This window comes from Oncorhynchus kisutch, linkage group LG18 (assembly GCF_002021735.2).
Source record: "Oncorhynchus kisutch isolate 150728-3 linkage group LG18, Okis_V2, whole genome shotgun sequence".
NCBI lineage: Eukaryota > Metazoa > Chordata > Actinopteri > Salmoniformes > Salmonidae > Oncorhynchus > Oncorhynchus kisutch.
Window position 1 is genome coordinate 40,179,446 of NC_034191.2, and position 288,358 is coordinate 40,467,803.

At 43.6% G+C, this 288,358-nt stretch overlaps 10 protein-coding genes and 2 long non-coding RNA genes across 27 annotated transcripts in view; 7 read left to right on the forward strand and 5 right to left on the reverse strand.

Annotated features, from left to right (window-relative positions):
• The first annotated feature begins 21,434 nt into the window (after positions 1-21,434).
• Positions 21,435-28,353, forward strand: LOC109908913 (phospholipase D3-like). 3 transcript variants are annotated; one of them, XM_020507698.2, is made up of 13 exons: positions 21,435-21,786; positions 23,063-23,168; positions 23,268-23,364; positions 23,452-23,502; positions 24,815-24,972; positions 25,147-25,327; positions 25,426-25,543; positions 25,690-25,817; positions 26,104-26,304; positions 26,477-26,616; positions 26,730-26,895; positions 27,002-27,101; positions 27,266-28,353. In XM_020507698.2, exons 3-13 carry the CDS (start codon positions 23,338-23,340, stop codon positions 27,451-27,453), a joined length of 1,458 nt encoding a protein of 485 aa, XP_020363287.1. In that variant the 5' UTR covers positions 21,435-21,786; positions 23,063-23,168; positions 23,268-23,337; the 3' UTR covers positions 27,454-28,353. The 3 variants fall into 3 exon arrangements, with proteins under 3 accessions (XP_020363287.1, XP_020363288.1, XP_020363289.1); XM_020507700.2 differs by having other exon boundaries at positions 21,469-21,527; XM_020507699.2 differs by lacking the exon at positions 23,063-23,168.
• Positions 28,354-48,190: 19,837 nt separating this feature from the next.
• Positions 48,191-66,326, forward strand: prx (periaxin). Its single transcript, XM_020507697.2, has 7 exons — positions 48,191-48,387; positions 54,142-54,197; positions 54,317-54,424; positions 55,580-55,702; positions 55,878-56,034; positions 56,484-56,677; positions 56,791-66,326. Exons 4-7 carry the CDS (start codon positions 55,673-55,675, stop codon positions 65,218-65,220), a joined length of 8,811 nt encoding a protein of 2,936 aa, XP_020363286.1. The 5' UTR covers positions 48,191-48,387; positions 54,142-54,197; positions 54,317-54,424; positions 55,580-55,672; the 3' UTR covers positions 65,221-66,326.
• A 5,792-nt stretch (positions 66,327-72,118) lies between these two features.
• On the forward strand, positions 72,119-79,410 carry si:ch211-14c7.2 (uncharacterized). The gene is made up of 6 exons (XM_020507695.2): positions 72,119-72,723; positions 73,366-75,817; positions 76,993-77,144; positions 77,309-77,433; positions 77,878-77,992; positions 78,334-79,410. Exons 2-6 carry the CDS (start codon positions 73,612-73,614, stop codon positions 78,457-78,459), a joined length of 2,724 nt encoding a protein of 907 aa, XP_020363284.1. The 5' UTR covers positions 72,119-72,723; positions 73,366-73,611; the 3' UTR covers positions 78,460-79,410.
• LOC109908911 (uncharacterized) lies at positions 76,750-80,908 on the reverse strand. The gene is made up of 3 exons (XR_002257710.2): positions 80,817-80,908; positions 78,326-78,410; positions 76,750-77,417 (listed from the first exon to the last, which is right to left on the reverse strand). It is a non-coding gene; the product is annotated as an uncharacterized LOC109908911 (long non-coding RNA).
• LOC109908910 (potassium channel subfamily K member 6) lies at positions 80,573-88,840 on the forward strand. Of its 2 annotated transcripts, none has more exons than XM_031796055.1 (3): positions 80,573-80,865; positions 85,351-85,746; positions 87,653-88,840. In XM_031796055.1, the coding sequence occupies exons 1-3, from the start codon at positions 80,790-80,792 to the stop codon at positions 87,883-87,885; spliced, it is 705 nt and encodes a 234-aa protein (XP_031651915.1). In that variant the 5' UTR covers positions 80,573-80,789; the 3' UTR covers positions 87,886-88,840. The 2 variants fall into 2 exon arrangements, with proteins under 2 accessions (XP_031651915.1, XP_020363285.1); XM_020507696.2 differs by having other exon boundaries at positions 80,575-81,442.
• A 4,722-nt stretch (positions 88,841-93,562) lies between these two features.
• LOC109909638 (SERTA domain-containing protein 3) lies at positions 93,563-96,848 on the reverse strand. Its single transcript, XM_020508652.2, has 2 exons — positions 96,271-96,848; positions 93,563-96,031 (listed from the first exon to the last, which is right to left on the reverse strand). The coding sequence occupies exon 2, from the start codon at positions 96,003-96,005 to the stop codon at positions 95,193-95,195; it is 813 nt and encodes a 270-aa protein (XP_020364241.1). The 5' UTR covers positions 96,006-96,031; positions 96,271-96,848; the 3' UTR covers positions 93,563-95,192.
• Positions 96,849-97,003: 155 nt separating this feature from the next.
• On the reverse strand, positions 97,004-100,030 carry LOC109908908 (flavin reductase (NADPH)-like). Of its 2 annotated transcripts, XM_020507694.2 has the most exons (5): positions 99,814-100,030; positions 98,840-99,001; positions 98,385-98,474; positions 98,148-98,279; positions 97,004-97,639 (listed from the first exon to the last, which is right to left on the reverse strand). In XM_020507694.2, exons 1-5 carry the CDS (start codon positions 99,896-99,898, stop codon positions 97,485-97,487), a joined length of 624 nt encoding a protein of 207 aa, XP_020363283.1. In that variant the 5' UTR covers positions 99,899-100,030; the 3' UTR covers positions 97,004-97,484. The 2 variants fall into 2 exon arrangements, with proteins under 2 accessions (XP_020363283.1, XP_031651917.1); XM_031796057.1 differs by having other exon boundaries at positions 98,148-98,474; positions 99,814-100,023.
• Positions 100,031-102,114: 2,084 nt separating this feature from the next.
• Positions 102,115-169,505, forward strand: LOC109909359 (spectrin beta chain, non-erythrocytic 4). 7 transcript variants are annotated; one of them, XR_004203985.1, is made up of 37 exons: positions 102,115-102,496; positions 111,835-112,008; positions 112,607-112,758; positions 113,171-113,344; positions 117,042-117,133; positions 117,314-117,394; positions 117,494-117,609; positions 117,842-117,954; positions 120,747-120,934; positions 122,228-122,345; positions 122,555-122,713; positions 123,012-123,314; positions 123,566-123,716; positions 124,224-125,094; positions 125,323-125,460; positions 127,184-127,940; positions 131,278-131,480; positions 133,794-133,884; positions 138,958-139,104; positions 152,042-152,305; positions 156,329-156,553; positions 156,826-156,915; positions 157,021-157,299; positions 157,727-157,857; positions 158,608-158,812; positions 159,244-159,489; positions 159,582-159,716; positions 159,916-160,160; positions 160,863-161,001; positions 161,115-161,199; positions 161,383-161,579; positions 161,769-162,832; positions 163,414-163,483; positions 163,623-164,929; positions 165,124-165,294; positions 165,379-165,421; positions 165,617-169,505. XR_004203985.1 is itself a non-coding variant. In XM_031796058.1 (37 exons), the coding sequence occupies exons 2-37, from the start codon at positions 111,858-111,860 to the stop codon at positions 165,881-165,883; spliced, it is 8,151 nt and encodes a 2,716-aa protein (XP_031651918.1). In that variant the 5' UTR covers positions 102,115-102,496; positions 111,835-111,857; the 3' UTR covers positions 165,884-169,505. The 7 variants fall into 7 exon arrangements, 6 of the variants coding, with proteins under 6 accessions (XP_031651918.1, XP_031651920.1, XP_031651919.1 ...); XM_031796058.1 differs by having other exon boundaries at positions 163,623-163,906; positions 165,611-169,505; XM_031796060.1 differs by having other exon boundaries at positions 102,116-102,496; positions 163,623-163,906.
• Positions 169,506-171,366: 1,861 nt separating this feature from the next.
• LOC109908907 (SH3KBP1-binding protein 1) lies at positions 171,367-182,970 on the forward strand. 2 transcript variants are annotated; one of them, XM_020507691.2, is made up of 17 exons: positions 171,367-171,560; positions 171,918-171,971; positions 172,141-172,186; positions 172,313-172,386; positions 172,506-172,564; positions 172,675-172,755; positions 172,835-173,005; positions 176,120-176,210; positions 176,328-176,518; positions 176,703-176,818; positions 177,058-177,145; positions 177,317-177,433; positions 177,885-178,073; positions 178,356-178,511; positions 178,691-178,972; positions 179,093-179,225; positions 180,106-182,970. In XM_020507691.2, exons 1-17 carry the CDS (start codon positions 171,481-171,483, stop codon positions 180,758-180,760), a joined length of 2,583 nt encoding a protein of 860 aa, XP_020363280.1. In that variant the 5' UTR covers positions 171,367-171,480; the 3' UTR covers positions 180,761-182,970. The 2 variants fall into 2 exon arrangements, with proteins under 2 accessions (XP_020363280.1, XP_020363281.1); XM_020507692.2 differs by having other exon boundaries at positions 171,369-171,560; positions 177,903-178,073.
• A 3,334-nt stretch (positions 182,971-186,304) lies between these two features.
• LOC109909358 (estrogen-related receptor gamma-like) lies at positions 186,305-192,969 on the reverse strand. The gene is made up of 7 exons (XM_020508421.2): positions 192,785-192,969; positions 191,966-192,387; positions 190,298-190,414; positions 189,705-189,815; positions 189,432-189,593; positions 188,998-189,267; positions 186,305-187,345 (listed from the first exon to the last, which is right to left on the reverse strand). Exons 1-7 carry the CDS (start codon positions 192,841-192,843, stop codon positions 187,101-187,103), a joined length of 1,386 nt encoding a protein of 461 aa, XP_020364010.2. The 5' UTR covers positions 192,844-192,969; the 3' UTR covers positions 186,305-187,100.
• A 7,301-nt stretch (positions 192,970-200,270) lies between these two features.
• Positions 200,271-272,889, reverse strand: LOC109908905 (latent-transforming growth factor beta-binding protein 4). Of its 4 annotated transcripts, none has more exons than XM_020507689.2 (40): positions 272,517-272,889; positions 268,973-269,043; positions 265,310-265,679; positions 253,885-254,099; positions 249,326-249,538; positions 236,910-237,134; positions 230,313-230,602; positions 229,785-229,887; positions 227,627-227,689; positions 225,511-225,633; positions 223,685-223,861; positions 221,601-221,966; positions 215,094-215,210; positions 213,770-213,898; positions 213,333-213,458; positions 212,953-213,078; positions 212,634-212,753; positions 212,347-212,466; positions 212,065-212,184; positions 211,828-211,947; positions 211,425-211,664; positions 211,226-211,345; positions 210,962-211,081; positions 210,750-210,869; positions 210,534-210,653; positions 209,097-209,222; positions 208,840-208,965; positions 208,384-208,512; positions 208,086-208,211; positions 207,371-207,496; positions 207,025-207,168; positions 206,440-206,691; positions 205,950-206,018; positions 205,474-205,602; positions 205,171-205,317; positions 204,773-204,925; positions 204,367-204,580; positions 203,921-204,192; positions 203,586-203,735; positions 200,271-201,698 (listed from the first exon to the last, which is right to left on the reverse strand). In XM_020507689.2, exons 1-40 carry the CDS (start codon positions 272,807-272,809, stop codon positions 201,565-201,567), a joined length of 6,504 nt encoding a protein of 2,167 aa, XP_020363278.2. In that variant the 5' UTR covers positions 272,810-272,889; the 3' UTR covers positions 200,271-201,564. The 4 variants fall into 4 exon arrangements, with proteins under 4 accessions (XP_020363278.2, XP_020363277.2, XP_031651926.1 ...); XM_020507688.2 differs by having other exon boundaries at positions 204,292-204,580; positions 272,517-272,888; XM_031796066.1 differs by lacking the exon at positions 212,953-213,078 and having other exon boundaries at positions 204,292-204,580.
• A 2,922-nt stretch (positions 272,890-275,811) lies between these two features.
• The window catches only part of LOC116354766 (uncharacterized), a 15,169-nt gene continuing 2,622 nt past the window's right edge, over positions 275,812-288,358 (forward strand). The window contains exons 1-4 of one of the 2 annotated variants that reach the window (XR_004203986.1): positions 275,812-276,461; positions 278,653-278,765; positions 279,050-279,095; positions 279,870-282,439. This is a non-coding gene — a long non-coding RNA (uncharacterized LOC116354766). Of the gene's footprint in view, positions 276,462-278,652; positions 278,766-279,049; positions 279,096-279,869; positions 282,440-287,820 lie in introns of those variants that run through there. The other variant, XR_004203987.1, reaches the window with a different exon arrangement.

Sequence of the window (288,358 nt, forward strand, 5' to 3'; positions counted from 1 at the left end):
CAATTACATTTACTTTTGATACTTAAGTATATTTGATCAATTACATTTACTTTTGATACTTAAGTACATTTAAAATCAAATAATTTTGGACTTCAACTCAAGTAGTATTTTACTGGGTGACTTTCACTTTTACTTGAGTCATTTTCTATTAAGGTATCTCTACTTTTACTCAAGTATGGTGTGAACCCAAAAAGGAGAAGACGTTATTCATTCAAACTTTTCCCCCTCTTCTGCATTGCATTGGAATAGTATTGTGAGGAGTACTCAGGAGGGCCTGAGTACCCAGTTTACCGTTGTGAGACTGTTTCGACAGGTGATGTGTGATATATAACCACTTCATCTATAAACAGTGGTGAGAGTTGGAGGTTATACTAGACCAAGATTTTTGCCAAGCAAATAATAGCACAAACAATAAAGACATTATGATTACCATCACCATTAATGATAGCGGGTTCAATCAGAGAGTACACACATGCACTGTTGAAAGTGTAATTGTTTGGGTTTATCAGTATGATTTCCACCCCTTGTCATGGTGTCTTAATTAGAATAAACAGGAAAGCAATCCAGTCAGTGTTTGGTCTCCAATAATGTCAACAATAATGTGAGATCTGAAACTGAAGAGGGTAGAAGCAGGTATTGTAACATAAATGAGACGCCCATTCACTGTTTACTGCAGTGGGCTAAATCAGGGTCACACAGAGTGTTTCTTGGTCGTCTTAAACAAAACTACATTGAAACAAAAGTAAACATACACTTCAAGCACACGGTTATGGGTAGAAGCAGGTTTGATTTGATTTGATATGATATGGGCTAAACAAAAAGTTGGACACCTCTACCAAGTCAGATACAGAGTTGAAATGTATTCAATTTTGAGTTTGCATTCCAATATTCCACTTTATATATATCCCAGAAGACTGAAATAATAACAAAACTGTTTGACACAGGAACACCGGATTTGCAGCCTTTTTAAAATGTTATTATTAATTGTGAAAAATATGAATGACAATCCACCCATGAGGCCACTAGGTCATTTGACTGCAGGAAAGGGCTACGATCCATGAACTCAGCTCTGTAGATTATGTAAACCTCCATATTCAGACATAATGATTAATTGCGCCGTAAACTACATTACAGCTCACTACTGATCCACGGACAGTTCATTTTCCTAGGCCGAATCAAAAACTCCAATGTAGTGGTTATGACCTGACACTGGGAAAAGGTCTGTAACAACAGTTCATGTAATAACAGTAATTTAATAACTGTAATATCTTCTCTCTAATAAAATTGGTTATAATAGCGGGCTCCTGACTGATTCTGCTAGTGTGTCCGTGTTTCTTTTCCTTCACTGATCTGAACTTTTTTCGTGCGTAATGTTTTCGCCATTGTTTCCTATGACCGAATAGAGCTTCTGGACATCAGAAAACTGATCACTAACCTCTTTTGGATGAAGATTTCTACTTCAACGAGTCGGCGGAGCTAGACATACCACTCACCCCAGACAAGGCCCTAATCCCGACGCTCGGAATAGAAAGAGATGGTGATATAGAGGCCACCCTGATGAAACTACGGTGGTGAGTAAATAAACCTCCTCTACCCTCTGTTCTAATGGCGAATATACAATCACCCGGAGAACAAACTTGACAACCTCAGTTTGAGACTATCCTGTCAACGGGACCTGAAGAGCTGTAATGTCTTACGCTTCTCTGAGTCGTGGCTGAACAAGGACATGGATTATATACATCTAGCTGGTTTTTTCCAGACTATAGGAAACGGAGAGCCGAGCACGGCCCCATTCACATTGACAAAGCTGTAGTGGACCCAGTCGAGAGCTTCAAGTTCCTCGGTGTCCACACTACTAAGGCTCTATCATGGTTCAAACACACCAACACAGTCGTGAAGAGTGCACGACAACACCTCTTCCCCATCAGGAGGCTGAAAAGATTTGTCATGGGCCATCAGATCCTAAAAAAGTTATATAGCTGCACCATTGAGAGCATCTTGACTGCCTGCATCACCGCTTGGTATAGCAACTGTTGGTATCTGACCGCAAGGCACTACAGAATTTAATGCATATGGTCCAGTACATTGTCAAAGACTCAAACCACCCAATTCATAGACTGTTCTCTATGCTACCGCACGGCAAGCAGCACGGCAAGCAGCACCGATGCACCAAATCTGAAACCAACAGGACCCTAAACAGCTTCTACCCACAAGCCATAAGACTGCTAAACAGTGAGTCCTTGTGTATCTATTATTACTTGTATTATTATGTGTTTTACTTTTATAATACTTCTCTATTTTCTCTCTCTCTGCGTTGTTGGGAAGGGCCTGTAAGTAATCATTTCACTGCTAGTCCACCCCTGTTGTTTATGAAGCATTTGACGAATAAAATGTGATTTGATTTGATAATGTAATAACTTGCCGGTTAAAGGGTCAATCAGCAGTTGAAACAATCACAAAGCTCACTGCACACCCCTTTTTGGTTAAAAAAAACACCTCAGGGATGGGGCTAAAGAAATGTAACCTCGCTCAAAGGCATAGACAGAGCTATAGATGCAAGGACTGATCATCCATAATATTCAAATGATAGTTTTAACCATGTTTTGAGGCTATACAGTGTTTGTTTACATTTATTTTGTTTACAAAAATTGGGTTATTACATTAACCGGTATGTAATCATTTTTGGGATGAATAATGTAATAACTTTAACCAATCATACAGTATAATAGCTTAACAAAATCAATGTTTTTATGTAATAACTCCCTCAATTTGATGCACATGCCACCACCCACAGCCAATTATAACACAAACAAACTCATGCACATCATACAGGAATACTCATACATAGAGACACTCACAAGCACACTTTGAAATGCACACACATGCATAGTCATAGACACACACACACACACACACACACCAAAGTAACACATTGAAATGTATACACACACACATACACACCCGGGAAACATTGGCAATCGTAATAATAACACCTTTGTGAAACCATTCATGAATACGGAATGTGATTTCCAAAATAAAAGTCGCAATAGAACACAACTTTACTTAGGCCGGGATTCAATCTGATAACGTGATAAAATGTTACATTTTTATTTTATACCTTTATTTAACTAGGCAAGTCAGTTACGAACAAATTCTTATTTTCAATGACAGCCTAGGAACAATGGGTTAACTGCCTGTTCAGAACGACAGATTTGTACCTTGTCAGCTCAGGGATTTGAACTTGCAACCTTTCGGTTGCTAGTCCAACACTCTAACCACTAGGCTACCCTGCCGCCCCAAATGATTATAGTAATAACTTTTTCTGACTATAATTACGGTATCCGGTGGTTATTTCATGTTGGGCAATTGGTGTCATTTTAAAATGTGTTAAATTCCTCCAGATATTTCTACTATAAAATGACTTGTAATACTTTAATGAAAACAGGACTTTTATTTCAAAGATTACATATGATTGATGTTGTATTCTTTTGATACTACCCATCTCGGGTCCGGAGGCGTAATCATCAACTGACACTAATTAGCATAACGCAACGGACATAAATATTACTCAAAAATATTCCTATTCATGACATCACAAGTGAAATATATTGAAACACAGCTTCGCCTTTTGTTAACCACCCTGTCATCTCAGATTTTGAAAATATGCTTTACAGCCAAAGCAAGACAAGCATTTGTGTAAGTTTATCGATAGCCTAGCATAGCAGCAGGCAACCTGGTCACGAAAATCAGAAAAACAATCCAATTAAATCGGTTACCTTTGATGAGCTTTGGATGTTTTCACTCATGAGACTCCCAGTTAGATAGCAAATGTTCCTTTTTTTCAAAAATATTATTTTTGTAGGCGAAATAGCTCCGTTTGTTCTTCACATTTGGCTGAGAAATCGACCGGAAATTGTGGTCACTACAACGCAGAAAAATATTCCAAATTAGCTCCATAATATCGACAGAAACATGGCAAACGTTGTTTATAATCAATCCTGAAGGTGTTTTTCAAATATCTATTCGATAATATATCAACCGGGACTGGTGGCTTCTTAGTAGGATAGAGAGAAACAATGGCCGCATTTGTCCTTTATGCACAAAACACTCTGAGAGACTTCAGCTGACCACTGATGCAATGTTGATGTTCAGGCTCATTTTTCAAAATAAAAGCCTGAAACTATGTATTGTGACACTAGACACATTAGGGAAGCCATAGAAAAAGGAATCTGGTTGATATCTCATTCACTGCTCAATAGGGACGCATAGGAACGCAGAGCTTTCTAAATAAGAGTCCCTTCCTGATTTTTCTCAGGCTTTCGCCTGCAATATCAGTTCTGTTATACTCACAGACAATATTTTTTACAGTTTTGGAATCTTTAGAGTGCTTTCTATCCTAAGCTGTCAATTATATGCATATTCTAGCATCCTGTCCTGACAAAATAGCCATTTACTTTGGGGACGTTAATTTTCCAAAAATGAAAATACTGCCCCCTAGATTCAAGAGGTTTTAACGTGGTATGAAGGTTATTATGAATGATACTGCAACATTCATGAATAACTTCAGAAAGGTGTTATGCATTATGTTTACCCCTTTTGGTATTGCAAAAACACATATACTGAGTAGTGAACTACAGTTGAAGTCGGAAGTTTACATACACTTAGGTTTCTAGTCATTAAAACTCTTTTTCAACCACTCCACAAATTTCTTGTTAACAAACTATAGTTTTGGCAAGTCGGTTAGGATGTCTACTTTATGTATGACACAAGTCATTTTTACAACAATTGTTGACAGACAATTTATAATTCACTGTATCACAATTCCAGTGGGTCAGAAGTTTACATACACTAAGTTGACTGTGCCTTTAAACAGCTTGCAAAATTCCAGAAAATTATGTCATGGCTTTAGAAGCTTCTGGTAGGCTAAATGACATAATTTGAGTCAATTGGAGGTGTACCTGTGGATGTATTTCAAGGCATACCTTCAAATGCAGTGCCTCTTTGCTTGACATCATGGGAAAATCAAAAGAAATCAGCCAAGACCCCAGAAAACAAATTGTAGACCTCTGGTTCATCCTTGGGAGCAATTTCCAAAAGCCTGAAGGTACCACGTTCATCTGTACAAACAATAGTACACAAGTATAAACACCATGGAACCACACAGCCATCATACCGCTCGAGAGGAGACGCGTTCTGTCTCCTAGAGATGAACATACTTTGGTGCGAAAAGTGCAAATCAATCCCAGAACAAAAGCAAAGGACCTTGTGAAGATGCTTGAGGAAACAGGCACAAAGTATCTATATCCACTGTAAAACGAGTCCTATATTGACATAACATGAAATGCCGCTCAGCAAGGAAGAAGCCACTGCTCCACAACCGCCATAAAAAAGCCAGACTACGGTTTGCAACTGCACATGGGAACTAAGATCGTACTTTTTGTGAAAATGGCCTCTGGTCTGATGAAACAAAAATAGAACTGTTTGGCCATAATGACCATCGTTATGTTCGGAGGAAAAAGGGGGACGCTTGCAAGCCGAAGAACACCATCCCAACCGTGAAGCACAGGGGTGGCAGCATTATGTTGTGGGTGTGCTTTTCTGCAGGAGGGACTGGTGCACTTCACAAAATAGATGGCATCATGAGGTAGGAAGATTATGTGGATATCTTGAAGCAACATCTCAAGACATCAGTCAGAAAGTTAAAGCTTGGTTGCAAATGGGTCTTCCAAATGGACAATGACCCCATGTATACTTCCAAAGTTATGGCAAAATGACTTAAGGACAACAAAGTCAAGGTATTGGACTGGCCATCACAAAGCCCTGTCTTCAATCCTATAGAAAATTTGTGGGCAGAACTGAAAAAGTGTGTCTGAGCAAGGAGGCCTACAAACCTGATTCAGTTACACCCGCTATGTCAGGAGGAATTGGCCAAATTTCACCCAACTTATTGTGGGGAGCTTGTGGAAGGCTACCCAAAACATTTGACCGAAGTTAAACAATTTAAAGGCAATGCTACCAAATACTAATTGAGAGTATGTAAACTTCTGACCCACTGGGAATGTGATGAAAGAAATAACAGCTGAAATAAATAATTTGACATTTCACATTCTTAAAATAAAGTGTTGATCCTAACTGACCTAAAACAGGGAATTTTTACTTGGATAATATGTCAGGAATTGTAAAAAAAACTGAGTTTAAATGTATTTATCTGTATGTAAACTTCTGACTTCAACTGTACATGTAGTTTAACTAGTAATTTAACTACATTTTGCAATAGCTTGGTGGTAGTTGAACTTTATTCTGGTCTTGGTAGTGTTTTCAGTAGTTAATAACTTTTTTGCCATTTGGCAGTTTAGCTAATTACTGGAACTACACTACTTTTTTAGCAAAGTACATTTTAAATGGATGAAGTAGGCAAGAATGTCTTTTCTTTTTCGGGTGTCAGACATGCTTAATTCTCACTTGAATTTGTGTTTGTATTTAATAGGATACATTACACATTCTGTTAAGATCTGAGTACAGTGACACATTCTGTTAAGATCTGAGTACAGTGACACATTCTGTTAAGATCTGAGTACAGTGTGACACATTCTGTTAAGATCTGAGTACAGTGACACATTCTGTTAAGATCTGAGTACAGAGTGACACATTCTGTTAAGATCTGAGTACAGTGACACATTCTGTTAAGATCTGAGTACAGAGTGACACATTCTGTTAAGATCTGAGTACAGAGTGACACATTCTGTTAAGATCTAGGTACAGAGTGACATATTCTGTTAAGATCTGAGTACAGAGTGACACATTCTGTTAAGATCTGAGTACAGAGTGACACATTCTGTTAAGATCTGAGTATAGTGACACATTCTGTTAAGATCTGAGTACAATGCCACATTCTGTTAAGATCTGAGTATAGTGACACATTCTGTTAAGATCTGAGTACAGTGACACATTCTGTTAAGATCTGAGTACAGTGACACATTCTGTTAAGATCTGAGTACAGAGTGACATTCTGTTAAGATCTGAGTACAATGACACATTCTGTTAAGATCTGAGTACTATGACACATTCTGTTAAGATCTGAGTACAATGACACATTCTGTTGAGATCTGAGTACAGTGACACATTCTGTTGAGATCTGAGTATAGTGACACATTCTGTTAAGATCTGAGTACAGCGTGACCTACTCTTGCAATTTCAGATTTAGATATGACAATTTTTCACAAAGTAGTTTGTATGTAGTGAACTGCTTTTTCAAAGTAACCTTAGTTAAATAAACTATATTTTTCTTAACAGTAGCTTTAGTGTAACATAACTTCCAGTGTGAAGTAATTGGTAGCTTGGTAAACTATCTTTTCAGCACTGCCTCCACAAACAGACTCAACATGTATTACAAACACACACATTCATACACACTAACCGGAACACATAGGCATGTTACAAAATAACACACATACATACAGTTTATTTCAAAATAAAAGTATATTGTATAATGGAGACATGTCCTTTTGTTATCAACGTACCCAACCCTATGACACACCAAACACAGAACAGGCTTGGAGCAGAACGGGGTCAGCATTGCCCTTATAGCAGTTTAGGGTCAAAGTGTCTTTACTCATGGTCACAAAGGCAGTAGGAAATAGCCCCTGAAATGTGATGTGGGTGTGGTTAAACTTGTCTGAGACCTAAAGATTTGTGTAAGCTCCCTGTCTACGCTTAAGCTTAGCATGGCCTGCAGGAACAGCCAAAATAAAGGGAACATTAGGGATCTGGTGGCTCTGTTATGGTATTGGGTGAATTTTCTTGGCATGGTTTAGGTCCACTCAATCCCATAGAGGCAATGTAAACACCAATAAATATACAGGCATTCTGAGTGATCACCTTCTACCTATGGTGAAGCATTTCTATCCTGATGGGAGTGGTCTCTTCCAAGATGACAATGCCCCCATCCACAGGGCAAGAGTGGTCACTGAATGGTTTGATGAGCTTGCAAACGATGTAAACCATATTGCCATCTCAGTCACCAGATCTCAATCCAAATGAATACTTATGGGAGATTCTGAAGCTGCGCCTGAGACAGCGTTTTCCACCACCATCAACCAAACACCAAATTATGGAATTTCTGGTGGAAGAATGGTATCGCATCCCTCCAATAGAGTTCCAGACACTTGTATAATTTATGTGGAGGTGCATTGAAGCTGTTCTGGCTGCACCCTAATAAGACACTTTATGTTGTGGTTTCCTTTATTTTGGCAGTTACCTGTAGGTTAAAAACCAGTTTGTCCCATTGGTGCGGTGACCTGGATAGGTATCTGTGGAGGTGAAATGGGTGGTGGAGTGTCACATAGGTGGTTCTGTAAGCCACGCTTGTGTGTTCAGAAACCTTTTTTGATACCTAAAGAGGTTAAAGTGGCAGGACAGTAACTGGATGGTTGCCGGTTTTAATCCCATTGTTGTCAGGGAAATATCTGGCTGGTGTGAGCCAGACAGTTGCTGGTGTTATCGACTTAGTTCTAACCTGGGTGACCTATAACCTTGCTGAACTATGGGGCACATGTAGCCTAGATGGTAGAGGGGCAGGCCAACAACCGGAGAGTTGCTGGTATCTAATCCTAGATGCCATATCCTGTTGTTGTGCCCTCGAGCAAGGCACAACCAGAAAACGGTTCCAAGGTGTAATGTTCTTCTTTATTTCAGGGGAGCTAACACAAGTCTTCAGGTCTCACACAAGGTTACTTAACATGCAAGTTTGGTTCCCCAAACTACCAAAACCACCTCTGTTACACTTCTAGACCCATCTGGGCAAAGACTAGATTCTAACCAAGGTCTCTATAACCCAGTCTACCACAAGGTCTCAAGCAAGGTTACTCATCATGTAATCTACCGTAGCATGTGTAGAAAGGAGCCTGAGCGGAGTTCCCATCATTTTCCAGGCGAAACGGAAGTTAGGTTGAAAATACTGTATCCCTGAAAACGAGATGTTACAACACTTCCTGTTGTGTGTATGGTGTGTCAGGGGTTAGGTACTGCAAAAAGGGGTTAGGTACTGCAAAAATTACAAGATCCAGTTGAACAGAAATTGTGACCGTGACATCTGCAGTGTTTTGCTTTGAATGCGATCTTCACGACAACAGTGCCTTTAAACGCTACATAACCGAAAAGAAGGAGATCGGTTTGAATCCGGGCCTGAGTAAAGATGTTTTATGTCTTTATGTATGAGTATTCCTGTATGATGTGCATGAGTTTGTTTGTGTTGTAATTGTCAGTCAGTGGTGGCGTGTGCATCAAATTGAGGGGAGTTGAACATAAACACTTAGATTTTGGTATGTTATTACATGATTGGTTGAAGTTATTCAATTATTAATACAAAAAGTTGTTACTTACCGGTTCATTTTATTTAATACAATTTTAAAAAACACGATTACATTTAGAAAAGTTCTTACATCGACCGGTGTTATTACACTGACCAGTGTTATTACATGAACCATTGTTACAAGGTCCTAGACCAGCACTCTGAAACACCTTTCTCTTTTCCACACGCACATTTCTCTTCCTGCAAAGCTTTTGTGCTACTGTATATGACTCTCTTTCACAGTGTGTGAGAGAAGAAATGTTTCAGCAGACCCATTCCCTTCTGTAAATTCTCTATTTTCTTTATAGCCCTTTCCAACTACCTCTTCGGGCTGCTGGAAAGCCTTCTCCTCTCCACCGCTATTGACGGTGCCTGTAAAGCAGTGATGGTCTGGAATGTTTGCCGTTGATTGTTGAGCACTAGGTCAGTCACCTGTCTGATGGATGTGTTTTTTTGACAGCTGAAAACTCCCAAAAGAACACAAGGTGAATACTCCCTCAAAACCTGGCCCGAGAGAGCTAAGAGGGAGAGTTTGGACGAGGATACGCTGGGAGGTGACATGGTGGAGGGTGAAGGATGGGGATTCCACGGTTCTCCGTAGACAATGGCAGCAAGCTTTTCTCCCAATTTGTCATGCACATTATTGACAGGCCAACGTTTGGAAATGTGGGTTACTCCCGCTCTCCATTTGACGGTTGGGACCAAGGCGCCTTGCCATTTTCTTATGGACTTTAATCACATGACCAAAACAATGAAAGAGTTCAAAGCCTAACATTTAACAGTACTGGCAATATTTTCACTTCTAAATAGAAGCTTGAAATCACAAAGGAAGCACGTCCTTAACTAAAGTAGCCTATCGAAGTAACTGCAATCTGCTAACAGGGTTTAACAAAATACTAATCAACACGGTTTGTTGTGTATCAAAAAAGGATGAGTCAAACATTTCAATCCGTTTTTTAAAATGTTTCCTATGTCAGGGGTTGGCTGCTAGCAGACTTGCAATGTTGTTGTCCAAAATGAACTGATAAGGGCCTTTACATTTTTTTCAGTCCCCACACTGGCTGCTGCGCCAACTGATAAGACTGTCGCATACCACCTGTATTAATGATTGGTCAAGACCGCCTTTTACTGCAGCAGTTACCAGAGAACACGTCGGATTAGAAAAACAGTTGAACCCCTCTGTAAAATCGTAATATTTGAACAACTACAAACAAAACAACTTAAATAGAACTCAACAATCACAAACAGCAACACCTGTCTTTCCTTCTGTTCTTTCAGACGATCCAACCAAACCCAACATCAAAAGGAGTTCAACCCAAACCCCTCAGAGTAGCTGCACTGGAGCCATAGCCTTATGTCTAAAAGGGACCTTTTAACAGGACAGCGCACTCCAGCTCACAGTTACTCAGTCAGTATTAGTTTGAAATGTAAAATTCCCACCTAATTATTAGGCCTCCCTCTCGTGTTTCACTTGCTAACCTATGTATCATCCATCCTCCCTCTTCAGATTACCCTATTTGTCGTATTTCATTGGAAAGGGGTTCCAGGCAGGACCGGCTCACTTCTGCACCATGTTCCCTGTGTCTCAGTTTCGCCCCCGGTCCTGGCATTTGCACCAGGCGCTGACCCAGGGGCCGTCAGTCTGTGGTGGATAAAATAAAGTCCTAGTTAATGAGTAGCCCGTGGCGCTGTGGCCTGCTGCTACAGGTGTAGGGGCCAAGGACAGCGACAGATAAGGCCAGCCCAGCAGAAATGGCCAGGGAGAAGAGGGAGGGGACCAACTGCAAAGGAGCTTGTGTTGGTGACATTGGAAGCCACCTATTGGAAGGTATAGCTTTTATCCTAATCATCCAACCATGTGATTCCTTATTCCATCTAGAGCTAATAGTTATTATCCCTGACTGTTGAGATATACTGTATTATAAGGGCCAGCGTGTGTGAGGTATCCATTACTACTGAGGTCTGTGACCTCTGAACTCTCACCCAGTTGGTCCAATTCAGTCTACTTCCTGTTATTTAAAGTATACAGTATATAATATAATCACTGTGAATTTACACAACAACAAAAAGTGAACAACTGTCAATTCTCGGGTGGGAAAACACAGAATCCCAAAAACTCTCAAAAAGCTTTGCTGGCGTAGGTGTTATTATAAAGCTTTATGCAACAGAAACAGGCACTTCACACTAACCCCTTGTAAGTCAAAAGGGTATCCTTTGTCATTTTCTATAAAGATGCTTACGCAAACACCTTTTGTCCAGAAAAATAACTGCCGGAAAACTTGGAGCAACATCTATTGGGGCTTTGCATTAATTTTGATCGATATTTCAGATAGTCCTCTTTCCCCACCTCTTCCCGCTCACCGTCCTTGTTCGACCAGATTGGCTAATGCGTTACCTTGGATTTCTGCCCCATCCCACTCACCCCTTTCTCCTCCCCTACCTCTCTCACCCCACCAGCTCCCAGTCACTCTACTCATCCCGTCCATCCCTCCCATCCCCCTCTCTGACCCCCACACCCCCATACCGTAGTCCATTATCTGCCAGCCTTCACCCGGGTGAACAAACTGTTCTATGATTCGCTCTCGTTACCCTCTCCCTTATACACGTCTCCAGGTCACCAGGTCCAAAAAAGAGAGGGCCAACAGAAAGTTAACCCTTTCCAGTGCAGGCTGCCAACCAGGTTATCTCTAGGGCCAAAGACTACTGTCCTCTTAGAGATAGATTGCTCTACCCTATTCTCAAGCATAGGAATATAACTTTGTTCTGGACTTTTGGATGTCACTTTGACTATAACTGGCAATTGACACTTATAAAACATTAGTGTTGGGTTGCTGAAAAGCTGGTACCTATATATCCAAAATAAAGGATGAAAATAATATTGAATATAATTTACGCTGCAGTTGTGCAAGTTTTCATCCAAGAGCATCATTGTTATGGCCAAAGCATAAGACTAGGTGGGCCCAGAGCTTGTGTTTGAATAGGCGTGCCACCCAGTTTCACACTCTACCAAGCTACAGGATTAGATCTGCACCGTTTCTGCTCCAAATCCTTACAGCTTACAGCGTGAAAAGGGCTTTCTCAAGATCCGGGTAGCAGTAAATGTGTGTGTGTGTGTGTGTGTGTGTGTGTGTGTGTGTGTGTGTGTTAGAGAGAGAGAGAGAGAGAGAGAGAGAGAGAGAGTCAGGGTGAGTTGTTTCTAAAGTCTCCCTTACATTGCCCTGTAGAACATATGTGTGCACACCTTCAGAAAGAAATATTAACGTACACGGAGAGCTAACATGAATAATATGCACATCAATCTCTCCTGGCTCAAAGTAGAGGAGAGATTGGCTTTATCACTACTTACAGTATTTGTGAGAAGTATTGTGAGAAGTATTGACATATTGAATTTACCGAGCTGTCTGTTTAAACTACTAGCACATAGCTCAAACACATAGCTTAGACACACCCACCCACTGGGACAGGCACAGACACACACGCATAATAACATGTGCACTATACACACACGTACACATGTATTTTGTCTTGTAGATATGTGGTAGTGTAGTGGCCTGTGGGCACAAACTTAATGTATTGTGAAATCTGTTGTGAAATGTAATGAAATCATTTTAATTGTATATAACTTGTTTTGTACATTAATTTTGCTTTGGCAGCAGCTAATGGGGATCCATAATACACAGAAATACAAATGTTGAATTTGAAAGGAGGCCAAAACAGAGAGGTCTTTTTAACATCACACGTCACCATAGTGTGTGTGTGTGTGTGTGTGTGTGTGTGTGTGTGTGTGTGTGTGTGTGTGTGTGTGTGTGTGTGTGTGTGTGTGTGTGTGTGTGTGTGTGTGTTTGTATGAGAGAGAGAGAGAGAGAGAGAGAGAGAGAGAGAGAGAGAGAGAGAGATCCTAATGATGATAAGAAAATATACCAGGTTGATGAAAAATAACAAATGAGTCAGTTGGGGTGAGTGGTTTCTGAAGTCTCCCCTACATTGTCCTGTAGAAAATATTGTATGTGTTATCAAAAATGTATTGAGACAAACGATTACAGCTATGTTTGACTTGAATACATCCAGCAAAGTGTCCTAAATTACATCAACTACAACTTCAGGCACTGTCTGTACTCATTAACCAAAACAGGAACACTCACCAAAGGTATGAGTACCACAGCGAGTCTCTGGTCAGGTGGTCACTGTGAGTCTGACATGATCTGCTGCATCGCAGGCTGGCTAGGCAGTTCAAAACAGAGCCAGGTATTTGGCACAGATAAAAACATAATAAGTTAAACAGGTAGTATATGACTTATTTATAATGATGTTTCATTATTATATTATATGACATATATATAATGATGTTTCATTATTATAGCATGGGAAGAGAGAGAGAGAGAGCGAGAGCGAAAAAGAGAGAGAGATGGGGGCAGAAAGAGGGAGAGAGATAGGGCCCCGGGTGAGAGAGAGGTTGCATCAATAGCAACCTTGGGGAAATCCTCTGCATTATCATTAACAGCAGACTCGTACATTTCCTAAGTGAAATCAATATACTGAGCAAATGTCAAATTGGCATTTTACCAAATTACCGTACGACAGACCACATATTCACCCTGTACACCCTAATTGACAAAGAAACAAACCAGAACTAAGGCAAAGTCTTCTCATGCTTTGTTGATTTCAAAAATGCTTTTGACTCAATTTGGCATGAGGGTCTGCTATGCAAATTGATGGAAAGTGGTGTTGGGGAAAAACATACAACATTATAAAATGCATGTACACAAACAACAAGTGTGCGGTTAAAATTGGCAAAAAACACACACATTTCTTTCCACAGGGCCGTGGGGTGAGAAAGGGAAGCAGCTTAAGCCCCACCCTCTTCAACATATATATCAACGAATTGGCAAGGGCACTAGAACAGACTGCAGCACCCGGCCTCACCCTACTAGAATCTGAAGTCAAATGTCTACTGTTTGCTGATGATCTGGTGCTTCTGTCCCCAACCAAGTAGGGCGTACAGCAGCACCTAGATCTTCTGCACAGATTCTGTCAGACCTTGGACCTGACAGTAAATCTCAGTAAGACATAAATAATGGTGTTCCAAAAAAAGTACCAATACCAATTAAGATCTGGCTAAAAATACTTTAATCAGTTATAGAACCCATTGCCCGTTATGGTTGTGAGGTCTGGGGTCCGCTCACCAACCAAGAATTCACAAAATGGGACAAACACCAAATTGAGACTGCATGCAGAATTCTGCAAAAATATACTCTGTGTGCCTCCCGAGTGGTGCAGTGGTCTAAGGCACTGCATCGCAGTGCTAGCTGTGCCACTAGAGATCCTGGTTCGTGTCCAGGATCTGTTGCAGCCGGCCGCGACCGGGAGACCCACCAGGCGGTATACAATTGGCCAGGTGTTGTCCGGGATAGAGGAGGGTTTGGCCGGCAGGGATGTTCTCGCTCTAGCAACTCCTGTGGCGGGCCGGGCGCAATGCACGCTGACACGGTCACCAGATGTACGGTGTTTCCTCCAACACATTGGTGCGGCTAGCTTCCGGGTTAAGCGGGCAATGTGTCAAGAAGCCGTGCAGCTTGGCTGGGTTATATTTCGGAGGACGCACAGCTCTCGACATTCGCCTCTCCCGAGTCCGTATGGGAGTTGCAGTGATGGGACAAGACTGTAACTACCAATTGGATACAACAAAATTGGGGAGAAAAAGGTGGTATAAAGTCTAAATAAATAAAATAAATAAAAATTATATAAAATATCCTCCGTGTACATCGTAAAACCTCAAATAATGCATTCAGAGCAGAATTAGGCCGATTATCAAAATCCAGAAAAGAGACGTTAAATTCTACAACCACCTGAAAGGAAGCGATTCCCAAACCTTCCATATCAAAGCCATCACCTACAGACAGATGAACCTGGAGAAGTGTCCCCTAAGCAAGCTGGTCCTGGGGATCAGTTCACAAACACAAACAGACCCCACAGAGCCCAGGACAGCAACACAATTAGACTCAACCAAATCATGAGAAAACTAATAGATAATTACTTGACACATTGGAAAGAATCAACAAAAAATCTGAGCAAACTAGACTATTTGGTCCTAGTCAAAGAGTACACAGTGGCAGAATACCTGACTTTGATTTTGACTGACCCAAACTTAAGGAAAGCTTTGACTATGTACATACCCAGTACATACCCATAGCCTTGCTATTGAGAATGGCCCCCGTAGGCAGACCTGGCTCTCAAGAGAAGACAGGCCATGTGCACACTGCCCACAAAACGAGGTGAAAACTGAGCTGCACTTCCTAACCTCCTGCCAAATGTTGCCCTTTACCTCAGATTATACAGACAGACAAAGAAATCGAAAACAAACCAAATTTGGATTAACTCCCATATCTATTGGGTGAAATACCATAGCGTGCCATCACAGCAGCACAATTTGTGACCTGTTGCCACAAGAAAAGGGCAACCAATGAAGAACAAACACCATTGTAAATACAACCCATATTTATGTTTCCCTTTTGTACTTTAACTATTTGTGCATAATATGACATTTGACATGTCTTCATTCTTTTGGAACTTTTGTGATTGTAATGTTTACAGTTACTTTTTTTATTGTTTATTTCACTTTGGTTAATTATCTACTTCATTTGCTTTCGCAATGTAAACATGTGTTTCCCATGGCAATAAAGCCCTTAAATTGAATAGAAATTGAATTGAGAGAAAGAGGTAGGGAGGGAGAGTGAGAAGTAAAGGGAGAGAGGTGATGAAGGTGAGGGAGGGGCGAGAGAGAGGGACGAAAAGGTATAGGTTCCCTCGGTCAGGTCACATACCGGGAAAGGACTTGAGTACAGCTCCACTGAGGGGAAATGCGTCAGTGGGTTCTGACTCACACTGTCATAAAAAAAATGTCTGCGATAAGGGAAGTCTCCATGGTAACGCCGCCCCCACCCCCCCTGCCCCCTGCCCCCTCACCAACCCGCCACACTCACCTGTGCCTCTCACATGAATTTATTATCACTCTGTCTGGTGATATCACCTCTGATATTCTTGGTATTTGATGTCTGGTTTCGCCTGCCCTCTAATTTTCAAACTACATTTGACCCAACGGTTTGGAAAAAACATGAATGAGACCTTGAATCTACACCTCAAGGGCCACAGATTGACAGTCATTCTCCTCCTACGATTATTTTTTGTTGTTTCTCTTTTGCACCCCAGTATCTCTACTTGCACATCGTCATCTGCACATCTATCACGCCAGTGTTAATGCTAAATTGTAATTATTATGCCACTATGGCCAGTTTTATTGCCATACCTCCATAACCTTACTACATTTGCACACACTGTACATAGATATTTCTATTGTGTTTTTGACTGTACGTTTGTTTATCCCATGTGTAACTCTGTGTTGTTGTTTTTGTCGCACTGCTTTGCTTTATCTTGTCCAGGTTGCAGTTGTAAATGAGAACTTGTTCTCAACTGGCCTACCTGGTTAAATAAAGGTGAAATAAAAAATGAAATAAAAAAAATACTCTGGATAGAGAGAAAAAGTCAAGCCAAAAAGGCAAAGGTGAGGACTTTTCCACTGCTGATAGGTGCAACAATAGCTGCCCGGCCACCAATCCTAGACTTTTAATCACACTATGTCAACATTGACTCAAGAGTGTACTCGGTATGCTTTTCATTTGGCCTGAACAGTTATACTGGTCCCACGAACCAGCAAGCTAATTGAGCTAGCATGTGCAAAGAGCCTATTGTGAAGGTGTACACTTTGCAGAGGCCACCTACATAAACCAGGTTACATTTATCACTATGGAACCACCAAAAGGCAAACATTTGACAGGTTTTTTTCTCTCCTGTGGTCGGTCAGAGATTTGTTTGAAGCAGCTTTCCAAAGAAGGGTTTATTTGCCTGCAAAGATAGTTTAATAAAGTGTCCTTTCCTCTGTCAGGATATTGCATCAGTTATGGGGGGAGTTTTACAGTGGAGATATCTCTTTTTAACTACACTGTTCTTGAGGAAGGTAGACTGTATAAGCCTAATGATTGAGTTTTAGTCTTCAGCCTCAAGTAGATTACAGACATTTCACATTGTGAAAGGGCATCCATCAAGTGAACCTAACCTTATCAACTGGATAACCATCCCTTGCAGAGAGGAACTAGTAAGCTTCAGCAAATTCACCATCTCCATCCCTCCTCTTTCAGACTTTCTGGCACCATGTGGTTACAGTAGGTAGGCCTACTGTGGAAAGCACAAACATATTTAGGGTCAAATTAAGGAGTCCCACAGGGCTCTGTTCTGGGGCCACTCCTGTTCTCTACATACGGTACATGCTGCCACTTTATATATTAATCAGAGGATTTGGACTACACTTTCATTTTTATGCTGACGACGCACACATACACTACGCTGGTTGAGAGAATGCCAAGAGTTTGCCAAAAGTGTGCCAAGAGTGTGCAAAGCTGTCATCAAGGCAAAAGGTGGCTATTTGAAGAATCTCAAATGTCAAATATATTTTGATTTGTTTAACACTTTTTATGGTTACTACATGATTGCATATTAGTTATTTCATAGTTTTGATGTATTCACTATTATTCTACAATGTAGAAAATAGTAAAAATAAAGAAAAAACCTTGAATAAGTGGGTGTTCTAAAACTTTTGACAAGTAGTGTATATGTCAGGACAAAAGGGGACACTGAAACGGTAACAACCAAACTGACAGACTGTCTAGATGCAATCAAGAGATGGATGCAGTTGAACTTCCTAAAACTGAATTGCAACAAAACAGAGCTTGTGCTTATTGGCTCTAAGGGTGCACGGAGAAAGATGAGCACATTCTAACTACCTCTGGATGACATCAAACCACAAGTAAGCTAAACTCAAGCCCCTCATTTGAAGCACACATCAGCAGCATCAAGAAAGTTTCACTTTTCCACCTGCATAACATCGCTCAAATCAGGTCATTCTTGCCCACTGCGGATGCTGAGAAACTTGTATGTGCCCTAGTAACATCTATGCTTGACTACTGTAATGCACTGCTGACAGGAATCACAGTCAGGCTCCTGTCTCAACTTCAGATGATCCAGAACACAGCTGCCAGGATCCTCTCACAAACTACACACAAAAAAACACATCACCCGTTTTATTCAACCTTCATTGGCTTCCTGTTCAATACAGGGTTAAATGTAAGATTCTGCTGCTCACCTTTAAGGCCCTCAAGGGTGATGCACCTAAATACATATGCCAACTTCTAGCAAACTATTCCCCAGTACGCACACAATGATTATCAGACTCAAACACCCTGGTCACACCAGCAACAAACCAGTGCAGCATGGGTGACAGGGCCTTCTCGCATAGGGGCCGCTCAGCTCTGGAATGCACTACCTACACATGTCAAGGCGGCCTCTTCAATTTCCTTGTTTAAAACACAACTAAAGACCTACCTATTCAAGCTAGCTTTTAATGTTTGACCGCTTAATCTGCAATGTACATTTTTGGGGTGACCCAACCAAATTCACATAGAAATCTGTTATAGATCTGCCATTCTACCATTCTAATTGAAGGCAAGTCTCATAAGCGGGTGATCTGGTCTATAGGCGCTTTTTCTATGCTTTTAATTCTTAAGTTTAGTTTTTTTCTTACTTTCCGTTTTGTACACCAGCTTCAAACAGCTGAAAATATATTTCCCAACGGTTTAGATGGTACAATGATTCTCTACGCTATTCATTGCTTGTTTTGTCAGATAAACTGAAATTAGGGAAACTATTCGAATTTTTGCAACCAGGAAATGGCAGAGTGATTTCGCAATATTAGTCATTAAAGTCTGTATTTTGTTTTAGAAGGTAATGGTATGATGGTGCTTGCTTTTCAATGTATGGTTGACAAATTTTGTCTGCGTTTTGTTTTCTACCTTATGCGCGTTGAGCGTCGGAAATGCAGCTTACAAATTTAAAAGTATTATTAATATTATTAAATTGATTGGAAACAATACACCTCATGATTAATTTTGATACGTCATTGTTCTGATTTGTAAACTAAAATGTGATCTCTGAAAATAAACATCCCTCTGATCATAATAGACCTTCACTTGCGCAAATTGTGTTATTCTGTCATGGTCCTGAATAACTGTACTAACAGCCTACGAAATACATTCCTGCATCAAGAAGGAATCAGATGGGTAGGCTAAGCAAGTGAAACTCCCTTTACAATAGCAGGTGTTCGATCTGGGTTAGGCTATGCCCTAGTCAGTCTTCTAACCTGGAGTGTGTCTGGTTTGCCGTTGGCTAAACAAATGGCAGGTCAACCCTCGAGGGCATGAACGGGAAGTTATATCAGAATAGGTATGTATCGTCTTTGACTCTAAGGTGGGATAATTGGGGTCACCGGGTTCACATGAAAGGACCCGCAGACACCGTCCAAACAGTAGGCAAACATTTTGGTCTTGCCTGGTCTCTGGGCTCTCATAAAGAAAAACACCCTAAATATTTGGAAGTATGACTTTTAACATAATTTGGCCTTATAAAAATGTTAGATCTATTCTAAACTAATTATTTAAAACATTTCCATTAATACGTGTGCCTTGCAATCGGCATACGAGAAGCAAAACAAGAAACAATAGTCTACATTATCCAACGTCACTTCCCTCACATGCTTATTTATAAATATATATACATATATTATAAAAGTACATATATATATGTACTTTTTCATCGCACCATTTAGAACTGGTCAGAGCACCATCGAGTATATGGACAATGTCCATACCTACAGAATAATTCATAGAGAAAGTGTCGTTACTTGGTATGACGCGAGGAGTTATACACCTTATCGTATCCTGGATGAGCGGCAGTTTCAGAGTTATTCACCGGATCGTATCCTGGATGAGCAACAGTTCCCGAGGGCCTCGCCCTTCCACCGCTGTCCCCTCCCCGGGGACGTTGTTACCGCTTCTTTTTTCCGCACCTTGCCTCAATGCACTGAAAGACGCAGCCAATTACGCAACACTTTATGATCAAATAAACCGTGTGTGTATGTGTGTGTGTGTGTGCGTGTGTGATGATGTATAGATGATTGTTCTTTTTTGCTATTATAAACATATATTTGCCTATTGTTTATGATCAACATTAATCTGAACAGAATTGGGGTCTTTAGCGGCGCCACTGTTGAGTTTGTGACATAACACCTTTGATGGAGAGTACACACTACAAAAGGGACGTCTCCATTTGGCCTACGCTTTACCTGCTTTTGGTATCAGTCACAGTAGTTGTGGATTGTTGCCATAATCAGTATAATCCGATAAAATGGGCCATCATAATAGGTACTGTATATACCTACTGCCTCCCTTAGAGAGGGTTAGACATAAAGCCCCTTTAGGCCTAGGCTACATTGCAGTAGAACATATGTTGAAAATGTGTAAATACATTTAGCAAAAGTTATAGGTGTATCATAAGCATAGGCTACATGGCCATGATAAATAAGTAGGCCTATATTTAGACTATTAGACCTGATAGAATTCACTATTCCACAGTCAAGGGTTAGCCTAATCTTATTGCTGCTCTTCTTTTGACAGATAATCCAATAATGTCTGTCTGTAAACAACAGGTTTCTATGGCACTGCCAATAATAAACCCAATAGGATTTGCTCTGATCTTACAGCGCCCTCATTCGGTTTTCAAAGTACACCGCGAGTGCAGTGAGGAGCTTTTGGTGTGATGTAGCCATAGAGTAGGATAGAGGCCCCCAGTGGTCAAAAAGCTATGTTAGCATGGGGGCAGCGCCATTGAGGTCTTCCACCATTTTAAAGTAGTCAACTAGGTGGGACTTCCAACTTCATTGGCTGATCCCTCCTGGTGACCCTGTTGGTATCATGTCCAACTGGGTCATCAGAAGGGATCAGCTAATCGTGAAGGATAAAATGTACTACTTCCAAATGGAGATTGCCTCAATGGCGCTGGCCATCCTGTCACAGACACTATAATGCCACAGATGAGTCATCTATGTGTCTCTATGGATGTAGCCTCTGCCTAGCCTGCAGAGTCCCCGACGACGGGATCTTCTGGTTTTCGGGGGAAGTGGAAAAAGAGCCTGTGACGCGACATCCGCTTTTGGCGTTAACAAGAAGACAGATTATTTTAACCACTCCGCCACATTTACCGGATTGGCTGAACCGGGCCGAAGATAACCTCCACGGTAGTTTTGTTCTTGTCAAGATCAGTATGTAGGGGAACTAGTTTCAGACTGCGATGCCTCACATATGACGTTGGGTTGGATTTTCATTGGTTGTTTAGACTTGTTCACATGACCACAAGCTCGAGACGATGTAGCCTATTTGCTCTGGTCGTTTCTCATTCTGGCATTGCATTTTGTTTATCCACATGTAACCGGTAAATAACATTAACGATACTTTACTCCATGAACGATTTCCCACGGACTGGCCACATGATTTCAGGTATGGATATGAGGGCCCTTTGTTGTTGTTTTACTCGCTTATATAGCCTTTGATAATCTAGGCACGTTTCCAAACATCGAAACAATGTTATCGCTGTAAGTTTTTTATGAAGGTATATTCATTATCAACGGGTACAATACTCATGCAATATGATATCTACTTGAATGGCCAGTTCAGCAAATAAAAACAGACAAATGGCACAGGTCTACACTGGGTATTCCACCCAGATCACTTTTCAATGTGCATAGGCAATTTATTCGTGGTACGGCACTCCAATTTACTGGCAAGGGAGAAAGAGGAACATAAACATAACATCTGAAACGATATGTTTTATCAGTTTTTATTTCACTATACCATGGATGTGGGAACAACGCATAACTGTGTTTGTCCATGACTTATTGCCAATTACAATGGGTCAAAATCCAAAAGTAATCTTATCTTTCCTAATGACATGGTAGTTGAAGATGATGACATGGTGTAGTTGAAGAACCATTTCAAGGGTGAAGCTTGAAAGAAACAGTATTTTCTCTAACGCTGACTCACCCCATAAGCATTCTTCCTCGTATTTCCCTGCAAATTTAGATTCGTACGAAGAGAGAAACAGACAAGGCCAACCACAACAGACATTTTTGTGCGAGGCTCCCTGTTGCATTTAGCACCAACACTATGTCATTTGTTAGACTACAAGCACTTGTTATTGTTCTGTGTTAACCAAAATGGTCAACGTGATTCTGTTCATGTTCTGCCTTTTTAAGTTTATGTAGCTTGACAGCGTATTCATAGTCGCTAGAGCCCTGCCCTCAGTTGAGACGTGACTTGCAGCCCGGAGACAGCTAATTTAACTTCTCCTCAGAAACGGATGTTTCAGCATATCTAAAATGCTTCTGCTTTTCTGGAACATTTTGTCCAGAAAATGCATATTTTCCTATTGGAGTCATGAGTATGTGAAATACCTTCTACAAATTAAACGTTGAGCCATAAAATGTGCTCTGAAGGATCTCTCCTACTGTTTGTCAAATTATATCTATGGTGTGCACCATATAGGCCTGTGCATTATCGTGAACACCTGCCTGCAAATACTCCTGGCCTGTAGCTTTGACATCAGTCATTCTTCTTCTATATTGTTAATGACAACCAGAACTTTCCTATTGTGAATAGGTCTTGACACTCTCCCATAGAATTGGAGGGGCAAAGGCAGTGTGGAGACAATGGTGTGTCGTGGCTGGAATAACATTACTGACAGAGTACTGTACTCCACCATTCATTGTGATTACAGGGGCACAGTGAGTAAGGTCACTCATCAGGCACCATAGAGATACAGCTCAACATGGTTCCTGTCACTTCAACGTCAAACAGAAAGGCACTTATCCCTAATTCCTGCTGTAAGTTGCTCTGGATAAGAGAGTCTGCTAAATGACTCAAATGTAAAAATATAGCTTGGTCTTATATGATTTGATGTCATTTTCTTCTGTTTCGTTTAGAGCCTTTTCTGAGCTGCATTTTCTGATCAGAATCCTGAAGATCTTTGTCCAAAGAGAATACTCTGTAACAATGATTTCTGATATTCCATACGAGAAGGTGAGGTTTTTGTCAGTACTGTTGTCGTACGTTTTGGTAGAATTTTGTCTACGTTTTCTAACTGGTTATTATCTTCTTCTGGTGCAGATGTGTGATGTGGAGTCCAGGAGAGAAGAGTCCTGCAGGAAAGGACAGATGGTATCAAACGTTAATGATATTTACCAAGTAACCTAATGAAAATGGTGTCAAAATATGATTCAAACCTACAGTCAGACACACACTTTAGTCAATGGCCAAGGATGTGAGTCAAAGGGCAAAACCCTAAATCAATTTTCACGTGTATTTCTAGTCAATCCACCATGCATGCAGTCTGGAAATATCATCATTTAGCATATGGTTGCATCATAGCTATCAAAAAGTTGCATGCGAGACTTTGCACTTCCGCCCTGCTCTTCTGTGCCAGTGATTGTCAGAAAGCAGCACGCGCTGGTGTAACAGTATAGCTTCCGTCCCTCTCCTCGCCCCGAACCAGGGACCCTCTGCACACATCAACAACTGACACCCACAAAGTATCGTTACCCATCGCGCCACAAAAGCTGCGGCCCTTGCAGAGCAACGGGAACAACTACTTCAAGGTCTCAGAGCCAGTGACGTCACCGATTGAAACGCTATTAGCGCCCACCACCGCTAACTAGCTAGCCGTTTCACATCGGTTACACTGGCTAACTTCACCTCTTGCACTGTTCAACTGACATTGGGCGCGTAATTCAAGTGATCTTCTGGGACCAATGTTTTCTAGAGCCCTGCCTGAGCCCTACCCATGCCAGTGACATTCAGGCCCTACCCAGACCAGATTGCTTTTGCCCAAAATCCCAAATAGCTTCCTCCATTAGCTATTCCTCTCTGTGTGTCACCTGCACCCTGCTCGCTCTGCATGCGCTCTGCTTATCTTGGCTCTGCGTGTGTCTGTGAGTAGCCATAGTAATGGCTCTGCTTGGGCTGCTTAATGACGAGACTTGAGAGGGCACAGAGCATGGCTGTTAGCTACTTTTCTTCACTCTAAACTCCGACAACTCGAGGAACATTATTTTTTTTTGTGATATAATCTCTCCTGTCTTTATATTTGAGGTTGAAGCACTTTTAACACCTACGTGTTGGACCAAGTTCAAACCACACACCAGCCAGTTAGAGAGAGGGGAATCTTGGGAGTTGTAGGAATTGACTCAAACTGGCAATTGGGAACATCAGGACTGATCAAGACATTCAACGCTAAATATCTACTCGGGCATTGTTTTGAAATGCAATTTGTTGTGTGAATGTGTCTCCTATGGACTACTGAAAACAACAACCACTGAATTACAGAGGCAAAATAGTCCTTTACCCAAACAGATTCTCACAGGACTCATGGGGATTATATACAACCTCTGTTCCATAACCGTTATCTCATTCCTCTTTGGTCAGGGTCACCTCTACATGACTGTGCTCCTGATCCAGCCACCTCTGTGTGTAGTATTATAGGTGTCTGCTGGGTCTCACTGGAGTGGCCACTCTGCTATTGGCTGCCCTGTTCCTCCAGACCCTGCTGCTTCCCGTGGTTAACTCCTCCCCAAACAAGCCTGGCTTCAAGCTCCCACTTCCTCTCGCTGCCACCTGCACCGACCCCTGCAAGTGAGTGGGACACTGTAAACATCTTATTCTGCTTGTTCATACTCTATTATTCTGCAGCTTTAACTCATTTGTGGTTGCGTGTTTAACCACCATGGTCATGTTTTGCAGAACAGGTCCTATCATTAACTGTTCAAGGTTGTAGTAAAACGCTGACGCTTCCTTTTTCTATTCCAGAATCGTTCTGTTGGAGAGCATCCCAGAGGGGTTAGAGTTCAACTCTAGTGTCACCAACCCATCCATCTACCAGGCTTGGCTCAACCTGATTAGTGAGGCTCGCAGTAGCGTGGACATTGCGTCTTTTTATTGGACGCTCACCAACAAAGATACAGGCACTCACGAGCCAACAGCGAATCAGGTTAGTGCGTTCTGTGATTGGCAGCCAATGCGATGTCAGATCTAACCTGTGGGTAGATGTGGGTTATTTTAGTCTAAACAGTTATGTTTTATCAATAGGGTGAGGATGTCCTGAATAGGCTAGTTCAGGTGTCTCGGAAGCTCTCTGTCCGCATCGCTGTAAATACACCAACAGAGTCCCAACCTCAGGAAGACATCAATCTCTTAAAAAGTTCTGGTAAGGTTTCTCTGACTGCATTTATGTTTTCAATTCCATTGAATTTGCAAAAGTTAAATTGACACCAATCAAGCTGCTCCCTACAGTAAGGAAGTATTATTCTGTTTGCTTTTTTTGTTGTGATAATGGTAGCTCATTTTTATCAGGTGCTGATGTAAGAGCCGTGAACATGCGGGATTTGACCACTGGAGTACTTCACACAAAGTTCTGGGTGGTAGACAACAAGCACATTTATATTGGCAGTGCCAACATGGACTGGAGGTCCCTTACCCAGGTGAGTCTTCTCTGTGCCCTCACAACCACGCCTCACCCCCATAATTTCTGTTTTGTTTTTATTTGTAAACAAAAACATCCATTGTTCAAAATGAGTTCCTTAAACCGTTTGAAGAGTTATGCTTGTGGTTTTTGGAGGAAGTAATTACATGTCCTTGTTCTTTTCTAGTGTAAACATATCACAAGTTTGTAGTGTCGGGGTATTGTCTAAAATTAGCACATCAAGTGGAGGGAAGGTAGCTTTGGTTTAATCTGTGAAACTTGTCCTCTGTTGCTGTCCTGTTTAGGTGAAGGAGCTGGGGGCTGTGGTGTACAACTGCAGCTGCTTGGCTGCAGACCTGGAGAAGATCTTCGAGGCCTACTGGTACCTTGGGCAAAAAGACACACCCATCCCGTCTCCTTGGCCCAGCAGTTTCAACACTCCTTACAATAAGGACACGCCCCTGCAGCTGCCACTCAACGGCACAGCCTCCAGCGTGTATCTGTCGGTAAGAATTGACTGAAGGTGCACATTTTCAGAGAAAGTAATCCAATAATTGGATCATATAATACAAATTGGACCGGTTTGTGAAGTCTGGTTATGAAATTCTCCATATTAATTTTCTCTGGTCCTATGTTCAGCATACTACTATACTTAATTTGACTGTGCTGTACCCTCAGAGCTCTCCACCATCTTTCTGTGCTGCCGGGAGAACCAGAGACCTGCAGTCTATTCTCAGTGTGATGGAGGACGCACGGGAGTTTGTCTACATCGCTGTCATGAACTACTTGCCCACCATGGAGTTTTCACAACCCAAACGGTAAGCCTTCTATTTTAATGTATTAACCTCACCAAAGTTTGCGATTTTTATGTATTCTGTGTATAATTAATAAAGCACACAAGGCCTAACCTTCTGTGTGTTGCCCACTGCAGTTACTGGGCAGAAATTGACACTCAGATCAGACGTGTGGCATACGAGAAGCGGGTGAAGGTGCGCCTGCTCATCAGCTGTTGGGCGAGCACTTCGCCTGTCATGATTCCCTTCCTGAAAGCCTTGGATTCAATGCAGGAACCCAAGGCCAAGCTGGATGTCCAGGTGGTGAGTAGGACCTCTCGCTACTCATGCACTTTACTTATCATCCTTAGTATGTCAAGCTCCTCCAGAAGAGCAATTGTTGGATAATAAAGTCTTCACTGTTTTACAGAAACTCTTTATTGTGCCAGCCAATCCAAAGCAGAAAGAAATCCCCTTTGCCAGAGTCAACCACAACAAGTACATGGTGACAGACAAGGTTGCCTACATAGGTAATTCTCTCTCCTAGATAGCATATGCACCAGTCATGCTTCTGTATCATTCCAATCAACAATTTCTCATGTTAAAACCAGAGGTAACTTCTCAGAATTTCTGCACATACCAGATCCCATGCACTACAAAATGCAACTCTATTGTGATTCCCATTGATCACCAGGTACCTCTAACTGGTCTGGAGACTATTTTGTGAACACTGCTGGATCGGCTTTGGTGGTGAACCAAACGGCTGCCCAGTCAGTGGAGCCTACGGTCCAGGCACAACTACAGGCCGTGTTCGAAAGGGACTGGGACTCCGCCTACAGCACCCCAATCCACCAGCACGCCGACCTCAAAATGGTGTGTTAGATACAATACTACACTCTAGACCAGTGGTTCCCAACTCCTCGAGTACCCCCAATAGCACACGTTTTTGTTGTATCCCCGTCAAAAAAAAACGACTGATTCAACTCATTGAGGGCCTGATATATAGTTGACAAGTTGAATCAGGTGTGCTTGTCTGGGGCTACAATAAAAATGTGTACTGTTGGAGGTACTTGAGGACTGGAGTTGGGAACTGCCGCTCTAGACTGTTGCAGGGCCTGTGTCCTCCAAGCCAGCATGGGGAGGAATTGGATGTAGCAGGCCACTATAGCATGTTGAAACTGGATTGAAGCCCAATTAGTTTTTTCGTTGCCAAGTATGCACATTTCTTCTCTCTGTCCCTGTACACTAGTTCTAATCAGCAGCAGTGTCTGGGACGATTTCTTAAATTGCAGCACAATTTTTTTTTTAAATATAATTGCAGGAGTAGCAGTAGATATGTACTGTACCAGAAGATGGGTAAAACTATGCTGCCCTCTGCAGCGTCAGTGTGTCTTATCACCTCAACGATCAAAACACAAGCCTGTGTGTTTTTAATGAACTTTGGGTAACTCTTTGGGAATACATCCCAGTGAATCTCAGGGAAATTGAATGTTTGGACTGATGTTTCTAGGCATGCTGGTTTGATCCTTTTTTATTATATTTCATGTATGATTGGTGTGTTGTGCCTTGTTTTTCTATGTAGCCTAGACTAGTTAAAAAAATATATATACAGTGCCTTGCGAAAGTATTCGGCCCCCTTGAACTTTGCGACCTTTTGCCACATTTCAGGCTTCAAACATAAAGATATAAAACTGTATTTTTTTGTGAAGAATCAACAACAAGTGGGACACAATCATGAAGTGGAACGACATTTATTGGATAAAACAAAAAAAACAAAAAAAATATGAAAAATTGGGCGTGCTAAATTATTCAGCCCCCTTAAGTTAATACTTTGTAGCACCACCTTTTGCTGCGATTACAGCTGTAAGTCGCTTGGGGTATGTCTCTATCAGTTTTGCACATCGAGAGACTGACATTTTTTCCCATTCCTCCTTGCAAAATAGCTCGAGCTCAGTGAGGTTGGATGGAGAGCATTTGTGAACAGCAGTTTTCAGTTCTTTCCACAGATTCTCGATTGGATTCAGGTCTGGACTTTGACTTGGCCATTCTAACACCTGGATATGTTTATTTTTGAACCATTCCATTGTAGATTTTGCTTTATGTTTTGGATCATCGTCTTGTTAGACGACAAATCTCTGTCCCAGTCTCAGGTCTTTTGCAGACTCCATCAGGTTTTCTTCCAGAATGGTCCTGTATTTGGCTCCATCCATCTTCCCATCAATTGTAACCATCTTCCCTGTCCCTGCTGAAGAAAAGCAGGCCCAAATCATGATGCTGCCACCACCATGTTTGACAGTGGGGATGGTGTGTTCAGGGTGATGAGCTGTGTTGCTTTTACGCCAAACATAACGTTTTGCATTGTTGCCAAAAAGTTACATTTTGGTTTCATCTGACCAGAGCACCTTCTTCCACATGTTTGGTGTGTCTCCCAGGTCGCTTGTGGCAAACTTTAAACTACACTTTTTATGGATATCTTTAAGAAATGGCTTTCTTCTTTCCACTCTTCCATAAAGGCCAGATTTGTGCAATATACGACTGATTGTTGTCCTATGGACAGAGTCTCCCACCTCAGCTGTAGATCTCTGTAGTTCATCCAGAGTGATCATGGGCCTCTTGGCTGCATCTCTGATCAGTCTTCTCCTTGTATGAGCTGAAAGTTTAGAGGGACGGCCAGGTCTTGGTAGATTTGCAGTGGTCTGATACTCCTTCCATTTCAATATTATCGCTTGCACAGTGCTCCTTGGGATGTTTAAAGCTTGGGAAATCTTTTTGTATCCAAATCCGGCTTTAAACTTCTTCACAACAGTATCTCGGACCTGCCTGGTGTGTTCCTTGTTCTTCATGATGCTCTCTGCACTTTTAACGGACCTCTGAGACTATCACAGTGCAGGTGCATTTATACGGAGACTTGATTACACACAGGTGGATTGTATTTATCATCATTAGTCATTTAGGTCAACATTGGATCATTCAGAGATCCTCACTGAACTTCTGGAGAGAGTTTGCTGCACTGAAAGTAAAGGGGCTGAATAATTTTGCACGCCCAATTTTTCAGTTTTTGATTTGTTAAAAAAGTTTGAAATATCCAATATGTCGTTCCACTTCATGATTGTGTCCCACTTGTTGTTGATTCTTCACAAAAAAATACCGTTTTATATCTTTATGTTTGAAGCCTGAAATGTGGCAAAAGGTCGCAAAGTTCAGGGGGCCGAATACTTTCGCAAGGCACTGTATATTCAATCATTCTGAATCCTTCTTCCTTTCAAACTAGTAGGTTTGCCATAGAATTGTGCAGTAACTGATTTCATATGTGTGCATTAAAGTCCAGAAAACTTTGTATTTTTCTGGAATTTGCACTGCGTGGAGCGTGTCTTGTGTGAGCAGTGCAGTGGAGAATGTTGTCAATGCAACTCAAAATAAGTGTTTAAAAGCACTGCGCTGCGTATTATTTGGCAAGCACTAATATTGTACGATATTGATTGCATTTTGTACACACTACTTCCTTTTATGCGGCAATGTCCTAATAAATTGAATTGAATATCATTTCATTTTTAGCAGTTGTATGGACAAGTGTTTAGAATAACCAAGTCTATCCTCCCTCTTTTATTTCATTAGCATGAGTAATGCAAATGATACATTTATTTATCCATTGTGCAGTCAATCAATATGAAACTCATTATGACAACATTCTCAGAGGACTGTTTTAAAAAGTGTGTTTACTTGTATATTCAGGCCTGCTTTGCATTGGCAGAGTGTCTGATTTGTGTATTTAGGAGATCACATTGGATAAGAGGAGCTGTTGGAAGCCCTCAGCTTTGGAGGCCACCTCTGGATCCGAGGTCCATGCCAGCCACCATTGGCCACAATGACAGGAGTAGCCTTCAGGTTCAAAATGGAGAAACTGAATCTCCTGTGTGAGAGGGATACCAAAATGACAAACTGTTCCAGAATTGTAATCCCCACAGCATTTTATATTTATATTATGGTCCTAATCTCTATTGAACATGATTTTGTATCTCCAAAATGACATACTCTAACCTCCAGGCCATAATCACAGGCTGCCTCCTTTGCCACTGCCTGCTCCCTGGGCCCTGCAAGGTCCTGTTTGGTGGTAGAGTCCCTAAAAAAGAGACTGGAGCCTTTGGGCTCACCTGTTTTGTCCACCTGGGGCCCAGAGGTGTAGCTCAACCGGTGGGTAAGATCGGACTGTGACGACCTGGCCGCTGACTGCCTCAGGCGCTGGCTCTCACACAGCCTGTTGAAATAGGACAGCATGGGTCCACTCTGCTGGTGGAGCCTCAGAGAGTACAGTCTAGCTCAGTCTCCTGGAAGGCACCGGATCGGAGGATGTACTTCCTCCGATCCGTCGACCCCTGCTGCTTCCCCAGGGTACGGCCTTCTGTGCCTGAGGGGGGGACGCTTCTTGATGGGCTTGTGCTGCCATTTATTCTCTCCTCGACTGTTGGCAGTGAGCTTGAAGAAATTGTGAACCTTGCTGGCCATGTTGAGCAGATGGGCTTGCGTCTCGCAGATGTACGTCACTTGATCAAACTATGAATAGCCGGGATACAGAGGCCATCCAAGGAACAACTCTGACATTACACAACCCAGAGACCACATGTCCACTTTCTCACAGAATGGAAGGCCGAGGAGGATTTCAGGAGACCTATAGAACCTGTGAGTTATTTCAAAACCAGGGTAAGACCAAATTTAAGTTGTTTTGTTTATTTCCCAAAATGATTGTTTGTGGAAGTAGTCCGTTTGGGTTCACACAGACACCCTGAATTTGTTTTAATGATCACATTCATAAATACATGATATCACAAAGCTTGTGGTGCAACAGGTTCTACCTGGATTGGATGTATGGCTCCTTAACAAAATGCACCTCAATGAAAATACTTGCAGAACCAAAATCAATCAACTTTATGCTGATTGATGGCGACCATTATATTTTCAGGTTTCAAATCAGCATAAATGATGGTGAGTTCCTTCAGCTTTGCTAGTACTTTTATCATCTGACACGTGATGGTACAGATGTTGCTTACCGCCTTTGACTTCAAACCATTCTCTTTCTGAAACTGATACAGGTTCTTCTCCAATAGTTAAAAAAACATGTAATAATTAGTTTGGTCTCGACATGCCTCGTGAAATTTAACTATGTGGCTTGTCTTCAAATTATTCGGGGAAAGAGCACCTATACGTTTTAATTCATTTTCTATTTCGGTGTATATCAATTTTCATAATTTTTACCGCCACTACTTCTCCATCACCCCAACATTTTGACACTTTTCCGAAGATGCCCTTTCCCACTATATCCAAAGTGTGGTAGACTTCAGTTTCAGAATAGATAACTCTCATTCTCAGCTTGCTTCCTTCTCTTTGTGGGGATTTTATTTATTTAAATTCTTAATTCAAAATTCGTATTGTTTATTATTATGATTTTTTACGAAGAAAACGGGCAAAAAAGATATGATGCTGAAAAAAATGTCGTGATTTTAATTTAAATTATAAACATTTTGTCAATAGCTCTAAATCCATGGAACGTTACCTGGGCGATCTAACAATTCAAAGAATTATATTTTGAAAGTTTCATCAGCATTAAACTATTTGCATAAATTACAATACCTTCACTTGACTGATTTTTTGTGAAAATCATCATCATCCTCAATCATCATCAATTATATTAGTTGGTTAATACCGATAAGACAACAAATTAGGCGTTTATGATGATGATGATACATGATTAAAAATGTATGAATACAGTATTATTACATTTTTGTATTATTGTTGTTATTATTACAATAGTACATAGGCTAAATAAATAAATACATTTGTTCACTGTTTTTATTGCAGAAAAAATGACAAGGCCTAGCGAATGCCTACATACAGTAAGTAGCCTATGTTTGTCTATATGCATAATCTTTGAGACTACAATATAATTCCGATATCCATGGCCTCCATCTATCCAACCCTTTCCACATCATCAGACGAAGGAGGGGCATATGTTATGTCACCAATTAGTTTGTGACCGGGTAAAAATGACGGTATATAGGCCTATATCAAACACAATACATTTTGCCCTACAGTTTGTAGTTAATTATGGCAGTCGTTTATTGTTTTTGTTTTTTTAAGAGTGGGTGGTAGGCTATAGAATTGTGCAGCTCATGCTCTATCCACGACAATTGTCCCGTTATCTAATGATGCTGGGTTAGGCTTCCAAAGTTTTTACAGATTGAATTTCGAGCGTCTAAATCATCCACCATAAAGATGAGGTAAGAATACAAGTATTTCTGTTACAATTCATATTTTATTGGTGATTTGGTAGCCTACGTTTGTCACTATCCTTTTTGATCTCACACACAGTTCTCAATGCAAACCACTGGTAATTAAAGTTTCATAACGCGATAATAGGCTTTCATATAGATTGATGAAAATGTTGAATTTATACATACATTTGAGTCTAACACAGGCAAATTATAGGATGTGTGTGGTTTGCCTTGACTTCATTGTAGACTCCTTATAAAGGTATCAGTAATGACCCTCTAAGGTGACTTTGGGGTAGCCTAACATTGGTGGACAAAACATGCGCAGAACCAGTGTTGGGGAATAGTGAACTACATGTAGTTCAACTAGTAATTTAACTACATTTTGCAATAGGTAGTAGTTGAACTAAATTCAAATCTAGAGTGTTTGCTTTTTTGCCATGTAGCAGTTTATCTAACTACTGGAACTACACACTACTTTCTTGTAGAAACAAAATATAATATAGGTGAAGTAGGCAATCATTTCCTTTCTTGCCTAATTCTCTCTTTTTTTGCGTAGGCAGTTTGTGTTGACAGTTTTGTTTTTGTGTTTTTTGTGTAGGCTAAAGTTCACATTCTGTTAACATATGACCCCAAATTGATCTGACTTGTAATATGTAGTCTATGACATTTCACAAAGTAGTTTGGATGTAGTGAACAACTTTTTCAAAGCAACTTTTGTTAACTAAACAATATTTTTCTTAAGGGTAGGGTAACTTTAGTGTATCTTAACCAGTGGTGTAAAGTACTGAAGTAAAAATACTTTAATAAAGTACTACTTAAGTAGTGTTTTGGGGTATCTGTACTTTACTTTACTATTTATTTACTACTTTACTATTTACTTTACAACTTTTACTTTTACTTCAGTACATTCCTGAAGAAATGTATGTACTTTTTACTCCATACATTTTCCCTAAGACCCAAAAGTACTCGTTACATTTTGAATGCTTAGCAGGATATGAAAATGGTCCAAATTCACACACTTATCAAGAGAGCATCCCTGGTCATCCCTACTACCTCTGATCTGGCAGACTCACTAAACACAAATGCTTCGTTTGTAAATTATCTCTGAGTGTTGGAGTGTGCCCTGGAATGTGCTTAATATAAGGACCTAAAAATGATTTACACTTTTATTATATTTTAGCAATTACATTCACTTTTGCTACTTTAGTATAATTAAAACGAAATACTTTTTGACTTTTACACAAGTAGTATTTTACTGGGTCACTTTCACTTTTTCTTGAGTCATTTTCTATTAAGGTATCTTTACTTTTACTCAAGGATGATATTGGATACTTTTTCCAACACTGATCTTAACTTCTTCCAGTGTGAAATAATTGGTAGCTTGGTAAACTATATTTTCAGAGTAGCTCCCCCAACACTGCCCAGAATAATAAAATTGATAAGATTATTTGTGATCATTAATATTTGAAGATTATTGAACAATACCGAGAACACCAGAGTATAATATTTTGAAGATTATTGAACAATACCCAGAACACCAGAGTATAATATTTGTCACACTTTGAACCATTTAGGACCCCAAACAAAAGGATAATAGACAAGGGCTACATTCAATCTTATCATAGAAGTATCATTATTGCTAGCTCGATTGACATTTAATGGCAATGTTTGCTGAGACTGCATTCATGGTAAATTTGAACCAGGAGCTTCAGCCAGGGGCGCAATTTTCATTCGGGACGGGGGGATATGTCCCCAGTTTTATAATTGGAATGTGATACTAGGTGTGCTTTAGGACCATGAGGACAAGTGGGCTGTTTGGAGCGTTTAAACGACTGGATAAAATAAATATAAACTCAGCAAAAAAAGAAACGCCCCTTTTTCAGGACCCTGTCTCTCAAAGATAATTCGTAAAAAATTTAAATAACTTCACAGATCTTCATTGTAAAGGGTTTAAACACTGTTTCCCATGCTTGTTCAATGAAACATAAACAATTAATGAACATGCACCTGTGGAACGATCATTAAGACACTAATAGCTTACAGACAGTTGATAATTAAGGTCACAGTTCTGAAAACTTAGGACACTAAAGAGGCCTTTCTACTGACTCTGAAAAACACCAAAAGAAAGATGCCCAGGGTCCCTGCTCATCTGTGTGAATGTGCCTTAGGCATGCTGCAAGGAGGCATGAGGACTGCAGATGTGGCCAGGGCAATGAATTGCACTGTCGTACTGTGAGACGCCTAAGACAGCGCTACAGGGTGACAGAACAGACAGCTGATCGTCCTCGCAGTGGCAGACCACGTTTAACAACACCTGCACAGGATCGGTACATCCAAACATCACACCTGCAGGACAGGTACAGGATGGCAACAACAACTGCCCGAGTTACACAAGGAACGCACAATCCCTCCATCAGTGCTCAGACTGTCCGCAATAGGCTTCGAGATGCTGGACTGAGGGCTTGTAGGCCTGTTGTCAGGCAGGTCCTCACCAGACATCACCGGCAACAACGTTGCCTATGGGCACAAACCCACCGTCGCTGGACCAGACAGGACTGGCAAAAAGTTATCTTCACTGACGAGTCGTGGTTTTGTCTAACTAGGGGTGATGGTCGAATTCCCTCAAAGGAATGAGCGTTACACCGAGGCCTGTACTCTGGAGCGGGATCGATTTGGAGGTTGAAGGTCCGTCATGGTCTGGGGCGGTGTGTCACAGCATCATCGGACTGATCATGTTGTCATTGCAGGCAATCTCAATGCTGTGAGTTACAGGGAAGACATCCTCCTCCCTCATGTGGTACCCTTCCTGCAGGCTCATCCTGACATGACCCTCCAGCATGCCACCAGCCATACTGCTCGTTCTGTGCATGATTTCCTGCAAGACAGGAATGTCAGTGTTCTGCCATGGCCAGCGAAGAGCCCGGATCTCAATCCCATTGAGCACTTCTGGGACCTGTTGGATCGGAGGGTGAGAGCTAGGGCCATTCCCTCCAGAAATGTCCGGGAACTTGCAGGTGCCTTGGTAGAAGAGTGGGGTAACATCTCACAGCAAGAACTGGCAAATCTGGAGCAGTCCATGAGGAAGAGATGCACTGCAGTACTTAATGCAGCTGGTGGCTACACCAGATACTGAAAGTTACTTTTGATATTGACCCCCCCTTTGTTCAGAATCACATTATTCCATTTCTGTTAGTCCCATGTCTGTGGAACTTGTTCAGTTTATGTCTCAGTTGTGGCATCTTGTTATGTTCATACAAATATTTACACATGTTAAAGTTTGCTGAAAATAAACGCAGTTGACAGTGAGAGGACATTTCTTTTTTTGCTGAGTTTATATATATATTGCTGATGTCCCCCCCCACTTCTAAAACTAAAGTTGCTGTCTTCAGCAATACGAATTGAATCCAGCCCTTACCAGCCTTTACACTATAAAGGTGGCACTCTCCTAGCGACGCTAACCTCGCCCTCATGTGGGTGCGAATAAGCTATCAAGCAGCCAGGCAGTGCTACACAGCCATTCCAGTAGGGGTCGGAAGCTATGGTGAGCTTCGATTGGTCACTCACATTGCGTTATCGCGGAGGATTTGAATAAAATTCAGCTTTCCCCAACTTTAGTTCCGCCCTGTTCAGCTCCCTCGCCCACTCTGTTTCTCTTGCTTTCCTTCCATTTGTGAATGGCTTCGATGTTTCACCGCGCAATGCCGCTTCCTGTTGTAAACTCACCGTTAGTGTCACTTCTTATTTTTCATTCCCTTTTAATCTCTGGAAAGGCTTTCCTTGCTGGTCCAGTTTAAACACCAAGATACGTCTTCATATTTCAGTGAATATATATATATATATATATATATATATATATATATATTTTATTTACTTTACCCCTTTTTCTCCCCAATTTCGTGGTATCCAATTGTTTAGTAGCTACTATCTTGTCTCATCGCTACAACTCCCGTACGGGCTCGGGAGAGACGAAGTTTGAAAGTCATGCGTCCTCCGATACACAACCCAACCAAGCCGCACTGCTTCTTAACACTGCGCGCATCCAACCCGGAAGCCAGCCGCACCAATGTGTCGGCTGGCACCTGGCAACCTTGGTTAGCGTGCACTGCGCCAGGCCCGCCACAGGAGTCGCTGGTGCGCGTTGAGACAAGGATTTCCCTAACCCGGACGACGCTAGGCCAATTGTGCGTCGCCCCACGGACCTCCCGGTAGCGGCCGGTTACGAGCCTGGGTGCAAACCCAGAGTCTCTGGTGGCACAGCTGGCGCTGCAGTACAGCGCCCTTATCCACTGCGCCACCGGGGAGGCCCAATGAGGATCTTAATAGATACTAAATACTCCCAGAATTAAAGCTATGAGGTTGTCTTTTTTCTCCCTGCATTTATCACTTTCATTATGTTAAACCTTCTCAAGGTCAAAAGAAGTCATACTTTATTTACAAGTTTAGTTAGGTTAACATGAACCATTTCATCATTCAGGTTCCTGCCTTGGATGACTGCTCCCAGTACCAACAGTCGATCATTGCCAATTATGGGCAGCTATTGTGTGCCGGGCATTTCAGACGCCCAGAAAGAACATATGCATGTTTTTTTCTTTGCTAGTTTGATCAGTTACCTGATTGGCCGTTCACTATTGGCCGTTCAGTCTGATTAGTAGAGTATATTGCCACATTGTAGTAGCAGCGTTTGAGCACTGGTAGGCAGCATTGATGCAGTTTCCATAGCTGTGGTGAGGTCAGATGGCGTGCAGTGCTGCTTTGCATTCTCATCATTAGCTCCAAGATAACATTTTGACAAGACCTTTTCTTGCATGTGTTAATAACCACGTCATGGCTGAATTAACAGCCACTATCAATGCTTTGTGGATTGTCAGGGAAGGCTCTCTGTAAATGTAGCAATTTGAGGGTCTGTGGAACTGTTCTACAATCCACCCAACCTAATCTCAGAGGCCTATCAGTCAGAATAAGGTATGCACTGGACCATGATAAGGTACAGTCTGCACTGGACCATGATAAGGTACAGTCTGCACTGGACCATGATAAGGTACAGTCTGCACTGGACCATGATAAGGTACAGTCTGCACTGGACCATGATAAGGTACAATCTGCACTGGACCATGATAAGGTACAGTCTGCACTGGACCATGATTAGGTACAATCTGCACTGGACCATGATAAGGTACCGTCTGCACTGGACCATGATAAGGTACAGTCTGCACTGGACCATGATAAGGTACAGTCTGCACTGGACCATGATAAGGTACAGTCTGCACTGGACCATGATAAGGTACAGTCTGCACTGGACCATGATAAGGTACAGTCTGCACTGGACCATGATAAGGTACAGTCGGCACTGGACCATGATAAGGTACAGTCTGCACTGGACCATGATAAGGTACAGTCTACACTGGACCATGATAAGGTACAGTCTGCACTGGACCATGATAAGGTACAGTCTGCACTGGACCATGATAAGGTACAATCTGCACTGGACCATGATAAGTTACAGTCTGCACTGGACCATGATAAGGTACAGTCTGCACTGGACCATGATAAGGTACAGTCTGCACTGGACCATGATAAGGTACAGTCTGCACTGGACCATGATAAGGTACAGTCTGCACTGGACCATGATAAGGTACAGTCTGCACTGGACTTCATAGTGAACATAGATGTGCACCAGATCTCAGAACCATTTCTGTAATGCCATGTTGTCAGGTAGAGAAGTATGCAAAGCAGAGACCAGAGTTTATTTTCATTTCCCTGTGCCAGTGCCTTCACCCAGTGGGGAAGAGGAGGGAGTGGTACGTGCCTACTGCCTACAGCCATGGTGGTCGATTGGCCGTGCAGTCCTCTATCAGGAGACGATGCCTCTCTCTGAATGTCCTGTGTTTACAGTGGAGCCGCCGCTCTGAGCACCACCCTGGAACAGCCGCCCGCCAGCCCACCCTCCTCACCCCTAATCACTCAGACTACCCCCTACTTGCCTGCTTCCTGCCCCTTAGAGGGAGTCAACGCTGCACTGTCCAACTTTCCCACCGAATTTGATATTGATTCTGTAGGGCTAACAATTTGGTCTGAATGATGAACATGTCATATGGCCTTTCCCACACAGATGCTGGTGTTACTGGACTCCTTAATGGAACAGAAAGACCCCGAAGATGACCTTACATACCAGTAAGGAGGAAGGATCTTGGTTTGTGTGTAGGTACAGTAGCCAAAGGGTGTTTTCCTTTGATAGAAATGTTCCTACTGAAAGAACAAATGCACTTTAATTACCATCCTGTCGTGCCAGTGGGCAGGTGTGGTGACGAGGGTGCATACAGTAGTCATCACTCTCCTCCCTGCCTGGCGCTCCCCATGCCGGGCCCAGGGCCTTTTGGAATTCCACTACAACCCAATGAGTGGCCCACCCATCTGGGTGGTTCTATTCACCCAGGGGAGTATGGGCAAGGGGTGGGTTTGGGATGTACTCTTTCCAAATGGCCTGGAATGAGATCTCTATCTTAATTGATATCTAGCCATGTAATCTAACATGCCATCTAACATAGCATTCAGAACCCAAGCCTGATCTCGCCTTTTGTCTCTCTCTATGGAAGTGTAGTTACTGGGCTGTAGTTTTTCACCCCCTCTGTCTCTATTATTTTAGCTCTCATTTTCTACCCCTTTGATCCTCTCCAGTCCTCTCCCTTTCCAGATTCTTTAGGCTGGACCAGATGCAGATGAGGGGCATGCCTTTGCCGTGCTGGTGCCGCAGGGGACTGTCTGTAATGTCTCCATCAGTGGTGTCTGGCTCCACCGTGGGCAGCAGATGACTTTGAGATGGGTTCCTCTTCCACTGCGAGTTGGCTTCCCTCTATCCCAGCCTATAGCCCAGGAACCACATTTCTCTTCCAGTTACATCAATTAGTTCCATTTACACAGTTTCCAATCCACACACTTAGACATGGTGGGCTGCATTTGGTCCCGGAGGATTTGGTTTGTAGCCACAATGGTTTCTTTCATTACGGATGATGATTTTATTCATTCAAATATTGTCATGGTTTGCTGCTCGCTGATGTTCCCTACCCCTTTTCATGTTTTCCTTAGTTGTGTATTCTGCTTTGTGACTCTAATGTCTGTTATCGCGTAACTGTAGGACCAGTTGCTGGAGGATCTGCAAGCAAGTGATGGCAGCTGGAAGGACCATCAAAGCAAAGGATTGAAAAGGCATTGTGGAGGACCAGAGGATCAAAGCACTGGTCTATTGACCAATCCTTTTTTCTTTTTTAAATTTTACCCCTTTTCGCCCCAATTTCGTGGTATTCAATTGCTAGTAGTTAATATCTTGTCTCATTGCTACAACTCCCGTACGGGCTGGGGAGAGACGAAGGTCGAAAGCCATGCGTCCTCCAAAACACAACCCAACCAAGCCGCACTGCTTCTTAACATCCAACCCGGAAGCCAGCCGCACCAATGTGTCGGAGGAAACACCGTGCACCTGGCGACCTGGTTAGCGTGCAATGCGCCCGGCCCGCCACAGGAGTCGCTAGTGTGTGATGAGACAAGGATATCCCTACCGGCCAACCCCTCCCTAACCCGGACAACTCTAGGCCAATTAAGCATCACCCCATGGACCTCCCGGTCGTGGCCGGCTGCGACAGAGCCTGGGCTCGAACCCAGAGTCTCTGGTGGCACAGCTAGCACTGCGATGCAGTGCCCTAGACCAATCCTTTCTAACACAATGTCCAGCACAAATCTATTATTGAGATGAGTAGCTCAGCCCAAAAAAGTAAAATCACTATTAACAATTTGTCCTGTTCATAGCAGTGAAAATGTTTACATTACTTGTTATAACCAGATTGTTTTTGATGCAATTCTGTCACGTACACTATTAGTCATGTTTATGGAAATGCCAAAAGGTTAGTGCCATCAGGACTATGTGTGACCTTTGGATTTGCTGCCAAGTTTATACTACATTTATGTGGGAAATAAAGTACTGTTTTGACCCTGAACTTCTGTTCCTTGTCTCCTTGTGCTTTTGAATGACATCATGCAATTAGGATACCTCCTTTTAACCACTTCAAGTGTTATTGGATCAGCTGTTGGCAGTTATGAATGGTCAGCAACAACCCTTAGATTTCATCACATTCAGGGGATATTCTCATGCATCCCAAGTGACAGCAAATCAGGTAAGCGGCGGAGTAGATTCAAACTCTGAATTCTGATACCACCAGGTGAAAGTTGCGTTGGTCTATAGCTAATCAAGTGTGGATTAAAAAATATATATATCTTCAATAGCCTTGTATTACTTAAAATGTGTTCATTTTAGGGTGTAACATTTTTATTGCAGAATATTGGTAGGATTATTAGAAATGTTAATATACTGTAGTTGCCAACAATATCTCCAATTGTATGTCAGGATGTTATGTTTGGGTGATTAGCATCCTGAGTATATTGTGTAATTTATAAGTTCCTGTGGGAAATGGCTCACATGATTTAACTATTCACAGTTCATTAGAAATAAAAGTACTGAGGGGTTTCCATCTGGTTGCTTTGGTTGTGTCACGTCCTGACCATAGAGAGTCGTTATTTTCTATGGTAGAGTAGGTCAGGGCATGACTGGTGGGGTTAGTCTAGTTTATTATTTCTATGTGGGGTTCTAGGTTTGTTTTTCTATGTTGGTGATTGTGTATGATTCCCAATTAGAGGCAGCTGGTAATAGTTGTCTCTAAATGGGGATCATATTTAGGTAGCTTTTTTCTGCCTGTGTGTTATGGGATATTGTTTTGAGTTAGTGCACGTAGCACCTCTGTAGTCACGGTTCGTTGTTAGTTTATTGTTTATTTGTTTTTGTCTTTGCTAAGTTTCACTTTATCAATTAAATTATCTGGAACTCAACATACGCTGTGCCTTGGTCCGATAATTATTCCAGCCAACGTGACAGGTTGCCTTCCTGGATCTCTGCTAGAGCTCTTTCTCTCTGTCAGGGAATCTTCAGTCCTCTCAGCAAGGATGGATGAATCAAGTTTCCACCAACTTATAGTTATTGAATCATTGGAATCATGTGTGATGAATGTGCTTTTGTGCTTGTGTTTAAATGTAAAGGTCAGACTCAAAGTCTAAACCAAAGTTGCCCAACTGGTGGCCCGGTGATTTTATTGTATGTAAAATAAATAAATAATATGTTTTAGAACACCTACTCATTCAAGGGTTTTTCTTTATTTTGTAGTATTTTCTACATTTTAGAATAAAAGTGATGGCATCAAAACTATGAAATAACATATGAAATCATGTAGTAACCAAAAAGGTTTTCAACAAATATATATTTTTATATTTGAGATTCAAAGTAGCTTCCTTTGCCTTGACACTCTTGACATTCTCTCAACCAGCTTCATGAGGTAGTCACCTGGAATGCATTTCAATTACGTGTGCCTTGTTAAAAGTGATTTTGTGGAAATTATTTCCTTAATGCGTTTGAGCCAATCAGTTGTGTTGTGACAAGGTACAGTAGGGGTGGTATACAGAAAATAGCCATATTTGGTAAAAGACCAAGTCCATATTATGTCAAGAACAGCTCAAATAAGCAAAGTGAAACAACAGTACTTCATTACTTTAAGACATGATTAGTCAATACGGAAAATTTCAAGAAGTTTGAAAGTTTCTTTCAGTGCAGTCGCAAAAACCATCAAGCGTTATGATGAAACTGGCTTTCAGGATGACCGCCACAGGACCGCCACATGTGAAATGTCAGAATAATAGTAGAGAGAATTATTTATTTCAGCTGTTATTTCTTTCATCACATTCCCAGTGGGTCAGAAGTTTACATACACTCAATTAGTATTTGGTAGCATTGCCTTTAAATAGTTTAACTTGGGTCAAACATTTTGGGTAGCCTTCCACAAGCTTCCCACAATAAGTTGAGTGAATTTTAGCCCATTCCTCCTGACAGAGCTGGTGTAACTGAGTCAGGTTCGTAGGCCTCCTTGCTCACACATTCTTTTTCTGTTCTTCCCATAAATTTTCCATAGGATTGAGGACAGGGCTTTGTGATGGCCACTCCAATAACTTGGCTTTGTTGTCCTTAAGTCATTTTGCCACAACTTTGGAAGTATGCTTGGGGTCATTGTCCATTTGGAAGACCCATTTGCAACCAAGCTTTAACTTTCTGACTGATGTCTTGAGATGTTACTTCAAGATATCCACATAATCTTCCTACCTCATGATGCCATCTATTTTGTGAAGTGCACCAGTCCCTCCTGCAGAAAAGCACACCCACAACATAATGCTGCCACCCCTGTGCTTCACGGTTGGGATGGTGTTCTTCGGCTTGCAAGCGTCCCCCTTTTTCCTCCGAACATAACGATGGTCATTATGGCCAAACAGTTCTATTTTTGTTTCATCAGACCAGAGGACATTTCCCAAAAAGTACGATCTTAGTTCCCATGTGCAGTTGCAAACCGTAGTCTGGCTTTTTTTATGGCGGTTGTGGAGCAGTGGCTTCTTCCTTGCTGAGCGGCATTTCATGTTATGTCAATATAGGACTCGTTTTACAGTGGATATAGATACTTTGTGCCTGTTTCCTCAAGCATCTTCACAAGGTCCTTTGCTTTTGTTCTGGGATTGATTTGCACTTTTCGCACCAAAGTATGTTCATCTCTAGGAGACAGAACGCGTCTCCTCTCGAGCGGTATGATGGCTGTGTGGTTCCATGGAGTTTATACTTGTGTACTATTGTTTGTACAGATGAACGTGGTACCTTCAGGCTTTTGGAAATTGCTCCCAAGGATGAACCAGACTTGTGGAGGTCTACAATTTCTTTCTGAGGTCTTTCTGAGGCGGATTTCTTTAGATTTTCCCATGATGTCAAGCAAAGAGGCACTGCGTTTGAAGGTAGGCTCAAATGATGTCAATTAGCCTACCAGAAGCTTCTAAAGCCATGACCAAATTTTCTGGAATTTTACAAGCTGTTTAAAGGCACAGTCAACTTAGTGTATGTAAACTTCTGACTCACTGGAATTGTGATACAGTGAATTATAAGTGAAATAATCTGTCTGTAAACAATTGTTGGAAAAATGACTTGTGCATGACGCACAAAGTAGATATCCTAACCGACTTGCCAAATCTATAATTTGTTAACAAGAAATGAGTGGAGTGGTTGAAAAAAAGTTTTAATGACTACAACCTAATTATATGTAAACTTCTGACTTCAACTGTATATATCATTAAGTTAAAGTCGCATACAAACATGGTATATTTTTTGTTTATATTTAAAACGTCGGCTATTGGACATAAACATTCCACAAAAAGTTGGAAATGGCAAATTCTACAATGAGTGGTTTGGGAGGAATCAGTGTGGATAATTGCAAGCACTGCAATGCAATCCTTAGCCTGCTATTCAGTGGAGTAGCTGTGTGGTCCCAAGTCTAAGATTAAGGGTCTCTTTTCCTAGTTTAAAAGGATTAACATTCAACATGAAGCATTATTTGTGCTGCGGTCAAAACAGCTGTTAACTTGGAACTACAATATCTTTCTTTAGTGAGTTCAAGACAACTGGGAACTCAGGAAAAACTTTCATCCAACTCAGAATTGTAAATTCAGAACTCGGGCTTCTTTCTAGAGCTACGACCTGAAGATCACTGACATCATCATGATTCAATTTTCTTTTATTTTGAGTTCCCAGTTGTCTTGAAAACACCATAAATCCAGAGAATGTCAGACTTTGATGACAAGGTTTGATGACCAAATTTGTCTGAGAAGGACTGCCGCGCCACCTTCCTGGTCAAGTGAGCACAGCACAAGAAGGTGAGTCCAAAAATGTATTATATGCTGCTGCATAAATTATGTAATATGCCAGGGAGATATGTATACTGTAGCTAAGAAAGTAATACTAAGTGTATGTTGTGTAGTAAGCTGTTAGTAGCCCTTGTGCCTCACTCTAATAATTTGGTCTATTTTCACCTCTTAATTTTGCTTACTGTTCTGACTTGGTGGTGCACACGTAGCCTATAACCTGTTTTTGAGAAATATCATAATCTAATATTGTAAGAACTTTCATTGTCTGCTTATGTGCCCCCTTTACTTATCCTACGGTTCTGACTTGGTGTACAGGGAGAACACTGTAAGAACGGCCCATGTTCTGAATTCTGTTGCTGTACATTTCAAAAGTGCTGAACAAATAGTTATATTAACTACATCCTTCCTAGCCCGCTCATTAATGTCTTAATCAAAATTACGGATGGCCTCTTATGCGCTTGTCTTCCGCCTTGGGCCATAGTTTGTACATCTCAGTTGTCAGTAGAAACCACATTTGTTTAAGCAAGTCAGCCATATCCGCTATGTTTTTTTAAAGGCAGTAAATGTTGCTGAATGAACTGTTTCACTGCCAGACAAGGCTTCGCTGATAGCAAGGTGTAGCAGTGGTAAGGTGTTGGGACTGCTGTTGGGACTCTGCTGTTGGGACAGCTTTAAGGAGGCCCTAACAGTTTGTGGGCATCGTTTGTCACTGTTATAGTCCAATTAATGTATTATTCAGTGTTGTGTTGTGTCGTAGCTTTGCTGGCATGCATCCCACTTGTTTTTTTGCCCCACCAAGACTTACATTCTAAAATCGCCACGGGGCATGCTTCTGATGCCTTACATGATCAACAATATGCTCTGGTAGTACTTCACTGCATTGACTCAGCTCTCAGTCCCTCTGAAGTGATTACACTATTTGGAATCAAGCTTGAAAAACGATTGTTGAACCCTTTCCCCAAGTTCTCACATTGTCCCTCCAGCCTCATGGCTCATAGCTAGTAGTGGTACTAGTGTGTGACTGACTGTACAGTATGATCATCTTACTAGGCTGCCTGTTGGCCTGTTTACCACAGGATAGGCAGGGGGAATGTGTTTTTCTTTTGATTATATTGTGGCTTATTTTGAGCTCTGTCTGACATGGTGTCCATTGGCCAGTTAACACTAAGCCTGCTTGGGCTGGGGCTAAAGCCGCCCCGCCACCGAACAAAAGAGCAGGGCTTTACCAGGGGGACACCCAAACTGCTGACTCTCAACTTGAGCTAATGCGGCCCCATTCTGTCCCGTCTCGCTCCTGTCGGCCTCTCTCTCTCTCCATCCATCCATCCATCCATCCATCTATCCCTCCCTCTCCATCTATCCCTCTTGCTCTATTTTTCCCCAGCCTGGGACACTCTTTTTACACGCTAGCCCAGCAACGGCCAGGTCTTCCACCAGCCTACTGACAGACAGAGTGCTAACCTTCAGATAATTATCTGTCCATCCAATTGCACCCATCTCTCTTTTTGTTGTTGTTAGTTTCTCAGTGTGTCAAGTGTGTTTGTGTGTGTGTGCTCTGTGGGTTTGCGTCTCTCCGTACCATGTGTGAGTGTCTACGTGGGATATTCAGAGTCACCTGGACACCCTCTTCCAATGCAGGTCAGTAGGGATGGGGGACGAGTGATGGGGGATCTGCTATTCATTAGCCCCGTTGTGATAGACATTGCTTTGTTGAGTTGCATTCAATAGATGAGTCTCTGCTGACACAATATTGATGAGTAACAACATTGACTTATTCTGTCTTGAATCAAATCTATTGGTTAATCCAATGTATTTTTATTGGAAGAAATGTGTGTTCCAAAGTGGCTTTTATTTCACATGAACAGTTTTTTTTATGAAGAGATGCAACTCAAATCAATACTTAGTTTTAACCATCCACTTGCTTCAATGTCGTGCTGTGTGGTAGCACTAGCAACTCCTACCACTCCAGTTGACCTCCCTTCTGAAACATATCACAGACAAATTCCATCTCTTGCTCTTGTTATTTATGTTAAAGGGTGGTTCCCCACCAAGTCTCTTGACTATAAATACACCTAGACGGAGGGCCTTGTCATGGTGAAATGAGAAGAGGATATGAGCATTGTTTAGCTGACAGTTGTGTTAAGATAGTATAACCTTATCTGGCAGACATTCCTGGTGTTATATGACGTCTGTGCTGGCTTATCTACTGAGATCTGTTTCCTCCTTGTGTCTTTTTAAATGCTTGGATTTTGTCCTGGTCTGAGACAGGGATCCTTAGCTGGAGGGGATGCTTAGTAGATATATGTTTTCTGGTTGCCATGTTTGTACATTTCATATTAGCTTTACCATATCAAATGTCTGGGTTTCTGTCCTCACATAGTGCAGTCATATTAGCTAGCTTGAAGAAATGCTTTTCTTCCCATCATCTATAGATGTTGGGCTTGTGTCTGCTTGGTCTGTGATTTTTTCAGTACACACATGTACACGTACACATACACGCTCACGCACACATACACACACACACACACACACACACACACACACACACACACACACACACACACACACACACACACACACACACACACACACACACACACACACACACACACACACACACACACACGGTTAAAGACCAGGCAGATCATGTGACCATATGTGACCAACCTCTGGAGTCAGTCAACACTATGGGCTGCAGCTGTCCCCAGAGCAGAGCCCATCCCAGATCCCAGTGGGGTTGTTTTCCCCTGTAGCCCCCCACAGCCAGCCAGCTCCGGTTTCCCTGGCCCTGGCACACTGAACTGCTGACACGAAGGGATTGCTGTGCCGCTGGGACAATCTGTCCCGTGCCAAGCCAGCTGCCCGCCTCACCTCACCCCCCAATGTTCCTCACCCCCCTGTCTAAATCCTGGTTTTGTGTTAGCGGCGTAATGCAACAATGACATCGTTAGGACAATGCAAGCGGCCCGATCCCCCTGGCAGCCTTCAGCAGTGGGCTTTGGGTCCCTGGCCAGGGTCTGGTCTCACTGGGACCACCTGTGTGGCTCACCTGGGGGTCCAGCTGGCAGAATGGAGGCTATTACTCCATGTCTATGCAGGCATGGTGGTTACTAACCTTAGCTCTGCAAGCAGGGCAGTTTAGAACAGGCCATGAAACGCACAGCACACTCAGTGTTAAGCTCACAACAACAGCTGCTCTCCCCCAGAGGAGTCACACTTTCTCTAAATGAAGACCCCAGGCCTGTTCTTATTTGGAGCTCTAGGGATAAAATAAAATAGCCCAACAACATCATCACCAGTACCCCAGATCTGAAGACAATTCCTTTTGTTATTCCACCACTTTGTTTGCTGACTCCTCAGGGAATTTAAACCGTGTCACCAGCAGCCAGCCAGTCAGGCAATTTACATGTCGCTGAAGAAGAGTAGTTCCCTGCCTCTTTCTCAAATCTGCAGCAGGAGAAAGCTCATGCAACTCTGACTGAGTCCTGTCAAAGTTTTTGGCCCCTTCCTCCTCCTCCTCCTATCTTGATAGTCCTGCCCCTCACCTTCCTAATATGGGGGCATCCCTTTGCCCTCGTCCAATCAGTGCTCTCGATGCGTCCCACCTAGAGATTTCCCCACTGAGGTTTCAGTGAAGGGACAGGCTGACTGGTAACAGGGTGATCAGGAGTTAGTGAGTGAGTGTTTGACAGAGAACAGTGTGTGATTTCAGCTCATCAGCCTGGTGAATCTCTCCCCTCTACCCAGGGAGGAAGCACACTGAGACAGTGGTATCAACCAGGTAGGATGAGTCTCAATCTCACTACAATGGAATTGTCTGACATCTGACTCCTTATGGCTTCTTAGATCTGAGAGTTTGTGGACAGTTCATGTGGAAGAGGTGGATTGTTGCAGTGGGTAGGTGCCTGTGGTGCATGTATCTCAGGTTAGGAGAGTGGCAGGGCTTTTTTAACCTCTGTGTTATGGCTGTTCAAATGTTTGTACATAGTGCAGAATGGAATCAAGATCACTGGTGGTAATATACCGAAGTATTGTTCATGTCATATCTTTTCATCTAGTTATCTGCATCGTTGTTTGAGAATGTTCTTTCCCCCCTTATTTTATAGAAACGTTTGTCCAACTGTGCAAAGGGTTGTGCAGGATAGACCACAGTCTGGAGACTGCACACCCTTAGGTATTGTTTGTTGGATAAGTGCACAGGCCATTTAGAAGGACAAATGCCACTTGTATTGTTGATAACATAGGGCTATGTCACCACACAATATGCTCAGCATGGTTGCTGCTGCCTGCTGCTGTTCCCGCGTGCATACTGATAGGTAGCAGCAGCGTGTGGTTGTTTCAAACACTTTGTCTTACTTTTACACACGGGCAACAGCTGCAACCTGCCAGTCACAGGATCTGAGTGTTGCTCCCCAGCCCAACGGCTTGGGATGCCATGGCAAGGTGGGTAGAATGGCAAACCCGCTATTGAGGGCAAGACCCACCCAGGGTTATGGCTAGGTTGGAATGACGATAACAGACATATAAGTATTGTGTAAAAGTACAAGCTGGCATCCCAAGTGGCGCAGAGGTCTAAGGCACTGCATCGCAGTGCTAAAGACGTCATTACAGACCCGGGTTTGATCCTGGGCTGTGTCGCAGCCGGCCGCGACCGGGAGACCCATGAGGTGGCGCACAATTGGCTCAGCGTCGTCTGGGTTAGGGGAGGGTTTGGCCGGCCGGGATGTTCTTGTCCCATTGCGCTCTAGCGATTCCTTGTGGCGGGCCGGGCACAGTGCATGCTGACTCCGGCCACCAGCTGTACGGCATTTCCTCCGACACATTGGTGCAGCTGGTTTACGGATTAAGCGAGCACTGTGTCAAGAAGCAGTGCGGCTTGGTGGGGTCGTGTTCCCAAAGCCCTCTCCTCCCTTTGATGGCATGTGCTGAATGTCTGTGTGTGTGATCCCCCTGCCATTCCTCTGAGGGGGGGGTCAAATGTAGTGGCAGGGCTTTTGGGACTGTATGGGACCCTCTACAATGCTGTGGATTCAGCCAAGCCAGAGGGTTATAGATAAATCATAAGATTTTAATGGAAATATGAACGTTTATGGGAGTTCTTATTTACTGGGAAAGTGTAGGTATAAGTGAAGGTATAAGTGTAGGTATAATATCACAGGAATCCTATCCTGTTTGCTCTGTAGGAGAGTGTGACAGAGTTAGTATGAACTAATGTGTATAGGACAGTTTCCTAGCGACAGGTTTCTTGAGCAGTGGGCAGGTCGGTAGTAGATGAGGAAGTAGTAGGGTCAAAAGGCGGTTGGGCGATTTGGAGGAAGCTGGGGAAACTCACAAGGAAACACAGTTTGACACAGGGAAACTGCTATCAAAATACACAGATAAAAGCTAGATTTAAGATGTATGCCAGTGCTTTGAATACATTATTCATCACCCAACAGTGCTATATTTGACATTATAAACTGGGTGGTTCGAGCCCTAAATGCTGATTGGCTGACAGCCGTGGTAAATCAAAGCGTATACATTTATTTTTACTGTAAACTCTAATTACGTTGGTAACCAGTTTAAAATAGCAAAAATGCACCTCAGAGGTTTGCGTTGTGCCTAAAAAACAGCCCTTAGCCGTGTTATATTGGCCATATGCCACACCCCCTTGGCCCTTATTGCTTAATTATCATGGGAGAAGGAAGGTTGTTTGTGTCTTGCCCTCCTTGTTGAGTATTTATCTCACAAAATATCCCAGTTTCCTGTTTACAAAGAGATATTTCCTGTCCGCTCCAGGGTGTGGCTGATTTTTCCATCTGAGCTTTCAAAGGACAATAAGATCCTCTCTATGTCTGAACTTCAGTTCCCATAGTTCTCTTCAAAGACATCTCTGGCTAAGACAATCACATTTTCAGTTCCCTGTTACATGTTAGTTTCGTGTATTCAGGTTGTGCTTTACCTGACTACAGACTCTCCTAATACTCTAATGTCTGACTTATGTTCAGGGAACACATGATGCTTTAGGAATCCACGTTGGGTACTACTATGCCATACCTCTAACCAGAGTCATAGGACTGATTACCTCCATGTTTAGACCAGACATGTATGTTTGTATGCATGTATTCATAAGTCACACTGACACTGAAACCGTATTTTGTCCTCATACTGATGTATTAACAGTCCAAGGCAACTGCTAGTGAAGAATAGAATATACCACGATAAATTATAGATGTCTCCTGTTTCATAAAGTTCCGTTTTTAAATAGGATATTGTATCTGAGATATATGTACAGCGGTGAGAGAAAGTATGTGAACCCTTTGGAATGATCTGGTCTTCTGCATAAATTCACAACAATAGACAAACACAGTCTGCTTAAACTAATAACACACAAATGATTGTATTTTTCTTGTCTGTATTGAATACATTGTTTAAACATTCACAGTGTAGGTTGGAAAAAGAACCCCTAGGCTAATGACTGCCCAATAAAAAACACTTACAAAATTTGACCTTGCTATTCACAAGAAGCATTGCCTGATGTGAACCATGCCTCGAACGAAAGAGATCTCAGAAGACCCAAGATTAAGAATTGTTGCCTTGCGTAAAGCTGGAAAGGGTTACAAATTACAAAAGTATCTCTAAAAGCCTTGATGTTCATCAGTCCACGGTAAGATAAATTATTCAGCACTGTTGCTACTCTCCCTAGGAGTGGCCATCCTGCAAAGATGACTTTAAGCACAGCGCAAAATGCTCAATGAACTTAAGAAGAATCCTAGTGTCAGTTAAAGACTTACGGAAATCTCTGGAACATGCTAACATCTCTGTTGATGAGTCTACGATATGTAAAACACTAAACAAGAATGGTGTTCATGGGAGGACACCACGGAAGAAGCCACTGCTGTTCAAAAAAAACATTGCTGCACGTCTGAAGTTGGCAAAAGTGCATCTGGATGTTCCACAGCACTACTGGCAAAATATTGTGTGGACAGATGAAACTACAGTTGGGTTGTTTGGAAGGAACACACAACACTATGTGTGGAGAAAAAAAGGCACAGCACACCAACATCAAAACCTCATCCTAACTGTAAAGTATGGTGGAGGGAGCATCATGGTTTGGAGCTGTTTTGCTCCCTCAGGGCCTGGACAGCTTGCTATCATTGACGTAAAAAATTATTTCCATGTGTATCAAGACATTTAGCAGGAGAATGTAAAGGCTATCTGTCCACCAATTGAAGCTCAACCGAAGTTGGGTGATGCAACTGGACAACGACTCAAAACAGAAGTAAATCAACAACAGAATGGCTTCAACAGAAGAAAATACGCCTTCAGTAATTCCTCCTGACCGTTGTGCAGCTCTGATCCGCAACTACAGGAAAACGCATAGTTTCCTTATAATTTCTACATATTTTCTGTTTAGTTTCAGACAACAAAAGTGTCCTGGAGTGTTTTTTTTTTTTTACCAAAAATAATCTGTATGGTCTAAAGTCTCAAACATTTCTGGGAATGCCAGCTATGCAGAGTAGGGCTTCCCCTTCATTGGCCTGATAAACAGGGAATTGACAACATCCAGTAGTCAACATCGTGGAGTTTAACGTGGGTTTGTTTTGGACACAGTTGGGGGAATACATTTTTTTGTGTATTTTTTTTCATCACCACAACTCAAGTTAGCATAGGTCCCCTCTAGTGGAAGTAGTCCATCTTCATGGGAAAGTAGAGATCAATAACTGACGAAAACAGATGGGTGCATTTGGGAACACTTACATCTGTGTAGCAATTTTAGGAGGTCTCTTCATGAATCATACAGTGCCCCGGCATTGAACTGTTTGAATAAACTGTTCCTCCAAATCCAATAGCTTTAGACTAACTTTATCCCTGGTTGTACACACACTAACCACTTTTTCTCTGTAAATCGTGATGCTATTTGGTTGATACATTTGCACGTCAACTTATTACAGGAATAGTATTGATTAATAGTGTACACAAAGGGTCCTTCCTCTTCATCCTGGGTCTCATGACATTCATTGAAATAGCACCAATCAGGTTAGCTTTCTCCACACAGAAGGTCTGTAGCTGCTCTGTGTGTGTCTTAATATTACATACTATGGCTGTACATATGGGGTAACTGGTGGTAGACTGTCAATGTGATGGTTACTGTAGATGACTCTCCAATGTTTTCAGTCCAAGTGAAATTGATTTTCTTCACACTTTAGAGGACTCTCTTTTAGTTGCCTAGTTGCTAACCCAATTACTGTAACTTTCAAAATGATGGAGAAAAACAAACACAATTGATCCTCTGCAGAATTCTATTAGTATTTGGACATGGTGTCTAGATGACTAGCCAAATCAGTGTCCAAAGTAACTGACCTGGAAGCCCCTAGGACTCAACTACTGCAAAATATACACAGAGCAAACGAGACACACAAGCGCTTCCTATCAGAGCTATGTTTACTATATGTGGGGATATTTAAATATTCATTAGGTGAATATATTAGACCCATTTCCTACTACATAGTACACGCACACTGTGTATTTGTTGGAACTCTGTGAGTGAAACAGTCTGGTCTCCACTGCTGAAAGCATCTCCCTGAGACCTCTAAAGATCTGCGTGTTCCATTTGCTTGTAGTCCTTGAGCAATATTCTTCTTCAGAGAGACAATTCCAGTATCAAACACTATGATGGAAAAGGGTAGGTCTATGCTAAGAACTCAGTTGTGCAGGTATATTTAAAAGGGTATATTTATGAAAGCAATGCAGAGTACCATACTAAGGGCACAATACCAATGGCAGAAACCTGACTTCATAACCACTCCACAGTAGAAACATATTTAAATTATAATTTGATTAGATGTTGCTCAATTGGAGATTAGATAGCTCATATCGCTTTCATTCCTCTGGCGTTGTTGTTGTTGCACAATCCGCCGAAAACGTTTAGCCATCTTGTACAAGAGCACTCTGAATGTCTCATTTGTTCTCGTGACCGGCTGAGACACCCGACACTCTGACACCACACATAGAGGCATGAGAAATATGCCGACACTGAATACTGGATCCCCCTTGACAAACACGCACACACGCATAAACACACACGCCAAAGCTGATCAAAAAGCCATCACATGAAACCAAAAGGGTGGGACATGCCTGACATTGCTGGGGACCAAACCGTATAGTGCGAAAAATGGCAAGTGCCTCCTACCTATAAGTAGAAGGGTATTGAGGGGCTAGGGTGGTGCAGGGATATGCAAAACCGTGGAAATAATTCCAAGAGTGCCATAGCAATGCACCGCAGTCTGAGAGGCCGGTCACTAAACCAAATGGTTGGAAATCATCGAGCATGCCGCAAACTAAAACATATCTAATAGAGAACGTATCATCTTGAATCCATGTGGGGTATCCATGTATCCATGACACTATGTTATGCCAATGTAGAAGTGGGTTCAAAGCAGACAAAGTAAAGCCACTGATGTCTATGGAGTGATGTAGTCTGGTTGAGATCTCTGATCTGTCCCCTGTCAGTGCCTCACACGCCAACATTGACCCAATCTCCTTCTGTCTGCAGACTCTGACAGAGAATTGGAAGAAAGTCATGTATTTACGCAGGCCAGAGACCCAGCCGTGAGTAGCCACTATCTGGCTTTCCCTTGTTCCGGAGATGCTATGTACCATATATGAAGTGGTGTACTGCAGTGCTGCTTACTGACCTGTTGAACTTGGTATCTCCTCTACTGAGCCAGGTGAAGGACAAAAGGTGGTCTCCCCCTTCGGACAGGCCTCCCACCGCCCCCCACGCCAACCCTCACCACAGTGCCTCCCCAGAGGACCAGGAGAGCCCAGAGAGAGTGGTGAGTGGAGACTGTTTGGATACCCTAACACACTCAAGCCAGGGAAGGATAGGAAATGGTGAACTTTAATGTCCCCTTAGGGGAAATCTGTCTCAGAGACATAGTACTGATGTACACACAAAATAGTCACTGTACATTACACACTCAACATAATAGATGCATTGGATGTTACCCCTGTCATGCACATTGTACACTTCACATATTGCCACATACATAATACATATTGCACATTTCCCTTACATTCTGTCAGTGGCGTACTAATCCGGCTCACTTTATGATAGACATGGGAATGAAGGAGAGCTTAGACCTGTTCAGCTTACATGTAGGACCCCATAGCGTCTGAGGGGAGGAGCTGACACTCAGAATTAAGTACATGGGAGGGGTCTAAATATAAATTAGGAAAGCAAACAATACACTGTGTGTTTATGGACATGCACTCGCTGGCGTATAATATGTTCACGTCACTCGTATATCCTTTTTTATTTTATTTTAAAGGTTGAAGCATTTCAGAATTGACAACGGTATTATGCATTATAATAATGTTTATGACATATCCTCTAGTCCCCAACACCTGGTGTGCTAACACAAGATGTCAATTGTTGTTGCCACTGTGCCCTGCCACCTACTGTATGAAAACAGTGGGATCTCTGCAGAGCTTGGCCTAATGAATGGTTGTTTAGGTTGAGAGAAGCGACCGGGAGAGAGAATGACTTCAGCAGGTTTTGACTGTGTCATTTTACTTCAGTCAGTGAGGTTGGGGTCAGCGCTGCAGCTAACACAAAGCTTATAGAGTATGTCCAAGCCCATGTGATCAGAGAAATAATGTCTCTAATCTCAGAATGAGTGTGGCTATAATGAAGGTATTCTGTCAATCCCCAATAGGTATTTTCTCTCCATATCCCATAGTATTCATAGGCTAATTTAATTGGCACACACACACACACACACACACACACACCATCAAGCTCATTGGGGCTCAATCCCCTATGCTTACCTGCCAAATACTTTTATCCAAAGGACTTACAGTTAACACACAATAACCTATATTGTGTGTGGCCCATGCTGGATTTGAACCCATGACGGAACTATTATCATTACTATCACGGTCCAATCAACTGAGCCATCAACACAGATACAATGCTTCCTTCCTTTTAGGTTCAGAAAGAGAAACTGCATGCAGAGCTGAAGCAGGTGCTGAGTCTGAAGAGAAGCCACCTGAAAGAGACGTCTCATTTGGCCCAAGCAGAGATGGATTCTTCAACAGACGCCCAAGCAGTGGTAAAGAGCCAAGAAACAACGAGTACACATGAAACAGTAACCACGTTGTTTGGTGATATCGCTGTCGATTTTTACACATGCCTAGAAAACACTCAGAATCGCGTGCCATTCTACGGTTTACGTTTGAAGACAAGAGACTTGTGAGGAAACTCTCTCCTCTGGTGTGTCTTTACAGGAGGAGGCTGCATCTGAGGTGGTGGAGGTTGTGCTGGAGACAGAGGCTGAGGCTGGAGCCAGTGGCTACAGTGTCACAGGTGGAGGGGAGCGAGGCCTCTTCATTAAGGACGTCCTTAAAGACTCCACTGCAGCAAAGCATCTTAGCCTCCAGCAAGGTAACTAGACGGGGAGATTAGAGTTGCATGAATATAAAGCTATGAGACACAGCTGAGGTAAATTAGTTGTGGACTAGTTTAATAGAAAGAAATAGAAATGAGAAGGTCAAACAGTAAGCTATTAAAACATATCATTAATTCCATACTAGAAATAACTGAACATTATGAAACCATCTTGTTTCTCCCCATCAGCATCCCTTTCGTGTGTCACTTCCATTAAGTGTATTGTGTAATTTATTGTAAGTAATGTCATTGATCAATCACCTTGTTTTGACATGCAAACTGTACATTATCTTGTGCAAATTAAATGGAAACATACAAAAATGCCATGCCCTTTCATATCCTCCCTTTGATTGTCAAAAGCAAACCACAACTATGAGACTTCAATATTTCCCCCAGTTCCCTTTATCTCATATTCACTTTTGTCTGGTTGATTGGTGTCCTTGCAGGAGATCAGTTGCTCAGTGCAAGAGTCTACTTTGACAATGTGAAGTATGAGGATGCCCTGAAGATCTTGCAGTGTGCAGAGCCTTATAGAGTCTCCTTTTTCCTGAAGAGGACCATCACCGGCGCTGATGTCACCATGCACCCTGGCACCACCAGCTTGGAACTGAAAGGACCCAAAACCAAGATGCAGAAAATGGTATGGCTATGATCGTATTTGTAATTGCCATTTTGATAATGAGATATACAACTGGGTATTCCAGATTCATCAGCTTCATGTCCACCTAACTGATACTTGCATCTCTGTTGCAGAGTGTCAAGAGCATCAAACCTTTCAAAGCGAAGAAAAAGAAGGGAGGACGTTTTGGATTGAAAAGGCTGAAGGAAAACAAGAAAGGGAGCACTGGAGCAGAGTTAGAGATGGAGGGATCCCCTTCCAAGGTGGAGCTCAACCCCATTGACGTGGAGTTTGCCTTCCCCAAGTTCAAGCTGGGGAAGGATGGGAAGGCAGAGGGAGCTGAGCAGCATGGAGGAGTGGTCACCACTGGCAGGAAGAAGAGGACGATAAGGTGTTCCAGGATGAAAGCAAATGGTGCTGAGGCGGCTACAGGAGAAGCTGACATAACAGAACCAGCGGGACAGCCTGACGTCTCCCTGCCAGACGTGCCTGGAGCTAAGGTCAAAGTCAAAGGAAAGGGCCACAGGTTCGGAATTCATTTCCCTAAAACAAAAAAGACTAAATCGGACACTGCCTTGTCTGGAGGGTCCCTGGACCTGAAACCTCCTGGTGTCAAATTCACACCACCCTCAGTGGAATTCAGTTTGCCATCTGGAAACAAGGACGTTGACCTACAGAAACGAGAAGTGAAAGTCAAGGAGGGGTCAAAATTGATGCACAGAGAGGTAGAGCTTTCATTAGGACTCCCCTCAGCCTGTCACTCTGATGAAATTGATGGTGAGATAAAAGCAAAAGGTTTAGCTGAAGGAGTTGAAGGGTCAACAGCCCTATCTGGCATTAAAATGCCAGTTGTTGACATCTCTGCACCCAACATAGATCTGCAGCTGGACACCCGGCGTACAGTGCCAGACGAGATAGAGGGACCCTTTTTTAAAGGGCCAAATATATCCATGCCCAAAACTGACATCGCATTACCAAAGATTGGATCGTCTAACATGGATATTGAAGGTCCAGAAAAGGGTGGAAAAATGTGCCTGCCAATTGTTGACATTTCACTGCCAAAGATGATACCAGCAGAAGCAAACGTTGATGTGGAAGGACACATTGGAAAAGGAGGCAAGTTCAAAACGCCAACTTTCGATGTTTCTCTTCCAAAATTCAAGTCTCCAGAGGAGCATACGAATATAGAGGGGCCTGAAGTCAAAGGGGAGTTCAACATGCCAAAAGTTGACCTCTTACGCCCAAAAGGTAAAGTAGAGGGAGAGGTGGACATTGAAGGATACTTAGGAAAAGGAGGTCAATTTCAGATGCCCACATTTGACATTTCTCTACCAAAAATGAAGTCATCAGAGAGAGAAAGGAATGTAGAAGGACCTGAAGTGAAGGGTGGCAAAATTAAAATGCCCTCTATTGACATATCTCTCCCTGAAGGAAAAACAGAGGGGAATATTAACATTGAGGGACATTCTGGAAAAGGAGGCAAGTTCAAAATGCCCTCATGTGACATTTCTCCTCCTAAAATGAAGGGTGATTCCAGTTTAGAGGGACCTGAATTGAAAGGGGGACAGTTTGAAATGCCCCCACTTGATATTTCCCTTGCCAAAGGAAAAACAGAGGGTGGAGTCAACATTGATGCAAATGTAGGAAAAGAAGGAAAGTTCTCTCTTCCAAAAATAAGGTTACCAAAGGGTGACATGAAAATAGAAGGATCTGATGTGAAAGGCATCACATTTCATATGCCCACTATAGATTGTTCACTTCCAACAGGACAAACAGAAGGTCACATGAGCGTTGAAGGAGATGCATCTCACATGCCTTCATTTGATATTTCTGCTCCAAGAGCAAAGTTACCAGAGGGTAAAGCCAAAGTAGAAGGACCTGAAATTAAAGGTGGAAAGGTTGAGATGCCAAAAATGGATGTTTCCCTTCCAAAAGGCAGAACAGCGGGAGAAGTTAACATTGAAGGTCATGTCAGTAAAGGGGGCAAGTTTAAGATGCCCACATTCGGCATTTCTTTCCCGAAATTGAAGTCACCAGAGGGTAAGGGCAACACAGAGGGACCTGAAGTCAAAGGAGGGAAGTTTAAAATGCCTACAATTGGCATTTCACTACCAAAAGGAAAATCGGAAGGTGACATCAATGTTGAAGGAGGTTCTGAAGCAGGAGGCAAATTTCATATGCCCACATGTGACATTTCTCTTCCAAAAATGAAGTCACCAGATGCAGATATCAGTTTAGAAAGACCAGAAGTCAAAGGAGGGAAGTGTCACATGCCAACAATTGACCTTTCCCTTCCCAAGGAAAAGGGTGAGATTGACACTGAAGGACATTCTGGAAAAGGAGGCAAGTTCCAAATGCCAGCATTCGATATATCACTTCCAAAAATGAAGACACCAGATGGTGAAGTCAGCCTAGAAGTCCCTGAAGTCAAAGGGGGGAACATTAATATGCCAACGATGAACATTTCTCCTCCAAAAGGAAAAATGGAAGGTGAAGCTAAGGGACATGCAAGCAAAGGGGGAAAACTTCACATGCCCTCAGTTGACATTTCCCTTCCAAAAATGAAGTTGTCTGAAGGTGAAGTCAACATAGAAGGACCCAAAGCCAGAGGGGGAAAGATTGAAATGCCATCGAGTGATATTTCCCTTCCCAAAGGAAAGATGGAGGGGGAAATTGACATTGAAGGACATTCTGGAAAAGGAGGAAGATTTCATATGCCTACATTTGACGTTTCCCTTCCAAAAATGAAGTCAATAGAACCAGATGTCAGTTTAGCAGGACCGGACGCCAAAGGAGGGAAGTTTCATATGCCAACAATGGACTTTTCCCTTCCCAAGGAAAAGGGTGAGATTGACACTCAAGGACATTCTGGAAAAGGAGGCAAGTTCCAAATGCCAGCATTGGATATATCACATCCAAAAATGAAGACAGAAGGAGAAGTCAGCCTAGAAGGCCCTGATGTGAAAGGTAGAAAGTTTAAAATGCCAAAGATTGATATTTCACTTCCAAAAGGAAAAACAGAAGGGGGAATAAACATTGAAGAACATTTGGGGGAAAAAGGAAAGTTTCACATGCCCACATGCGACATGTCCTTGCCAAAAATGAAGTCAAATGATGGTGACTTGAAATTAGAGGGGCCAGAAGTGAAAGGCAGTAAAATACATATGCCTAAAATTGACAATTCTCTTCCAAAGGGGAAGGCAGAATGTGATATTCAGGTTGACGGGCATGGAGGTAAAGGCGGAAAGTTCCACATGCCCCCAATTGACATTTCTCTTCCAAAAATAAAGTTGCCTGAGGGTGAAGTCAAAGTAGAAGGCCCTGAAGCCAAAGATGGAAAGTTTGAAATTCCAACAATTGATATTTCACTTCAAAAAGGAAAAGCAGAGGGAGAAATTGACATGGAAGGACATTCTGGAAAAGGAGGAAAGTTTCATATGCCAAAATTTGAGGTATCGCTCCCAAATATTAAGCTCCCAGAGGGTGACATCAAACTAGAGGGACCAGAAGGGAAAGGCAACAAAATACAGTTACCTAACATTGACATTTCTCTTCCTGAAGGGAAAACTGAAGGAGATATTGAGGTTGAGGGGCATGGTGGCAAAGGAGGCAAGTTCCACATGCCCTCAATTGACATTTCCCTTCCAAAAATGAAGTTGCCTGAAGGTGAAGTCAAAGTAGAAGGCCCCGAAGCCAAAGGTGGAAACATTGAAATGCCATCGATTGATATTTCACTTCCCAAAGGAAAGATGGAGGGGGAAATTGATATTGAAGTTCATTCTGGAAAAGGAGGAAGATTTCATATGCCTACATTTGACGTTTCCCTTGCAAAAATGAAGTCACTAGAACCAGATGTCAGTTTAGAAGGACCGGACGTCAAAGGAGGGAAGTTTGAAATGCCAAAGATTGATATTTTACTTCCAAAAGGAAAAACAGAGGGAGAAACTGACATTGAAGAACATTCTGGAAACGGAGGAAAGTTTCATATGACCTCATTTGATGTGTCACTACCAAAGATGAAGCACCCAGTGGGTGATGTCAAAGAAGGCCTTGAAGTCAAAGGGGGGAAGTTTAAAATGCCCAAAATTGAAGCAGAGGTTAGGAGTGGAGTCAAGTTACCAACTGTTAAACTGCCAACAGTAGACGTATCTGCACCAAAGGTTGACTTCGACTCTGGGCTGTCAAAATCTGAAGGAGATGATAGGGAAGAGACGGAGCTACAAAAAGCAGAGGGTGAAAGGTCATCCTCTGGGTCAAGTTTTGACATGCCAGATATCTCTCTCAAAATGCCAAGATTTTCTCTCCCTAAATTTGGTGGAAAGTCTAGTGGAGATGTAAACCTAGAAGGATATGGCACAGAGGACGATATTGATATTAGCCCCCCGCGAGCGGATGGTGAGGGCAGACCAGCATCAGCAGAAATACGCGGAGAGGGAAAAATAGAAGGTAAACTAAAGAAGCCCAAAATGAAAATGCCAATGTTTGGAATATCTAAGAAAGATGTATCAATAGCCAGCCCTGATGTGGAAATCAAGACAGAAAAGGGGAAAGTTGACATTCCAAAGCCAGGAATCAGTGTAGAACATCCAGAGGACAAAGCAAATAGAAAATATAGGCTAAAATTTCCAAAGTTTAAGAAGTCATCTCCTAAAGGTAAACTACCAGAGGGAGAAATAGATGTCTCAATGGATAGTGGAATGGAAGGGAAAGGTGGCATTCATGCACCCGATGATACAATCAAAATGCCAAAGTTCTCCATGCCAGGGTTTGGCTCACAGGAGATAGACTTTGACAGTAGTGGACCCAGTGCTGAACTAGATGTCACAGGAAAGGTAAAAATACCATCAGTGGAGATATCCCTGCCAGCTGCCAAGAAATCTGAGCAAGAAGTGTTACTCCCAAAGGCTGAGGTGGATGTGTCTGAGGCTGACATCAGAGGTTATGAAGGAAACCTGAAAATCCCTAAAATGCCAACTATTGATGTATCAGCACCCAAAATTGACCTTCATGTAACTCTGCCTAAAATCAAGCATGAAACAAAAATTGAGGGGGAGGGAGGCAAATTTAAGATGCCAAACATCAAAATGCCTGATATAGATTTATCACTTCCTAAAGAAAAAACTGGGAACATTGATGCATCCAAGGTTGAAATTGAAGGAAGGGGTGGAAAATTCAAGATGCCTGTCATTAAAATGCCAAAGGTTGACATATCACTTCCAATAGGAAGACATAGAGCAATGGATGTATCCACAGTGGAAATTGAAGGAGAAGGTGTAAAATTCAAGATGCCACATATGGAAATGCCAAATGTTGATATATCACTTACCAAAGGAAAAAGTGGAGGGATTGAAGGGCCAGAGATGGAAATTGAAGGAGGGGGCGGAAATGTAAAAATACCACATATGAAAATGCCTGTGGTAGACTTATCACTTCCAAAGGGAAAGTATGGAGACATAAGTGCACCAGAAATGGAAATGGAAGGAGGAGGAAAATTCAAGATGCCACATATGAAAATGCCAAATATTGCCATATCACTTCCCAAAGGAAAAAGTGGAGAGATTGAAGGCCCAGACATGGAAATTCAGGGAGATGGAGGAAAATTGAAGATGTCACATATGAAAATACCAACGGTAGACTTATCACTTCCGAAGGGAAAGTCTGGAGACAAAAGTGCACCAGAAATTGAAATAGAAGGAGATGGAGGAACATTCAAGATGCCACATATAAAAATGCCAAATATTGATTTATCACTTCCCAAGGGAAAAAGTGGAGAGATTGAAGGACCAGAGGTGGAAATTGAAGGAGAGGGTGGAAATATGAAAATGCCAAATATTCATATATCCCTTCCTAAAGGAAAAAGTGGTGATGTTAATTCAACTGAATCGGAAATTGAGGGAGATGGAGGAAAATTCCAGATGCCACATATGAAAATGCCAAATGTTGATATATCACTTCCAAAAGGAAAAAGTGGAGACATCAGTACACCAGAAATGGAAATGGAAGGAGGGGGAAAATGGAAGATGCCACATATGAAAATGCCAAATGTTGATATATCACTTCCCAAAGGAAAAGGTGGAGAAACTGAAGAACCAGAAATGGAAATTGAAGGAGGGGGCAGAAAATTGAAGATGCCACATATGAAAATGCCAAATGTTGATATATCACTTCCAAGAGGAAAAACTGGAGAGATTGAAGCACCAGAGATGGAAATTCAGTCAGAGGGAGGAAAGTTCAAAATGCCAAAGGTAGATATATCACTTCCGAAAGGAAAGTATGGAGAAATTAGAGCACCAGAAATGGAAGTCAAAGGAGGAAATTTCAAGATGCCACATATGAAAATGCCAAATATTGCCATATCACTTCCAAAAGGAAAAAGTGGAGATGTTAATGCACCTGAATTGGAAATGGATGGTGAGGGTGGAAGATATAAGATGCCAGAAATCAAACTGTCAAATATAGATATTACAATGCCAAAGGGAAATTCTGGTGACATTGATGCTGAAATCAAACAGCCCAACGCTGAGGCAGAAGGAAAGATAAAAATGCCTTTGATTGGTTTACCAAAGTTTACAACTCCCGACCTTGATTTGGACATGAATGTTGGAAACCCCAACCATGAAGCTGAGGTTCATGGGAAAAGTTCAGACAAAACTGGTTCACATTCTGAGGGAGACCATAAGACGAAAATCAAAATGCCAACAATAGACATAGAGTGCCCAAAAGGAGATCTGGAGCTGGATATAGGCTTCCATAAAGCTGAGGGAAAGAAGGACAGAAAAATAATAGAGTTGCCTGACTTAGACCTTAAAACTTCTGGTACCAAAGGTAAGGGGCCAAAAGTCAAAAGCACCAAATTCAAAATTGGATTGCCAAAAATGAAGAACACTGGAGATCAAGCATTAGATGCAACCACAAAGAAGACTGGGAAAGAGAATGAAGGGGCCAGTGGTAGATTTATGATTAAGAAGACAAAGCTTGGCAAAGGTGCAGATGTGGCGGCAGATGCGAAGGCAGTTGGTTCTGTGTTGCCAAACATCTCCCTCCCAGATGTGGGCTTCTCAGTATCCAAAGGAGCCAGCCAAGAGGATGAAGGTCATGGTCCAGAGATGAGTGCTAAATTGCCAAAATTCAAACTCCCTAATGTGGAGATCTCAGGTCCTTCAATGACTGGCCAAGGAGGAGCACAAATCAACAGTGGACAACAAGAAAACAAAGATGGTATCAAGTTTCAAATGCCAAAAGTTACTCTACCGTCTGTGGGGCTGAAGAGCACACAAGGCTCTGCCGAGCCCCCTGGCACAGATGCCGGCACAGAGAATGGATTCACATTACCTAATCTTGGAATCAAAGTCCTCAAAATACCAGATATAGACTTTGATATTGGAGCATCTCAAGCTGAGGACCAAGGGGCAGATACAAGTACAAGACAAAAAATCAAAATACCCAAGTTCGGGGTGGCTTTACCTGCTATGTCTTCACCTGAAGCTAGAATACATTTGAAGGACCCAGAGGTTGAGTATGAAGGACCTAAAATGCCCAAAGTTAAAAAGGCTGTATTTGTTTTGGTGAATCCCCAAACAGACCACTCCACTATGTCCACTATGTGTGAAGCAAGTGTCGAGTCTGGAGAGGCTAAAATCAGAATGCCAAAGATCAAAATGAAGCCATCGTTTGGAAAGTCAGGATCCAAGGAAAAGAGTGTTGCTTTGAGCATTGAAGGAGATGTGGATAGAGATGACAAGTCAAAGGGAGCAAAGCAAAAGATTCCCAAAGTCACCTTCTCTCCAGGCAAAACAGGTTCATTTGATGTAACCCTAAAAGGAGAGGGGTCTAGTTCCAGCCTCAATGGTGAGAAGGTTTCAACATTCCAGAACGGATCCAAGGAGGATAAAGCTAAGTTTGTGAAGCTCAAGCTTCCAAAGATAGAGTTCTCCTCGCCATACTCAAAAATAGGCAGTGGAGAAGAGGACCTTGAAATGAGTGCTAAGCTTGTCAAGGAGTCCTCAGGAACTGACGGAGAAACCAAGAGGAAGAAAGTGAAATCAGGCAAAATGTCCTTCCCGGGATTTAAGAAGAAGACATCCAAAGGAGAGGAGGAAACTCAAGACAGTGTGGTGTCCTCATCAGCCAGGACAGAAATGCTAGATCAGGATAGTTCAGAATCAACAACGCCTATGGTCTCCATTGGCTTTGTTCCAGGGAAGTCTAGGGGGCAGGCAGAGGCTGAGAGCAGCAAGAAGGAGCTGGAAGGAAAGCAGTCAACCTGGTTCAAGGCCCCCAAATTCAACCTGAAACCCAACTCAACAGGAATTCTCCTCATTACACCAGAAGGTTCTCCCCAGGGCAGCAGATCCTCGCTCCAATGCCAGGGTGTAGATGAAACTGCAGGTACCTTCCGGCTCCAGATGCCAAGCACGGGGTTCTCCACGCAGGAGGTGTCTGGGGAGAATGTTACCACAACAAAGGAGAGAACCGTAACTGTGGTGACAAAGACGACAAAAAATACAGTAACAGAGTCCAGAACTGGTCAAACCCAGACATCGCTATCCCATTGTAATCACTGAAGTCCGAAGAGATGTGAGAGTAATATATTTTCCCTCTGTCCTGATGTGACGACTGTTTTTTGTAAATGTTCCTCCATGTTTTCTTTCTATTTCAGTCTTTATCGTCTTTGTTCATTTGAGTGGTTTAAATCTGAATGTCAATTCATTATGTATTGTTGTTGGTATCTTTTTTATGCAAAAAATACCACACATTTTAATTTCCCAAAGGAAATGTCTATTTTGCCTTCCCATTTGATATACCAACATTTACTTTGGCATGATTGTAGAATTAGACTGACAAAGAACACAAACCAATTTACCAAAAGCAATTTGTATGTAAATACATTGACATGTTGGGTGCTTACTTAATGAAATATGTAATTATTTTCATATTACTGATGATTGGAATAGTATTAAGGATAGTAGTGATTTGTGTTAATGTAACTGAGGCTTGAGGATGGTGTGAGATTTGTGGTTTAATCATTTACTTACTTCAGCTTGTTTTTTCTTTTTGATATATGAAGATTTTTTGTAATTATACCATACATTGAAATGTAAGATTTATAGGCTTCTACAATGCAATCCATTTCAACACTCTCTATGAGAATCAAGCTAAGTAGACAAAACTTAAAAGAATAGGAAACTATCATCTGATATTAAGCCATGGTTTAAAGAAGCAGATTGAAATATTTCAAAATGAATGCAAATCCTCTTGGACAAAACAATGTCTCAATGTCTCCAATTTCCTTTTCTTTTTTGGTGAGTTAGAAAGTAGGAATTCAATGTGTGTGCTCTACTGCATGGGAAGAGTCCCAGCAATCATCTGTCAAACAAGTTTACAAAGTTTTCCTTAACCAGATTTAACGCCTGTTGGAGCTGAAAATTTGAAATAACCATCTAGAATGGTGCATGACAAGGAGAGAACATGTACATGACCAGATAACACAGTTTAACAGTGTTTATACGTATAGAGAGATTTTTTTACAAATACCTTTATGCTTATGTTTTCAGTGCTTATGGTTTCACAATAAGCAGTTTTCAAAGCAAAGTGTTAACAAAGTGGCATTATCAATAATGTTGTTAAGAGATCATATTATTAATAAACCTAAGATTCCTAAAAAAAAAAATTGTATCGTCTTCCAAATGATTCTCTTTCTAGGTGAACAGCACCCTCCTCTCCTGTCAAATACAGCAGACATTTCAAACATACTTCCTCGCCTTATCACAACATAGTCGTCGGCCTTTTATCAATTCCAATTGTCCTGCATCCTCTCTCCTCTGTCCCCTTCTCGCCTCCTTTTGAAAAAGGTCAAAGTTATTTGAGGAGAGTCAGCGAGGAGAGTAAACATGGATGGAAATGTGCTTGCGTGAAATGAGATGGTCTTTCTCCACCAGCCTGGTTTCAGACTAGACGTAACATAGTAAACGTAAATCCGGGACACTTACATTAGTATGATATGTTACGTTTGATATGGTTACATAATACAGAAGGTGACTAAACAAGGGAGGGAGGGTGTATAACGCAAACTTCTAGCAAGGTATCATGAAGTATCATGGGCTCTTTGGTATTTGAGGGGCGTCGACCAAGACAGGTTTGGCATTTTACAACAATGTCCTCTATTTGTTTGCACATTCCAGGCTAAAACTAAATGTCCCGTGCTCTCTGTTTGCACTTTTAAACGCCCATGTGTCCAGCATGGATCTTCAACATCATCTGTGTGTCAGGAATTATGATTTTCCCTCCCTTGAAAACAATTCCATTGATCTGTGACAGTTCATCACAATGGTTCCAAAACTCTGAGATGCTATGAGGGCATTTTCTCCTCTCAGGCCATCCATCCTGTATGACTTTCCTCAGCTGTGTGAGTTGTGTGTCCTTTTCTGTTTCTGCTCGGATCTCCTACAGTTTTGTGTCACTAACAGGTGAGTTGCTGTACACAGTGTGTACCTACATCTCCATTTTTTCCCTATGAAGCATACCTGTAGTCCCCAGTCGCTTGGTGTTTGTTTACAAGCACAAAACAATGAGAGACTGGAGCCTTGTGAGTCACTCAGTGCTGTGCAGCACGTGCCAGGTGATCTAGGTACAGTATGGTATTCATTACTAAATGTTTAACAACTATTAAGTTAACTGTCTAAAATGTGCTAAATGCTCTGCAGTTGTGCATTTTGTTTGCTAATTTAGTAGCTAGTTAGCAATCTAGCTAAGTGGTTAGCTTCTTCCAAAATCAAGCTTTGCTTGGTAACAGCAGAGAATCCCCTCCTGGATCAAGAGCCTTGCTATCTAATATTTTTTGTATGCGTGCAGCAAACTGTGAGTAGCATTCTTTAGTTACTGGTAAAGCTTTCTGAGCTGGGTTGTCTGTCCTGCAAATACATTTAGTTAGCATTCTCTATGGGATTTTGCATGTACTTGTTAGCATTGCTAATCTTCAGATTACAGAGACTCAGTGGGGTTAGAAAATAGCTCCCCTTGTGTTCAGTGCCGGTATTACCGAATGTCCTGGTATGACACAATGATGTATGAAGGTATGACAATCTGGATACCGCCCAAGCCTACTTGCATCCGAACAGAATGGCGTACAGTTCTTTTCGATTTGCACGTAGTTGATTTCACTGTCTGTGAGAGATTTGGAAACATAGCCGTTGGGCTTTACTTCTTGCAGTAGCACTGCACCTAGTTCATACTTTGATGCGTCCACTTGGAGTCTGAGTTCTTTGTTGGTGTCGTAGCAGGTAAGGATTGGTCCTGGTTCTCTCGTGATCAAGTCTTTCACTTTCTGGAAAGAAATATCATGTTGCTTGTCCCAGAGGAAATCACTGGATTGCTTTAGCAGCTGACACAGGTGTGCGTTGGTATCAGAGAGGCTGGGGGCGAACTTGGCTAAGTAGTTGACCATGCCAAGTACTGTTTCCAGCTCGGCGCGGTTCTTTGTTAGCTCCATCTCCTTTACGGCTGAAATCTTCTATGGATCTGGTTTGATCCCAACCACTGTGAGACAATGTCTGAAGTAGCTGACCTCGGTGGCGCCGACTGTGCTTTTCACAGGGTTGAGCTATATTCCTTTCTCACAGGACCTTTGCAGCATCGTGCAGAGATTCATGTTGTGTCCCTTTTTGGTTCGACCATAGATGAGGATGTCCACAATCGTCCACAATCAATCTTTCGCTGAAACTCGTCTTGGGCTGAGATAATCCCGAAAGGCAGGTGACGACACCTCTTGCGTCCAAATGGTGTATTGAACGTTGTGAGCTTGGATGACACTCCACACTGCCCTTTCCCAACTGGACAAAAGGAGCACCGATGTGAGAATGATGTTCATTGACTACAGCTCAGTGTTCAACACCATAGTGCCCACAAAGCTCATCACTAAGCTAAGGACCCTGGGATGAAACCCCTCCCTCTGCAACTGGATCCTGGACTTCCTGACGTGCCGCCCCCAAGTAGTAAGGGTAGGCAACAACACATCTGCCACGCTGATCCTCAACACGGGGGCCCATCAGGGGTGTGTACTTATTCCCCTCCTGTACTTCCTGTTCACACACGACTGGGTGGCCAAGCATGACTCCAACACCATCATTAAGTTTACTGACGATACAACGGTGGTAGGCCTGAACACCGACAACGATGAGACAGCCTATAGGGAGGAGGTCAGAGAACTGGCAGTGCGGTGACAGGACAACAACCTCTCCCTCAACATGAGCAAGACAAAGGAGATGATCATGGACTACAGGAAAAAGGGTGCCAAACATGCCCCCATTCACATCGACGAGGCTGTAATGGACTGGGTCGAAGGTTTCAAGTTCCTTGGTGTCCACATCACCAACAAACTATCATGGTCCAAACACAACAAGAGAGTTGTGAAGAGGGCACTACAATGCCTTTTCCCCCTTAGGAGACTGAAAAGATTTGGCATGGGTCCCCAGATCCTCAAAAAGCCCTACAGCTGCACCATCGAGAACATCCTGACCGGTTTCATCATCACCTGGTATGGCAACTGCTCAGCATCCGACCGTAAGGAGCTACAGAGTGTAGTGCGTACAGCCCCGTACATCACTGGCGACAAGCTTCCTGCCATCCACGACCTATATACTGTAGGCAGTGTCAGAGGAAGGCCCCAAAAATTGTCAAAGACTCCAGTCACACAAGTCATAGACTGTTCTCTCTGCTACTGCATGACAAGTGCTACTGGAGCGCCAAGTCTAGGTCCAAAAGGCTCCTTAACAGCTTCTACCCCCAAGCCATTAGACTGTTGAACGATGAATCAAATGGCCAAAGGGACTATTTGTATTGACACCACCCCCCTCCCCCTTTGTTTTTACACTGCTGCTACTCACTGTTTATTTTCTATGCATATTCACTTTACCCCTACCTACATGTACAAATTACCTCGACTAACCTGTAACCCCTCACACTAACTCGGTACCGGTACTCCATGTATATAGCCTCATTATTGTTATTTTATTGTGTTACTTTTTTAAATATATATTTTTTTACTTTAATTTATTTTGTAAATATTTTCTTAACTCTATTTTCTTAAAACTGCATTGTTGGTTAAGGGCTTGTAAGTAAGAATTTCACAGTATGTTCTACACCTGTATTCGGTGCATGTGACAAAAACAATTTGATTCGATTTTTGATTGGATTTGACTATTCTGTGAGCTTTATAGCCCAGTAGCCTGATCTGGCATCCATGACACTGAAGTAGCGTGCTCCGGCTATCTTGTGTGTGATGTCATGCAGCAGCATCATGCTGTGGGGATGTTTTTCAGCGGCAGGGACTGGGAGACTAGTCAGGATCGAGTGAAAGATGAATCGAGCAAAGTACAGAGAGATCCTTGATGGAAACCTGCTCCAGAGCGCTCAGGACCTCAGACTGGGGCAAATGTTCACCTTCCAATAGGACAACGACCCTAAGCACACAGCCAATATAACGCGGGAGTGGTTTCGGGACAAGTCTCTGAATGTCCTTGAGTGGCCCAGCAAGAGCCTGGACTTGAACCCAATCTAAAATCTCTGAAGAGAACTGAAAATAGCTGTGTAGCAACACTCCCCATCCAACCTGACAGAGCTTGAGAGGATCTGCATAGAAGAATGGAAGAAACTTCCCAAATACAGGTGTGCCAAGCTTGTGGCGTCATACCCAAGAAGTCTCGAGGCTGTTATCGCTGCCAAAGGTGTTTCAACAAAGTACTGAGTAAAGGGTCTGAATACTTATTTAAACGTGATATTTCATTTAAAAATAAAATAAAATAAATGAACAAACATTTCTAAAAACACTTTTTGCTTTGTCATTGTGGGTTATTGTGTGTAGTTGATGAGGGGAAAAAACAATTTAATACATTTTAGAATAAGACTCTAACCTAACCTACTACCATATCCCACATTAAAGGCACTTAAATATTTTGTCTTGCCCATTCATCCTCTGAATGACACACTGTTAAGAAAATTATGTTCTCAATGTTCATAAACTGAACTTCAATTAAACTACTCGGTCTGTTACCAAGAATTTGTAAGGTTCTTGTTGAAATGAAACAGACAGAGGCCAGTCTACAATAGTCAGCAACGTTTATTTACGAGAGCTCTGACCATCCTTACATGTACATTGGTTTATATACCTCTCCTTTCGTCATAACTGTCCCTCCTCCTCTAAGACAATGACAATATAGTTTACAAGTCTTCATACATTGCTTATCACATCCTACAACATGTTACACAATCTACTGCAAGCCCAAGGTTTCTCCCCTCCCTAGGTGGGGAGACTTCCTTCCCTGTTATCAGTTTGACAGTGGTCACAAGTTGTCTGCCACAGTTCCTTGCCTGCTAACAGTCCCTCTTTCTTATGGACAAACATTATTTATCATTATACAGAGACAGGGTAGAATTCTGTTAGTTATAGTTCTATGTTAAATGTATACATCATTTAGTCATTATTCATAAAATTCATAACACACAAATACACAATCCATGTCTCAAAAATCCTTCTTTAACCTGTCTCCTGCCCTTCAGCTACTCTGATTTAAGTTGATTTAACAAGTGACATCAATAAGGGATCATAGCTTTCACCTGGATTCATCTGGTTAGTCTGTCATAATGTTTTTTACACTCAGTGGCCTACTTATCCCAAAACTTAATTTTCAAATCCCTGTTTTGTGTTGTATATTAGGCCTAAATTAATATCATCAGTGGTGGAAAAAGTACCCAATTGTCATACGTGAGTAAAAGTTAAGATACCTTAGTAGAAAATGACTCAAGCAAAAGCAAAGTCACCCAGTAAAATACTACTTGAGTAAAAGTCAAAGTATTTGGTTTTAAATTTACTTAAGTATCAAAAGTAAATGTAATTGCAAAAATATACATTAGTATCAAAAGTAAAAGTATAAATAATTTCAAAATTATTATATTAAGCAAACCAGACAGTACACTTTTCTTGTTTTTATTTTATTTACGGATAGCCAGGGGCACACACCAACACTCAGACATAATTTACAAATGAAGCATTTGAGTCTGTCAGATCAGAGGCAGTAGGGTAGACCAGGGATGGTCTCTTGATAAGTGTGTGAATTTGACAATTTTTCTGTCCTGCTAAGCATTCAAAATGTAGCAAGTACTTTTGTGTGTCAGGGAAAGTGTATGGAGTAAAAAGTACATTATTTTCTTTAGGAATGTTGTGAAGTAGAAGTAAAAGTTGTCAAAAAAATATAAATATTAAAGTACATACACCCCCCAAAAACTACTTAAGTAATAGTTGAAAGTATTTTTACTTTAGTACTTTACACCAATCACACTATTTCCAGGGCTTACATTAGTTATTAGTGCATAGGCATACATCCTAATGCAATATCACGTGCTTATGTACAATTATATTCAAGTCTAGTCTAGGCTGGAATCGTAACCATCATCACGTGTCGCTATTGTGTCTACTCGATTTTATGCCGCGTTCAAGTGCTAGTCGTAACAAGGAAACTCGGACATTTCGACTTGCTAACTGGTTGAACATTTCCGAGTTTGCGACTTGCTCGAACTGGTTGTAGTTATTCATGATACTGCATTAGTTCCGACTAGAACGAGACGCGGAATACCTCAAGAGTGGGCTACAGTGATGATGCGATGCTGCGTAGGCTACGTGTGAGTGGGATGCAAGTAGCTTGCCGCCGACATTCTCGTTGCTGGGTGCACGCACTGTAGGCTACTGCGGTAAGGATGCGTCTGCTGACTGGCTCGAATAAGATGAGCAAAGAGACTTACAGAAAAATATGATTTTATTTTTAAAGCAGCCTTTTGACTTCGATGCAGGTATAGGGGACCTTTTCCACCTTTAAATGTATGTATAGTAGCCTAAATAAACCCTCTTCGGTCGATGCTCATGGTGTCGTGTTCGTGGGAGACGCATAAAATGATCCTACAGACAGACGCGAGTCAAATACGACAATTATGAAATGAAGGTTAACGTCAAGCAGACAACATCCAACAGCAATTAGATGTCTGGCAACGTCTTGCTCGGAGAATCTGAGTATGAAATGGTAAGGGAAGCAAGCAAGGACGATGATGACAATATTGAACTGTGATTGCTATTTAACAGCGTCCTTTAAAATCGAAAAATATTGTGACCGTTTTGGGTACCCTGATGATCATTTTATTGTCTGAACAGGCACCTTCCTTATGAAATATTCATACTGGTAGGCTTTGAAACAATTGATGCATGTGGAATGACCGTTTGCGCAGCATAGTCTATTACAACTGTTTCTAGGCTAATCATACATGCATCACCCATATAGCAGCCTACTGTACCCTATTTACAATGGCCTATATGAATTACATTTTTTGTTTGGTCAAGAACCTCCACTTCATAATATATCATGATAATGTCCACTATAACTACACATTTTACATGAACATGAGCACATAAAATACGAACAAATTAACATTTGATTGAGCCCCAAAACACCAATCAAAGTGGGTAGTTAAGATTGTGTGAGAGGATCGATACATGGTTCTCACACAATGCCAGCCATTCAATCTCTCTCGTGGGCTCTAGCAGATATTGATTCGTAGCTTTATTTGATTATGAGAGTCTTTGTACAGTAACATCCTTTCCAAAATGAAATGAGGTGTTGTATCATGTTTTCAATGATATATCTGATCAATGTTTGTTTCTCCTCTAGGTTGTTCAGGTAGACTGAATTGGTTTACATGCCTGACATCCATTGATAGAAGCTGCGTATCTGGATGGAGAACACTGTTGACAGCACTGTCACTGAATATTACTCAGAAATACACAGCGCGTCATTACTTTGAGTGTCTATTCTTCATGCGTTGAAGCCTCCTTGTTAAGGTACATAGACGTTTGAAGATTGCACATTGGCTAGTATTTTTTTGATACTATCTTAAATAATCTGAAGGCTGCAACAATGATCCAGCAGAACAATAACAACAACTACCCATGCCTGGAGATGTCTGGCTCCCCCAGGGAGGTGCTGCAGAAGTGCCAAAAAAGCGATCTTTCCTTCACCAGACGCTTGGAGCTTGGGGACATGCCCTTAGTCAAGGGCCTTCGGGCCTGGGCTGCGTGCTCCAAGAACCGCAGGAGGGCAGCACCTCCCCCCAGGTCCCAGGGAACGTGCCCCAGGCCTGCAGATGTCTACCCAGTGGGACAGTGGGGCAGGCTGGGTTATGGTCTGGGGCTACCGCTGGACTCCAACTATGCCTCCAACCCCAGACAGACAGGCCTGGGGGCACTGGTGACTGTGGCCACGTTGAAGGCCTCTGAGGGAGGTGGTCAGACTCAGACAAGCTGTCTGTTCCTCAAGACGGAGGGTGGAAGGTGCCTCTACTCTACAGGCAGTCCAAGGCCCTGCACTCAAAGTCTGGTCCCTCAGTCCCCCTCCACGCTGGTGGGCAGCTGGCTGAGGGATAAAGTGGGAGGGGTCAGGGACTCCTCCATGGTGGGGAAAATGGGGGTGCAGGATATGGGAGGGGCCTTGGGGTCATACCAGGTCAAATCGAGGTCAGCCCAGAGGTGGAGAACATCCTGCAAGCCTGTGGTTTCCATCCAGGGGAGAACACTCCGGAACAGGGAGAATGCTGGCGAGCATACCCTGGAAGGGAGCCAGGAAAGCAGGGACAAAGGGGAGTTTCCCAAAGCTGGTCAGGACACTCTGAGTGGAAAACAAGACCGAGGGAGTACTAGAAGCCCCAAATGCAGTCACGCTCAGACCAAGACCTGCACCCAGTGTCACGGGCGGAGAGGAGGGCAGGGGAGCAGCGGGGGTCAGAGGGGAGCTGCCTCTGTATGTGAGCAGGATCAGTCGAGCTGCGGTGTGGAGGGGATTAAGGAGAAGGAGGAGGGGAAAGTGCAGGATGGCACTGGTCTCACCCGGTCAAAGCCCTGTGACTCCTCCCTGCCTCCAGACAACGCTGACCCAGAAAACTGCAGCAGTGACGTAGGGGACCGGGGAAAGCCAGACAGCCCACGCGCACAGGAGGGGCTGCATCCTGAAACTTCTCTCAACAAGGAGCACTTCCAGGACAAACTATGGGATAAAGACATACATACTGGAGGCAACGATGTGGCCAGTGGTATCATGAGTCATGTGGAAGACTTTGATGGCATGGTGGGTGCTGTGATTGGGTTTGTGGATCATATCAAGTCTGCAGAGTGTGATTCAGAGAGGCTAAGGGGAACCGGGGAGATAGCTGAGGGGAAGCTGCCCAACAGGTGGATCGATAGTCAAACTTCAGAGAGCCACTGCTGTTCTGAGAGAAGCTGCCTCAAAGACTGCTCCACTCAACCACCCAGACCAGTAGAGGGCAGCATTTCTACTGCTCCTGATGAGACTGGCTATGGTCAGATAAATCAGGAAACTAAATCAGATAGTCAATACAATAAGCTTTGTGAGAAATGTCAGCCAGAAGAAAAAGATCCTGTGGCAGTGGATAAAGAAGGTTTACAGGAATCTGTACATGGCCTCTGTGAGGAAGAGGAGATAGAGGGGGAGGAGGGGATCCAGTCAACAGCACCAGAAATTAGGGAGCTCTGTGGGGAGCATGGGGAGATACTGCCTGAGGTCAGGAGCACAGATGATGAGGCCAGGCTGGTAAAGGGAGACATCATATCCCAGAGAACTGAGCGAGGGCCTCACTGGGCAACGGAGGAACATGAGTGCGAGGAGACATGTAATATGGAAGCGAGGTGTTTTTCAGATTTACCAGCTAACCTAACTGAAGAGGCCGTGGTAAGGTGGAGGAAGGCAGGGACTAGGCAGTTTAATTCCCGTTTACAAGGCTCTGCTGTTGCTGGCCCTGCTACCTCTGTCACACACTCGCCACCTAATCTGGCCTCCTCAAGAGCCATGGCAACAGGCTTCCCTGCTCCGAATGGGGGGCAGACAGATGCTGGAGGTGGGGCTCTGGTGCCTCTGCTACGGAGCCCTGGGGAGCAGGAGTGGAAGATGGGCCCGGACGAGAGCAAGGTGGCCTCCAACAGGGGGTTCCTGGATGGGGGGCCAGAGGGGGAGGATGACTTTGGGCTTTTCATGCAGGCAGAGGAGCAGCTGCCCTGGGACGACAGCTTCACTGCATCACCCCTAGTGCCTTCTGGGAAAAGTGAGAGTGTTGGTAAGTCCCCAGCCTACGGCACCTCAGAAATGTGACAGGGGCTCTTTTTAAAGACATCCAGACACGACACACACATAACAGAAACTTCTTATGACTATCACATCCTCCAGTTAGATTATTCAAATGTGACAGAGGCAGCAGTAACAGCAGAACATGAAAAGGCTTTTGAAAACCACAAAGACAAGAGCTCGGATGTGAACAGTATCGGTAACTCTCTTTGTTGTGGTTTGCACCATGCAGCAGCCAGGGCATGTAGACACGTTGCTTCCAATGCCCGAGTGGCGCAGCGGTCTAAGGCACTGCGTCTCAGTGCTAGAGGCATCACTACAGACCCTGGTTTAATTCCAGGCTGTGTCACAACCGGCCGTGATTGAGAGTCACATAGGGCAGCGCATAATTGTCCCAGCGTCGTCCAGGTTTGGCTGGGGTAGGCCGCCATTGTAAATAAGAATTTGTTCTTAACTAACTTGCCTAGTTAAATAAAGTTGAAATAAAATAAATAATCAGTTATTCTGGTCTGACCTGGATTCTTGAGGGCCCTCTCCTCTCCCAAACTCATGTGAAGGTAGTGCTAGTGCTCTCTGCTTTGGGATGTAAGGCGTGTGAGCCTCAGGACATGGGGTTCCGTGTTTAAAGAGACAGAGACCCAGGCAGGCAGCTCTGCCGTGATTGGGAGAGACCATGCAGGGTGACATCCATCCCAACGTTCCATCCCCATGTAACCTCAAACATCATGCAAAGACAAAACTCCCCATCATTAGTGTCTAATGGTAATAACACAGGTCTAATCATTGATGTTGTCACGATTATGTCATATGTCAGTTAAAGCAATGGCACTTGCAATGGCAGTGACATTTAACCAAGTGTATAAATCAAAGTTACAAAAATAGTTGTCAGATTATAGAAGGAAAAAAAAAAAACAGGTCAACTACCAAAAAAACCAAACTTTTATTTGTTGCCCATTCAGGCCATTTGAATGAGGACAGCATGCAAAATAGCCGCCTATTTGGAGCATACACCAGGTCCCTGCACTTTGAGGTCGACTCAGTGCAAGGCATACAGATCATATAGAATCAATAGAATCTAGCTAGTGTCGTAATGATTCATGTCTGATGCCTTCCATGCTGCACTTGAAAACCATTCCATCACCAACGAGTCTACCCATTGGACCTCAGGTTGGACAGACAGCTCATTCCAACAATCAGAGGATGCCTGGACAGCCTTCCCAAAGGATATAGCGGGAGAAGGGCAAGACACAAGAGAACAGTGGTGGCCCACAAATGCTGTGGAGGAGACAAGGGGCAGATTCTCTGCGACGCAAAATGTGGTAGGCCTTTAAATCTCTCCATCTTTCCTCCGAAGTGACTACAAAAGACAATGAGTCAATTTATTGCATATTCCTGTAATCTCCAGGAGTACATGGTCCATGGGACTGACTGGAAATGATACATACACATTTGTTCTTCATTTTTCATTATTTCCATCTTTCAGAACAAAGTGTTTGTGGAGGCCTTCCCGTCACTGTCTACTCCCCTGTATGATCGTGATGCTGTTCCCACACTCAGCCAGCTCCTCAGAGGCGTCTTGGATCATGAAAGCTCTGCAGAAGATCATGGGTAAGTGGGTCAAGGAACCATAATGATATTTTATTCAAATCCAGCTCAGGGAATGATTTGGAAGTTTGATCCTAAAATCCTACTTATATTTCCTTTCAGCTCGGATTTTAAATCAGTTAGAAGCATAATCTAGACAGTTTTATAATTCATGACATTGGAACGATAAGGAACATTCTGGACATAGTTGTTATATATTGCCATCTAGTGGAAGAAATTATGACCTTCAAGATAGCGCCAGAGATAGCCTGAAATGTCACCACCACCGAACAATTACTTGACTGTTTGAACCCATGACCAGAGATAAGCTGCATATTAGACAATATTTCACGCACTGAATCAGTATTGGTTTAGTGAAAGATTCAGTTTCACAATTATTTAATAGGCTGCGGTGTTATTCATAACTGTCGTGCTTACTTCTGCCATTAATTTGCGTTTGTCTTGTAGCTTACTCGATGGGTTCCATGACTTGAACAAGATGTTTGGCTTGAAATATAAGAGGGCAAATGCTGTTTCCCGTGAACGTCTTCTACAGTCGCTACATTTGGGCCAGTGTAACACGGTGAGTATTTACATCTGTAATGCTAGTGTAATGGGCTGTTAAGAGCAATAACAGGCCTCTACTCTGTTTCATATTATGAGGCTGAAATGATACAGCCTTATCTTATGTTATTATAGATTTTTAACATAAGGCTCTATCACCATGACAAATGCTACAGCATGTTACACCAAACTGAAGTGCCTATAATCATAGAATGTATAATGGGTCATGCATCATAGTATGACATAGTCATTTGACTGTTCTTTGCACTGGCACTCAGATAACAACTGACTACAGTTCATGTACAATTGATGTAACGTTTATGTCAATTTAGAAGAGTTGTCATTTATTCACCTCTGCAGGAAAATATGACTGGGCACCGAGCAGCCAACTACAGTCCCTCTCTTGGCCTCCCCTCGTCCAGTCAGCATGCACAGGCCTGTGGGAAGAGACGTTTATCGTATGTCAACAAGAACATCATGGAATAACCAAAATGTCCACTTTCCCTGACCTTCAACAACACATTTAGCCTTTTTCATGCATGTCCATGCCAAACCACTAATGGGACACAGTCTTCATCTCCATGGGGAGAAATAACTAAACATTTCGCAAGATTCAGAACTCGGAGGATGCTCTCCTTGGGCCGACTGGACCACCTGACTATATGGTGATCCTTAACAATGCCCTGTTTTGCTTTGCCTTCGCTGGAGTTAGATCACCGATGCATACCTGTGACAAATTTGATCAAATTAAGCACTAATTGTAATTTTTGTCTCACAGATATTTTTAAAATACATGCAAATGTTTAACATTCTTATAAATCTTATTCTTATGGACTATAGGAAATGTTAAAGTAATTAGTGTTTGCCCGGAGAAGTGGATGTCTATACCCCCCCCCCTTTCACTCCCACCCTCTTTCTCACACACACACACTGACATGGACACAAACAACAAACACACACTATCCTCTCCCGTCACGTGATCTGGCCCAAACGTGCCGGTGACAACTCTGGAGCAGAATATACTGTAGGTTTAGCAAACATTGGAGCTCACATGGATCACAGTTCCTTTTCTTATTATCATAGTAAATAATTACCATGTTTTCTGAAATGATATCCTTTAAATTGGGGGTGTTTCTGGCTGTCAGAATACAGTTGTTTTGTGCTGGCAAAGAGAAAATGTGTTATTTTACCAGTACACGTTTGTTTTAGATCACAAAAAGCAGTCAAGTCCTATTTAGATTCTATTTGTTTCTCTCTTGATTGTTGTTTGTGGGTAACCCAGGGCAACTCAGTAGGCCTACAGAAAATGTAGTGAATGTTTGTCATTTGTACATAATATATATTCCTCAAGAAAAATGCAGATGAGTTGTTCAAATTGATAAAACTAGATAGTCAACTTGTTAATTGATGTAATAAAATGATACGTTGATTACTGTTTTCCATCCTCAAAAGCTTTTGCTAATGTTATGATATACTGTATAGTTTTTGAAGTACCTAAACAGTCATCGTATTTGGGTGTTTGATGCAATACTCACTATAAACCAAAACAGCAAACAACAAAAGAATGGGGAGAAAATAGTACTCTACGGGCTACACATGTCAGTCAATTAGAATGGTCTACGGCGCTACAAAAAAAGCTTCATGGGTCAAAAGGCAACCACACCGGCAAATCAACACTTACAAGTGTCATACTTTGAATTAGCACACAATCAGCTGTAACCACTGGCAAGACTGTGCAAAGCCTTCAAGTCATTACCTAAGACTGCTAATGAGGAAAACTGACAGAGCAATGCTATTCTCAGTTCATTACCCACTCTAACCTTGTGGCTAAGAATGCGCCCTACCAGAATGGCAAATTTGTGACGTCTCTCATGTATGATGATGACAGGTAAGGGGCCCAAAAAGAGGTCATGTACAAGATTTTGGTCTGTGGCCAGGGCCGGATCACCGATCAGTCATGCAGGACAGGTGACCTGGGGCCCATGACCTCCAGGAAATTTGCTTTAAAACTGCACAATTTTCCCTCAGCTTCATGGCAAAATGTGAAGAATAGCACGAGATGAGCTGTAAAACAGCACATTCTTCTCTTTCCCATGGCACAATATGTAGAAAAACAGGAAAATAGCTTTAATACTGCAAAAGTACCTCTCAGCCTCATGATGAAATGTAGAATAACATTATAAAACAGTTGTTTGTGTTGAAATGCAGGAAGTTCGCTGTTTTCCCCCCCCAAAAAAGCATAGGTGCCCCGGGGCACCAAATGCGGTAATCTGGGCCTGTTAGTCGTGCTTAATTGGTTAATAGGAAGTTGCTGAGTCAGAGGATCTATTTTCACCAGATATTGTGGCATTGATTGTGCAAAAGTGAAAATATGCAAGTGGCCTTAGATTACCTTTTGGCAAGCTATCAAATAAAGTCATCAGTTTGTTTGCCTAATGCGCCACTGTGCACATTGCCCTGGTATAGTTCAGTGCATGGTTGGCAAGAAGAAAAACATATCCTGGTGTTGCTATTTTCTTCAGCTGCAGCATGTGATACGATGGCTCCCCTAATCACGTGTATTAGTTTTACGTAAAAGTACAAGCTCAAGGCGAAGCAATCTCTGTCTGCAATAACAACTATATGAAGCCATTATGGACATATGAAACTAGGAGAGCGAGGCAGTACACTCTAGTTCCTTTTTGGCCCGCCCCATAGGTCTTCACAGATCTGAGACTGACTGGATCATTTAGTCTATAGTTTCACCTAGGGATTGTTTGAGCCTTTCCCCTATATTTTCCTTATCCAGTCTTGTAAACACCAAAGAGAAAAGGGCAATGAAAAGGAAATGTGTTGTAGCTCACCTAACTGTTTCTGGTTCAGCTCTTGGACTATTTTCTGGGGTTTATTCAGGTGATTGAAACATCCACATGATTGCAGATAGAAATAGAACGTAAAAGACTACGAACATGCTGTTATCATGAGGAACAGTAGGGAGCAGTGTATTCTCAACATGTTTATTTGCAGAGTTCTAGGCGTTTGAACACATCCTTGTTAAAATTGTAACAGTGGGTTGGAGGACTGCCGACACTTTAAACTTGAGCAGACGGAGTCAGGGAAGTAGGCTACAAAGTCACAGTTTGGCGGATGACATTGAAAGCAGAAATATAGAGAATGTCTTCGTGGTACAAATCTTGGATACTGCTTACAGGTTTTATACTGTTCTATGTTGCTTATCTGTTGTTTGGCGCGTTCGTTTTCTCCACCATCGAACGGCCGGTGGAGGACAAACTTAAAAGAGACATACAAGTCCTGAAAGAAGAGTTTCTCAACCAAAGTTGCGTCAATGCAACATCACTTGAAAACTTTTTGGAGAGAGTTTTACAAGCCAATAAGTATGGAATTTCTATCCTTCCGAATTCTTCTGCGAGTTCTAATTGGGACTTGGCTTCCTCTTTGTTCTTCGCCAACACTTTAGTAACGACAGTCGGTAAGTAAATAGCCTATAACGTTAACGTCACTTGTCTTTGTTAGGCTTACATCGTTTTCGTTTTGTTTCGGCTGGTTTGTGTAAGACGAATCCATATAGACATTTCTAAACAATTTAAGTGCTAATATTGCAAGATACTCAAGGAAACACTGATTGGTTACAGATTACAATTACAGTTGTAGCTGGGCATTTTTTTTGTACTCCGTGACCAAAACATGCCACGCATCAATGGGCCCATGTGATTTTTCAGGTAAATGCCCCAGTATCAGTGCTTTAAAGGCGTTAAAGCAGGGATGGGTAACTGGTGGTCCTCTTTTTGAAAGCCCTCAGATCCATTTCCACTGACTCAGTCAGGGTCTCAATTTACCGTTGCAATCTAGATTAGTAGACTGACTACACAAGGTGCAATTTCGAAATCAGGAGTTTTACTCTGTCAATCACTGATAGTCAGTCAATTAGCACATGTCAGCTAACATTTTTTTTAGATTCCTAACTTAGTTTAGCGACCAGCTATCTAATATTGTTATCATGGTTGAATTACCTAGCGAGGTCCCCCGTTGGTTTTCTAAGTTATTCTCACTCAGATATCATTAAAAACTGCAAACATTTAGCTTCATGCAATGACTAAATGTGTATAATTGCAGGAAATTAACTCTAAAATAAAGAATGTTGGTAAGCAGACCCATGAGCAACTGCAGCCTCTCATTATGAGTTCAGATTTAAGTGCCTTTGAACTGGGTATGGTAGTAGGTGCTAGGCGCACCGGTTTGTGTCAAGAACTGCAACGCTGCTGGGTTTTTCGCACTCAAGTTTCCTGTGTATCAAGAATGGAATGGTCCACCACCCAAAGGACATCCAGCCAATTTGACACAACTGTGGGAAGAATTGGAGTCAACATGGGCCAGCATCCCTGTGAAACACTTTTTACACCTTGTAGAGTCCATTTCTGACAGATTGAGGCTGTTCTGAGGGCAAGGGGTTGGGGTGCAACTCAATATTAGGAAGGTGTTCCTACTGCTTGATATACTCTCTGTGTGTGTGTGTAGTGAAAACAGTAGTGGTCATAGAATGGAACCTTGAGGAACACCAAAACTTACCATTGATTTGCCAGTGGACAAACCATCCAGAGACAAACTGATGTCATTCCAACAGATAAGATCTAAACCAGGCAAGAACCTGTCCATGTAGACCAATTAGGGTTTCAAATCTTTCCAAAAGAATGTGGTGATCAATGGTGTCAAAAGCAGCATAAAGGTCTCTGTGCACAAGGACAGACGCATAGCCTTCTAATGGTCTGTGGCCATTAGAAGGTCATTTACCACCTTCACGAGAGCAGTTTCAGTACTATAATGGTTTCTAAAACCAGACTGGATGGTTTCGTATGAATTATGTCTTCAGGAAGGCAGTTAGTTGCTGAGCAACAGATTATTTTTTATTTTTTTAGAGGAATGAGATTTGATAAAGTCAGATTTAAAAAAAACTTTTTTATATATATTCTTTGGGGTTAAAGGTTTGGCTTTTTCAGGAGAGGCATTATTACTGCCACTTTTAGTGAGCTTGGTATACATCTGGAGGCTAGGGAGCTGTTTTATTATGTTCAACATAGGAGGGCCAAGCACAGAAAGTAGCTCTTTCAGTAGTTTAGTTGGAATAAGGTTTAGAGGCCATGGCTATTTTTGTGAATGTGTCAAAATGACACAGGATTAAATTGATCTGATGTCCTGGCTGTTCTGTGCAGACTCAGGACAACTGAGTTTTGGAGAAATACGCAAATACAAAGAGGAGTCTAATTTGTTATCTAATGATCAGGATGTTTTCCTCTAAGAAGTTCATGAATTCATCACTGCTGAAGTGAAGGCAATCCTCACATGGGGAAGGAATGCTGCTCTTTAGTTAGCTTTTCAACCGTATCAAAAATAGGGTGATTGAGCAGCAGTGAGGGATTTTCGATATTGCACGGTACTTTCCTAGCTAGTTGGAAGACTTCCAATTTAGTGGAGTGCCATTTCCTTTCCTTTCGTATTTTCTGTATACCAGGGAGCTAGTTTCTTGTGACAATTTTGTTTGTTTTTAACGGTGCGACTGCGTCTAGGGGATTATGCAAGGCAAATGTTTAAATTGTTGGTTAGCCCTTTAGAGCCCATAGCGGTCGTCAACTGCCTTTAAAAAAATAAATACTATAGCGGCTGCAAACGGCCTTGTTTTTCTAACAATATCTGCATCGATATCGCATAATTAACTTCCTAACAACCTGTTGTCTTATTTGCGTGGCTGTTGTCATCAACCAGAAACAGGTTATGCTGTCATTTAGACTTTTAACAGAAAAAAAATCACTTAATTACTCAATGACGGTGCCAATGTGTCCCCGACTTTTCACTGTATAAGAGCCTGTATCAATGTTGGTTGGTGATACGGATTCAGACCTGTGATGTCGAGGTGAAAGAAATGAGACAACAGCAGATATGTTGGATGCTGAGAAATTTGGGGTATAGCTCTCAGATTAGCAAATCCTGTCGTGCTCGCCTGTACCAACCAAGGGATCATCATCGGAGGAGCTGGAATGATTACTCTCTGTCTCATAGTTGCAGTGTTTAGCTGTATATGGTCAGCTAACTATCTGGTTATTTTGTCTTGTTTTTACTGATGTATTTCATATGGCCCAAGCTGCTTGCTATAGGTAGCTAGCTAGTCTGACAGGCAAGAAACGTTGTTTGGCTGTAGATTTGGCCTTCGCTTGTGAAGCGTTAACCTCAGCGGTCACTTTTACTAGCTAGCCATACATACAGCTAACTAGCCACCGAAATGGACTGTTGGTCGGGAGCTTCATGTAATGGGTCTCCATGGCCGAGCAGCCGCACGCAAGCCAAAGATCATGATGCGCAATATCAAGCCTCGGCTGGAGTGGTGTAAAGCTTGCCGCCATTGGACTCTGGAGCAGTGGAAATGCATTCTCTGGAGTGATGAATAACTCTTCACAATCTGTCAGTCTAACGGACAAATCTGAGTTTGGCGGATGCCAGGAGAACTAATAAGGACACCTAATGGTAGATGGGTAAAAAAACAAACAGACTTTGAATATCCTTTTGAGCATGGTGCAGTTATGAATTACACTTTGGATGGTGTATCAATACGCCGGAGAGGAAGGAAACCGCTCAGGGATTTCACCATGAGGCCAATGGTGATTTTAAAACAGAGTTTAATGACTGTAATAGGAGAGAACTGAGGATGGGTCAACAACATTGTAGTTACTCTACAATACTAACCTAATTAAGAGTGAAAGAAGGACTCCTTTACAGAATAAAAATATTGTAAAACATGCATTCTGTTTGCAATAAGGCACTAAAGTAATAGTGCAAAGAATGTGGCAAAGTAATGAACTTTTTGCCCTGAATACGAAGCGTTATTTTTGGGGCAAATCCAACACAACACATCACTTATACTACTCTTCATACATTCAAACATGGTGGTGGCTGCATCATGTTATGGGTATGCTTGTCATCTGCAAGAACGAGGGATAAAAAAATATATATAATTAAATAGAAAGAAACGGAATAGCTAAGCACAGGCAAAATCTTAGAGCAAAACCTGGTACAGTCACCTTTCAGCAGGACAATAATCTAAAACACAAGTCAAAATAGATGGAATTTGCTTACCAAGACAACATTGAATGTTCCTGAGTGGCCTAGTTACAGTGGATTGTTTTGACTTTCATTTTGTTCAATGATAACCGACTTGTTCCCATCATAACTTAATTTTTTCGAAATGGTACAGTACACTAACCTCTCTGGCAACACCATGTTATCTGCTATTGTACTGTGTTTGCTTGTATGGGATCCTAATAATTTCTTAGCTCTATAAACTTGCGCTCTGTCGCTTTTTCTCTCATACTTTCTCTCCACCCTCCCCAGGATATGGGCACACTACACCCCTGTCGGACACAGGCAAAGCCTTCTCCATCTTCTATGCCCTGCTGGGAGTGCCCTTCACCATGCTGGTGCTCACCGCCTGCGTCCAGAGGCTCATGCACCTGGTGACCTACGGACCCATCAGCATGTGCCGCCAGAAGATCGGCCTGGAACCTCTCGCCGCCACTGCCGTCCACTTCGCCATCCTGCTGCTGGTGGTGGTGCTGGGCTTCTTTGTGGTACCCGCCGTGGTGTTCAGCTACATCGAGGACACCTGGTCCTTCCTGGACGCCATATACTTCTGCTTCATCACGCTGTGTACCATCGGCCTGGGCGACTATGTGCCCGGCGAGAAGCCCGGACAGAATTTCAGGTCGCTGTACAAGATCTCTGTGATGGGTGAGTCATGAACTAGTCTGAGTGTATTTGATAACAGGGCAAGGCACTCTGACATGGCTCATGACACAGCTCAGACTAATGTCATATAAATTCCGTGATAGTCATTACCCACTCAACTTAAATATTGGTGTTCATGATTTCGAGTTAGAATTGTTTTTCCCCTTTTTGAATAGGAAACAAGGAAATAAGTGTGAACAGTGACTGAACGATTGGGTGGAGTTTGCATCAATGTTTTAAACAGAGGGATGTGCATAGGAATAAGTGGACTTGACAATTTTGAGCGCGTGCAGGCACTTGAGTGAAGTGGGAGACGCTCGGCCCCAACACCACCTCACATTAGTGAAGCCAGAATGTGACATCTTGTCCAGCACTGAGATAGCTAGGCCCTCTGGTGGAAAATGGTGTTGTGTCTCTGTGAAACCGCAGGAACTTTCACACCTCGGATGTGAGAACTGGCGCTTCCTGAGTGCTCCTCCTCCTCTCAAGTAGTGCACTCCGGTCAAAAGGATCTATAACGTCCAAGGAAGCAATTTTAAGAACTAGTAAATGCTGTTTTGTTTTAGTTTTTAAATCTGCTTATGTAAGATATATTTGAAATACTCATCATTTGAAGATGAGAGGACAGGACACCCTTCATTGTGCTCAATGTCCTGCGCCAACATTTGTGGGCCAAATGTCAGGAGATATTAGTCAGAATGCTGAGACTGCATGAGTCTCCCGATTTAACATGGTTCAGCCGATGAAAGAACATTTATGCACTGCTTATCCCTGTATTGACCCTAGACATGTAATTCTGATACTGACCCTAGACATGTAATTCTGATACTGACCCTAGACATGTAATTCTGATACTGACCCTAGACATGTCATTCTGATACTGACCCTAGACATGTAATTCTGATACTGAAAATATGCAGTACGGTTTATCGTTTGAGTACATTCGTACTGTACATTTGTAGAAGTCTGAGGACGCCCCCTTGTGGTTTTCAGGAGGAAACTAAAGTGTCGCTCCACTGCCCCCTCCATGTATCCCACAATGTCTGTGATTTGGTTGGTATACTGGATGGGTGAATTTGAATTGGGCTTCTTGTTTTGGGAAGAGTGCAATGTGTGGTGAAATTGCTCTCCTCTTAAGGGCATGTTGCAGTAGGGAGTCAAGGATACCATACCATCTACCCAACTTGTACTTGGAAGGATTTCATATTGTCTCATGACATTTGTCAGAGTTATGCTCTTAGTTATGGTATAATTGAATTACTGGAATTACCCTTTTTTTTAATTCTCTCTCAAAATAACCTCACTGTTTAGAGCCAAGTGGTGTTTGTTGTACTCTGTGGCATTGTCTCTCAACCTTGTTTTAGGGCCCTGTGTTTTGGTTGATCATGTCACATGACCTGGATTTGAACTTTTATTTAAAGCTTGTTCATCACACTTTACCCTTTTCTTATTATTTTTATGTCATATGGTCCAGCACCATTCTCAGACAATTGCTAAAATTGTGGGTGTAATTCTCATTAAAGTTTCAACTACTGGGAAAATAGGTTGTTTTGCTCATGTCGTAATATACTTTTCCTGTCTCAAAATACCTCACATGGCATGACAGAATTTAAGTCACAAGGGAGGTGTAAGTCTACTCTGCTTACTGAGCTGCAGTGAAACAACTGTTGAAACAAATGAACCATGATATGGCATATAAGCATAACTGTATCGTGAGGAAGCCTGTTGTAGAAGTCTGAAGACGGCCCCCTTGTGGTTTTCTTCTTGTCCAGCAGGAATACATCTCGAACACACCAGTGTGGTGAATTTGCGCTTTGTGAGACAAGTGACTGTGTCCATGTACAATGCTTCTTCCCACAGCGTATACTTGCTGATGTTGAATTAATGTTGTGGTCTCTGTCCTCTGCAGTGTACCTGTTTGTAGGGCTGATGATGATGTACCTGGTCCTGCGTGCCTTCCACCGGATGGCCGACCTGCATGGCCTGACTTCTTTCTTCCAGCTCCCCCACTGTGATGAGGATATAGAGGAGGACAAGGAGCCCATCATCGAGGCCGGCCACGAGGACCAGCATGAGGCGGAGGACTCTGCCAAGCCCCTGGATCCGGCCTCCCAGACCTCCTATAACACCATCAACCGATAAGGACTCACTCCACTCTGGCCCGTTCTCCTTTACATCAGTCAGGTCAAACAGTTAAAACAACAGTCACTGTTTTACAGCAACACAGGGATTAGTTTAAAACCTGACACTATATAGGGACCAAAGACTATCTTTACCACTGTGAGGCAACTCATGGGTCAGGTCAGACCTTCCTGCTACGACAGCGCAACTAAACCAAAGAGAAACAAAAACTCTACAGCTGCACCAGTGCACCCAGTTGACACTTGGCGAGGGTTGTTCGTCAAGGAGGGAAAAGGTTGTTATTCCATAACCTACAGAGAACAATTCCGGTTGGGACTGATTCTGATTATTTATCGCTTTTTTTTTTTGGTTTCAGACCAAAAAATATTTAAGTATCATATACTGATATTTTCATGTACCCTTTTGTGGTTTTTAGGTCAGGGTTGATCAAAGAAGGTCATACAGAAATATCTGATATTTCAAAACTAAACAAACTCGTTATAGTGCCCATCTTTTGAAGGAGTTTGTTGCCCCTCCCTAGTCACTATGTGAAAAAGCCATTGCTTGAGACTTTGTCTTGAGTCATATGATGGATAATATTCCTAGGACTAGCGTGGGCTTTTCCCGGCTTTGTTTTTGCCTGTGGTGTGACATGGTCATGTGTTAAAAAAAAATTTTAAAGACAAGGATATCATCTGAAGGATAGCAAATTTAGGGAACAAAAGGATTGAAAATAAAAACCAAGTATATGTGTTCTGATGTGTAGTTGTCATTTGTTCATTGTTAGCTTTCACAATGACACTTCCTATGTGACAGATTGTTCAGGATTAGCATGTAGGAAGTTTGTCAATGTACGTAGTAGCAAATGACAATGTAATATCTGCCAATAATGTAATGGCTGCTTATGTAATAACTTTTGCATTTGTTATAAATGCTGATAATGTAATAAATTGCTAAATGTTTGTGCATAATGTAATTATTACATTGTGTTGATTATTACAAAATGAAGTAGGTCACTTTTTTAAAATTAATGTAATCATTTTAACCAATAATAACAATGTAATAACTAAATTCACTCGTCTCGTGTATATCAAGTGTCATGCTTCAGTAATAGTGGACAACACACCACATTCCTGAATCCTTATTTGATATTACTAAGGGAACGTAATTGTCCAGTTCATTAAACCAGTGGACTAATGTTGGAGGGCCCAAACTCATGTTTCACAGCAGACATAAATGGGGAGATCGTGGCATTTTCATTACAGTTTGGGACTGTTATCTATAATATCTCCACATGACCTGAACATACAGGGCATTCGGAAAGTATTCAGACCCCTTTCCTCATGAATCTACACACAATACCCCACAATGACAAAGCGAAAACGGGTTTAGAAATTTGTGCATTGTATTCAAATAAAAAAACAAAATTACCTTATTTCACTCGGGTGAATCCTGTTTCCATTGATCACCCTTGATGTTTCTACAACTTGATTGGAGTCCACCTGTAGTGAATTAAATTGATTGGACATGATTTGGAAAGGTACACACCTGTCTATATAAGGTCCCACAGTTGACAGTGCATGTCAAAGCAAAAACCAAGCCATGAGATTGAAGGAATTGTCCGTAAAGCTCGGAGACGGGCTTGTGTCGGCACAGATCTGGGGAAGGGTACCAAAAAATGTCTGCAGCATTGAAGGTCCCCAAGAACACAGTGGCCTCCATCATTCTAAAATGGAAGAAGTTTGAAACCACCAAGACTCTTCCAAGAGCTGGCCGCCCGTCAAAACTGAGCAATTGGGTGAGAAGGGCCTTGGTCAGGGAGGTGACCAAGAACCCAATGGTCACTCTGACAGAGCTCCAGACTTCCTTGGATGGCGATGGGAGAACCTTCCAGAAGAACAACCATCCCTGCAGCACTCTACCAATCAGGCCTTTATGGTAGAGTGGCCAGATAGAAGCCACTGCACATGACAGACCGCTTGGAGTTTGCCAAAAGGCACCTAAAGGACTCTCAGACCATGAGAAAAAAGATGCTCTTATCTGATGAAACCAAGATTGAGCTCTTTGGCCTGAATGCCAAGCATCACGTCTGGAGGAAACCTGGTACCATCGCTACGGTGAAGCATGGTGGTGTCAGCATGCTGTGGGAATGTTTTTCAGTGGCAGGACTGGGAGACTAGTCATGATCGAGGGAAAAGAGGAACAGAGCAAAGTATAGAGAGATCCTTGATGAAACCTGCTCCAGAGTGCTCAGCACCTCAGACTGGGGCAAAGGTTCACCTTCCAACAGGACAACGACCCTAACCCTACAGCCAAGACAACACAGGAGTGGCTTCGGGACAAGTGGGAGTGGAGTGGCTTTAGGACAGACTTATTTTAGAATAAGGCTGTAACGTAAGAAAATGTGGGAGTAGTCAAGGGGTCTGAAAACTTTCCGAATGCACTGTATGTAAAATAGAGCCATGAAGGCAACTTTGTATTAAAATGTTTCTTGTACTGGTTGACCTGAAAGGTAACACGTACATATGTGAGGCTCATAAGAGGACTGTAAAGCAGATCATTGAAAGTAGTGGGGGAAAAAATACTGATTTTGGCCTTGGACTGATGGGTTAAGGGTGAATGAGAGGAGTGAGTGTCTAACATGAGTCTGGTCCCATCTCCATAAAGCCTGGTCAATCCTGGGATAAGAAGTGAAACTGCTTTGAATATTTTTGAGATAATTACAATTTGTCTAATCGCAGTCATGCGAAAGGTGTGTCTTCAAATTGAGCAGTTGTTTTTTTCCTTACAGATGACGCTGGATGTTTGCAAGGTCAGAATGGAAGTGCAAGTTTGTTGTGCCAATGGATGCAAATGCAGTGTTTCTTAATATGCATTTCATTAAAAAAAGTGATTTTGGGCCTCCCGAGTGGCGCAGTGGTATAACGCACGAGTCCAGGCTCTGTTGAAGTTGACCGGGAAACCCATGGGGCGGTGCACAATTGGCCCAGCGTCGTCCAGGTTAGGGGAGGGTTTGGCCGGCAGGGATATCCTTGTCCCATCACGCACTAGCGACTCCTGTGGCGGGCCGGGCGCAGTGCATGCTGACACGGGTCGCCAGCCACACATATGTGCGGCTGGCTTCCGGGTTAAGTGGGCATTGTGTCAAGAAGCAGTGCGGCTTGTTTGGGTCGTGTTTGGGACGATGCACGCCTCTCCCGAGTCCGTATGAGAGTTGCAGCGATGAGACAAGACAGAGAGTTTGGGTGTTTGGATACCACGAAATTGGAGAGAAAAATCGGTAAAAAATATAAAATAAGTGACTGGTTTAAGTTATTACACTATTGATGAAAAAAATGTAGGTTGATGAAAACCTACATCCAGTATCACAAACTCTGCTGGGCGGTTACTGCATAGAGGTTCCGAAAGCCTATACGCACAAAAAGTGTATTGCCCTCAAATTTTATGAACAAATGACCCTGGATTTATAAGCTTGGAAAATGCTTTTGCGGCACAGTCGATAGCGCGCCGGACCTCGGGCTCGAAGGTCGAGGGTTCGAGACCTGCTCCCTGTTGTTTCATTACAATAAATGTAACTAGGCAAGTCAGTTAAGAACAAATTCTTATTTACAATGACGGCCTACCAAGAGGCAAAACGGCCTCCTGCGGGTACGGGGGCAGGAATGAAAAATAAAAATGTAGGTCAAAACACACATCACGACAAGAGAGACACCACAACACGAGATAAAAATAGACCTAAGGCAACAACAGCATGGCAGGAACATGACAACACAGCATGGTAGCAACACATCATGACAACAACACGGTAGCAGCACAACATGATACAACACAAACATAAAACGAACATTGTTGGGCACAGACAACAGCAAAAAGGTAGAGACAATAATACTACACACGAAGCAGCAACGGCCATACATGTTAGTGAGCATGTCTCCTTTGCCAAAATAATCCATCAACCTGACAGGTGTGGCATAACAAGAGGCTGATTAAACAGCATGGTCATTACACAGGTGCACCTTGTGATGGGGACAATAAAAGGACACTAAAATGTGAAGTTTGGGTAACTGTACTTTACTATTTATATTTTTGACTACTTTTACTTCACTACATTACTAAAGAAAATACTGTACTTTTTACTACATACATTTTCCCTGACAACCAAAATTACTATTTTGAGAATGCTTAGCAGGACAGGAAAATGGTAAAACACATGGTACTGCCTCTGGCCTGGTGGACTCACAAAACACAAATGCCTATTTTGTAAATAATGTCCGTACATTTTAAAAACAAGAAAATGGTGCGCTCTGCTTTGCTTAATATAAGGAATTTCAAATGATTTATACTTTTACTTTTGATACTTAAGTATATTTAAAAACCAAATACTTTTAGACTTTTAGTCAAGTAATATTTTACTGTCTGACTTTCATTTTCACTCTATTAAGGTATCTATACTTTTACTCAAGTATGGCTATTGGGAACTTTTTCCACCACTGGGTATCTCTGACCAACATATGCATATCTGTATTCTCAGTCATGTGGAATCCATAGATTAGGGCCTAATGAATTGATTTAAACTGACTGATTTCCTTATATGAGCTGTAACTTAAGTAAAATCTTTGAAATTGTTGCATGTTGCGTTTATTTTTGTTCAGTATACATTTTCCGTCACACAAGACCACGTGCTAACACAGCCCAATCACTGGCCGGCAGGTTATGAGGAAGCTTGCACCCTCATACCATAGACATTCAAGAAAATGTTCACCCAAAACCACTCATTCCTTTAATTTACAGTGTTAAATAACAAAATGTTCTCATTTTGGCATTGTAATAAGGTTGTTAGCAACATAGAAAATCGTTGTGGAAATCTGTTGCAGCTCAAATCGACGACAAAGTTCACAATGCAATGCTTGCTCTATGGGCTGGCTACACACAATAATACCAAAGACAATATCACCATGTAAAGTATATATTTAGCTGTAAAATCGCTTAAACAAACTACACTATCAATTTAGGAGTCTAGTCTCGCCATGTTCAAACTGCAGATCGATGAGCCTCACAGAGTGGAGTCTGACATTCGCAAGGGCAGATATACTTTAGAGGAGATGGGAAACGTTGTCCATACTAAGGCAATGGGCCACGAGGTGCATGCTGGGCTATTATTATGGGACAAGAAGCGCTCTCCTTCAAGGGGTGAATGGGAGTCAATTGAGCGCTAGCTCAAAAAGTTAACATTAGCATGAATTTCGTCAACAAGATGTACAAAATTACAAATATTTTCCATGATATGAGCTATTTAACTTGCTATATGTGATACTGTATAGCTTTGGAATCGTGACATTAAGTACTGTCGAGGAAAATAACCGTTTCTCGACTCATACCCTGACACAGAGAAGAGATTGAGACGATTATTTTAGCAACCGTGTGACGCTGCATAACAACGTGAACGAGATTGGTAGACAGTCTGCTGGGTGGGGCGTTAAACGTTCCTCAATTCATTGCCCAGTGAGATTCCATCTTCTTTCTCTGGGCCCATTCATCAATATGGCACGCTTGAAATTCAAATTCTTTCGGCTTTATGAGCTACCAGGAGTTTTCCATATGAATACTTAGATGTCGTCAGCGCTATCGATTGGTTTCAATGTCTGCAATCAAAGCATAGTGTAATAATGATTACATTACGCGCAAAAAAGCTATCACGTTATGCGTTCAGTATATTTATTGGCCATTTATTACATGATAAATACAAAGGTTATTACATTAGCAGCGATTACATTATTGGCAGTTAATACATTATCAGTTGCTACAAACGTGTTACACTTTTCACATGCACTTTATTAACAATTCAACAGCACATGATCCAGCTACACTTGCATTGTTCTGACACTTATGTCCACTAGGGGTCAACACGGTACATTGAGTATTTTTCTCTGGCTGCTTGCTCGTGTTCTGCAGCAGGATCCCCACCGAAGAGGTGTGATTCTACTGTCGCACAGTTTAGACAAGTGAAACTGTTTGAAAAGATTGGCACAAACCCATTTAATTTCAGAATTTATGCTACGTCAATGGGCATAAATTAGACAGTGCACTTACATGTCTTTTATTGTAAAATGTAAGCATAATTTCCTTTTTCAGGGCATTAAGCCAAAATACATTATATAAACAAGAATATAAAACATACTGCAATTGTGGAACATAAAGATGACATATTTAGCTGAACATTTAAATATGAAGTTTCTATAAATAACTCGTCCTTTGAACCATTTCTGACACTGGTTAGACATTTTCTATAAAAATGCAGCACAATAAACGTTAATGAAATCCTTACTGATGAAACTGCCAAGTTCGTTTGAGATAATACAACAACCAAGTTACTGCAACAAAAAAACACACAATTTCCCCCCTTAGAGATCATTGCGCACACACACAACAGAACCAAATTGAGGAATTCCTCTATATTACCTCCAGCTGTTATAACCGGATATTGAACTACTGGTAAGCACCATGACATTTCACAGCCAGTAACTCGGTTTAAGGTAATATTTGTATTAGCTAATGGCTGAAGCTAACTGTAAGTTAGTGGCACAGCTCAATATGTAGCCTAATTATGCATACTCGTTAGGCAAAGTAGACTACTACTAAAGAACATACTGACAAATACAATGCAGTATTATTGTATTATAGGGTGGCAGGGTAGCCTAGTGGTTAGGGCTGGTTGGACTAGTAACTGGAAGGTTGCAAGTTCAAATCCCCGAGCTGACAAGGTACAAATCTGTCATTCTGCCCCTGAACAGGCATTTGAAAATTGAAAATAAGAATTTGTTCAACTGACTTGCCTAGTTAAATAAAGGTAGATGTACTTTTGTGATATTGAACGATGTGAGAACATTAACCCACAACTTACCAATGAAATGGATTTCTTCACAGAAGACATTTCCCCTCAGGTTAGAGTTTTTTTCACATTTAAAAACTGTCCTCTATCTTCCCTTCAATAGATGCCGGAGGCATGTAATGGTATTCCAAAATTCCAACTGTTTGAGTCAATCCTACCCACTAATTAATTAATTGGACATCAATCTGAACTGCTTTGCTATTAGCAATATCTTACAATATAATCTCTTAATATAGCTAGGCATAATGGATATTACATGTAACATTTAAAACACCACTAATTGAAAAAGTAGGCTAGTCTCTCATTCAGCCTTTCCTTCTTTTGTATAAAAACAGCACATTTCAGTCATTAAACCATGTGATCAACTGGACAGAGTAAACACTACATTTCAACTACTTGTTCTCTTAATAATGTAATAATTTCCTCAAAGTTCTGGTGATCAAGACTCTACCAGTATTTCCATGATGTGCTCCAGCTCATTCAGGTCCCTGAAGCTCTGGTTGAGGGAGAAGGAAGAGGGCGAAGTGGATGGAACGGAGGACAGAGAGGGTAAATACTTAAGCAGCTCGTCACTGGCTGCAGCAGAGAGTGCTCGGACCCCCATCTCCCTGTCAAACACAGACGTGTCAATGTCATGGAAAAGTTCATCCAGTTTCACATCATGCAGGTAGCTGGAATGCATGACCTCCTCCACACTACCAAAAGCCACCCCCTCTGAGGTTCTAGAACCCCCAGGACGCCACTCAGAACTCCAGTGCCATGTGGGGGCCTGTCTGGACCCCAGGTCTCCAGGTAGGTTCTCAATGGACATGAACGGTGTCCTCTGAGGTGCCTGAGGCCCTGGCCCTCCATCAACAGCCAAGTCTAGTTCTTTCAGGATGGAGGAGACTGCAGCTGACAGGGAGAAGTCACTCTCTGAGGACATCCAGACCTCCTCCATGTCCTCGACACTGTTTACAACACCCAGACCAGACTCCCGTTGGGTGCAGGGGTTAGATGGGACCATGGGTGGCACAGGTCCTGTCAGGTTAACTAGCCCAGATGGAGGCTTGTTTTCTATGTGTATCTGCCGCAGGGTGTTGGCTATCAACACCGAGCGGCGCAAACTAGGCTCCACCAGTGCCTTCCCGCGGTGGTACTTGTCGAGGGAGATGCCCAGCACTGACTGCCGCTCGCTCTCCCAAGTGGCGCTACGCATGCACCCCACGACATCATCATGGAGTTTGCGCTTCTGTCCCTTGGATATCATCATCCTCCTCGACCAAACGTTACTGTTAGCTAGAGGGAGAACACAAAACTTGGTAAGAATCTTTAAAGATCACATCACGTTACGTTACATGGTGAGTTGACTGCAGTTGTGGGATAATAATTAGTAATGTCCCGGTGATAATTGGCTAGTAAATAAATGCCTAGACAGCTAACGTTAGTACAGTAGCTAACTTTGGGTAGCTAGGTAGCTAGCAATAGCTTTCTCTCCACTTCCTAACGTTACTTTGTCGAAATTTGACAAAACAAACCTGTCGTGCGCAACTGTTCTTCTGGCTCCAGGTATCTTTTCAATATACAAATGTAAAGAATGCTGTTAGCTCCAAATATATTTGTTTGCCTAGCTCGCCAACTCCGTACAAAATCCACCGGCAAACTAAAACGTAAACTTGTTCCCGCCCGAGATTTAAGTTTCACCAGAGAGGAAAAGGCGAAGCGAGAGGTTTGACTCTCGCCAAAATCAAGTCACGGAGAGAAGTGAACAATTCTTCATTAGTTCTTAATTTTCTCGAAATCTAAAAGCACACCCTAGATTCGAGCCAATATCGTAAGTAGTTGAACATATTATTACTCAAACCTCGTTTTCATTTTCGTCAAAATAACTTTTGCGTGTGATTTGTCGCGAGACGACCGTTAGACCCGATAACGTGTTTCTACGCATGAGTTTAGCTAGCCACTGTCGTGCCTTCATCTACAATGGTGCGTTCGTAAATTGCCTCCAGTGTTGCAGAGTGTACTCATGTCGTAAATCTGAGTAGATAGCCAGAATTAATTTACGAACGCACCCAAAGTGTGATCAGCGATTTCTATTGGAGGAGCGGTTTCAGCTTATCTTCATAAGCACAGGTCAGGTGCTAGTTCACCAAAAACCACAGTTATTGGTTCAAGCTCCATTTCAGCTGTTCACCCTCAATAGCAACATAGTGCCAGCAAATACCTCTGATAAACATTGTTGACATGTTTTTCTAGAGAGAGTGACACAAAGACTGGCAACCCTTTATTTCAAAAGCAAGCTATAAAATGATGACATATTATATGATTCTTAGGAATATATACATTTGTAGTCTACATTTGTTGGCACAGCACACAATCAGGCTACAAGTAGGCATAGGCTATCAATAACACATAGGCCTAATTGCTGACTCACTTGGTACTCATACTGTACATTCAACATTAAATTGCTGTTAGGAAAAAATATATATTTGAACGATAAAGTCTGCACAATTCTGAGGCCCACAACAACTACAAAGATGATTAACATATTACGTTTTTCCTACATTATAATATCCATTGTCAAGATCATGAAAAATAATTACAAAACATTAGCAAAAGCCAAAGCTGCCATTTCTTTCAAGCAAGAAAGATTGGCCTGTAGAAATAAGATCTAAGTTGCGGTGTCTGATAGGCCAGCTGTGGTAACTGCTTCATGGAAACAGGGAAGGAGGAGGGCTCTGTCTAGTTAGGGTTAACTGTACTCCCCGCAAACCCCAACGGTCTTCCTGTCCCAGTCAGAGATGGACAAGCACTTGATGAAGAAGTGTCCCAGGTCATATTTGGAAATGACGCGCCCTTTCAGCATGTTCTCTGTCACTGTGTACTTCTCAGTCAAAGGGAAGTTATCTGTTGGGAATAGCAGTGCATTTATATTTAGCAGTTTAATATAAGGCACCTAATATTATTAGATATTCAGAAAATGTTTATCTCAATATGTTTATAATGTTTAATATCAGCTGAATAAAAAGCATTAGCTGGAGCATCCCCAGAGAACATTATTTAATATACAGGTGCTGACCAATGGTGAATAAACTGTAAACTATTTTTTTTTTAAATAAATATTTGAGTGTGTGACTCTATTTATTTTAATATCAGTTGAATAACACTAATCCATCCAGTACATACCCACTGGGCACACACTTTCAATCAACGTTTTCCCCACATAATTTCAATAAAATTACATTGAACCAATGTGGAATAGACGTTGAATTTACATCTTTGCCCAGTGGGTTAGAGTGTGAGGAAGGATGATAGGCCTATCATGTCACTACTGGAATCACTTACAGTATGAGTCTATGGTAGTACAATATTACATTTCTCATGATTCAGGAAATGAGGAAGTGCGATGACTAACCGTCGATGTGAGGGGGCATGACAGCCACAAAATCCAGCCCTGACTCCTTCAGCACCATGTACATCCTATCATGGTCCTCCGTTACCGGTAGGAGCCTGGGTGGCACTTTAGACCGGTCCCATAGGAGGAAGGCTGTGAAGCAGAGAGGGGGACGATATAAGGATATGGTTTCTTTATGGTGGTTTATTGGAAGTTGTAAAGATTCTGTAACCCTGACTGTCCAAGATTCCTCTGTACCCGACATGCAGCCAACTACTTTGCGGATCCCCCCAGCCTTCATGGCGTCTAGGATGTTTCTGGTTCCTTCTGACATCATTGTTGTGGGACCTGTGGATTACAACTTAAACATGAACATACCGACCATTATCCTGGCCTAAGCAACCCCTAGTGCAGTTAGTTACTGCAACTCACCCTGAATATTATTACAAAACATATTTTTTACCTCAGAGCAGAAAACATGTTTTAATGAGACTCCTGAACACTTCCATTTTGTTTTTCACTTGATTTCAGCTTGTATAAAGGGAAAGGGGGATACCTAGTCAGTTGTACAACTGAATGCTTTCAACTGAAATGTGTCTTCCGCATTTAACCCAACCCCTATTTATAACTGGGTTTTATTCACACAACTGCACATATGTTTTCACTAACTTAACATTCCTATAACTTACTAATGAAAGATTGCCTAAACTTACTGAGGTCAGTCCTGGTGCCTAGAACGATGATAACAGCATCCTGACCCTGTATAGTCTTTTTCACATCTTCCTTATTGAGGACATCTCCTACCACCACCCTGCAGGCTTTGTGTTCTGCAGGCAGCCTGGCAGGGTCCCTCACCAGCACTGTCACATTGTAACCTGTGGACAATGATGAACAAAGAAGCATTGTGAATTTATTGAGTCATCTTATCATCTATCAATGATCCATAGGTATTTCAGTCTGATTGGAATATGACGATGAGTGGAATATGTAATTGGTTCATTTTTGACGAATCGATCTCAATTCTAGAGCACGGCCATGGATCGAATTGATGAGGCCATCCCAGTGTTATGGATAAGCACGATAAGCAAGACAGTGGACTTTATCACGTATCTGCCACGCACTCCAATGCACTCATAGCAATCACGAGTCAGCAGAACACTATAACGACTTGCATGACTCGACACTTTTGTCTCGTGATCTCAGAGCAAGGAAACGAAAACGCTTGGGAATCAAACAAGTCAAATTATATCTGCATATTTTAGCACGTTAGCCACATGTGATTGAGTGTGCATTTTATAAATAGCATTGACAACTGGGTTACATTTTTAGGCTATTAATTTGAAACTATGTAATTAATAGCATAGATCAGATTGGAATATAACATAAAATAACAGCACAATATATAATACCTGTTTTTTCCCAGAGGAAGGCTGTGGCAAATAGCCCAGATGACCATTGATACTTCCAATTACACTAGCATAGCATATGTTAATGACAGATGTCTACTGTCCTATAGCATTGCATAGAAAACGTTCAGCATAGTTTAGAAACATGGCAAAACACTCCGATCACCTTTGGGCCAGTCTACACAGCAAATGCTATATGAGGGATTGTGTAAATAACATATCATTAACCTATCATCTCCTACAACCATTTGTAAATCATGTCATTTCGAAACGTTGCCTACCCGCTGCAACAGCCAGTGGTAAGGTCACCAGTCCGGTCATTCCCGTGGCCCCAAATATTGCAACATTCTTGATCGATTCTGACATAATAACAGATTGAGAAAATATCACTGGTCACAGAAGAATGTTACAATTTCTTTCTTCTTTGATCGTGTGCAACAATATCCGAAAACACACATGCAGAATGAACCTCTTTGACACTTTGGGAAACGCCCCTTTTAGATAATCAAAAAAGGCTCACTTCCGCAATAGATCCTCCCAGCCCCATCAATTAAAGGAAAACGCACACAGTCACAACAGGGCTACATTGTGCAGAAGTCCTGTTTTTTGTGTGAATTTCAAAACTTTATTGTCAGTTGATCTATCCAGATCAACCATAGCGCACGGTTGATTTTCATGGCAAGATATATTCCTTTTATAGAATTTTAAGTCACGTATTCTGTTTTTGTTCTCTGTCTGGAGATCCAAAGGTTGGAAAGGTTGGCATTTCCCAAAATATGTCAAGAGTGTCACGGCCTGATCTGTTTCACCTGTCCCTGTGATTGTCTCCACCCCCTACAGGTGTCGCTCCCCCACCCCCCCAGTGTATTTGTCCCTGTGTTTCCTGTCTCTCTGTGCCAGTTTGTCTTGTATGTTTTCAAGACAATCAGCAGGTTTTCTGTTCGCCTGCTTTTTGCATTTCTCCTTTTTCCAGGCCTCTTGGTTTTGACCCTTACCTGTTTCTGGACTTTGTACCTGCCTGCCTGACCATTCTGCCTGCCTTGACCATGAGCCTGTCTTCCACTCTGTACCTCCTGGACTCTGATCTGGTTTTGACCTTTTTGCCTCTCCACGACCATTCTCTTGTCTACTCCTTTTGGATTAATAAACATTGTAAGGCTCCAACCATCTGCCTCCTGTGTCTGTATTTGGGTCTCGCCTTGTGTCTTGACAAGGAGACCAAATTGCAGGCCTACTCCTAGTTACCTCTTGCCAAATCACCTTCATTGCACTTCAACCAACCCCACCTCGCGACATCCATCCGGTTAAGGCACCAATGTGACTGACAGGGATTCGAACTGCCTCCTGTGTTCCACATTGTGAGCTTCAAGAATGTGGTAGCCCACTGACCTAAATCCTGCAGAAATTAGTGTGGGGAGGTGCTATTGTAACGGAGTTAAGAACGTGCCCGTTAAACTCACTCCACATCTAGCTTGAGATGTCGCCGGTGAAGCTATCCAATGGGTACCTTTTGTTTGGCTCATGTGTGTTGTGAAGCAGAGGATCACTGGTTCACGTCTGATATGGGTGCAGGGACAGTGGAGAAAGCTAAACTGTTAGCAGCATACTCTTTTGTCTTTTTCACTATCACACATCACACTATCACACATCTATGGGACATTCATGTAATTTATAGATGAGGAGAGAACAATTACTGAAGGTTGAAGTAGATTCATTTTTATGTCACTTCAGGTACAAATCATTTATTTAGTTATCCATAGATGTATCCATAGGTGGGTGTGTTTAAAAAAATATATATATTGTTTTTTAATTCAGCTTTTCATGGGGTGCTGTAGCACCCTTAGCCCTCCTACTAACCTGCAGCTATGTAGTTAACTGTTAATTATCTGTTTACAGACCAGAAATACAATGAGTTTACGTGAATGCACTTTTAATAATATGCCTACTTGCCAATAATTCCACCTCCCAAGTGGGGAAGTGGTCTAAGGTACTGCATCTTGTGCAAGAGGAGTCACTACAGTCCCTGGTTCGAGTCCAGGCTGTATCACATCTGGCTGTGATTGGGTGGCACATAATTGCCCAAAAGCATTGTAAATAATAATTTGTTCTTAACTGACTTGCCTAGTTAAAGAAAAAATAAAATAATAATAAAACAATTACATAACAAAAAAATCCCGGTATGACATAAACTACCTTCCAATAGTCGCAAACGATATGTTCTCAAATGAAATATGTCCACGGGGAATGGAAGGGGGCATCTAACACATTCAAACAATTTCATAGGAGATAGGAAAATAATTATAATGCATCTCTATTTCTAAGGAAAATAATCCTAGGTCATCTCTATTTCTATCTGTAATCCCTTGGCACCATTTATAACGGGTAAAAATCCTCTCTCTGTCTCTTTCTCTCTCTCAATTCAATTTCAATTTCAATTCAAGGACTTTATTGGCATGGGAAACGTGTTAACATTGGCAAAGCAAGTGAAGTAGATAGTACTTCTCTCTCTCTTTCTCTCTTTCGCTATACGGAGGTGAGTTCCTTCGCCGCACTAATGCCGAATTCTCTCTAGCAGTATCACGGGTGGAGGGAGAGGGAGTGCGAGCGCGTAGGCTATCAAGTGGACAGGATATCGGAGCCCACCGGCTTGGATTATTTGATCAAGCATCTTTGCCTGGTTGCAAGACACCTTTCATGGCAGTCTCGTGGTCCCACTAGCCACAGCAGGGAATTTACATGTATTACCGCATTAAATGGCTTTATTAGCCAGATCTTTATACTGATCCCACAGTCCGCTGTATATATATTTGTATAGGCTACTTGACTACTATGCCAGCGAAGAAACACGGCGTCGCGAGGCTCTGTTCATAATTTGCTCACTGGTTCATTGATACAGGCACCTCATCGACTGATTTCACATCTATTTCGGTGAAAAACAAACTCATACCTGGAATTGGGGTTAAGGTAAGGTCGTTGTAGCGTATGCTGCATGTCTATATATATATATAAATAACATTTCCAATATAATTGAGCATGAACAATTCGAGGTGCCTGTTTTCGTGGGAGATGCAGCAACACCGGCCTGCATTGGCTAAGGCTACTGCAGTGATTCTATAGGGCCGTATTTTATGCTGTTTCATTTTATTTGGCTGGATATTAGGCATGTGCTTTTGTTTAAATCGCAGTTTGCCATACATACTAGTTAGGCTACTATTTGTGCATAGGCTTTGAATAGCAAATATGGACCGGTTAGGATAGGTCTTATACAATGTTTAATTATTTAGAATTGGTCCGCGCATGTTCCTGATCATTAAACGCACATAAATGTATTACATTTGCATGACACCTTTAGAACATTAATTGCATCTCACAATGAAGCCATATTCTTGAAAGCAGTAGCCTAAAGGAGCACCAAATAACATGCTTGTACATATAGTAGTCTATAGCCATACGGAGCCTACACTACGTTATTGGACCGCAACTACATTAAAAGTAGTTCAAATCTAAAAGCTATTTGATCCAGCAGAAGATTAGCCTTATGACAATTATAGCATAGACGATGTCATCTTAATGTAGCCACTTTCTTGCTTAAAAAAGTGTTAATCCAAAGAAACACACCATGCACTTGATATGGGATGGTGCAGGGGACGGTGATCATAGCCTACGTTCGGAATGGACCAACGAGACGGCGGTGGTAGGGATGCACGTCGTATGTATCATTTTAAGGTTAAAAGCGATTACACAATAGGGAGTTAAGCAGCCCGACAACATTTGTACCTTTCCACGCCTAATCATGCAGCTTTGAAATTAGAAATATTTATCTAATGTGCAGAGCGTTTGTGTGGATCATTCCTAAATTCTGTTCAATGAACTATATATATTTTTTGTCGACCGTAGGGCTGGGCGTGTACGGATGTCAGTGTTGTCACAGTTGGTCACACACAGCTGTTTAAATTGTGACTTGACTAGAGCGATCAGTTGCAACACAGTCAGTGCCGTACTGTGACGTCACGCTACTACCGGCTGTCCATTGTACAGATCTGTCACCGGACGCAAAAATGTCCAATTCAGACACTTCAGCAAAATTTGTGTGCAAAGGCAAAAGGGATGTCAATAACTAATTTATTCTCAATGCAAATGAGAATTTATGGTTTAACATTAGCATATTTTGACATCCAGTCTTATAGGCCAATGTTGACTTTGAAAATAATAATAATAATAATAATAATAATAAGTTAATTAAAACTTCTTCGGGATAGGGGGCAGCATTTTCACTTTTGCATAAATAGCGTGCCCAAATTCAACTTCCTGCTACTCATCCCCAGAATATAAGATATGCATATTATTAGTGGATTTGGATAGAAAACACTCTGAAGTTTCGAAAACTATTTGAATCATGTCTGTGAGTATAACAGAACTTATGTAGCAGGCAAAACCCAGAGGACAAACCATTCAGATTTTGTTTTTGAGGTCACTGTCTATTCAATGAGATTTCATTGGGAAACCAGATTTCTAAGAGACTTGTTTTCAGTTCCTACCGCTCCCACTGGATGTCACCAGTCTTTAGAAATTGGTTGAGGTTATTCCTTTGTGTAATGAAGAAGTACGGCCATCTTGAACAAGTGTCAGGTCATGTGTACTGTTTGATAGTTGCGCAAGACCAGAAAGCATGCTTGAGTGTGTTGTCTTCCTGTATTGAACACAGATCATCCAGTCTTCAATTTGATCGATTATTTACGTTTAAAAATACCTATAGTTGTATTACAAAAGTAGTTTGAAATGTTTTGGCAAAGATTTACAGGTAACTTTTGAGATATTTTGTAGTGACGTTGGTCAAGTTGTAACCAGTGTTTTTATGGATCAAACGTCCCAAATAATTGGACATTTTGGATATATATGGACGGAATTAATCGAACAAAAGGACCATTTGTGATGTTTATGGGACACATTGGAGTGCCAACAAAAGAAGCTCGTCAAAGGTAAGGCATGATTTATATTTTATTTCTGCGTCTGCAGAGTTGAAATATGCTACTCTCTCATTGTTTACTGTTGTGCTATCATCAAATAATAGAATCGTGTGCTTTCGCCGAAAAGCTTTTTGGAAATCTGACATGTTGGCTGGATTTACAACGAGTGTATCTTTAATTTGGTATCTTACATGTGTGATTTAATAAAAGTTAGATTTTTATCGTATTTTATTTGAATTTGGCCCTCTGCATTTTCCCTGGCTATTGGCGTCCCGCCTATCCCAGAGAGGTTTTTAACAAGGCCTACTGTTCTTGTAGGCCTATGCTAGCCATCCAAACTGACACTACTGGAAGGCTACATTTCCCTGTGGTGAGACAGTGATACACGCCATTGATATAGCCAATTGGCCTACTTCTGGAAATGTGATGCAGTATAACATCTGATAGGCTAAAGTGAAGTTGTTTCAGATAAAGGGCTTATGGAACTGGTGTTTTGTTTTTTTGTGTGTTCTGGGTCTTCTGTCCCTTGAACACAGTAGATAACCTATTGTCTTTACATTTAAACACAATAAAAGGCCTGGCTCTCTACTGATACTACAGAAGTGTGCCTTCAGAAAATGACCTAGCCATATAGCCAATACTCCCAGTGTTCTCCATTGTACGACAATTTACCGCAATATCGTGTGGAAAGTAAAGGTCAAAGTAAAAAAAATGTCCTCTGATACACAAAGCTGTGTAAAAGATTGATGACAAGCAGAATGAAAAAGCAGGGGGAACCAGTAAGACCAGTCCCCAGCCTGAGGGGGACAGAATTAAAGGTCCTCAATTCTGTGGTGTGTAATGTGGTGTGGCATCTGTCTATCCTCATGTAACAGTATAACTTTAGTCCGTCCCCTCGCCGGGCTCCTCTGCACACATCAACAATAGTCACCCACGAAGCATCGTTACCCATCACTCCACAAAAGCCGCGGCCCTTGCAGAGCAAGGGGAACCACTACTTCAAGGTATCAAAGCGAGTGACGTCACCGATTGAAACACTATCAGCGCGCACCAGCGCTAACTAGCTAGCCATTTCACATCCGTTACACTCACCCCCCTTTTGACCTCCTCCTTTTCCGCAGCAACCAGTGATCTGGGTCACGGCACCAATGTAACAGTATAACTTTAGTCCGTCCCCTCGCCCCTACCCGGGCTCAAACCAGGGACCCTCTGCACACATCAACAACAGTCACTCACGAAGCATCATTACCCATCGCTCCACAAAAGCCGCGCACCACCGCTAACTAGCTAGCCATTTCACATCGGTTACACTCACAGGAACTTCTCCCTCTCTTCTCCTCTTCTATCCTCTCCTTTCCATAGTGGCTTAGTTTCTTTAGCTCACTTACTCCTCACACAGTGAAGAGAGCTTGGGGTCAGGGTGTATCTATTCCTGGAGCTGAAATTATTGACAACAAAACCGACCTGCTTCACTTTGATGATTGTCAAGATGTGTTCATTTGATCGTGTACTGGAGGGGGATTTTCAGGAAGAGAAATATGTTCACAATATTTAGCAACACTACTATGATACATTTAGGTTTTAAAATGTTCTGTATCTTTTACAGTATCAATGTTTGCAAAGAGGACACAAATGTAATCAAGACCAATTACATATTTTTGCAAGGAGGGGCTACTCAGGATATAATAAACCCAATCAGATTTAATGCAGCAGAAAGAGATCCCTAAAATAATTCTGCATTTACATACATCTTAAATAAAGGGCAGTTAGTGATATTTCTGCAATGGTTTTCATAGTTCCTCAAAGGACCTCTGCTTCTCTCTGACAGGAAGTAGGAAGTGAGAAGGTCACAGACAGCACACTACTGGAGCACCTGGCTTGTTGCCTGGGAATTCTCTGGTGAGGAGATTGAGGTGTTGGGTGTTGTGAATTACTGTACCAGAGCCCTCCTTTCCAGAAGCATGTTTGGGGCAGTGGGAAAAGGGGATGGGTGGGGGGATACAGCCTGAGTCTTACGCCATGCTGGCTGCCTGGAGATTTATAGTTGTAGCCGGGTGACATGGTGTAGCCAAAGAGCAATAATAATGTTGAGTGCTTTGGAGGAGAATGCTGAACAAGAGCCAGAAACAAACTGGCGAAAACAAAGATGGCCGATCTGAATTGTGCCTATGTCACTATAGAATATTGCTACAAAGGGATGAGGCGGTCTGTAAAGAACAGAAGCAGCAGAACACAGCGACACAGAAAATGATCAGGGCCAGACTAACCCACTAAGAGAATCCTGAATGTATGTTCAGACTTCTGTGGTCTGAATTGTGGCCACAGCATGGATTCTCCTGCCCTGTACTATGCACAAGTTGTAGCAAGAAACAGTAAGCACTCAGTGTTTACTAAGGTTCAGTGGTTGTAGCATGGTGATTGTGTTGTCAAAGGTGCAGTCGACTGTCTCTGACCTTTTCCCAGCACCAGAGGGATCAAAGGGCTTAGGCATGTTGCCTTTTCGTGTCTCTTGTGGAGGGGTCATGGACATGTATGGAACCCTGTGTCGTCCCTTGTTTGCCAGAATCTGTTATTGCTTCATTTTAGTCTGATCGCCATTGGATTCTCTGTTGTGGGCTAGCCTGATCACCACGCTAGCTGTTACCCAACTAGATGTAGGCTATGTAGGCTGCTGCTGATGGTAGAAACAGTCATGCACCCCGGATAGATGAGATTCGTCAGTGAATTGTCCCGCTAGCAGCAGAAGCATATGTGAGCTGGGTTATTGCTGGAGAGCAACAGTGTTTTTGTTTCCATGCGGAGCATCTTGAATATGTGAGAGGGGCCTCTGGTACGCTGAGACACTGACAGGTGTGTTTGTTTACCAGGAAGAACCACATCACGTCAGTTAGTGGGATCTTTAAGCTAAAAGACTGTCTTATTAGAGGGACCCCAGGTGGTCGGTCTAGGAAAGGCCTGCCGGAGCGACCTATGTCTGTCGACAGCACAGGCCAATAAGTTTGACATATATGACAGTGTGACAGTTTGGATGGAGCATTAATGCATCGGCGACCATTGTGGCTGTATGGTGTCCTTCTGTCAGTGTGACATCCTTCACTATACAGTACATGACCATGGAATTATAATGTGTGTGCGGTCCCTTGAAAAGGAAGTGGGTAGTGTGTTAATTTTTGTGACATGTGGGGTCTTTCTGTATAAAGGTGATGTTGTTCAGTAAGTATGTGACGTACAGTACCACCCATTTCGTGGCTCAAGGGGCTAGTAGTATCTGGTACTATGTGATTTTAGGACACACCAGCTTCTTGAGCTGTCATGGAGATGTAACTGATGACGCCTCTGAATGCAGTCTCTGGAGCTGCTGTAGACACACACACACACACACACACACACACACACACACACACACACACACACACACACACACACACACACACACACACACACACACACACACACACACCTGTGGTGTGATTGTTACAGTAGCTTTCTCTAAATATGAATTTCACTGAGCATTGCATTGATCCAATCTGAAACAGATTAAGATCATGTTGAACAATGTGTAAGTATGATCTCAGTATTTTTTAAATTTGACCTTTATTTAACTAGGCAAGTCAGTTAAGAACAAATTCTTATTTTCAATTACAGCCTAGGAACAGTGGGTTAACTGCCTTGTTCCGGGGCAGAATGACAGATTTTGACCTTGTCAGCTCGGGGATTTGATCTTGCAACATTTTGGTTACTAGTCCAACGCTCTTAACCACTAGGCTACCTGCCTACCACAGTATGATCTCAGTATGATATGTATTTACTGTACATTTCCAATTGTTTCCTGAAATATTATAATTTTTATTTATTGATGACCTCATTTCTGGAATTGAGAATACTCTCCTGATTGGTGTGCTGCGTTCATATTTTTCAGAATGTCTGTATGTTGGGCTCATAATTCTATAGAAGCTGATAGTGGAGGTCCCTCTGGTGACATATACATGTTTGTGAGGCTTTTTTGACATTTACTTTTGTATGTCTCGTATGGCTGCTTAGTTGTCCAATATTTACTGCAATTTCTTTCTGACTCTCTTTATTTCTTTAAAAATCTGTATTTTTTCTTTTTTTTAACCCCTTTTTCTCCCCAATTTCGTAGTATCCAATTGTTAGTAGTTACTGTCTTGTCTCATCGCTACAACTCCCGTACGGGCTGGGGAGAGACGAAGGTTGAGAGTCATGCGTCCTCCGATATACAACCCAACCAAACCGCACTGCTTCTTAACACTGCGCGCATCCAACCCGGAAGCCAGCCGCACCAATGTGTCGGAGGAAACACCGTACACCTAGCGACCTGGTCAGCATGCACTGCGCCTGGCCCGCCACAGGAGTCGCTAGTGCGCGATGAGACAAGGATATCCCTACCTGCCAAACCCTCCCTAAACCGGACGACGCGAGACTAATTGTGTGTCGCCCTATAACTTTTATTTCTTGATGTATTAGATGGTTGTGAATGGCTGAGTACAACAACACTTGCTGTATATATATAGAGAGAGAGAAAAGAGAGAGATAATTACACTCCAATGGATCATGACCCTCAGCCAGTGTGCGAATTACAGTTGGGAAAGCATTTTTTGAAATGCAGTTTTGTCCTGCTACAGTGGTAAATATGAAAATAAATAAAAGGTTGTTCCCTCTCTCTCTCTGTGTCTTGAGCTCTCGCTAACAAACTTGCAACATTATCAACTATCAGCTGCTTCACTTTGATGATTGTCAAGATGTGTTCATTTGATTGTGTACTTAAGCTTGAGGGGGATTTTCAGGAAGACACATATGTTCACTTGGAATATTTAGCAAGAGATCCCTAAAATAATTCTGCATTTCCATATTAAATAAAGGGCAGTTCGTGACATTTCTGCAATGGTTTCTATAGCTCCTCAAAGGACCTCTGCTTCTCTCTGACAGGAAGTAGGAAGTGAGAAGGTCACAGACAGAGCGCTACTGGAGCACCTGGCTTGTTGCCTGGGAATTATTCTCTGGTGTAGGGAATTGAGGTGGTAGGTGTTGTGAATTACTGTACCAGAGCCCACCACACAAACAGGATGTTCTGGTGCTGCATCTTCTGGTGACCTATTGAAAACAGTACAACAATGATATGGCATATGAACATGTGTGATGTATGCCTTTTTGTTTTCATGACAAAACAAAGTAGCCTAACACACCTGTGGAAGTTTGTCGCTTTCAGGGTCCAATTCCAGCTCAGGACAGTATGTCAATATATTCAAATTTGCATGCCCACGCCCACACAGTCAGACTGAGCATTTCAGTGGCCGAAGGAGGCTCAGGGAAATAAATGATTGAGGATTGAAAAATACAATTAAAAGACAGCACGGGGTCTTTAATTCAGGCTAGACGAGTGTAGGCCTAATAATGACAATCTGCAAATGTTTTGTAACAGATGTCTCGTTCCATTCATTAAATGGTGAGTACAAAGGATGCTGTTTGGATGCTGGAATTATTTTGCAGTGGACCAACATGCGCAGGTAGCTTACTTTCCGAAGAGATTTGTTTGACAATCGGATGAAAGCATTACTGGTTGTGTTCACGCCCCCTTAAAAGCTAATACATGTTTACCATATTTACCGTAAATCCTATCAGTCCTGAGATCCCAGGAAACATTGGCTTTTCATTGATCGGTTTTATTTAATCTGCATGTCGTGCCCTTATGTTCAGCCTCACAATGAGGTGTTTTACCATATTATTTTCAGGATAACCAGGGCTACAAATAGAACACAAAACAATTTGTTGAAAAAATAAACAGTTGCATTCATGACTTTTACTGATATGTCATTTAAAAAAAAGGTCTGCCAAAGCAAAAACCTGATCAAAATGAATTTATATGAATGCTGAATGCTGGGAAATACATAGCCAGCTAGTCAGTGACAAATGTGTGGAGTTTGTGACAGCAACTGTGAGCTTATTACAGTATTATAGACGCCATGTCCTGGGATTTCCAATGATCTTCTATGTAGAAGAACCCCTTACCCTTCAAACGACGTTTGTGTCGCTCGTGAGCGCCGTAGAGCACAACATGTTACATGTCCATGTTCGTGAGAGTCTCAACTTTTCATAGAAAGCTTTTCATAGATAGCTCATACTATTCGGAATCTACAGACATTTTTTTAAATATAAAAGACCACTCTAGCTCAGCGCGTTAATCACACAGACCTTTTAATCACACAGACCTTTTAATCACACAGACCTTTCAAACACACAATGTTTAAAAGGGGTTAGAAGTCCAAAATGTGCCCGGCTATAGGTCATATTAGGCCCTTAAAATAGGAAGTCCTGTGAAATAAATAGAGACCCCCGAATGTTACTGTATAATTCACACTCTGCTGTGATCCCAAGCCTTAGTTTCAGTAACACAGACTCCTCCCAGCTTCATATTGAATGATGACCTTAATTCCATAATCCTCAGAAAATTTGGTTTCCAACAAGACTAGAATATTTAAACCTTTTAAGAGTGCTGAGCATGTAATTCAGTGTTTACTCTTGCCTTTCACGTCTTGACTGCTTTTGAAATCTTTGTGCTTTGTGAGGTGCCTCGAGGACCACAGCTGGTGTTGTAACAGAAACGAGTTCAACCTCGCCTAGTCTCCCATTGCAAAGAAAGTCCATTTTTCCCCCTCACAGATTCCCCCGCACACTGACACTTTTACACGTCCATATTCACACTTACGTGACTGTAACACGACAAAGAGCCAGAGGGATTGGAGGATAAGCGCAGCAGCTCTCTCGTTGATGTATCGTACTGTTTACTGACGGCACTGCTCTGATCTCATCTCACCTGACGTGAAAGAGACACAATAGGAGCCAGTTGTTTCAATAAAGTTATTTTTTACGAGACACGATCAGAGAAGAAGACTGTGCCAAACTCCCTCGATGTATGTATGTTATGCAAATGAGTCATGAATGATACATTATTCATAAGAATCACAAATGTTTTTGATAAGTAAACGGACCAGAAGTGAAGTAGGAATTATCATTAACATTAGCAAATGGGTTTGATTCAATGCGTGATTTGTGCTTCGGAAATCATAGATATCTATGACTGTTCATAGCCCCACCCCTGGATTACTAAATATATGGTGTGGACTGGAGCTCTATCAAAACATGCATGCGCTTTGCCCTTAAACACAGTTGATGTGATTCAGATTTCCTGCATGGTGTTCGAGATTATGTATTTATATGTACAGTATAATTTGTTTCTATGGGGGTCATAAAGGGGGCATGTGATCCACATCCTAAATGTACTGTACTCTACCTAACTCTCCCACCGTGTGTCTGTAGGGTCGCTCAGGGAAACAGGCGCAATGGCCAATGCCTCCACAGACCTGGACAACGCGGAGGCCCAACGCCAGCTCAACAACAACAACACCCGTCTGGCCGGCAGCTCGGGACACTGGGAAACTGAGGTCACCAGCTCCAAGCTGTTTGAGTGTTCCCGCATCAAGGCCTTGGCAGGTGGGTGGATAGAGATACTGGACTAGAGGAACAACAGCACCTTCACCTGTCTCAGTCACAGCTCCATCACTCACAAAAGACACAAGCTTTATAGACCTCCCTGTATACCTGATGGAGGTTCAAAGTTTATAGAAGGACTTGATTCGTGATCTATCATACAGGGGCTACTGACAAGGGGGTATGGCTGATATATCAGAGCCAGTGCTTATAGTACTTGATGCCAGGACTCGGACCGGGCCAGCGGTGACTCGGACTTGGACTCAGACTCTGAGTGGACCAGTAGTGACTGGGGGAATAACTCAGATGAAGGGTTTAGTCACTACATCACTGATCAGAGCTCTATCCTGATGAACTACAAATGTAGGATCTTCATTTGATCACTCACTGCGTTGCTGAGCATTTTCCTGCAAAGATTGTAGTGTATGCCAGGTTTAAAAAGTTTGTAATTTCAACTTTAAAATGTCAGACCCCTACAAAAATGTCCATTCAATTCCACATAATAATTCACATTTCCTGTTGCTGCAGGATTCTTTTCCTGCTGTAGCAAACTGGCTCAAATTAAGATCCTACATCTGTGTTTATCTCATCTCTCCTGCAGAAGAGAGAGATGCTGTCCAGAAGAAGACCTTCACTAAGTGGGTGAACTCCCACCTGGCAAGAGTGTCCTGTCGAATCGCTGACCTCTATAACGACCTCCGGGACGGCTACATGCTCACCAGGCTGCTGGAGGTCCTGTCTGGGGAGATGCTGGTTGGTCAACCCATTCTCTAGTTCCCAACCACACTATTCTCTGCATTGTAGTTATTTTTGTACCAAATATTATTCATTCATGTCTAAATGTTTCATGAATGTTGTCAACACTGCAGCTATATGTCATGTGTAATCGTATGAGAATAGTAGTCCGCATAATGGGGTTTGACAATTGGATGGGTGTGCAGCATTTGCACGCTTTCTTTGCCATTGTGTTTTTAATGAGAATAACATTGTCTTAATATAAAGGCATTGAGATCAAAGTCTATATTTCCCCTGCAGATTGCATTGACCAATCAACCATTACCCTCTCACCATTCCACTCTTGTTCCCTCTATCTCCTTACCTTGCTGTCCTCTCACCCTTCTCTCACTACCTCATTCTCTCCCTCCCCCATCCCTCCCTCCCCTAGCCGAGGCCCACGCGGGGTCGCATGCGTATCCACTGCCTGGAGAACGTGGACAAGGCCCTGCAGTTCCTCAAGGAGCAGAGGGTCCACCTGGAGAACGTCGGCTCTCACGACATCGTCGACGGCAACCACCGTCTCACCCTTGGCCTCATCTGGACCGTCATTCTTCGCTTCCAGGTAGTGACCTAGCCCACCCATCCTGGTGCATGGTGTTGTTTGTCTCTGTGGCTTCTGTTGTGGTTGTATTTTGGATTGACATTTTTAAAAACATTTTGTCACGCAGCCAACTCCTGTTGGGACATTCCTGTCCCCTGTTGGGACGTTCCTGTCCCCTGATGGGATTGTGCTTAAGACCTGCTGCTAGCTTAACCTCTTCTGAGGTATTTTTGGCTTCCAGTTCCTGCAGGCCTCTGTGTGTCTCATGTTGGGGATGGTATGTTCTAGTGCTGTGTTGCTGTGTAGCTCTATTCCGTCTTTGTCCCCCGTGGGGTACTTTTGAACTCAGTCAGCATGTGGATGATGAAGCTTACGTGGGTGTGCATCGTTGTTTCTACAAACTCTGGTTTCCGACTGGTGCATGACATCAGAGCCAATCTGCTGCAGTTCTAATACATCTAATTTCGTCTCCAGACACTTCCGCCCAAATAGTCAGGAAGAGTCTGGTGGATCAACGCATCAAACTTAGCCCTCTTTAGCCAATACAGAATGACTGGGAGAAACTTCCGGCGCATAGGCATTAGCTTAGTCTCCCACAACACCTTCCCTCTAACCCTCCCCATGCCTCGCAGTCGTGTGATTTGCTCAAATTAAATGATGACAAGTACTTTACTCGGTAGGTCACTCCCATAGAATTCTATGGGCACTCCTACTAAGGCAGTGGTCTCCAAAATTGATTTGGCCCGTGACCCCATTTTGATATTTAAATGTTTTTTGTGACCCCACCATGTGGGGGCTCCAAGTGGCACAGAGGTCTACGGCACTGCATCTCAGTGCAAGAGGCGTCACTGCAGTCCCTGGATTGAATCCAGTCCCTGGATTGAATCCAGTCCCTGGATTGAATGTTTGCTTTTTATAGTATGGACTATGATAGTCTATTACAAATCAGTCTGACAGTACTTTTGACTGTATTTCTGAAGGAAGTATGGTTAGAAGTGACTGAAAACGCTCAGAAAGGCATTGGGAAGTTCAGAAGATCATCAGGCAATAATTGTGTATGATCTTCTGTGTAGAAAAGAACATCATCATTGCATTAGTGCCTGGTCTTGTCCACTCTGTTCTAATGAGTCCTGCACGGCTTGTGGGATTAAACAGTTGAAAAGATACAGCCACATTTGTACGAAGAAAACACAAACCGCTTTGTTTACTGCAACCGCATCTAGCAGCTATCGGAGGTTACTGACGTAACCCCGGTTCTATGAACCAAGCACTTTTTTTATACATTTTTTAAATCTGAGTTTCTCTCGTAAACCCATTTTAAAATCAGGTGCGACCCCTAATTTGGGAAACGCTGCACTCACGCCGACTTTGAATCGTTGATAGCCCAGGCTTATATGCGCTGTGCGCAATAGCCTGGGGATGAAGTTGTAATGCACCTTCAAACACAAGAACCAAGTCTTATCCTACTTTTTGTCAATCTTTCTCATCAGTCTTTGAGCTGAGACAGATTTAGCACTGTTGGATAAAGGTATCCAATTCTTGTGTCCCAGCGGTAAACAGAAGTAGGCCAACATTCTGTGTATATTATTGTCATGATTTTGACACAACAGGCATGCTGGTTTCAGCACTGTCTTAATTTAAGAGGAGTAAGGGCAGAAATCCGACTGATTTATACACTGGCCAAAAGACTGTATGGAGAAGCCTTGAAACATGCCGCATCATCACTGTGTGACGTTACTAGCAATGTCACTCTGGTCCTGATCGTAGTTGGATCTCAAACAAGGACATACTGTCTGACATCCGCCTCAGAGACATACGCATACAATGGGCACAAGGCCTTACAGGACGCGATACCACAGACAAGTGACAGGCATGTAAGTAGCACAAAATCGTTTGGCTTTTGTTGTCGCCTTCAGGACACTGGTGGTCTCAGCATAAACGCATGTCTTGCGTTGTTCAAATCAGCATCACTCTGTAAATATGATTCAGGGACGCAGGCTAGTGGTTTCCTATGGAGTCAGGAGGAGAGGCTAGCATGGCATAGCTTATCGCTCTGCCTTCTAACGGGGATTACAGGTTAGCTGGGGCACTTTTGGCCGGCATCCCATCCCACTGCACCGACTGTGGAGCCAGTGAGTCGATGGCCTCTTAAATTTTGCATGCAGTGAAAGAGGAGGAGCGTGTTATTGGAAACTGATTTGTGCTTTAGGGAGCAAGGGGTGGGGCTCCGGCCAGGGCAAGATGCAGTCAGCACCTATTCTCCTCCCCCACCTCCCCCCCTTCTCTCTCTGCCACTCCTCCTTCCTTCTCTGTCACCGATTCTGCAACCATTTGTGGTTGTCTCATCCCTCTCCCCTCACACTCCTCTTTTAGTTTACTACGTCTCTCCTCCCTTTCTGTTTCCCTCTCTCTTCCTTTCTCTCTCCCTCTCCTTCCACCCCTCCCCTACCCTTGGACTGTTCCAGGTGACTTTGCCCAGTCAGCAGGCAAGGCCTAGCCACTGCAGCAGGCAGCAGACACAGCGAGAGAAAGGGGGGAAAGAGAGGAAAGGAAAGGAGGAATAGAGGCCTCCAGGAGGTAAATGATCTCCAGGAGCCGATTTTTAAGACTAATAAACACTTGACACCTCCATTACATTTAGTAACTTCATGATCCTTTCTTGTTGCTTCACTCAGTGTCGTTGTGTTCATGCTACCTAATTGTGACCTGCGTGATGTATTCCTCTCTGTCACGGCCAGACGGTTTGTTTCTCTCAAGCAACTTGTTTACTGTTGGATGACATGCACTGCTATCAAGGCTATTTCAAATCTGCCTGATCTGAGGTATGAGCAGATAAGGTACATTTTAGAGATGGAATGTCCTCATTGGCTCTTGTGAAAAGTCTGTTTGGTTTTAGGCAGCAGTTCATTTGAACTATAGTTGTTCAGTTGTTCTCCTTGTAATTAGTAGTGCTATCCTACCATAATTGAATCACATATAACATATTCCCTGTAGGTGGAGACTAAACCGTGTATACATGCAGTAGAGTCCTATAAGCCTCCAGTTGCATTCCAGTGTGAGTGAGCGTGTCTGCTTGTGGATGAGGTGCGATTTGTTGACATGGGTGGTCTAGCAGATACTAGGGTGTCAACCATCCCATTAATATGTATCATGTCACCGTGACATGATTGGGCCAATGACTGTCATAGATGCGGGCGCACAGTGATGTTGTCATGATTCTGTGGCCTTCCTCCCAACATGACAGGCACACGTCTGTGTGCGAGTTTGTGACGAGACATGCAATGCAGTTGTGTGACTATTGGGGTATATTCATTACGTCTTGCAACAGAGACAGTCTACTATTTAAGAACCAAACAGAGCAAATGTAACGAAATCGGGAGGGAGGAACCTCCTTGAATATGTCCATTAGAAACTCTTGTTTTCGCGGCAAAACGTTTTCCGTTTAAAGTCAACGGTTTCTGTTGCAAAGCGTTTTGAAACAGCCCAAACTGTTAACAACAGAATCGGTGTAATGAATACACTCCTGGTGTGGCTGTTGAATGGAACCGGTTTTGTGTTCAGTGTGTTTGAAACTGATCAGCAACATGGGCGTGTTTCCTAACTGTTTTCTTCTCACCTTCATAGTAATCTGGTGATCTTACTGAACTGAGGACAGTTTTGAGACTGGTCTCCTTGACCAAGGTTGTTTGTCGTCTGGTCTCGCTCCCTGTGCACACAGATCCAGGTGATTAAGATTGAGTGTGACGACAACAGGGAGACGCGGTCGGCAAAGGATGCCCTTCTCCTCTGGTGCCAGATGAAAACTGCTGGGTGAATGTCTTCATTTAACCAAAAGCCAAAATTGAACGTCAAACTTTGTGAACATTTTCCACTTTCCATACATGTTGACAGTTGTTTTACTACTGTTGATACATGCAATGTCTTTAGTTGGATAGCATATATCTATTGGACCAATAGTTGTGAGTGTGTTCTGTGTCAACTGTCCCACAGGTACTCTGAGGTCCACATCCAGAACTTCACCACCTGCTGGAGAGATGGTCTCGCCTTCAACGCTCTCATTCACCGACACAGGTCAGCATTGGCTAAGCAATCAAGTCTTTATGTTTTAAAACATGTATTTATGTGACCATATAGAAAGTGAACTAAATGACCTACGTTGCATTACTACAGGCCTGATTTGATTGAATTCCATAAGCTGATCCGGTCAAATGCCACACACAACCTCCAGCAAGCCTTCAACATAGCTGAGCAGAACCTGGGGCTCACCAAACTCCTGGACCCTGAAGGTAAGACCGCACAGAGAATTGAAATAGCGACTAGACAACCTCGTCAACAGTTCATGGACATTTGGTAACATATATCTCAGACTTGCAAACCTTCACAGACTTTCAGCGACAGTGACCATAGTTTATATTTTACACTACTGAAATTATTTCATGTCAAGGTGTGATTATGTTATATTGTAAATGTGTGCTGTAAGTGTTTGTGCATTGTTGTCCTTCCTGTTTGACTCTGCAGACGTGAATACAGAGAACCCAGATGAGAAGTCGATAATAACCTATGTTGTGTCCTACTACCATTACTTCTCCAAGATGAAAGCCCTTCGAGTAGAGGGCAAGAGAGTGGGAAAGGTAGGAGGATGCCGACACACTTTCTCAAACTCTAGTACACTAATGTACTTGTCCTCTTGCTCAGTTGTGCACCGGGGCCTCCCACTCCTCTTTCTATTCTGGTTAGGGCCAGTTTGCGCTGTTCTGTGAAGGAAGTAGTACACAGCGTTGTACGAGATCTTCGGTTTCTTGGCAATTTTTCGCATGGAATAGTCTTCATTTCTCAGAACAAGAATAGACTGACGAGTTTCAGAAGAAAGTTATTTGTTTCTAGCCATTTTGAGCCTGTAATCGGACCCACAAATGCTGATGCTCCAGATATTCAACTAGTCTAAAGAAGGCCAGTTTTATTGCTTCTTTAATCAACACAACAGCCTTTTAAAATGATAAACTTGGATCAGCTAATACAACGTACAACTGGAACACAGGAGTGATGGTTGCTGATTATGGACCTCTGTACGCCTATGTAGATATTCCATCAAAAATCAGCTGTTTCTAGCTACAATAGCCATCTACAATATTAACAATGTCTACACTGCATTTCTGATCAATTAGATGTTATTTTAATGGACAAAAAAAAAATTCTTTAAAAAATAAGGACATTTCTAAGTGACCCCAAACTTTTGAACAGTAGTGTATTTATTATTATTTATTTTTTTGTACCTTTATTTTACTAGGCAAGTCAGTTAAGAACAAATTCTTATTTTCAATGACGGCCTAGGAACAGTGGGTTAACTGCCTGTTCAAGGGCAGAACGACAGATTTTGTACCTTGTCAGCTCGGGGATTTGAACTTGCAACCTTTCGGTTACTAGTCCAATGCTCTAACCACTAGGCTACACTGCTGCCCTACACTGAGTATAATTCAAATCAAATTTTATTTGTCACTTACACATGGCTAGCAGATGTTAATGCGAGTGTAGCGAAATGCTTGTGCTTCTAGTTCCGACCATGCAGTAATATCTAACAAGTAATCTAACCTAACAATTTCAAAACAACTACCTTATACGCACAAGTGTAAAAGAATGAATAAGAATATGTACATAAAAATATATGAAGGAGCGATGGCCGAACGGCATAGGCAAGATGCAGTAGATGGTATAGAGTACGGTATATACATATGAGATGAGTAATGTAGGGTATATAAACATTATATAAAGTGGCATTGTTTAAAGTGGCTAGTGAAACATTTATTACATCCAATTTTTCATTATTAAAGTGGCTAGATTTGAGTCAGTATGTTGCAGCAGCCACTCAATGTTAGTGATGGCTGTTTAATAGTCTGATGGCCTTGAGATAGGAGCTGTTTTTCAGTCTCTCAGTCCCCGCTTTGATGCACCTGTACTGACCTCGCCTTCTGGATGATAGCAGGGTGAACAGGCAGTGGCTTGGGTGGTTGTTGTCCTTGATGATCCTTTTGGCCTTCCTGTGACATCGGGTGGTGTAGGTGTCCAGGAGGGCAGGTAGTTTGCCCCCGGTGATGCGTTGTGCAGACCTCACTACCCTCTGGAGAGCCTTACGGTTGAGGGCGGAGCAGTTGCCGTACCAGGCGTTGATACAGCTCGACAGGATGCTCTCAATTGTGCATCTGGAAAAGTTTATTTTTGTTTTTGTTGACAAGCCAAATTTCTTCAGCCTCCTGAGGTTGAAGAGGCGCTGCTGCGCCTTCTTCACCACGCTGTCTGTGTGGGAGGACCATTTCAGTCTGTCCTTTCCACCTTCTCCACTACTGTTTCCTGAAGTCCACGATCATCTCATTTGTTTGGTTGACATTGAGTGTGAGGTTATTTTCCTGACACCACACTCCGAGGGCCCTCACCTCCTCCCTGTAGGCCGTCTCGTCATTGTTGGTAATCAAGCCTACCACTGTAGAGTTGTCTGCAAACTTGATGATTGAGTTGGAGGCGTGCATGGCCACGCAGTCATGGGTGAACAGGGAGTACAGGAGAGGGCTGACAACGCACCCTTGTGGGGCCCCAGTGTTGAAGATCAGCGGGGTGGAGATGTTGTTACCTACCCTCACACCTGGGGGCGGCCCGTCAGGAAGTCCAGGACCCAGTTGCACAGGGTGGGGTCGAGACCCAGGTTCTCGAGCTTAATGACGAGTTTGGAGGGTACTATGTTGTTAAATGCTGAGCTGTAGTCGATGAACAGCATTCTTACATAGGTATTCCTCTTGTCCAGATGGGTTAGGGCAGTGTGCAGTGTGATTGCGTCGTCTGGGGACCTATTGGGGCGGTAAGCAAATTGGAGTGGGTCTAGGGTGTCAGGTAGGGTGGAGGTGATATGGTCCTTGACTAGTCTCTCAAAGCCCTTCATGATGACAGAAGTGAGTGCTATGGGGCGATAGTCATTTAGCTCAGTTACCTTCGCTTTCTTGGGAACAGGAACAATGGTGGCCCTCTTAAAGCATGTGGGAACAGCAGACTGGGATAAGGAATGATTGAATATGTCCGTAAACACACCAGCCAGCTGGTCTGCGCATGCTCTGAGGATGCGGCTATGGATGCCGTCTGGGCAATGTTTTACTCACGTTGGCTGCAGTGAAGGAGAGCCCGCAGGTTTTGTTAGCGGTCCGTGTCAGTGGTACTGTATTGTCCTCAAAGCGAGCAAAGAAGTTGTTTAGTTTGTCTGGGAGCAAGACATCATGGTCTGTGATGGTGCTGGTTTTCCTTTTGTAGCCCGTGATTGACTGTAGACCCTGCCACATACCTCTAGTGTCTGAGCCGTTATCAAATGCTAATAAACAAATGTTATGAATTAAGTCACTCCTATGTAATATCCATCGATGCTAAATGTTTACGTTTTATACAGGTGTTGGACAATGCCATTGAGGGTCAGAAGATGATCGATCGATATGAGGCCCTGGCCTCGGAGCTCCTGGAGTGGATCGAGAAGACCATAGGCATCATCAGCAACCAGAAGTTTGCCAACTCCTTAACGGGTGTCCAGCAACAGCTTCAAGCCTTCACCACCTACTGCACCATCGAGAAGCCCATCAAGTAAGTCAACACTGTGCAATGACACATAAAAGTATGAATTATATTGCATCAATTCTTTTTCAATCTATAGTGGTCCTATTCATACACCAGAGGGTTTTAAACTTAAAACGTTTGTTTTATACACATTTTTGGTTGCTTTGGTTTTAGGACAGGATTTAGGTTGAGTCAATAGTTGCATCCTTTTATAGTTCTTATAGCTTATGTTATATAGTATGTTATTTTCTCAGAGAATGCCTCCAGACAGATGCTTTTGATTTGTCTGATTCCCATTTGATGTGTGGTATGTACCATAACTGTTGGAGTATTCAACTTAAACCTACACATTGATGGGTGTGGGCACAGTAGTACTAGCATGAGACCCAGCATGAGGCCCCAAGCTGGCATGTCTGGCGTAACTAAGCACCCAGTTAGCCGTGCCATGTGACTCATGACCTATTTGACCAAAAGGGACTGGATCTAAGTGATGTGACACCCAAATGTGTCTCCAGAACCCTTTCACTCTATGGCTAGAGGATAGACATCTCCTCTGGTGACTAGTATCTCTGAGGTTTAACCGGCTTCTCACCCAGCCTAGTTGCCCTGGCAGCCCTCGATGGCCAAGAGGTGGTCATCATATGACTCCACTTATTATTTAGAATTAGGTTACAATTATACAGTGTGTGGAGCTAGGCCACGTGTAATGATGAATGCCTTTGCGGTGAAGGTCAAGCCTGCAGGCAATGTCACAGAGAATATATTGATGAGTCGGGTAACTTACAGGGCTGGCACAATGACTGTATGATTGTGTAACCGACAACTATGGATGAAGATAACCGCCATAACCGTATTTTTGTGGGGAACGAACAGCTGACCGAAGACGGGGGCGCCCGGGCATTCGTGCAGTTGTCTCTAACGTGGACTCTTTACAACGTGATGTAACTTTGTTGCTCCTTGCTGAAACAAGCATGGGTGTTGTATTGCAAACAAGTCTTTGGTTGCCTAGGCAATGGCACCTCCCTGCAGCAGCACATGCAGTAGGAGGAAAACATTTTTGCTATTCAAACGATTATAATGGTGACCGCCGTCATTTGGCTGACCAATAACCATCATCCAAAATCCCATGACCGTCACAACCCTAGTAATATAATAATAAGAACAAATGCATGTATTTGATCCATTTTTGAGCAGAGGGTTATTTTACGGTACAGGATCAAGGATATGACACCTGTGATTTTACATTTCAAACGGATCCCACCTTGTGCAAAGTACTGCATATCAGGATATTTGTGAAACACACTTTCTGTCTTGTGCTAGGTTCCAGGAGAAGGGGAACCTGGAAGTGCTCCTCTTTACTATCCAAAGCAAGCTCAGAGCTAACAACCAGAAACCATACGTGCCTCATGAAGGGAAACTCATCTCTGATATCAACAAGGTAATGAATACTGGTATACGTGGGATAAGGAGTGTCTCAAATGCCTGAACAGATAATGCAATAGCTGGACATGTCTTGGCAAATATAAAATCCTTCTTTATCAGTATCAGGTTTTTTTAAATGTAGCAAATCAGTGCAAATTACTCCTCTTTATGTTTGTCACCATGCTGCATTATGGGTACATTTTCCTCTGTTTTTCATTTGACTAGGCGTGGGAGAGGCTGGAGAAGGCGGAGCATGAGAGAGGTGTGGCCCTACGTCAGGAGCTGATTCGCCAGGAGAAGCTGGAGCTGCTGGCTCAGCGGTTTGACCACAAGACCACCATGAGACAGGCGTGGCTCAACGAGAACCAGCGCCTCGTGTCTCAGGTAGGGACCACAGGGCCACAGTGACTAGTGTCTCTAACATATCAGACAGGGGCCATATCCTAACAGTCTTATAGCAATAGTCTTATAATGTAGCTGTAGATTGAGAATGAAATGTCTTTAGAATGTATTTTAAGAACAATGGCAAAGTATTGTATAACATGAATGACTTTTAAATGGGTAATGGTATATTAAGATTTATTTTCATATGACTGCATTGCCCCGACTGAGTAAACCCTTCCACAATCACCTGCCTGTAGTTAAGTGATCCTCTGCCTGACTGAATGTCCCGTCCCACCAGGATAACTTTGGCTACGACCTGCCAGCTGTGGAGGCCGCCATGAAGAAGCACGAGGCCATTGAGGCAGACATCTCGTCGTACGAGGAGCGCATCGGGGTGGTGGTGGAGCTGGCTGGGGAGATGGAGACGGAGGGCTACTATGACATCCGGCGCATCTCGGCCCGCAAGGAGAACATCCTGGGCCAGTGGAGCCTGCTGAAGGAGCTGGTGGTGGGGAGGAAGGCCCGGTTGGAGAAGAACCTGGCTCTGCAGAAGACCTTCCAGGACATGGTCTATATGATCGACTGGATGGAGGACATGCAGGTGAGACAAGTATTTTGTCATGCATTTTACGTTACATGAACACTATACTGTCTCCAAGTTGTGTCGACTCAACAGCATAGACTGTGGGTTGACATTTGTGTGCAAATGAAATGATAATGTGGAGATGCAGTACATGAAACAACTGTGAGAAATCTTTGAGACGTTGACTTTTTAAGTTTTAGTACAGGCAGCATGGTCAGGGGAAGCACTGCTGAGTGTCAGAAAGGTGACCATGGTCCCTCTCACCACAGGTCCAGCTCCTGTCCAAAGACTTCGGCAAGCATCTGCTGGAGGTGGACGACCTGCTGCAGAAACACAGCCTCCAGGAAGCTGACATCACAGCGCAGGCAGAGAGGGTGCAGACCCTTAACTCAGCCGCTCTCAAATTCACCACCATTGAAGGTACGACGTCAGATGGCTATGTTCACAGATCAGCTTTAGTGAGAAGTGGAATGTGCTTTGATAACGAGGTGATTTTGAGGGATGAAATATTTGGATTTGATAGGATTAGAAATACTGACTGTGCTGTTATGTCTCCCTTTGTCCTGGAAAAATGCACAGTTAAGAAAAACAAATGTTTTGTGTTAAGAGTGTGTAGGAGTATAGTTTACTGTACATTGAGTGGTGAAGTTGGTCGTGGCACTTCCAGAGAGATCCACAAGAGGGCAATCATGACTTTACAGAACATATTTTCTGAAGAACATTTACAATACAAAAGTGAAGGTTATTTCAATTTTGTGGATATTACAATTATTTTGGAAAACCTTATGCTCGTTTTATATCTGTAATAGGGTTTTTGTTTACATGCAAATTTCATTGAGTGTTTAGATACAGTCCCCTATATACATCTTTAATACAGACATATATATTGAGTGCTGTCCCCTGTCCCCTATTCTCTCTCCTTCCCAGGCTACCAGCCCTGTGACCCCCAGGTGATCTGCAACCGGGTCAACCATGTCAGCACCTGCCTGGAGGAGCTCAAGCAGCTGGCGGCCAAGCGGCGCTCGGAGCTGGAGGAGTCTCAGCACCTCTGGGCCTTCTTCCAGGAGGTGGAGGAGTCTGAGGCCTGGATCCGCGAGAAGAGCTCCATCCTGGTCACCCAGACCTGCGGCAAGGACCTGAGCAGCGTGCTGCGGCTGCTCCAGAAACACAAGACCCTGGCTGGGGAGCTGCTGGCCCACCGCTCCCTCCTCCAACAGACCATGAAGAAGGGTAAGCAGATCCTGATGGAGAAGAGTTTCGGCACGGGGGGCATCCAGGAGCGCATCATGGAGGTGAAAGGGGAGTGGAAGAGGCTGGAGGACCAGGCGGCGCAGAGACTGGGCCACCTGCAGGAGGCACTCAATTTCTTCCAGTTCAGCACAGAGACGGACGACCTGCTGGCCTGGCTGCAGGACGCCTACCGCCTGGTTTCCAGCGAGGACTTTGGCCACGATGAGTACTCCACCCAGTCACTGCTCAAGAAGCACCGGGGTGTGTGCGAGGCCGTGGACAAGCACCGGATGCACGTGGTAACTCTGCGCAAACACATGGTGGCGCTGCCACTGCATTACCGGGAGCTGGACGAGGTGCAGTCGAGGATGGGCGAGGCGGAGCAGCTGTACGCCGAGGTGGCCGAGGTGGCCGTCCTGAGGCAGCAGTGGCTGCACGACGCGCTGGCCGTCTACCTCATGTTCAGCGAGGTCAACGCCTGCGAGGTGTGGATCGACGAGAAGGAGCAGTGGCTCAACAAGATGGAGGTTCCAGAGAGGCTGGAGGACGTAGAGGTCATAGCCCACAGGTACAGCTCCCGTCTGGGGTGGAGATCATAGGCAGAATGTTAGATTTAAGTCATGCTTTTAGTTCTAAAGTTAGTCATGCGTTTTTCGGGAATCCATTGCTTGAACCCTCCCCTCATAAGGGCGACATAACACTGTCATAGCAATGTCATAATCAGTCATATCTAACTGATGGCTCTATTGCGTTTAAAACACACATTCTCCCTCCTCTCATGTCACACTCTCTGTAGGTTTGAGAGCCTGGACCAGGAGATGAACAGCCTGATGGGAAGGATCCTGGACGTGAACCAGATAGTGCAGCAGCTCCTGGACAGTGATCACCCCAGCTCGACAGAGGTCAGAGGCTGTCAGGACCACCTCAACAGCAGGTAACCCACCCCACTGTTCTCTGACTGATCAACTCCGGGGTGCATTTCACGAGGAACCAAACAGAAGCAAAAGGTCAAAACGGGGAAGGACTAACTTGACCTTTACCAACAATAATGTTTTGTTACAGTTTGCTATGGTCTGCAGCAATCAATGCACCCCAGGTCTATTCCACAACAAGACAATATGGGATGAAAATGTGACTTATCTGCATTGCGAAATAACATGGGAATTATGTTTAGTTGGATAGAGATTCATCAACACAGGTCATTTATTACAAAACTAAACACGACATAGGCTGCGTTTATACTGGCAGCCCAATTCTGAAAATAGCTGAACTGATTGGTCAAAAGACCAATTAATAAAAATAAATTAAAAGATCAGAATTGGGAAGTCTGTGTAAACACATCCATAGAAACACATCTGTCAATCTATGTACAACACATGGGGCGTAGTGCATTTATGATTTTTTTTCCCAAAGTGTTCCAGTTACCTCATTGTTAGCTAATTTCCTGCCAAATAAGGAAGGGGGGGGGGGGGGGGGGTACAGATCGGGAGCAACAGAAGCCACGATGATCACATGCTCCCTGCTGATAGAACTGGAAGGGGACCAGAGACCCTAGTGACACCATGGTGACACAGACAGACAGATCCAGGGCCAGGGTAGTGGATGATGGTTTTGGTGAAATGCTCCAGTGGCCCAGTTCCTCCTGACCTTGGCATACAGAGCCTATCTCAGGGTGACCATCTGTGTCGACTGCCTACCACACTGGGTGCAAGACCAGACCAACATGCCCAAAATGTGTTCTCTTTGGCTTTACTATATTCTCCCTCAGTCTCAAACTGTTATGCTTTTAGTTGTGACTAAGTATAGCATTCATGGATATTGTACATCTCTATGACATAGTTTCGGTAGACTTTGTCCTCTCTTGTTCAGGTTTGCTTCATGTTTTGACCATATCTGGTCAATGGTCCTATTTATTATTGCTATCCTTTGAAGCCTCTGGCTTGGGGGTTTTGGCATAACGTCATGTTGGATATGCTTCGCTGAATGAGTATAATTCATGCCTGTTCTTTTGCATGAGGACCATATTAATTGGCGTGGAAACAAGCTAGACACAGCCTGTGTCAAGATAAAGACAAAACCCTTTGAGATGCAAATGACAACTAACAAACGAAACCAATGTCCCTTATTAATGCATTCGATCAATTGCACTATTGATTCCATCCTCTTGGGATCTGTTGGTAAGTGAAAATAATATATATATGAATAGTCTATATATTTTTCAAACATGAATTGTGACAGTTGTAACAATAGTTAGTACTTAGTGTATGTTTTCGTATACTGACTGAATTATATGTGAATTAAAAGCTTAAAACAGATGCAGACTGACCCAGCCCCCTTCCCCACCCCTGCGCCCCTGTCTGTCCCCCCCTCTCCCTACCACTGTGCCCCTTCCTATTAACCCCACACCCCTGGGCCCCTGTCTGCCCACTCCCCACCACTTTGCCCCTGTCTGTTACGTCCCCCTCCCCACCACTGTGCCCCTGTCTGTTACGTCCCCCTCCCCACCCCTGTGGCCTTGTCTTTCCCCTCCCTTTCCCCACCCATGTGCCCCTGTCTGACCTCCCCACCCCTGTGGCCTTGTCTTTCCCCTCCCCCTCCCCACCCATGTGCCCCTGTCTGACCTCCCCACCCCTGTGCCCCCTGTCTGTCCCCTCTAGATGGAACCGCATCGTGGAGATGGTGGAGCAGAAAAAGGATCACCTGGACTCTGTCCTCCGTCTCCAGAACTACCTGCTGGAGTGTGCTGAGATCAAGTCTCAGATCCAGGAGAAGCGCAAGGCCATCGACGCCACTCAGTACGTGGGCAGTGACCTGGGCGGGGTGCTGGCCCTGCAGCGCCGACTCTCCACCATGGAGGGGGCCCTGGCCGTGCTGGAGCCCAAGCTGCTTCACCTGCAGCAGGAGGCAGAGGAGCTGGCCATCTCGCACCCGGCCAAGGCCATGGAGGTCCTGGAGCACTTCGAGGGCATCAGTGTGGAGTGGGAGGAGCTGAAGCACACGCTGCAGGGCTGCGAGGACTCTCTGATGGTGGCGGGGCGGCTGCAGCAGTTCATCCAGGACCTGGACTCCTTCCTGACGTGGCTGGTGCACACGCAGACGGCGGCAGCTAGCGACGAGCTGCCCAACGCGCTGGAGGAGGCCGAGAGGCTGATCAACCGCCACGCGGCGCTGAAGGAGGAGATCGGGAGGTACGAGGAGGACTACGAGCGGCTACAGGCGGTCAACGAGCTGCTGGAGGCCGAGGAGGCTCCGCTGCCATACGCGGCGCTGCAGCAGTGGCTCCAGAAGCTGGATGTGGGCTGGAACAAGCTGCTGGAGATGTGGGAGAGCCGGAGGGAGGTGCTGGTGCAGGCGCACATCTTCCACCTCTTCCTGAGGGACGTCAAGCAGGCCGAGGCCTTCCTCAACAACCAGGTCAGTTAACCTTTTGTTGGACATCCCAACACCAATATATCTATCAGCAATATCTAGTAGTTAGGCCTACATACTGTATGTTATGTGCTGAGAAAAGTGCTGAGTGTTATGTGCTGAGTCAATTCATCCCAAATCATCTTAAGCTAATCTGTGTTATTAGTCAGTAATTCTTATTAAACATGAATAGCTAAAGTACAATATGACTTCTGACTGTACTAGATTTGGATGCTGTGGAAGCGCAGTGCTATTACAGTGAGGGTCAGTGCTATTACAGTGAGGGTCAGTGCTATTACAGTGAGGGTCAGTGCTATTACAGTAAGGGTCAGTGCTATTACAGTGAGGGTCAGTGCTATTGCAGTGAGGATCAGTGCTATTACAGTGAGGGTCAGTGCTATTGCAGTGAGGATCAGTGCTATTGCAGTGAGGATCAGTGCTATTACAGTGAGGGTCAGTGCTATTACAGTGAGGGTCAGTGCTATTACAGTGAGGGTCAGTGCTATGTTATGTGCTGAGTCAATTCATCCCAAATCATCTTAAGCTAATCTGTGTTATTAGTCAGTAATTCTTATTAAACATGAATAGCTAAAGTACAATATGACTTCTGACTGTACTAGATTTGGATGCTGTGGAAGCGCAGTGCTATTACAGAGAGGGTCAGTGCTATTACAGTGAGGGTCAGTGCTATTACAGTGAGGGTCAGTGCTATTACAGTAAGGGTCAGTGCTATTACAGTGAGGGTCAGTGCTATTGCAGTGAGGATCAGTGCTATTACAGTGAGGGTCAGTGCTATTGCAGTGAGGATCAGTGCTATTGCAGTGAGGATCAGTGCTATTACAGTGAGGGTCAGTGCTATTACAGTGAGGGTCAGTGCTATTACAGTGAGGGTCAGTGCTATTACAGTGAGGGTCAGTGCTATTGCAGTGAGGATCAGTGCTATTACAGTGAGGGTCAGTGCTATTACAGTGAGGGTCAGTGCTATTACAGTGAGGGTCAGTGCTATTGCAGTGAGAATCAGTGCTATTACAGTGAGGGTCAGTGCTATTACAGTGAGGGTCAGTGCTATTGCAGTGAGGATCAGTGCTATTACAGTGAGGGTCAGTGCTATTACAGTGAGGGTCAGTGCTATTACAGTGAGGGTCAGTGCTATTACAGTGAGGGTCAGTGCTATTACAGTGAGGGTCAGTGCTATTACAGTGAGGGTCAGTGCTATTACAGTGAGGGTCAGTGCTATTACAGTGAGGGTCAGTGCTATTACAGTGAGGATCAGTGCTATTACAGTGAGGGTCAGTGCTATTACAGTGAGGGTCAGTGCTATTACAGTGAGGGTCAGTGCTATTACAGTGAGGGTCAGTGCTATTGCAGTGAGGATCAGTGCTATTACAGTGAGGGTCAGTGCTATTACAGTGAGGATCAGTGCTATTACAGTGAGGGTCAGTGCTATTACAGTGAGGGTCAGTGCTATTACAGTGAGGGTCAGTGCTATTACAATGAGGGTCAGTGCTATTACAGTGAGGGTCAGTGCTATTACAGTGAGGGTCAGTGCTATTACAGTGAGGGTCAGTGCTATTGCAGTGAGGGCCAGTGCTATTGCAGTGAGGATCAGTGCTATTACAGTGAGGGTCAGTGCTATTACAGTGAGGGTCAGTGCTATTACAGTGAGGGTCAGTGCTATTACAGTGAGGGTCAGTGCTATTACAGTGAGGATCAGTGCTATTGCAGTGAGGGTCAGTGCTATTACAGTGAGGGTCAGTGCTATTACAGTGAGGATCAGTGCTATTGCAGTGAGGGTCAGTGCTATTACAGTGAGGGTCAGTGCTATTACAGTGAGGGTCAGTGCTATTACAGTGAGTGGCCAGTGTTCTATAGATGTTATGCTAGCAGGGAAAACCCCAGGAATGCAATCTTAGAAAACAAGGTGCTATCTAGAACCTAAATGGGTTCTTCGGCTGTCCCCATAGGAGAACCCTTTGAATCATTATTTTTTTGTTTCAAGTAGCTCCTTTTTGAGTTCCATGTAGAACCCTTTACACAGAGGGTTCTACATGGAACACAACAGAGTTCTAACTGGAACCAAAAAGTGTTCTACCTGGAATCGAAAAGGGTGTGGAAAGGGCATTGTGGAAATAATCAGAGGGATATTTTTATAGTTACACACAGCACAGTATACAGTGTGTCTGTGATCCCTAGCCTAGATGTAGAATTCATAGGTGGCTCCATAGCAGGAAATCCCTGCAAGATGTGATATTGGATATGACAGCACAACCAACGACCAGTCGTAAACCCGCAACATTGCAGGCCTGCAGCAAAACTAGTAGCTATCTTCTTGCACACTATTGTGAGGGAGGCAAAGCTTTGGCAATTTGGTCTTCACTGTGCCTATTAGGGTTCACAGGCTTGAGTGTCTGTATGTGGGTGTTTATACAGTACAATTGATCATGTTAAAATGTTTAAAAAATGACATTGTTTTGCATTTAGTATCACAGTATCTCTTCCTTTATTGTGTTATGTGTGCGACTATGTACCGTATAATCTATAGGCTGTGCTCTGCAGGCTGGGATATATACATCCTTTATACAGGACACTCCATTGCAGGGTCTTTGCATGCAGAAGATTCCAGTTGAAATGTCAAAAGGCACGCCTTTCCCCTGACTTCTCTGTCCGTGTGTCCGAGCAAGTCTCTTCTGGTTTGGTAACAGACCTTTACCACAGATCCAGTTCTCCCTTTAGACCCCACAGTCACCGAACTACAGGCCAACAGATTTCTTTTTGAATAGTTGTCAAACAAGGTGCCGTGGACTCGTTTTTTGGTCTTTCGCCCACGTTTATCTCAACCTGTCTACCATACATGTAGGAATGTCCTTACACTATCGCTTTGCTTTACCTGCCATTGTGTTGAACACAACAATTCAGCATTCACAACTCAGACATCTCGGGCAGAGCTTTGTAGTATGAAATAGAGCCTGAGAGGGTTGCTATTTTCATGCCATTCATTGATCAGGAAAACATTGTAGGGTTCCTTGCCAATAATGACTGAAACCTGACCTCGTTATAGTCCTTAGAGATCAGTTTATTTGTCATTCAGCAAAATAAAATCTGCACCTTTTGCATGTACTAAACATAATGTATGTTAATGTAGTTATTGATAAAATGCCATGAGATGATACCCATGTCTGTGAGCAAGGTTTCCCCCTACATACCACATAAGAGCTTACTACAGAAATATTCCCATTTTTCTCTCTCAGTTTTACTTATATTCCCTCTACTCTCTTGTACATTCATAAACGCTTCACTGACGTGGGGGTTCTGACTCTGTCCATTCTCCCCGTCCCCCTACCAGGAGTCAGCCTTGGCCCACGTTGAGCTCCCCACCACGGTGGAGACGGTGGAGGCTGCCATCAAGAAGCACAAGGACTTCACCACCACCATGGAGCTCAACCTGCATCGCATCAAGGCTGTCATCGAGGCCGGAGAGAGCCTCATTAGCCAGAGCAACATCTACTCGGACCGTATCAGGGAGCGTGTGGACACCCTCGCTAACAGGTGGGTGGCGACATATAGGACTGTTCTTGTCTGACCATGCTATTGTATGTCAAAGCCATGTACAATCTTTCTTAAACATCTTTGACTATAGATAGAAGAGCACGAAAGGCATGAAAATGAAATGTGAGCTTAGTCCGATCCATATAGCAACATGGCTAAATATTGACATGTCCTTATTTATACAGGGGAGGGCACTATGGTAAAGTCTGAAACGCATGAGGTAAAGGTAGAGGTATCACTTGTCAGAGGCACAATACCATACAGTACAAGTCTTTCCAGGGTTTTTCTTTATTTTTGACAATTTTCTACATTGTAACATAATAGTGAAGACATCAAACTATGACATAACACATATGGAATCCTGTAACAACCGAAAAAGTGTTTATCAAATCAAAATATATTTTAGATTTTAGATTCTTCGAAGTAGCCACCCTTTGCCTCGATGACAGGTTTGCACGCTATTCTATCAACCAGCTTCATGAGGTGGTCACCTGAAATTTGCCTTTCAATTAACAGGTGTGCCTTGTTAAAAGTTAATTTGTGGAATTTCTTTCCTTATTAATTTCCTTCTTAACTGAGCCAATCAGTTTTGTTGTGACAAGGTAGGGTTGGTATACAGAAGATAGCCCTATTTGGTAAATTACCAAGTCCATATTATGGCAAGGACAGCTCAAATAAGCAAAGAGAAACAACAGTCCATCATTACTTTAATATATGAAGGTCAGTCAATACAGAACATTTCAAGAACTTTTAAAGTTTCTTCAGGTGCAGTTGCAAAAACCATCAAGCTTTATGATGAAACTGGCTCTCATGAGGACCGCCACAGGAAAGGAAGACCCAGAGTTACCTCTGCTGCTGCGGATAAATTCGTTCGAGTTAACTGCACCTCAGATTGCAGCCCAAATAAATGCTTCACAGTGTTCAAGTAACAGACACACCTCAACATCAACTGTTCAGTAAAAGACACATCTCAACATCAATTGTTCAGAGAAGACTGTGTGAATTAGGCCTTCATGGTTGAATTGCTGCAAAGAAACCACTACTAAAGGACACCAATAATAAGAAGAGACTTGCTTGGGCCAAGAAACACGAGCAATGGACATTAGACTGGTGGAAATCTGTCCTTTGGTCTGATGAGTCCAAATTTGAGATTTTTGGTTCCAACCGCCGTGTCTTTGTAAGACGCAGAGTTGGTGAACGGATTATCTCCGCATGTGTGGTTCCCACCGTGAAGCACGGAGGAGGAGGTGTGATGGTGTAGGGGTGCTTTGCTAGTGACACTGTCAGTGAGTTATTTAGTATTCAAGGCACACTTAACCAGCATGGTTACCACAGCATTCTGCAGCGATACGCCATCCCACCTGCTTTGCGCTTAGTGGGACTATAATTTGATTTCAACAAGACAATGTCCCAAAACACACCTCCAGGTTGTGTAAGGGCTATTTGACCAAGGAGAGTGATGAATTGCTGCATCAGATGACCTGTCCTCCACAATCACCCAACCTCAACCCAATTGAGATGGTTTGGGATGAGTTGGACCGCAGAGGGAAGGAAAAGCATCCAACAAGTGCTCAGCATATGCAGGAACTCCTTCAAGACTTTTGGGAAAGCATTCCCGATGAAGCTGGTTGAGAGAATGCCAAGAGTGTGCAAAGCTGTCATCAAGGCAAAGGGTGTCTACTTTGAATAATCTAAATTAGAAAACATATTTTGATTTGTTTAACACTTTTTGTTGGTTACTACATGATTTATAGTTATTCTACAATGTAGAACATAGTGAAAATAAAGAAAAACCCTTGAATGAGTGGGTGTGTCCAAACTTTTGACTGGTACATTATATGAATGCACTATGGGTATTGAAATATAAAATGCTGTTCAAATATGAGTTAGTTATACTGTAGTGATAACGAAGTGGTCTTAGTAGCAGGTGGGCTTCACAAACACAACGGTACACAGAGGAGACAAAGCATAAGCAACCGAAAAGAAAATCCCCTCGTTGATACTTTCTTTAACAGCAGAGCATGACATTCATACTGATGGGTGAGGCAAGGAGGGGCCTAGTTACCCCGTATTCAGCTCTCCACCCCAACAATAGCATGGGGCGACCACATGTTAGGGAGATATTTAGATGAGACCGTTGGGGGCGACTCATGTCTTTACAATGGACTGTTGTTCATTGTTGCTCGGTGTGCTGCACCAAAGCCATCGACGTCATAGACTTACAGTTGCAGATACCAGTAGAGTGATTGATGAAGTGTGTGGATGAATCGAGCAGTGTGTGAATGAATGGCTTTATGTTTCTCTCCTCCACAGAGGCAACCAGAACCGGGAATTGGCCCAACAGTGGCTGGAGAGGCTCAACGGCCAGTGGGGGCTCCAGAGGTTACTACAGGACTGCCACGAGGTAGGACAAAACACAAATAGTGTCATGACCAACACTGGCATATCAATGGAATAACCAATGGGAGGTCGTATGGGTTCATAAAATGGCTGGGGTCACAGAGCTATACTGTACTGTACATGTCTCTGCCTGTGACCACATGGGGTCAGGCTTAAACCTCCAGATGAATATCATATTGCGGGATCCTTCAGTGATATAAACTGAAACTCTGCTTAGCTGGGTGGGTTCTTGTCCTTCCTCAATCTTTATATCAGGGGTGACAAAATTGTTAATTTGTTTCAATGTAAGTTGAAGGATTTGAGCCAGCCGGCTGCTGTGTTAGATGCTTAACTTGGGGATGTGAGTGACAGACGAACTTGACTCATCTGAAGTTCCCGACGTGATTGGATGTTGCTGGATCTTTCTGACGGGACAGTCCACTTCTGGCAAACCCGTTGAGAGAGGCTGACCTAGTTGATAGGCGGTGGATGCTTGTCATACGGTTGTCATTTGGTTGCAAAGGAAGAGGATGCTTTGCTGTGACATGACTTTGACTGCCATTCAGTGTCCAGTGCCCAACCTGGACGCATCAGCTGTATCAGGGGTTCCCGAGTGGTGAAGAGTCGCTGCAGACCCTGGTTCAATTCCAGGCTGTATCGCAAGCGGCCGTGATTTGGAGTCCCATAGGGCGGCGCACGATTGGCCCAGCGTCGTTAGGGTTTGGCCGGGGTAGTGAATAAGAATTTGTTCTTAACCGACTTGCTTAGTTTGATAAAATGTTTTAAATGAAAGGGTATTATAGTGTGCCCCAGAGTTACCCTAACTAACCCGGAGCTTTATTCAGTTTCTGCAACTTTCTCTCTGCCTGCCCTGCATTGAATAATTCACCACCACCTCCCTTCATCGTTTGTTCAGGGGAAAGGGAGTGTATCTGTGTGAGAAGGCTTCCCTGCCCGTGTGTGGCCTACTGTATGAGAGGGATACACGCTGCGACAGTTTGTACGAACGTGCAGAACCAAGTCGTTAGTGTGTTCTTAACTTTTCTGCTTTCTATACAGCTGTACTGGCTTGGGAAGAAAGGGTTGATGCACGTCCAGCGGCTGGTTTTTACCCTGCTCCATTCTGAACCACAATTCCAGCAGAATTCCAGACTTTCCTAGTTCACTTGTCTATTGGCAGCGTCCCAAAAAACGTAGTGCAATATACACTTTAAAGGGAATCGTTTCCCTATAGATATGAGATGGCCCTGTTTAGCTCTATCTGTCCTGTTCTTTGAGTGAGATGGTAAGATGGAGCCATGAGGGGGAGGCCTGGTCACCCTGGTGATGACCCCCATGTAGTGACATCACATTGACCTGACTGTGGACTGGAGGCAGAGGCTCATCATCTCTAATAGCATTGTTACCACTGGAGTCCATTTGATGAGCGCCATTCCTATACTTCCACAAGCTGCTGCCTCCCAGTCTGCACATGGGCCCAATTCATTTGGAGTCCCAGGGGTGCTTTCTGCCTGTGATCCCCACTGAGCTCCTCTGGTCAGGAGGGCAGCATCCAGGGGTGAAAGGTTGAGGGGAAAAGCGTTGGAGAGGAATATGCCATGGACCCTTTGCACGACAGCAGAGCAGTAAATCTATCAAACCACAAATACAGTGGGGCAAAAAGGTATTTAGGCAGCTACCAATTGTGCAAGTTCTCCCACTTAAAAAGATGAGAGAGGCCTGTAATTTTCATCATAGGTACACTTCAACTATGACAGACAAAATGAGAAAAACAAAATCCCCAAAATCACATTGTAGTATTTTGTATGATTTATTTGCAAATTATGGTGGAAAATAATGTCTGGCTCTCTGTCTGGCTCTCACAGACCTGTAACTTCTTCTTTAAGAGGCTCCTCTGTCCTCCACTCGTTACCTGTATTAATGGCACCTGTTTGAACTTGTTATCAGTATAAAAGACACCTGTCCACAACCTCACAGTCACACTCCAAACTCCACTATGGCCAAGACCAAAGAGCTGTCAAAGGACACCAGAAACACAATTGTAGACCTGCACCAGGCTGGGAAGACTGAATCTGCAATAGGTAAGCAGCTTGGTTTGAAAAAATCAACTGTGGGAGCAATTATTAGGAAATGGAAGACATACAAGACCACTGATAATCTCCCTCGATCTGGGGCTCCACGCAAGATCTCACCCCGTGGGGTCAAAATGATCACAAGAACGGTGAGCAAAAATCCCAGAACCACACGGGGGGACCTAGTGAATGACCTGCAGAGAGCTGGGACCAAAGTAACAAAGCCTACCATCAGTAACACACTACGCCGCCAGGGACTCAAATCCTGCAGTGCCAGACGTGTCCCCTGCTTAAGCCAGTACATGGCCAGGCCTGTCTGAAGTTTGCTAGAGAGCATTTGGATGATCCAGAAGAAGATTGGGAGGATGCCATATGGTCAGATGAAACCAAAATATAACTTTTTGGTAAACACTCAACTCGTTGTGTTTGGAGGACAAAGAATGCTGAGTTGCATCCAAAGAACACCAAACCTACTGTGAAGCATGGGGGTGGAAACATCATGCTTTGGGGCTGTTTTTCTGCAAAGGGACCAGGACGACTGATCCGTGTAAAGGAAAGAATGAATGGGGCCATGTATCGTGAGATTTTGAGTGAAAACCTCCTTCCATCAGCAAGGGCATTGAAGATGAAACATGGCTGGGTCTTTCAGCATGACAATGAACCCAAACACACCGCCCGGGCAACGAAGGAGTGGCTTCGTAAGAAGCATTTCAAGGTCCTGGAGTGGCCTAGCCAGTCTCCAGATCTCAACCCCAAAGAAAATCTTTGGAGGGAGTTGAAAGTCCGTGTTGCCCAGCAACAGCCCCAAAACATCACTGCTCTAGAGGAGATCTGTATGGAGGAATGGGCCAAAATACCAGCAACAGTGTGTGAAAACCTTGTGAAGACATACAGAAAACATTTGACCTCTGTCATTGCCAACAAAGGGTATATAACAAAGTATTGAGATAAACTTTGGTTATTGACCAAATACTTATTTTCCACCATGATTTGCAAATGAATTCATAAAAATTCCTACAATGTGATTTTCTGGAAAAAAAATCTCATTTTGTCTGTCATAGTTGAAGTGTACCTATGATGAAAATTACAGGCCTCCCTCATCTTTTTAAGTGGGAGAACTTGCACAATTGGTGGCTGACTAAATACTTTTTTGCCCCACTGTCTATCATCCCTCCCTCCCTACCTCCATCTTTCTCTGTCCCCTTACCCCCCCCCCCCCCCCCCCCCCCCCGCTCAGTGATGTAATTTGAAGTGCAGAGCATTCCCCCTGATGACGCCTCACAGCAGCGTAGGATCTTTCTCTCTCTCTCTCTCTCTCACTCTCTCTTTGCTTCTCACCCACTCCCCCCTCCCTTCCTTTTGCCCCTCCTCTCTCCCTTTCTGGCTCTCCCTCGCTGGCTCTCTCTCGCTGGCTCTCCCTCGCTGGCTCGATCCAGTGCAAGCTTTCTATCACCTCGCTCTGCTCAGCCACTGCAGTAGCAGCAGGGTTGGGGAAACTGGGGCTTGTGACAGCCCGGAATACAGCCATGTGTAGCTGGAAGAGGCAAGGACTGCAGCAGAGGGACAAACCACGAGAGAGAGAGAGAGGCAGGCAGGCAAAAGGAAACGGGTTGGGGATTGGGGGTGGAGAAGAAAGGCAATACGAATGTGATAGAGGAGTCGTGATGTGCTCTGAAGAGCGATGAGCGAGTCTGGATTTATTTGGAGCCAGAGGAGCAGAATCTCTCCACCATCCTCCCTCCTCGACACTATCAAAAACCAGCCCCCTCCTCCCATATCCCATCCCTCCCTCTTCACAGCATCACTAACCACAACCACTGAGCCTCCAGGCCATCGCTGATGCTTCCGAATCCCAGCCCGTCCTCCACCAGACTGCTCGCTGTAGGTGGGGGCTGAATGAGGGGGAGAGGAGAGGGTTCATGGGGAGGGGCAAACCTGCTTCTGGAGCCTGCCATTTTATTGTTTTGGGGAGATTTTTAATTTCTCCATTTCTCATTCTCTTGTCACTGGTCCGCCTCCTCCTCGTCTTTATCCCTTTCTCTGGATTGAACATGCCAGCCACGGCAACGCGCCACGGCAACACGGCAACGCGCCACGGCAACGCAGCAGCAGAGAGGCTAATGTAGCTTCTGCATCATCTTATCCCCATTTTTTTCATTTTTAGGAGCAGCTTTGCCTTGCTGCTCGTTTGTTTTGATTCCTCCAGCGTCTCCCTCTCTGACTGTGGAGGGTTTGTGCTTTATTCCTACCTGGACGGACAGGTCGAGGATGTGGATACTTACGGCCACCCGTCACAACCCTATGGGCCGTCCCTGTTAAAAGCTGCCTGCCGGTAAATTAAACATTTCCCGTTAGATGTTAGGAGAGTAGCAGTCTAGGACGGGAGAGCCTAGTGCAGAAGATGGGGGTGGAAATATGTGGGTGGCAGGCAGGAGACAGAGAGATATTGTTCTTTTTATATTGCTTGTACAGATGATGTTGAATGGGCAGGGATATTTGCAAGTTATTTTGTATGTTTGGCCTTGACTGTAGTGGTCAGCTTGCTTTTGTACCAAATGTGCCAATGGATTATGTGCTTGTGTAGAGGTGTGCTTTTGCGTGTTCTGTGTCCATGTGAATGAATTCCTGTTACCATGTGTATGCTTGTGTGGTACAACACACGTGTCTGCGTACATGTGTCTGCTGTATGTGTTTAACATGCATGTGCTTGACATTGTGTGTGTCTCTGTGTTCATGCGTTTGGATGATTGCTTTTCTATTCTTTCTCTGTGTGTTTATTTTTGACCCATTGTTTGCATTGATCTTTTAGTTTTTCACATGACTATGGCCATATGTTCAGCCTGAATACATCTGTGTGTGCTTGTACAGGTATTGCGTGTGTGTGTGTGTGTGTGTGTCTCTATGTATGTGGGCATCTATGATACTCTGCATGCATCTGTTAGTAGCCTATATTGTCCCCCTAGATGACAGTACAAATGCATTGAGTGGCATGATCATCCTGTACTGACAGCTCCCTTGTCCCTCAGCTTGGAGACTGGGTGGCAGAGAAGATGCTCATGGCTCGTGACACGTCCCGCGATGAGACGCAGAAGCTGCACAAGAAGTGGCTGAAGCACCAGGCCTTCATGGCCGAGCTGTCCCAGAACAAGGAGTGGCTGGAGAAGATCGAGAGGGTGAGTAGAGTAGAGTACAGTGCGGCTGGGGCTCTACACAGAGGCGGAGGTGGGTATCTACCATGGGCTGATGCTCAGGAATGGGGAAGGGGAGACTGAGCTGGCTGCTCTGTTGGTGGTGGTGGTAGAGTTTTGGGTGTGTGCTGGTTGCGGATGGGGTGCGAGTTAGTGTCAACTCATTATTGCTATGTCATTTGTTTTGCTTGGAGGATAAAAATAAATACAAAGTTCCTTGTTACAATGTGATCAGACCAGTGTTTATGTTGTATATAATCAAATAACAACATTATCTGCAATATTTGTGGTCCGTAATGATTTGATTTGCTCTTAAAGGATTTATTTTACAAGTGATTATTTCTAAGCCTGTTTCGAGACACAGCAAACGAGCACAAACTTGACGAGAATTGCCATCTGGTTTACCATTAGTTGAATTAAAGGACAATCACAGGCCCTGAGAGTTGATGATTGAGTGTGTCAGTGAATCGTCTCTAAGAGCTTTGATGAACCCAGAGATGCCCTGATGTGCCTATGAGCACGAACAGAATTGCCTGAAATCTCCACTGGTCACATCACCACATCATATCTGTGGGCCCTGCCTGCCCTATCAGAATGATACAAACTCAACATCAGTGGAATAATTGTTTTAGGCAAGTAGTACAAGTACACCCACTGGCTCGGACGTGGCTCATTATATCAATCCTATTCCCCCTAATCGGAGCAGGGCTGCACGAGATGCACATGGTGTGGAAAAGCGAACGTTTCTATCGAACATTGTACACTGTGCATTTGTACACTGTGCATTTGTACACTGTGCGTTCGTACACTGTGCAAATGGATTTGGGAACATGGTTGCCATTAGGCCTAAGTATATCCAGAAGTGTAATATAGCAGTGGAGGCTGCTGAGGGGAGGACGGCTCATAATAATGGCTGGAATGGAGTCAATGGAGTGGTATCAACCACATGTAAACCACATCTTTGATGTGTTTGATGTCATTCCATTGACTCCATTCCAGACATTATTAGAAGCCCCTCAGTGATGTCATCGAGGCTGAGTCTAAGTGGTACGATCCATTTTGGATTCAAATTCAGGTCATCTGCATAGCTAGATACTGGAGTGTTATTGGAAGGTGCTTACTGCAGCTGCTGTGCAAGGGAACGATCGCTTGGAGGCACACCCATTGGCATGCCTATGATCTCAGTAGAATAATTGGCAGCATGTCATTTGTATACAGCTCCTCTTACAGTAAAGTATTTCTAGGTACAGTGTGATTAGCCACGTCTCCCAGCGATGCTGTGTATCCAAACAGAAACACAGTTTACTCCCCCGGGGCTCCGTCATAGCGTTGGTGGGAAAACAAATGAAACGCGGAGAGACAGGCACCCTAAATGCACCGTAACACAGCTGCACTGTGTGTGTGTGTGTGTGTGTGTGTGTGTGTCTCATTTGAAACCATGTCAACTGGTGACCTGCTCTGTGTGTGAGAGAGTCTGGGGGTCCGAATGCCTGATATCTGAAAAATCCAATTAAAAATCAAAAATGTATATTATGGATGACTCTAGGTCGGAATCCATTCATGTTTAGAACCATAGTGGTTCATGGATATACACTATCTTTGCTTGACAATTTCAAACTCAGACCAACGATTCAGGATAATGACCAGGGTTTTGTTCTCAGATTGAGACATGAATATCGGATATGCCTTTGAAAGATCAGAGTATTTTAGAAAGAGTAGCCTTTGTTCTGAATATTTAAACCTACACTGCATATATATATATACATCTTTAGGTATTATATATATTAACACTGTAGGCTATACCATAATATTGAATAACAGTGGAGAGGTTTCGTATTTGGCATTCATGATTTTTTTCATGGATGAAAACATTCTATTGTACTTACACAGCTTACATTTTTCTATGAAATCAGAATAGTTTGTAATACGGGCAGTTTTCACTGGTAATTCTGTCTCATATATTTTCTCATCTGGGTTGGTACACTCTGACCTGCCTATAGATTTCCCTCAGTAACGGCAACACTTTGAGATCGCGGTACGTAGCCCTCTGTAAAGGGCAAGTTGGTGGTCTTATGTGAGTTCAAGGCTATTGCATAGAGCCAATGTATAGATAAAACTACCCAAAGATTTCCTGAGGGGACAGCCCTAGCAAGCTGGAGCTGTGATAAATCTGTTGGGTCAGCGCTAGTGTTACAACCATATTGGTTTGAGTTAGGGTGGTCCTGGGAAACATTATTTTCCCCCTCCTGGATTTTCATGAGCTGTGTTCTCTATCGAACAATTTACCCAAAGCAAATCGGTTATATACAGTTGAAGTCGGAAGTTTACATACACCTGAGCCAAATACATTTAAACTCAGTTTTTCACAATTCCTGACATTGAATCCTAGTAAAAATATCCTGTCTTAGGTCAGTTAGGAACACCACTTTATTTTAAGAATATGAAAAAATTTAAGAATAATAGTAGAAAGAATCATTTATTTCAGCTTTTATTTATTTCATCACATTCCCAGTGGGTCAGAGGTTTACATATACTCAATTACTATTTGGTAGCATTGCCTTTAAATTGTTTAACTTGGGTCAAACATTTTGGGTAGCCTTCCACAAGCTTCCCACAATAAGTTGGGTGAATTTTGGCCCATTCCTCCTGACAGAGCTAGTATAACTGAGTCAGGTTTGTAGGCCTCTTTGCTCCAAATGCTTTTTCAGTTCTGCCCACAAATGATCTATAGGATTGAGGTCAGGGTTTTGTGATGGCCACTCCAATATCTTGACTTTGTTGTCCTTTTTGCCACAACTAAAGGAAATATGCTTGGGGTCATTGTCCATTTGGAAGACACATTTGCGACCAAGCTTTAACTTCCTGACTGATGTCTTGAGATGTTGGTTCAATATATCCACATAATTTTCTGTCCTCATGATGCCATCTATTTTGTGAAGTGCACCAGTCCCTCCTGCAGCAAAGCACCCCTCACGGTTGGGATGGTGTTCTTCGGCTTGCAAGCCTCCCCCTTTTTCCTCCAAACATAACGATGGTCATTATGGCCAAACAGTTCTATTTTTGCTTCATCAGATCAGAGGACATTTCTCTAAAAGTACGATCTTTTTCCCCATGTGAAGTTGCAAACCGTAGTCTGGCTTATTTTATGGCGGTTTTGGAGCAGTGGCTTCTTCCTTGCTGAGCGGCCTTTCAGGTTATGTCAATATAGCACTCGTTTTACTGTGGATATAGATACTTTTGTACCTGCTTCCTCCAGTATCTTCACAAGGTCCTTTGCTGTTGTTCTGGGATTGATTTGCACTTTTCACACCAAAGTACGTTCACCTCTAGGTGACAGAACGCATCTCCTTCCTGAGCGGTATGACGTTTGCGTAGTCCCATGGTGTTTATACTTGCGTACTATTGTTTGTACAGATGAACGTGGTACCTTCAGGCGTTTGGAAATTGCTCCCAAGGATGAACCAGAATTGTGGAGGTCTACATTTTTTTTCTGAGTTCTTGGCTGATTTCTTTAGATTTTCCCATGATGTCAAGCAAAGAGGCACTGCGTTTGAAGGTAGGCCTTGAAAGACATCTACAGGTACACCTCCGATTGACTCAAATTATGTCAATTAGCCTATCAGAAGCTTCTAAAGCCATGACATCATTTTCTGGAATTTTGCAAGCTGTTTAAAGGCACAGTTAACTTGTAAACTTCTGACCCACTGGAATTGTGATACAGTGAATTATATGTGGAATAATCTGTCTGTAAACAATTGCTGGAAAAATTACTTGTGTCATGCACAAAGTAGATGTCCTAACCGACTTGCTAAACTATAGTTTGTTAAGAAGAAATTTGTGGTGTGGTTGAAAAACTAGTTTTAATGACTCCAACCTAAGTGTATGTAAACTGACTTCAACTGTATGAAAGGGTCTAGGACTGTCTCCAAGGTTTTGAGTAGCTAAAGTATTGGCCTTTATAGCAACTAGAATCTCTGGTGTTACTGAATGTCCCAGCCTTTTGATGTAGGTGACCCTCTTACCATGTAACTGTCAGGTGATTTACATTTTTACGTGGTGGATTTTCTCCCTGACATCACATGCCCGGCAGCTGTTGGAAGGTGCAACTTTGCCAAGTGGACGGATATGTGCCCGAGCTTGCATTGGTTGCCAGGCAACAGCCTGTCCCCTCCCAGAATACCTCATGTATGAAGGTAATTTGTCCTGCTTCTCTCCCATATCTCTGAAACCAGGAAGTGAAACTAGCAGGAAGTGACATGTTAAAGGGCTACCGTGAAGAGTATCATAAAATGTTTGACTGTACAAATAAAGTATGAAAAAGTGTGAAAATGTTCTGGAAAGAGCATCTGCTAAATTACTAAAATGTGAGAAAATGTCCTATAAATAGAGGTGTTAATTACACAGATCTGATGCAGGTGAGAAGACTGGATGTGAGAACAACCCGTGTCTGTGGGTGTCTTAACCTCATTTTGGAAGTGCAGCATTGAAGATGCTTAAAAGTGCTTGTCCCTGCAGTGTGGAACTTTTTATAAATGGGGCCTGCCACTGTTTCTCTCAAAGCTGTTGCTACCCAAAGCCCAATGGGCTCTTATTTCCTCTTTCCCCTCGTTTCTCAGTTATTTCATTGGCCCCTTACTATTTTACAAGGGACCTCCAGGACAAGTTGCAAAAGTGACTCTCTCTTTTGTTTCGGTGTGTGTGTGTGTTTGGGATTATGTATGATGGAAAGCAGTCATCATTACCAGTAGCTACCCTGACACTACATTAATAGTGATGCCGTAACAACAACATAAGCACTGCATTTTATAATTGCATCTCCATCTGTTTAGGTCCCTGGCGTCCCACGACTAGCATCCTACACACACACTCACCCTCTTAACCCCTTTGGGAGTAGAGTTTGACCCATGTGTTTTTGCCGGCGCTCCAATATAAAGGGGCTTGTGAGCCGAGAGGGAGAGTGAGCAGAGAGCAGGCAGAGCCTCCTCAACTACAGCACATAGCAGGGAGGTAGAGGGAGGCAGATAGACAATTATGCCATACAGTTCCATGTTCCAACACTGTCAGGACATTGCTAATACCCAGCTATCACAGTGTCCTCATAACGGTTTGTGGAACATTGCTAATACCCAGCTATCACAGTGTCCTCATAACGGTTTGTGGAACATTGCTAATACCCAGCTATCACAGTGTCCTCATAACGGTTTGTGGAACATTGCTAATACCCAGCTATCACAGTGTCCTCATAACGGTTTGTGGAACATTGCTAATACCCAGCTATCACAGTGTCCTCATAACAGTTTGTGGAACATTGCTGATACCCAGCTATCACAGTGTCCTCATAACGGTTTGTGGAACATTGCTAATACCCAGCTATCACAGTGTCTTCATAACGGTTTGTGGAACATTGCTAATAACCAGCTATCACAGTGTCCTCATAACGGTTTGTGGAACATTGCTGATACCCAGCTATCACAGTGTCCTCATAACAGTTTGTGGAACATTGCTGATACCCAGCTATCACAGTGTCCTCATAACGGTTTGTGGAACATTGCTGATACCCAGCTATCACAGTGTCTTCATAACGGTTTGTGGAACATTGCTGATACCCAGCTATCACAGTGTCCTCATAACGGTTTGTGGAACATTCCTAATACCCAGCTATCACAGTGTCCTCATAACGGTTTGTGGAACATTGCTAATAACCAGCTATCACAGTGTCCTCATAACGGTTTGTGGAACATTGCTGATACCCAGCTATCACAGTGTCCTCATAACGGTTTGTGGAACATTGCTAATACCCAGCTATCACAGTGTCCTCATAACGGTTTGTGGAACATTGCTAATACCCAGCTATCACAGTGTCCTCATAACGGTTTGTGGAACATTGCTGTAACGCTGTGGCACCGATTCTTCACAATATATTGGCTACATTTTTGCTTTTCTTAATACAGGATACTGTGCTACAATATTACGGAAAGCCAAGTGTATTATGTAGGCTTGTGAAGTTGAACCAGTGGTAGGCGTGACCTGTGCACAGTCAAAGGAAAACGCCATGCTTGCTAACTTAGTTAGCTATGTGATTAAATGGAACTGTTATAGACTGGGTTTTTTAATAAAAAAAAAAAAAAATTACAAGCAAGAGAAATAAACATTCACACTGTACTGAGTGAATGAACAAAAACAATCAAGATTATGAATTGGGCTGCTTGAGAAGGTTGGAACAACCTGCCTGCACATTGCTGGAAGTACAATAGACCAACATACAGTTCATTCAGAAAATATTCTCACCCCTTGACTTTTTCCACATTTTGTTGCGTTACAGCCTGAATTTAAAATGGATCAAATAGAAATTGGGTGTCACTGGCTCTAGACACAATACCCCATAATATCAACGTGGAAGTATGTTTTTAGACATTTTTAAACATTAATTAAAAATGAAAAGTTGAAATGTCTTGGGTCGACAAGTGTTCAACCCCTTTGTTATGACAAGCCTAAATAAGTTCAGGAGTAAAAATGCGCCTAACAAGTCATACTAAGTTGCATGGACTCTACGCTTGCAATAATCATGTTTTAACATGATTCTTAAATGACTACCTCACCTCTTTACCCCACACATACTGTACAATTATCTGTAAGGTCCCTCAGTGAAGCAATGAATTTCGAACAGAGATTCAGCCACAAAGACAAGGGAGGTTTTCCACTGCCTAGGAAAGGAAGGCACCTATTGGATGGATTGGGTAGAAAGAAGCAGGCATTGAATATCAACTGTTATTTGTCACATGCGCCGAATATAACAGTGAAATGCTTACTTACAAGACTTTAACCAACAATGCAGTTCTAAGAAAAATAAGTGTTAAGTAAAAAATAAAATAACAAATCATTAAAGAGCAGTAAAATAACAGTATTGAGGCTATATACAGGGGGTACCGGTATAGAGTCAATGTGCCGGAATATCCCTTTGAGCATGGTGAAGTTATTAATTATACTTTTGATGGTGTATCAATTATACATCCAATCACTACAAAGATACAGCCTTCCTAACTCAGTTGCCGAAGAGGAAGGAATATTCCAAAACCTGTTTGCAATAAAAAAAAGTACAACTGCCAAAAGGAATTAATTTTACGTTCTGAATGCAAAGTGTTATGTTTGAGACAAATCCAACACAATCCATCATTGAGTACCACTCTTCATATTTTCAAGTATGGTGGTGGCTGCATCGTGTTATGGGTATTCTTGTCATCGGCAAGGACTAGGGAGTTTTTTAGGATAAAAATAAACGGAATAGAGCTAAGCACAGGTAAAATCCTAGAGGTAAACCTTGTTCAGTCTGTTTTCCATCAGACACTGGGTGACAAATCCACCTTTCAACAGGACAATAACCTAAAACCCAAGGCCAAATATACACTGGAGTTGCTTACCAAGATGACATTGAGTTGCCTATAGTTACAGTTTTGACTTAAATCAAAATAGAAATCTATGACAAGAATTGCTGTCTAGAAATGATTAACAACCAACTTGACAGAACTTGAAGAATATTAAAAAGAATAATTGGCAAATATTGCGAAGTCTCGGTGTGCAAAGACTTACCCACAATGACTCACATTTGTAATTGTTGCCAAAGGTGATTCTAATATGTATTGCCTCAGGGGTGTGAATACTTACTCCATGTACAGTTCATTCGTAAAGTATTCAGACCCCTTCACTTTTTCCACATTTTGTTACATTATATCCTTATTCTATTTTTTTTATTTCCCCCTCATCAATCTACACACAATACCCCATAATGCCAAAGAAAAAAATGTTTTTATAATTTTCTGCAATGTATTAAAAATAAAAAACAGAAATACCTTATTTATATAAGTATTCAGACCCTTTGCTATGAGACTCGAAATTGAGCTCAGGTGCATCCTGTTTCCATTGATTATCTTTGCGATGTTTCTACAACTTGATTGGAGTCCACTTGTGGTAAATTCAATTGATTGGACATGATTTGGAAAGGAACACACCTGTCTCTATAAGGTCCCATAGTTGGTAGTGCATGTCAGAGCAAAAACCAAGCCATGAGGTCGAAGGAATAGTCCGTAGAGCTCTGAGACAGGATTGTGTTGAGGCACAGATCTGGGGGGGTACAAAAAAAATTCTGCAGCATTGAAAGTCCCCAAGAACACAGTGGCTTCCATCATTCTTAAATGGAGAAGTTTGGAACCACCAAGACTCTTCGTAGAGCTGGACACTGGGCCAAACTGAGAAATCGGGGTAGAAGGGCCTTGGTCAGAGAGGTGACCAAGAACCCGATTGTCACTCTGACAGAGTTCCAGAGTTCCTCTGTGGAGATGGGAGAGCTGTCCAGAAGGACAACCATCTCTGCAGCACTCCACCAATCAGGCCTTTATGGTAGAGTGGCCAGATGGAAGCCACTCCTCAGTAAAATGCACATGACAGCCCTCTTGGAGTTTGCCAAAAGGCACCTAAAGGACTCTCAGACCATGAGAAACAAGATTCTCTGGTCTGATGAAACCAAGATTGAACTCTTTGGCCTGAATGCAAAGCGTCAAGGTCTGGATGAAACCTGGCACCATCCCTACGGTGAAGCATGGTGGTGGCAGCATCCTTGCTGTGGGCATGTTTTTCAACTGCAGGGACTGGGAGACTAGTCAGAATCAAGGGAAAGATGAATGGAGAAAAGTAAAGAGAGATCCTTGATGAAAACCTGCTCCGGAGCGCTCAAGTCCTTAGACTGGGGCGAAGGTTCACCTTCCAACAGGACAATGACCCTAAGCACACTGCCAAGACAATGCAGGAATGGTTTCGGGACAAGTATCTGAATGTCCTTGAGTGGCCCAGCCAGATTCCAAACTTGAACCCGATAGAACATCTCTGGTGAGACCTCAAAATAGCTGTGCAGCGACGCTCCCTATCCAAACTATCTGCAGAGAAGAATGGGAGAAACTCCCCAAATACAGGTGTGTCAAGTTTGTAGTGTCATACCCAAGAAGACTCCAGGCTGTAATTGCTGCCAAAGGTGCTTCAACAAAGTACTGAGTAAAGGGTCTGAATGCTTATATATAGATGTGATATTTCAGTTTTTTTTATACATTTGCAAAAATGTATAAAAACCTGTATTTGGTTTGTCATTATGGGGTATTGTGTGTAGAATGATGAGGGGGGGGGGTCTTTAAAACATTTTTGAATAAGCCTGTAACAAAATGTGGAAAAAGTCAAGGGGCCTGAATACTTTCAGAATGCACTGTAATTTAGATATTTCTGTATTTTATTTTCAATACATTTGCAAAGAAATTCCCCCCAAAATACTAAAATGAATCAGTTTTGAGTTCTGGCTGTAACACAACAAAATGTGGACTAGGTCGAACGGTATGAATACTTTCTGAACGCACTATAGCTTCTGTGGTAGGCCAAAGCTGTGTGCTGGAAAACGTTGTTAGAGTATGGGTGAAATACTCATCGTGGTGCTCATGTGAATTTCATTTATTTTTCGGCTTCAGACCAATGCCTACTTCTCACATAAAACATATTTGTTTTTGTTTTTAATAGGCCATGGTATTTGCACTGATATAGGGGCTAGGCCTACTGTAAATTGCAGTCTGGACATTGACATGCCAAACGTAGTCAGTAAGTAAGATTAAATTGACTAGGCCTAAAAAGACAGTGTATAATTCTAATCACAATTATAATTCAACGAAACAACTTATTTTAAATAGGCTATCTCTAAATATAGTTACAGTCACTATCATTTCTCCCCGCGGTTGTATAATACGGACAAGCCAACTTCGACAATGGAGGGTTTTACGGCCACCCAAATTTTCACAGGAGCTGGATAGAAATCCAATACAGTATAAAGAGAAAGAGGGAATGTCTACACACCGTTATACCACTCGCAAATGTCATGTTTTATAAACATCACGGAACCATCTTGCAGATCATATTTGCACATCTCCAGAAATAGCAGACAAAATTGCATTGCATTTGAGCCATGGACGCTCTCACCGTTAACCCATGGACGGTGATGATATCATGAACCGCATCTCTCGTTCCGTGAGCATAAGGATCTATGTGCACACGTACAGTAGGCCTTAAGGGCTCTTAGGCAGAAGGATGCCTGACTGTTTTGCTGCTCTTGATATTTTCATAATACACCGGTTATAGGCTACTGATTTACGCTACTGTGCGCCTCCGCTGGCAAAATCGATGTCAAAACCATTTGCGGTACTGCTAAGACCAGCTTTCGGTGAGTCTTAAGTATCACCAGGAGCGCTGCAAAATATTGGCACATTGGCGCACGTTTTTAGGGTCACGCCTCAAATATTTCCACCCCTCCCACATCAGCGCAAGCTGATATAAGACAGGGAAATGACCAACTCTGCCACCAGGGTTGTAAAATAGAAGAGCGCAGGCTTTTACAAGTCGATATTGCCAAAGAGCGTGCGTTTGACACTAGCGACACCCTTAACGCCAGCCGGATATAGAGCCCGAAGAGTTATATACTGGCCTGGGTGACGCTCAAAGCCAGGTTTGCACGCTCAACCAATTCACGGCGCACGACAACAATCTCTAACATGTTTCTTTACTTCCCCAGGTGATCAACCATCAAAAGGACATCACTATCCACACACAAATATCCCATGAATAAATGTGCTTCTCAGAATCAGTTTCATAGACAATGTCTGGCTTCATTATAAGGCATGGCTTTAGATCAAGTGATGAAAGACGTAGGACAGTCAGTCTTCACAAAGCTTGACATTTCCTTCAAAACACTCATTGATACATGTTGGCTCCTCTTGGTGCCTGCTGGCCATTGCACCCCCCCCAGCCGAATCACGTGACTGTGTCTAGTCCTCCCAGGCAGATTTATGCCTCCAGGCCTTCACACATGGAGTAATATTGACACAATAGCTTCCATGGACACAACCAGCCAAACGCATTGGCAACACTTTATGTAATTATCATTCAATAACAGATTGGTATTGCATACGTGATCTCGTAGTGATGATTATTTTTTTTCCGTTGCCATCTGTTATTTTTCTATGGTCGTTATGGTAATTCTCCTTTTCCCCTGTGCTTTGGTTACAAGCAACTTGTTTTCAACATTATACTGCCAACATCTACGAGTTGGGTAGAGTACCCTTGCTGCCCCACTCATCTGGAGATCAAAAAAGCAACATATGCTTCCGGAGCTATTTTGGCACTGTTGGGAGTGCGTCCCTTCACAGTGCAGCTGTGGTGTGGTCTCCAAATGAGGACATCCTTTGTGTGGGCAGATCATGAGAAGGCCGACCGAGAGGGATCAGAGGGAAGAGGATGCTGCACTGGTGGTGCGGCCGTTAAGCACAGTAGCCGAGCAAATGTCCTCCCAACTGGAATATGCAATAGAGATATTTCAATGCATTCTTGTTCTGAGCCTTGAGCAGAAACCGTTATGTGTTTCAGAGGAACGAGACGCCGATGTTTTTAACTGAGTACAAAGTGAATTAACTAACTAGCGTTTCAATCATTCCCCGTGAAATGCACACTTATCTCCAATCAGTGAATTACATTTAAAGGGGTTTAAAATGCAAATAGATTTGTTTTTTTTTCCGACTGGTCCAATAGACTCTTTATGGTGCCTTGGGGAAACGGTGACAGAGAATGAATTACAATGTGTGTGTGTGTGTGTGTGTGGGTGTGTGTGGGTGATCATAGGTAGGTTAAATCTCCTCTTCGGTCGTCATTGGCTGATGTGTCTCCCTGGCGGTGATTATGATTGCGTAGTTTACAACCCCCAGTGCTCGGGAACACTTGCGTGCACTCAGGCGCACAGGACAGAGCTGGAGAGAGGTGGAGGGATGGGAAGATAGAGGAAGGAATAAAGCACATATGTTGGGAGAGAGAGAGAAAGAGGGAGAGAGCGTGGGGGGTGGCAGAGTGCTGCAGAGAAAGGGAGCAAGTGTATGTCTGTCTGCCTCTCCCCTCTCTGAGTCTGTGATGGTGTGTCATGGCAGGCAGCAACTCAGTGTGCTCTCCTCTCATTCGCTGGCTGAGTCTCTGGGGTTGCGGTTGTTATGCGATTACGTTTCAGCTTACTGGAAAGAATCTGTATCTATTCTGAAAACACCTGAGAGTGTAATGAATGAAATCAACAAGAGATGAGTCAAACCTGAATTCCTCCAAACCAAACCGATGAAGACAGACAAAGGAGAGATCCGTACCAGATTATTCTATCAGGATGTAAAAGGATGATAAGAGAATTGCATTTTTATCTGTGAGCCCTGACCTCTAAAGTTGAAGTGGTTTTCTGGGCTGCCAGGGCCGAGCCAGCCCTTTAACCCAATTTGATGTGCACTGATGGGCCAGAGTCAGGAGCAGCTGATCTGGAGCCCAGGCTGTAGCACTCAGGCCTCTTAAAGGTGTACCACTGAATCACAGCTCATGCTTACAAGCTAACAATGGTAGACAAATAGAACATTTTCTTTGTCATTTAATGTGGTTGCTTAGAATCCATTTTATTTACCTGCCAGATTAAGGATATAGGGAAACCATAGCCAACGCCATATCAATCAAATTTACATCAGCACGTGTCACAAAGTGCTTTAATGTATGTTCCGATATGGTGAACTGCCAACGTGGTAATCACTAATTGTTGCTGGCTATGAACTATTTACAGAATGATTTCAATGGAAAAAATCCAATGTTTGTGGCCGTAGATTGTTTATGACCCCATGTTCCATAAGTGATATAAATATTACTTTATTTCCACTCATCAATGTCTAATCACTCTATCTCCCTTTATCTCTCTGCTCCCCTCTTTGTGTTCCCTCTCCCTTACCCTAACCTTCAACCCCCTATTCTACTTCTCTCTCTCAACGTCTTCTTCCTATCCTCCACCTGCCCTCTCCACCCCCCACTACCCTCCCTCTCCATCCTCCAGGAGGGCCAGCAGTTGATCCAGGAGAAGCCCGAGCTGAGCCCGGTGGTGCGGAGGAAGCTGGGGGAGATCCGGGAGTGTTGGCAGGACCTGGAGAGCACCACCCAGGCCAAGGCCCGCCAGCTGTTTGAAGCCAACCGGGCCGACCTGCTGGTGCAGAGTTACACCAGCCTGGACCATCGGCTGCACCAGCTGGAAGGACAACTGTGCTACGTGGACCAGGGTCAGGACCTGACGAGCGTCAACAAGCAGCTCAAGAAGCTCCAGGTCTCTTCCTCTTCATTATATGATCCAACTACTGTTACAGTTTTAGTTTTTTGTGATCAGTTTAGAATAGTTGGGAAATATCGTTGGGTATGGTGTTGCTATGGTATCTTAGTTAGGTTTAAGCTGTTGAATATCGCAGTGTATCTCTATATATAAAAACCTAGGGTTGTTCTGTGTGAATTACTAATCCTTTATCATCCATTTTCTCTGAATACCTTGCTGTTTTCTCTTCATTTACGTGCCTTAAATGAGCCAGGCTGCCATAGGCTTTTGTTTAACAAGAGCAATTGGCACTCAACGCGTCACCAGTAAGCTTGGCCTGCACTCCAATGTGCTGTCATTGGAGAGTCAGACCATTCCACCCAAAGCATGGCTCTACAATACATAGTGGGTTAAAGTAACTGTCCAGTGTTTCCAGACTTCTATGAAATATGACCTATAATTAATTACAATATGAGTTAAATAATTGTGTATGTTAAAAAGCAGCTTATCCGTGTTGGAATAGTGTAGGTGCACCCGAACAACAGAAGGGGGTGGGTGTATACCGGTCCTAAAAAATATTCATGCTTAGTAGACCACTGATTGGCCAGCTCATCCTCCTCAGGAAATAGCAAGCATTTTATAAACAGTCTGTTTGGGATACAATTTTGATGTGGTTTTAAAAAAATGTGTTTTAGATACGTTATTTTATTCTTTGGCCACAAATATGAGTATAGGATGAGTCAAAAAACATTATCTGGGTATGAGTTAACAGAATATGAACTGTTAAAAGTGAGATTTTCACTGGACAATTACTTGTAGACCAAATGTAGCCTATGCTACATGTTAACAAACACTAATGTTGATGCTAGCCAACAACCGATACAGTAGGAAGAGGTTCATGTTTTTTCCTGTCCAGGATGCTCTACCCCTGTTCTGTCACTACTACTGGATCCATCCCACAGCTTATCATTTCATCATGCATCTCTCCTTCTCCTCTCCAACAGCATGCTGCCGCTAAGGGATGCTTTTACAGTTCCTTTTCAGCCTGCCATTGTGCTTTGTGTACAGTACGCTCCATCACCCAACCTCCATCCAGGGGTACAGTACCCTTTTCACTTCAGTTCATTTCTCTCATGGCTACTCTGATCTTCTTCTTCCTTTCCTTTAATTTCATTTCCTTTCCTTTAATTTAATTTCCTTTCCTTTGATTTATTTTCCTTTCCTATTTTTTCTTTCCTTTAAATGTCCTTTCTTTCCTTTCCTTTCTTTCCTACCTGTCTTTTCCTTCTTTCTCTCCTAATTTCTTTCTTTATCCCTTTCGTACTATAGTTTTGATCTTTTTTTAATCTTTATTTCCGCTTCCCTCCATCCACTACCTCATCCTGTCCTGCTGCTCCTTCTGTGATCTATGGTGTGAGCAGAATCACTGTCTCATCCTTGAAACTCTAACCTTTCGCTTCACATGGAAATGTATGAAAATCTCCACTCGACTGTGCGAAATTGTCCTGTCTGTCAATTCAAGGACCATTTCTGTCAAAGTTAGAAATAATGTTCAATTCCCATGTTTTATTTTATTTCTCTAAAGTGGTGATTCAATGCATACGTGTTGGGGTAACATTTTGTGTATAAGCCAGTGAGAGTCGAGAGTGTGCTTATTCCCGTGCTAGTCTCTGATATGTGTCTCTGAGAATGTCAAGGGATTCATTTAACCAGATAGAAGGTACCGAGGCAGCCGTCCCGAAGGCTCTTTTCCTCCCAATTCCTAAGAAGTCAAATCGTCATGTGAATTCGTATGAGATTGATCGGCCTCATTCTGCCTCCTACTCTAATTCACTTTACCATGGCACTCATACAGCAGCTCTTTGCATCTGGCCCACTTTTCAAATTAGTTATTGACACAACTCCACCTCCCTGGTGATCTTAACCTGATGTTTCTGTCCCAAAATGAGTGTCACCGCCTTAGTGAGAATCACCATTCCCCTCTGAATTACCTAACAGCTAGATGGCCACTCTGGAGGAGTAATTGCTTTGTAGTCAATTGCGGTACAGCTACAGTGCCTTGCGAAAGTATTCGGCCCCCTTGAACTTTGCGACCTTTTGCCACATTTCAGGCTTCAAACATAAAGATATAAAACTGTATTTTTTTGTGAAGAATCAACAACAAGTGGGACACAATCATGAAGTGGAACGACATTTATTGGATATTTCAAACTTTTTTAACAAATCAAAAACTGAAAAATTGGGTGTGCAAAATTATTCAGCCCCTTTACTTTCAGTGCAGCAAACTCTCTCCAGAAGTTCAGTGAGGATCTCTGAATGATCCAATGTTGACCTAAATGACTAATGATGATAAATACAATCCACCTGTGTGTAATCAGGTCTCCGTATAAATGCACCTGCACTGTTATAGTCTCAGAGGTCCGTTAAAAGCGCAGAGAGCATCATGAAGAACAAGGAACACACCAGGCAGGTCCGAGATACTGTTGTGAAGAAGTTTAAAGCCGGATTTGGATACAAAAAGATTTCCCAAGCTTTAAACATCCCAAGGAGCACTGTGCAAGCGATAATATTGAAATGGAAGGAGTATCAGACCACTGCAAATCTACCAAGACCTGGCCGTCCCTCTAAACTTTCAGCTCATACAAGGAGAAGACTGATCAGAGATGCAGCCAAGAGGCCCATGATCACTCTGGATGAACTGCAGAGATCTACAGCTGAGGTGGGAGACTGTCCATAGGACAACAATCAGTCGTATATTGCACAAATCTGGCCTTTATGGAAGAGTGGCAAGAAGAAAGCCATTTCTTAAAGATATCCATAAAAAGTGTCATTTAAAGTTTGCCACAAGCCACCTGGGAGACACACCAAACATGTGGAAGAAGGTGCTCTGGTCAGATGAAACCAAAATTGAAATTTTTGGCAACAATGCAAAACGTTATGTTTGGCGTAAAAGCAACACAGCTCATCACCCTGAACACACCATCCCCACTGTCAAACATGGTGGTGGCAGCATCATGGTTTGGGCCTGCTTTTCTTCAGCATTGACAGGGAAGATGGTTAAAATTAATGGGAAGATTGATGGAGCCAAATACAGGACCATTCTGGAAGAAAACCTGATGGAGTCTGCAAAAGACCTGAGACTGGGACGGAGATTTGTCTTCCAACAAGACAATGATCCAAAACATAAAGCAAAATCTACAATGGAATGGTTCAAAAATAAACATATCCAGGTGTTAGAATGGCCAAGTCAAAGTCCAGACCTGAATCCAATCGAGAATCTGTGGAAAGAACTGAAAACTGCTGTTCACAAATGCTCTCCATCCAACCTCACTGAGCTCGAGCTGTTTTGCAAGGAGGAATGGGAAAAGATTTCAGTCTCTCGATGTGCAAAACTGATAGAGACATACCCCAAGTGACTTACAGCTGTAATCGCAGCAAAAGGTGGCGCTACAAAGTATAAACTTAAGGGGGCTGAATAATTTTGCACGCCCAATTTTTCAGTTTTTGATTTGTTAAAAAAGTTTGAAATATCCAATAAATGTCGTTCCACTTCATGATTGTGTCCCACTTGTTGTTTATTCTTCACAAAAAAATACAGTTTTATATCTTTATGTTTGAAGCCTGAAATGTGGCAAAAGGTCGCAAAGTTCAAGGGGGCCAAATACTTTCGCAAGCCACTGTAACAGCTATCATCCAAACACTTCTCATACATTGTTATGACAGACTGACAGACAGAGCAACTTATCATGCACACCTAGGAAAGCCATGGATTTCCTAGGTGGCCGACTCCTGAGTTGGATGTTGCCAGGATATTTTGGTGAGAGGTGATTGATACAGGGACCGATGTATCCTCTCCATACTCACCAGGCCTCTCGCTGTCCCGTGGACTTCCTCCCTCTCTTTAGTTCCTAACCTCTCTGTCATCCCTCTCTACCTCCTCCCTTCACTCACCCCTCCTCAAACGCTTCAATTCCATCCCCCTTTGCTTCCATTCTATCTCCTCTCTCACTCCCTGTCCATTCCCTCGCTCCCTCTCTCCAGACGATGGAGTGTCAGATGGAGGAGTGGTATAAGGAGGTGGGGGAGCTGCAGGTGGCGGCGGCCTCCATCCCCCAGCAGGGCCAGGTCATGGAGACGGTCGGCGAGCGCCAGGCCGCCGTGGAGACGCGCATCGTCCGCCTCATCGAGCCGCTCAAGGAGCGCCGGCGCATCCTTCTGGCCTCCAAGGAGGTTCACCAAGTGGGCCGGGACCTGGAGGACGAGATAGTGAGTGGCCGTCCTGATCCTTCTCCGATTATACCCACACACAGACCACGCACACTTACAGACACTTAGAGACATGTGACTTACAAGTGTCATCGGGTAAAAGTGTTGCTTAAGTTGGTGACTAACCTCCTTTTTTGTTTGTGAAAGGTGTTATCTTGATAAAAGATGTTATGTAACACTAAACTGATGCAGTGCCATGCTGGTGATAACCATCAAAGTTACCAGTGTTCGCAAGTGCTCCTTTGCTAGTTTCACTTGTGATGTGTTTGCAGCTGTGGGTGCAGGAGCGACTGCCTGCCGCCACGTCTCAGGAGCACGGCTCCAGTCTCCAGGCTGTGCAGCACCTCATGAAGAAAAACCAGGTGAGTGGCAGCTAGCTGAGGCTAACCACACCGTTACAGAACATGTCTATCATACTGTAACATATCTAACTGGACATCGTCTTTCTGTCCCGTCCCGTCCCCCAGACTCTGCAGAGGGAGCTGCAGGGCCATCGGGCGAGCGTGGAGAACGTCCTGGAACGAGCTAATGTCATCGCCTCCATCCGCAGCCCCGAGGCTGACTGTGTGCGGGCGGGCCTGGAGCAGCTCAGCGGGCTGTGGGGTCTGCTGTGGGCCGAGACAGAGAGAAGACAGCTGGTGCTGGATGCCATGTACCAGGCCCAGCAGTACTACTTTGACACGGCCGAGGTGGAGGCCTGGCTCAGTGAACAGGAGCTGCACATGATGAACGAGGAAAAGGGCAAGGTAGGAGGCTAGGTGCCAATCACCAGGCGCTGATGTACTTAACCTGCCCAGTTACCATTTTACAGTACGAGATGATTGGCTTTTTGGAAGAGGAAAAGGTTGTATCTGCATAGGTGTAATGCAATGTGATTGTGTCCCTCCAGATATCAGCAACTGTATTTGAACACAAGTGGAGGCTGCTGAGGGGAGGACGGCTCATAATAATGGTCCGGAACAGAGTAAATGGAATGGCATCAAACACATGGAAACCATGGAAACCACATGTTTGATACCATTCCACTGATTCCGCTCCAGCCGTTACCACGAGCCTGTCCTCCCCAATTAAGGTGCCACCAACATCCTGTGATGAACATTGCAGGCACTTGAATCGTTAGCATGCCAAGGTTTGTGAGAATGGACTGTAAGTGTGTTGTGGCCTCCCTCTCAGGATGAGCCCAGCACCCTGCAGCTACTGAAGAAGCACCTGGTACTGGAGCAGACGATAGAGGACTACGCTGAGACGATAGGCCTTCTCTCCCAGCAGTGCAGACAGCTACTGGAGATGGGACATCCAGACAGGTTAGTGTTGGTGCCCCACAAACCTGTCACCACGCTATTACCAAGGCTTTTGTGGGATCAAAAGTTGGTTATAGCAGCTCTAAAGGGAGTGTGCCATGAAATACCCATTTAATATACTGCCTTAACAGCTCAAAGGAAATCCCCTATATGAGAACCAAGGATCTCAGTTTGTGACTTGATTGAAGAAGATCAAGGGCCTCTCCAGTCTTTGTCTTCTGGGTGCTGAGGAGTAATCCGGTCGTAAAGGGCTTGAACGACATAACCCCTGTAGAGAAGGTAGAACAGTACAGTAAAGTTTGCCGGTCATGGACTCCTGTTGCTCTGTTTATGGCAGCAGAGTGATTCATGATGACAGCAGGGTCAGCACTGGGTCCGTAATGCTTCTCTGACTCTGGTGTCAGAGCTAACGCTAACGGCTCTATCATCTTAGCTGTTAGCTGACGCCGGCGTCTCTGCACTAGTAGGGTATGGATGTTTTTAGGGGTTGCCCATGGTTGTCTCATGTTGTTCCGTTTGCTTTGTAAGTCTTCTCCTCACATTTACTCCCCCTGCGAACTCACCACCGTAAAACCAGCTCATGGTTTTTCATGTCTAAATGTGTTTCACTCCCACACATTCCCCCGCAATTTCACCCCGTGTTTACTACGTGTCTCAAACCCCGTCTCTGGTGTGTGTGTGTGTGTGTGTGTCTGCGTGCCTACCTGCCCGCGTGTGTGTATGTGTCTGTCCGTGTGTGTGCGTGTGTCTCAGTGAGCAGATCAGTAAGTGTCAGTCTCAGATGGACCGGCTGTACGTGTCTCTGAAGGACCTGGTGGAGGAGAGGAAGTCTCGTCTGGAGCAGCAGTACTGGCTCTACCAGCTCAACCATGAGGTGGATGAGCTGGAGCAGTGGATCGCTGAGAGGGAGGTGGTGGCCAGCTCGCCAGAACTGGGACAGGACTTTGAACACGTCACGGTCAGTGGGACCACTCTCAGAGCCTGAATGGACAAAAGCTTCAACAATATGATAGGGCTGGTGGTCCTCTGTAGCTCAGTTGGTAGAGCATGGCACTTGCTATGCCAGGATAGTGGGTTTGATTCCTGGGACCACCCACACATAAATGTATTTGATCATGACTGATAAGTCGCTTTGGATAAAAGCGTCCGCTAAATGGCATATAGTGTTTGTCTAAAACCTGTTGGGAAGAGGGTTAATATGTCTACATGTATGGCTCAAAGAAGGGCATGCAGTACATTGTATTATTGCTTAGTAAGGAAGTAGTATGTATTTTAACGCAATTTGTTTTGATAAGTAGCCTATTACTGCTTTAGCAACAGTTCTTAGCTTGGCTAACTAGATATTGATCATCCCTTCATCCCTCTCCTCCTCCTTTCTCCTCCCTTCAGATCCTGCAGGAGAAGTTCACAGAGTTTGCGTCGGAGACGGGCAGTCTGGGTCAGGAGCGTGTGACGGCGGTTAACCAGATGGTGGATGAGCTGATCGACTACGGCCACGCCGAGGCCGCCACCATCGCCGAGTGGAAGGACGGCGTGAACGAGGCCTGGGCTGACCTCCTGGAGCTCATGGAGACCCGGGCACAGATGCTGGCCGCCTCGCACCAGCTCCACAAGTTCTTCACCGACTGCCGCGAGGTAGCGTTTAAACCATAAGAAGTGCTACGGGATATAGGTCTGTGTCGTGTTTTGATGTGTCTCTGATTGGCTGTTATCTCCTTGTGTTGCAGATCTTGGCCCAGATCGATGATAAGCAACGGAGGCTGCCCGAGGTGCGGGCGTGCCAGGGTGGCACTGCCAACACCAGCACCCTGCAGAGGCTCATGCACAGCTTCGAGCACGACATTCAGCTGCTCGTCACTCAGGTGAGCCCCCCCACCCTCCCCACTATCACTTTATTTTATTAGCACATGAGACTAAAAAGGAAGACAGAACAATACAAGAGGTCAATGTGGTAATACTTCACGTGAAGTTTCTCTCATACTTGTTCAGTAAGTACTTTTCCACAGTACTTTTAGTTATTCCTATGTCATTTATCACCCATCCCTGTCTATCTGTGTCCAGGTGAGGCAGCTCCAGGAGAGTGCGGGTCAGCTCCGGACCATCTACGCCGGGCAGAAGGCTGAGGCGATTGCCGGCCGGGAACAGGAAGTGATGCATTGCTGGAAGGAGCTCTTGACGTCCTGTGAGGAGTGCCGAGTGCAGATCACCACGGCAACAGACAAGCTGCGGTTCTTCGGGGTGGTGCGAGACCAGATCATGTGGATGGACAGCATCATCTCTCAGATCGGCACAGGGGACAATCCAAGGTATATGAGTGGACATGGTTACAATTGTATTTTTATGGTTTAGGCCATACACATTTTATGAAAGTGAAGTGAGCAAGAGGGAAAAAAAGTAAACCTTTTTTGTTAAAATACTATAGGCCCAGCAATGTTAGTTCAACACCTAGCGACGTAGGATAGGCTGAAAGACGCATAGTTCAGCTATAATCCAAAAGGAAGTTGTGTATCTCTTTCCTGGAAGATTGTATTTTTTAAATGTGAAGGGGGCGTCCGTTTGACATTAAATTAAGTGTGTACGGTCTTATCTATATTTACTGTTTGTATATCATACTGCTCCATCTCATCCACCTGTCCATCTATCAGATGTGATTGATCTGCAAGTTCAGGGGCCTGTTTTGATTTTGTGGCATTATCGTAATATAAGTAAATAAGGGAATTTATTTACGTTACGAAAATGCCAAATATGGAGAGCTGCACAGAGAGATGCAGAGAGAGCACAGACCACACAGAGAGCAACAGATAATAATGAACACATTTCAAGCAATGCACTGTAAGCATGTTTTAATATAGCAATAAACTGTGTTATTTTCAAAATGGCTGCCTGGTGGTGTATATCAGGCTGACCTGGCCCTTGTCTTCCGGGGTGTGTAACCCTGTGCTCTTCTCCCTCACTGTCAGCATTCCCCACAGCGATATAACGGACTCTGGACTCTCTGGTCCTTTCAGGGATGTGTCCTCAGTGGAGGTACTGATGAACTACCACCAGAGCTTGAAGAGCGAGGTGGAGGCGCGCAGTAAGAGTGTGCTGCAGTGCATCGAGATGGGCAAGACGCTGCTGGCCGCGCGCAACCCCGCTGCTGAGGAGGTAACAGCACTGTTGACAGGGTTCTTGCCATAGAACATAGAGGATGGTACTGTAGTTTAGATGACATTTACAGTCACTAGTTTGGATGAAGCTCAATGGAAATGTATTTGTAGATCAAGGAGAAGCTGGATAAGGTGGTGGCCAAGCAGTACGAGCTGTCTGAGAAATGGGACAAACACTGGGAGGTCCTGCAGCACAGTGAGTCCCCCCTGATTTTACCTGAATGTAACTTACTCTAGTACCTGGTACCTCAAGTCTCTGTTTGATATTATCCCAAGCCATTCCATAATTTGGAACCACAGTAAGCTACAACTGAGCAACAGTGTGAGGGATATGATTCCAATTCTCAGACACTGACTTCCTCTTTCTCCTCTGCCTCAGTGCTGGAGGTGCACCAGTTTGCCCAGGAAGCGGTGGTGGCCGAGGCCTGGCTCACGGCCCAGGAGCCCTTCATCAATAGCAAGGAGCTGGGTGCCAGTGTGGACGAGGTGGAGCAGCTCATCCGCCGCCACGAGGCCTTCCGCAAGGCCGCCGCCACCTGGGAGGAGCGCTTCAGCTCACTACGACGCCTCACCACGGTCCGTCACTATCCCTAGCCTACTAACACTCCCCTTAGCTGATGCCGTCTTTCTTCTGGTTGCTTACAAGAGGTTGTAGAGCACAGCTTGTTTGAAGTGACTTGTCAATTGTCTTCAATGCTTAATTTTGTTGTGGAGGAGATTCTACTATGAAGTGCTGATGTTTAGTTAACCTCGATTTGGTTCCAGGTGGAGAAGATGAAAGCAGAGCAGAGTAAGCTCCCTCCCACCCCCCTGCTGGGTCGAAAGGTGTTCCTGGACCCCCAGGAGACGTCCCCTGCCCGGAGCCAGGGCTCCCCACTGATGAGACGGATCATTTACGAGCAGGCCGAGCACAGAGCTGAAAGGCCCTCCCAGGAACCCTTGCCCTCCTCCGTGGCCCGCCGCTTGGGATCCACCGTGGCCAACTACACCCCCATCATGAACGGCTCCAGTGGCTACCGCAGCAGCCTGGAGGCCTGGGCCATGCCTGTGATGGGGGGAGTGGTTGGAGGTGTAGTGGGGGTGGCAGCTGGCCTGGGAACAACCGCCATGGAGGCCAGAGGGGTAGCAGCAGGGTTGGGGACTGCCGCCTCGGAAGCCAGAGGGTTGGCAGTAGGATTGGTCACCCCCGCGGTCGAGGCCAAAGGGATAGCTGCAAGCTTGGTGACTGGTGCAGCCACGGCAGTGGAGGTGAAAGCCTCACAGTACCTCCGGCAGCCTAAGATCAAACACATGGACGACATGGTGACGCCCATGCTGGTGGCGTGTAGGCTGGAGAAGGTGAGAGAGAAGGAGGTGAGAGAGAGGGAGCAGAGAGAGAGGGAGAGAGATATTGTGTTAATAGAGCCAGCGCCGGTGATGCCGGTGATGGCCGAGGTGGTGCTCCAGGAGATGGGGAGGGAGGGGATGGGCAGGGAGAGGTTGAACAGTGAGCCCAGCAGCAGAGACCACCGGGCGGGGAGCAGCCGGTCGGAGCCCCAGCAGAGAGACAGGGACAGAGACAGTAGGGACAGTAGGGACAGTCACAGGGAAGCCAGGCTGGAGCGCCAGCACTCTAGTGAGGTGCTGATGATTCAGGCACGGCGGGATGAGCTGCCCCAGGAGGTGTGGCGGGAACGGGCCGAGCGCAAAGAGAGGAAGCTGGAGAGGCAGACGTCCAGCGAGCAGGAAGGCCACGGACACGAAGGCCGGAGGAAAGACCGCCACCGGACGGAGAGACAAGAGTCCAGTGAACACGACACAGCCAAGGAGCAGTCAGACAGACGTTCTACGTGAGTACTACATTGTGCCTTGGAGTCGTTAAGTGCTGTTATGGTGGGAAAATGACAAACTCTGTTATGCATATGCACCGAAAAATCCACGGTCTATTTCTCTCATTTAAGAAGAAGCTAGTGTTCTTCCACTCTTGTCTTTGTGTAACTTGGTCACGCGGGCGAAGACAAAGGGCCATATGAGAGTGACCACAGTTTGAGTCCATCCTGTTCTTTTTGTATCTTTCAAGGGCACAGCTGTGTGGAGATATGAAGAGACCAGAAGCTAGCTTGAGCGGCAGCAGTTAGATTGTAACAAAACTGCCGTTATCACGTGTTTGTACACTATGTTCCCATCAAGATCTCACACACCTGCTCTTTGCCACGAAGACAAAGAGGTTGTACTTTCTATAAAAGCGGAGAGCCAACTCTGTTCGTTGGGCTCTTAACTCTGCACTGTTGAGGAGATTGCTAACTTTTACAGATTTGCAAATCTTATAATAAAGTTGTTTGAAGAATTTATAGTCTCTCTCCTTTTGGTTAGAATTTCCACGACACTGTTTGCAGAAAGGTGTATCACTTTTTATCTTGGTTGATTACAGGGAGAAAAGGTCAGGCGGCCAGACCTTGTTTGACATAGTGGAGCAGCTAAAAGACAGAGAGGCAGCAACGGTGAGTCTTCTGTTCACCAGGTTTGCCGCCTTTATTACACAGATAGAGTTATCTATACATAAATGCTATTAATGAGGGTGTTTAACGGCTACACGTTGTATTTACAGTCTGAACTCTGCCCTCTCTCTTCTCTCCTCAGGCCCGAGGGGAGGTCCCTAAAGTGCCGAATGGCGTGCCAGAGAAGTCTTCCGGACGTCCAGACCGGCCGCGAGCACGGGACCGCCCCAAGCCCCGGCGGAGACCCAGGCCCAAGGACCACTCTGCAGGAGAGGCCACCACCCGGCGGTCACGCTCGGCGCCAGAGCCAGGGATGGCCCAGAGCGTGAGCCCCTCAGTCCTCCAGCCGCCGAGCCACACTGCCCACCACGAGGGCTTCCTCTTCCGCAAGCTGGACATCGAGACCATGAAGAAGAGCTCTAACAGGTGGGCATCCAGGTTCCTAGTGGGGGAGTATGTTGATATTACAAACAGGCATGATCTTATGAGCATGCTAAGCTAACAAAACAACTGACTTTACCTACGAAATGTTCAATTGGTGCATGTCACTGGCATTAACATATGTTCCAGCATCTGATTGGTGCCTTAGGTCTCGGTCGACATATGCTCATCCTATTGGAGCATTTGCACTGGTCTGACATACTGTATGTTCAGACATTCCTATTGGAGCTTAACGACCCGAGTTGACATATGCTCTTGTAACCTATTGAAAATAGAATTCTGGGTTGACATATGTTCTAGCATCCTATTTGAAAATAGTCATTTGCTTTAACATATGCTCTTCTAGCATTTTATTGAAACTTCAGATCTCTGTTTAGCCTCTGATCAGAAGTGTATCAGAATGAGAGTTCAACCAAGAGATAGCCACCAGCCATTCCACTGCTTGCAACATGCATGGTGCCTAAACCAACACTGGCCCTGACGGAGAGCAGTCTGGTTGATGGATGTTGTTGCTGAGCCTTAGGTCGAACCTGATGCTGGTTCTGGCCTGGCCCATAGCCAGTACGATATGCAGCCATAGCCAGGCTACCCGCACAGGTCCCTGCAGTGGCCACACATCACTCCGCTTCCTCCCCGAGAGACGTTTCGTTCAGTCGGTCATGCTTGGTGGCCTACCATGGGTCTCTGGCCCCCGGAGACTGAACCGTCCGCCTCTCGCTGCCGCACTGCCCCCCCTGGAGGCCATGGCTGACACGCAACGCAACAGACTCATCCCACAAATGAGTCCCACTGCTCACTCACCAATTGGATGAATGTTTCCGATGTACATGTAATGCTATGTACATGCCAAGGTAAAGCCTAGCTTTTTTTTATGTGTTTCACTCAATCGTCTTAAGAGGATAGATGAAAGTTCACTAATACCAATACTGTCATTTAACCAGAGTCTCTGTGTTTTTCTCTCTCCTGTTGCTCCTTGCTGCTGGCTGTTCTTCCTACCTCGCCACAAAGGTAAGCTACGTGTATATGCACCTATTGCACGCTACGGTCGGCGGTTCATTTGTTTGTTCAGCAGTGTGTTCTCCCTCGGCCCACTGCGGCCAGTCATCTTGAACGCCCCCAGGTGAGTGAGGTTAGGTGGCATTAAGCCTGTGGTTGGTTTTGGCTGAACACTCCTCGTTTCCCCCCCCCCCCCCCCACTACAGCAGATCCTGGGTCAACCTGTACTGTGTGCTGAACAAAGGAGAGATAGGCTTCTATAAGGACGCTAAGAACACCGCCACACCTTACAACAACGAGCCCATGCTCAACCTCGGCCACTGCCACTGCGACGTCACCCTTGGATACAAGAAGAAGAAAAACGTCTTTACACTTAAGTTAGTACTCTGCCTTCAATCGGGGACATGTTGTGTAGATGACCATTTTGTGTTACCCTCAACTTCTCTGTCCTTCTGTTTCAGAACGAAAGACGGAAGTGAATTTCTGTTCCATGCAAAGGATGAGGTAAAAGGCGTTCGAAGGTTGACTGCTCTTTCATGGAAACACAATAATATAATAGCGATGTGATTCTGCACTGTTTGTCCATGTGCCAAATAACTTTCTCTCTGTCTCTCGCCCTCTCTCTTTTCCTTTCTCGTTCTTTATCATTCGTCCTGTCCCATGCTCTCTCTCATCTCCCTTTCTCTCTCCGAGTCACAGGATGATCTAAAGGCCTGGACCACCAACATCAACAAGAGCATCGCAGAGCATGTGGAGATTGCCAAATGGGGTCAGCCCCAGCCTACTACCTCATCCACGGACGAGGGCACGCGCCGGGACGGCAGCAAGGCCGATAACAAGTCAGAGCGGGGGGAAAAGTCAGACCGGGGGGAAAGGCCGGAGAGGGCCGAGCGCTCTGAGAGGTCGGATAAGGGTGAGACCAAATCGGACACCAAGCGTTCAGAAAAGTCCAGCAAGAAGAAATGAGTTTGATGTTGTGCGCTGGGAGGGGGAAAGGGAGAGAGGTTTAAAAGACTCCCAGTCAAGACCCATCCTTTTCACCTCGTCCACCTGCTTCAGTTCTGTTTAGTGTCAAAAAAGACAGGAACGTCACCCTGGTGAACTGACATGAGGGATTTGAAGCACGAATATCAGTGTGCCCCTCATCGTTGCCCTCTCTCTTTATCTCTGTTGCTCTGAGGGTGTCAGTCCTGGGCACTAACACTTATTGCCCGGCTTGTTCCACCTCTGCCCTCTGGTGGTGACATTGGTGCACTGCAGAAAGCAGATGCTCCTAGTCAGGGCAGCAGTGTGAGAGAGATGGACACATGTAACAAGAGGGTTGTTATCACTGGTGGTATGAAGAAGTAGCTCATAACGTTTTAAGTTTATTTTTTTGTAAGAGATGAGCTGTATCTGTATGTAACTCTTGTCTGTCTATTTATGTATTGTATGTCTAGAACATCCAATCTTATACTCCCAAACAAAAGAGAATGAATTATGCCTAAATGTTTTTCACAACTGGCCTCTTTTTGGAGAACAATTATTTTATGTTTCCTTTTTGTATTTCTGCTCATTCACTTTGCCTTCATTCTTTTCTGGGCTTTTCTCACTTTTTGGATTTTCTTCAGTACAAAACTGTAATGTCATCAAACTCATCCTAATTGAATTTGTACAATTCAACATTGAGCCAGAGGACAAAAAGAAGAGGCAGAGAACATCAGCCTTCACAGAGCTTGTTCTGGCTTTTGGATGGATGAGCTGGAACCTTTACCTGGAGGCTGGCCCCCACGGCCATACTCATCTATGCCTTCATCTGGGGCCCCCGAGAGGCCCCCAGGGACCCAGCAGCCATAGCCACCCAGCATCAGAGGGACAGGACTGGAAGCCATCTGGCAAGACCTCAAGCCTCATTCCTTCTCAAAGACCATCAGATGGTGGTAACCACACTCCACATACCCAGTCAACATTATTTTTGTCCATTCAGAAAATATCACAATGCTTTTTTATAGACAGTCAAAAAAATTGAAATGAAGTTGTGTGTGTGTCTGAGCATGTGTGTGCGGATGTGTGTGTCTGTTCAGCTTCTCACCACTCCCAGGGTTTTCATAGCTCAGGTTTGTTTTGTTCACATCTGCGTCCTCAGTTCTCCCTCAGTCTTCCAGGCACTGCCGTTCCACAGGCCAGGCTTCTTAACAATTAACCACAGGAGTTGATGAGGACCCAGCAAGAATCAGGGGCCACACAGAAATGACACGGTGCCGATTGGTCACTCCAAGGCCTCAGGAGTGCAAGTCGATGTCAGACAGATGTAAACAAAAGCTTCCTATCTTCTGGATGAATGAAACACATGCATGTCTTGCTTGAGATACATCTCTTGTTGATAGGCTTTGCATAGCAGTCCGATCATATGTTCCTCTCACAGTTTGTAGCTATCAGCGACGATGTTCACGTTTGTTCCTCTCCATGCATCATACAATAAAATGATTTGTTTTGTCGTAGCACTGCAAAGCCATATCTGGTAACGGGAAGTCTTACATTATGGAAGCTAGTGGACAAATCCTTTGCCTGTTCCTTACATCAGAGATATGTACAGAAGTGAGGAGTGACGGCGACGAGACAGTACAGTGCAAATATCATGAAATCTTTCCCGTGTAGCTTTTTCTACCTTGTTTTTTAAACACATTTTATGCATCTATATAGGCGTTGAATGCCAAATCAATGCAATCCATAACGCATGTTGGACACAACAAGGCAAGGATCAGCAGAACTTATTTTTGAATGAACATAACTATCACACGGAATGTGAAATACAGTACAATATATGACACAGGACACAGCCAGATAGGGCGCTGTTGGACATCTGTGAGATTCTATGGCGAGTTCTTAGATTCATATGACATACTTTAACGAGTGGCATACAATTATCATAGTGTAGTTGGAGGATACTAGCGATAAAGTGCTAGTTTGCTGAAGTCTTGCATTCAGGAGTTTCACTGTGCATTCACTACTATCTATTGTTTAGATTAGACTTATCTTGCCTGGGCAGCTCATATGGAGGATGCCTCATTCCAAAAACAATATGCTCAATAAAAACGAATTGGTTTCAAATTGATGTACGTAATTGTGTTAGTTCTGATTTAACACTAATTTGGATGTCTCTGAGTGGTATCTATGTTTGGAAATGCTGCTTACCATTGTACTCTTATCTGTGTACAGATGTCACAGATATCCTATTTGTATGCCATAGTCTCACTCAAAACGGATTGTATGCCGTCAAAGTATTATGGTGGCGTGGGGAGGTTGACAGGAATGCGAATACAGAATTTATGCAACATATCCCTTGCACTTAAACGTTCCCCCATTGCGCAGTGCTATTGAGGAGCAGTGGAGCTTGAGGGTCCAAGAGGGAAATGTTTTTATTTGCTTACTGGAGAATGAGTTTTGAATTATCTTCATGAATGAACATGAAGTACACCAGCTGGAAAAGTATGAGAGTATCATGCACAACCATGATATGAGATATTTCACATGGCAGTTTTTCATGCTCGTCTTGCTTGTTACACGTTACTAACAGCTGGAATTCCAGCCACAGTGCATGAAAGTGCGAGTTTCACAAATCTATCACGTCCTAACAACCAAACATGCCTATACAATATTTCATCCATTTAGTCATGCTAAGGTTTCATTCAGTAGTTATCTGTTTAAATGACCAGTGGTCATTTTCCAAATGTGGGCCAGCAAGTCTGTTGGCTTGGCCAAGGCCCTGATTCATGTTATCTTTTCTGTTTCACAGAGGGTCATTTGAGTTTATAGACTTTCAAATGACAAACCAGTGGAATGTTGTTAATACCTAGAAAGCACAATTTTATAACCGACAGTTGATATACACACAAGCATTCAGTTGTCATTGGGAGACTTGTGAAAGGAATCCCATGATTGATACAATGCCTCTGTATTAGCCATGCAGTCATGATTTTTCAGGTGTGTGTGTGTGTGATGTGCGGTCCTGGAGTGCTTCCTTCATGAAAGCATTACCACCTCAAAGGTTACAAATCAATAGTCTTAACGCCAATTATAAACTCAAATCCATATTTTCTGGAATACGTTTCATTTCAGGGAATAATAATTACATTTCAGTTTTCATCCAAGATGTTCCACTGCTGTTTGTGGACAAGTCAATGCTCAACACTTACCATTCATTTCCTGACCTTTGACCCTAGAGCACCACTGGTTTTCAGGGAACTACTGAATGGATGTTTTGCAAAGTTCAACAGCTTGATGACCTGTACAAAATGTAATTGCTTAAAGTATTTTCTGTAAAAAAACAACAACATTTTTTTCTGTTCTGCTGTGAAAGGGAGGTTTTTAAACTGATGTAAATATTCATGGGGAAAATGGTTCATTGGTACAACATCAACAGAAAACATCACAATATCAGGATAAAGAAGTTGCATGAATAACATAGTCCCTATTATGATACTGCTCTGCATGTTTTGAAGTTTCATTCCGCCAATCACTGTACAATAATGGGGTGACACACTTGCTTACATGGAAAAGGTGAATGAATGAATAATAATGTATAAAACAGATCCAACTTAAAACCATTGACGCTGTACAGTCGTTTCTTTGAATTGATTAATACAAATTGGGATACTGAACAAAAAAAAAAACACTGTGTGGTGTTCATTTGGATTGCATGTGAAGTTCAATGCCATCGTCTTGTCAATTGGCTCTTCAAATATATGCAGGCCAAAGGACCATGTTGGACCAATACTAATTCCAGTTACATTCACTCTTCTTTGCATAATTTATTTTAAAAAATATGTCCTGTATTTACTGTATTTGATACAACATGTTTTAGTATTAACGCTGCTCATGCATAAAACCATACATGAATGTATCACTGCTGCTACAGTTAGGGACAAAATAGCAGCAAGTTCTCCTAACATTATTGAAGCTAACAACTACAGACCTTCAAACATCTTATCTGTTCACACAGTTGTACATGTATTGAATGAATAATGCTTTGATGAATTGTGATAATGGTTTACAGACATGCTGAACAATGTACCTAGAATCTTGGAGCCCCAACTTCCTGTTTCTACTTTCTGTCTGTTGTGTCACTGTCACCTACACCCTGAGTAGATACACTATATGTACAAAAATATGTAGACACCCCTTCAAATTAGTGGATTTGGCCATTTCAGCCCCACCCGTTGCTGACAGGTGTATAAAATGAGCACACAGCCATGCAATCTCCATAGACAAACATTGGCAGTAGAATGGACTTACTTAAGAGCTCAGTGACTTTCAACGTGGCACCCGTCATAGAATACCACCTTTCCAACAAGTCAGGTTGTCAAATTGCTGCCCCGCTAGAGCTGCCTCTGCCAACTGTAAGTGCTGTTATTGTGAAGTGCAAACATCTAGGAGCAACAATGGCTTAGCAGCAAAGTGGTAGGCCACACAAGCTCACAGAACGGGACCACCGCATGTTGAAGTGTGTAGCGTGTAAAAATCGTCTGTCCTCGGTTGCAACACTCACGACCAAGTTCCAAACTTCCTCTGGAAGCAACGTCAGCACAATAACTGTTCGTCAGGAGCTTCAGGAAACAAGTTTCTATGGCTGTGCAGCTGCACACAAGCCTAAGATCACTATGCGCAATGCCAAGCGTCGGCTGGAGTGATGTAAAGCTCTCCGCAATTGGACTCTGGAGCAGTGGAAACGCGTTCTCTGGAGTGATCTGGATTTGGTGGATGCCAGGAGAACGCTACCTGCCCCAATGCATATAGTGCCAACTGTAAAGTTTGCTGGAGGAGGAATATTGGTCTGGGGCTGTTTTTCATAGTTCTGGCTAGGCCCCTTAGTTCCAGTGAAGGCAAATCTTAACGTTACAGCATACAATGACATTCTAGATTATTCTGTGCTTCCAACTTTGTGGCAACAGTTTGGGGAAGGCCCTTTGCTGTTTCAGCATTACAATGCCCACGTGCACAAAGCGAGGTCTATACAGAAATGGTTTGTCGAGATTGGTGTGGAAGAACTTGACTGGCCTGCACAGAGACCCGACATCAAACCCATCGAACTCCTTTGGGATGAATTGGAATGCCGACTGCGAGCCAGGCCTAATCACCCAACATCAGTGCCTTGTGGCTGAATGGAAGTAAGTCCCTGCAGCTATGTTCCAACATCTAGTGGAAAGCCTTCCCAGAGAGTGGAGGCTGTTATAGCAACTCCATATTAATCCATCATTTTGGAATGGAATGTTCGACGAGCAGGTGTCCACATAACCGTTGGTCGTTTAGTGTGTTTACTGACCAGATCATATGTATTATGTCAGACGTTGCTTGTAGCCTACAGTAAAAACAATACTTGGGTAAATCGCACCTGTACTCCGCACTCCAGAACACCTTGTGGCGCGGCGACGATGAAAACATGGTTGTTGTTGACTGTCAGACACCACAGAAGAAGAAGGTTCTGTTTCAGGAAGTTGTAACAGGAATAATTATGTGGCTAACGTTGTCGTTGGTTAAATAGTTTTTGTGATGATTAATTCAAACGTTAACTTTGTGGGCAATGCATGAACATTCACACAGCTTACAATATGGCTAATATAGCAAGGACCGGAGACATTATCCATTTAAATGTTGGAGGAAAAAGGTGAGAACTGGCATTACTTTGAATAGTTAGCTACCGCCTGCTAGCTATTGTTGTTGGGTGAATGCTAGCTAGCTATGTAAAAGTTGCTGGCTGTCTAGCTAACTAGATATTTTTGGTAATCAAATAACGTTAGTACCATTGTCTTAAGTTAGCAAACGAACTACTGTTAGTTAGATATTTTTCCAGCTAAACCTTATGTCTCTGACAGTAACGTTTGCAACTACTGACTTCACAGTGCATCCGGAAGTGCAAAGCTAGCTAGCTCGGTAATGTTAGCTTGCTAGCTTTTCAATGGATTTGAACTTGATCAAACTTGAGTCTGTGTGTATGCTCATTTGAGTGATCATGTTGTTTCAGGTTCAGCACCTCCAGACAGACATTGACATGGGTCCCAGACTCCTTTTTCTCAAGGTAGGTAAACTCTTTATTTTGAGACCTAGGCCAATGCCTTTTATTAAATTCACAAGTGTCTTCATAATGACCCACTCCAACTCATTAATTACCGACCCATAGAGATGGCATGTGGTCATTTGCTGTAGCTCAGTACGGTCTAACTAGTGAGATGTGTTGTCTCTGCCAGTCTTCTAAGTGGGAGGATCTCAACCTTGAAGGATGAAACTGGAGCGGTAAGTTGTCTGAAATCGATTTTTTTTAAACTAGGCTATGTGTATATAAACCTATTTGATATTGGCAACCACTTAGGCCTACTTATAACATATTTGTAATGTGCTGCTGACCTTTATCTCCCACAGATCTTCATAGATCGGGACCCATCTCTCTTTACTCCCATACTGAACTTCCTGCGTACCAAAGAGTTGTTTCCCAGGTGCTGATTCCTTTGTTTACATTTGTTTACAATTAGAGTAAAAAATACAAATAAAATAATCTATTCAGCCTTGATGGCAGGTTGTTTTCCAAATTAGATTTCTTAATCTTTCTTTTTAGGTCTATAAATGTGCACCTGCTCATGCATGAAGCGGAGTTCTATGGAATCACTCCGTTGGGTAAGAAAGTAGCCAGTAGCTAGTCCAATACAGCTGTGAATGAGAGGCTGTCTTTTTTTTGTGTGTGTTTGTGTCTGTACCTCGGTTACTTTTTTTTTTCTCTTCCTCAGTGCGTAAGCTGCAGCTTTGTGACGAACTGGACCGATCTTCCTGTGGAAACGTGCTCTTCAATGGCTATCTGCCGCCTCCAGGTAGATTTGACTTCACTTTAAGGACAGTCAGTGTGTGTTTTAAGTTTGATTTCCTGATCGTCTCCTCCTTGTTCACCAGTGTACCCGGCGAAGCGGAGAAACCGTCACAGTGTGGCGGGACCTCAGTATATGGTGGGCTGTGCCGTGCCCATGGAGAGGGCTCCAGTGAGACGCAGCAACACCATGCCACCCAACCTGGGCAACGCGGGCATACTGGGTAAAGCAACGATTGAGGAGAGGATAAGTGGTGGTAAGGCCTCAGAATCACATGCACATTTAACATACGCATACACATTTTACAAGCATTTCTCTACACCTGCAATATTATCTGCTAAATATGTGTATGTGACCAATAAAATGTCATTTGAAAAGGTGCAGCAAAATGCTTATGTGGTAGTTTCCTCAATAGTGCAGTACAATCAACATCAGTAATAACAATGAGAGTCAAGTAAAAAAATAACTAATAGAAGAGGTAGTATGCATTAGGGATGTGGGGGGGGGGGGAACATTATTCTGCATGACAGCTAGGGCTGGTCAATGAAGTTTCATCTCCCGCAGTCTTATACAGTGGCAAGAAAAAAGTATGTGAACCCTTTGGAATTACCTGGATTTCCGCATAAATTGGTCATCAAATTTGATCTGATCTCCATCTAAGGCACAACAATAGACAAACATAGTGTGCTTAAACTAATAACACAGAAATGATTGTATTTTTCCTGTCTATAGTGAATACATCATTTAAACATTCAGTGTAGGTTGGAAAAAGTATGTGAACCCCTAGGCTAATGACTTCTCCAGAAGCTAATTGGAGCCAGGAGTCAGCTAACCTGGAGTCTAATCAATGAGACGAGATTGGAGATGTTGGTTAGAGCTGCCTTGCCCTATTAAAAAAAACACTCACAAAATTTGAGTTTGCTGTTCACAAGAAGCATTGCCTGATGTGAGCTATGCCACGAACAAAAGAGATCTCTGAAGACCTAAGAATAAGAATTGTTGACTTGCACAAAGTTGGAAAGGGTTACAAAAGTATCTCTAAAAGCCTTGATGTTCATCAGTCCACAGTAAGTCAAAATGTCTATAAATTAGTACAGCACTGTTGCTACTTTCCCTCGAAGTGGTCATCCTGCAATGATGCCTGCAAGAGCTAGGCACAGAATGCTCAATGAGGTTTAAGAAGAATCCTAGAGTGTCAGTTAAAGACTTACAGAAATCTCTGGAACATGCTAACATCTCTGTTGACAAGTCTACGATACGTAAAACACTGAACAAGAAGCCACTGATGTCCCAAAAAAACATTGCTGCAAGTCTGAAGTTTGCAAAAGTATACCTGGATGTTCCACAGCGCTACTGGCAAAATATTCTGTGGACAGATGAAACTACAGTTGGGTTGTTTGGAAGGAACACACAACACTACGTGTGGAGGAAAAAAGGCACAGCACACCAATATCAAAACCTCATCCTAACTGTAAAGTATGGTGGAGGGAGCATCATGGTTTGGAGCTGTTTTGCTCCCTCAGGGCCTGGACAGCTTGCTATCATCGACAGAAAAATGAAGTTCCAAGTTTATCTGTCCGCCAATTGAAGCTCAACAGAAGTTGGGTGATACAACAGGACAACGACCCAAAACATAGAAGTAAATCAACAACAGAATGGCTTCAACAGAAGAAAATACACCTTCTGGAATGGCCCAGTCAGAGTCCTGACCTAAACCCGATTTGAGATGCTGTGGCATGACCTCGAGAGGTTCACACCAGACATCCCAAGAATATTGCTGGGCTGAAACAGTTTTGTAAGGAGGAATGGTCCAAAATTCCTCCTGACCGTTGTGCAGGTCTGATCCGCAATTATGGAAAACGTTTGGTTGAGGTTATTGCTGCCAAAGGAGGGACAACCAGTTATTGAATCCAAGGGTTCACATACTTTTTCCACCCTGCACTGTGAATGTTTACATGGGGTGTTCAATAAAGACATGAAAACGTGTAATTATTTTTAAGCAGACTCTTTGTCTATTGTTGTGACCTAGATGAAGATCAGATCAAATTTTATGACCAATTTATGCAGAAATACAGGTATTTCCAAAGGGTTCACATACTTTTTCTTGCCACTGTATCCTTGAAAGCGCCTTGGCTATGGCATGTTTCTATGTCTGGGTACACGACGGCTTTGCCGACACAACCTTCTCTGGAGATCGTTTCGAAGCGCCACTGAATGGGCATTTTACTGGTCTGTAAAGGAATGCCACTTCTTGAGGCGGGACTAATGTCCATCGCTAGGCGACCAGAACTGTCAATCAAATAATCGAGCAGACCACTCTCCTAAAACAAAAGTACTTTAAAGTTTTTTTTTAAATACCGTGACTTACCAAGACGTTTAGTAGATAGAAAATACTTCTTCCTCTAGGAATCTACTCCTAATATTCAGTATTAGGCTAAATTAATTCAGGCTTTCATTCATTTAGACCGTAAGCAGGCTATATAAAGTTGAAACCCCTGTGGCTGGTAAAAGTTTGAGTAGCCAGTAGCCTACTAAATGAATACAGGCTATTTTTGCAGCCTATAGCCAATTTGATTTTGGGAATTGTATATCTACGGTTCAATTAAACTACTTCGTTATCTAAACAATATTTAATATAATAGGCTTTCATTAGGTAATTAGAAGGCTCTTTTTCAAAGCAATTTGGGTTGTCAATGTGTTGCATCGTGTAACTAAGAAGATAGGCCTATCGCTCTTAATTCATGGCATGGTTTCCTTTTATCCTAATGTTGAATAGAGATGCAGTCAAATTCATTCATGCAGGGAAGGAGAATGGCCTAGTAGCCTACTACTCTGGAGTCATAAAAAACAATGAATTAAATTGATGTTATTTGGCGGGTCACGGATCAGCTCTCTTAATAATTATATGTGGGTGGGGTTGCAGAGAAAAATCTGTCCTGTTGCTGGATATGGGGTGGGGCTCGGAATTGATATGGCTGGCGCGGGGTGAGTGTGGCTCCAAAGAACTGACCCGTGCGGGTCTGTGTTTATGTATAAGGGGTTGGATGTGTGGGGCGTTGGTGCAAACAGTCTCCAAGGTGCAGGTCTGAGTAAGGTGACCACTAGGGCTAGAGTGAACCGTCTGTGACTCAGACCGTGACCATCTTTCGGGCCAGTATTTTGACCTTCTATTTAGCTTCAATATATATTTATTTCTATTTAGCTTCAATATATATTTATTTATATTTAGCTTCAATCAATATGTCTTGTCTGGTTGCAATGGATTGAAAGTAAAAGCTCTAACCTGGAGCCATTTATTTGTTAAGGGAACATTATCAACCTGGAGGGTTCACCTTCACCCACGCCTGTTCATCTTTCCCTTCCGACACAGCTCAGCTTGCAGACCCAGGCATGGTCCGCATCATCTGTGGCCACCACAACTGGATCGCTGTGGCTTATGCCCAGTTTGTTGTTTGCTACCGGTAAGAACACAGGACTTCCGTGTACGATATCACAGCGTTGTATGAATCAGTCTTTTTTTGTGGGGGGGTGGGGGTGGTAAGGACCGTCGAGGGTGTTAAACTGTCCTCGTCCATCAGAGTGAAGGAGTCTACGGGCTGGCAGCAAGTGTTCACCAGTCCCCGCCTGGACTGGGTGATTGACAGGGTGGCACTCAACGCCAAGGTGATGGGCGGCTCCCTGGGAGACAACGACAAGATGGTGGCCGTGGCCTCGGGCACAGAGATCATCCTCTGGACTATCTGTCCCGACGGCAATGGCAACGAGATAGGTCAGTGAGCAAACGGATGAACGCACAGTGTTAAAACAAACGTTACGGGTATAGTTTTTATCGCTCAAAATGTTTATTTGTTGACTTGTCGTTTAGTACTTTAAGAGACCACGTCATAGGTAGTTGTGGGGGCTTGTTGTAAGGGCCGTGCTAATAGGTCTCCGTTGTACCTGCTTCCCTCCAGGTGTGTTCAGTCTGAATGTCCCCGTGGAGGCTCTCTTCTTCGTGGGGAACCAGCTTATTGCCACCAGCCACACAGGGAAAGTGGGAGTATGGAATGCAGTGACCAAACATTGGCAGGTAAAGTTGTGTCCGTACGTTCTGTAAGAATGTCACGTCAAAAGAGCCTATTATGTGTATTAATAGTATATGTGGTCCTGTATGGCTCAGTTTCCAACGCCAGGATTGTGGGTTCGATTCCCGGGGCCACCCATATGTAAAATGTATGCACACAGGGCTGTAAGTTGTGTTGGCTAAATGGTATATATTATATGTGTTGTACACCATTTCATGTTTTCCTTTCGTCTTTCCCTTCTCAGAATCAAGATGTGGTTCCCATTAATAGCTATGATACTGCCGGATCCTTCCTCATTCTAGGCTGTAACAATGGGTCCATATATTATATAGGTAAGGGAAGTCATCTTTTCTACCTATGACGCAATAATGGACAACTATTGAAATCGTTTTTCTGTGTAGAAGAATGCAGTCACAAGGTGTTTTTGTAGTACATCATTCAGTATAAGTATATGAATACGGTTGCAAAATATAGACCTCTCATGGACGTGTTCTTGTCAACAGATGTTCAGAAGTTTCCATTGAGGATGAAGGACAATGACCTCCTAGTGACAGAGTTGTACCGCGACCCCACGGAGGACGCCATCACTGCTCTCAGTGTCTACCTCACGCCCAAAACAAGTATGTTTGCCCGTTTCGATTTTTACCTTCACTGAAATGAATAGCTTTTTTCTGTATGTTTTTAAGGATTAGCAAGTATCAATTGGTCAATTGTGGTTATTGGAAATAGAAACTTATAGAAATAGAATAAAATAGAAATAATGCCATGTTATAAATGCCATGTTACTTCATTTATGGTCAGCAATGGTAATTTTATAGGCAGCTGGCAGATTTTGAATGGTTCCCGGTGGCGTTTCGCTAACTCTTTACCTAACGTTAACCTTTAAACTAATCTTGATCTTTACCCTAACCTCACGTCCCAAACATGAACACTAACTTGAACCAATTTCGATCCTAATACCTCAACCTTAACCTTTTTGGGTCTACCGGCTGACTATCCACTTCCATTTCTTGATATGCAAGGTACATAACACCGCATGCGTTGTGGCTAAAATAGTGTATGGGATAAAAGTCCCCAATGTGTCGTCAGGCGACAGCGGCAACTGGATCGAGATCGCCTACGGGACCAGCTCGGGCACGGTGCGGGTCATAGTGCAGCACCCGGAGACCGTGGGCTCTGGGCCCCAGCTCTTCCAGACCTTCTCAGTCCACCGTAGCCCCGTCACCAAGATCATGCTCTCTGAGAAGCACCTCATATCAGGTGAGAATGGTTGGCTAGGAGCCTCCACGTTTTAGGGATGATCGTTACTTCGCTGTGTATTCTACCATCTCCGCTTGTGAGCTGTTGGATGTTATGCTTATGAATTAATTTAGCTACATTTCTCATTGGGGTTGATTTGATTTTTGCCTTTTCGGATGTCAGCTGACACGGCGTTACGTTAAACATTGATGTTGCTGACAGAGAAACGTTGGTCCTCCAAGTTTAGTGCAGAAGATGGAGCACATCATGCAGATCTTTGGGCTAACCCTGTTGTGTCGTCAGTGTGTGCAGACAACAACCACGTGCGGACCTGGACGGTGACTCGCTTCAGGGGCATGATCTCCACCCAGCCAGGCTCCACCCCCCTCACCTCCTTCAAGATCCTCTCTCTGGAGGACATCGACGGCCACGGGGGCTGTGCTGCCGGCACTGAGATAGGTAAGCAGACAGAGGTCAGGGGTCAAAAGTGGACACTGGTTTGTTAACATTTTTAGAGATGCAATGAGAAAAGGACTGTAAGGGTACGTACTGTAAGGGTACGTACTGTAAGGGTACGTACTGTAAGGGTACGTACTGTAAGGGTACGTACTGTAAGGGTACGTGTTCCTCTCTAACAGGTCCGTATGGCGAGCGAGACGACCAGCAGGTGTTTATCCAGAGGGTCGTCCCCGACACAGACAAACTCTACGTGCGCCTCTCGTCCAACGGGAAGAGGGTGTGCGAGGTGCGCTCTGTGGACGGCACCTCCATCACCTCCTTCATGGTGCACGAGTGCGAGGGGTCCAGCCGCATCGGCTCACGTCCCCGCCGCTACCTCTTCGGTGGCCATGCCAACGGTAGCATCCAGATGTGGGACCTGACCACCGCCATGGAGATCGCAGGGAAAGTGGACATCAGGGGTAAGACGACCTCCGCTCTACAACACGTGGCTTTTTTTTTGTGTCGACTGGTTTGCTTAAGGGATGTGTCCTAGAAGTTGAGTTGAGGCCTCTGACTATCTCTGTCTGGTTGTCTCTCAGCGCTGGGAGGCCCCACAGAGGAGGAGCTCCTGGAGCTGCTGGACCAGTGTGACCTGGCTCTGACCCGTACGCCCGACATGAGTCCCGCTGCCTCGTTCACCCACTCCTCCACCCCCCGAGCCTCCACCTCCAGGTACACCAGCCACCATTGCCAACTGCCCATGTAATCACGCACCTGCTACTTGACCCATACAGCTGCGTATATTAACCCACTGATGCTATCCTTTTTGCAAGTGCACATGTGCCGTGCACATGTTCAGGGCATAAAATGAACACCCACCAAAATGCGAGTAGCTTTAGTTTGGGGGGGTGGTCAATTTGCAGGGCTCTACAGTGTGAGCGTTGCATTCGCATTTGTGAATAAAAATAGAATCAAAAGTAAAGTATGAGAGTGTGCGAAAAATTCTGAAGTAGGTGCCTTCAAAGTACAGTGTTTCTAATTGCACAAAGGAATACAAATCCCACCTCACGCTTTGCACAATGTAAGTGAACCCCTGATTAATTTTTTGGAGGCACAGGCATAAAAGTTGGTCTAATTTACTCAAGTCAGCAAAGTGAGACTTTGTCCTGGTGTTTCTTGGCTATTTACATTGTGTTCACAAGCGCGGTTGTTTTTCAATGTTTGTTTGAATCTGCTGCTTCAACTGATTGTGAAGAGACGCTGTAGACGATGTCTACTACGAGTCACATCCCAAATCTTACAGACGCATGACTCGAGTAGCCTCGTTACCACGGTAAACGTCCGCCCTTAAAAGGGGCAGCTGAACATTGTCTCATCTGATATTTTGGTTAAAAGAAAAAATGAAATGAAGCAATATACCACATTACTTCTTACTAATACATTTTTTGTTTTAGAAAAATTCCAGAGATTGTAATTATGGCAAATGTTTTTGAGCTGGTAAAAAAATTCTAAGTGGTAATTTAAAAATAAAATCTACCTGCCACAGTGGCTGGTGGAACAAAAAGTACATTTTAGGCCATGATCATATTCTCTCTGTTTCTTGTCTCTGCAGTTTGCAGTCCCAGCTGAGTGAGAGCTCCAGAGAGCGTGGGACCAGAGGTGGTGTGAGCAGCTCGGGTCCCTTCTCTGGTAGCCTGCCCCGCCAGGCCCCTCCGGTGCCCCTCACCAAGCCCCGGGACATGGCTCTCTCCATGGCGGGGTTGGGCATCCAGCCCCACCACCTGGGTCTGAGCCAGGCCTCCCTCAGCAGCAGTGGCAGCCCCCGGCCCGGCCGCACCGTCCCCCAGGACAGAGACCGGGACGGTGGCATGGGTTCTCTGCGCAGGGGTAGTTTTGTTGAGCGTTGTCAGGAGCTTGCCAAGGTCTCGGACTCTGCAGGAGGGGCGGAGGGGGGAACCCGGCGCAGCCTGGCTGTATGCTCAGAGTTGGAGGCTAGACTGGGCCTACGGACCCCCGCTTCTTTCTCCAGCCCCCCTGCAGCCTCCCCAACTTCATCGCCGCGCCGGCCGCAGCCCACCTCACCCAGCCCTGCCCCTGCTACAATCGTCAGTCCAACCCGCTCCCAGACCCCCGTGTCGCCTCGTCGAGCTGACACCTCCCCTACTACAGAAGTCCCGCCCCCTGAGGCTGCAGCAGCCACTCCAGAGAGCTCCTCCCCTGTGCCCCCCACCAGTTCTAAACCCCCTATGAATGAGACCAGCTTCTGACTGGCTCGGTGATGTATGAGTGAGTGGACTAACAATGGACGCTTTTGGTGTTTCTGAGCATGTGTGGTTTAGTGACGGCACCTATTGTCGCGTTTATGGACATTTCCTATCAAGGACACATATCAAATGTCATTCCTCTGTTTTCAAGAGTCATATACAAACTGTCAATGTGTTGATGATACACATTGTAAATCTAGCCATGTATACAGTTGTTCGGTTGCATTTGGTAGAGCAGTCCATTTCATTAAATTACACTGAACAAAAATATAAATGCAACAATTTCAAAGATTTTACTGCATTACAGTTCATATAAGGAAATCAGTCAATTTAAATGAAATCATTGGGCCCTGACCTATGTATTTCACATAGCTGGGAATACAGATATGCATCTGTTTGTCACAGATACCTTAAACATTTTTGTAGTGTGGTCAGAAAACCAGTGAGTATCTGGTGTGACCACCATTTGCCTTATGCAGCACAACACATCTCCTTCGCATAGAGTTGATCAGGCTGTTGATCGTGGCCTGTGGAATGTTGTCCCACTCCGCTTCAATAGCTGTGCGAAGTCGCTGGATATCGGCAGGAACTGGAACACGCTGTTGTTCAAAATCGATCCAGAGCATCCGAAACATGCTCAATGAGTGACATGTCTGAGAATGCAAGCCATGGAAGAACTGGGACATTTTGTGTACAGGTCCTCGCAACATGGGTCAGTGTATTATCATGCTGAAACATGAGGTGATGGAGGCAGATGAATGGCATGACAATGGGCCTCAGGATCTCGTCACGGTATTTCTGTGCATCCGTGGAGGGCTGGTGGGCTCATAGTAATGGCTGGAATGGAATAAATGGAACTGTGTATAACAAATCAAATATATGGAAACCACATGTTTGACTCCCTTCCATTTCTATCATTCCAGCCATTACAATGCGTCCGTCCTCCTGTAGCTACTCCCACCAGCCTCCATTGCCGTGCACTCAAATTGGCATCGATAAAATGCTCTTTTGTTTGTTGTCCGTAGCTTATACCTGCCCATACCGTAACCCCACTGCCACCATGGGGCAAGCCTCTCGCCTACACAACGCCCTACACCCTGTCTGCCAACTGCGGTGCAGTTGAAACCGGGATTAATCTGTGAAGAGCACACTTCTCCAGTGTGGCCATCGAAAGTGAGCATTTGAGATTTTTTTGGGATGAGCACGCAGATTAGCTTCCCTGAGGCAGAAATGGTATTATTCGGTTGTGCAAAACCACAGTTTCATCAGCTGTCCAGGTTGGCTGGCCTCTAAACGTTTCTGATATCCTCTACAGATTTCTCTTTCAGTCTTCCTGCTTTGCACTACGGTTGGCTTTCTGTACCTTAAATGAATCAATAAGCCTACTGCACACGCAGTATCAAATGTAGTGATGATTGTTGACGAAGAATCCGATGGCGAATCTATAGATAAAATGTCTATCGTTTATCATTCATATGTTTAGTTACATCTGACTAACTTACTGCCATTTTGGATCATTCTTTTTCAAGTCTTCCTCCAGATCACAACCCAGTGCCTCACGTACCTGTGTTTTATCTTTTTTTTATGGGTTATGACCATTTTACCCAAACTTCATTACAAGGACAAGCAACTTGATTGTGGAGTGATTCTACCAAATGTCGGTAGAGGTCTATCTCTTTGTGCTTTTTCTGAACCATTTGAACACTTAGGTGAATATTTACAAAATATAAACATGTTTTCACATGTTTGTGTATTTAGTGGTTTCTGTCGCAATGTTAACCGGGTTGATTGATATGTCACTGACAACAACGTAGTTCAGCAGTATTGCCTGTTGCACCAATAGCTCAGATGAAAAGGCGTGTTCAAATGTCTCTGTTTACTGTCTTGTCACACTTCTTTTTTTTTTTTGTCTTTCACTTTGGTAGCATTTGTTTTTCCTCTGCAATTCCATGATGTGCCACATAAATGAAGCAGAAAGTCATACTATTAGTCAAACTCTTCCATTTATGTGTGTGTTTGTGTCATTGGTTAAACTGGCACCACCTTGAATGTTTTGTGAAATTGTAAGCAACCCAAAGGTAGGCTTTTAACCCATTATCCTACGTTGTTTTAAATGCCATTTTATGACTATATATATATATTACAGTAACAGTCAAAAGTTTTGATGTCTTCACTATTATTCAACAATGTACAAATAAAGAAAAACCCTGGAATGTGTGTAGGTGTGTCAACTTTTGACTGGTACTGTGTATGTGTATATATACAGTTGAACTTGGAAGTTTACATACACTTAGGTTAAAATTCCAGAAAATGATGTCATGGCTTTAGAAGCTTCTGATAGGCTAATTGACATAATTTGAGTCAATTGGAGGTGTACCTGTGGGTGCATTTCAAGGCCTACCTTCAAACTCAGTGCCTCTTTGCTTGACATCATGGGAAAATCAAAAGAAATCAGCCAAAACGTCAGAAAAAAATGTGGTTCATCATTGGAAGCAATTTCCAAATGCCTGAAGGTACCACGTTTATCTGTACAAACAATAATACACAAGTATAAACACCATGGGACCACGCAGCCATCATACCGCTCAGGAAGGCGACGCCGTCTCCTAGAGATGCACTTTTTGCACCAAAGTATGTTCAAATCATTCCCAGGACAAAAACAAAGGACCTTGTGAAAATGCTGGAGGAAACAGGTACAAAAGTATCAACATCCACAGTAAAACGAGTACTATATCGAAATAACTTAAAAGGCCGCTCAGCAAGGAAGAAGCCACTGCTCTAAAAGCACCATAAAAAAGCCAGACTACAGCTTGCAACTGCACGTGGGGACAAAGATCGTACTTTTTGGAGAAATGTCTTCTGGTCTGATGAAACAAAAATAGAACTGTTTGGCCATAATGACCATCGTTATGTTTGGAGGAAAAAGGGGGAGGCTTGCAAGCCGAAGAACACCATCCCAACCGTGAAGCACTGGGGTGACAGCATCATGTTGTGGGGGTGCTTTTCTGCAGGAGGGACTGGTGCAGTTCACAAAATAGATGGCATCATGAGGACGGAAAATTATGTGGATATATTGAAGCAATATCTCAAGACAGTCAGGAAGTTAAAGCTTGGTTGCAAATGTGTCTTCCAAATGGACAATGACCCCAAGCAAACGTCCAAAGTTGTGGCAAAATGACTTAAGGACAACAAAGTCAAGGTATTGGAGTGGCCATCACAAAGCCCTGACCTCAATCCCATAGAACATTTGGGGGCAGAACTGAAAAGGCGTGTGCGACAAAGGAGGCCAACAAACCTGACTCAGTTACACCAGCTCTGTCAGGGGAATGGGCCAAAATTCACCCAACTTATTGTGGGAAGCTTGTGGAAGAATACCTGAAACATTTGGCTTAAGTTAAACAATTTAAAGGGAATGCTACCAAATACAAATTAAGTGTATGTAAACTTCTGACCCACTGGGAATGTGATGAAATGAATAAAAGCTGAATTATATAATTCTCTACTATTATTCTGACATTTCACATTCTTAAAATAAAGTAGTGATCCTAACTGACCTAAAACTGGATTTTTTTACTAGGATTAAATGTCAGGAATTGTGAAAAACTGACTTCAACTGTATGTGTATATATACATAAATAAGCCTATATGTACAGTGGGGCAAAAAAGTATTGTCAGCCACCAATTGTGCAAGTTCTCCCACTTAAAAAGATGAGAGGCCTGTAATTTTCATCATAGGTACACTTCAACTATGACAGACGAAATGAGAAGAAAAAAAATCCAGAAAATCACATAGATTTTTTATGATTTTATTTGCAAATTATGGTGGAAAATAAGTATTTGGTCAATAACAAAAGTTTATCTCAATACTTTGTTATATACCCTTTGTTGGCAATGACAGAGGTCAAATGTTTTCTGTAAGTCTTCACAAGGTTTTCACACACTGTTGCTGGTATTTTGGCCCATTCCTCCATGCAGATCTCCTCTAGAGCAGTGATGTTCTGGGGCTCTTGCTGGGCAACACGGACTTTCAACTCCCTCCAAAGATTTTCTATGGGGTTGAGATCTGGAGACTGGCTAGGCCACTCCAGGACCTTGAAATGCTTCTTACGAAGCCACTCCTTCGTTGCCCGGGCGGTGTGTTTGGGATCATAGTCATGCTGAAAGACCCAGCCACGTTTCATCTTCAATGCCCTTGCTGATGGAAGGAGGTTTTCACTCAAAATCTCACGATACATGGCCCCATTCATTCTTTCCTTTACACGGATCAGTCGTCCTGGTCCCTTTGGAGAAAAACAGCCCCAAAGCATGATGTTTCCACCCCCATGCTTCACAGTAGGTATGGTGTTCTTTGGATGCAACTCAGCATTCTTTGTCCTCCAAACACGACGAGTTGAGTTTTACCAAAAAGTTATATTTTGGTTTCATCTGACCATATGACATTTTCCCAATCTTCTTCTGGATCATCCAAATGCTCTCTAGCAAACTTCAGACGGGCCTGGACATGTATTGGCTTAAGCAGGGGGACACGTCTGGCAATGCAAGATTTGAATCCCTTGCGGCGTAGTGTGTTACTGATGGTAGGCTTTGTTACTTTGGTCCCAGCTCTCTGCAGCTCATTCACTAGGTCCCCCGTGTGGTTCTGGGATTTTTGCTCACCGTTGTGATAATTTTGAGCCCACGGGGTGAGATCTTGCGTGGAGCCCCAGATCGAGGGAGATTATCAGTAGTCTTGTATGTCTTTCATTTCCTAATAATTGCTCCCACAGTTGATTTCTTCAAACCAAGCTGCTTACCTATTGCAGATTCAGTCTTCCCAGCCTGGTGCAGGTCTACAATTTTGTTTCTGGTGTCCTTTGACAGCTCTTTGGTCTTGGCCATAGTAGAGTTTGGAGTGTGACTGTTTGAGGTTGTGGACAGGTGTCTTTTATACTGATAAGTTCAAACAGGTGCCATTAATACAGGTAACGAGTGGAGGACAGAGAAGCCTCTTAAAGAAGAAGTTACAGGTCTGTGAGAGTCAGAAATCTTGCTTGTTTGTAGGTGACCAAATACATTCATTAAAAATCCTACAATGTGATTTTCTTGATTTCTTTCTTCTCATTTTGTCTGTCATAGTTGAAGTGTACCTATGATGAAAATTACAGGCCTCTCTCATCTTTTAAAGTGGGAGAACTTGCACAATTGGTGGCTGACTAAATACTTTTTTGCCCCACTGTATATATGTCTATGTAACAAATATCTGAAATGGAAATGTAACATTCAATGTTCTGTGTTTGTCTGTACAAAGTACATCTGTCTGTCCATGATATAATAATTATTATTTTGGCAACAGTGGGATTGCTTTGTCAGTAGCAGAATGTTAGCCGAGGATGCTATGAGTGCATTTCATATACAGTACCCTCGAGTTTCTCGCTTTTATGACTGTACTTTTCTAATCTGATCTTCATAAATCCAATAAAACGATTTAACTAATTATAGTGAGCCTACTTTGGGGTTCAACATGAAACACAATGTTCCCACTCCAATGTCTGTCACACTCGAAACGCATTTAATTCCAAAAGCATTTTATTCAAACGCATACAAACTAGTAGGAAAGCAGTTCATGTCTTTGTACAGCGATCATGTAATAAATAAATAAAATACAAATGTCATGGCAACGCACCTTCTTAGTACATTATAAGGCAGGTAAGTCCAAAAGAATGTTCTGTTTGTAATGATAGCAGTACTAATAGTCTGGTTCAGCCTGGCTAACAGCTTGCAGAGGCCTTTGGCTATGTGATATCTAGCTAACAGAATGCATCGTCAATAAGTGCTATTATGTTTTCATCATGAGTGACATTCTTTCATATTGACTGAATATCATGGCTGGAAAATCCCCACGATATAAAAAAAACTATGTACTGTACATACTCTCCTCTGTAAAAAGTACCAAAATATATGAAACTACCAGACTTGGAACTTTATTCAAACTGCATCGCTGAAGCTTTCCAGATTGCCCGACAGCAATTTAAAGGTAATTTCTGATTGAGCCGACATAAGCTAGTATTTACCGTGAATGCAGTCTCCGCTAACGCAAGAACGTTGCCTTTGAATTTCGATCGCACTGTGACGCTGAACTTCTGCGATACGGATTGAATAGAGCCCTTGGCTTTTGCCCTAATGAGAAACGAGATCTATCACTTGTATATGTTGTTCTACAGTACGCAGTTATCAGGCTCGTTCCATGACACCATGACTTGTCATAAAACTGTGACCCACCAAAACCCTGAACTTCTGACCCCACAACAATGGGCCACCTGGTTACGGTTTGTGAGGGGCCAATGGGAGGTTAGGTGTAGAACAGTCATATGTTGGCGTCCAGCATCTCCAGGAAGAGTTTGTGCATGGGCACGTGGCCCTCCAGGTGGAGCCGGCAGAAGGTGTCCACGGCACGGTTGGCAGTCTGCCGGAGCAGGGGCAGGGTCATGAGCAGTTTGCCTGCCCGGTGGAGCTCTGCTGTGTGCTGGGCGCTCTCGTACTCCTGCAGGGCCTCATGGAGTCCGTCCTGGAACCGCTGCACTGCCTCCACACTCTCCAGGTTCTCTGCGTCTGAGCGGGGAGAGACAAGGTCAAGGGAGGCCTGTGGGTGTTTGGGTGTGGGTGGAATTGTGTGATAAACCTCCCCTTGTATCGGCACGACAGCATGTCCGATCCCATTGTCCACCTCATTTGTTTCGCCATTGAGGGCTAATGGACGGGCCAAGGTTAAGTTGCATGCAGCCGACCCTCATTTTCCCTGAAAGGACTGTAAAATGTAAAAACAAAGGCTCTCTCCTCTGATCCTTCTAGCCACCTCAGGCAGTTGTGACTGCCCCGGAGTGTCAGGCTAACGCAGCCAGACTCGCCTAATGGATTTCTGAATTCCTGTGATAATTTGCAGGGCGCTGGGAGGCAGATGGATTTATTGATCAGGGCTGAGGGCAGAAGCAGCCTTCTCACTGCTAGGATATTGATCAGTTTCCACTTGCTGTGGCCTGGGGAATAACAGCGGGAGCCGGAAGGGAGGGGAGGGAGGGGTGAGAGAAGTAGGTGTTGGAGAACAGATTTGGCAGACGTCTAGACCTCCCCACTCTCTGTCATGGTGGTCTGAAGACTGGCAGTTTATACAGAGGTGATGGGAAAATGATTCATAAACAAATGTTTTGGCGCACACAAGTATGTAGTATAGCATCGGTAATACCGTTAGTCATTATATACAATTATTAATGGCAGTTGTAAAAAAAAAGTGGAGGGCTGATAGTGACATGGGTCATGCTGAGAGAATCCCATTACTAAAACACGAGACCTGTGAGGGACGTTTGCCAATATGAGGGGTCTAGCCACTCATTCAGTCCCTGACAGCTAGTAGCTTTTCAAGGCATTGACCATCATTTAACAGCCTTGCCCTGCTAGGGGACCTGACCCTGGAGCAAAAGTGTATTCAAGGACACACCCTGAGGGAAAGTCACTGTGGATCACACTTAGGGGCTTGAATCAATCTGTATTGCTAAAGCATTTCAGAATGCAAGATAGACATGTAAAGGGTCATTCCAATCGAGCCGACATCTGCAGCGTTTACGTAAATACAGTCTCTGCTAACGCGGTAACATTGCCTCTAAATTTAAATCACGCTGCAGCGCCGAACTTCCACAATACGGATTGAATAGAACCCTGACTCTCTCCACAGTCCTGAAGGAGTGGCTGTATGTAAGGGCTGCCTGAGGACAGTGTAGTAGATTTTGTACCAAGTCAGTGTATTGTAAAGCTGCATTGAACACAATTATTTATTGTAAGCAGTAGCCAGGCAGATTAGATAGTACTGTATATTTTTGATAGTTCTGTCATTCTCATACTGCTTTCTAAGAGGGATTGTACAAGGGTACAGCTAGGTCTCTTGAGTTTGCTCTGTCACAGTTACAGGATCCTGAGTGGCGCAGCGGTCTGAGACCTTGCAGTGCTAGAGGCGTCACTACAGACCCGGGCTCGATCCCGGGTTGTATCATAACCGGCTGTGATCAGGAGTCCCATAGGGCGGCGCACAATTGGCCCAGCGTCGTCCGGGTTAGGGGTGGGTTTGCCCGGGGTAGGCCGTCATTGTAAATGAGAATTTGTTATTAACTGACTTGCCTAGTTAAACAAAGGTTAAATAAAACAATAAATAAACAGCTGACAACACTGAACTACTGATAACAGATATCCAGTGCAGGCCATGTAGTTAGTACCTGAGTTGGCGAGGGCCATGGCCTTGAGAGTGACCACTTCCTCTCGGCTCAGGTTCATCTGCCTGTACTTGGTGGTCAGCTGTCTCAGGGCGGTGTAGAGGTCAGAGAGTCCGGCTGCTCTGCACTGGGCCTGGCCCAGACGCAGGTTCCCAGCAAACACCAGCTCCTCCCCATAGCCCAGAGACTGAGACACAACTGACAGGACCAGTGTCTCCATCCAACCACTCTGCAGCAGGGTCATCTGGTCCACCAATGAAAGGGCAGAGAAGCCTGGAAGGGCAAATATGGAAATGTAATACTCCATAAGTTCTCACAGTATAAAAAGTCAACTTTGTCCCTTTGTACCGGTGTAAAATGGCATAGTATTTTAATTGTTTTTAAGCAGGGAGTCACGCTTATTTAAGATTACCTACAAGAGCAACAGGAGTGGGTACCTGGGATATGCTTTGCCCAGCCAATCATGACCAGGAGTTCCCTGTTTAGGAGGTCACAAAGCATCAGCAGGGCTTTAAGGTTGTCATCATTGGTTGAGTTGTCAGGCGTGGCACACAGGGGGGCTGGCTCTGTCAAGAGGAGCTGGGAGATCACTTTGTATCCTGAAAGAGGTCAAACAGATATATTAGTAATGCACTCTATTGTACTCCCCGCTTGTGACTGACAAGACTCTTATTGGAGTGTGTGAGTGTTGCAGGACAGAGGGTACACACCGTTGGACTTGTCGGGGTGTGTGTCTGGGGCCTTCGTATAAAGAGAGAGGCCAGAGTCCCCCCTTCTCTTGTACTTCTGACGTCCTCCTCTGACTCGGTCCATGCGAACACCTGTGGTGACACAAACATGATGATCAGTGATCATCCTCTTGGCTCATTGATTGAGCCCCAATCCCCAAGTCAAGAACAGACTATGGGAGGTGCACAGTACTACATAGAGTCACGGCGCCATTGAACTCTATTCCACATCGGGTAACTGATGCAAGCAGAATCCATTTTTAAAAAGAGATACAAATAAATGTCTAAGTCACCCCAAACATACTTAACATACTTAAAGTGTTGTGAAAAGTGTTAGGAAATGTAATGTTGTGTAATATTTAAAATGGTATATAACTGCTTTAATGTTGCAGGACCCTAGGAAGAGTAGCAGCTGCCTTGGCCACAGCTAATGGGGATTGAAAATAGAGGTTGAGTAGTTAAAAACTCTAACTCAGGCTGCATGTGTTCTGCAGACCTGCACACTTAAGCATGTCCGTTTATTGAGCCCATTGATCCCACTGAGATGAGTTGCTGAGTTGGTCATCAAGTCTCACCTTCCTTCATCATGCCGGCACGCAGGCACTTCTGGAAGCGGCACGCTTGGCACGACTTCCTACGACGCTTGGTGATCTCACAATCGTTCATCAAAGGGCAGCTGTACTCAATGTTACCTGGAAACAGAGAAAAGCGCAGCTCTGTTTACACCACGCACTCTATACTTGAGGTTAACCAGTCAGAAAAGCCAATGACGCAAAAATGGAATCCAAATGGTGACACTGTATTTTACAGTATCTCTCTCACAGTGCATTCTCGATGCTTGACTTTTCAGAAAGCCTAAAGGTCAAATTGCCATGCTGTAAAACAAAGTGTGTTTTTAGTGGGGGGTGCCACCATGGCTAGCCCTTGCCATCTGGTGGTTTACTGAGTTTCACTGTCTGTGGCACTATGACAGAAGTCCTTTGCCTCTGTATTCGCTGGCACCCTGAGCTTTCACACAGCAATCAATAAAAGCCCAGACAAAATACAGATATTGATTGGCTTTTTCACACTGAGCCTAACGACCACAACAAGTGTTACAACGTTTGGTCTCACACAAGACAAAAAAGGGGATTTAATAGAGTATTGATTCATTTCTCCCACACATCTATACCCAGACAAGTAGGTCTGGATCTGGGGGTGATCTAGGGGCCAAGGGCCCTCGATCAATGAGCTCACCCCTAAATCCCCCATCCCCCTGGACAAGAGGCTCTGAGATTAGGGCCTCCAAGTTACAGCTCTAAGCTTTTAACAAGAGATTGGCACCTCTTCAGAGTGCCATTCATCAAGAAACTAAAATGTGTTGTGTGGTGTTATAGGTGCAATAACACACGTTTAAACTGCAGTTTATATTTTGAAATGGGCACTGTTGCTAAAAGAACGCATTATGAAAAGCCACTTTTGATAAATGATAATACAATAAGTATTTTCATTCAACTTCATACTTGAAATTAGGCGCATAGTCAAATAATGTTGAGATTCAGTCGCATCAAGCGCCACTGGATCAATATCACGCGTCAGTTATTTTGGAACATTTGTAGCAGAGAATAATCCGCTCTAGTTTCAGACTGCAAAAATCCAATATTCAGGATTATATTAAGAAATCAAAACGAACGACTTTACAAAATCATTTTTTCCCATTTAGAAACAAGCCAACAATAAACATATCGTTGTCGCCCCCCCTTAAATGAACTACTAGGCCATAGCTCTCGCGGCCAATCCGTGTAACATTGTAAATGCCGGATCTCTATGGCAAGACGCATCAAAATCGGCCCAGTGCTGTTTGAGATAGCAGATTGGCCTATCGCGTGTAACGAACGTACGAACGGACCGAGATAGATCCACAGTCCCCTCCCCGATTTCATTTTGGGGGACAATAAAGCATTTCTGGGGCCATCAACCAATATGAAGCACATTGAGTCTTCACACGAAAATCAATCCCATAGCTGAGTCTGCGGCTGACAGAACTATTGGAAATCTGTGTATGCCGCAATCAGCCTAATTTGCGCTTCCCCCTCTAATAGATTATTGATTATATTATTAATTAAGATCTAGCCCAGAACTTCGCCTTGTCCTAAAAGTATCACACGTGCACGCTCGCACACAGTGCACGCAACACACACCACCGACTGCTTGATTTGATGTTCTATCAGGTTTTTGCAGAAACCTAAACACTTTTTGTTTACCTTGAATTGTCCTCTTGAAGAAAGCCTTGCATGCCTCACACGACGCTACTCCGTAGTGATATCCCGATGCAAAGTCGCCACACACTAGGCACAGCCTTTTAGGTCCAGAGCCCAGCGAAGATAAGTAGTCACATTTGAGGATGGAGTCAACGTGCGAGGAGAGCGCCAAACTGCGATCCGAGCAAAACTGAGATGCGCTGCTAGAGTCCGGTGCTGCGCTGACACCGCTGCCGCTGCTGCTCGAACTCGGGGATTCCGGGTCCAGCGAGTGACCCGGTGAGAATAAATTGTATCCACTGCTGTCCGAGCTGGGACTGAATTCTGTGGTTCTGTCCAGGGCGAAGGTAGGGCTGGGGGGGTCCTTCTTGATACATGTATCATCTAGTAAAGGAGCGTCGTCGGTGTTTGAGGAGTCCAACAGGCTGATGGCACAATTGAAATGATCATGACAACAACATAGTGCCACTGAAATAATGCCCTATTATTTATAGAACTGCTACGATAACAGTGTGGCATGCAGACCACAATATAGTCTGCCTATTAGGTGGACCACCTCAAGGACCAACAACTTTATTCATGTTCCCTATGGAGGACACCAAATTTTGCATTTATTCTGCAGACAATTAATAATAACTTTTTTTTTTCAACTGAATTAAGCCTTATATCATTAAAATAAACACACATCAACAGCACATAATTGGTGGCAATCAGATTAACGACCAATAAAATGTATCTATGATCACATTCAATTGTTCATTACTTTCATACCAAATATGAATGTAATTTTTTTTTACAAAAAATAATCTCAGTAATTCTTACTGGTTGTGCTGGCTGTGGAAGTGGACGTTTTCACTCAGGCAAAAATCCTTTAGATCCATATCCAGGAAGAAAGTCTCAAGGAGATGAAATGAGAACTATAGTTGTCAATGCAGTAGTAGTATTCTAGTATTCTGGTTTGGGAGCTAAAGGCAGAGAAATAGTGACAGAGCGAGGACACTGAGACAAGGGCCACAGTTATAGTTGCAGGTTTATTTAGCTGAAGACTTGTGTCATTGCAAAGGGGCGGGGCCTGGAGGACAAATCCTGACAAGCACTAAACGTTTGTTGATGGTTTCATTCTCTTCTCACTTCCATTGTGTTGAGCATACAACATACATATGTACATATTTACATACTACACAGAAGGAAACATGTATACATGATACACGAGTCAAGGTATGAATAAGATTTGTTAAAGAGGATTTTCACTGGTACCTCTTATTGACAAAGTGTTATCAAAGTGAGGTGAAAACATGAAACGTTTATTGCTTATGATGGAACACCATGCGCTATGTCCATCATTAAATGCATTTTGCTATTCTTGTTTTCCAGACTCCGCCCTCCCTCACCTCTGTAATTGTTGGACCAGGATTTCCCTCTTCTACTGTTTGGTGTAAACAGAGAAAGCACGCAGAACAGACTCACGGACACGGCATCCTCCAGGTATTCGTTGTTCCTCATAACAATGTCTCACTTTTAAAAGCTATAAATTGCATATTGGTGACAGTACTATTCCAGTTCCTGAACCAAAATGCATCACTATTACTGAAACATTTGAATGAATGCTTGTCCAGTCTCGCATAGGCCTTTCTCTTTGAAGTGTGTTTTCATGGTTACTCTTGGAAAGTCAGGTAAGGTGAGCTTGAGAGAAAGTGAGAGGCAGGTGGGTGGGGGGGGGGGGGGGATTAGAACAGGCCGGAAAACCAAGGGATATAATTATACTAGAGAAAGGGAGGGAGGTAGTGGAAAGAGAGAGGGGACTTTAACTTGGAACTGGTCAGTAGGTCAGGTACATGTGTACAGGACAGGGCTTACATCTGGTGAAAGGGGAGGCGGTGATGAGGTAGGAGGGTTAGGGTGTCTGGAGGGTGAGGATTATGAGCCATCCGATGCCAGTGCGTTGGCAGGCTTGCTAAGGCAGCACTTTTGGACAACCCTGATGTGTGAAATCCCTGTGAGGAGCGAGAACATCCAAATCCAGCCATCAGACACCTTAGCCAAATTTATACCTGGTGTTAACATGGGTCCTTTGTCCTGATCTTGTCTGCATTCTGCTTGTGCGCACATTTCCAGAAATGTGTCTCCACACACGGTATTCAAATGTGTCGATTATCCATCTACTGTGTTTGCATTGTGACCACATTTCCTGGTCCCTTCTTTTATGCAAATGATTTCACAGCTATTCTTTCAAAATAATATGTATTTATTTTTTGTAAGACACATTGATATAATCATTCACTGGTGCCACCTGTGAATGATTTTAGAGGGCGGAATGATGACGATTTAAATGGTTTCTCTGTCCAGATCTGTCTACACGTGTAAGATATCCACACACAAGGCGTGTCTGACTACCTCCGGAGGAGGGCAGGATGATCTGATCGCAATCGTTTGATGTCTACACCTGTCCAAAAATATCGGCACAATCAGAATGCGGACAAGATCAGGACAAAAGACGGAAGTTAGAATCAGGTATAAACGCTGTTCTAGATACCTGCTTCACTTGAGTTACTGGTATTAGCTGGATCCCAATAAGTTTCAAAATAGATTATCCAACAAAAATGAATCAATCCATTTGGCATATTATACAGTGCAATTGGAAAGTATTCCAACCCCTTGACTTTTTCCAGATTTTGTTATGTTACAGCCTTGTTCTAAAATGGATTAAATCGTTTTTCCCCCCTCATCAACCTACACACAATACCACATAATGACAAAGCAGAAAAACGTTTTTAGAAATTTTTGCAAATGTATTAAAAATTAAAACAGAAATATCACTATCACATAAGTATTCAGACACTTTACTCAGTACTTTGTTGAAGCACCTTTGGCAGCAATTATAGCCGAGAGTCTTCTTGGGTATGACGCTACAAGCTTGGCACACCTGTATTTGGGAAGTTTCTCCCATTCTTTTTTGCAGATCCTCTCAAGCTCTGTCAGGTTGGATGGGGAGCGTCGCTGCACAGCTATTTTCAGGGTTCAGCTCTGGCTGGGCCACTCAATGGCATTCAGAGACTTGACCCCATGCCACTTGGCTGTGTGCTTAGAATCGTTGTCCTGTTGGAAGGTGAAACCTTCAAAGCTCTGGAGAAGGATTTCATCAAGGATCTCTCTGTACTTTGCTCCGTTCATCTTTCCCTCGATCCTGACTAGTCTCCCAGTACCTGACACTGAAAAACGTCCCCAAAGCATGATGCTGGCACTACCATGCTTCACCGTAGGGATGGTGCCAGGTTTCCTCCAGATGTGACGTTTGGCATTCAGGCCAAAGAGTTCAATCTTGGTTTCATCAGACCAGAGAATCTTGTTTCTCATGGTCTGAGAGTCCTTTAGGTGCCTTTTAGCAAACTCCAAGTAAGCTGTCATGTGCATTTTACTGAGGAGTGGCTTCTGTCTGGCTACTCGACCATAAAGGCCTGATTGGTGGAGTGCTGCAGAGATGGATGTCCTTCTGGAAGGTTCTCCCATCTCCACAGAGGAACTCTGGAGCTCTTTCAGAGTGACCATCAACTTCTTGGTCACCTCCCTGACCAAGGCCCTTCTCCCCCGATTGCTCAGTTTGGCCAGGCGGCCAGCTCTAGGAAGAGTCTTGGTGGTTCCAAACTTCTTCCATTTAAGAATGATGGAGGTCACTGTGTTCTTGGGGAAATTTAATGCTGCAGAATTTTTATGGTACCCTTCCCCAGATCTATGCCTAGACACAATCCTGTCTCGGCGCTCTACTGACAATTCCGTTTTTTTTCTCTGAACTTCACTGTCAACTGTGGGACCTTAAATAGACAGGTGTGTGTGCCTTAGCAAATCATGTCCAATCAATTGAATTTACCACAGATGGACTCCAATCAAGTTGTCAAGGATGATCAATGGACACAGGATGCACCTGAACTCAATGTCGAGTCTCATAGCAAAGGGCATTTCTGTTTTTTATTTTGAATACATTTACAAAAATGTCATTATGGGGTATTGTGTGTAGATTGAGGAGGAAAAGATTTTGTTGAATTAATTTAAGAATAACAAAATGTGGAAAAGGTCAAGGGGTCTGAATACTTTCCCGAATGCTCTGTATAACCAATACTTTGCGATTCCTTTTTTTCCCCTCTAAATTGTGGATATTCCAAACAAATATGATTTTGGCTAGTTCCCTGATACATTTCCACATGGTATTCCACCATATGAAAATGATTTGGGATGAAAGGGTCCCACAGTGGACCCCTGATGCCTCTTCTCTATTGAAACACATTCCCTGCCCTTGTTATCCCCCAGCTGTGAAATGTATTACAGCGCAGCAGCACACTGACCCGGTTCCGACCCGGGTAGGCACCCAGTACAGGGAGATAGGATTACTGTCTAGTCTGACACTACCTGACACTTCTCATTCCTTCTCAGCCCTAATCCAACAACGGCTACATCAGCAAGATACCCCCCCCACACACACACACACTCTCAACGCACACACACACTCACACAGACACTCACACACGCACAGAGAGAGAGAGCCTCAGTTGACCTTGCTAACACAACCAGCACCATCAGGGCTAATGGGTGTAATCAAGTGATTCTATAGCTCCCTGGGTGTGTACTGAGGCGCAGGTCAGCCTGGGTGCAGTTTTCATGCTCTGTTACAGTGCAGGTCAATGGTACAGACAGGACTGAACTCTCTCCCTCTCTGTGATGGAGACAGTGGAGCAGGAGCCTACTATTAGCCCATCTTGTCCCTTGTCCTGCTCCCATATCATTACATTGTAACAGGCTGAAAGTCCACTTACAAAACCATGATAATACTAATGCCTGTTTTTAAGGTACTCTTACTGCTTGAATGATCATTTAATAAAGGCTCCATAGTCACGACATGATTTAAGGCTGAGTGATATACACTGAGAATACAAAACATTAAGAACACCTGCTCTTTCCATGACAGACTGAACAGGCGAATCCAGTTGAAAGCCATGATCCCTTATTGATGTCACTTGTTAAATCCACTTCAAATCAGTGTAGATGAAGGGGAGGAGACAGGCTAAATAATGACTTTTAAGCCTTGAGATAATTGAGACTTGGATTGTGTATGCGTGTCATTTAGAGGGTGAATGGGCAAGGCAAAAAATGCCAGTTTGTGTCAAGAACTGCAGCACTGTTGGGTTTTCCCATGTGTGTCAAGAATGGTCCACCTCCCAAAGGACATCCAGCCGACTTGACACAACTGTGGGCATTGGAATCAACATGGGCCAGCATCCCTGTGGAACGCTTTCGACACCTTGTAGAGTCCATGCCCCAACGAATTGAGGCTGAATTGGGGGTGCGGCTCAATATTAGGAAGGTGCTCCTAATGTTTAGTATAATATAATTGTAGACCCACTCGAGTGGGATATATTTGTAATGAACAAAGGATAAACAAAGGAACAGCAAGTGTAGTTGTTACTGGTTATTGGTGAACACAGTAATAATGAGGCATTACAATTACTCCGAAGCTGCCACTTATTGTATTTGCCAGCAAGTGGTAAGTGTTAACACCGGTCTTCCAGTCATTTGGCCCAGATTCAGGATAGTTCATGAGGAGAGAAAACAGAGAGTGTACAGTCCAACAGAAAAAGAGGATATTTGGCTAGCCCTTGTAATCCGCAAGAGATAATTAAGAATGAAGTGAACCTCTTTAATCAGCTTTGTAGTGTGTGGTGGAGAAGGATTGGCCTATAAAAGAGATTAGACATGGAATCCTTATAAACACTCCTGGGTTAGAGTAGCAGGTAAATGGATTAGAGGCCTGACCACATAGAGCATGTGTGAGAGAGGTGGAAACTGCTGTTATGACAGTGTAAGATAGGGGCAGTGATGATTCTAATCAAAATTTGCCTGGCTACCCACACTCCTTTCTCCAGCCAAACGCTACACCACGCCCACAGACGTTAGTTTGTTCTCCGCAATGAGTCTGGTTCTGAATACCTCTGCAACCCTTCACCGAATGCAACCACATCCTGGGCCGTCTGATTGGTCCAGAAACCAATAGGTTGAGCCAAAGCTAGAACACACATGGGTAATGTAGTGGTTTGGAAATTCGTGATTGGCTTTGATATGCTGATTGGTTAGAGATGATCCAATCGCTGATGACTTTGTTTCGTACAACGCCCCTTGTGCCCCTCTTCAACACGAAGTATGTAGCGAACGATAGTTTGAGCCATCAGGCTAAATCAAAATACTGTGTAATACCTACACCACTGGTTTACTCCTAATGTATACTGAACTAGCTTCCAATATGTTACTACTTTATAACAACAACCTTGCAGGCCCAGACGGCATCCCCAGCCGCGCCCTCAGAGCATGCGCAGACCAGCTGGCTGGTGTGTTTACGGACATATTCAATCAATCTTTATCCCAGTCTGCTGTTCCCACATGCTTCAAGAGGGCCACCATTGTCCCTGTTCCCAAGAAACCTAAGGCAACTGAGCTAAATGACTACCGCCCGTAGCACTCACTTCCGTCATCATGAAGTGCTTTGATAGACTAGTCAAGGACCATATCACCTCCACCCTACCTGACACCCTAGACCCACTCCAATTTGCTTACCGCCCAAATAGGTCCACAGACGATGCAATCTCAACCACACTGCACACTGCCCTAACACATCTGGACAAGAGGAATACCAATGTGAGAATGCTGTTCATCGATTACAGCTCAGCATTTAACACCATAGTACCCTCCAAGCTCGTCATCAAGCTCGAGACCCTGGGTCTCGACCCCGCCCTGTGCAACTGGGTACTGTACTTCCTGACGTGCCGCCCCCAGGTGGTGAGGGTAGGTAACAACATCTCCACCCCGCTGATCATTACAACTCTGGGGCCCCACAAGGGTGCGTTGTCAGCCCTCTCCTGTACTCCCTGTTCACCCACGACTGCGTGACCATGCACGCCTCCAACTCAATCATCAAGTTTGCGGACGACACGACAGTGGTAGGCTTGATTACCAACAATGACGAGACGGCCTACAGGGAGGAGGTGAGGGCCCTCGGAGTGTGGTGTCAGGAAAATAACCTCACACTCAACGTCAACAAAACAAAGGAGATGATTGTGGACTTCAGAAAACAGCAGAGGGAGCACTCCCCCTATCCACATCGATGGGACAATAGTGGAGAGGCTAGTAAGTTTTAAGTTCCTCGGCGTACACATCACGGACAAACTGAATTGGTCCACCCACACAGACAGCGTCGTGAAGAAGGCGAAGCAGCGCCTCTTCAACCTCAGGAGGCTGAAGAAATTCGGCTTGTCACCAAAAGCACTCACAAATCGACAATCAAGAGCATCCTGTCGGGCTGTATCACCGCCTGGTACGGCAACTGCTCTGCCCACAATCGTAAGGCTCTCCAGAGGGTAGTGAGGTCTGCACAACGATAGCATCCTGTCGGGCTGTATCACCGCCTGGTACGGCAACTGCTCCGCCCACAACCGTAAGGCTCTCCAGAGGGTAGTGAGGTCTGCACAACGCATCACCAGGGGCAAACTACCTGCCCTCCAGGACACCTACACCACCCGATGTCACAGGAAGGCCATAAAGATCATCAAGGACAACAACCACCCGAGCCACTGCCTGTTCACCCCGCTATCATCCAGAAGGCGAGGTCAGTACAGGTGCATTAAAGCAGGGACCGAGAGACTGAAAAACAGCTTATATCTCAAGGCCATCAGACTGTTAAACAGCCACCACTAACATTGAGTGGCTGCTGCCAACACACTGACTCAACTCCAGCCACTTTAATAATGGGAATTGATGGAAATTGATGTAAAATATATCACTAGCCACTTTAAACAATGCTACTTAATATAATACCCTTTACATACCCTACATTACTCATCTCTATATGTATATACTGTACTCTATATCATCTACTGCATCTTTATGTAATACATGTATCACTAGCCACTTTAAACTATGCCACTTTTGTTTACATACCCTACATTACTCATCTCATATGTATATACTGCACTCGATACCATCTACTGCATCTTGCCTATTCCGTTCTATACCATCCCTCATTCATATATCTTTATGTACATATTCTTTATCCCTTTACACTTGTGTGTATAAGGTAGTAGTTTTGGAATTGTTAGGTTAGATTACTCGCTGGTTATTACTGCATTGTCGGAACTAGAAGCACAAGCATTTCGCTACCCTCGCATTAACATCTGCTAACCATGTGTATGTGACAAATAAATTTGATTTGATTTGAAAAGTGTATACGATAAATGTGATTCTGTAACAAAGAATGAGATCCAAAAGTCACTTGAAATGGAAAGTGTGCAAATATATTTTCAAATAGTTTTGACAAAATAGTTAACCAGAAACAAATACAAAAAATTACAACAACAAAAAAATATTGTTTATAAAAAGTACACAACGGCTATGTCGTCCACAAATACAGTGCATAGTGTTATACATCTTTAGGTGCTGGAAGGAGGAAATGTTTTCGGGTTTGTTTCAGCTTGTAAACGACACCAGGAAGGAACATTTACAGAAATGGTTCTACTCACTGAAACAGATATCATTTGGTAAAAAAAGAAGAAGTTATTTCTCAATTGTAAATATATACATGGTATGTTATCACTATTTGTTTATTGATCACACAAACATTTCAAATTGTGAATACAAAGTCAACTATCTTATATCAGCTTTAAGGTACATTCGATTCTCGTGTAAAAAAAAAAAAAAGTCTAAAGAAATAAATGTACAAACATGTCAGTGACGTGTAGCTTCCTCTTCCACATATACATTTCTATAAAATAATACAAGTTATTATTACACAGAGTAATTTCACTTTGAACAGCATAAATTAATACAAGAAGCAATCAGAAACATCAGTGGGGTTGTAAAATCAACAAATGGAGAGAATACAAGTCACTGACATTTTAGAGGAATACAAATTTGGTTCAGCGATGTCATGATGTTGCTGTGTTTTTTTGTACAGTCCAGCTGAAGAGAGCGTTTTGTTAACAAAACATCCACAGACAGAGATTCTGACTTAGACAAAGGCTCTGCTCGTCTGTGGCAGTAGCGTGTCATCTTTGCCTTGGAGACTACACTGTCCCCATTCAATGGTTCCCGTCTGCCTCAGGTCTGGGCACAGAACACGGTGTGTTGATCATGATTGAGCTCAAAGTGAGCAATCTCAATGGGCCGGATACTACCTTTAAATACGTGTTCGTATCGTTAGGATTCTGGACAATGTACATTAACCTCTTTTTCACCACTATGCATTTCAACTTCAAAGGAAAGGATGGCTAAAGGACATACTTATTTACCTGCTTTAAAATAGCCGTCTCAAGTGTGTGTGTGTGTAGTTGAGCTTATGTGTATGTATAATGAGTTGTGTGTGCTGTATAAGACTCAAACTGTATTAATATCAGAGTTCTATGGACTCAAATCTCTCTCAGACACGATACGTCAGTACGTTGACATTTCCTTCAGAGAACAACCCTTTCAGCTTTTTTGGACAGGTATTTTAGTGAGCCCCTGACACTTCCCCAGTAGCAGATAGGACTGTTGAGTGGGGGAAGACAATGTTCAAAGTAGTAGCTGTGTTATGCTGCCACACAGTGGTTGGGCCGGCGGGACATGACGTAGCCCCGGTGACACACACAGCGATAGGAGCCGTCTGTGTTGATGCATCGGCCGCTCACACACACGCTGTCAGGAACCTCACATTCATTGATGTCTGGGCATAGAAGCAGAACAAGGAAACAAGTGAAAACACAATACATGTGAATCAGTGAACGTCCAAATGTATATACAGTACCAGTCAAAAGTTTGGACACACCTACTCATTCAAGGGTTTTTCTTTATTTGTACTATTTTCTACGTTAAAGAATAATAGTGAAGACATCAAAACTATAAAATGACACATGGAATCATGTAGTAACCAAACAAGTGTTAAAACAAATCAAAGTATATTTTATATTTGAGATTCTTCAAAGTAGCCACCCTTTCTGCCTTGATGACAGCATTGCACACTCTTGGCATTCTCTCAACCAGTTTCATGAGGAATGAGCAATTGTTGGCTGCTTTTTCTTCACTCTGCTGTCCAACATCCCATACCATCTCAATTGGGTTGAGGTCAGGTGATTGTGGAAGCCAGGTCATCTGATGCAGCACTCCATCACTCTCTTTGGTCAAACAGCCCTTACACAGCCTGGAGGTGTGTTTTGGATCATTGTCCTGTTAAAAGACAAATGATTCTCCCACTAAGCATAAGCCAGATGGGATGGCATAACGCTGCAGAATGCTGTGGTAGCCAATCTGGTTAAGTGTACCTTGAATTCTAAATAAATCACAGGCAGTGTCACCAGCAAAGCACCCCCACACCATCACAACACCTTCTCCATGCTTCATGGTGGGAACCACAAATGCAGAGATAATCCATTCACCTACTCTGCATCTCACCAGGACACGGCGGTTGGAACTAAAAATCTCAAATTTGGACTCATCAGACCAAAGGACAGATTTCCACCGGTCTAATATCCATTGCTCATGTTTCTTGGCCCAAGCAAGTCCCTTCTTATTATTGGTGTCCTTTAGTTGTGGTTTCTATGTAGCAATTCGACCATGTAGGCCTGATTCACACAGTCTCCTCTGAACAGTTGATGTTGAGACGTGTCTGTTACTTGAACTCTGTGAAGCATTTAATCGGGCTGCAATCTCAGGTGCAGTTAACTCTAATGAACTTATCATCTGCAGCAGAGGTAACTCTGGGTCTTCCTTTCCTGTGGCGGTCCTCAAGAGAGCCAGTTTCATCATAGTGCTTGATGGTTTTTGCGATAGAACTTGAAGAAACTTTCAAAGTTCTTGGCATTTTCCGGATTGACTGACCTTCATGTCTTAAAGTAATGAGGGACTGTCGTATCTCTTTGCTTATTTGCACTGTTCTTGCCATAATATCGACTTGGTCTTTTACCAAATAGGGTTATGTTCTGTATACCAACCAGTGTCACAACACAACTGATTGGCTCAAATGCATTAAGGAAAGAAATTCCACAAATTAACTTTTAACAAGGCACACCTGTTAATTGAAATGCATTCCAGGTGACTACCTCATGAAGCTGGTTGAGAGAATGCCAAGAGTGTGCAAAGCTGTCATCAAGGCAAAGGTGGCTACTTTGAAGAATCTCAAATATAAAATACATTTTGATTTGTTTTAACTCTTTTTTGGTTACTACATACTACAGTTATGTCATAGTTTTGATGTCTTCACTATTATTCTACAATGTAGAAAATAGTAAAGAATAAAGAAAAATCCTTGAATGAGTAGGTGTGTCCAAACTTTTGACTGGTACTGTATGTTCCGGTAGATGTGTAAATCGGTAAATCTATACATTTCCCTGGAAATTTCTAGATTCTCCATTGCACTGGTAAATCTACAGATTTTACTGTAACATAAATGTCAATCTGAGAATAAGAGAATGGCTCTTGCTATGTGATGCATACAGTATGTAGATTGAAAGGCATAAGGTTCGAAGTACAAGTGAAAGGCAGGGAGTTTTGCATATAGACAACTGCGATTAGTTGAAGGGTTTGTCTTGTGGATTGTGTGAGGAGGGATACCTACCTATGCAGGCCATGGAGGTCATGTCCAGCTCGTATCCCTCGTAGCAGTCACACGTGTATCCCTCCACCACACGGATACACCTGCCGTTCTCACAGCCGTGCAGTATCCCACAGTCCTCTGTGCTCAGGCCTGCATACGGCTCATATTGTCCTGGAGCGGGGAGAGGAGGAGATGGTCAGAAGTAAGAACAGATAGCTAACACACATTTTTTTTCACAGGGCCTAGGCTAAGTTTACATCTTTAAAAAAAAGTGAAATATTTTGGTTAATGCAGCAGCATTGACAAAATGACATTAATGCAGTAAATGCAGTAATGCACAGAAAGAGATGGCGTACTCTCATAGACTCTCCTTGGGGCTCCGCCTGGCCCCCGTCTGTCAGGGAAAGGGGGTCCAACACGCCAGGGTTCTGGCCCCTCCTCCTCCTCCTCACTGTAGGGGTCACTGTCCGGGAGGGGGGCCAGACTCAGAGGGAGGCCCTCGGGGATGGGGAGAGGAGGCCGCGCCCCAAAGGAGAGCTCAGAACGAGGGTCTGGGAGGGTGCGGAAGGGAGGTCTCGGAGGAGCATCAGGCGGGCCGTAGTCGTCCTCGTCATAGTACCGCTCAGGACTGGGAGGGAGAAATCCAACATGTTTGTCGAGAACATATGTTGTGTCTTGTGATGATGTATGTGAATGAGTGAGTGTGGTGAATAGGGCAGTGTGTTACATGTATCCTGAGGGCCGTCTGTATGGGCTCTCTGGGACCCTGAAGGTGCTGGGTGTTCTGCCTCTGAAGCCTGACCTGCTGCCCCCTGGTGGTGTGTAGTCATCATAGTCAGGCCGGGGGTACTCAGGCCTGCGGGGGATGGGGTCTGGGAAGGAGTCCGGTCCATAGGGCACGCGATACCCCCCTCCTCCTCCTCTAACTGGCCCTGGGTCCGGACCGTAGCGGTCAGGGAAGGGGGGAGGAAACTCTGGGGGCCTCAGGAAGACGTTACACCGAGCCTCATAGTCCTCTGACAAAGAGAGAAAAGGAAAAGAGGCGTAGACCAAAAATGACACCATAAACACAACTCTTCCACAACAGAGCTACATTTTGCTTGTATCTCGGGACAAAATGCTAACACAGCGGAATGTTCAATGTAAATACTCATCCACAATCAGCGTGGCCGTAGTAGCTTATCAGTGTGTGGTCAGTCTAGTAGTACCTGAGTCTCTGGCAGGACACAGAGCACACTGCAGTCCCCAGCCCTCTCCATACAGACAGCAGCACTCAGTGAAGGTGACCTGTCCACCCAGCAGGGGGCTCTGACACACCAGGTCTGGTGTGACATACTGCCAGCAGAAGGACAGCTTCTCATCTGGAGACAGGAGGGAGAGGACAGGAATGAGGAGGGGAAGGGTGAGATGGAAAGAGAGGCAAAGAAAGATGAGGGAAAAACGAGGGAAAGATAGATGGGGAAAGCAGGAGCGAGAGATAGATTGAAAACAGACGGTGAGAGAGAGAGAGCTCACAGTTTGAGCTAATAAGTAAAAAAAAATGAGTAGTGAGGACTCATAAGGTGAGTTATTGGGCACTCCCGTCTCCCAGCGTGTGTAGTCTTACCCACGGCGAGGCCAGTGGAATTGACACAGCTGCGCTGAGTGTCGTCCAACACAAGAGGAGGCACGCAGGTACAGAAGTGTGAGCCTAATGTGTTGACGCAGATTCCCCCTGGACAGCTGTCCTCCCCTGCCTCACACTCATCAACATCTACCAGGAGAGGACAGAGACAGAGAGAGAGAGAGAGAGAGAGAGAGAGATGAGATTTTAGGAACCTACCCATTATATACATCCATCTAATTCAACCGCAATTATGAAGACTGGGTCAAAACGGCCCAATATCACTGATAAAGATTGGCCACTAACCGATGCACTCCAGAAACACGTTGTCATAGTAGTAGCCACTGGTGCAGTAGCAGGAGTAGCCAGGGATGTTGTTGACACATACACCGCTCTTACACACCTCAGGGTGGAACAGTTTACACTCATCCACATCTGTGAGAGCAGATGAAGGCCTGGATTACAGGTACAGTACAGTATAAGCAATAAGCATGACTACCAATCATGTGGGTCAAAAAAAGGTCAAATAGGGGTGCTTATATTTGTCCAGTTTCACACATGTACAAGTGTGAAATCAAAATGTTTTTTATTTTTTTTGCCCTCGAAGAGAGGGGTCACAGCCAGGGGTCAGCTACTATCGACAGCAACCCTGGAACAATTAGGGTTAAGTGCTTTGCTCATTTAGTCAGCTCAGGGATTTGAACTAGCAACTATTCAGGTTACTGGCCCATCGCTCTAACCGCTAGGCTACCTGCTGTGTGTGTATGAGAAACAGCTGTTACCTTTGTAGCTAAACGCTCCTGGCCCAGTCACATATCCTCGTCCGCTGGGGCACAAGGCCTGGTGCTCGGCTGAACAGAAACCACAGGAAACAAAACGACATATCAGAGAGGAACACTTCACGACATCAGGGATAACTTTTTCTGAGTGGGTTGATAGGTGGAGCTGACTCCAGGAGTCTACCATAGACATACATACTCCCTTTAGTCATATACATATATATATATATATATCCCATGGAGACCACAGGAGGCTGCTGACGGGAGAACAGCTCATTATAATGGCCGAAACAGAGCAAATGGAATGGCATCCAACACGTGGGAACCAATGCGATTGACGTATTTGATACCATTCCACCGACTCCGCTCCAGCCATTACCACAAGCCCATTCTCCCCTTTTTCGGTGCCACCAACCTCCTGTGCTAGATACATACTCAATATAGTCATACCATAGACATACTCTTCACATCAGTGCTGATCACTGGTCCCTACCTGTGCCTAGCTGAGGACAGGGGTCGAACTGGCAGCCCATTCCCCAGCCCTGGCCCACGGTGCAGCAGCACTCCTGCTGGGTGGTGTTGCGGGCCAGGACGCTGCACGAGCTCTGCTCCTCGGTGTTGTAGTAACACTCCCTCAACTCGCCAGGCCGGGCAGGGGGCAGCTGGGACGCATCGGGCCGACGCTGGGGACCGAGGCCGGTGGTGGAGGAAGACGAGGAGGAGCCGCCAGAGAACACTGGAAGACCTGTGAGAAACGTGGACGTGACGTCTGTGGGTTGAGGTGTGTGTGGTTATGGCAGCGCTGCTGACCACCAAGACAACATAGTGTTCCCTGATGAACAGCAGGGGGCAGCAACACCAAGCTGTTGGAATGGGCACCTGTTGAAGAGGTCTCACCAAACTCACCATGCACAAACTGGTGTCAAATGCCATTAAAACGGTGTAGGAATGAACATTTGAAGCAGGGAAAGTGTTATTCCCATCAGGGAATAGAAATGTTTTTTTTTCCGTACGGGGAAAAACAAGCTTATCTAGATAATCCTCGAAAAGCACAATAGTGTTGGACAGCGTACAGTACCTGGTCGGGGCGTGCTGAGGCACTGTCCTGAGCGCGTATCAAACTCTTCCCCCTCTCCTGGACACTCACACATGAAGGAGCCATCCACATTCTCACAGCGCGCCGCGCCACACACGCCCTGCATCGTCTCACACTCGTTTTCATCTAGAGACAGAGAGAGAAATAGAGCGATAGAGAGAGAAAGAGAGAGGGAGAAAGAGAGTGAGCGCGAGAGAGAAAGAAAGAGAAATATGGGGCGAAAAGGTATAACCATGTCGGCTAAATCAAGCAAAGACAAATGACAGGACAGCAGAATGGTAGCGTTTGTACACTTATCAGAGACCCGTGCATCTGTGTTGAGACGTACCCACACATCCCTTCCCATCGCTGGTGGCTGTGTAGCCCTGGTCACACATGCACTGGTATGTTCCAATTAGGTTCTGGCAGAACGCATGCTCCCCGCATACGGTCTCATTGGCACACTCGTTGATATCTGTGAGCGAGAAGAAGAAACAGAAGTGGAAAGAGAGATGACCTCACTCCTAAATTAATCTGAAGTATGGTCTCAAGTATGGTCACTCTCATCATTATATTTAGATGGATAAACTTGATTCAATTATTGAAAGGTATAAATCAACAGTCAGTGAAGACAACACAGTGAGATATATCCCTAGCTCTTTTTCCTCCATGTCTGTGTGTGTCTGCGTGTTACAGACGCATATCTTGGCAAGGAAAGGCGAATGACATTCTTGTGACTGAGCATCTGCGAGGTGAAAGCCTCCAACCTGACACATCAATCAAACACAGCTGCCATGACGACCAAACCCTTACGCCCCGCCCTCAGCCTGGATCCCACATCTGTGTCCAATCTGCCAAACATTCCTACATAAACTATCATGGCTAAACTGTATGACAGTATAGTGAGAATGGCATTCAATCTCTATTGTAGCATAGAATCAGATCATTGTAAAATAAATCAAGTGGATTAATAAATACGAGAATAATAAATAGTAGATTCTTATGTGTGAACTAGATTTAGTAAAGGATGAAGTGGATGAGTTTCATGAAGAGATGGAACTGACCGACACACTCTCCGGTGCGGGTGACCCGGTAGCCCGGCTCACAGGAGGTGATACAGCGGTAGGAGCCAATGGTGTTCTCACAACGCTGTGTCCGACACACTGCTCCCTCTGAGCACTCATCTACATCTGGGAGAGAGAGAGTGGGGATTACACACACACACACACACACACAAAAACTTTAGCATCCCCACAGCTCAGTCTCGAAAGCTGTGCGTATTACATAAAAGGGACACAAGGTTTCAATGGTCTGTCTACGGTGGATGATGAACAGTGCAAAGTAGTTGAGGTGTTGAGTTACCCAGACAGGCTGTCTTCTCTGGGTTGGTGGTGAATCCCACTTGGCACTGGCACTGGTAGGAGCCCTCTGTGTTGACACAGCGCCCATCCTGGCACACCCCCGGGCCTGACCTGGCACACTCATCCACATCTGGGCACGCAATGACAACACGCCATTACATCACCACAGACATCCCCGCTGTGCCTACCGCCAAGCAAAGCAATCTCACTGTGTGAGTGGCTATGAGTAATATAATCTGTGTAAAGTAGCCTATAAGGGATTATTTGTATAAGGGATTAGAGTTGTCCAAGTTAACGGGCTGTGCAGTTTAAACTGCAGAGTAAACAGCAAATATATGTAATGAGTAGAGACTTCTCCATTCTGCAGGTTTAAGAGTAGCCTACAGAAAGGCCAGTGGGACTTGGGTGTGTGTATGAGGTGTGTGTGTGTGTGTGTGTGATGGTCGTGAGGCTTCACCTAGGCAGGAGCTCCCGTCGCTGCTGGTGGTATAACCCTGGGAACACACACAGCGGTAGGAGCCCTCTGTGTTCACACACTCTCCCCTGGGGAAGCAGTACTCCCCCTCTAGACACTCGTTGACGTCTGTGAAAAGACACGACGACCACGTTAGAATATGACACAAAAGAACACCAACATGCATATACACGTCATCAAAAGAAATCACCAACATTGTGGCATTCATCACCATCAGTAGCACCATCATCGATACTGACCTCGACATTGGCGTCCAAGGCCAGTGGTTCGGTAGCCTGGTTGACAGTCACAGCGGTAGGAGCCGTCCGTGTTCACACACAGCCTCGCTGCACCACAGGTGTCAGGGCTCTGGCATTCATCCACATCTGAGGAAGGGAGAGGGGAATGCTCGTGGGTACTGCAGGTGGGTCGCACACACACACACACACACACACACACACACACACACACACACACACACACACACACACACACACACACACACACACACACACACACACACACACACACACACACACACCTCTGCTTCATGTATAGGGTCTTTCTGTACCCCCTAAAATAGGTTAAACAGCTTCCAAGTGTTTCTCTTAAATCAACACAGCACAAATGGGTTCTGTCCCTCGTGGATATAACGTTTTGACAGTGAAACCACTCCAACGAGACATCCACCCATTCCCAAGTGTTACATCCATTTCTAAGGTGTCTCTGATTTACAAGCTATCCCCTTTGAAGTCTAAACATCTGTTGCAAACTCTGTTGGTTCACATCAGCACCAGTCTAACAGCCAGACATCCGTTGAGTACCTCGGAGTGAATACCTCGTTGAATACCTCGGAGTGATTTTCATGTGCTCTGGATATCACAGCATGGGTAAAGTGCTGACTGACAGTGAACTGTGAAGGAAACGGTACATTCATATGAATTGTTTATATGGTCTCTTGTTTTTTGTTTATTTTGAGGTAGAGGCAATGCACCCAGGTGGGATGGTGCAGTGTCCTTTAATAATGACACTCGGGCTGATTATTTGTGTGCCCCACGGAAAATAAACTGCTTGGTAGTGAGTAAGAGAAGTAACAGAAGCCATGAAAAGGTGAAGTGAGGAGAGCAGAGGAGAGGAATGCAGAGGAGAGCGCTGACTGCAGTTTGGAACTGGGTCTAGAGGGCCACCCCCTTTGCTCACTCATCGCCTACTGTAAGATGATGAAAATCGGCCCGGTCACACTGCTCTGTGCAGTTTATATAAACAGTGTTGGAACAGCTTGATTCTTCAGCAAACTTTAGTATGGTGACGGTCTCAGTCAAGCTGCCTCACCAATAACACCAACGGTGTTAGCGATGTGAATGTCTGATTCCATAAAGCCGTATGAACGGAACACAATCTCAAGTGGAAGGCGTATGAAAAAGAGTTTGGTGCTCATTTCGGTCTCGTGTCACATTCCGCAACATTGACACAATTCAACTCTTTAAAAATGTGTTTCCTCATTAGGCAGAAATGTGCAGTTGTTCATAAATCCCCCTCCTCTCCTTGGCCGTAAAAGAGCCATGGCATTCCTTCCCAGAAACAAACGTGGCAGGCAAGTGTGAGAGCCATAAAACACCTTGAAAAAACATGTCGACTACATGGACAGAATGCCATGAATTGACTTGATATACTGCCTAATAGACAGCTAGTCTTACCTGCGCATAACCCATCTTGCATTCTGTGGCCAGCTTTGCAGGCGATACACTTGTAGGAGCCTTCAGAATTCACACACCGTTGGCCAGGACACTGTGAGGAGTCTGCACATTCATCAACGTCTAAAATGAAGCAAGTGGAGGTTACACATCAAACAGTGATATGGACCTTGAACCATCATGTAAAGACATGCAAAAGTCAGACACATGCAGCCTCACCAATACAGACGCTGCCCTGCAGTTTGAACCCGGTGCGACAAACGCACCGGTAGCTACCGAGAGTGTTTTCACAGAGGCCGTTGGCACATAGGTTGGAGGTCTGCCGACACTCATCGATATCTGTGTGAAAGTAACAATATCAGTATTGATACAATTATCATTATCATACAAATGGGTATGTGTGTGTGTGTGTGGTTGAGAAGGTTGTTCACCTGTACACTGTCCATTTCCAGCCACAAAGCCTGGGCTACAGGCCACACATATGAAGGAGCCCTCAGAGTTGATACACTCCTGACCAGGACACTGTAGAGCGTTCTCACATTCATTGACATCTGGAGAAGCCAACAGAGGTTATACTTTACAATCCCATAATAAAGTTGACAGAACAAAGACCATTTCTGGTAGTATTTTACTTTATTCTGTGCTAAAGAAAGTCATACATTTGACCGCCCTTTATCGGCTGAAGTAAGTCTTACCTGTGCAGGTGTTGCCCTGTAGCCTGAAGCCAGATCGGCACGCACACTTGTAGCTTCCAGCCGTGTTCTCACAACGACCGTTAGCACAACGAGTGGGGCTGTGGAGGCACTCGTCAACATCTGCAAAGAAAAGAAGGAGAAGAACTGTCCGCAATCGCTCCAATGTGCTGTTGTCGATGAAGACCATGTTGTGTCCTACCTGTGCAGCGTCTGTCGACCAGCCCAAAGCCTGGCTTGCAGGACACACACTTGTATGAGCCCTGGGAGTTGACACACTCCTGGCCAGGGCACTGGGACGGGTCTGCACATTCATCCGCGTCTGTACAGGTATCACCGTATAGTCTGTAGCCAGTGAGACACGCACAGCTGTAGCTACCCTGGGTGTTCTCGCAGTGACCGTTGGTGCATGGGCCGGGGGATTGACGACACTCATCTATATCTGTAGGAATGGAGTGGATGGAGATACAAGAGATTGCTGAAAGGTAGATGCCAATTTGAAATACACTATAAATGTATGTATCAATGGACGGATGGATGAATTTAAAAAAAAATCACAGACACACGGGTATACCTCAGAACACACAGACACAATGTAATTTTACCTGAGCATTGTCCATTGATCATGCTGAAGCCTGGCTTGCAAGACACACAGTTGTAAGAACCCTGAGAGTTGACACAGGCCTGACCAGGACACCTCAAAGGGTCCTCACACTCATCCACATCTGAAATAGAGCCAGAACATCAATAGTCCGGCAGAATTTGTTTTCCATAGATTGAAAGTTCCTTTCGCTGACAGGCTCAAAAGAGAGAATGTAGGTAAATACAGTCATCGCTCGTACCTGTGCAGGCCTTGCCTTGTAGTTTGTATCCCGTATGGCAAACACACCTGTAGCTCCCGGGAGTGTTCTCACAACGACCATTGGTGCAAAGGCTGGGGGTCTGACGACACTCGTCAACATCTACAACAGGGGGGCGACACAGACCGTTTAGAGGCCTCTATCAAACAGCCTGTAGAGAATTCGACTTAAACTCCCTATAACATTGGTCATTACCTCAACATTTTCAGAAGAAAGGTTATTATTTGGTTTTGTGTACAACTGCTTCCGGACAAGGAGTGTTACCTCGGCATTGTTCGTTGAGCAGCCCAAACCCTGGTGGGCAAGACACACACTTGTATGATCCTGGAGAGTTGACACAGGCCTGACCAGGACACTTCAAGGGGTCCTCACACTCATCCACATCTGGGGAAAGGGAGAATGATAGACTGGAAGTTTAATATGTCCGACTGACCAATAGTATTATTTCACAAACATCACACAATCTTTGGTGAGTGAAGACAGCAATATATATAGTACAGTCACTTCGGTAGTGAAACAATGTTGACTAGACGCAGAGATAGCTTCCTTACCTTTACACGTGTTGCCCTCTAGCTTGTACCCAGTGCGGCAGACACACTTGAAGCTACCAGGGCTATTCTCACAGCGGCCGTTGTTACAGGGGTTCGGAACCTGACGACACTCGTCAATATCTGTGCCACAAAAAAAGTTTGTCCTTTACTCAAAGACTCGACAGTTAACAGTTATCTAGTTTCTTCTAGAATGATCATAAGGACTTCTGCACAGCTATCATAATCGACATAACGTTCCTTAAAACAATCACAATCATGTCAATAGTACTTGTTGACTGCTGCTGTTGGAATACTACGTTGAGTACGCATCCCCTCTTACCTTGACACTGCGTCTGTTGGAAGTTGGCTCTGAAGCCAGCAGGACACACACATCTGTAGCGGCCTGGTGTATTCTCACACTCCCCAACAGAACAGGGACTGGGAGCCTGGATGCACTCATTGACATCTAGAGATACAGACGAGAGAAAAAGAACAACGTGAGAGATTCTCAAAGAACAGTGACCAGAGTACCAGACACCATTTCCTAATCCTTGACTTCCAAGTTGAACACAGAGCATTCCAGGGGGACGCCAGAAGGTCTCTCTCTATACCCAAAGAGACAGAGTAGCTGTTGTCTGAATAAATGTCCAGAGCACAGCTGCTGTGGCTAGCGACTGTATGTGTGTGTGAGTGGTGTGTACAGTGGGGAGAGGGCTGTACCTATACAGCTGGTGCCCCGGGGTCCCGGCTGGTATCCAGAGGGGCAGCTGCACCTGTAGCCCCCTTCTGTGTTCTGGCAGCGGCCGCTGCTGCAGGGCGGGGGAGACGCCCTGCACTCGTCTATGTCTGAAAGGAAAGGGGGGGTGTGTGGGGTTAAAGAGGTCAAGAGGAGCCTGACCAAGCCTACAGTAATCAAGCTGCCTCTCAGGGGATGGGATTGTAGTGAGATGCTTGCGTCACCTAACCAGTCTGAAACTGACTCATTCATAAAGACTATCACATGTTCAACGACCGCACACTATAAATACAGCTGAGGGCCAGTATAGCATCAGGAACAGCCAATATTGGGCTGTGTATGTGTATGTGTGTGTTTGATGCCTCCTAATAGTAGTTAAGTAGTTTAACTAGCAACAGTGCCCTAACAAAACAACATTCACCTTGACAATGAGTCTGCTGAGCGTTGTGTTGGTATCCCTCGTAACAGATGCAGGTATGTCTCCCTCCGGGCTGATCCACACAGCGGCCCTGTCCACACACTTGGGGCATGGTCTCACACACACCCCGCACTGGACGCCCAAACAGATGGCCGTAGACACACGTACACGCGCATGCACGCACACGTGGACAGATATGCACATTTAGTTAGCTTGTCTGTCACCGTTTCAAAAAACGATTCCAGTTTTAGAATCTAAGTGTGATCTTAGTTGTCATGTCATCCATATCAGCCGTCTGAGTAGGTGAGAGGGGATAACAATGGTGTGAGGAGGATCTGATCTCTTTTCTTTCTTCTAAGTGTGCAGCTAGCATTTTTCTCAGGGACCATTATGAGGATTTATAGTCTCAGAACTCACTTATTATGAGGCAGGTTCAAGGCTGTGGGCATAATAGTGTTCAATTCTAGGTTACAGCACAAACCTGACACCTCCCTCACGAGCTAAAAGTTAGCAGCTCTTTGACGGCCCCGCCTTGAGATTCAAACCTGACAACGTGATAAACGAACAGTCCTGTGGTGAACAGTTGGCTCACATTAGGCAAAGTTTTGCGGCACAAACAGAGCATTGTACCCATCTGGTTACTGCTTATATCTTGAGCCAGACCTCCTGGCTCGGGATGTGTGAGGGTATTCCCTCTTTGAATCTCTCTTTCTATTGCAAAGAAGTGCATTAAAGAATGTAAAACGCCTTTTATTGACTGAGGCTTTGAAGTTGAGGTGTGTGTGTGTGTTCGTGTGTGTGTGTGTATGAGGGACAGGGTTGACTAAGTACTCTAGTGGAGACAGAAAAGGCCAGAGCCAGAAACACATCTGATGTCTGGTTAAATACAGGTTAAATAAAACATGTATTTGAAGGTGGATAAAACCGGCAGTAAAAATCGACACCACCAGAGCATTCAACCACCTACCCGGGATTCTTAAGCACTCATTATTATGGTCCATTTGAAATGTGAACTCATACGTTCAAGTGGTGTCACATCAAATGAGAGCAGAACAGACACAGGAAGACCAGTTGTCATACTTCAATGGAGAACTATGAACTTTTTCTCACTTCACAATACAGACTCCAAACTATACGCTTCTTTGTTCTTGAGTCAGGTGTGGAGTACAATAGTTTATAGGAAATGTTCTAATAGGAAATGACATGGAGTTGGCAGTGTGAGAAGCCAGAAAGTTGAACCAGCGTTTATCAGAATTTGACCTAATCTTGGAATCATTACTGTATCAAGATTAAACACTTTGTGGCTGTGGTATACGGTTTACAGTACCTGGCCTGGGGATGGGTGGGCGGGGCGTGACCGGAGATGGGAGGGGCTGTGCGGGTCTCACTGGAGATATTGGCCGTTGGTCAACTGGAGGCCGTTTGGTCTGAGTGGGGGTTCGAGCTGGAGAAACCAAAACAGGACATAAACATTTACTGAGAATGTCTAGATACATTAGAGCTTTCACTTGTTGAGAAGAGGCAGCTTGATGTGAATTGTCTTTCTTACAGCCTTCTGGACACAAACATCAAAATACTAAACATTGCAATTCTGTCTCAATAGTTGGATGTTGCTATGTGGAAATGACAAGAGCATGTGAAGGGTTTGATTCCAAAACATGATAAGTGCACATTTTTCACATTTGCATATTTTTTGTGTATGAACTATGGCTGTTTTCATACTTTTAAAACTTTACTTTAGATGTGCTTTAGAACGTGTTTTTGTTGTTGTTGCAAAACGCAATATCCGTATGGTTTCATACCAAAACGCGCTATATCCAGAGCCATGTGTTTAGAGAGTTGGGACATTGATATTTCTGCAGTATGACACATTTACATTTCACTACAACATCCTAGCAGCCATGTTAGCTCCGGTTAACATTAGGCTACATTTGGAATATTTAAAAAAAATATATGTAACTGAATGAATAGAATTAGAACAATATTCAAAATTCAAAAAGTTGGTCCAACTCTTTAAATATATTGATCTGGTTATATCCACTGTACAGATGGCTGAAACAATCCATATGCTTTTTTTGCCACTGGTGCAAAAGTGAGTCATTTGCATGATATTTGTCTGCTTAGTCGTAAGTTAGGTTTCTCTAAATATTTTTCCAACACCTAGGAATGTAATCAGAACCTTATCTTATCCATTTAGGCTAACCCCTGGCTTAGTCAGCTAGATGCGGTAGTTGCTACCGAGCGTTACGCTAGCGTTGAGCTCTTGAGTGTCACGGACCTTTTGATTATGGATCCCTTTGACAGTTTGTAGCCTGTTATATCCCGTTGGCTGAAAGAGGAACTTTTTAAACAAGCTCATGAAAAGGAGAGAGCCAAACAGTGTGCCGTGTCACCCCGACAACAACAATCAACCCATCCTTGCAAATTAATTGCGACAGACTTTCAATGTCCTTATTATTCCTTAAATCCTTCCCTGACGTTTACATAATCAAACGCATAACGCTTGCCTAGATTTATCCTAATGAATGAAAAAAAAACTTTAAAACTCCAATATAATTGTTACAAAAGATGCTTAAATGTCCAAAAAGAAAACACACTGCATACACTACAGTACACTGTTCACCCGCTGGATACAATACATTGGCTATATGATATTTGCACAATTTAGTTGAAACAAACAGATGATTTTAATATGTATTTATTTATGTATCTATACTTAATTACATGTAATTAAAACCCAAATCGGGAAACTTTTTTTATTGGAGTTCTGTTTGGGGCAGATATATAGCGTTTTGCCACAAAACATGATTATTTGTCTCTCTAAAAGAAAATGACCTTGCAACACATTTCAAACAGAATCATGTCTTTTCACTAACCCATGTCATGGTAAGATAATAGATCTCTTTCATAAGACTAGGGTTGTGGCGGTCATGAAATCTTGTTAGCCGGTTATTGTCAAGCAAATAACTTCCCTTCTCACGGTAATTGACTGTTAAAAAACTTCTTAGGGCTGCAATCCCGTTAACGGGATCGATATGACAACAGCCAGTGAAAGTGCAGGGCGCCAAATTCAAAACAACAGAAATCTCATAATTAAAATTCCTCAAATATACATGTATCTTATACCGTTTTAAAGGAAATCTTGTTGTTATTCTCACCACAGTGTCCGATTTCAAATAGGCTTTACAGAGACAGCACCACAAACGATTATGTTAGGTCACCATCAACTCACAGAAAAACACAGCCATTTTTCCAACCAAAGAGAGAAGTCACAAAAAGCACAAATAGAGATAAAATTAATCACTAACCTTTGATGATCTTCATCAGATGACACTCATAGGACTTCATGTTACACAATACATGTATGTTTTGTTTGATAAAGTTCATATTTATATTAAAAAAAACTCAGTATACATTGGTGATTTACATTCACTAGTTCCAAAAACATACGGTCATTTTGCAGAGAGCCACATCATTTTACAGAAATACATGAAATATAGATATACCTCTCCTTAATGCAACCGCTGTGTCAGGTTTCAAAAAAACTTTACAGAAAAAGCAAACCATGCAATACTCTGAGAATGGCGCTAAGGACATTTTTTTTTTATCCGCCATGTTGGAGTCAACAGAAATCAGAAATAACATTATAAATATTCCCTTACCTTTGATGATCTTCATCAGAATGCACTCCCAGGAATCTCAGTTCCACATTAAATGTTTGATTTAGTTTGATAATGTCCATTATTTATGTCCAATTAGCTACTTTTGTAAGGGCGTTTTGTACACAAATCCAAACGCTCGTACAGGTCCAGCCGAACGTCAGACGAAAACTTAAAAAGGTTATAATACAGGTCTTAGAAACATTTCAAACTAATTATGAAATCAATCTTTAGGATGTTGTTATCATAAATCTTCAATAACGTTCCAACCGGAGAATTCCATTGTCTGTAGAAAAGCCATGGAATGCAGGTCGCTATCATGTGAAATGAGCGTGACCAGGACCTGGCTCTCTGCCAGACCACTGACTCAAAGAGCTCTCATCCGGCCCCACATCACAGTAGAATCCTCATTCAAGTTTCTAAAGACGGTTGACATCTAGTGGAAGCCTTAGGAAGTGCAACATAACCAATATCCCACTGTGTATTCAAAAGGGGCTGGGTTGAAAATCGACCAACCTCAGATTTCCCACTTCCTGTTTGGATTTCTTCTCAGGTTTTTGCCTGCCATATGAGTTCTGTTATACTCACAGACATCATTCAAACAGTTTTAGAAACTTCAGAGTGTTTTCTATCCAATACTAATAATACTATGCATATATTAGCAACTGGGACCGAGGAGCAGGCCGTTTACTCTGGGCACCTTTCATCCAAGCTACTCAATACTGCCCCTGCAGCCATAAGAAGTTAATTAACATAAACACATTTAGCCTCTCCTGGCTTCCACACAAGCCACTGATGCAGACCTTTGGAACATCTACATTTGAAAAAGTCTAATAAATCAATTTAATATAGCTTACTCTATCACAATAACGCCATGATTTATTTTAGACAGGTCTAAAGAAACATGATATGAAGAAAATGTAGTATATTTCAGAAGAACAGAATAGAATACTCTGAGTTGTCCTTATGTTAGGCCCTGATCGGCTACACTAGCTAATTTAGCAGACAAGATTTGCTTAGAATTCCGTGGCAATATTTTATATTATTTTATAGTATGAAGAATACAATTGAACATACAGTTTACATACACTTAGGTTAGAGTCATTAAAACTTGTTTTTCAACCACTCCACAAACTATAGTTTTGGCAAGTCGGTTAGGACATCTACTTTGTGCATGTCACAAGTAATTTTTCCAACAAAAGTTTACAGACAGATTATTTCACTTATAATTCACTGTATCACAATTCCAGTGGGTCAGAAGTTTACATACACAAAGTTAACTGTGCCTATAAACAGCTTGGAAAATTCCAGAAAATGATGTCATGGCTTTAGAAGCTTCTGATAGGCTAATTGACATAATTTGAATCATTGGAGGTGTACCTGTGGCCTACCTTCAAACTCAGGGCCTCTTTGCTTGACATCATGGGAAAATCAAAAGAAATCAAGTCTGGTTCATCGTTGGGAGCAATTTCCAAACGCCTGAAGGTACCACGTTCATCTGTACAAACAATAATACGCAAGTATAAACACCATGGGACCACGCAGCCGTCATACCGCTTAGGAAGGAGACGCGTTCTGTCTCCTAGAGACTTTGGTGCAAAAAGTGCAAATCAATCCCAGAACAACAGCAAAGGACCCTGTGAAGATGCTGGAGGAAACAGGTACTAAAGGATCTATATCCACAGTAAAACGAGTCCTATATAGACATAACCTGAAAGGCCACTCAGCAAGGAAGAAGCCACTGCTCCAAAACTGCCATAAAAAAGCCAGACTACGGTTTACAACTGCACATGGGGACAAAGATCATACTTTTTGGAGAAATGTCCTCTGGTCTGATGAAACAAAAATAGAACTGTTTGCCATAATGACCATCGTTATGTTTGGAGGAAAAAGGAGGACGGTTGCAAGCCGAAGAACACCATCCCAAACGTGAAGCACGGGGGTGTCAGCATCATGTTGTGGGGGTGCTTTGCTGCAGGAGGGACTGGTGCACTTCACAAAATAGATGGCATCATGAGGAAAGAAAATTATGTGGATATATTGAAGCAACATCAGTCAGGAAGACATCAGAATGACTTAATGACAACAAAGTCAAGGTATTGGAGTGGCCATCACAAAGCCCTGACCTCAATCCTATAGAAAAGTTGTGGGCAGAACTGAAAAAGTGTGTGTACAAACCTGACTCCGTCACACCAGTTCTGTCAAGAGGAATGGGCCAAAATTCACCCAACTTATTGTGGGAAGCTTGTGGAAGGCTACCCAAAACGTTTGACCCAAGTTATACAATTTAAAGGCAATTCTACCGAATACTAATTGAGTGTATGTAAACTTAGGACCCACTGGGAATATGATGAAAGAAATAAAAGCAAAATAATTCTCTCTACTATTATTCTGACATTTCATATTCTTAAAATAAAGTGATGATCCTAACTGACCCAAGACAGGGAATTTTTACTTGGATTAAATGTCAGGAATTGTGAAAAACTGAGTTTAAATCTATTTGGCTAAGGTGTATGTAAACTTCCTAATTCAACTGTAGCTGAATAAAATAGAAAGGATATTTTCTCCAAACGCTGTTCTGTGTTGAGTGGCTAACAAAGAAACAGGTACACCTACAGTATATACCTAATATAGAGTTATTTATGCAACTTTAGTCGTGATACAACCGTGGGCTATATGTTTTGATTTGTAATACATTCTATGGCTGGATGATGCAAATAATGTTGAAAGGCATGAGTCACATGAAAGGCATGAGCTCTGCTTTGTTTCTTGCACAAGCTGCACACACTACATCAGTCTCTCATTCACAATTTGACAAGCACTTGATAATGCCTCGTCTTTACCGGCGGCATCCCCCTAGGGCGGCCGTAATACACCCTAAAAAATCCATGCCTTTTGCAGCCAGTGGCCATTTTGCCCTTGGGCTGAATGTAATAATTATAATTCCTTTCTCCTGGCTGCATGTTTTTCCGAAGCACCTCTCACTCACATGGTTCTCTCAGATATCTCAATTCTTATTAGCCAATGCCAGTCATGTGATCGGGTTCTTCTCACAGCTCCGAAGTAGGCTACAGGTGAAGAGAGACACATCAGGCGCACGTCTTTCTTATCAAATTCAGAGTGACATATTGAAGAACTGTCCACATTTACTTTGTCAGCCAACAAGATGAGCAGGCCTAACGAACAGCAAAAGCACTAGCCTATGTCAATCCACTATCCCCCATAATAAAAAAGTTGATCTATTTTATTGGTCAACTTGTCCTTCTGTGCGAGAAATAAATATTCCAAACATAGTCTGGGGCAGTTGTGGGATGCGATAGATTCCCAAATTAATACAACAACTATTTTAGAAATATTTTAAAAGCAATGAGGCTGACGCAACAGATCAGAACGTTGAGCTTAAAATGTTGATAAGCAATTAGGCTATTTCTTTACATTATAAGGGCAGAGATGCGCACACGATAGTAGGCTGTAAGCTCCAATGTTCCAAAATGCAATCAATTCGCGGGAAAACACCATTCTCAAAAGTGACCGCAAATGCATTATTATAAAGGTGCATTTTTATGGTGAAAATTATCTTCCCCAAACTTCAAACTCACGTGCCGCCTATGTATGCCAGCTAGGCTCTACACCGGTTGTAAAGCGCATTAATGTGCTTCATTTTAAGAAGTTATTTGTTGACTTTAGTTGCGATACAAACATTATAAAAACATATAAGCCTGTGGGCTAGGCTACATGAGGTGTATGACCACGATTTGGCATGCAACTTTTCTTGCTTTAAGCTGTATATCATTTACAAGTGATAATATATCACAATATACAGTATATATCCCTTATCATTCAAGTGATAGGCTAATATTGTCACCCATCAGACTATTCTTGATTTAATCTTGTCTTTACATATACTAAATAATAGATGTGTGAATTTATTTTTGATTTTAAATGGACCATTATCATGCACCTGTCTCGGAACAGGGGAAGGGGGAATTTGACTGAGGTCATGACTCGTGACTGCCGGTGTGGCGGTACTACGGTCACCATAACATAAGATGTGTTTTTAATTCATGTCAATTTACAAACAGTTCTGAAAATGGTTATATCGCGTTTTGGAATGAAACTCTTCATTGTACAGTGAGGAATCTCCTTAAGGTTGCTATGAGTTATTCTCTACTCACCTGTCACCACCCGGGTGGGTCCTGCTGTAACAGAGATGGCTGGGATGTGTGGTCTGCCCTGGGGGGACAGGGAGCCTCCACTCGATGGCTGCTGGGGCCTGGTCTGAGGTATGAGAGCTCTACCATCTGGCTGTTGGGGTCTAGTTTGGGGAGTGAAAAAGCCTGAGCTTGAAGGTTGTTGGGGACTAGTTTGGGGAGTCTGTGCACCACTACTGGCTGGTTGTTGTGGCCTGGTCTGTGGGGTGCTCTGGGATATGACAGGGGGACCTCCAGTCCCGTGCTGCTCCACCACCCTCTGGTTGAACTTGATGGCAGAGGCAGAGTAGTGGTAGCCAGGCCCTGCTGGGCAGATCTCCTTGAAAGCAACTGTCATGAGCAAACAGAGAACGCCACAAGCAGGATTCAATTGGTTAGTGCGTTTCATACCTATATACAGTGCATTCGGAAAGTATTCAGACCCATTGACTTTTTCCACATTTTGTTATATTACAGCGTTATTGTAAAATGTATTAAATATTTTTTTCCACTTATAAATCTACACACGACAATGCAGGAGTAACTTCGGGAGAAGTGTCTGAATGTCGTTGACTGGCCAAGCCAGAGCTCGGACTTGAACCCACTCGAACATCTCTAGAGAGACGTGAAAATAGCTGTGCAGTAACGCTCCCCATCCAACCTGACAGAGCTTGAGAGGATCTGCAGAGAAGAATGGGAGAAGATCCCCAAATACAGGTGTGCCAAGCTTGTAGTGTCATACCCAAGAAGACTAGAGGCTGTAATCGCTGCCAAAGGTCCTTCAACAAAGTACTGAGTAAAGGGTCTGAATACATATATACATGTGATAAAAAACTGTTTTTGCTTTGTCATTATACCCTTCTGGAAGGTTCTCACATCTCCTCCACAGAGGAACTCTGGAGCTCTATCAGAATGACCATCGGGTTCTTGGTCACCTCCCTGACCAAGGCCCTTCTCCCGCGATTGCTCAGTTTGGGTGAGAGGCCAGCTCTAGGAAGAGTCTTGTTGGTTCCAAACTTATTCCATTTGGAGGCCACTGAGTTCTTGGGTACCTTCAATGCTGCAGACATTTTTTGGTACCCTTCCCCAGAGCTGCACCTAGACACAATCCTGTCTCAGGGCTCTACAGACAATTCCTTCAACCTCATGGCTTGGTTTTTTGCTCTGACATGCATTGTCAACTGTGGGACCTTATAGAGACAGGTGTGTGCCTTTCCAAATCATGTCCAATCAATTGAATTAACCCCAGGTGGACTTCAATCAAGTTGTAGAAACAGCTCAAGAATGATCAATGGAAACAGGATACACCTGATCTCAATTTTGAGTCTCATAGAAAAGGGTCTGAATACATCCTTGTGACATGGAGCTGTGCATTATCATGCTGAAACATGAGGTGATGGTGGCAGATGATGGCACGACAATGGGCATCAGGATCTCATCACGGTATCTCTGTGTATTCAAATTGCCATCGATAAAATGAAATTGTGTTCCTTGTCCGTAGCTTATGCCTAACCATACCTCCACTGCCACCATGGGGCACTCTGTTCACAACCTTGACATAAGCAAACCGCTTGCCCACACCATGCCATACACGTGGTCTGCGGTTGTGAGGCCGGTTGAATGTACTGTCAAATTCTCTACAATGACGGTGGAGGCGGCTTATGGTAGAGAAATTAACATTAAATTCTCTGTCAACAGCTCTGGTGCACATTCCTACAGCCAGCATGCCAGTTTGCCCCCAGCACAAGGTGTAATGAACATGCTATTTAATAAGCTTCTTGATATGCAACACCTGTCAGGTAGATGGATTATCTTGGTAAAGGAGAAATGCTCACTAACAGGGATTTAAATTAATTTGAAAGAAATAAGCTGTTTGTGCATATGGAAATGTTCTGGGATCTTTTATTTCACCTCATGAAACCAACACTTTTACATGTTGTGTTTATATTTTTGTTCAGTGTACATACTGTGACTTAGGCAGATGTTAACACTGGGCACTAGCTGCATTATGATTATCCAATGCCGGACCAGTATGATGTGGAGGTTTGAATCAGAATAGGGATGCTCACCTGATCCAAAGTAGGGACACCTCTCACAGTTCTTGCCCCAGGCCTTGCCCACGCGGCTGCAGCAGCAGATCTGCTTGGTGATGTTCCTGAGGATGGGCACGGAGCAGCTACCACGGCCAGAGCCAGAGTTTAAGATACGATAGCACTGGCCCTTATCCTCCGAGATCACCTTACGGGCTGCAAGAGGAAGACAGGGTGAGGACATGCCAATGGGAGAATGGTGGAGAGAAGATAGTGGTATTATAGCCATACTGAAACAGCTTCATGCCCCAAAAGGCCTCAAGCAAAAGAAGACACCAAACCCAACATGCAGGCCCAACCACATGCTGATTGTTGATTCACACATTATCTTGAAATATAATGCTGGTGTACTCTTCGTCTTTGCTTTTTGTGTCAGAATTTGTGTCACTTCTGGTAGGCATTCTATTGCTTTAGTCGGGTTAAGAAACAGAAATATTCAACTGAAGACAGACAATGAGTTGCAGAAGTACCACACGTCAGAAAAAAACAAGAAACAACAGAATTTATCGTTGTTAAACCCTCGCTTCAGAGAGCAAGAAAACAGAAAAGCTGAAAGCATTCCCATGAACTTTTTGGCAACACATTATTTAAAGATGACCGCTCAGAGTCAACGATGCACAAAACAAACAGCTTCCAACAGTTAGCCAAGAGCTGGGGCGGACTGGATAGAGAGGGTGGCCCCAGACAAGCAGATGCAAACTGCGTCAGATCCAAAGGCAACACACAGGCCAACCAGCATTTCAGAAGCACTGACCATCGTAAAATGCCGGTTAGAATAAGCAGGCCGAGTGTCACAGAACTTCAGGCGCTGTAATGTCATGTTTATGATGTGCGTATAGATGTGTAATGTATGTTTTATGTATGATATAATACAGCACAGTTAATGTAAAGTACTACTGAATAATGTTCAATCTAAAAGTGTGTGAATGTTGAACTCATTTTTGGGATCAGCATGAGTAACGATAATGGACATTTTTATTACATGAGGTAGTTTACCTGTCCTACACAGTGTTTCCCCAGCCGTCGCTGCTAAACTGTTGCCGCCACTCCAAAAGATAGAAAATATTTTTTTGGTAGGTAAAACGTTTTCAGTGTAAAATGACGAAAACCTGATATAAAGTATGCAGAAAAGATAATGGAGTTCTATCTTTTTTTCCCTTAGTTCTCAAAGACTAAGAATCACCAAAATAAAAACTAGACATTTAGATAGAATCAAAAAATAAATACAAATATAATGATTGATTTAGCTTTTTGTATCCCATTGATTTTGTTCTAATGTTTGAGTCACTCAGATAGCATAAGAACACAACATAAGATATGACAAAATGTGTAGAATTGCAGGAAACTAGCTTTAAAACGGCAATTTATTCTCTCAGCCTCATGACAAAATATGTAGAATTGCAAGAAACTAGCTTTAAAACTGTAAAAAAAAAAAAAAAATCACAAATGGCAAAATATGTAGAATTACAGGAAATGACCTGTAAAACAAAATGTTTGGGGTCGGTTTGAGCCATTGGCCATGCCCCCCACCCCCCACCTTTGCCACCGCTGCTGGAAGTAAATCCTTGGGGAAACACTGCTACAGTATGTTGGCTAATATCCAACACATTCTAAACACATTCAATTTTCCTCTATCTCTTTACTCAACATGTTTTTGTATGGGAGGTTGTGTGTAATGTTTTGTACAGTTCAGCTCCATAGCACCTCGGCCATGCGTTATTCCTGCTCATTCCAGACACCGCGGCATAGCAGCGCATCATTCTCTTCCTTTCCCTTTTGAGCAGGGTGCCCTGTAGGCTACTTACAGATACAGATCCCGTGAGAGGCGTCCAGTATGTATCCTTGCCTGCAGACACAACTGTAGCTCCCCCGAGTGTTCACACAGTTGCCGTTCTCACAGAAGCCTGGCTGCAAACACTCATTAACATCTAGGAAGGGAAACACTACGGTCACATCCCTATTCCCTAACCCCATCCACCCATAGGATCCACAGACAGGAAACAGTCATGAACCCTCTTCCTGAAGGCCGGGGAGATAATAGGGCTCCCCACTGATATACTGTACTTGCAGGGGGAGACCCTGGTCACAGAGGACATTAATATTCTGAGGATATTAATAGTGACTGAAACCCAATGAGGATGGTTAGACATGACAAACATTTGTGCTCAGAGTTAATTCTATGTGAAACAAATACATTTTTATAAACTGTAGTTTTAGCTGAGACCTTGGACAAACTAGCCCCAACCTGAACTCATAATCTTGGAAACACTCAACTAAAAAGTCTGGCGACATCCAACGTGAGTGTAAACGAAAACCATAACATAAACATATCAGTGTTTATCCAACCCCGTCCTCATCAATATCGTAGCAGCTGACGACACGAGATGTACTGTAACTCTCAGGGAGTTAGGGAGATGGAGTGAGTGATGCAACAGGGCCTGGTGTAGTCATTACTTCTCACACTATCTGGCTCTTCCTGGAGAAATGGTTATAGCAGTCAGGTTATACAACCAACTGGACTCGCATACGCTGCATCTGTTGGGTTGTAGGAGTGAACTGAACTCATCACCAATTCACTGTAGACCTTCTTGCTACAAAATAGACATTTAAAGGCAGCGATGCAAATATGGTTTGTATCATCATCTGTCAGAACCTAATCCATTCGAGTTACTATGTTAAATCGTTCTATATAGATGCAGGAGTGAAAAAGTTTCTCCTGACAAATAACAGTAATACATATATCCATTGAGGCATGTTAGTGAGGTGAATACAGTATGCTCCTTTAAGTTAGTGAATTTAACTTACAGATCAATGTAGGTTTTTTTCTCTTCCCATTTATATCAGCTGCTAACTAATGTGCAGGTACAATATAATACCAGGAGCCTCAATGCTATTCTGAAGAATCGCAGGTGATGTTTTTGCAATATGTAATTTATCAACTAAAACTACATGCATATCATCATAGGGATGAGTGGCATGGTGTCACTGTGGCCTGCCTTTGGGTATGTGTCCCTCTCAGATCAATAGCAGATTCACCATGAATGAGCGCAACCACATTGGTATGTCCCCATCTGAGCGCTATATCCCATGTGTTTGAACGAGCCTGAGTGACTCATAGCTAGCATGATAGCATTTGCATGTTGCCATCAGCGGAGACTTGTGCTCTGTTTTCTCCGTTCCCTCTCGTATCTTATTAGGCTCTACAGAGACAGATGAAGCAGCCATTCCAATAGTGGCAGATAATTAAGGCATGGCTCATGGTTTCAGAGCTTATCACCTCAGACTCTTCAGCGTTCGGCAGTAGATCTCTGGGCCAAGTGACAAGACTGGGTTGAATGACGAGCTGCTTCAAAGAGCTTTACTGTGTGTGTGTGGTTGAGCTGAGCCTATATGGAATACAGTGTGACAAGCTAAGGAGACAGCTGCTGACTCGATGAAGTGATATCATACATTGTTACACTCAAAACATCAAATGAAAATGAGAGAGGTCATATTATGAAGATAGACCATTGCAATGCTTCTCTTTTCCACCCCTGTTTCACCTGGTATTTGTTTAAAAATAAATACTGTCAAATATAATTTCATAACATTTCAACACACATCTCTTCCTGTCAGTTCTCCTGTTCCAAAAGAACCTAAAAGGGTTCTTCGGCTGTCCCCATATGAAAACCCTTTGAAGAACCCTTTTTGGTTCGAGGTATAACCTTTTTGTTTCCAGGTAGAACCCTTTTGAGTTCCATTTAGAACCCTTTCCACAGAGGGTTCTACATGGAACCCAAAAGAGTTCTACCTGGAACCAAAAAGGTATGGGGACAGTGAAGAACCCTTTTGGAACCCTTTTATCTAAGATTGTAGAAGACCACCATCATTCTACAGTAAGTGGTATAGTCAAGTGTACTCAGAGGGACTGATGGTACTCACCAACACACTGGGTGCCGTTGATCCTCTCAAATCCAGCCGGACAGCTCCCATCGACTCCATTTCCTGAAAAGGCAATTCACATAATGATGTTTAAATAGCAATACTCGGGAGACCCTGTGTGAGCCCTAATGTTGTAAAGGGAAAGGGGATACCTAGTCATGTAGTGCCAATAGCTGTGTCTACAGTAAAACCAGAGTGATGGGTAAAAATTCACCGGGTCAATCTTTTCGAGACTGTCTTTCTCCTGCAGAGCCTGGATGAGATTTCAGATACTTTTAGTGGTCAATCTGTGTGTACTGTACAGTCCCTGATCCCACCATGGAAGACTTAGCAGCATGTAGCACCACAGAGAGAGAGAGCCAAGCGTACAGGAGCCATGGGATACATCGGAACGCTCTGGGTCAACTAAATGAAGCAAAGCAAATAACATTTTTTACCATACGAGCATGATGACTCACCGTCAGTCTAGAGTGGAAAACACACTCTCATCTAACATTGGCTATCAACCCCATCTCCAGCGAGCTAGCTAGCTATGTTACTCCCAATTGTTTTCTGGACTGTTGGCAGCCTAAATCACACAATATTGGTCACCTGTCTGCTAACAATCTCCCTCCCAGCTGTCTCTCCTCTTACATCAAACAGAGCTCATTTTGAGGACTTTTGCAGTCTTGGGAGACAAGTGGGAAGTTGTGAAGTAACTTGAGGTTGCAGAGTAAAGATTCAAAGGACATTCCTCAAAGGAAATGGAAAGGAGAAAGTACTTAGTGTTTCAAACGACTCTGTGATCCCAGGCCAGAGTTTTGGACAAGGCCTCTATTGTTTGGTATTCACCATTTATTTATGGTAATGTTTGGAGAATTGTTTGCAAGGAGGGAGAAATTGCAATTGAGGAGGTTTCATTCGTGGTCTAAATCAAAATGATGAAAACCATGCATATCTTCCAGGTTGTCGAACAGAAATAAAAACAGCCTTGTTTGGTGATTTACTTCCATGTGTTTGTATTTATCAATGACCCTACAGAGCAGGCGACATAATGTTCTGTATTTCTTACGGACTCTGGCTAAGCGTGGAGTCAATCTGTTACATAATATGTCCATTACTGATAACAGCAATAATAATGTGGAATAGTATGAATTCCCTGTTAGTTAAAAGGAACAGATACAAACAAGACCATGTTGATTTCTGGGCATTGCTATCTAAAACAAGTCATTTTCTTTTACCGGCATGGCTGAGGAGAGTTACCTAAAACATTCTCAGGACTGTCTGGATTCCAGTTAAAATGAATAGTGGTGATGAAAGAAGTTGAAAACAGAACATTAGCTCACTACTTTTTGACATGATGTTGATATGGTCTAGGAGGCGAGAGGGCAAAGCCAACTTAATGACAAATATGGCCAACAGAAAAGTACATTCCATTCAGGTTAGTCAGGTCTGGAGTAAAACATGTCAATAACTTTATGTACTGTTTATAACTAGTCAATAATTTGACACTGTAATACATACGTTCTTATTTAATCTCAAACAACAGAGAAAGGCCATCTGGTTTAAGGTTTCTAAAAGGAATTCCGCTCCAATCTGAAGCACTCTGGACTTTCGAAAAACCATAGTCAATGTCAATAAGGTAGTGAAGAGGAGATGAACAAGAACAAGCTGGTAGGCTAGCCACCATACTGTAGCATGGGACATACCGTTTAAAAATAATGTATTTAAGTGTCACACAATAATACAAAAAATGTATTGAGACACTAAAAACAATCATATTCAAACATGGCATAGCATCTACAATACATTACTTAATCTACACAGGTACACATAAACAAAAAACTATGTGAATAACAAGTGTACAACAAGTGTTACTTTTTGTTGATTGTTGCACCTGGGATTACTAATCAGCAGTGACCTCCCCATTTGTTTCTGGTATATATTGATTGGTTTTGAGATGAGAGGAGGGGTAGGTACACAAAGGGGATAGAAGGTGGGAGGATAAAAAGGATTAAACCATTTTGTGATAGAAAGACTGAAAGGAGAAAACCAGTGTACTTGCCTAGTTAAATAAAGGTTCAATTAAAAAACCTTTCAAAAAAAGAGAAGAGGGATACGGACAAAAGGCCACGCTTCACTTTAAAGGAGAACTGGGACAGGGCACACTGTATTTTACCTGTGTTAGGAGGACATAGGACACACTCGTTGATGCCCCAGGCCAGTCCAATCCCTCGGCAGCAGGTGTCCTGACTCCTGAGTCCTGGGAGAGGTGAGCTGCACTGAGGGGTATAGGAGAAGGAAGAGCATTGGATTTAAACTGGCACAACCACAATGAGAGATGCCACCTATTTCTATTGGCTTGCTTAAGACTTAGCTACATAATTTAATGCATATTACATATATACAGGTAACTGCCAAAATAAAGGAAACACCAACATAAAGTGTCTTACTAGGGTGTTGGGCCACCACGAGGCACCAGACCAGCTTCAATGCACATTCTAGCCATGGTAGCCAAAATAATGGGCAACTGGGCCTGCTCAGCATTTTTATACATTACCTTAAGTATGATGGGATGTTAATTCCACACCTGTGTGGAAGCACCTGCTTCCAATATACTTTGTATCCCTCATTTACTCAAGTGTTTCATTTATTTTGGCAGTTATCTGTAGGAATCAATAGTACAAGTAATTTTGAGAAGTCTCACCTGGCCGTTGCGGACCTCCCTGAAGCAGTACTTGAATCCGGAGGATTCTGTGTAGGTGGAGTCACCGTGGAGGGTCTGGGCCTGCACTCTGGGTTTGGGTGGTGGGGCTTCGGCCCGCTCCCCTGGCAGAACACTGGTCCTGGCCCCCGAGAGGCCTGCTGACCAGGTGACCGTCTCCGACTGCTCCCTAACTGTGCCTGGCCCATACCCCACCTTCAGCACCTGGTGGATCTTCACGCTGGCCTCTGGGGGGTGCTGCACCCGCACCTTGACCATGGATGAGCCAGACGCTGGGGGGAGGGTGAGACAGGAATGGGGTTTAGGGGTTAGCTAGTGGGGGTTAGCATTAGTAAACACTGCTGACTCCATACAGTCTCTGCACAGAGCCTGACCCTGCCCTGACCCGTTGTGCCTCCAGGGGTCAGAGGTCACCAATGAAGGACCTCTCACTTGAACTCTGTCCTGGTGGTTCACATTTACCAACAGTTGAATGGTTGACTTTACATTTTTGTGCTGACGGCTAACTAAGGAAGTGGATATGAATGGGAGCTGCCATGTATGTGAGGTGCCTTTGGTGCGTGATCCAAAGTCTGATGTGGTTTCAATTCAAAGTTACATTTTGAATGGCGGTCTTTAGTCATTCCATTTGTTAGGAGGCGAGTGTGAAGCCCTGTTACTATTGCAGATCTTAAGAATCAAAGGAGGGTGTGTGTGGGGTATCCACCCCCCTGTATGTCTTTTATTGAGTGGTTGTTCTCCTAAAACATGCTATTACTGTGAGTCATGATGGCAGCCTCTCATCGTTTAAAGACTGGAGTGGAAACGTTGGCACAACGTTTCCCCCACGGTGAAGCCACTACACTGCCAAGAGGCCCAGACTGAGCAGAAGGCCAGAGCCTGACTCATATCTCAACCTTTTCTTGGGCTTTATTTACAGACTAAAAAGGCAAGGAGATAATCAGTTAATTCTGGGTGACTGAGTGTCCCAGATCTGTTTGTACCAAAGGAACAGTTGTGCACAGTTTGTTCTAGGTTGAAAAAATGAAAAGGCAAAAAATAAGGCAAAAATCAAGACCCAAAATTAAGACCCAGGACCTTGGACTCTTCACCTCCTAGCTATCCGTAATATCAGACCCATAGGACCTGGTTTACTATTCAGGGCTTTACGCAACTGTTTACACGAGGGCCCTGGAGATATGCAGCCAACATAATGTTTCATTTACAGATGCAGTTTGGATTGTGTTTTTCATTTGCCCCAAAACAATGAGAGTGCAAATGGGTATTTTGTTCTATGATCGTACTATGGATTTTACAAGGCTCACTTGCTGAACTCCACAACACGGCTGCATCAATTATAAAAAGCGGAGACAATGGAACCATATCAAAGACAGTGTTTTGGAACCAAACATGTCTCAGGTGTTTGCTCTCTGTGGTTAACAAGCAATCCCACTGTCTCACCCCTGCAGGATTTCCCATAACTGTTCATAGACTAACTCTGAGATCATTTGGAATTTACTCGCTGATGGTCTACACCCCACTTGAGTTGTGACAAGATGTTTTTAATTGCCAATTCACTATTTCACACTGTCTGGCCGTGACATACAGCCCAGTATTGCAGTAATGGCCGACCTCATCCTCACAGCTTGTTCTGACAGCATAACAGAGGTGTCCTTTGTTTTGCACGCTAAAAAATAAAGGTGACCTCACAAGGTACACGCATGAAAAGTTTGCCTTTTAGTCAACAAGGAGATGAAAACAGAGCAGGCATCAGCCCTCCTAAATGCACTCCCCCTCAAGCGAAGAGAGGAAACGTTCACCACAGGCTGAATAGCCCTTAGGGGTGGTCCAATTGATGGTTGTCAAACTGCGGTTGTGATGCTAAATTGCATCACAAGTTGCCAAGGAAATAGAGTGTAAGAGTCCTGGCTGCGCTAGAAGAAATATCAGTGTATCAAACTTGCCATTAGAAAGAGGTACAGTATGTTGCTGAAAGAAGTGGATTTGTGAGATGTGCATGGACAACAATGTTTTATGATAAACACTACAGAATAGAGCCCCACAGTGGAGGTGTTGTAAGACCCATAAAACCTAGCGGTCAAACAGGGAAAAGGTTCCAATCGTTTTTCCACCATTCATTTTTCCCATAGGGAATTTTAGAAACATAAGGGCTGTGTTTTGCGTAGGCTTACCCTGGCATGACATTTTGATAACTGCATAAATCTCCCTCAGACAAGGTGACTTTTATCAACATATTCATCTCTATTTACTCTCAGATTCAAAACTGCTAATTAGCATCAAAGTAGACATCAGGAAAGACTACATATCCCTGCAAGCTCCTGCACATCATCTCTATGTCACACCCTGATCTGTTTCACCTGTCTTTGTGATTGTCTCCACCCCCCTCCAGGTGTCGCCCATCTTCCCCATTATCCCCTGTGTATTTATACCTGTGTTCTCTGTTTGTCTGTTGCCATTTCATTTTGTTCATCAAACCTACCAGCGGTTTTCCCCTTGCTCCTGTCTTTTCTATAGTCTATAGGTTTTCTAGTTTTCCTGGTTTTGACCTTTCTGCCTGCACTGACCGTGAGCCCGCCTGCCGCACTGTACCTTTGCCCCACTACTCTGCCTGACCGGACCCTGAGCCTGCCTGCCGTCCTGTGCCTTCGCCTGCCTGTGTTCGATTTAATAAACTTTTACTTCGATACTGTCTGCACCTGGGTCTTACCTTCAATCCTGATAGTACGAACTGGCCATGACTGTCCCAGCAGACTCGGAACAGCTTCACAATGCCATCTCCTCCCAAGGAGCCACCATTGCTAGGCATGAGGAGTTGCTTTGTGGCCTTGTGGAAGGGGTCCAGACCTTGGCCGAACACTATGACCAAGCGTTGAAATCATTGCTGGGGCAATTCCGCGGGCTGTCTGGTAGACAGCCTACCACGATGATACCACAGCTCCTCAGTAGCCCAACTGTCAGCGGCGCCGCCCCACCTCGCTTACCTCCCCTGGAACGCTTCGATGGAGAGCCGGGCACCTGTCGGACGTTCCTCGCTCAGTGTGCACTCATCATCAAGCTTCAGCGCTGCCCGGAAGCTACTCCAGCTTCGGCAGGAATTCTGAGGTGTTGCAGATTATGCGGTGGATTTACGCACGTTGGTAGCGGAAAGTGCCTGGAACACTGAAGCGCTGTTCGTCATGTTTCTGCACAGAGTATTGGAGGAATTGAAGGATGAGCTTGCAGCCTGGGAACTACAGACGGATTGTGATTCCCTCATCGCCTTGACCATCAGGCTTGATGGGCGACTACGGGAATGAAGTAGGGAGAGGAGATTCGATTGCACTCGCCCGTCCAAGGATTCCACCTCGCCTACGAGGCATCTTGGAAGTCCCCAACGGCCCCGTTGCCAAGAGAACCAGAGGCTACCCAAGTTCCCCCAAGAGTCGCCAAAGACTGCCGATCCACCTTTCCCGAGCGTCTGCAACAAGGCAGAGCTGGGTTCTCTCCAGCTGAACAGCTATACAGGCTCAAAACCAAGAGTTTCCTGTATTGCGGTCGTGGTCATTTTGTGTCCACCTGTCCACTAAAACCAGGCTCACCGGCAGGAGCGAGTACTCTGGTGGGACATATGGGGAACTTTTCTTCTTCCCTTATTCGCCCCTTTTCATGCCATTTTGCTGTGGGGGAACCAGTCGAGATCGCTCCGGGTCCCCATCGACTCTGGGGCCGATGAGAGCTTTTTGGACTCTACCCTGGCTTCCAAGCTGGGCATCCCCACTCAGCCCCTCTCCATTCCCATGGATGTTAGAGCACTGGACAGGCACTCTATAGGCCGGGTCACCCACAACACCCCTCCCATCAACCTACTTGTGGCAGGGAACCACAGCGAGGCTATCCAGTTCCTGCTCATTAAGTCTCCTCAGATTCCCGTGGTATTGGGATTCTCCTGGCTCCAGAGACACAATCCCCTCATTAACTGGTCTACTGGTGCCATCATGGGCTGGAGCCCGTTCTGCCACGCCCATTGCCTGAAGTTAGCACAACAAGCCCCGGGATTCTTCCTGAGGGCTCGGGAAGTCGCTACGGACCTCTCCGCCATTCCCGCGGAGTATCAGGACACCTCCGGGAGGTGTTCAACAAGGTCCGGGCCACTTCGCCTCCGCCGTACCGACCGTATGACTGCGGGATTGACCTTCAACCTAGCGTGACTCTGCCCCGGGGACGACTGTACTCTCTGTCGGGACCAGAGACCAAGGCGATGGAAACCTACATTGGGGACTCCCTAGCTGTAGGATTCTTCCGACCTTCTTCTTCTCCTGCCGGAACAGGGTTCTTCTTTGCGGAGAAGAAGGATAAGACCCTGTGTCCATGCATCGACTACCGGGGTCTCAATGACATAACGGGGAAGAACCGCTACCCCTCATCTCCTCGGCATTCGAGCCGCTCCAGGAGGCCACCGTGTTTTGCAAGCTGGATCTACGTAACGCCTACCACCTGGTGCGGATACGGGAAGGGGACAAGTGGAAGACTGCCTTCAACATGGCCAGCGGTAATGCCATTTGGCCTTACCAAAGCCTTGCTGTGTTCTGATCTGTTTCACCTGTCTTTGTGATTGTCTCCACCCCCCTCCATGTGTCACCCGTCTTCCCCATTATCCCCTGTATATTTATACCTGTGTTCTCTGTTTATCTGTTGCCAGTTGATTTTGTTCATTTCGTTTTGTTTTCCCCACTACTCTGGAGTACCGACCTCTGCCTGACCTGAGCCTGCCTGCCGTCCTGTACCTTTGCCTGCCCATGTTCGATTTAATAATTTGTTACTTCGACACTGTCTGCACCTGGGTCTTACCTTCAAACCTGATCCTCTAGCTGACAGGTATTGTGTCAATTTAAAACTTGCACAAGACAGTACACAGAATTCTCAATTTAAAGAAATGTTGCCAATTTATTCATTACTAAATGTAGCTAGCATTAGATAGTTTATGCAGAGATTCTTACCTTTGCCTCGATTCGGCAGTCTCGTCCATATAATCACGGCATTTGTAGTTCTTTATGATAGTCACATTAGCAGCTAATTAGCATTTCATTTTTGGGGAATAGATACAGGCGAATATATTGATAAAAGTCACCTTGTCGTAGAGAGATTTACACAAAACGTCACGCCAGGGTAAGCATACACGAAACACAGCCCTTATTTTAAGTGTTTCTAAAATCACCTATGGGAAAAAATGAATGGTGGAAAAATGATTGGAACCATTTCCTTGTTTGACCACTAGGCTTTATGGGTATTATGACTCATACTGTGGTACTCTATTGGCAGGCCAGATAAGTCTAAGACTCTTCTATCAATGTAGGCCTCCTCAGTGAGGTTGCGTAAGCCCTCAGAGCTCTACTCCCAAACACTCTCCCAGCCCTGGAACAGAGCGTGGACTTTTGGAAGCAGCTCGTCAACATAATTGACCCCAACATTTCTTTTGTTAGTATGAGTTCAGCACATTGTTTAGATTTCACTGTCATTAACTTTTGGTTGTGCTCCCCCCCGGAGCGAACACAGGCCACACTGATGTCGTTGGGCTTTATAGAGCATGGACAAATACACATGAGCTCAGGGTTGCATTCTTATGATAACATCTTTAAAAGCAGCAGAAGATTACCAACCACATTGTATCCTAAAACAAGTGTCATCTAACTGCAGTGTAACTGTTAAAGCTTCAGATTTCACCAACTGCGTAGTTAGTAGTGATAGGCGAATATGATGACGTGTATTTTCCAGGGCCTCAATACCACCATGCAGGGAAACGTCAGTGTTTGTCTTTTCTTCATGTTGTACAAATATACTTCACCATCTGAGAGTGTATGTCAACTGATAAAATTTGGTCAGAAACATCTGGCTGTCATAACATCCAAAATTCACATATGTGAGAGTATTCGTAAGTAGCCGAATCGGAGTGTTCTCAATATGCATTGTAATGATGTTAAAACAATGGGAAATGAGTGATTGTGAATGTCTCAGAGACCTAGAGGAATTTCTGTCCGTGTTTCAAGGCTTATTACCTATTGGCACTGAGCGGTACAATTTAAGTGTTGAGTCCTGGCCAAGGGAAAACAGTCATGTATAATTGTCATCTTTAGCTCAGCACACACGGTGCAGTTTGAATGGAATTCATCTACAGGAAAGACGTGTGTAACTGTGTGACGTGTGAACCTTAGTTGACCATTTTTGCACATTCAAAGCCAAACCACAGATAACTAATGTCAGACGAAAGCATAATTTTGTAATGTATTATTAGGCAATTAATGATGGTTAATTTGAAAATGTGAAAAAAATGCTGTTAGCTATGATTGTCAAATGTATTTTATCAACATGTCAGAATCACACCTCAATTTGCAGAGAATTAGCTGTTGTTGTGCTCATTCAAGAGCTCTTCCTTCTTCTATTTGATATGAATCCCAGTCTTACTGTCAAGGAGAGGATCCTTCACTAGAGACTCTGCTTTAAAGATTTGTGTCTAATGTATTAATTTAAGAGCAACTTGTGTTTCATTCATCACCATTCAGATCCCACTGCTGCCACAAATGAGGCCGGCCTTGTCACACTTACCACCGCTGGGCTGACTGTGGCTCTGCAGGGGGAGAATGTATTCCGACTGGGTCAGCAGCTGCTGACTGGCCAGCACAGAGGGGATGCGCGGAGGCTTCTCAATGTCATTGGTGGAGGGCGTGGCCACGGGGATGTGGCAGAACTTGCCAGTGAAGGTTGGCGGGCAGAGGCAGCGATCCTTCTGGATGCAGACCCCTCCGTTTTGACACAACATGGGGCACAGGACTAGAGGAGAAACAGAGGAGGGAGGGAGACAAACAGAATGGCTCTGTTAATAACTGTGACCAGATTGAGGGAGAAACACGGAGTCCAAGACATCAACAACTGAAATAGAACTCTGGAGCTTAGAGAAACTATAACCCTCTCGTTTTATGTCCTGTAGTCCTGTAGTGATTTCTATGGTTCAGTTACCATTAGGGCCAAGAGTTCCTCCCTGTTGTGGTTCAAATGTAACAACACAAACTCACGATTCAGATACAATCCGACTACAAAACCAAGGGCAGTCAAACAATTTTACGCCTACCTAGCCAACCAAGACAACAAGGGAAAAGCTCCAACACATGTCCTTGTGACAGGGATAATTCATAGACCGTTTGGGCACACTGTAAACAATACCATTCAAAACCACACTGATTTGTTACAGAGCACACAAATACAATCTTTACACTGTGTCCCCCCTTTTTTTTTACCACAATGAATGGAAAACAAGCAGCACTCTGACGAAAACCATGCCTCTGATTATTGTGCCCACCAGCACATGCTTTCCATATCACATGGCTGTGTTGTATTAATGCTCATAATAATAACTTTGGAAAGCTTGCACATGCCCAAGTTCATGGAAATTACTTTACAACAGCTAGGCAGAGAGAGAGAGAGAGAGAGAGAGAGAGAGAGAGAGAGAGAGAGAGAGAGAAAAAAAAAATATATATATATATATATATATATGGATGTACTGATGGTCCTGCTTGTGTGACTTTCTATCCATATTTTAATTAGGTAGAATATAAACTTGCTCTCTCTTAAACACTCTTTGCGTTTGTGTTCTGTGGTCATTTTACCACTCAAATTATCCTGCAATCAAGAAAGAGGGTTCAGCTGAACCTGTTTCCTCTCATCAGAGTGGTTTGGAGAGGATACTGTAAAACATAACTATTGGACTGTACGAGGTCCCGACAGTCACACTGATTATAGGCATTCACCTTTCCCTGAGCCTTCCCGGAACTTGGAAAGACGACGGCAGCTGAAGGCTGTCCAAAGTACACACTGATCCATCATTTTTAGTGTTCTTCCTTTCCCTAGGGGGGCACAGAATTGATTTTCCGTCTGAATACGAAGTCCTCTGGGCTCCAGTGAGCGTGTCAGCGTCGGGGTAACTACCGTACAGGTCTCTGTTCTCAGTTTCTGGCATGCTCTTGCCCATTGTTCCAGAGGCCATGGTGAGGAACAGGAAAAATGTTGGTGGTTTTGTCATGAAAAAGCCTTTTACAAGAGGAATTTACAGTACAGTGGCTTAGGGGTTCTCTAGGTTCCTATCGCAGAGAACCTGTGTCCGGCCCCTGGGGCTAGAGCAGCAGCGTTCCGCTGTGTGGAGTAGGTTTCCGGTGGAGAAATCATGTGTGGAACATATGCAGTGTATCAGTGTGTGTATTCCCCGCAGTGGTGTAGCCGTGGTGATGAGGTCATGTACAGTGTGCAAACTGAGAAGGTGACCTAATTGTTTGCTCCGAGTCGGACGTGTTTGTCCCTCCAGATGCAACGGATCCATCCACACGAGTTTACACAGGGAGAGGGGGAATTAGGTAGAGAGAGAGAGAGAGAGAGAGAGAGAGAAAAAGAGGGAGAGAGAAAGGAAAAAACTTAAAGAGAGGGAAACAAAAGGAAAGACAGACAGAGAGAGGGACAGAATGGGAAAAGAGAGAGGCAGAGAGACAGAGAGAGTGAGAGAAAGTTGCATGACGACTCATCCTGAATTTAATTTGGCTGCTCTTTCAATCACTCCATACATGAGTCTGAACCTACCATCCCAGAAGTCGTTTGTGCTGATTCATGTAGACCAGCTCTGGTCCAACCCATCGGTTTATGGGACCAATCAGAAAGGTTTGAATGTGTTCGCATTCGAGAAGTCGTTGGGGAGGAAGCAAACCAGATTCATCGTGGAGAAGAAACGTTAGTGGGCGTGGCGTTTGGCCCGAGCAATGTGGATGGGTAGCCAGGCAAGGGTGCAGGTGCCTCCCATGAAAAACAGTGATGTCAGCTGAGCTGTTGAGAGGCAGTGAGCAGCTGCCCAGTTCTCATCAGGCCCTCCATGAGACACACAACGTTAGCCCTCTCTTCTCAGAGAAGTTTCCCATGTCTTTCACTGCACTCATATCCATGTAATGGAGTACATCTCTCAGGCCAGTATGGAACAACAGGTCATCACACAATGTAGAGTTTTGATTTTCACCAGAAGCTGTTTTATTGGTGTTTAGAGGCACAATACCTGTCTAAATGATGGAGGGACACCAGTGGAACCCCATGACATCACTTCCTGTGTCCCCTGGCTTTGCAGCTAGTCCTGAGAGGATTTCACTCAAAAGGGTGGTTTAAAAATGGGTGTCATCACTCAAACATTCTGGGCATGTGTGTGTGTGTATGTACTTCAAGGTTGACAGCATTAGCCCTCCCTGGAAATAATCAAAAAGTGTGTGTGTGTGTACAGGGAAATGTTTTGAGGCAAATCAAAGACACATGCCATTTGGGCTCCCTCTTTGCATGCAGGAGAAGGAAGGTTCAGCTGGCCATAGTTTCCACAGCTTGCACAGCTTATGATGTCCTCATGCACCCCCTGCCTTTAGCAAGACAACCTTTAGCAAGACAACCCTGAATACTCCTCAATATGGATGAGAAGGATATTAATACAGCAGAAAGCTGAAGAGTAATTATCAGGTGAATGCAGAATTAATACCAGCAATGCAACTTGATTCAAACAAACCAGCTGGCATTTGGAATCAAATTAAATCAAAGCTGATTTATCATATGCACAGGATACAGCATAGTGCACACGGAATAATGAAATGCTTACTTGCAAATAGACTCACTGTAGTGTTTCATCTAGTTTGCCTCAGTGCAGCTAGTGTAACCGGTGTGAAATGGCTAGCTAGTTAGCGGGGTGTGCGCTAATAGCGTTTCAAACGGTTTCGTCACTCGCTCTGAGACCTTGAAGTAGTTGTTCCCCTTGCTCTGCAACGGCCGCGGCTTTTGTGGAGCGATAGGTAACGATGGTTCGAGGGTGTTGATGTGTGCAGAGGGTCCATGGTGTGAAATGGCTAGCTAGTTAGCGTGGTGCGCGCTAATAATGTTTCAGTCGCTGAAGTCACTCGCTCTGAGACCTTGAAATAGCTGTTGTGGAGCGATGGGTAATGATGCTTTGTAGAAGGCAGTTGTTGATGTGTGCAGAGGGTCCCTGGTTCGAGACCAGGTAGGGGCGAGGAGAGAGGCGAAAGTAACACTGTTACACTAGTAATCAGCATGAGATCATGTGGTTCAACTGCAACAATAAAACTAATCATAATGGCAGTTATCCAAACCATCCCAGATCAACTTTGCCATAGCACCTCGCTTTGAATAGTTGGAAAGTTAGGTCTCTCTTTGAACGGTCAAATATGCACTGAGATATTTACAGAGATATTTTGGGCTCTGTTGACCACATCTGCCTGACAGACATTTTTCACAAGTCCATGCTAGAGAGCATCGACTGGGTCGTAGAAAATAGGACCAGAGAGTAACACTACAGTGTATTCGGAAAGTATTCAGACCCCTTGACTTTTCCAACTTTTTGTTACATTACAGCCTTATTGTAAAATTTATTAAACTACTTTTTTTCCCATCAATTTACACACAATAATGACAAAGCAAAAACAGTTTTTTTAGAAGAACAAAAATACCTTATTTACATAAGTATTCAGACCCTTTGCTATGAGTCGCGAAATTTAGCTCAGGTGCCTAATTTTTCCATTGATCTTTCTTGAGATGTTTCTACAACTTGATTGGAGTCCACCTGTGGTAAATTCAATTGATTGGACATGATTTGGAAAGGCACACACCTGTCTATATAAGATCCCACAGTTGATAGTGCATGTCAGAGTAAAAACCAAGCCATGAGGTCGAAGGAATTGTCTGTAGAGCGCCGAGACAGCATTAGCCCCAGATCTGGCGAAGGGTACCAAAAAATTGCAGCATTGACGGTCCCAAAGAACACAGTGGCCTCCATCATTCTTAAATGGAAGAAATTTGGAACCACTAAGACTCTTCCTAGAGCTGGCCGCCCAGCCAAACTGAGCAATCGGGGGAGAAGGGCCTTGGTCAGGGAGGTGACCAAAAACCTGATGATCACTCTGAAAGAGCTCCAGAGTTCCTCTGTGGAGATGGGAGAACCTTCCAGAAGAACAACCATCTCTGTAGCACTCCACCAATCAGGAGAGATCCTTGATGAAAACCTGCTCAAGAGCGCTCAGGACCTCAGACTGGGGGCGAAGGTTCACCTTCGAACAGGACAACGACCCTGAGTACACAGCCAAGACAACACAGGAGTGGCATCGGGACAAGTCTCTGAATGTCCTTCAGTGGCCCAGACAGAGCCCAGACTTGAACCCGATCAAACATCTCTGGAGAGACCTGAAAATAGCCGTGCTGCAACGCTCCCCATCCAACTTGACAGAGCTTGAGAGGAACTGCAGAGAAGAATGGAGAAACTCCCCAAATACAGGTGTGCCAAGCTTGTAGCGTCATACCCAAGAAGACTCAAGGCTGTAATCGCTGCCAAAGGTGCTTCAACAAAGTACTGAGTAAAGGGTCTGAATACTTATGTAAATGTGATATTTCAGTTGGTTTCTTTTTATAAATTTGCAAACATAAAAAACGTTTTTTTTTGCTTCATCATTATGGGGTATTGTGTGTAGATTGATGAGGGGGAAAAACGATTTAATCCATTTTAGAATAAGTCTGTAACGTAACAAAATGTGGAAAAAGGCAAGGGGTCTGCATACCTTCCGAATGCACTGTGTACTGTAAGTATGGCAAGACAAAACAAGTACAGTATATTTTACACTAGTACACAGTTGAGCACTGTGTAGTGTCTAATGTAACATGATTGGTGCAAGGGGATAATGAGCCATTGTTACTGGTCTGTCTGTTTCATGCTACCCCACCGGACATGTGACTGGCCAGTAACATGGTCTGTGTGCATTTGGGGGAGAGGGGGCTTGTTTGTGCAAAAGTCTGACTTCGAGTTGACATCATCTGAATGACCTGGTCTAGGAACAAGCCTATAAACCAGATGTATGCTAAGCGGACGAAAGGGGAGGGGACTTTCCCCGAGCCTGTTTATACAAGGTACTGTATGGGGCATTACTCAGGTCATAGGAAAACAAATAACTGGCTTGGTAGATTTTTTAAGTTTACCAAGTCTGGGTTATTATGAATGAATGAAATGTTCAAAGTTGACTGTAGATATAGGCCTACATTGAGAAACAATACTACAGTACACACTAGAGGTCGACCGATTATGATTTTTCAACGCCGATACTGATTATTGGAGGACCAAAAAAGCCGATACCGATTAATCGGATGATTTTTTAACAGTGTATTTGTAATAATGACAATTACAACAACACTGAATGAACACTTATTTTAACTTAATATAATAGATCAATAAAATCTATTTAGCCTCAAGTAAATAATGAAACATGTTCAATTTGGTTTAAATAATGCAAAAACTAAGTGTTGGAGAAGAAAATAAAAGTGCAATATGTGCTATGTAAGAAAGCTAACGTTTCAGTTCCTTGATCAGAACATGAGAACATATGAAAGCTGGTGGTTCCTTTTAACATGATTCTTCAATATTCCCAGGTAAGAAGTTTTTAGGTTGTAGTTATTATAGGAATTATAGGACTATTTCCCTCTATACCATTTGTATTTCATTAACCTATGACTATTGGATGTTCTTATATGCAATTTAGTATTGCCAGTGTAACAGTATAGCTTCCGTCCCTCTCCTCGCTCCTCCCTGGGCTCGAACCAGCAACACAACGACAACAGCCACCCTCGAAGCAGCGTTACCCATGCAAAGCAAGGGGAACAACTACTAGAAGGCTCAGAGCGAGTGACGTTTGAAACTCTATTTAGCGCGCTCTAACAAGCTAGCCATTTCACTTCAAGTAACATCAGCATCATCTCGTGAGTTGATAGGCTTGAAGTCATAAACAGCGCAATGCTTGACGCACAACGAATAGCTGCTGGCAAAATGCACGAAAGTGTTGTTTGAATGAATGTTTATGCACCTGCTTCTGCCTACCACCGCTCAGTCAGATACTTAGATACTTGTATGCTTGTATGCTCAGTCAGATTATATGCAACGCAGGACACGCTAGAAAATATCTAGTAATATCATCAACCATGTGTAGTTAACTAGTGATTATGATTGATTTTTATTTTATAAGACAAGTTTAATGCTAGCTAGCAACTTACCTTGGGGTACTGCATTCGCGTAACAGGCAGGCTCCTCGTGGAGTACAATGAGACTAGTTAACTGTAAGGCTGCAAGATTTGGTCCCCCGAGCTGACAAGGTGAAAATCTGTCGTTCTGCCCCTGAACGAGGCAGTTAACCCACCGTTCCTAGGCCGTCATTGAAAATAAGAATGTGTTCTTAACTGACTTGCCTAGTTAAATAAAGAATTATATAATATAATATATCAAATAAAATAAATCGGCACATCGGCTCCCAAAAATACCGATTTCCGATTGTTCCGATTCCGATTAATCGGTCGACCTCTAATACACACGACTCCCAACACCATCATTAAGTTTGCCGACGACACAATGGTGGTAGGCCTGACTGATCACCAATGACGATGAGACAGCCTATAGGGAGGAGGTCAAGGGCCTGGCAGGATGGTGCTTGGACAACAACCTCTCCCTCAACATCAGCAAGATAAGAGAGTTTATCGTGGACTACAGCAAATGGGTGGGGGGGACCGAACGCGCCCCCAGTCACATCGACACAGCTGTAGTAGAGCAGGTCGAGAGCTTCAAGTTCACAAAGGACCTATCATGACCCAAACACAACAACACAGTCATGAAGAGGGCACGACAATGTCTCTTCCCCTTCAGGATGATGAAAAGGTTTGGCATCTGATAGAAGAATTTGTATGTTTAAGATAATGACTAAAGTATTTCACCCTGAAACTGTATAACAGTGTGAAATGTGTTAGAATCATAAGAATATAATCTGATGATGTGTGTAGCTTGGTTAGAATTATAACTAGGGCAATGTATTATTTTGTAGCTATGCAAGCAGGGAGCAACTGTGAGACGAGATAACTATGTATGGGGGTAGTGGGATAAATACTGCCTGTCTAAGCAGGGAGTAGCCTATGATAAGAAATTGTGTGTGTGTATGTGTATAAAAAGACTGGCTCTGCATTTGAGGGGCAGAGCGCTCTCTGAATAAAGTGTTGATCTATTGCAGACTGGTACTTTGTCTAATTCTTCATTAACCAGAGCCTTACAACCTCTGAGAATTGGTCAAAGCTATAAAATAGTTCAGTTAGAACATTGGGATAAAACTTCTCATGATAGCATCGACCCTCAGATGCTCAAAAAGAACTACAGCGGCACCATTGAGAGCATCTTGACTGGCTGCATCACCGCTTGGTATGGCAATTGATCGGCATCTGACCGCAAGGCGCTACAGAGGGTAGTGTGTAGTACATCACCGGGGCCAAACTCCCTGCCATCCAGGACCTCTATACCAGGTGGTGTCAGAGGAAGGACCTAGAAATTGGCAAAGCCTCCAGCCAAACAAGTCATAGACTGTTCTCTCTGCTACCGCATGGCAAGCGGTACCGGCACACCAAGTCTGGGACCAAAACACTCCTGAACAGTTTCTACCCCCAAGCCATAAGACGGCTGAACAGTTAATCAAATGCCTACCAGGACTATTTACATTAGCTAGGTTTCCATCCAATTGGCGACAAATTTTAATGCTAATATTCTCAAATCTGCATATGCACATATTCCCAGCAGAGATGTTTCCATCAAATGTACTTTTTGCAGATCAAAGGCTGTACGTGATGACGTAGTGCACATACAAATCCATTTTGCGGTTAAATTCCCATGTGCCGAATATAAATACAAGTAAAATGGGTTTCCATCGCATTTTCAACTCCACTGATGGTTTTCTCACAAACGATGTTGAGTTATATAGCGAGTGTACCCACTCTGGAATTGGCACGTGTGCTCGAGACGTATAACCTACATGTTGAAATTACTACGAACAAAAGAGCGAGATCATTTTTATTTGTCAAACGGCAGCCAAGCATTATTATCATGTCACCAGAATAAGACCCTTGATATTTATTGGAAAGGATCACCACCTTGCACTTTCACCACACTGTGAAGTTAATAATAAATTGATTTCATCTGTAGCTTAATAAACTGCATGGTTTACCGACATAGTGGGAGGACCACACAATATGTCATCGTGTGACTCCCGAGTTTACTTCGAAATGATGGTTATTATATCAGTATATGCACATAAAAGCATTTCCACAAGCATTTCTCGCATAACACATTTTGCCTACACAAAAAGATCCCATCTAGTGTATTTTGTTTAGTCGATATTTTAGTCTACCGAAAAAATGATGTTTCCATCAGGCCTGTCATGACATTATTTATCGGACTTGCACTTTATTCGCATAAAAAGGTTGGAGGTTAACCTGGTTACCGACCCGCTTTATTATTTATTGGATTTTGTGCACACTCACTAGATTCTACCCACACCCTACATACGCTCACACACATGCATATTGACGGTGCACACACACACACGGACACACACACACACACATACACACACACACACACGCATACACACACACACACACACACACACACACGCATACACACACATACACACACACACACACACACATGCATATTGACGGTGCACACACACACACGGACACACACACACACACACATACACACACACACACACACACACGCATACACACACACACACACACACACACACACACACACACACACACACACGCATACACACACATACACACACACACACACACACACACACACACGCATACACACACATACACACATACACACACACACACACACACGCATACACACACACACACACACACACACACACACACACACACGCATACACACACACACACACACACACATGCATATTGACGTTACACACACACACACACACACGCACACACACACACACACACACACGCACGTACACACACACACACACTTTTTAACAGTTTATTAGGCCACAGATTAAATAAATCATTATTAACTTCACAGGGTGGGGAAAGTGCAAGGTGATGATCCTTTCCAATAAATATCAAGTAAGCATTTCACAGTAAAGTCTACATCAATACAATTTGATTTGTTACCCAATTAAACAGATGGCTCTTAGTGGCAATAATTAGGGTGCAGCATTTTATCGCATTATGTAATCTAGGTAATTCAAGAGCCATCTTCAAGGCAGTCGTCTTAAACATTGCAACACATCTTGTGCATTCGTTTACCACCCCCTATAAACCAGAGAGTTTGTTATGGAGCCTGGATATAAATTATGTGATGATGGTAACAAGCCAGCGCTGATGGACATGATGGTAGCAGAGGAAACACCTGGCTGTGATTAGCTTCATATGCAACGGCCCTAGTCGCGTCCGTCCATCATTTCCAAACATTATGCAACTAACTCCTCTCATCACAACTCTCAAACATCTAAAAAGCCCCCCGTCTAGGGTCAAGGCACTCTGGCTCAGAACATAAAACTAAGGCTTGTTCAGAAACTATGAGGAAGTACAATCACTCTGGCCCGGTGTATCAAAACACAGACAAAAACACACAATCTCTCTGATTAGCCAGACACGAGGCAGCCGTGGTCTGGTCACTGAAGTTTAGTTTTATTACTGAACAAATGCAGCTAATCTCCACTTAATCCCTGGACGGATTTGGAGTCTTGTGTCGGTCTGCCTTAATGTCTCAGTCTAGGAGGCAGCGAGTGTGTAAAGAAGTCGCACAGCGAATGACTGCATTATAGAAACGAGTACCGCAAGATTTCAACAAGCTGGGCAACAAGATCAAGAGGAAGGGTGAAGAAATAACAGGTGTAAGGGAGAGAGAGATGGTGAGAGAGAGAGACAGAGACAGAGAGAGATGGTGAGAGACAGAGAGAGAGACAGAGAGAGAGAGAGAGAGAGAGAGAGAGAAATTAAGAGAGAGAGAAATTAAGAGAGAGATGGTGAGAGAGAGACAGAGACAGAGAGAGACAGAGAGAGAAATGAAGGGTGAGAGAGAGAGAGAGAGACAGAGAGAGAGACAGAGAGAGAGAGAGAGAGAGATGGTGAGAGAGAGAGAGAAATTAAGAGAGAGATAAATGAAGAGAGAGAGATGGATAAGTAAAGATGGAGAGAGAGCGAGAGAGAAAGACAGCGAGAGAGAAATGAAGAGAGAGATGGATAAAGAAAGATGGAGAGAGAGAGAGACAGAGAGAGAGAGAGAGCGAGAGAGAGAGAAAAGGGGGAGAGTGGTAAAAATACCACTTTATTTACTACCCTGTACTGAATATAACCCTAAATGTGGTTTAAGACATCATGATATATCTCCTCTGTGCACCTGCATGTTGAGACCAGTGATATACTGTAGGAGACCTGGCTTGTGCATCTTCTTGACACTCAGGAATAACAAACAGAGAATCAGCTGAATCCAGCTGGTCTACATTTCAAACTTTTCTCCTCATGTCTTCTCTGGAAGCCTAGAGTCTCAATGTGGGTCGCTAGAGCCACACTTGAATAACCTCCGTAAAAATGACTTGAAGGGAAAGTCAGACATGGAATTAACTAAAATATAAACACAACATGTAAATTGTTGGTCCCATGTATCATGAGCTGAAATAAGATCTAATAATTTTTCCATACACAAAAAATGCTAATTTCTCTCAAATTCAGTGCACAAATTAGTTTACATCCCTGTTAGTGATCATTTCTTCTGCCAAGATAATCCATCCACCTGACAGGTGTGGCATATCAAGAAGCTGATTAAACAGCATGATCATTACACAGGTGCACCTTGTGCTGGGGACAATAAAAGCTAGCTCAGGACCTCCACATCCAGCTTCTTCACCTGCGGGATCGTCTGAGACGAGCCACCCGGACAGCTATGGGCAGGCATAAGCTACGGACAACGAACACAACTGCATTTTACTGATGGAAATTTGAATGCACAGAGATACTGTGACCAGATCCTGAGGCCCATTGTCGCGTGCCATTCATCATGACAATGCACGGCCCCATGTCACAATGATCTGTACACAATTTCTGGAAGCTGAAAATGTCCCAGTTCTTCTATGGCCTGCATACTCACCAGACATGTCAACATTGAGCATTTTTGGGATGCTCTGGATCGACATGTATGACAGCGTGTTCCAGTTCCCGCCAATATCCATCAACTTCGCACAGCCATTGAAGAGGAGTGGGACAATATTCCACAGGCCAGAATCAACAGCCTGATCAACTCTATGCAATTGAGATGCGCGGCATGAGGCAAATGGTGGTCACACTAGATAATGACTGGTTTTCTGATCCAAGCCCCTACTTTTTTTTAAAGGTATCTATGACCAACAGATGCATAGCTGTATTCCCAGTCATGTGAAAACTATCAATATGGCAACAGACAGAAAGAACATCCAAAGAAGAAATGATTCACTGTCATAAGATCACACATTACACACACAGTCTGAGAGGAGATAGAGATTCCCTGGCATATAGAATGGATCCATCAAAGAGTACATTAACCTTGATGTTTGGTCATACATTCCTCAAGGTGCTGGAAGGGAGACAATCTTTCTGTTTTTGTCTATCCCTCTCTCTCTCACACACACACATGCACACGCATACACTATTTGAATTGGATCTCATGTAAGCATGGCCCCAACGCAGTTGCTCTGAGCCTGGGTAAATATGTGCACGTCTGAATGGTCGCCTCTCAAGACGGTGTGAATACCTGTAAAGGAGGCCAGCAGAGCCAAGGGGCTACTCTCTCATCCCTCCAACCTGTCCACATTTAAGGTCTAGCCCTTACCATTCTCCCAAACCTGTCTCCACCACTGACCTAAAATCACAGTGATGCTACAACCACACCTCCAGCTCATCATTCCCAGTGGCTTACCCATAATGTCACTCTGTCTGGACCCGAGAGTGGGAGGTCTCAGTGGGGCAAATGAAGCCCGAGTTGAGTCCTCTGGCTACTTATGGCTAGGAGAGAATACAGTATACTACATGCTTACAGAGAGAGATGGTAAACAGAGATAACAAGTGAGATAACTTACAGACTCTGAAGCCCGGTCCCAGCGCAGCCCGCCCCCCCTGTTCACTGTTGTAGAGGGTGGTCACATTGCCCTGCTCACAGAAGTTGGTGCAGCGTCCCTGGGTGCAGCGCACCTTGCAGATGGTCGGGGTGAAGAGCACCTTGATGCGCTCAGCTCCTCTCCTTCCTGCCCCTGCTGCCGTTCCTCCTCGGTGGCCGGCAGTCTGGTTGCTGGCTGGAAGGGGGAAGAAGACGAAGCAGAGGTAGAGCAGCGGTAGGAGCCTGAGTCTGTGTCTGAGCTGGAGCATGGTGCCGTCTGTTTACTGACGATGCATCCCACGGAGAAGAGACACCACAGAGATCCACGAGAAGATCTGCCGTGCACGGCAGGAAGAGATGTGAGGGGAAGACCTGGGAATTCCACGCTTACTCTTACGCTTCTTTCAATCACACACTCTCTCTCTCTCTCTCTCTCTCTCTCACTCTCTCGCAACTAGCGCAGGACGAGGAGGGGAAGGAAGAGAGGAGAAAAAAGAAAAGAAAAACAGACCCAACGCTTCCCTTCTTTTTTCCCTAAACACACCAACCAAAGAAATTATGAACTTTGAGGAGGGAAGCACCCGTGTGTGTGAGTGCTACATAAAAAAAAAAAAATCTTAAGAGAGAGTGCCTGTCCACTTAATTGGAAGCAGTATAGCGAGAATGCTCTGGGCGAGCCTCCAAACACAATGTTTATAAGGGATCCAATCCATCCCCCTGTACTGGGAACTCTTCACTGCGGCCCCTGACCCTCTCTCTGTACCCTGCCATTATGCTGTAACTGTAATCTATTTTGTCCCCCCCCCCTTTTCCTTGTACTCCCCCCTCCCCCCTCTAGTTTCATAACATGGACCATTTTGTCATCTGAGGAAGAGACCACAAGGAGGGAGTTGGGTGGGTGATGCAAGGTTTGAGTTTCAGGTCCTCGCTGGCGTTGTAAACTGTGGTGGTGAAGTCATCTTTCTCTCTCTCGTTCTGCTCATAAGGGAGCGGGAAAGGGGGGGGGGGGTATTTTCCTTTCACTACGCATTTTTAGAGATGTCATTTCACAAGCCCCACAGGCTCTTCCGTGACATACACAATGTGCATTAAACCTGTTGCCTTACCGAGCCAGCTCATTCCTGAGCAACAGGGGAAAGAAACGAGCTGCATCCACGTTGCACTGGCTCACATCAGTCTTACTTGGACCTGTAGGCCCACTAGGGTGAAATCACATCACTTTCACTAAACTGAAACATCACATGAGAAAACTATAGGAGTCAAATCTTTAAAAAAAATCATTTTATGGTCATTCAAGGATATAAACCCCCAGAAACATCCCAACCCGGTTCGGAAAAAAGGAGGTTGATGGAAACACCTCAATTATTTTGCTCAGAGAGGAATGGTAAAGAATGGAAAATATAGAAAAACAATTTACAAAGAGATTCATTGTAATGCTAAAGTTATGAGCTAAAACTGTATGGTCGTTAGCTTTACAAACATGACTTGTTCTTTATATTCACTAATAATGAATCCCTAAGCAAAGCTGAGCAGAAATGCCTTGTCCAGTTTGGAAGACAAACAGCTGCGTTGGACTGGGCTCAAACACAGGTGCCCCATAACAGCAATATCTCCAGTTTCACCAGTATAAAACCTAGAAGACAGGAATGGGAGGACAGCGAAGCGAGGCACACGCTAGCCAACTTCTCCAAGGCCCTAGACCACATCAAAGGCTAGGTGAGGTTAAGTGCTGAGAGAATGATGTTTTACTTGAAGCTTATGGGTCATCAACAAATTAGGGAGAATGACCTAATACAGGTCATGGGAACAGACCAAGCTAGGACTTAGAGAAAGCTAGGTTCTGTAACAGCTCCTCCTGGGTTCTGAAACTACAGGTACACTGGTACTTTGCTCAGTGGTCATCCCTTATATGGAGTGTCTGAACCACCTGAGGAGGCAGTCTCCCTGCCCCCTCTGTTTGTGTAACAGCCCTTTGGCACTGCACCGCTCGTCTGACCCGCACCTGTAGCTCAACCTGGCCTGGCCCAGAGAAGTGAGTCATTATGGGACTGGGAGGCTGGGAGTTGGGATACACTGCCAGAAAGAGAGAGAGAGGGGAGGGCCTTGGCGTAGGCTAGGACACACAGTAAATGACCATGCTACCGCTGGGACAAGCCGTCTGGGTCTGGACTGTGGGTTCCTGTCTTTCTGGGGGAGGAGGAGGTATTTGTGTCTGCTCAGGACAGGTGTTGTTCACAATGTTTTCTTGTATGGGTCAAAGAGGTCACAGTTCAGGTTATTTTGCCTCCTTTTTAAGTGTTTTATGAGGGATATTAGTCAATGTAAAAACTGTAGTCCAATTAGCATTCACTTATAACCTTTCAAATACTGCCATATAAATGCTCCAAGGTTGGGGATTATTAGCTATGGTAAATTGCTGTTAGTTAGCCAGTAAATCATATGAATCCGAACGTGAAGTTTCACCTTGGAGGAAGCAAGTCCTTTATGTTTAGGTCCTGCAGGTGCAGGACATTTAGTGCAGCCTGGGTCTCTGTCTCAGTGCACTCAATTCCTCTGCCAGTTGTCCAGACCAGTCCTCCTCACACACACAACCACATGTTCCCCAGATAGGAGTATTATTCCAATTACAAACAGGAAGCTCTGCTCCATGTACAACAGATTGCCCCTTCACACATGGAAGCAACAGCTACCAAAATACTATCAATCAGTCTAGTGGCTCTGTAAAGGACCAAGAATGGAACTGTGTGTGTGTGTTGTTTATCTTCATGGAGGATGAGTGTGTATACATCTGCATGATGGCCTTTATGTTCGCAGGGTTTTTCTCCAGCCTTGTCAAAGGCAAATCAGCAGATCAACATTATGAAGAGATTGAACGATTGGAAATAACTCCCCACATTACATAGCAGACTTTGGTTTATGACCCTTAAACGGGGTGTGCTAACTCTTTGTTGGTTTTAAAATTACATTTCTTGACTGAGATTACCAAGTGTGATTGACAGGTGTGAAAACGGAAATGACAGTATAATGATCACTTCAGTGGTCAATGGCCCTGTCAAATCTTAGCCCATAGGGGATTGCAAAGGGAGGGAAAATGAAGTATTTATCTTGTGTTAACAAAGACTTTATTCATACACAGCAACTGTTCATCTACAATGCTCCTGCTTGCCACTCAAAAGAGGAGAAGCCCTCTCTGACTCCCGGGACGATTAAACCGATGGAGGAATTTAGAGAAGGACCTCTTACACACACATTTGCAGGAAGAAAAAAACATCCAAGCACTTGCGTATTTAAAGAGGCCAGGGGACACAAAAAACTAGGACCATCAGCCCTTGTGGAATGTTGACAGATTGCCTTGAAAATGTTGAGCACTTTCTCACTTCTAGGAAAAAAATCTCTGACCTCTCTGATTTGGAAACTTGGATTAAAGCTTTATAGCAGATATTTAAATTGGGTTTTGAGGGGAAAATCAAGCATTATAGAGTCATACTCTCTCTCCATGCGAAACAACATGCTCTGTTCGAGTGACTTTCACCATTTGGATATTAAAAGAGAGTAGGGCACAGCAGTGGTATGTAGATACAGCTGTACAATACTTAGAATGGGCCTTACACTGTTAGGCAAACCAGGTTGCTGAGAGAAATATAGTGCTCTTGTTTGGTTGGGTAAGTGCAACTAATGTGCTATTTTGCTATGATGTCATGTCTTGAATAGCGCTGAGTGATAGGCCTAACCATTACACTACCCTACAAGTCAGTAGTGTAAAGTTGTCAGAGCTATGTGTCGCAGCTAAAAATGAATACCACACCAAAGAACTTGCAATACATACAGTACATAAACTAAAATATGGTTTGCCATATTATGGCAGGCCAACTAATGCCAGTTGCAAACAGGTCATTTACTCCTATTAGATTCTGCTACTATGGAGTTAAAATCTGAGCTAAAGGGACTGGAATCTCATTGTGGGAGAGTATGTCCACCCTCGTAAAAAATATGCCAGTTTAACCCTTTCGATTAGATTGGTTTCCACATGCCATGAGGTCATTTTGGCAGGAGATTTGGGGGTTCCCATTAGTTAAACATTGTCCATCATCTGGGCCATTACTGTACCTATGCCAGTTGGCCAAGAAAAACAATGTCAGGAATTGGTCACAATGGGTTTTGAGGGTACGTACCGGTCTGACCGATAACCTTATCTTATTCCTAAAGTGTAAACAACTAGGACATGGTTTAAATCATTCAAATAAAGTCAGGGTGTTTTATTTTTGATGTGGAAAGTTTTTCGTGGCAAATTCCATGCTATGTTCATGGATGTACCCACACGATATCCATTCTAAACACAATACTTTGTCACCACCAGTCCATTGGGAGCAAGGCATTCAACATCAACAACCTGTTAATCACAACAAGCAAGAACCTAACACAATATGATAGTATAATAAGTAAGTATAATATTACTCATCACAACAACCTATGCTTTCAGCACATAGTGTAGTCAAAGTAAGAGAGGCTGGGTGTCTAAGTGAAGGGCCTGTCTGTACTCACCTGCAGGTGGGCCCGCGTGGACAGTGTACTGGCCCTTCTGGGTGTGGAAGCTCTTGACACTTGTGGTCTGGGTGTCCTGTAGGTCTGACTGTGAGGCTGATTGGAGCTTCTTCCTCTCTTTCTCGATGTGTTTCATCAGGATGGTGGTCATCTTGTCGCCTCGACCGCCACGGGCCAATGCCTTCTTTAGTAGCAGTAACTGGGCCTCCTGCAGACTGAACGGAGACACAACACACAGTCAACAGACACTCAACAGACTGGGCCTCCTTCAGTTTGGACAGGGGCGAATACAGACAGTCAACAGACTGGGCCTCCTTCAGTTTGGACAGGGGTGACTACAGACAGAATGTCAACAAGTACGGTAACTAAGAGTGTGTATAGTATAACTCATTGCTGTGCGTCTGTTACTACTGACAGCAATTTAGAACACTAGATTGGCAGCTAGATAAACTCCCTGGCCTAAAGATTTACTCACTGTATTGTTTACATGGGGGTACAGATACACTATTGTAGTGTATTATGCAAGCAACTACAGCTAGTTAATTCAATTAGAGACTTATTTGATCAGCACCAACTCTCCTACAGCATCTGCCAAGAAATGAAAGAAAACCCATGACATGTTCATCCATGTTTTTTTTATACACAGTTATCAGTTTATCAGCTTGTTGGGGCAGACACACTGACTAGGCCGGGGACTTATCGGCCAGACTCCATGTCTTTCTCAAGCCCTAAGGTCTTCTTGGCCCAGGGTTGTTTGGCAATTCACGGTTTCCATGGCAAATGGATAAAACATGGAAAAAAAGGGGCAGGAGCTTAGCCAATGTTGTAAGCAGGGTCTGGATTACTTGTTTGATATTGCCCAAGTAAACCTTCTCGCATGTATTTACAGTGCATTCGAGTGTACCTGCGGCACTCTCAATAGAGTACACACACCCACCTTATTTCCACTCAATCATACAGTAATACCATTTTAGTACGCCTTGTAAGCCAGCAACCTAGATGTTTTTATTTGTATTTCTCTGCAGTTGTTTTTCTAACACACCCCAAAAGTCTGCTCTGACTTCATATTTTTCACACTGGATGAGTGGGCCTCAAGTGAGCCATGAGAGCAATGTGTCTGACGTACTGTAGACTATAACACAAACATAAAAACATTCACCTTAAACATTCACCTTAAATAGTGTTTTACTGCACTAAAGCAGGAGATGGATGTTTGAAAGATAGTTTTACGTAATGGAAAGCCTGTGTAAAAGAAGAGCAATCATGGGCGGTAGTTATTTGAGAGAGGCACTATATCAAATGAGTCATTATTAAAAATGATATATTTGGCTCACTCTCTACTAGTGTTGGGCTGTATCTAGATGTTTATATCGTCATACCGTCCTTCTCACATCCCGGGATTTACGGTATTTGCAGTTTAGTACACAAGGGGGCACTAAAAGCACAAAATGTGTCTATTACCAGAATGCTAACAAAATTAGCACAGGTAATAGTGAATTTCCATAGAGGCTGCTAGCTAAATATCCATGAAAATAAACGAATTGCAAAGACAGGAAATCCAGCTCATAAAGTTGTACATACATAGGTAGTAGCTACCAAATGTCATGTTTTGTTGAGTTTGGACATTTTGAAGCAAATGTGAAAGAGAGACATTGTGCAAATGAACAAAGTTTTGACGCATGCTTGTTTGAAGGAACAACACTTGCTCTGGAGCAGCATGTGTACAAGCTGTGTCTGTGTGGAGTCTGGAGTCGCTAGGGCAATGATCTACCGGCCTGCTCTGCTCAGAGAATAGGGGGAGGAGCAGACTGAGGGGCCAAGAAGGAGAGAAAAAACCCTCAAGGAAATCAATATAGCAGTGGCAGTTATACCGATAACTCCGACAAAGTGCTTTGACTTCTCAAACACGGCAGAAAGCTAACACTATTTCATCCCCTGTCTCCATACTAATTTAGCCACTTACTTAGCTAACTAGCAAGTTAAACCAAATACACACCTATCTCAACTGATCTGGGGAACTTCACTAAGCCTCAATTGTAAAATAATGTGACAGGTGAAATGAAGAATGCGATCTGCTTCATCTCCTAACATATTGCACAAGTTGACTGCAGGTATTTACTTAAAAAGTAGCTACAAATATTAAAATGTATTGAAAAACATCTAAGGAATAGTTTACACATACATGTTATTCAACCATGTCATCCAAACTGCACGTGGGTGATTGTAAGATGAACGAGGTCCACACTCCAGGGTGGCGGTAATGCACCTTAAAGTTGGTTACCAAACACCATATCAAATTCACACAAGAAGAATAAATGAGGAAAGATGAATCAAAGAAAACGACCTAAAAACGAACCATGTTTCCCCTTTTATCTGTAGATTAATTGTCGGAGTTGAGGACACGTGATTTTGTGTGACTAAAAATGGGTTCGAATTCTACAAAGGACCATAGGCATTTCAGGTAAAATAACAACCCAATGTTAATCTCCCAGGATAAATTAGCTAGCAACAGCAAGCTAGCTAAATGTCCATGAATGTTTCGTGTGTGTTTTGACCTGTGCTCAAATTAATATAGTTGGTTCAGAGTTGGTTTTGGTATTTAAAACTGCGTGTCATGAACGCATCTGGTAGACATAAACAAAATCAACATGCACACTATGGCGCAAGCACGGAGCTGGTTTGGTTAGCCATGTATGAATCTCTCAGTAGTTGAGAGACACTTGAACCTCGAAGTTGGATATGTTTTGGTGATAGCATCATTTTGATATTCCCCAGCTGAACATGTAGTCCTGACCTGCACTTGACTGACAATAACTTGTGGGGGGGGGGGGGGGGGGGGACAGACCTTGAAACAAACATCCAACATCAAACAGATTCAGTGGAGGTACATAGTGGGAGTAGGGATAAAGCCAGTGTTCTTCATTACAGTGAGGAGTGTGGCGAATGCAAAATCAAACAAATGGGAGGCCAGTTCATTCAAGCTTGAGAAATCAGCATTGGAATGACAGACCTCAGTCTGTTACAGGCTCCACCATACCAAGACAGTACTGTACATGAACCTCCCATAGTCCTTCATAAGGACTGCCAAAATCCCTATGTTTTAATGCGATCACTGTTTACTTAACAACAGCAAGCTAGCTAAATGTCCATGAATGTTTCATGTGTGTTTTGACCTGTGCTCAAATTAATACAGTTGGTTCAGAGTTGGTTTTGGTATTTAAAACTGCGTGTCACCACTGTGGAAAACCTCTAGGAATGAGCTTTACATCTAGATAGGATGTGGTTCAATTATGTTGAAAGATTTTTTTGTAAAGTCTAATCTCTCAACACATAGATCAACAATGGGGTGAAAAGCATGTTGACATTTAGTGTGTCACTAATCCATGAGGTGGAAGTCAGGCTGCAATGTGCTGGCATTTCAATAGTCTATTGTGTGTATGCTGTTTATCTATGCTGTTTATCTAGGATCGACCCTCTTCCTTCCCCGGCTGAAGTCAGTGCACTGCAACCAGGTCAACACTGCAAGATGGCACTCCTAGATTACCGCACTGCTTTCACACATACAGCTCCGTTTTGCCTAGTTGAAAACGCTCCGACGTGTCATAGCCCACTCTGTGTAGGCAGACTTCAGTCCGTGCGATGCCGTTCCCAGATTACAGCACTGTTTTTTTCAGACAGACAGCGGTTCTGCCTCGTTTCAGATGCCTATGTCATTCTGTGGAATTCTGAGTGCACTGTGCCTGCAGACAGAGTGATCTTACAGAGTCTACCTGTGGCCGGGCCACTAGTACAGAACTGCATGGGTGTGTTAGGAGTATTTACCTACATTACATACTACATTTACTTTCTTATGGATACCTGTTGAGTACCATGGATCTAGTGAATCCGTAACCCAAGATATTTACTTAGTTACAGTTTAGCATTAGCATCGTTGAACGCAAAACAATGAGAATAGTTGGAATAGGACCCCTTTTACCGTGTTCCAAAAAGGTTGCCTAAATCAACTCCGAGTAACTTGAAACCAAGCAGGAGCAACTTGCTACCAAAAGAGGTTTAAAAGCTTTGGACAGGGAATTAGTTTTACCTAAAAACAATATCGAAACTATTTTTACAAGTCGCTAAAATTCTATCTAATATCCTGATCCCTGGGTGTTGTTGCTGGGCAGAATGATTAAAAGCCAAGAGAATAGAGATAAGGAAAAGTCAAACTATGAAGAGGCACTGGGGTCATACACTAAGAACAAATAGAGCTTATGTCTAACTGTCTCAGAACCAGACTAAACCCATACGTGTGTGTGTGTGTGTGTGTGTGTGTGTGTGTGTGTGTGTGTGTGTGTGTGTGTGTGTGTGTGTGTGTGTGTGTGTGTGTGTGTGTGTGTGTGTGTGTGTGTGTGTGTGTGTGTGTGTGTGTGTGTGTGTGTGATGACAGGGAGCCGGCCTGGTGGTCTGAGGCATTTCACTTAGACTGGACAGAAAACAGCAGAGATGGATGGTCAGTGGTTGAACCTATTCCATCAATCTGACCTACAGCACCACAGTCTAGCAGATTGCCTGTAATCCTATAGAATGGCCATAGTAATGCATACATAGTAGAGGTCGACCGATTAATCGGAATGACTGATTAATTAGGGCCGATTTCATGTTTTCATAACAATCGGAAATCTGTATTTTTGGGAGCCAAATTTGTCGATTTGATTTTTTATACCTTTATTTTCCTAGGCAAGTCAGTTAAGAACACATTCTTATTTTCAATGACGGCCTAGGAACGATGACATAAGGTTGTGCAATGTAACAAGAATATTTAGACTTAGGGATGCCACCCGTTAGATAAAATACTGAACGGTTACGTATTTCACTGAATAAATGTTTTGTTTTTTTGAAATTATTCCGGATTCGACCATATTAATGACCAAAGGCTCATATTTCTGTGTGTTATTATGTTATAATTAAGTCTATGATTTGATAGAGCAGTCTGACTGAGCGATGGTAGGCAGCAGCAGGCTCGTAAGCATTCATTCAAACAGCAAACAGCTCTTCGCAAGTACAGCGCTGTTTATGACTTCAAGCCTATCAGCCTAATGGCTGGTGTAACCGATGTGAAATGGCTAGCTAGTTAGCTGGGTGTGCGCTATAGCGTTTCAAACGTCACTCGCTCTGAGACTTGGAGTAGTTATTCCCCTTGCTCTGCAAGGGTCGCGGCTTTTTAGGAGCATTGGGTAACGCTGCTTCGAGTGTGGCTGTTGTCGATGTGTTCCTGGTTCGAGCCCAGGTAGGAGCGAGGAGAGGGACGGAAGCTATACTGTTACACTGGCAATACTATAGTGCCTATAAGAACATCCAATAGTCAAAGGTATATGAAATACAAATGGTATAGAGAGAAATAGTCCTATAAATACTATATTAACTACAACCTAAAACCTCTTACCTTGGAAATTTGAAGTCTCATGTTAAAAGGAACCACCAACTTTCATATGTTCTCATGTTCTGAGCAAGGAACTCAAACGTTAGCTTTTTTACATGGCACATATTGCACTTTTACTTCTCCAACACTTTGTTTTTGCATTATTTAAACCAAATTGAACATGTTTCATCATTTATTTGAGGCTAAATGGATTTTTATTGATGCATTATATTAGGTTAAAATAAGTGTTCATTCAGTATTGTTGTAATTATTATTATTTTTTTTTTTAACCTTTATTTTACTAGGCAAGTCAGTTAAGAACAAATTCTTATTTACAATGACAGCCTAGGAACAGTGGGTTAACTGCCAGTTCAGGGGCAGAACGACAGATTTGTACCTTGTCAGCTCGAGGGTTTGAACTTGCAACCTTTCGGTTACTAGTCCAACGCTCTAACCACTAGGCTACACTGTCCGATTAATCGGTATCGGCTTTTTTTGGTCATCCAATAATCGGTATCGGCGTTGAAAAATCATAATCGGTCTACCTCTAATACATACTGTACATCAGACAGCTTTGGCATTGGTTCACAGTAAACACAAACATGCTCCCATTCCATGGTTTGACTCAAAGCAGTGGATTAATGCCCCACATAGGTTGTGTCCCAAACGTCACCCTATTCCCTATGTAGTGCACTACTGTTTACCAGGGGGCGTCAAAAGTAGTGCACTACATGTGGAATATGGTGCCATTTGGGACACAACCATAGAGGTGTGATTAATTTAAATCCAACATACTGTGGTGTCGAGGCCTGCAGAGATCAAACTGTTTACATGGATGAGGAAGCTGGGTTAGTGAAATGTGAACTCGGAATGAGACGAGAAGCAGAGCCAAAGACGAGAGAAGACGCTCCATCCTTTCCAAGATGCATTAAATCACTCCTGGGTTTAACTTCTCTACGGTGTGTTTTTTAATCTGAAGAAGACATGATTTCATTGTACACAGACACAAACACAAAGCTCAAATCAAAGAAAGCTCCCTTAAATCCTTTGAAAGATTGCTTTGTTTGTAGTGATGCATGTGACATAGGGTGGTGATGCTCTACCTTTGGCTGCAACAGCAAGTTGGTTTGCCACGACAATACAAGACACGAAATCAAGTAGTAATCAAGAAGACATTTGTTATGTTGTAAATGTCAATAGCCTTGGTATAAAAAAAACAATGTTGAGGTCGCCACTGAAACAATACAATTTCACTATACACATCATCAGAAACGATTATGGTAATTCGGTCCAAATTCCCACAGTTGGAGGCCTCAGGCCAGTGGATATCTATTTTGCAGACAGTGTTTTTGCTGCTTTTGTGAATGAGTAGCAGTGGATGCTGGGGGTTGTAAAGGGAAACTCTGTTTTCCTCATTAGTCCTAATTGGAGACATACAGTACCAGTCAAAAGTTTGGACACACCTACTCATTCAAGTGATTTAGTTTATTTTTACTATTTTCTACATTGTATAATGATAGGGAATACATTAAAACTATGAAATAACATATGGAAACATTTAGTAAGCAAAAAAGTGTGAAACAAATCAAAATGTTTTTTATATTTGAGATTCTTCAAAGTAGCCACCCTTTGACTTGATGCCAACTTTCGCACGCTCTTGGCATTCTCTCAACCAGCTTCATGAGGTAGTCACCTGGAATGCATTTCAATTAACAGGTGTTCCTTGTTAAAAGTTAATTTGTGGAATTTCTTTCCTTCTTAATGCATTTGAGGCAACCAGTGTTGTGTTGTGATAAGGTAGGGGTGGTAAAAGATCAAGTCCATATTAGGGCAAGAACAGCTCAAATAAGCAAAGAGAAACGACAGTCCATCATTGCTTTAAGACATGAAGGTCAGTCAATGCGGGAACATTTCAAGAACTTTTAAAGTTTCTTCACGTGCAGTCGCAAAAGCCATCAAGCGCTATGATGAAACTGGTTTTCATGAGGGCCACCACAGGAAAGGAAGACCCAGAGTTACCTCTGCTGCAGAGGATAAGTTCAATTAGAGTTAACTGCACCTCAGACCGCAGCCCAAATAAATGCTTCAGAGTTCAAGTAACAGACACATCTCAACATCAACTGTTCAGAGGAGGTTGTGTGAATCAGGCCTTCATGGTTGAATTTCTGCAAAGAAACCACTAGTAAATGACACCAATAATAAGAGGGCCAAGAAACACGATCAATGGACATTAGACTGGTGGAAATCTGTGCTTAGTCTGAGTCCAAATTTGAGATTTTTGGTTCCAATCGCAGTGTCTTTGTGAGATGCAGAGTAGGTGAACGGATGATCTCTGCATGTGTGGTTCCCAATGTGAAGCATGGGGTAGGTGGTATGACGGTGCTTTTCTGGTGACACTGTCAGTGATTTATTTAGAAATCAAGGCACACTAAACCAGCATGGCTACCACAAAATTCTGCAGCGATATGCCACACAGACAGAAGCGATCTGGTTTGCGCTTAGTGGGACAATCAATTATTTTCAACAGGACAATGACCCAAAACACACCTCCAGGTTGTGTAAGGGCTATTTGACCAAGGAGAGTGATGGAGTGCTGCATCAGATGACCTGGCATCCACAATCCCCTGACCTCAACCAAATTGAGATGGTTTGGGATGAGTTGGACCGCAGAGTGAAGGAAAAGCAGCCAACAAATGCTCTGCATTTGTGGGAACTCCTTCAAGACTGTTGGAAAACAGCTGGTTGAGAGAATGCCAAGCGTGTGCAAAGTTGTCATCAAGGCAAAGGGTGGCTCCTTTTGAAGAATCTCAAACATAACATATATTTTGATTTGTTTAACACTACATGATTACATATGTGTTATTTCATAGTTTTGATGTCTTCACTATTATTCTACAATGTAGAAAATAGTAAAAATCAAGAAAAACCCTGGAATGAGTAGGTGTGTCCAAACGTTTGACTGGTACTGGAGCCTGTACACAGCTGGACAATGCTCTTCAAATATATAAAAACCTGACTTCAAGTGACTGGCCTCAGTGCAGTAATTGAATCACTACACAAGGCAATATGGTGTACACGTGAAATAACAAAAATTGAAGTATTGTATACATTAAATGACATGGGAATTGATGTCTTTTTAACCAACTTCAACAATGCTACAAGACGACTCTGACGAGGCACATGAACCCAAAGTGGGTCGTGACACGTCAGTGTAAATAACTTTTGAGAGTTCGAATATTAGAATACACAAGGTGTAATTTCGGACATTTGGTTGTGCCAGGCACAGACAGTCACTCCAATTAGCGTTGTAAGCTAACAATGTTTATTTGTTATGTTAAGTTAGTCTAGCCATAGATTTTGTTAGTCACTTTCACTCATATCATATTAACATGGCATAAATGTGTACAATTTGAATTGCAGGAAATTAGCATTAAATATGCAAAGATTTCTTTCTGCCCCATGGAAAAATCTGTAGAATTTCATGGAACTTGCTTTCAAACTGCAATATTGTCTCTACTTCCCATCGCAAAATGCTGGCAAGAGGGGCCACTAAAAAAAAAGGTGGCATGTTTTCATGAGCATGGGTCCCAGGAAAACACAGATTTTTTTCATTTGGGTCCCAGGCTGAAAAAGTTGAAGAACCCCTGAACTATTATATGAATGACGAACATTAAAGTTTCCAACAGCAGTCATCCACCAATGACTTTCTAATTTTGGCAAAAGACTTATGGAGACTAAAAGCTTTATTTTTCATTTCAGAGCATAAAGATGTATTTCTTTCACAGGCAATCCTACTATATGCCTTCAAGGGCTGTTTGGTGTCTTTCCATCACTCATTTTGACCTTTGTCTGCATAATTAACGGTTCTGAAAATAAAATACTAGGACCAGTTGTAGAAACCAATCTCTTTACTATGAACAAGAACACACACACACACACACACACACACACACACACACACACACACACACACACACACACACACACACACACACACACACACACACACACACACACACACACACACACACACACACACACACACAGCTGCTCCATTTGCAGTACAGTTTTAGTTCCACTATGATTTACAGTAGATTTTATTTGGAGAACAGTTCCACCTGCTGACTATCATGGGTAACTACATCTGTTAATTGTAATGGAAGGCTGCTTTCCCATTCGGCAAACTTAAGGGTTACCTTTCTATCAGTTGAGGCTACAAAATATTGTCACCACTGGATTAAGTGTGGGCTTTTTATTTGTTAACTAAAGTTTCAATTAGCTGCCAAAATAAATATTTATGATGAATAAAATGTGATCTGGTCGACAGCACAAAACGATAAGTCTTCATATTTTTCTCAACTTATATTTCATATTATAAACTGGGTGGTTCCAGCCCTGAATGCTGATTGGCTGACAGCCGTGGTATATGAGACCGTATACAATGGCTATGACATTTATTTTTACTTCTCTAATTACTTTAGTAACCAGTTTATAATAGCAATAAAGCACCTCAGGGATTTGTGGTATATGGTCAATATACCACAGCTTAGGCTGTATCCAGGCACTCCGATGTGTCGAGAGTAAGAACAGCCCTTATCCGTGGTATATTGGCCATATACCACACCCCCTCGTGCCTTATTGCTTAACTGTACTCTATATAAACCCCTGAGCTGGCACTGAGCCAACCCTCTCAATCATTTGGAAAGGTGCCACTCTTCAACCGATCGCTGCGTGCACCTGCCCACCCGTCCAACGTCACTACTCTGGACGGTTCTGTGAATACGTGGACAACTACAAATACATAGGTGTCTGGTTAGACTGTAAACTCTCCTTCCAGACTCACATCAAACATCTCCAATCCAAAGTTAAATTAATTGGCTTTCTATTTCGCAAAAGAAGCATCCTTCACTCATGCTGCCAAACATACCCTCGTAAAACTGACCATCCTACCGATCCTCGACTTCGGCGATGTCATTTACAAAATAGCCTCCAAAATACCCTACTCAATAAATTGGATGCAGTCTATCACAGTGCCATCCGTTTTGTCACCAAAGCCCCACATACTACCCACCATTGCGACGTGTACGCTCTCGTTGGCTGGCCCTCGCTTCATACTCGTCACCAAACCCACTGGCTCCAGGTCATCTACAAGACCCTGCTAGGTAAAGTCCCCCATTATCTCAGCTCGCTGGTCACCATAGCAGCACCCACCTGTAGCATGCGCTCCAGCAGGTATACAGTATCTCTCTGGTCACCCCCAAAACCGCCTCTCCTTCTAGTTCTCTGCTGCCAATGACTGGAACGAACTACAAAAATCTCTGAAACTGGAAACACTTATCTCCCTCACTAGCTTTAAGCACCAGCTGTCAGAGCAGCTCACGGATTACTGCTCCTGGACATAGCCCATCTATAATTTTGCCCAAACAACTACCTCTCCCCCTACTGTATTTATTTATTTATTTTGCTCCTTTGCACCCCATTATTTCTATCTCTACCTTGCACATTATTCCACTGCAAATCTACCATTCCAGTGTTTTACTTGCTATATTGTATTTACTTCGCCACCATGGCCTTTTTTTGCCTTTACCTCCCTTATCTCACCTCATTTGCTCACATTGTATATAGACTTATTTTTCTACTGTATTATTGACTGTATGTTTGTTTTACTCTGTGTTGTTGTATGTGTCGAACTGCTTTGCTTTATCTTGGCCAGGTCGCAATTGTAAATGAGAACTTGTTCTCAACTTGCCTACCTGGTTAAATAAAGTTTAAATAAAAAAATAGGAAAGGTGCCCTGATTCTAACACCTGCGCTGCATCAGGTGGACCACACTAAGCGCCACAGACACACTGCACCTGTGGCCCACATGCTGGACTAACCCAAGCCTTTGACTGGAGACTGGCACTTCAAAGCCAGCAAACTGAGAGGAGGAGGAAATGGAGGAGTAGAGAAGGGACTAAATGGCACAAGCTGGTGATGCAGTAAATCAAGGCAGTGCACAGTAAAGAGAAGTCAGAAACTCACGTAAGAGGTTGCCAGCGCACAGCGTAATATTTCTTGGTCTCTGGGTTGGTGGTGCTGGCTGGTGTCCCCGCTGTCCTCCATGCAGCTGTGGTCTCTGCGGAAACTGGGGTGGTGGTGGTGGGGATGACGGTGGTTGGTGGGAGGGTGATGGTTGGTGAGAGGCTAGTGGTAGGTGAGAGGGTGATGCTTAGTCCTGAGGTGGTGGTGCTGACCATGGGGCTGGTGGGGCGCAGTAAGGCCCAGGGAAGGCCTACGAGGCCATAGGTCACGCTTGCAAACTCACAGCGGGCCCCGTAGAAGCCCGTTCTGCATTCACAGATGTTGGGCTGTCTGCACACGGCTCCGTTGTGGCAGCGCGGAAGGCACCTTGCTTCAAGTGAGGGGAGAGAGAGGAGGAGAATGTTCATTAAACCAGAATAGTGGACTGTGGTTGAGAGAACAGAAACTCAAGCGTAAGAGGATAACTGGTTTGACCAGCACAACCTCAGCACAATCTCAATAAAAACTCAGTAGGACAAACAGCTTAATGTGCATTGTAACTTAACAAGGAAAACAGCCAATGGTGAATGTCAAGATTTCACTCCCCTGAACTAAGAAATGAAAAGGGGAGAGGAGGGAGAGCCATGGTCCTGGATACAGGGAGGGGGCATTCATGCATACACGATGCAAAGTTTATGGGCTCTGTGCTCCTCCAGGCCCCCAACCCTGGCCCCTAGCTCTTGATTTCTCCCATCATCCCTGGCTGGGCGTCATTGTGCCAGGGCCGAACCCCCTGGAGGGCTCCAGTAATGGCCCATTGGCCACAGACAACAACAGCGTATCCCAAACCCAGCAGCTTACCACAAATCTCCTGGCCGCCTCCATGAATAGCAATGGGCACCGCTTACTGACATTGTTTCGGGAGTTGTGCACGGAAACACTTTTTCTCCATGGATTTTTTCACATGAAGGCGAGCACAATGTGCTCAAACAGAAGTGAGACTCAAAGTGCACAGTGGACTGAATCTAACGAAGGGCTCTATTCAAATCAGACCGGCTTTAGCCGACATCCGCATAGCGGTGGTTTTGACGGTGGAACTGCGAAAGGGCTGTCAAATGCACAAGCGGCTGCTGGTGTTATACCTAATGCCGACATTGCTATTGGCTGCACTGAGTCGAATTAAAAGAAATCCCATGCAGTTTTGTTTACAAGATGGAACACTGGAATGTGAGATGTATCTACACCTCCATTAGGATGATAGAAACTCTAATTATTTAGTTTCATGATTTTCAATTTGAGACTCATATTTCTATATAGACTAGGCCTACACTTTCTCGTTCTGAACTTGTAACGCGAGTGAGACAGGTGTTGTTTCAGAACAATGATCAGAAGAGCAGCTGCTCACCGATTTGACAGCTCCAACGCAGTTCCACCTCTGACATTGACAAAACATCAACTATGTGGGTGTCGGCTATCGCCGGTGAACGCTTGATCTGATTGAAGTGGAAGCAGATTTAGGCCTGGATTCAGAGTTTCCTTCTCAGTGTGGCTATTATCTTGCATCACTAAACCTCAGAGGGGGAAAGGAAGTATGGGTGTTTATTTTTGTGTGTGCTTGCGCCTGTGTGTGTGCGTGCATGAATGAACGTGTGTGACTGTGTGAGATCCACAGTGAGTCTGGGCTTCCTGACAGAGTGCAGAGCTGTGCTTTGCAGAAATGCTGAGCCAGGTTGTTTTGACATGACACTGGCCCTTTAAATCCTCTGGGTCAAGTGGTTGGATCAAGTAAAGGTGTTCAAATCCCTGTAAACAAGGCTTATGGAGGTGTAAATTATAATGATAACACCACAGAGATGTTGGCGACGGACATGAATAGGAGCTCTTCCTTTCTTCAAAGGTCCTGACCTCTTCTCAGTGTACAGCATGGTGTGTAGACAAAGCAGGGCCTGTATTCATAAACCGTCTCAGAGTTATATTGCTGATCTAGAATCAGTTCTGTCTTTTAGATCCTGATTATATGGACAGGGGCGTATCTACATCATAGATCAGCACTCTTACTCTGAGACACTTTAAGAATATTGGCCCAGGCCTGTCAGGGGTTTAGCTAAAGGCTTGCTGGTCCAGGGTCAAATCCAGGTTTGGCCACCATCACAGACCACTATGGCTGTGTTTACACAGGCAGCCCAATTCTGGTTTTTTTTCTCCCACTAATTGGTCTTTTGACCAATCACATCAGATCTTTTTCAGCGCTGATGTGATTGGTCAAAAGACCAATTAGTGAAAAAAATATATCAGAATTGGTCTGCATGTGTCGATGCAGCCTAAGACAGGCTCTCTAAGACCAGAGGTGCTCAACACACATGACATATTCACTTTTATAACCTATCGAAACACATCGATACCGGACACTATTTGCTACACCCTGTAAGCCTACAGGTGTCCTATTTTACATTTGATCAATCTGTTGTTGCAGAGAATTTTCCAGTGGGAAATTTAAATTGTAGTGTATTTGAGGTTTAAAAAGGTAAAATGTAAGATATTATATCTGTAAACTGTGTAGGTCTTGACCGGCATTCATATTTGCCATCCACACCTCCACCATAATCAGAAAATGATGATACAAAGACATCTGGAGCGTGTATGATTTCAGACTGAGTGAAATGGGAGAAAACACAGATTGGACTGGGTACTGCTGATGTTGGATGTGACATTACAACTTCCAGCTGGGTGGAGAGAACATTCCATTGTCCTATAGAGCCTGATTGATGGTCTCTCGCTCCTTATTAAACCAACTATTAACAGCTTGCAATTTATATACAGTACCGGGAATAGACCATTCACAAGTACCATGATAGGGACTGTCATCATGGGCGCCATAAAGCCCAAATATCTGAGGAGGCACAAAGTAAATGAGGGTGGCTGGGGGGTGGTATGGAGGGGGGCTAGGCCTGAAATGTATTTTTCTTTTTTTTAAAGAATCCAAAAAATATGCTTCTCTTCATCTCTGATAAAAATCTGGATAAAATAATGAATGGTAGTCAGTATATTTAGTTATTGCTTGCGTTTCTAAAGTCCACCAACCTTGCCAGCAGGCATGCAAGCTAAGATGGTGATAGACAAGCTAGCTACTCTAACTTGATTGACAGCCTGGTACACAGCTGCCTGATTGACAGCTTGGTAGCTAGTTATGAGGTTGGGAGATAGGCTCCAAATCTTGGCTAGCTAAAGCCAACTTCATAAACTTGCTAGGTGGCTAGTAGTATTATACAGGGACACGTGCCCCCTATGGGTATGACACCTCTGGCTGTCATGGTGGTATAAGGACAGCCATCCCTACTGTATAAGGCGGCTTCTTGCAAGAAAAAAAACAGAATCATGCGGCAAATGTTATTTGTCACATGCGCCGAATACACCAGGTGCAGACCTTACTGTGAAATGCTTACTTAGAAGCCTTTAACCAACAATGCAGTTCAAGGAATAGAGTTTAGAAAATATTTACTAAATAAACTAAAGTAAAAAATAAAAAAAATGTTTTAAATGTACTTGGCTATTCATGATATTCCATGATATGGTGTGACAAGATCTTTATATCATATTTCCACAACAATGTGGAACAACATTACACATAATGGAAGGGCTGACTGTCCTGCTATGGAGAAAGGTCAGTAAAGATAAAAAACTTACGTTTGGTGCATTTCTGAGTCTTGAGTGAAACGGTCCATCCGTGGCAGCACCTGTTTCCACATACATTAGGCCTGCAGAGAGCATGGGAGACAGACAGCATGTTAAAGATAGCTGAGTCTACAGGAATCTGAGCAGGATGAGATCATTGCAGCAGTCAGGGGTGGACTGGGACCAAAAATTGCCTCTGGCATTTCTAACACTGGACCCTTTTTCCCTTGAGGCCCCCACACAGGCTATTTTTTCCCCTCAAGGGCACCACAACAGCCCATGTTGTTCCTTGACGCTACCATTATTAGCCAGATAACAATAGTTTTGCACAGAAAATCCAAGTTAGACAGGCCTACTAGGCTAAAAATGGACCAGCCCATCTGGCATTTGCCGAAATGCCAATGGCTAGTCCGCCCTTGGCAAAAGTTATCACAGTACATAGTTTAGGCTGTCATAAATTAAGATTATGCTTAAAGACAGGAACCCCACATACTCAAAAATCACAGACACTACTGCTTTATAACAGTTCAAGGTCATGAATACAAAATAAATCACTTAATTTGATCACAAAAGGATCTAAACACGGTCCTATTTTCACAACTCCCTGGATATTCATAAAAAACTACTTGGGCCCCCAGAAATGTACTATTGCTTCAGTGTGAAACAATGAATACCTCCTTGTCTTTACACTTGCCTTTGGACGTAATAGATTCAGGGTGTTTAAAACAGGAGCTATGAATATGAATGAGGGGCCATGGTGTGGTTGCCCTGGGTGAGAAGGGTATCTGTCCGTCCCGTGCACAATGGATGACAGATATTGTGTTCCCACACTGGTCTGGCCATATGTCTGTCTCTGGACCAGCCGCTTGGCCACTCTCTTTCACAGATTGGGTAAACAAAACGGGATTAAGGGTCCTCCACAGCGTCTCACAGCGTTTCTGGGGCACCCGCCTGTTTATCCAGGGGGCTTCTGGGAGAAGAGGCAATTAGCACGCCAACACAAGCAAGGGTGACGACTCCCACTTCAAAGTGACAGCTCAGCGCGACCCACGCCACCGAGCTCCCCTTATACCGCCTTTGTGGGATTTGCTAATTAGTTACAGTTTCCTGGCTTTATTGTGTGTTTGCAAATAGTGGGCCAGGAGCCTCTTCCAACAGGGACTGACAAGGGTCTGCAAAGGAGCAGAGGTAGGGCCCCTATTCAAACCCAGCAGTGAACTGACCCAGAGGAAGGTGAGCCTGTCTGGGAGACTGGGAATAACCTTTAACCCCAGGCCAAGTTGGAGGCTAATTCAGCAGATGTCACTGCCAAAACAGACTTTACCACACCATTGTTGCGCCTTGAATTACTCAAACATCACCGCTAAATTGCTGATCTTTCAGTTTGGACACCATCATGAAGGATTTTTTAATTGATCAGCAACATCCGATCTCAACAAAATATTTGCAAACTTCCTAACCAAACCCAAACACCTAAACAGGACTGTGGTAGGCCTAGCATCTCTGACTGACAGTTCCCTTCAGTGCAGGTGTTGAACTGAACACCACCCGGGTTCTTCCAACTATGAAGACGGGTGTTAGTCAGAAACCACTGAGACGAGGGGGGGGGGGGGTGCTTTCATTCCAAATAGGGAGTTGTCAGCGGTGGTGACTGCCTGTTTTGTCTCTAGTCGGGTCTTAATGCAGTGCTGACACTGCTCTAATAAAGTAGAAGAATCCCCAGGCCCTGTGCTTACAGAACTAAGTGGGACCTGTCGTCTGGGCGGAGGAGCCACCCCCATTAAGAGCCTGCATACTCACACTGCTCCCGTCCACTGCCACAGGCCATCCATCTTTCGATCTTGACCGTTTTCGTCTGGTGACTGAGCACTGATTCTGAAGTGCCTGACTCTTAGACTTGGGCTTTCTATCCTCTCATCTTCGAGGAGTTATTCTAAAAGGCTCAGACTGAATGATGACTCCTTAGTTCTAGTGTCTCTCTGCTCTGGAGCGGGACTAATGTTGTCGAACACGAGAGAGCCCGAGAGCTTCTGTATTGCGGCATGTGCTGTGTTAGTGCCTATAGCCTGCCGTACAGTACGAGCACCTCATAACACTGCAATGTTTCAGAGGAGCTCTGTGGCTGTGAATAAAAAAGACTCACACAAAGAGAGCCTTAGTTACAGTCACACACTATGGGCTCACTGCAGCTCCGCCAAGTCAATCCATGCTCTTGTTCTAGCAGAGTTCAGGAATTTCTTCCACTTCCCTCCACTTCACCCCCTTAGATCAGATCAATAATATATGTGACCCTCTTTTAAATGACGTGGGCTGCTAAAGATCCTCATCAAAGAGGCTTTGAAGCGATGCCAGTTTCTGGGGAGGGTCTGTCGCTCTGTTCAATCCCCTAAGCCTGGGTTGAACTGCTGAACCGCCACTCTGTGGCCGGCTAGCGTGACTAACCTGAACGCAAACTCCCCTCGTCCACCCTCCAGTGACTGTGAAAGTTCTCCCATTTACCCAATCGGGCCCAGCCTGCACCCTCACCCCAGAGCCCCCTGAGCGGAACAACGACAGTGTTTATTTTGGACATTCATTCAGGCTCCTTCTGTGCATTGGGGCTAAATAGAGCAGAGTGGCACTGTCGTGGCCCACAAAGAGAAATGGCCTGTTGGTGATACTAGTACACACAACTAATTTACCTCAATTAGTGAAATGTTTTTTCACTACATGAAAACATGAGTTGAGGCATTCAAATCATCCAAATTAGGCGGTCTGGAAAAAGGGAAGTAATGATTCATCCTATTCATTGCTTAGAGAGCTTGTACACGGTTCTACGCTCATGACCAGAAGTACTGTAATGTGCCAATGCAATGGGATAATCAAAATTCCTCCCCTAGCTTTAATGATCAACATTTCCTCTGCAGGTCAGGGGAATACTTCACCGGATGATAAATGTGTTGAGTCTCTAATCTGGCCAAAGTTCAGAAAGTGGCAAAGTCCATTAAATGTTTGTTGTGCATGAAGTGCCATTTCCCAGTCCGGTGTGATTTGACTTTGGGTCCATTTATCACTTGTTGTCATGCACTTGAAACAAATGTGCAGTTAGGTCACCGTATACATTGATAACTCTTGCGTCAAATAGAAGAATTTCACACATTCCAAGAGGGACTAGTGCAAGCATACAACCCTGTGTACATTTTTGGGATGTAAAAACATTCACATTATATTGTGGTCTACCACTTTGATGGATAATTTAAACAGATATCTTTAAATAGGCTACCGATCTGGGGGATTTTTTTTTACTTCAAAGCATTCTGTTCTGTAGTATGATCTTCCATAGGACAATAAGTGACAAGCTATTAGACAAAATAATAAACCCCCAAATGTTTACTGTCTTAATCAAAATGTTCATGAAGCTATCAAATGACAAAGGACACGGAAACATGGACTGATTATGTATACTATAGGCTACATTATGTAGCTATTGTAAACCACCTGCTTTTGACTGTTGGGGTCCGGAGTTGAAGGCTGTACTACCATTTTTAAATCACACATTTATCACTAGGCTACTCACCCGTTTAACTGTAGTGTCACATTAGTTGCGTATTTCCAGTGTTTCTTTCCATTAAAATGGAACTGTTTCTGTTTTAATGTAGGTTTTGAAGTCGTTTGCATCTTCCGCTGAGTGTGATAAACGTGATAATTAACGGTCGTATGGTGGTACCTGCTCGCAGTTCTCCGCTGCGTCTCGTGCGCTCTTTTATGGGTTGAACGCCTCACTAGTGTCCCATATAATTTCGAAAACGTAAGAAAGAAAATAAATGCCACCCCAAGAACGAATAAGTTAGCATATCTCCTGCTTGACATCTTTAGAGGTCTCTTCTGCGTTACACATCGACCCTATAAAAAAATCCAAGAGCAACGGAATTTCCAGGAAATCTTTAAAACAAAAATAAAATGTTGATACTAAAAAATCTAACACATTTTATGCAATGAGTGAGCCAAAACAAAATCATATAGAATTAGAGCACATATGTCTTCGTTTTGCCTGTTTTTGCAAATGAAATTAATAGGCTAGATGCTCTCCTTCTCAAATAGAAAATAAACTGGTTTAAAGTTCGGTTTAAAAACTTTGAGCCAATTGGATAGGAGTTCTAAGATATAAGAACAGCACAGCCAATCAGATATGTGTCGGACCCGTGCATAGAAATGGAAATAGAGGGGTGACCACTCTTACAGAAGAGTCTGCCTGTATCTAGGCTACCAGCATCCTCGAGGCAGGACGTTTGACAATAATACAATTTGCAACAGCACACTCAAATAATTCCGATAAGATTCAATAAGCAATTGATTTATTCATTTTAGTCATTTAGCAGACTCTCTTACCCAGAGCGATTTACAGGAGCAATTACGATTAAATAAAATAAAATGTAATTGGTCACATACACATATTTTGCAGATGTTATCGCAGGTGCAGCGAAATGCTCGTGTTTCTACCTCCAAGTGCAGCAATACCTAACAATACACACAAATCCAAAAAAACAAAAAGAAAGGACTTAAAAAATATCAGGACAAGCAATGTCAGAGTCCAGGAATATAAATACATATGTATATGATGGTGTGTATAGACATTATGGACAGTATATTAATAGAAAATATGTGTACATCAGTAGTTAGGCATACATAGGATGAGCCTTGACTAGAATACAGTATATGCATGTAAAGTGGGTAAAACAGTATGTAGTCATTAAGTGCTTTGCTCAAGGGCACATCAACAGATGTTTCACCTAGTCAGGTAAGGGATTCAAACCTGCAACCATTTGGTTTCTGACCCAATGCTCTTAACCCCTATGCTACCTGCCACCCCATCATATGTTTTCTTTCTCAGTGGACCTTTATGATTTGCAACACGTATGCTATCATGCCCTGCAGTGATCACAAATATTATATTGCTTAACCCCTGCTTAATATATGGGGTGATACGTGTCGGTGATAAGCCATTGAAGCGAGCTATCCGCTACTTGTGCGTGTACTTTGCGTGTGGATAAGTAACCAATCTATGCCAAATTAAGGGCAGCAGTTCTTCCTGTCATAATGCTTGGTACACGGGAGTGTAAACATACACAAACACCACCACCAAAAGGTGGAGCATTGTCCCAATGATTCCAAGGATGCCTCCATGTCCCTCCTGGACTCAACACCTGTGCAGCTGGGGAGGGCTATAGGCAGTACTGCATATTCACGGGCTCTGTTACCTGAAAGAAATAAGGACTGGAAAAGGAAGTGTTAATGTTAATGTTAATGTTTTTGCAGACCAAATGTTGTTTTTAGGTAAACAATGAAAGTTCATGATTATAACAGTTCAAGTTTTGCTCAGACTGAGACAGACAGGCTATAAGCAAAATGTATTGAAAACTCTGAGGCTGTAGCATGTACACCATTGATTTGGTGCTAAGGAATTTGAAATAGGAGAACAATTTGAAAATGTGCGGAGGTGAAGGATATTCAAAAAGCCACTAGATGGCAGCAATGGTTCAGATATACAAACTAATTGAGGCAAAGGACAAGTTTCTGATTGTATTCTTTCTAATTGTTCATGCTTGATAAAGAAGCTGTTTCACCAGTAGTGACAAGTGAGACAGTAATCTGAAATACTGTAATTGTTTTAGCCTATATTGTATGTTTTTGGCAGAGTCGATATATTGCATTTTGCACAATGAAGCAAAATACATCATATAACGCAAACCGTATCACTATCGTGATGATGATGTGGCAAGTGACACTTTGCTTCTTGAAAATCCTATATCTTTAAGACTTGACTTCTGACATGCAAAACATTTTGTGACTGTATCAACGTTGCCTAATTAAATAAAAATATCAAGACTTTTTGAGTGGATTTTTCCTTTAATGTGAAACTAGGCTGTTGAATGCCTAGGCTTCAGAGAAATTATAAATACATATTGCAGGGAGACAATTTAATATAAGATAAATATCCATGAAACAAAAACAGCATGTGAAAATCTACGTTGGGGAGTGGGTAGATACCGTCTCAACCCAGCCCACAATCACATGGCCTCTCATAGTTTCCCTCTAGGACTTGTTCAGATGCTTAGACACTGAGTGTGTCCAAATACACTGAGTGTACAAAACATCAGGAACTCTTTCCATGACAGACTGATCAGGTGAATCCAGGTGACAACTACGATCCCTTATTGATGTTACATGTTAAATCCACTTCAATCAGTGTAGATGAAAGTTAAAGATGGATTTTTAAGCCTTGAGACAATTGAGACATGGATTGTGTGTGTGTCATTCAGAGGTTGAATGGGCAAGACAAAATATTTAAGTGCCATTGAACGGGGTATGGTAGTAGGTGCCAGGCGCACTGGTTTCAGAGCGTCAAGAACTGCAACGCTGCTGGGTTTTTCAAGCTCAACAGCTTCCCATGTGTACTAAGAATGGTTGAACACCCAAAGGACATCCAGCCAACTTGACACAACTGTGGGAAGCATTGGAGTCAACATGGGCCAGCATCCCTGTGGAACGCTTTTGACACCTTGTAGTCCACGCCCCAATGAATTGAGACTGTTCTGAGGGCAAAAGGGTGTCAATATTAGGAAGGTGTTCCTAATGTTTTGTACACTCAGTGTAGATAGGGAGGGCCTCAGCCTGGCACACTATGGTTATCAAGTTTTTGCAGCTTTAAAAAAACTAAGAGCCAAACCTAAGTATAAGCCTTAGAGACATCCCAGTTCCCCTTTGATGTGACATGTGACTGACATTGGACTAAATTTGGAAATTAGAGAGGAAGAACCTCTAATCTCATACTTGCCACAATCCCATGCATGGTGTGAATAGCCCCCCTGGGGGTTGATGAGGGTTAGCTAGGGGAACTGGAGAGCTGTAACCACTGGCCAGGGAAATGAGAGAGATGTTATTATCAAACCTCTAACGTAACTCTGATTAGCTTAGACTCCAACTATAATCATAATCACCCAAACACCCTCCACCCCCCATCTCTCGATATTAACCTGAGCAATCAAAATTAGCTTGGTTATCTTAGTCACTGGCTGTTTCACGCCTGGGAGCTTCCCCGGCCTGCCCAGTACTCTGCCTGTAAGACGCCACATTCCCTGGGGCCGTGGAAATGTGCTAATGAAGACGGTGGTGGAAATAGTGAATTACCCTGTGATATCTGTATATAGCTTATATCGCTGCAGGCTCCATCATTAAATGGCTAACAATCAGTGGAGCAAAGCAGGCCTTTGATCTGATTGATAGGATGGAGGCCAATGGGCCATATGATAGGATAGTCATCAGTACTAGCATTGCAGTAGCACGTTGACATTTCTTTGTGTAATGATACCATTAAGTCAATTACATTCACATTACCTTTCACTTCAACCATGACTAAAATAAAGCCCCCTGCAACAACGGTAACTTTTATTGGCCGTCTTGGACCTATGCGATCTCCATGACTCCAGATCCAGCTAGCTGTATGAACTACGGTGAAGATGAAGTGAGTTGAACTGTGAGCAAATGCACATAGCATGGCGTTCCATGAGTCTCTACGGTGTACCCACACCCACTCCACTATTGGTATGCACAGACTGCTTCATTCTTTATTCCCCCGGTCTCGGTCTTCTGTTCCACGTGAGCGCTTTAATTAGTTTAGCATATCTCTCCTTCCTCGTCCTGTTGAAACAGGGATTTTTATTGTCGCAAACTGGGAGAACTGAGCAGCATTTTGCTCGAGGAGATTTTCAATGGGCAACAGGCTTGATAGGGCTAATGATGCAGATGGTAATTGTGCATGAGTGAGTTTGAGATTGTGCATGCAGCGTGCATTTGTGTGGGTCTGTTTGCATACAGCACATGGTTTGTGTACAGGTCACGGTGTGTGTTGGGATGTGGGTGGTAGCCTCGAGCTACACAAACCCCAGGAAGTTTTTTTTCTCTACTCTATGGCTTTTCATAAATATTAGTATATTGATTTAATTTATGCTGGAACTTGATCTACGTGCACAGTTTAGAATAGAAGTGGTCAAAAATGGAACAAAATTGCCTCTTGGGAATTTGCACTTCTCTACTGTGGAATTATGTGGAAATTGTGCTACTTTGAGGTCTTGTTACCTCTAACATTAGTATGACACATCTGTCGTTCCACAGAATAGAGTACATTTTTGCCGCCCTTAGATATTTTAAGTAGAAATTCAATGTCAGATGTTTTATATGAATAAAGAATTGTTAAAGTGCCAAAAAGCAGCATTTTTACACATTCCTGGTCAACACCAAGGAAGATTCTAACCCACTCAACGCCAACGTTTCTTCAAGTTTTCACCATTGTAAAACCTTTACCCATTGGGCACAGACATCAATTCAACGTCTATTCCACGTTGGTTCAATATCATTTCATTGAAATGACAAGGAAACAACGTTTATTCAACAAAGTGTGTGCACAGTGGGTTGTCATGTTTTTGCTTTGACAAAGTCATTTCTGAAGATGATTATTTATTTCATGGGATTAAGTGATTCATTCACTGTCCCTCATTTTAAGGTCAACCCTGTTATGTGAACTGAACTCTTATTTTAATACGTTGAAACTATTCCTTTTTCAAAAGGAACATTAAACCTATAACAGTCAAACCATAGCGTAAAAGCAGATGAGCAGGTCCTACTCTTTTTGTCCATTTTCTGGTGTCTTGTGGTTGAAAACAGAGCGTGTTGGGAATAACATATCAACGTTTTTTTTGTGAAGCTTGCACTCAATTGCCCCTACCTGTTGCACACAAAGAGCTTCCATTCCCCCTGTCACAAGGGAAATTATGGCAGATTTTTGGCTCAAACGCATTAAGAAGGAAAGAAATTCCACAAATGAACTTTTAAGAAGGCACCCCTGTTAATTGAAATGTATTTCAGGTGACCACCTCATGAAGCTGGTTGTGAGAATGCCAAGAGTGTGCAAAGCTGTCATCAAGGCAAAGGGTGGCTATTTGAAGAAATACATTATGATTGAACACTTTTCGGGTTACTACACGATTCCATGTGTTATTTCATAGTTTTCATGTCTTCACCATTATTCTACAATGTAGAAAATAGTAAAAAAATAAAGAAAAACACTTGAATGAGTACCAAGTCACACTACCAAAAATGTACTCTATTCGTGGAATGACCTGATATACTGTAGCTCCCTAATGTTGTTTGGGGTATTTGTCTCCTGATTTCCACCCTCTGCAGGTTCTCTAAGCCTCCTGTAGGATGCTTGTAAAGAGAGGTCCCTACAGCGGGAACATTTTATTAGCTGTATTTCGTCTTCCATCACATCCCCACAGAGTCACTCATGGAGAGGGGTGCTGCTGCCTGTCTCTCTACCTTCAGAGGCACCAGAGGGCATGACTCAGACCGTGTTGCTTTAGGATAATTATTATTTTTGTCAAGTTGTTTTCTGAGGGATATGCGAACGAGAGTATACCTGGGACAGCACAACATTTGAATGCTCCATCATAATAGCCTACATCCGTAGGGTGCGCGTCAATATGACATTCCTTGACCTTACAGCCATGACAGCCTGCATATATTATGTAACGTCTCCGGAGTCCGTTCCTAAACAACTAAAGTAGAACACGCGGAATGTTTTAAAACAAGCCCATCCCTCACCAGTCATCCCTCGTTCCTTTCTCTTACTTTTTACTCATCTGAATTGTCTTCAGCAGGTTGGCTGTGATGCAGCAGGGGTCTCCACAGAGGCAGATGCTTAGCAACCACCTGCTGCTTGATTATGGGTTAAGTCAGACCCAAGGATATCCGGCAATGGGAGAAAGAGGTGAGTAGAGTGTGTGCGCACATCTGTCACATCTGTGTGTGTTCTTATCAGTATTTTCTCGAGGTCAAAAAAAAGATGGAGGAGTTTCCCCTAAATAAAGGAGGAAATAATTATATAAGAACTGACTGCCTCCCTTCTGACTGCCCCCCTCCCCAACCACCTCCCACTGCCTTAGTTTCTTTCCAGTGCCAACACACTTTCCAATTACACTAGCCCTTCTATGTCACAGTGAGTGTCGTCTATCCCCTGTGTTCTGCTAATCGAAAGATAATGTGCCCATTCAGCCCACAGGAAGGGTTATTCTCCTACTCGCCATCACCATGGTTCCAGGTAATTATTTGGTGGCTTTGCTCCAGTTGGCGGAGAACATTTAAAAAATAAAATAAATGAAGTTTCACCACCTACGGTGTTGATTGAAAAGTTTTTCGGCAATAAAGCTTAAGCTACAGGAAATGCTTTTCATTCGTCACACCTTGCAACAAAGCCATCATTCATGTCATTTAAATCTCTGATAATGTGATAATGTATGTTAATGTATGTACTTTTTTGTGTGTGTGTGTGTGTGTACTTGCTGTACCTATATAGAACATGTAGCAAAGAACGTGAGGTAACGTTGCAATATAAGTTCTGTTCCGTTCATTGTATTTCAACAACCTAAATGGCACCAACTCCACAAATCCTCCCAAACATAAACAGAGACCAGCAGAACTGTAAATGCCTCCTCCTTGGTTCCAGCAAGCATGTTTCCCCATCTGTCAGCCTGTGTGCTGGCTGTCAGTGCCAGTGCCCAGATGGTGGCGTTGGATAGTGGGTATGGAGCTGGAGGCCAGTGGGCCACAGTCCCAGGCACATTGGCACCGGTGTTACTGGATGACTGTAGAGAATACAGCAGCTCATACTGGTGCTATACCAGAAATGGGACCTGTTAGTAAGGCAGCACTGATTCTGCTGCTTGAGCCTTAGACTAGTTCTGTGGTAACGGCCTTGTGAGTAGTGCTCAAATTGTTGTTTTGAGTCAGATATTTCGTGTCATTTGTTGTATTTTATATATAACCACACTATATACTACTGTAACCTAACACTCCATCATGTATGTCTCCCCAGAGTGTGTGCTGGTATCTTTTTGTGCATTGGTGTGTGCATAATAAGGAACAAGGGTCATTTATAAAGCAAGATTATGAATGGATTTTTGGATGCTGCCAGTCAGTAGCTGTTCTAGGAGCTTCGAAGTGGAGAGAGCGAGAGAGAAGGGGGGGGGAAGAACTGCTCAGCGATACACAGAGACACACGAGGAGTGAGAGAAACAGAGAGACGGTGGAATTGTGAAAAGGTGCAAACCTGTAAACCTGAAAGTGATGGACAGAAAGATGGTGTGTACTCCTTCAGAGGGTCATGACAGGCAATAAAAAGGGATTCCACTGCAGGTTTAACCACCAGGCTTTAAATCCTCATCCGGCCCTGTGAGAGGAGAAGCAGGGCGTCTGACGGCCAACCAGCTGACACCGAGGGGAAGTCAAGAGAAGGGTCGAAGAAGAGAGCGAGGGTAAGAGAGGGAGAGTGACGGATGGATGAGCACATGGAGTAAGTTTGACAGCCTCAGAGAGAGAGAGCGATATAAGACCTATCCGGGATTCTGTGGCTGTTACTCACAACTTTGTGTCCTCAGAGGAAATCCATGGGTGTGACAGAGGACCAGAGGACAGCGAGACACGCAACCTGACCCACCTGTCCCCCTCCCCTTCATTCCACCCCCACATGTTTTTCTGCAACCTCCTCCCTCCCCCTTCTCCTCCATCTCCTCCTTCACCTGCTCATTCACTATCTCCTCTGCTGTCAGTTCAGCAGCTCCTTCAGGGGTCTCTCTTTTTTGTTTATCTCACAATCCGCCTCTCATCCAGTGCCATTCTCATTGGCCTGATTTGTGTTATGGCTACATTCCCAGCCTTTTTTGTCACTATGGAAAACCCCTCCTACTTGAATACAGCTCCAACCAGCAGCAGATCTTATTTAGAGAAATAGAAAGATTTGAATAATACATCATTTTGGGGTCGGGAAGACTCTCTAAAGGTCCACAACAAGTGCAAAGGATCAGATAATGTTTTGTGAAGACTCTGATGCAGAACTGACACTGAGCAGACCGACCTCTGGGACAGAAGATGGGACTTCGACTATATGAAGAGGAGGGAAAACGTTGTCCACAGTCCCACGACAAAGACAGTGGGAATCAAGCTCTAACAGCAAGAGGTCCTATCAAATATTGATAGCGACAGGCATGTTGGAAAAGCATACTTCAATGTTCCATTACCGACACAGTGGAAAGAAGTTCTTGACACCTGAGGAAAGGCTCAGATCAGTCCAGGTGGGACTCTTCCTTCTGGAGGTTTTGGAGATTGAACTAAAAACAGTCAAACCATATACAAAGCCAAGTTAAGGACTTTATTCTACTTGAGAAGCCAAAGCAATACTTAAAAGCATCAGAGTTTCAGAAGGACTGCTTCAGTGAAACACAGACTAACTGCAAACAAATCTGTGTTGCAGAAGGACATTTTGAACTATTTTCCAACAGCGAGAGACCTGGACCAGGAAGAAAGAAGTGTGCCGGGGGAAAGGGAGGGGGTGGAGAAGGAGCTTTGCAAGAAGGTGGAGACATGGAGAGGGTACTGGAATAGCAAAAAAGAAGGGGCATATTGGCTACCCCCCTGGTGCAATGTGTGGTGAGTATGCAAGTCATTAGTTGACATACTGTTCATTACAGCCAGAGATGTGTGAGCATGTGCATGTGTGTGTACATGTGTGCATGCGTGCGTCTGCCTTTCTGTCTGTGCATGACGAGTGGCATTGTGTCACGCTACTGTATGAGAGGAAAAAGAGAGCAAGATGTTATCCGATGCAACTTCTAAATGTTTATTGAATAGATAAAAATCCAAACAGAGAAACAGTCACTGAACATGTGGTTGAAGAGTGCTATGTTGCTCCCATGGGACTCCATTAATGAGGCGGTTACTTCCTTTCACCTTCGTTGTGCTATATTTTCCCCACAGGGCTTGTTTAGGAGGTGAGCTGGGTAAGAGGTCAGGTTGATGTTTACTCTAAAGCATGGATGGGGAACTCCAGTCTTCGGGGGAAGCTGATTTTAACAAATTGTGTTCTAAACTGAAGATCATGATTAGTTAAGGGGGCTGGGGCAAAAGTGTGACATCAGTCAGGCCCCGGAGGACTAGAGTTGCCCATCCCTGCTCTAAAGCAGGGTTTCCCAAACTCGGTCCTGGGGCCATCTGTTGGGGCACGTTTTTTGTTGTTGTTGCCCTAAGACTACACAGCTGGTTCAAATAACCAACTCATTATTAAGCTTTCATTATTTGATTCAGCTGTGTAGTGCTAGGGCAAAAACCAGAATGTCCACTACGTTATTTCCAGCATTAGCGAGCAATAGCGAGTCCTGTCAGTGTTTTCAATAGGACATATGGTCAGATAGCTTCATGCTGAAAAGCCCTCCGCTTAAGGCAGAGAATGTACTATAGTTTTGGAAGCACGCGTATCCTGTAGGATATTGCTCATATGCTTGCATTTGTGCTGTACCTTCGGACTCCTTTTTGACATGTATATTAGTTTTTTTGTTAAACCATATCTTTACTTTTGAAACATTTTGAAAAATATCAAATAAAGAATTATGATCGTAATGTGATGTTGCACATTTGTCTGACATATTCATGTACAAAATAGGGGGTCTGTAACTTTCCCACATTGAATATTCCCATGTAACTGTTTGGTGTCAGTACTGCATTCCCTCATCAATTTGAATGTTTTTGCATGGCTGACAGGTGTGAATTGGCCCCCTGGGTGTATGTCCCCATGTCAGAGAGAAGCATGTCCATCTATCACTATCAACACAGGCTTTCATCCCAGACATGTGTGGCTACACAGGGCATTCCCACGAGTCAGATTCATTCACAGAGAAGCCAGGGGAGGAGGGATTGATCGATCAGAATGTAGCTGGATGCCACAGGGAAGCAGAGTGGTCTCTGGTCTGTTTTCGCCTTCAAGAGCCTATGCATATCCCCCTGCTTTTCACATTGTGTTCCCCAATCTCTCTCTGAAACACCACTCAATTACTAACAATCAACTTGTATTTGATTAGATGAAGTCAGTTAAGCCACCATCTCTCAGTTTTATTGGTTGGAGGAGACACTAGGTTTTTCCAGTAAACGTCAATTTAATTTGCAGAGAAAGGGAGGGAAATGGGAAAGGGCACAATTAACCTGCCACCTCTTGAACATCAAGGAGAGATCCCCAAAAGAGGTCACTGGTGAAGCTAATGGGAATGGGAGTGGGAATAACACTGGAAAAATGGGAAGCGAGGAATTGAATCCAGTGTCAGTCCGGATGCTCTGGTCGGAAGGATAGTTAGTCACTAATCCGAGCGGGAAAAAGCGAAAGATGCGCGAAAGAATGGGAAGCGATCTGACAGTCATCCGTTGGCCCCGGGCTCCACTCTTCCCTCCCACGCTGCCTGTCCATCGGAGCTTATAACGAGGCCTGTGTATGTCTGGGCCTTCATAAGGGTCTGGTTCCTCTGCCCATCACTCTCTGTGACTCATCTTGCTGTGTGTATGTGAGTGTGTCTGTGCTGTTTTAGTAAGGGTTCTAATATAGTGTTAGTTTTGAGGAAAGGTCAACACTATGTCTTTAAGAGGTACATGTACTTTTTTTTCACTTGCCTGAGACATCCAGACTCTTCCCACTCTTCCTAGAACAATTACATTATGGCCACATTATCTGTCGTTCCATATGGGGTGGCATAACAGTGTTATCTAAATTGAGAATCAAATACTCTTGCATTCAATAACGCAATATATTGAATTGCAGCTCTTTCAATTGTATTTGCATTTTATAAATGAGATTTTTGCTTCCTGTTTTCCACCCCCCTGAGCATCAACTGTCCTAACTCATTCCCTGAGCATCAATTGGAGATATACAGTACATATTGATATGCATTTATTGAAACAATACCTATTCACATTGGCATTCTTCAGTTAAAGTGTCAAAATTGAGTTTCTAAGTTACTGTTTGTTACTGTGTGGTCGGTCAGCATTTCAGGCCAGAAGGATGAGCCCATGATATGTTGTACTTCTGTAAAATATGCATTGTGCAACATGCAAATCTCATGATTATTTTAAGAGCAGAGACAATGTGTGACAGACCCATGAAAGATAGAGCGGGGAGAAAATCTGGGGTTAGGCATATCTCTACGGTTTTTATCTCTGTGTTCAAGGCTGTAACCATGCCATTATCATTTATTCGATGCACATACTGTATCGAACTATAACTTACTTTGACAAAGTTTAGTGTTTCGTCCCACAAGAGAAGCGTTCACAGTCATGGTCAGTTGAATCGAATTTTGGCTACTTTTCTATATTTAGCGATTCATAACCGAACAACTGCTTTTTGAATATTGCAAAAATGTCAGGAGACAACAATATGTTGGTGCCAAGTGTCGTCTAAACAACATAGCAACAACAGCGTTGAATACAGAATTAGTCAGGTATCCGGGCTGTAATGGCTGACGTGATGATAGGAGGCGGTTTGAGAGTGTTCATCCATTTCAAGTGAGACTCAGCCTACATAGTTTGCCTGTGAGTGACACACCAATCGAAAGAACAACAGAGAGGCATCTCATTACTCCCGCTGATGCTCACCAACCATACCTCCATGCCGGCAGCATTCCCCTGACAACACAACTCTGATCCAACGTCAGTACGTTGTGCTTCTGGTTGATTTTTGCCCCATTTCTGAAGGACTCGGCTCCACACGAGTTGTGTGTGTGTGTGTGCATCCCTCTATTGGAGAGAGAGGGAGAGAGCTATTTTAATCCTGTTATGGGGCAGCAAGTTCCAGCATCTATGGACGTCAGAAGGCACAGACCAGGTCAATACAAGACCTAAAAACAGGTCACTCCAGGACAAACACCACAGTTTGAAGACGTCTCCTAAATATACCTAGTTTTTTTTTTACATGCTCTATCTTTCATTATTCCTTCATATTTACACCTCTGGGTGGATACTGACTCCTAAATATATAACGTTGTGGTGCCACTGTTTTTCTAGATCATGTGTGCAGTACCACTTCTCTCCTCCTGTTTGCCAGTAACACTACAATAGTAGTAACAAACTGCGTACGAATGGATCTCTACTCTGCGACAGGGATTAGCATTACTGTTTTAACTGGCAATTAGTGTTGAGTGAGACTGGGAACATTCCGTTATCGACCTCCTCTCTCTCTCTCAGCGGCGGTGACCCGGAGTTCTCTCCCTGCCGCGTACGTGCGCGTGCTTGCATGGTTCCCCAAGGTGAACGGTCCGATGTCGCCAACACTTCCTCAACACCTATCTCTAATCTCTCTTTAGTGCTTAAAGTGTTTGGCTGGAAGCCAGCAGCAGTTGTTTATGATCTTAAAGATAGCCAGCTCCCTATCGAGCCCAGTGTACAGAGGGCGATACTGTACAACTCTACCTGCCAGTGTGAAAATGGGGGGGGGGGGGCAAGGTACTTGGTACTGTAGATGAGTACACGCAATCACATTTGTCTTTATATCTCAAAACCTTTCCCATTACACTTGAGATGTAAAGTGCTCAGATGCAGAGTCCATTAGTAGACCGACTTCAGAAAAGCCTAAAGAAATGGAGGAGTCTGAGCTCGGAGATTTCGGAGGGGGGGGGGGGGTCGTCTTTAAAGAGGTTTCGGGACTATAAATGATCAAATGGTTTCCATTAGACTCTAGCAGAGAAAGTGTCTGAACTGAGCTGCACACGCTGCTATTTTGATCTCATTTGAACGCTGTTTTAACTGCAATAGTTTTCTGCTGACTCTAATGAGGACTGCAAATGGAGGTCCATCCAGGCTCCCCCACTGAAGTAGCTCCAGTAGCCTTCTCTCTGTCTCTAACTCCGCTGTACTAGCGCTCTTTAAGGAGCAAATGTACGCGCATTAATCATCGATGGCGTCTCGCTCTGATCCCTTATGATATTAATGTTGCAGGGTGAAGCCTTGTAATCTCAGCAAGCCTATGAGCCATCACTAATACTTGCTTTCTGAACCGGCCTGTGTTGTGTTCAGACTGGCTAAGATTGAGCATTGCTACGGACTTAAAATAAGTGGGTTATACGTGCTCTTTTACTGATGATGATTGTGGATATGCCTCTGGTAGGCTGACTGCCATGTCAATCCCTGTGTCTGTCCATTGAGCATCAATTTCCTATCATCTACCTCAATGTGGTTCTCATAGAATAGGTTAGGTGTAATCCATATGCTGTGGTGGGTAAATGAAGACCCTGTATATCGGCAACCTGTATGAGGACCAATATACCTAAAGACAGTATTTTTATACCATCTACACACAATGATTTTCAATACTGGTTGATGCTTGTAGAAGATAATATCTGTTGGGTTGGTAATGCCTTGATTACAGGTAAATAGGCGTCACATTGACTCACTGTTACACCTGGGGCTTTGGGAGAGGCCCTTTTTTATGGGTATGGATTGAATAACTGAGTCAGTGGGCTACCAGTTGCACGTAAATTGAAATTAGGTTGCGATGAGATCCAATAAAGCTGGAGAAGTCAAAGTGGAGTGCAGATCTGAGAATCCCAATCTGGATGTAGGCAGGAAAAGCATCATTAAATGTTTATGTTCCACTGGAGACCCTTTAAAACCATTGTAGCCTGTTAGTTTCCGTTGCATCATGAGCAAGTGTGGTGTCTATTGAGAACGCTGCTTGAGACCGCCACATCTACTATCTCTTTTCATCATACTCTCTCGTTTTTCATCCCTATCTTTCTCTCCTTCTCCCCTTTCTCTCCTTCTCTATCCCTCCTCACATTCTCTCTAATTTATTAATTCTCTCTCTCTCTCGTCATTCGGCAGGGAACAGTCTTTTTTTCCCTCCCCCTCTGAGAGGCCAGCGCGGAGAGGACTCACCGGGGCCATGTGTGAGTGAGTGACTCCCTGGCTGGGGCCTGGAGCGAGGAGATGCCACATGTATTTCCCCCTAATTGGGTTGGAAATAATCGTGTTTCACCGCTGAATGGCTAAGTCACATCAGAGCAGACATTACTGTCTCCCAGGCCTCACTGGGGCCCCCAATGCTGCTACAACATCTGTTGGCTCCTCTATTGTTTATTCTGTTCGGCCCTGTATTGTGCAGCGAGAAGCCAACAAGTGCAGTACAGGAGAGAGTTTGTTTCTGTTTTGTCACAAACTGATCTGGACTCCCTTCTTGTTTTTTTAATTATTTAACCTTTATTTAACTAGGCAAGTCAGTTAAGAACAAATTCTTATTTACAATGACGGCCTACCCCGGCCCAACCCTAACCAGGATGACTCTGGTACAATTGTGCGCCACCCTATGGGACTCCCAGTCATGGCCGGTTGTGATACAGCCTGGAATCGAACCAGGGTCTGTAGTAACGCCTCTAGCACTGAGATTCAGTGCCTTAGACTGCTGCGCCACTCGGGAGCCCCGCTGCGCCACACGGGAGCCCACCTTGTAAGCTGTATCAGTAAGAGCACTCCATAGACACCCACGACAATCTGTCCTCTCTACTTCAGTCCTCTTGAATGGTCTCTCGATGACAAAGTAGCACAGTACTGTCGTCCCATGATGAGGCTGGAATTGGACGATAAAACATTCAGTTTGACATGGGCATCATGTTGAATGAACACATGGGGCTGTTGCATGGAAATGGACAGGAGCAGGGACCCTGGGCTGCCCAGCTCAACCTCTCACTGTTATGCTGGAACCATAGAAAGGGTTACCCAAATATGGGTCATCATAAGAAAAAAGTAATGCTTGATTTTGTTCTTCGTTAACTTTTTCATCCCTCGAGTAATATGAAATGCCAGCTTGTCTAACGTGAAACGTAGTCAACGACTGTACATGTCTGTGTTTCTGTCTGTCTTTTAACATCAGAATTGGAGACCTCTACATAAGGTACAGCATAAACATGAATTACAACAGGTAAATAGCAGTATCCCACTCATCTCTCTCCTCCCATCTGTAGGCATAGCATCCTGTGGGGGTGGGGCTTACTGATGGTAAACATGGTCCCCCACGGCCGGCATGTCTGCCACGCCCACGCCGAGGACCCTGGGGACGACCGAGAGGAGCGCATCCTGGCCGTGCTCGGGATCATCGGGACCGTGCTCAACCTGCTGGTGGTCATCTTCGTCTACATATACACCACTATCTGACCACTACCACCGCAACGATCCAACCAGTACTGGACCACGGTCCAGGCTGACACATCACCAAGGGAGAGGGGAACGCAGCGCAGCGACAGGGAGAAAATGGAGGTGGACCAAGAAGGAGTAGGACCAAGCCTGTCAAGACCACCAGTGTTATCAAGTTTTGACCCCAAAAAAATCAAAGCCGTGCCTGACCATATCGCTATCCTTTCCATCTTTAGGCCCGGGAGGGTGAGGAAGAGCAGGTTTATTCATGAACATGGCCTTTTTGATATCAGAAACATGGGAAACCTCCACCATTTCTTCGATGACAAGGCTATTGTTTTGTACAGACTCTCTCACATGCATTATTTG

Excerpts from the sequence above, each read along its gene's own strand:
- LOC109908913 (XM_020507698.2), top strand. The coding sequence starts at position 23,338 with ATGATTTCTGATATTCCATACGAGAAG. Across the intron at positions 25,328-25,425 it reads ACGAGCCAACAGCGAATCAG|GGTGAGGATGTCCTGAATAG; the intron begins GTTAGTGCGTTC and ends TTTTATCAATAG. Across the intron at positions 27,102-27,265 it reads AGACAAGGTTGCCTACATAG|GTACCTCTAACTGGTCTGGA; the intron begins GTAATTCTCTCT and ends ATTGATCACCAG.
- prx (XM_020507697.2), top strand. The coding sequence starts at position 55,673 with ATGGATTCTTCAACAGACGCCCAAGCAGTG. Across the intron at positions 55,703-55,877 it reads CAACAGACGCCCAAGCAGTG|GAGGAGGCTGCATCTGAGGT; the intron begins GTAAAGAGCCAA and ends GTGTCTTTACAG. Across the intron at positions 56,035-56,483 it reads GCATCTTAGCCTCCAGCAAG|GAGATCAGTTGCTCAGTGCA; the intron begins GTAACTAGACGG and ends GTGTCCTTGCAG.
- si:ch211-14c7.2 (XM_020507695.2), top strand. The coding sequence starts at position 73,612 with ATGATCCAGCAGAACAATAACAACAACTACCCATGCCTGGAGATGTCT. Across the intron at positions 75,818-76,992 it reads TGGGAAAAGTGAGAGTGTTG|GTTGGACAGACAGCTCATTC; the intron begins GTAAGTCCCCAG and ends ATTGGACCTCAG. Across the intron at positions 77,145-77,308 it reads TCTCTGCGACGCAAAATGTG|AACAAAGTGTTTGTGGAGGC; the intron begins GTAGGCCTTTAA and ends TCCATCTTTCAG.
- LOC109908910 (XM_020507696.2), top strand. The coding sequence starts at position 81,127 with ATGTCTTCGTGGTACAAATCTTGGATACTGCTTACAGGTTTTATACTG. Across the intron at positions 81,443-85,350 it reads CACTTTAGTAACGACAGTCG|GATATGGGCACACTACACCC; the intron begins GTAAGTAAATAG and ends CACCCTCCCCAG. Across the intron at positions 85,747-87,652 it reads GTACAAGATCTCTGTGATGG|TGTACCTGTTTGTAGGGCTG; the intron begins GTGAGTCATGAA and ends TGTCCTCTGCAG.
- LOC109909638 (XM_020508652.2), bottom strand. The coding sequence starts at position 96,005 with ATGATGATATCCAAGGGACAGAAGCGCAAACTCCATGATGATGTCGTG.
- LOC109908908 (XM_031796057.1), bottom strand. The coding sequence starts at position 99,898 with ATGTCAGAATCGATCAAGAATGTTGCAATATTTGGGGCCACGGGAATG. Across the intron at positions 99,002-99,813 it reads ACCACTGGCTGTTGCAGCGG|GTTACAATGTGACAGTGCTG; the intron begins GTAGGCAACGTT and ends CATTGTCCACAG. Across the intron at positions 97,640-98,147 it reads CATGCCCCCTCACATCGACG|ATAACTTCCCTTTGACTGAG; the intron begins GTTAGTCATCGC and ends TATTCCCAACAG.
- LOC109909359 (XM_031796058.1), top strand. The coding sequence starts at position 111,858 with ATGGCCAATGCCTCCACAGACCTGGACAACGCGGAGGCCCAACGCCAG. Across the intron at positions 120,935-122,227 it reads ACCATCGAGAAGCCCATCAA|GTTCCAGGAGAAGGGGAACC; the intron begins GTAAGTCAACAC and ends GTCTTGTGCTAG. Across the intron at positions 123,315-123,565 it reads ACTGGATGGAGGACATGCAG|GTCCAGCTCCTGTCCAAAGA; the intron begins GTGAGACAAGTA and ends CTCTCACCACAG.
- LOC109908907 (XM_020507691.2), top strand. The coding sequence starts at position 171,481 with ATGAACATTCACACAGCTTACAATATGGCTAATATAGCAAGGACCGGA. Across the intron at positions 171,972-172,140 it reads CCAGACTCCTTTTTCTCAAG|TCTTCTAAGTGGGAGGATCT; the intron begins GTAGGTAAACTC and ends TGTCTCTGCCAG. Across the intron at positions 172,756-172,834 it reads TGGCTATCTGCCGCCTCCAG|TGTACCCGGCGAAGCGGAGA; the intron begins GTAGATTTGACT and ends CTTGTTCACCAG.
- LOC109909358 (XM_020508421.2), bottom strand. The coding sequence starts at position 192,843 with ATGGATCTAAAGGATTTTTGCCTGAGTGAAAACGTCCACTTCCACAGC. Across the intron at positions 192,388-192,784 it reads TTCCACAGCCAGCACAACCA|CCTGTTGGACTCCTCAAACA; the intron begins GTAAGAATTACT and ends TTGTGCCATCAG. Across the intron at positions 190,415-191,965 it reads CTTCAAGAGGACAATTCAAG|GTAACATTGAGTACAGCTGC; the intron begins GTAAACAAAAAG and ends CTCTGTTTCCAG.
- LOC109908905 (XM_020507688.2), bottom strand. The coding sequence starts at position 272,809 with ATGTCAAGCAGGAGATATGCTAACTTATTCGTTCTTGGGGTGGCATTT. Across the intron at positions 215,211-221,600 it reads ACCCACCCGGGTGGTGACAG|CTCGAACCCCCACTCAGACC; the intron begins GTGAGTAGAGAA and ends TGGTTTCTCCAG. Across the intron at positions 210,654-210,749 it reads GCAGGGCAGCGTCTGTATTG|ACGTTGATGAATGTGCAGAC; the intron begins GTGAGGCTGCAT and ends GCTTCATTTTAG.